Raw genomic sequence first — 202929 nt, forward strand, 5'->3', positions numbered from 1 at the left:
CTATGGGGTTGGGTCCAGGAAGTGAGCCCAGACCCCCTTTTCCAAGGCTCCAGATCTCTGCTCCTCTTCCCTCTGTTATTAAGCCACATCAAAGAAAAGCTATAAAACCAAAACCAATTTTGCATTAGGTAAGACTAGTTCTTTCTTCTCTCCTGAGGAAAGGCTGCCACCTGCTGTAATACGTTAGCATTGGGCTTTTCCGAGGTCACTGAACAACCGCTTCCTCTATACAAAATTAATATGTGCACAACCCCACTTACCTTCACCTGTGTGTAAAGAGGAGGACAAACCAGGAGGCATTCCCTTTAATTCCTTAATGTAGGACAAAGAAACAGTCCGTATAAATGGTGCTCAGAAGAAACTGGCATCACTCTAACTCTGAATATAAGAGCATCCTTTCTTCACCACTCAGGAGCACTGTTCATAAAAATCTCTGCTAAAAGGCTTATTATACCCTCAATCCTTCTAATTCTGTAAATCTTTATCTATTCTTCACAGCTCTGGCAAATCTTTGGTAAGTAAAAGGATGAGAGAAGAATAAAAATTGATAGTCTTCAGGGCAGCATTTCTGCACCTTGCACTCTGATTTTCTGCAAAAATCCCAAAACTCTCTTCCCTTTTCTTCACTCTCCACCCCCACCCTGCTGCCATTTATCACCCACCAGATGCTGTGGTCTACTCGTGCACATGTGCACGCACGCACACACACAACTTTCAGTGGGTTTTGCTCACCATTATCTTCTCGGCAAAATGTGCTCACCACTCCTATTCCCTTTCCCTAAATTATGCCTTTTTTGTCTTGGAACTTACCAAATTTAAAGAATTGCTTAGGGATTCCAATGTTGAGTAAACTCTAATATAAACAAGCTCACATTTACAACTAAAGTCTAATATCCAAAACATTGGCAATATGAGGAAAATTGAGAGGGGAACCTATAACTTTTAAGCAAAAATAACTGAGAGAATACCTGGTTTTAGCTTTGTAGAGTTCATGGCATTGACACGACTAATGCAGATATAAAATGTCTGTATAACAGTTGCCAACCTCTTCAGGAAACTGTTATTTTCCTCACTGTAAATCACTGGCAAGCTTTAGATTATACCCCTTCCTCTTCACCCCACCCCCACCCCCCCCCCCCCCCCCCCCACACACACACACACACACACACACACACACACACACACACACACACATCTCCTGCCTGCATTTACTGGAAGGAAGAAAGAAGCAGGCTTCAGAGCCAGGAAAGGACAGAAATGTTTTTGTTGGTGTAAGAGAAGGCCTACAAAAAAGTTGCATCAATAGCCAAAGAATGAATCCTTATAGTATGTGGTATTTCTACATATTTGTGTGGGTGTGTATGGTTTTTTTTAAATAAGTTTTTTAAGGCAACATTTTATTTATTATAATACTAGAGGCCCAGTGCACAATGATTGTGCACTGGAGGTGGGGTCCCTTAGCCTGGCCTGCACCCTCTTGCAGTCCGGGACCCCTCGGGGGACATCTGCCTGCTGGCTTAGGCCTGCTCCCTGCTCCCCTAAGCTGGTAGTCGGACATCCCGCTGAGGGGTCCTTAGCACTACTGCAGAGGCGGGAGAGGCTCCTGCCACCACTGCTGCGCTCACCAGCATGAGCCCAGCTTCTGGCTGAGTGGCGCTCCCCCTGTGGGAGTACACTGACCACCAGGGGGCAGCTCCTGCATTGAGTGTCTGGCCCCTGGTGGTCAGTGCATGTCATAATGACCGGTCATTCCACTGTTTGGTCAATTTGTATATTAGCCTTTTATCATATAGGATTATAACAATACTAAATGTTTAAAATTCCACCTCCCTAGCTTTATTTTATTTTATTTTTGCGTTTATAGGTTTTTTAGCTTCATTCCTTTTATATACAATTTTGTAATTTTTATAAAATTTGTAATGTCTTGAACTATTTCTTTGAATTGCTATATCAAAATTTACATAGTTATTCCCCACTTATTAAAGATTTAGTTTTCAAATCTTTCATTTTAGTTAATTCTGAAATATTTTTGTAGAAAATGCTTTTTTTCCTTCTTTTAAATTAATTCACCACCCATTATAGTGAGGGGGCATGTAGTACATGCTCAGCAAATGTTTGTTATATAACTAAATTATTGATTATAAATGACCAAGAATGAAAACATAGGGTCAAACATTAAAACAATTCTGGTGTATACAAACTTCATGTTTCTTTCTTTCCTTATTTCTTTTTTTTTTGCAAAGTAGTTTTATGTACTTGAAACACAAATTTAATATCTCTTGATATAGATTGCTACACAGCTTTCAAAAAATTTACTTATTTGAAAAGTCATCAATCATCAGATAAGTGTTCAGCATATCATTCTATCAATACATCTTTGTTTTTTAAATTGATTTCAGAGAGGAAGGGAGAGGAAGAGAGAGATAAAAACATCAATGATGAGAGAGAATCATTGATGGCTGCCTCCTGCACACCCCCCCTACTGGGAATCGAGCCTGAAACCCAGGCATGCGCACAGATGGGGATCAAACTGTGACCTCTTGGTTCATAGGTCAATGCTCAACCACTGAGCCACGCCGGCTGGGCTATCAATACATCTTTTTAAATGTTGTTAATTAATAAGAGGTCAAAGTGTGAGTAATACTGCTGAAATCAAAGGACATAAAGAGTCTGAATCAATAGGGAGAGTGTGGGCCACATTTTTAATTGTTGTTTTTTGTTAATCCTCACTGGAGGATATTTTTCCCATTGGTTTTTAGAGAGAGTGGGAGGGAGGGGTGGAAGAGAGACAAAGAGAAACATTGACGTGACAGAGACACATGGATTTGTTGCCTCCCATACATGCCCCAACTGGGACTGGGGATTGAATCTGCAGCCCAGGTTATGTGCCCTTGACTGGGATCCAACCCACAACCCTTAGGTCCACAGGCAGACGCTCTAACCACTGACCCAAACTGGCCAGGGCTTAATTGTTTTTTTAAAGTCTATACTTGACTATAGTTTAATTTTTCACTTCTTGAAGTCCCCATTCTACCTTGCAAGGCAGCACACGAAATGGGATCAGTTAACACCCAAGATTTGAAGATCTTAGGCAGATTGGAGTTATTGACTTTAACACAAAACACTAAAGTGTGATGGAATTTGTTACGGGGTGAAGTATGGGCAAGAAGGACAAGAGGCCCTAGAACTTGGCTACTCAGACTGGAGTCCCCAGACCAGCCGCACCCGGTAGTTAGAAATGCAGATGCTAGAAATGTAGAAGCCCAGATCTACTGAATCTAAATCTGTATGTTTAACAAGAGCTCCAGGTGATTCTTATGTACATTAAGTTGGAGAAGCAGTGCTCTTGACAATGAAAATGGCTGCTGCCAGTTGTCTATGGGCTTTCACAGAGCAGAGACCCACCATGAATATTAAGAGCATACATCTAAAGACAGCAAAGAGCCCTCTATAATTTTAATTTGAATGGTTCTTTTGGAAACACCCTTGATAGTGTAACCTGGCTTTTAAAGAAATCAAATATTTTATGGAGAGCTTTAAATATAAGCTTATTTAGTGTCTCACAGCACTTCAGACTTTTTCAAGTACAGTTTTTATTTAAATCATCCTAACAGATAATGGATTATCTGATTTCTAAAATCCTCTAGAGGTAATATTTCAACACTCTTTGCTAAAATTCCTGCTGCCACTAATTAAAATAACTTGCTTCTCTATGAGATTTAAGTTCCATGAAAGCAATGAACTTGTTTCACTTGTATCAGAGATTGTCATACTTAGCTCTTTGATACACTTGCATCAGAATAATCTATCCTGAGTAGCTATTTTTTTTTTTTTTCCTGAGTGGCTATTTTTAAAAGTGCAAAGATTTGGATCTTAATTCAGTCCTCTAAATTAGAATCTCTGGGTTTGAGGCTTTAAAAATCTTCATTTTAAATAAGCTGACCAGTTGATTCTAACGTACAACAGTTTGAGGATCATCGTCTTTCAGGTTTTAGCAGAAAGTGGGACACTTGAGCAATGGTTCTTAAACTTGGGTGGATAATTGAATCACCTGGAATACTTTAAAGAAACATTGATGGCTGGGTCCCACTCCCAAAGATTTTTATTTAATTGGCCTGGGGTAAATAACCTGGGCATTGGGAACCACTGACTAGGTGCTTTAGTAACTATTTTATCTAATTGTACTTGTCCACTTTGTGTGGAAAGAGAGGTGGCCAGAGGTTAGAATATACATAGTGTCATAAGCAGTGGCAAAGGGCTAGTCCAACTGGTCAGGGCTTGGAAGAAGAAAGATTGGAAGATAAGGTATGAGGACATCTGGGATGGAATGGTCACATGGCAGTGGGTTATAAAGTAGGTATGAAGATTGCTTGTTAGCATCCACTAGAAAGCATCTACCACAGAAGAGACATTAAACAATCAACAGACAAAATGGTTGTTTTCATTCATCCTCCACCATCAGATTCTAGAGCTAATACAATGGACATTAAATTGAGCACCATGGTGGCAGGGTGGAGGCCATGCAATGGCCCGAAGGCATGGGCTCTCTGTGGGGTCAGCTGAAGCTGCTGAAACTGCACCACGTTCCACTTCTCCCTTTGTCCAGTCCTGCCCACTCTCTTTCCCATCTGCACATATTGATTCCAAGAGCACTTCCTGTGTTGATCCCAAGAGCATCTCCTAATAAAATTCCTGCATGATAATCTTCTCAGAGTCTACTGCTCAGGGAACTCAACTTGCAACAACGGAGGATGCCAAGTGTTGATGATGTGGAACGATTGTAATCCTCTTACATTGCTTGTGGGAGTGTAACTTAGTACAGACATTTTAGAAAACCGAGAGAATCTACTAAAACAGAACATAATCATACCCTCCCACCCAGTGGTGCTACTCTTAGGTGTACACACAAGAGAAATATAGACATATGTGCAGCAAAAGACTTGTACAAAAATGATGATAGCAGCACAATTTGCAATAGCTAAAAGTTGGAAACACCTCAAATAGCCATCAATAGAATGATTAAAAAACTAAGGAATTTTCATACAATGAACTTCTCTATAGTGATGAGACCAAACAAACTACTGCTTTATATAACACAGATAAATCTTACAAGCATAAGGTTAAGTGGAGTAAGCCAGACAACAAATAATTTGCTGCCATTTATATATGTAAAATTTGCCATGTAATTCTATGTATATAAAGTTTAAAAACAGGCAAAACTGATTGAAGTTGATAGTGGTTAATTTTTGGGGGTAGGGAAGTGAAGGGGTTCAAGACACTTTGGCACCTTGGCATACTGGATATTTTAAGCTGAAGGTGTTTGAGAAAACACAGAGCCGGAAGGTCACTCTGACCTTTCCCTCTCTCCCACCCACTTTTCTCCTCCGAAACAGGTCATTGACACTCCTGTGAGAGGCGCCCTCCCTATAGCCAGGGAAAGGGCCATCCTTATCTTGGAAGATAAAGAGATTCCAAGAAGAATCCTAACAAACAGGACTTGCTAAGTTTCTTCCTGTTCACTACAGTTACCTCCTGCTCCTCAACCTCTGCTATTCCTCCACGACTGGCCACTCTTCATCAAAATACTCAGGGTTGTTTGGGTCGTCACTTCCTTATGAAGGCCTCTATGTCATGTGAATCTTATATTAAATAAATTTGTATTCTTTTTACCTTATAATCTGTCTTTATCAGTTTAATTTTCAGACCCAGCCAGGGATCCAAGAGGGTTGAGGAAAACATTTTCCTTCCCTACGGTAGTCCTGAAGAGGACAAAAAAGGGGACTTTGGGAGTATTGGTAATGTTCAATTTCTTGATATGAGCTGTAGTTATAGGAGTGTTTTCATTTTGTGAAAATCAATTGAGCTATTAATTTTACTGTGTATATATTATGCCTCAATAAATAGTCCTGCCCTAGCTGGTTTGGCTCAGCGGATAGAGCATCAGCCTGTGGACCAAAGGGTCTGGGTTCAATTCTGGTCAAGGGCACATGGCCGGGTTGTGGGCTTGATCCCTAGTAGGGGGCATGTAGGAGGCAGCCAATCATTCTCTCTCATCATTGATGTTTCTATCTCTCTCCCTTTCCCTCTCTGAAATCAATAAAAATATATTTAAAATTTCTTAAAAAAAGAAATACTACATTAGCTACATATGTAAGCAATATAAATCAAAATACCAATGAGATGTCATCTATTTTTCACCTAGTAGATTGATAAAGATCAAAAAGTTGGTTATACCAAGCATGACTGGCTGTTTGAGGACCCAGCTGTTCCCTTACACTATTGGTGGAAATATAAATCCATACAAAAATTTTGGAAGGGTAATTTGGAAATATCTATCAAAATTCTCCTAAAAACAAAAACAACATTTGAGTGGTAAGAGTAGGGATAGAAAGGAGGAGAAGGTATAAAAGACTAGAGTCAAATATAGTCATGCCCCGCAAAAGTATGGGGATAAGTTCTGAGAAATGTGTCATCTTTGGACTAACATCACAAAGTGCACTTACACAAACCTAGGCGGTTTGCCTCCCATGCACTTGGCTACATGATGTAGCCTATTGCTCCTAAGCTGCAAACCTGTACAGCACATTACTGTATAAAAACAACACGAGATTAAATCAAACACAGGAGGAAATGATGCAATTAAGAGACAGTAAACAAAGAGGAAGAAAATGGCGGAGGTTTAGACAGACGTGTCCGTGCCTTGTCCCGGAGCAGATAAGGGCGGGCAGCTGAAACGGGTAGCATACAGCCCGAATAAGCAGAGGAGATTCAGCTGAGAGACAGTCTGCAGCCAGGAAAGACAGAGAAATCCTAGATAAAGGGAACGGTTAGAGGCTGAGGCTAAAACCTCTCCAGGTGCGCCGGCACAGCCGCGGAGACCGTGCCATCTTGGGTGACTGTCACCGGCATCCAGAGACCAGCTACTAACCCGGCAACAACGGCTCTCAAGCAGCGTGACTACGTGAACTCAGAGGAACCTTGCTTCTCCCCACAGAAAGGTTAGACTTTCCCCAAAGGTGCGGTTTGCAGTTTAGGTTGGAGAGTGGAACGCGCACAGGGGGGTGGGGACTCTGCGCCCCACAAAGACCGCGGCCGTTGGAGCCAGCGTGACCCACGAGTGTGGAAGGGCACCCCCAGGGCTGCTGGCAGAAGGGAACGCTATAAATAAGCCCACAGTTGGACGGGACACAAACGGGCAGCCTCAGATTACGCCAGTTTGCCGGCTACTCTGTGCCAGGAGCCAGAGCGCGCGCAGAGACTTCGCGCAGATTTGGAAGGTGAAGCGTTGCGAGTTCGCACAACTTCCCAGGCTCTTAAATCTGTGCGTTTGATTGTTGAACCCAGGGCAAGGGACTACCCAGTTGGGGTCAGTCACAGAGCTTGTAAGGGAAGGCTGTTTTGGGGAAGCCTGGGAAACAGAGCGGGGAGTGACTACTGGGAAACCAGCTCTGGGCAGAGGACATTCCAAACCAGCTTCTGGTACAATAGAGAACACCTGGTCAGAGAGGTCCTATACCCTCAGAGGTCAATCCCGACGCACTGCCACCCAGAGGCAGAGCCACGAACTGACTCTTCTGTAAATACAGATAAGGGCTGTCTGGGAAACCAATACGGCCTGCCTTAAAATCAGGACTGTGGCTTACAAAACGGAGGAACAGTGTATCAGAGGGAAATTCAACATTCTCCTGAATACCTGGTGTGCCAAAAAGAGGAGCAGAAGATCTGAAGCACCTTCATTACAGCCCTTTTTTTTTTTTTTTAATTATTTTTTTAAATTATTGTTTCACCTCTTAACTAAGAAACCATTTATTTTCTTTTTTTCATCACCTGATTTTACCCTTTTAATTACTACATTTTCATTTTTAACCAGTATTATTACTGCTGCCATTTTACTTTTTTTTTTTTTTTTTAAAGTGTCATTTTATTTTCTCTTTATTTTATTTTGGGACTAAGGTTCTCCATTCTATTTTCATCGTTCCTTTAGCATCATTTTCCTCTACCTCAATTGTGTTGCTGTGCTAAAACCCTCTTCCCCACTTTTCCCCTTTTGCTGTCCTGTTTCTCTTACCCTATTCCTGCTTTAGATTTTCCCTATTCTTCATACCCCCTGTCTAAATTTCACCCTACTTATATATCCCTTTTCCAATCACCTGCTCTAAATCCTTATCCACCTCTCCCTTATCTTTATTCACTATCCAAATTTTTTATTCTCTCCTTTTCTCTATTGTTTTGTTGCTTGCTCGATTGCTGAGTATATTGATGTTGTTTTTTTTTTCTTTTCTTTAAGGATTGTTTGTGAGGTTGTTCTGCTTTTTCTTTTTCTGTCTCCCATTCCCCCCCCCCCCCCCGGCCAGTTATTTTTGTGCTTCTGTTTTCCCTTGCCTCATTTGATATTGGCTGTTTGTAGTTTGTATTCACTCCAGGGATCCGTTGCTGGAATTTGTTGGGATTAGTGGCGGTTCTATCAGAGTTTTCTCCTCATATGAATAGTCTCCTCCCCTCTTCTACTTCATTCTCCTTTTCTTTTCTTTCTTTATTTTTCTTTTTTTTTTTCTCTTTTTTCTGTTTTCCTCTCTATCTTTTTCTCTTCTTTCTTCCTTACCCCCCAACTCTCTTAGCTCGGGTAACCATCTTTATTTGGGGTTATTAATACCGTAATTCATTTGTGTTCAGTGCCTGGTACGTTGTGCCTTGTTGTGTTGTATTTTGTGCCTTTAAATCAATGCAGCAGATCCAAGCAACAGCGGCCTCCTGATCTCCACACGCTCTGTCTGAGGAACAGCTGCTGTGTGTGAAGCCTCCCTCCACCAGCCAGAAGAGCCACAACAGCTGTGAACAGCACCCATCAGAAGACCCGCTACCAACAGAGGAGCAACTGCTACCACAACCGCCCAAGGAGCAACCACAGCCCGAGGAGCCACTGCCACCTAGGGAGCAGCCACTGAACGACTCAATATCTATATATGTCAGTGAGATCAAACATGGGTAGACAAAGAAATCCCCAAAGGAAAGAAAAGGAGGACTCACCAGAAAAGCAGCTAAGTGATACAGAGGCATACAACATGACAGAAAAAGAATTCAGAATAAGGGTCCTAGAGTGCATACACCGGATGGAGGAAAAAATCGACAACTTATCCAAGAAGCAAGAAGAAACAGATGAAAAAATCAACAACTTAAGTAAGACCCAAGAAGAAATGAAGTGCGATATAGCTGCAATAAAGAACACCATTGAAAGTATCAACAGTAGACTAGGAGAAGCGGAAGACCGAATTAGTGAATTAGAAGACAGGGAAGCAAAACACACCCAAACTGTACTTCAGTTGGAGAAAAAAATTAAAAGACAGGAGGAGAGCCTAAGGGAGCTTTGGGACAACATGAAACGAAACAACATACGAATAATAGGGGTGCCAGAACAACAGAAAGAGGAACAAGGATTAGAAAACATATTGGAAGAAATAATATCAGAAAACTTCCCTGAGGTGGGGAAGAAAAAAGTCACACAAGCCCAGAGAGTCCCAAGCAAGGTGAACCCGAAAAGACCCACACCAAGACACATCATAATTACCATGGCAAATGTTCAGGACAAAGAGAGAATCTTAAAGGCTGCAAGAGAGAGACGGAAAGTTACATACAAGGGATCTCCCATTAGATTATCAAATGATTTCTCAACAGAAACACATCAGGCCAGAAAAGAATGGACGGAAATTTACAAAGTGATGCAAAGCAAAGGACTGAATCCAAGAATACTCTATCCAGCAAGGCTATCATTCAAAATTGAAGGGGAAATAAGAAGCTTCACAGACAAAAAAAGGCTAAGGGAGTTTATCACCACCAAGCCAGCAATGCAAGAAATGCTAAAGGGACTGGTGTAAAAAGAAGAAATAAAAATCCCAGAAAGAAAACAGCCACACACAAAAAAAGAAATGGCTACAAACAAGTACCTTTCAATAATAACTTTAAACGTAAATGGGCTAAATGCTCCAACCAAAAGATATCGAGTGGCTGAATGGATAAAAAATCATGACCCATACATTTGCTGTCTACAAGAGACCCACCTCATTAGAAAGGACTCACACAGACTGAAAGTGAAGGGATGGAAAAATATCTTTCAGGCTAATGGAAAAGAAAAGAAAGCTGGGGTAGCAATACTTATATCGGACAAAATAGACCTCAAAGTGAAGGCCATAACAAGAGATACGGAAGGCCACTTCATAATACTAAAGGGATCAATACAACAAGAAGATATAACCCTGATAAACATATATGCACCCAATGCAGGAGCACCCAAATACATAAAAAATCTTCTTGAAGATATCAAAGGAGAGATCGACAACAATACAATCATAGTAGGGGACTTTAATACACCACTGTCTTCACTGGATAAATCCTCTAGACAAACAATCAGCAAAGAAACAGCAATCCTAAATGACTCACTAGATCAGATGGACTTAATTGACATCTTCAGAACACTTCATCCCACAGCCACGGAATATACATTCTTCTCAAGTGCTCATAGGACAGATTCAAAAATAGACCACATATTGGGTCACAAACAAAGTCTCCCCAAATTCAAGAAGATTGAAATCATACCAAGCATCTTCTCAGACCACGATGGCATAATATTAGAAATAAACTACAATAAAAACAACCCAAAATACTCAAACACTTGGAAGCTGAAAAGCATGTTATTAAATATTGATTGGGTTACCAATGAGATCAAAGAAGAAATTAAAAACATCCTGGAAACTAATGACAATGAAAACACAACAATCCAAAACCTATGGGACACAATGAAAGCAGTCCTGAGAGGGAAGTTTATAGCTCTACAGGCCTATCTCAAAAAACAAGAAAAAATGGTAGTAAATCATCTAACTCTACAACTCAAAGAATTAGAAAGAGAGCAACAAAGAAACCCCAGAGTGAGCAGAAGGAAGGAGATAATAAAGATTAGAGCAGAAATAAATGACATAGAGACCAAAAAAATAATACAGAAAATCAATGAAACCAAGAGCTGGTTCTTCGAAAGGATAAACAAGATTGACAAACTTCTAGCCATGCTCACCAAGAAGCAAAGAGAGAGGACCCAAATAAACAAAATCAGAAACGATAGAGGCGAAATAACAACAGACCCCACAGAAATACAAATGATTGTTAAAAAATACTATGGACAGCTCTACTCCAACAAACTAGACAACCTGGAAGAAATGGACAAATTCCTAGAAAAATACAACATTCCAACACTCAATCAGGAAGAATCTAAAAATCTCAATAGGCCAATAACTATGGAAGAAATTGAAGCAGTCATCAAAAAGCTTCCATCAAACAAAAGCCCAGGACCAGACGGCTTCACAGGGGAATTTTACCAAACATTCAAGGAAGAACTAAAACCTATCCTCCTCAGACTACTACAAAAAATTCAGGAGGAAGGAACACTTCCAAGCTCATTCTATGAAGCCAGCATCACCCTAATACCAAAACCCGGTAAAGACAACACAATGAAAGAGAATTACAGGCCAATATCGCTTATGAACATAGATGCCAAAATCCTCAACAAAATCTTAGCAAATCGGATCCAGCAGTACATCAGAAAGATCATTCACCATGACCAAGTAGGATTCATCCCAGGGATGCAAGGATGGTACAATATCCGCAAATCAATAAATGTGATACATCACATAAACAAATTGAAAGAAAAAAACCACATGGTCATATCAATTGATGCAGAAAAAGCATTTGACAAAATCCAACACCCATTTTTGATAAAAACTCTCAGCAAGGTGGGAGTAGAAGGATCATACCTCAACATAATAAAAGCCATATATGACAGGCCCACAGCCAACATCATACTCAATGGACAAAAACTAACACCGTTTCCCCTAAGAACAGGAACAAGACAGGGATGCCCGCTCTCACCACTCCTGTTCAACATAGTACTGGAAGTGTTAGCCATTGAAATTAGGCAAGAGGAAGAAATAAAAGGCATCCAAATTGGAAAAGAGGAAGTAAAACTGTCCTTATTTGCAGACGACATGATATTATACATACAAAACCCTAGAGACTCCATCAAAAAACTACTAGACTTAATACATGAATTTGGCAATGTAGCAGGATACAAAATTAACCCCAAGAAATCTGAGGCATTTCTATACACCAATAGTGAACTTTCAGAAAGAGAGATTACAAAAACAATCCCATTTACCATCGCACCAAAGAAATTAAGCTACCTAGGAATAAACTTAACTAAAGAGGTAAAAGACCTCTACTCAGAAAACTACTGGACGTTGAAAAAAGAGATAGAGGAAGACATAAACAAATGGAAGAACATTCCGTGTTCATGGATTGGTAGGATCAACATCATTAAAATGTCCATACTACCCAAAGCAATCTATAAATTCAACGCACTTCCCATTAAAATACCAACAGCATACTTCACAGATCTAGAACGAACTCTCCAAAAATTCATCTGGAATAAAAAAAGACCCCGAATAGCTGCAGCAATCCTGAGAAAGAACAAAGTAGGTGGGATCTCAATACCAGATATCAAGCTGTATTACAAAGCCACTGTTCTCAAAACTGCCTGGTACTGGCACAAGAACAGACATATAGATCAATGGAATAGAATAGAGAGCCCAGAAATTGGCCCGAACCAATATGCTCAGTTAATATTTGACAAAGGAGGCAAGAACATACAATGGAGCCAGGATAGTCTCTTCAATAAATGGTGTTGGGAAAATTGGACAGATATATGCAAGAAAATGAAACTAGACCACCAACTTACACCATACACAAAAATAAACTCAAAATGGATAAAGGACTTAAATGTACGACAGGAAACCATAAAAATTCTAGAGGAATCCAAAGGCAACAAAATCTCAGACATATGCCGAAGCAATTTCTTCACTGATACAGCTCCTAGGGCACTTGAAACTAAAGAGAAAATGAACAAATGGGACTACTTCAAAATAAAAAGCTTCTGCACAGCAAAAGAAACCATCAACAAAACAACAAGAAAACCCACTGTGTGGGAAAACATATTTGCCAATGTCATATCTGATAAGGGCCTAATCTCCAAAATTTATAGGGAACTCATACAACTTAACAAAAGGAAGATAAACAATCCAATCAAAAAATGGGCAAAGGACCTAAATAGACACCTTTCAAAAGAGGACATTCAGAAAGCCAAGAGACATATGAAAACATGCTCAAAGTCACTAATCATCCGAGAGATGCAAATCAAAACAACAATGAGGTATCATCTCACACCTGTCAGACTGGCTATCATCAACAAATCAACAAACGACAAGTGCTGGAGAGGATGTGGAGAAAAAGGAACACTTGTGCACTGCTGGTGGGAATGCAGACTGGTGCAGCCACTATGGAAGACAGTATGGAGATTCCTCAAAAAACTACAAATGGAACTACCATTTGACCCTGTGATCCCACTTCTAGGAATATATCCCAGGAAACCAGAAACACCAATCAGAAAGGATATATGCACCCCTATGTTCTTAGCAGCACAATTCACCATAGCTAAGATCTGGAAACAGCCTAAGTGCCCATCAGTAGATGAATAGATTAGAAAACTGTGGTACATCTACACGATGGAATACTATGCTGCTGTAAAAAAGAAGGAACTCCTACCATTTGCAACGGCATGGATGGATCTGGAGAACATTATGCTAAGTGAAATAAGCCAGTCAATGAAGGAAAAATACCACATGATCTCACTCATTCATGGATAATAGAGACCATTATAAACTTTTGAATAGTAATAGATACAGAGGCAGAGCTGCCTCAAACAGATTGTCAAACTGCAGCGGGAAGGCCGGGGAAAGTTGGGGGGCAGGAGGGAGGGGTATAAGAGATCAACCGAAGGACTTGTATGCATGCATATATGCATAACCAATGGACATGGGACGCTGGGGGGTGGGGGAGGCCAGGGGATAGTCAAGGGCGGGGGAAAAAAAAGACACATATGTAATACCCTTTGTAATACTTTAAGCAATTAAAATAAATAAAAAATAAATAAATAAATAAATTAAGAAAAAAAAAGAGACAGTAAACAAAAGCTATATGAGGCTGCTGATGGTGTAACAAGGCATACTGCTTTACAGTCAACTTTATTTTTGATAAGTAGAAAGAGCACATTCTAAAAAACAATAAAAAATATAGTATAGTAAATACATAACCCAGTAACGGTTGTTTATTATCATTATCAAATGTTATGTACTGTCCATAATAGTATGTGCTATACTTTTATATGACTGGCACTGCAGTAGGTTTGTTTATACCGGCGTCACCACAAAACACATGAGCAATGTGTTGTGCCATGACATTAGGACAGCTACAATGTCACTGGGTGACAGGAATTTTTCAGCTCTATTATAATCCTACTAGAGGCCCGATGCACAAAATCTGTGCAAGGGGCTTGCCCTCGAAGCCCCAGCTTGCCTCAGCCCTCACAGCCCAGGCTTCATCTGGAAGGTCGTTCTGCTGTCCGGTCTAATTAGCATATTATGCTTTTATTATTATAGACTAAAGGCCCAGTGCACAAAAATTTGTGCACTCGGGGTGGAGGGGGGGTCCCTCAGCCCGGCCTGTGCCCTCTCTCAGTCTGGGACCCCTCGGGAGATAATGACCTGCTGGCTTAGGCCTGCTCCCGGGTGGCAGAGGGCAGGCCTAATCCCTAGGTGCAGCCCCTGGTCAGGCTCAGAGCAGGGCTGATTGGGGAGTTGGGACGCCGCCCCCTGTCATGCACAGAGCAGGGCGGATCGGGAGGTTGCGATGCCACCCTCAGTCATGCTCAGGGTAGGGCCAATTGGGGGGTTGGGGCACCGCCCCCTGTCACACTCAAGGCAGGGTCGATGGGGAGGTTGCAGCGCCACCCCCTGTCACGCACAGAGCAGGGCCAATCAGGGGGTTGGGGCATTTCCCCCTGTCACGCACAGAGCAGGGCCGATCAGGGGGTTGGGGAGCTCCCCCCTGTCACGCACAGAGCAGGGCCCATCAGGAGTTTGGGGAGCTCCCCCCTGTCACGCACAGAGCAGGGCGGATCAGGGGGTTGGGGCACCGCCACTGTCACACTCAGGGCAGGGCCGATGGGGAGGTTATGGCTCTACCCCATCACACACAGAGCAGGGCCCGTGGGGGGGCGGGGTTGGGGCGCCGCCCTCTATCACCCACAGAGCAGGGCCAATCAGGGGGTTGGGGCACCGCCCTCTATCACCCACAGAGCAGGGCCGATGGGGAGGTTATGGCTCTACCCCGTCACACACAGAGCAGGGCCCGTGGTTGGGGCACTGCACCCTGTCACACACAGAGCCACAGGACGATCAGGGGGTTGGGGAGCTCCCCCCTATCAGGCACAGAGCAGGGCCCATCAGGGGGTTGGGGCGCCTTCCCCTGTCAGGAACAGAGCAGGGCCGATAGGGAGGTTGTGGCCCCACCCCCTGTCACACACAGAGCCGCAGGACGATCAGGGGGTTTGGGCGCTGCCCCCTGTCATGCTGATCCCGGTGCCGGGAGGCCTCCCGGCTCCGCTGATTCTGGTGCTGAGAGGCATATTACCCTTTTACTATATAGAATAGAGGCCTGGTGCATGGGTGGGGGCTGGCTGGTTTTCCCTGAAGGGTGTCCTGGATCAGGGTGGGGGTCCCCACTGCGGTGCCTGGCCAGCCTGGATGAGGGGATGATGGCTGTTTGCAGCTGGTCACACACCCTTCAGGGTGGGGGTCCCCACTGGGGTGCCTGGCCAGTCTGGGTGAGGCGCTGAGGGCTGTTTTCAGGCTGGGACTGAAGCTCCCAACTGCTCCTTTTTTTCTTTTTTTTTTTTTATTCTGGACCAGCTTTAGCCTGGCTCCAGCTCTGAGGCCTCAGCTGCTGAAAGCAGGTATCTGGTTTGTTTAGGTTCTATAATCAAAACTCTGTATCAACTCCAGCTCTGAGATCCCAGCTCGCTGAAAGCTGGTTTCTGGGGTTTTGTTTAGCTTCTATATTTGTTACAATGTTTCAAACTGCAGGTTCAGAGGCCGGCAAGGCAGGCGGGGAACGTTGCAGTCCTCCGTCACTGAAGCAAGCAAGCCTCATGTTCAGTTTAAGCTGCCTGGCTGTCGGCCGCCATCTTGGCTGGCAGTTAATTTGCATATCGCCCTGATTAGCCAATGGGAAGGGTAGCGGTCGTACGCTAATTACCATGTTTCTCTTTTATTAGATAGGATGGGACCACTGTAACACATGCAGTTCCTTGTTGATTGAAATGTTATGTAGTGCATGACTGTAATTACATGGCTGACTAAATGTTGAGAAAAGGAGCCAAAATTATTAGAGAACTGAAATGTTGTTATGTAGCATGTGACTGTAATTATATGACTGAATAAATATGGAGGAAAAAGGTCAAAATTATTAGGACATTAATAGAAATAGGAAGTGAGTGTTTTGTGTGTGTGTGTGTGTGTGTGTGTGTGTGTGTGTGTGTTTACACATAATGGGGAGGTAGCTGTGAACAAAGCGGCTATCATCATCATCAGAACAGATTTGACATATTGACCACTTTGCTCACCATGCGAATTTGCTTCCACCCTTACTTATTATAATAGCTACAAGAATGATGACTTGTGTAGTGACATTTTCCAGTTTTTCAAGATAGAATATTGAATTGTTATATAAAGATTATTATGTTCTTCCAGCAGAATCTTCAGTATGCGCTCATGAGTTCTTGAGTTTTAATCACCTGAAATTTGATTTTGTTGAGTTTGTCATTAAATGCTAATATATGTGATTACTCAATTTAAATATATCTTATTTTAGCCTTTTTCTCCATGCCCTCCTTTGCCATTGTGAACAGTACCCCTTTAAAAATGCTGTGTGATATCATACTTACTTCTCTGGTATTACCATTAATATTAAACTTTATTTTAAATTCTCTTGTTGGGGTGTTGTTTAACCAGATTACAAGGAGAAACAGATCAGTTTTCATGTGCCCTCTGTAATTGCAGTGTTCAGTACCTCAATCATGTCCCTTTTTAGTCTTTTCTCTTTTGCAGGCTCAATAATCACTTTGAGTCAGTGGCTGCAGTGAAACTTGAGACCTGACCATTGGAGAACCCTGCAATTTAACAGACTGCAGGGCACACACCCGGATCTGCTCCAGCTGCACACTGAGGATTCTGGCCTTTTTATTATTATTTGTTTAATGCCTTACAGTTCCAGTTAGTTTAGTGGTCTAATTCTTTCCTTGAACAAGTGTGCAAAGTTGGTTTTTAAGGACTATTATAGTTACCGCCAACTCCTAGGGAGCTCACCATAGCGCAGCTTGTGGGAAATGACATGTGCTGATTACATGAAATTTCTGGTTAAGCCATTTTATCTTTCAATCTCTTTGCATGATTCAAATTTTGAGTTGCTTCATTTCTGGAAATGATGCTGTTATTGAGAGGAGAACACATGTGTTAGTTGCTGTTTTGGACACATCCCTGATAATATTTTGTTGTTGTTGTCACTTGTCTCTTTCTACTAAAAGCAAATCCTTTCACTCTCCTTTACAAGAGTGTGTAATTGGGGTCGGGGGGGGGGGTGGTCAGGGGGGTGCCAATTAAAATCAGTTAACTGGGTTCTGGTTAATTTGAGGTTTTACTGTTAGCAGACCGAATTACCTTAGCTCTAGAAACACCCAGAATAAATTTCCTTACTTTTTTCTTGTCCTTTTAAACTAAAACATATTATTCACAAAACCATATTCTTAAACTATTTGTGAAACCACCTTGTTAAAAGCTATCAAAAGCCCCCTTCTATCCTTCAATTTGCCAACTTGATAGCTGGTGGCTCTGAATACTCCTTTTGAGTATCAAGAGAGAACATAGACTATGGAATCTGAGGAGGGTATGGGATATGAGGTAGATTTAATAATGATTTGCACAGCCCTAAGCCTTAGACAGTGAGGGAAATGGGTGGCATACCCAAAAGGCACCACTACCATCATTAATTCATCCAGCAATTTTTTTAAGTCTACCATGTGCAAGTCACTGTCCTAGGAGCTATGGAGAGGCCAAGCCATGATGAAGTAGTCTAATATAGAAACAGAAAGTACACTAATATCTTGAAGAGGAGCTAGTATGTCAAAAATGTCATGTCCATGTTTCAGGAAATAAATGATAGGAAAATTTAGAGGCTGTGGAAACTGTCACTTCTGGCTAAACGATAAGGGGAAATTTTGTAAAAAAGATGACAATGGAGCTTATCCTTGAAGAAGTGATAAGATTTTAGAAGGCAGAGTTGGCAGAACCTAGCATAACCCAGAGGCATGAAAACCCAAGTCTGTTCAGGGACTGTGAGGAAAGGTGCCTGAACGTGAATAATGACAGAAAGGCAGGTAGGATCCATTTAGGGGAAACTTTTGCAAGCTAGAGTTTGAAACATATTCCAGATAAATAAACATTTTTGACTAACGCAGTGGCCAAGAGCTCAGACTTTAGCATCAGACAGATTCAAAGTCAAATCCTGATTCCACTTACTGTGTGTGATCTCGAGCAGGTCACTTACTTCTAAGCGGCAGATTAATCATCTTTATCTCACAGGGCTGTTATCAGGATTACATGCAATTGAGATATGAAGCACTCAGTCATTCAGAAAACATTCGTTGATCCTCCACCCTGTATGTCCCAGACAATGAGCTTTGTACTGGTGATGCAGAGATAAAGGCTGAAGGAAGGCAGGAGCAATGGGAAAGACAGATAAGTAAACAGAACATTACAATACAGTGTGAGCCCAGAGAAAGAGGCGCTGAGTAACTCAGATCAGGAAAGGAGTGGTAAGGAGAGCTTGCCAGAGGAGGCAGCCCCTGAGCCACCTAAGAGGAGCCTCTAAAAGTGGGTAGAAATAGCACTTATTTTCCAAGGTTTGATTATTTTTATTAATCTTCTTGTTACATTGTAGTTTTCAAATCCAGAGAAACAGAGATGGTGTCAGGGAGAGTGCCTTGTTTCCCAGCTGATTCCATTTGCAATCACAGTAGCAGTGGAAGAAGCAAGCAAGTCAAATCACTAAAACACATGTGGTAAAATGAAAGCCATTAAAGGGAAGTTGACCTAATATGAAGTAGCAAATCTGGGTTTTTCATTTGCAGGAGACCCGTTGTGGACATTTCAGCCTGCATTTATTTCCTCTTCTGAAATGGAGCCCCACTTTTTTTTTTTTCTTTTCTGAGAATCACATCTTTCTTGGCTCTTATTTATGTGTCTGGTGACGTTGACTCCATTGCATTCTGGTTTCAGGGTTGGTTGTGATTTAGTCCTGGTTAATTAGACCCTCACACTGGCCTCAGTGACTGGTACATCACCCATTCAGAACCAGAGAGAGACAACCTGGGACTTCTGCTGAGCCTGTAAGTATGCTTTGGTTACTGATTTGAACGTGGGAAGTTGTAGACGAAGAGCTGCTGGGACTAGAAGCCTAAGATTCAAGGCAGCCAGCATGGAGGAGAGCAGGGATCCTCACAGTAGAATATGAAGTCTATGAGGGCAAGAAGCTTGGCTTTAATTTTTTAAAATCCTTTTTTATTGATATATCACTCACATACATAAAAAATTCGCAAATGTTTGAGTAAAAAAATTTTACAAAGTTAATGCATGTACTTAACGACCATAATTTTGAGTTTTTGAATGTTATAAAACTGGAAGTATATAGTATACATTTTTGTGTGCCTGGCTTCTGTCCCTCAAATTTATTGTAAAGATGTTAGATGAACATACACATGCATTTCTAATGGATATATTCCTAAGAGTAGAACTGCTAGTTCATAGAGTGTAAACATTTGTTTACACTCAAATTATGTTCCAAAGTGATCATACCAATTACTCTTCCACCCTGGATGTATCTGTTGCTCCACATTCTAAGCAACATTTAGTATTTTCTGTCTTTTAAGTGTGGATATGTAGTATGTCATGTTATACATGAGGCTGAATACCTTTTCATATGGCTATTTGGAGATCCTTTTCTATCAAGTGCCTATTCAAGTGTCTGGCCCATTTTTCTATTGAATCACCTGTTGTTTTCTGTTTTGATTTAAATTTTTTTATCTCTAGCTACTACACTAATACCATACTATATTACATTAGTAGTCTTATAATGAACTTTGGTAACTGATAGACTATATCCTCCTATCTTTCCTTCTTTCTGAGTGTTTTGGCTATTCTTGGCCCTTTGCATTTCCATATACAGTTGACCCTCGAACAATGTGGGGGTTAGAGGAGTTGGCCCCTGTGCAGTAAAAAATCCATCTATAATCTTGGACTCCCCCAAAACTTAACTATCCCCAGTTGTCCCTCAGTATCTGTATGGGGTTGGTTCCAGGACCCCCAGAGATAACCAAATCTGAGGATGCTCAAGCCCCCTATAGAAAATTGTGTAGGTTGATGCATATAGTCAGTTCTCTGCATCCACAGACTCCCAATCATGGATCAAAAACAGATATTTAGTGAAAAAAATTTGCATATAAGTGGACCCACACACAGTTCAAACCTGTGGTGTCCAAGGGTCAACCATACATTTTAGAGTCCAGTTGCTATTTTCCACATATAAGTCTGTTGGGATTTTCATTGGGATTGCACTGAACCTATAATTAAATTGAAGAGATTGACATTGAAACTTCTAATCCATATGAAATAATGCATAATCCTAGTGGAATAATGCACATATTTCCTTTAGGTTATCTTTAATTTCTTTCAAGAAAATACTATAGTTTTCTGTATAGAGCAGTATTGCATTTTTTATTAGATTTATTTCTCTGCATTTGATATTTTTGTGCAATTGTAAATAGTAACAATTAAAACAATTTTGTTGCTGATATGTAGAAAAGCAACTTAATTTTTATATATTGACCTTATATATTAGTTTGTTATTGCTGTATAACACATTTTCATAAACTTAAAAAACAAAATTATTATCTCAGAGTCCCATGGGTCAGTAGTCTGGATACAAGTTAGCTGGGTCATCTGCTCAGAGTCTCAGGAGGCTGAAATCAAGGTGTCAGTCAGGCCTATGATCTCATCTCAGGCAGTGGGTCTTTTTCCAAGCTCACTGATTATTGGTGCAATTCAGTTCCTTGCAATTACAGGGCTGAGGTTTCCTTTTCATTCTGGCTGTCAACCAACAGCCACTCTCAGCTACTAAAGGCCACTACAATTTCCTGTCATGGAGCCTTTTCTGAAACATGGCATTTTGTTTCTTTAAGACCAGCAGGAAACCTTCCTTTTGCTTCAAATATTCTGAGATCTAATATCTCTGACCTCTAAACTCTCTTTTAAAAGGGCTTGCTTTTAAACTAAAAACCTAGGCCCGGCGGGAGTGGCTCAGTGGTTGCACGTAGACCTACGAACCAGGAGGTCACAGTTCAATTCCCAGTCAGAGCACATGACTGGGTCACAGGCTTGATCCCCAGTGTGGGGCGGGCAGGAGGCAGCTGATCAGTGACTCTCTCACATCATTGATGTTTCTCTCTCTCTCTCCCTCATCCTTCCTTTCTGAAATCAATAAAAATATTTAAAAAGTAAAATAATAAAATAAAAGGCCTTACTTGATTAGGTAGGGTCACTAGGATGATCTTCCTTTTGATTAACTCAGGTTCAACTGGTCTTATTTACATCTGCAAATTTCCTTCACCTTTGCCATATACCATAACCTAATCATGTGAGTGAAATCTCATATTCACAAGTCCTCTTAAGGGGGAGAGAGGACTACATAGGGCATGTGCACCAGGGGACTGGAATTTTGGGAGGCAACTTAAAATTCAGAATTCTACCCACCACACCTTGTATCCAGCAATCGTACTGGTTGATTTCAGTCCATTAACTCATTCTCCACGGAATAGTCAAACTGATCTTTTAAAAACATCTTGTGTTATCTGCTTGCCCAAAGCCCTATCATAGCTTGTACTAAAGTTCAAACTCCAACGTGACCTATAACTCCCTGTATGGTCTGACTTTGGCCTTTTCTGTCTCCTTTCATGCCAGTCACAGTGGCCTTTTCTCTCCTTCCTCTGCTCAGCTACAAACTTCATGCCTCATTACTTCTTTCTGCTGGCTGTTTCCACTACCTGGAACTCTTCACTACCTCTGTTTCCCTTCTGTGGCTAGCTCCTATTCATTTTTTGGTGTAAATGCTGCTTTCCTGGGGAAGAATTCTTTGTTCACCTTCATTAAATTACACTCACCTTTTTCTTCTTTTTTTTCTCAATTCCTCCAAACGGCCCCTGTCCCCCACAACAGCTGTCAGCCTGCTCTCTATGGGTCTGCCTCTAAACCTGTATAATTTTGTTAACCAGTGTCAGCCCAATAAATTCAATAAAAAGGGAAAAAATTAAATTAAATTACCCTCATCTTAAGTTCTCATAGCCTTTTTTTTAACCTTTCCATGACATGTATCCAATATGTTGTTGAACAATTCCTATAATTTGTTTAATATCTCTCTTCTGTATTCCTCCACCCCACCCCAGACTGTGAGTGCTATGAGAGCATGAACTAAATCAGTCTTGGACCCAGAAACAACTGGACCCAGAAACAACTTGGATAAATATTCATTGATGTTTGGATGTCTACTTGAGAAAATAAGTGCAGGGGGTTAGGGACTATTGGTGTAGGAACATTCTCCTACCTCTTCATTGTAATAAGAGATTTAGAATCAGAATATATATTCCACCATTGTGAGGAATCATGATTTTGACAAAAATTAACCTCATTTTGGGGGCAAATAGCAAATAACTGAGGGAGCCTCTAAAATACTAGAGCAAAATGCAAGCAGCTAGGCCAGGCAGTAAAGAATCAGAGAGGAGAGCAATTTCCCTCTAGCTACCATTAACCAGAGAGATATGCTGACCACCTGCAATCGGAGCAGCACTCATGGGCATGCATCAGTGAGCCAGTTCAATCATCAAAGCCATTTATACAAGCTTTTTGTTTGCACACTTATTTGATATATACTTGTTGTAGCCATCTGTGTGTGTGTGGGAGGGGAGGGGACTGCCAGGAGTCTGACTTTCAATTTGTAATAGACAAAAAAATATTTATATTTTGTAAATGTGCCCTGTATGCTCACTTTTTCATTTCTTTTGCTGTGCATACTGAACTGCAAAGTAAAGATAAACTTAGAAGAATGGAAATAGGCTTTTGCATATTTATAAAGGAGGAATACATTAAACTAAACCATACATTTTTTGTGAAGAGTAGCATTGTTTTATATTTTTTACAAATTCCTTTAATAACTCCTCCCTCCCTCCCTCCCTCCCTCCCTCCCTCCCTCCCTCCCTTCCTTCCTCCTCACCCAAGAATATTTTTCAATTGATTTTTACAGAGAGTGGAAGAGAGAGGGAAAGACAGAGAGAAATATCGATGTGAGAGAAACATATTGGTTACCTCCTGCACGCCCCCCAACCAGGGCTTGGCCCAGCCCGCCCCCCCTGGAGGAGCCTGCAACTGAGGTACATGCCCTTGATCTGGGACCCTTTAATCCACAGGCGGACACTCCAACCACTGAACCAAACTGGCTAAGGCTAAACCATACATTTTCTTTAAAAGACTGCCTTGCAACCAAAAATGGGAATTGTTTCTTGGGTTTGTAAACGACTAAAGAGTACTTAAAATAATACATTAATCTACATAGATTATTTCCAAAATGATTAAATACTTATTACCAAGCAAAATCTTCCCTACAATATTTTTTCCTTATAAGTAATGAGAACCTTCATATTCCATACTTTAGAGAAAGCCTTATCTTTTCTTTGGAGGAGAGGGGGAATCTGATATATTTTTTAAATTCAAATAACAAGTAATTCCACTTAACATAATTCTTTACTTTTTTGTTGCTGTAGCATTCCCACAGGCTAGTGTGGGGACAAAGAGCATGAGACTGGAAGAACTTAAACATGGTGTCTGTTTGGAAATAGGTTGTCACCACTAAAAGATTGTCTGTCTCAGCCTTTTGATCTCCATTTCCTTGAGGCCTGTTCCGTTTTAACAGTCTTTGATTTCTACAGTGTTTTTGTTCTTTTGAGTTAATTTTTATTTGATGTAGATACTTAAAAGCTAGTAAATAAAATGATGGAAGGGAAAATGCTGTCCTAAATTTAAGTTAGATTTTTGGAAATAGGACTACTAGATTGAAATCAGATTCTGATTAAAAACTTATTTTCATTGATGCTCAGGAATTCATAGATGTAAAGAAAATAAGGGGAGAAAACACATAAGTTTTACATCCTGGTGAAATGGGAACCAAAATGACCAGACAGTGGCATGAGAATTACTAGTAAATGGTCGTTTTAATGCATTTTGTTATTCAAGGAAAGTCCATTCTATCATTGCAATCCATTGTTATATTAATCTTTTACTTTGGATTATGTTTTAAAATTGTCCTGGTTTCATGATACTTAGTGTTTTGTTGTTGGCCTCTGTTTATTTTGCTTATAAAATATTTCCTCACTGTTTGATTTTTTTTTATATCTAAAAATATTACATAGTAGTAGAAGAATTTGTTTTCCTGCTGCTTAGGGGGTTCTTTCTGAGCGATGGCTGATTTTGAGTCATGTACCCAGTTGGTGTAGGAGTGGTTCTGAGGAAATCCCTTGAGAGGCCAGCTATGATTTCTGTTTCTCTGGAAATGTATGGTTTCTAAATTGCCCATAATTTTAAATAAGATTTCTCCTTTCCCTAGGAAAACTTTAAATGAAAAATTTCCTTAATAAATGTGTAACATTTTGTCCATATAGTTCTATTTCATTATAGAATTGCATATTTAAAAAATAATTTCATATAGTTATTAAAATACTTCAATTGTAAAATAAGCCAACTATATTATCTTTATCATAAATCTAATAAATTAGTAGTAGCTTACAAAAATCTTGAGCCCTATAACATATCAATGACAAGTTCTTTTCAAGATATTAGATGACCTGGATACTCATGGTGCTTAGTGTGTAGAAGAAAGTGGTTTGTGTTTATAAGCAGCAGTTTGTCTTTATCTTTCAGTCAATATTTTAACAAGTATTTATTGAGCTCTCAACATGCACCAGGCATTGTTCCAGGGGTTGGTGAGGGGATAAAGTGATAAACAAAAGATACAATTTTCTGCTCTCATGGACTTACATTCCTGTGGGCGAAAGACAGACAATAACTGAGTAAAACATATGGGGGTTAGATGATAATAAAGGCTAAGGAGAAAAGAAAAGTGGAAAAGCAGATAGGACATGTTACAATGAGAAACATGGATGTCGTGAAATGTCTCAATGAGAAGGTAAAATCTGAATACCACCTGAAGGAGGTGAGGGAGTTAGTCATTTGGATATCTGGGGGGAAGGCACTCCAGGCAGAAGCAAGAGTAAGTACAAATGCTCTGATGCAGGGGCGTGACTGGTATGTCCCAGGAACAGTGAGGAGTCCAATATAATTAGAGCTGAGTGAGAAATAGGGGGACTAGAAGAAGATAAAGTTAGAGAGGTAAGACTGGAATGAAATCGTATAGGGCAGTGGTTCTCAACCTTTCTAATGCCGCCACCCTTTAATACAGTTCCTTATGTTGTGGTGACCCCCAATTTTATTGTTACAAATTGAACATAATTATAGCATAGTGATTAATCACAAAAACAATACGTAATTATATATGTGTTTTCCGATGGTCTTAGGCAACCCCTGTGAAAGGGTCGTTCGACCCCCAAAGGGGTCGCGACCAACAGGTTGAGAACCGCTGATATAGGGCCTCGCAAGGATTTTATCTTTTACAATGAATGAGACAAAGCCACTGGAGAGTTTTAAGTAGAGAAATTACATGATCTGACTTAAATTTTAGCAGGATCAAGCTGAGTATTGTGTTGAGAGTAGACTGGTGGGGAACAAAGGCTAGGAGACTTTTGCGATAATTCCGGCAAGTACTACACAACTCCAAGAGTCATCGTTCACCCTGTAGTTTCTGTGAATGGTGCTTTCTGTAATGAGCAGTGGCTAGCCCAATAGGTGTAGTTAGGGCCCTTCCTGCAAGAAGGGTTGGACCAGGGTAGATACAATGTGAATGGTGAGAAGTGTTTAGACATATCTGAAGGTAGAACTACTAGGATTTGCTGACACAATAGTTTTGGGATATGAAAGAGTCGTTATGATTTCAAGGTCATCTATTAAGTTTATGAATTATTAATATTCATTGTCCCAGATACCATTTACTAAGGGGAATAATTCACATTTATTTTTTAATCCAACAAGCATTTATTCAAAACCTACTATGTAGTATATTGTTCCATACTCTGTAGGGATATTTTAAAAAGTACAATAGCAGCAACAACAGAGAACCCTTTCCTGGAAATACTTATAACTTAGTTTGTTAGACAAAGCCTCCATAGATAAAGAACTAAATGAAACAGTAAAAGAACCAAATGCTGTGTAAAGCAATATAAGAAAAAATATGATAATGGGACTAATAAAATAGCATATATATATATTCCTTTAGGAAAATGGACCAATGAAATTAATTTCACATTAGTCAGGATATGCCCATATATCTGATTGTTGGACTCCTCTAATCTATTCAACAACTTATTCACTATTTTCTAATACTAACATGCCTCATATATTTCCTATTTAAAATCCTGGACTAGATATGCTATATGGTTGACTTCTGCTCCTGGTGGAAGTATATAAAGGCTTCATGTCTGAGGTAGAAATTACCTGTTCCATGTGCTCTTTCTTGCTGATGTCTTAGGTGCATTCCTCACAGTTTGGTTGAAAATACACAATATTACCTTGTACCCTAGTTCCCGTTTGTCCAGTTTCTGACTTGTGACTTTTCATACCTTCTCACCACTTATAATACTGCGGCCCTTTGGCTTATGAAGACTTTTGAGATCTTGTGGCTTCTCGTGCCTCATTTCACCCACCTCATTCATAGTCAAGCCTTGCCACTTCCTGTTCTGTGGTTTTCATTAACACCACCTTCCTAATGGTGAAGATTATAATAATGAGTTTGATATCTAACACTTTTTTGAGTACTAACTATGAGCTAGGCACTAAGCTATGCTATTTAAGTATACTTTAAATGTTATCTTCACAATACCTCTATGAAGTGGGTACTATCTTTATCCCCATAGAGAACTGAACTGTAGAGATCTCAACATGCCTGAGATTACCCAGCTAAAAAGTGGCAGAGCTAGAATGCAAACCCAGAACCCATAAATAGTATGTCCTTTTGTATCACATGCATAAGCATGATTCGGGGGTTGCGGGGAGGACCTCAATCCAACAAAGTTCTCTAAACTCTGAAAGCCTCTATGTGTAATAATTATGTTTCTAATGCTATGGATTTGTTATTCATTAATTTTGCCTAGTTTCAATTGGAATTAACATTTGCAATACAGTCCTATTTTTCAAGGTATTGATACTAGAGTTGGTTTTGCATGGCCCTAGAGTAGACACAGGTACACACAAACAATTCTCTCCTCTCTCTCTCTCTCTCTCTCTCTCTCCAAACTAGAGAAGTACTAGTTGAAGGTAGAAATGCCAATGGGGATTTTTTGCAGACCAAGGTCAAAATTAAAAAGAGAGGAGAGAGAGAAGGAAAAAAACTAACAAGTGTTTCTTAAGCTTTTCTTGTTATCAGTTACTATATTTACTAGTAAATGTTCATTTAATCCCAACAACTCTATTATTATCCTCATTTTACATGTGAGAAAAATAAAGTGTGAAGAGATTATTACTCTTATTTGGCAGATGAAGAAACAAAGGATTAGAAAATGAGATCAAAATCACATTGCTAAAGTGTCATAGCTGAATTAAAATAAAACCAGGGTTGCCCTGACCAATGTGGTTCAGTTGGTTGAGCATTTACTGAAGGGTCCCTGGTTTGATTCCCTCTTCAATGTTTCTCTCTCTCTCTCTCTCTCTCTCTCTCTCTCTCTCTCTCTCTCTCTCAAATCAATTAAAAATATATTTAAAAACCAACAACCTAGGGTTAAATTCCAAAGCCTGTGGAATTAATTACTGTAGGTGGTAGAGAGACTCTAGAGTAGCCCCCAAGATTCTCATCTTCTGATGTTCACAACTTTGTGCAATCCCCCTCTCCTTGAGCGTGAGCAAACCTTGTGACTTGCTTCTAAACCAGAGAACATGGCAAAAAATGATAGAATATCACTCTAATTTGCTAGCTGACTCTCTGTAGAGAGTTTAGGAACACTCCTTATGAGTTTGATGAAGTGAGCAGCCATTTTGAGAAAACCTACTTAGTAAGCAACTGCAGGTGTCCCCTAGGAGCTGGGAGCAGCCTCCGGCCAACAGGAAGCCAGGGCTGTCCGTCCTACAACCAGAAGGAAAGGATTTCTGCTAACAACCTGAGTCGTCCTGGAGACAGATTCTTCCTTAGTCTCTAGAGAGAACAGAGTCTGATGGATGCTTTGCTTGCAGCCTTATAAGACCCTGAGCCGAAGACCAAGCTAAGGTATGCCTGGATTCCTGACTCACAGAAACTAACACAGTACAAATGTGTTATTTTAAACTGCTAAGTTTGTGGTGATTTGTACATAGCAATAGAAAACTAATGCACTATACTACCTGGTTTTCCCTATGTTTAGGGCACAGTAAATTCTTAGCAAATGGTTGTTATTATTATGATAAATCAAAATGGAAATTTAGAATAACAGTCAAAGAGAAATGGAATGGAGAAATTTAAGAGTTAAATAATTGTTTCCAAAGTAATCAAGCAACTAATTTAGAAGACACAAAGAGATGATGATATATGGAAACCTTGTATATTACCTATTCCCAACAACTACTGAGTATATTATTATCGCATGAAATATTATGCTAAATATGTGTTAATAATGTGGTAACTAATTATTTTCTTCTTTTTAGGGTAATGATGATTTCTATAAGTTTTTCTTAATCTTCTGTTATCTGTGCTTTCTGGAAATGAATACTAATAATATATCTACACAAATTTGTGATTTGACTTTTCTTTCTAATACTGAAATAATACAAGGGATAACAAATGAACATATTAATTAATTTGAAATTGATCTGTTTAAATTAAATTACTTGTCCATTAACAGTTTTTTATTTTGTTTTTGATACACCTAATCATCAGCATTTACTTCTCTGTTTAGATTCATGATTATGATTTGTTCTTTGGAAAAGTAAAGTAAATATCATGCTAAATTCCTGAGAGAACTAACCACAATACCGAATGTGCATTTTCTTCCTATGGTATGTTATCTACAGTTGGATAATAAGTAAAGCAAACCAGTCTGTCTTGTTCTAGTGTTTATGAGATACCTCAAGGCTATTGTTTAAAGCAAGTGCCCACTAGAGCAACTTGGATTCTTTTTTGGAATAAGGTGGGGTATAAATGCAAATAGTTTTTGAAGGAGACGTGACTTGGGTGGTGAATACACAATATAATACACAAATGATGTATTATAGAATTGTACACCTGAACCCTATATAATTTTTAAAATACATATTCTTTTTTATTGATTTCAGAGAGGAAGGGAGAGGGAGAGGGAGAGACAGAGACAGAAAAACAGAAACATCAATGATGAGAGAGAATCATTGATCAGCTGCCTCCTGCACTCTCTCTACTGGGCATCATGTGCCCTGACTGGGAATCAAACCATGACCTCCTGGTTCATGGGTCAACGCTCAACCACCAAGCCACACCAGTTGGGCAGAAATCTATATAATTTTATTAACCAATGTCACCCCAATAAATTCAATAAAAAGGAAAACAAACAAACAAACAAAAAACAGTTTTTGAAAGGCCAAGCCACCAGGTGTGTGTTTTTTTTTGAAATTTTCAATCGAGGATATGTGGATGTTTTTATTTATTTTAGAGAGAGAGGAAGGGAAAGAGAGAGAGAGGAAAGAGAACCCAGCTAGGGATTAAACCAGAAATGTAGGTATGTGCCCTGACCAGAAATGGAACCCATGACCTTTTGATGGATTGGATAATGCTCCAACCAACTGAGCCACCTGGCCAGTGTCAAACTACCAGGTTTTAAGGCAGCATTTGAACAGTTGTTGATTTTGTGATGCAGGTTCAAAATATAGGAACTTGCTAAATCCATTTCTTAGTATAATCTATGAACTAATTCTAGACTTAAAGTGAAATTATTTTCCTCTCTGGCCTTAGATGTAATTTGATGAATCTTTCCTTAATTTTTTCATAATATAAACTCATCTGTTTTTTTTTTAAATGAGACGAGGGACTTAGATTTCTTTATTATTTTATAGTTAAATTTATTTCATATTGGGAATTGATAGTCTCACTCTCCTTATTACAAAATTGTGGAGAGGCCCTGGCCAGGTAGCTTGGTTGGTTCGAGCAGTCTCCCTAGAGCCAGTGTTTCGGGTTTGATACTGGTTAGGGCACATATAAGAACCAACCAATGAGTGCATAGGTAAGTGGAATAACCAATGGATGTTTCTTTCTCTCTCTCCTTCTTCCTCTCCCTCCCTCCCTTCCTCTCTCTCTAAAATCAATACATAAAAATTGAATTTAGAAAAAAATAATGTAAGGATTACCTTTCAATGAATTTTGTTTTTTTCCCTCTCTTATGTTCTTCCCTTCCCCCCAACTTTAGCTCTTTAGTGGGTAAAATATTTCAGTTATGTTTGCAGTTTTCAAAGTGACTTCCTAGAAATGAAACTGCATGAACTTTTTTTTTCAATTACCAACTATAAGAGTTACATTTTCACTTTTGATTTGTTAAAACATACTGTCTTATAAAGGCATGAAACTTTAATATTTTTAGACAAAGAAATAGTTTCAAAATCGAGAGAAATCTTCCTCAAATTAAGTACTCAAATGAATGCGGGCCCTTTTTCCTCTTTTTAAAAATATTCGAAGACATTCCCTTTCTTGCAGATTGGCTTTTATTAGATGAAGATTGTGTCTAGCCGGTGTGGCTCAGTGGTTGAGTGTGGACCTTTGAACCAGGAGATCACGGTTCAATTCCAGGGCACACACCCGGGTTGCAGGCTCCATCCCGTGTGTGTGTGTTTGTGTGTGTGTGTGTGTGTGTGTGTGTGTGTGTGTTGGGGGGGGGGGGACGGTGCAGGAGGCCGCCAATCAGTGATTTTCTCTCATCCTTGATGTTTCTCTCCCTCTCCCTTCCTTTCTGAAATCAATAAAAATATATTAAAAAAAAAAAAAAAAGATTGAGCCCTGGCTGGTTTGGCCTGTGGACCTCAGGAAGGGTCCGGGTTCGATGCCGGTCAAGGGCACATGCCCAGGTTGTGGGCTGATCCCCAGTGTGGGGCATGCGGGAGGCAGCCGAGCAATGATTCCCTCTCATCATTGATGTTTCTGTCTCTCTAACCCTCTGCCTTCCTCTCTGAAATCAATAAAAAAATATATATCTATATAAAAAGATGGAAAGCCCTCTGAAACCAGGCTGAATTGGATTACTGTTAAAAATCACCATGAGGAGGTATGACTAATGCACACACACTTCGAGCGTCTCCGTCAAACAGCGGGAACAAGTGATTTCAGCGCCAGAGTGTGACAGGCGCCTGGGCAGGAGGCCTGCCCTGGAGGAAAAGGAGGACTCGGTGGGGGAGGTCCCCCCCCCGCCCCCCCCCCCTCCGACCCCTCCGACCCCTCCGACCCCTCAGACCAGGCGGTTTTCAGGGTCCAGGGGGTGGTTGGGGAGGGCGTGACCTTTAACCTTTCCAAGGATATTTATTAGGGAAACTCTGAGCAGCGTTCACGTTGAGGGGGTGAGAGGTGGGATGCTGTGGAATGTTCTGCTTTCCTGGTCCCGGGCGATTTCGGGACTTGGGGAGCCGGTGGGTGTGGGGGTGTGGGGAGGGGGCGGCCCCTGGGAGCCCCTGGAACAGCTCCGGGCGGGGCGGGCGGGGGCACGGAGAGCTCAGCGTGGTTTCTGCCTCCGCGTGCAGGGCCGTGCGAGGAGGTGCAGGGGCGCCGCGCGGGGACTTCCCTCTCCGGGGGCCCCGGGCCGCGTCAGCGCCGTAGCCGCTCGGGAGGCGGCGAGCGCTCCCCACGGCCGGGCCGCGGCCCTCCCGCCCCGGCGGCGCCGCGCGGTGGATTGTGGGCTGGGGGCTGCGGCGGCCTCTGGCGCGGTCTCCCCCGACCGAGCCGGGCCGAGCGGGTCGGCGGGGAGCGGGGCAGCCGAGAGCCGGGAGCAGCCGCGCTGAGGGTGGTGGTCGCGGCGCGGCGGCGGCTCCCCTGGAGGCCGGGGATGTGGGAGAGGCGGTGGCAGCAGCGGCGGAGGCGGCGCTGCGGACCCGGGGGAAACTGCTGGCTGACAGGACACCCGGGAGAGACGTGAGGGAGCCGCCGCGGCCGCCTCTCACCCCCGAGCGGAGTTGGGCTGCGGAGGGCGGCCCTGGGCTCCCCTGGCGGACGGGCCAGCCGGCGCGGGGCGGCGGCGGGAAGCCGGGCTCGGGCCCGGCGGGGCTCCGAGCGGCGGCGGCCGCGGAGCAGCAGTCTCGGCGCGACGAGGGCCGGCGGCGGCGGCGATGCACTAGGCCGCGCTCGGGGCGGCTGCCCGGGACCGCAGGTAGGTGTCGGCCGGCCCCGTTCGGCCCCGGCGTCGCGGCCCACCCCCCGCCCGACCTCCTCTGGCGAGAGGGACCCAGACCCCACCCCCTCTGCCTCCTCCCCGGCTCCCAGCCGGCGGAGTTTCGGTCCTGGCGGACCGGCGCCGAAGCTCCCTGCTCGCCCGGGATCGGGCCGGCAGCCGGCTCCCCTCCAGCCCCCGCGGCGGCCTCCAACGCCGTTCTCGCCGCCCCGGGGTCCGGGCTCTGGCGCTCCCACCCCCTCCTTCGACGCGGCCCCCAAACTTTCTTTGTACAACCGGGCCCATAGCCCCCTTTTGATGCTACTGGAATAATTTAAATAAAAAAAAAATCATTCTTCTTCCTGGAGAAGGCTCACCCACGGGATAACTCAGTGTTGTGCAGTTTGACAATTTAGCTCGCAGTATTTTGTTCAATAATTAATGTCCTTCAGTTCTGCTGATTTGATGCAAGGGCAGGCCCTCCCCGCCGCCGACGAGGGAGCTCGTGCCCATTGTAATTGACCATTTGGTCTGTAATTGACCGAGTTCAGGATGGTATATTTAGAGTTTTGGCCCAGCCGGGTTGCATTTTTTAAAAAGATTCCCCTTTAACCAGCTTTATTTATTATTATTTTTTAATTGAGGCTTTCCTTACTTTCGAAGAGTTAAAATGTTTGGAGTGTTGTTGTTTTTTAATTGGCTCTATTTCTGATTGGTCAAACCCCAGGGCAGTCTTCATAGTACATGTTTACAAGGCCAGTGATGATGGGATGGCAGACTGGGAAGTGTGTGACTGTGAAAAGTGAAGCTTTTGATGGACATTCAGGTTGACTTTATGGGGAGTTCTAATTGGAAGAGTACTCGAGAGCCTTGGTCATTTCTAAGCATTTATGATAGAGCAGGAAGGATAATGGGATTTGTGTGTTTGATTGTATTCATATTGTAGTCAGAGTCCCGCTTTCCTACCAGGAGGTATTACTTGGTGGTTCATTGTGATCATCATTGTTCATAATAGGTTCGGGCAAAAAAATATCAATATGTGCAAATTTGAGGTAGTTGATAGTTGTGGTTTTGGAGATTAGATGTTTGCAATTTAATGTGATTTGGCTATTTTTAAATTATGCTCTGGAAACTTCAGAATTATTACATCACCAGGACAGACATTGTAGTCTGAGGATCACTTTTAAAAGAAATGAAATGTATTTGAATGGTTTTCTTTACAAAGAATGTATCACAACAGAACTATAAAGACTGTCCATGTTCTCTTGTTGTTGACCATGTTAATATATTTTGTTTTGTTACTTTAGCCTTTAGCTTTCTGAAGTGTTTTTTATTGCTTTCAAATCATCCAAAGTTTACTAGGAAAAGATGATTAATTTGCATATATTGACTTTCTAGAAAAGTTAAAATTTATTTCTGAATAGGTATTATGTTTTTAATAATTTCAGAATTAAAATAAAATCTTATAACTCATGAAATGGCCAAATGTGCAGAATTTGCCTTAATCACATTTTTTCTATCAATAAAAATTGATAAACTAATTTTTCCTGCTTTTAGCTTAAAAGCTTAAAAGGTGTACAACTATCACCATAATCAATCCTAGAACATTTCATCACTCCAAAAAGAAAATTGCTCATCATTAGCAGTTACTCCCCATTCTCCCCCACTCCACCCCAGACCTAAGCAACTACTGATCTAGTTTTCATCTCAATATTTGCCTCTGTGGTTCATTCATATAAATGGTATCAGCTCATAGCTTGAGAAGTTTTTATTTTAAAATTCACATGTTAAAAATATTTGAGTCAGAATAAGCAACTGGTCACTGGTATTAAGCGATGCTTTAAACAACTGACATATTTTTTGGTTATATTCAGCATAGATTAATATACCGGTGGAGAAAGAAAAAAGCATGAATGGCTTCAGTGATCGTAAGAGGCGGTCTGTCAGCTGGGAGTCAATAAGTAAAAGCTGAAAGAATATTTTTGTCAATAAGTAAAACCTGAGAGTATTAGGATATTAAGGTAGGAAAATACCTTAAAGGTCATCAGCTTATTTCCTGTTTGCTTCACAAATAGATGGCAGGAAATCTGAAGAGTGGAAGCTTGAATCTCTGGGATGCATGGCTCAAGAACCACAATGTGGTCATGAAGGGCAAGAAATAGGGATTTGTAAATTAGAATTGTTTAGGTTCTCTTGTATATGTATGCATTCATGCATGCGTGTATGTACTGTATTTGACATTTTACTAGCAGAGGAGGGAGAGAACTGGACATTTTACTAGCAGAGGGAGGACTAATGTATACACATATGTGAAATCCATGTTACAAAATCCTCTGAAAATGCTTTAATCTAAAGAGGCTGGCATATATATTATTTAAGTATCTTCTTGAACTATTACCATCTTATTTTTAAAAATCCAAATTTTAAAAATGAAATTGTAATTAACAGGGCTGGTTGGAGACCATTTTTAAAGACCCAGGGCCCTAACATCTAAACCAGTGGTTCTCAAGCAGGAGTGATTTTGCCTCCAAGGGACATCTGGCAGTGTCTGGAAACATTTTTTATTATCACAGTTGAAGGTGGGGTGCTGTTGGCATCCAGCCAAGAAATATTGATAAGCATCCTACATTGAACAGAACATATCTTACCTTACCCACGCAAGAAAGAATTATCTGACCCAAAATGGCAGTAGTATTGTTCTAAACCATGGTTTGCATGATTTTGGCAAGGGCCTGAGCTGGTGGTAAAATACTCTGTGGACACTGATTGGTGGATCAGGTTAACCCTTTAGGTTCTCTAGCAACTTTCTTTGTAGGGGGAGGCAGTTGAGAGAAAAGTAAAAGGAAATCTATGACTCAACACATATTCATTCTTTCTTTCTTTCTTTCTTTCTTTCTTTCTTTCTTTCTTTCTTTCTTTCTTTCTTTCTTTCTTTCTTTCTTTTTTACAGAGAGGAAGGGAGAGAGATAGAGAGTTAGAAACATCGATGAGAGAGAAACATCGATCAGCTGCCTCCAGCACACCCCCCACTGGGGATGTGCCCGCAACCAAGGTACATGCCCTTGACTGGAATCGAGCCCTGGACCCTTGAGTCCGCAGGCCAATGCTCTATCCACTGAGCCAAACTGGTCAGGGCCAGATATTCTTTTTTAAAAAAATTAAATCTTTATTGTTGAACGTATTACATATGTCCCCCATTTTCCTCCATTGACCCCTTCTAGCACACCCCATCCCCTGCCCCATATTGTCTGTTATGCATATATGCATACAAGTTCTTTGGTTGACCTCTTCCCATCCACCTCCCCCACCCACCTGATCTCACCCACCCACCTCCGCCTTCCCTCTGAGATTCTACAGTCTATCTCATGCTTCTACTAGTATGTCTCTGGATCTATTTTGCTCATTAGATTCCACATATAAGTGAGATCATGTGATATTTGTCTTTCTCTCAATGAAGGTATTCTTTAGTTTGTTTTGTCTTCAAACCTGAAGAAAAATTTGTTTATTTATTGAATTTATTGGGGTGACATTGGTTAATAAAATTATATAGGTTTCAGGTGTACAATTCTATAATACATCACCTATATATTATACTGTGTATTCACCACCCCAAGTCAAGTCTCCTTCCATCACCATTTATCCCCGCTATACCCTCTTCTACCTCCTCTGTGAAGAAAAAAAAATGTTTCCCTGGAAATGGCAGCTTTATTTTACTGTAAATTTGAACTATTATGTTTTGAATTGTTGGTTACTGGAGCATAGGTTTTTTTGAAATTGGAAATAAACACAGTATAGTAGTAGTTTATCTAGAAGTTATTTTTTTTTCATGGTAGCATCAACTGCCAAAGAAAAGAGAAGTAGGCTGTTTTAAAATTAATGTCCAAAATGTTTTAAAACTTATACATGAATGTCATCTTTTTTTCTTATAGGCCCCAGTTTTGGCTCTTTAATTTGTTTTTAACAGCTCAATTTGGTGGTGAAAGAAGAAAAGATTGACAGTGGGATCACTTTTGCTATGTACCTGCTTTATGACCTTAGGTGAATTATTCAATCTTTCTGAGCCTCAATTTTCTCATCTATAAAATAGGAATAATGATAATTACTGCATTATAAGGTTATTGTGAGAATTGAATGAGGTAATGAGTGTTAAGGTGCTATGTCAACTATAAAACACCTGTGTGTAATAGTTAGTTACTATACCTGAAACCATTGTTATATCAATTACTAGAGGCCTGGTGTATGAAAATTCATGCACTGAGGGGGGGGGGGGGGTCCCTCAGTCCGGCCTGCCCCCTCTCACAGTCTGGGAGCCCTCAGGGGCGGGAGGTGACCAGGCGATCAGGGAAAGGCAACGCCCCATCACACCTCTGCTGCTGCCACTGCCGGCAGCACAAGCCTCGGCCGGCCCTAGTTACCTGCGCCTCAGGCGGCCCTGGGCAACTGGGGGGCTGAAGGGACTGGGGGACTCCGGAGGCAGGCTTGCAGAGCGGCCGGGCCTGTCTGGGGGTGGGCCTGGCCTTGCTGCAGGCCTGCCATCCCAGCAGGGCTGAGGAGCCTGGGTGGTGCCATCTTATGGATGTGGGCACTGCCATCTTTGAGGGCGTGACAGTCAATTAGCATATGCCCTCCTTATTGGCTGTGAGTACTGCCATCTTTAAGGGTTTGGCAGTCAATTAGCATATTCCCTTCTTATTGGCTGTGGGCACCGCCATCTTTGAGGGTGTGGCATTCAATTAGCATATTCCCTCCTTATTGGCTTAGGGTGCCGCCATCTTTGCAGCCTGCTGCTCAGTTGTTTGGTCGTCCCTCACTAACCCCACTGCTGGCCTGGTCACCCCACGCAGCCCGCTGCTCAGTTGTTTGGCTGTTCCTCACTAACCCCCCTGCCAGCCTTGTTGCCCCATGCAGCCTGCTGCTCAGTCGTTTGGCAGTCCCTCACTAACGCCCCTGCCAGCCTTGTTGCCCCATGCAGCCTGCTGCTCAGTTGTTTGGCTGTTCCTCACTAACCCCCCTGCCAGCCTTGTTGCCCCATGCAGCCTGCTGCTCAGTCGTTTGGCTGTTCCTCACTAACCCCCCTGCCAGCCTTGTTGCCCCATGCAGCCTGCTGCTCAGTCGTTTGGCAGTCCCTCACTAACCCCCCTGCCAGCCTGGTTGCCCCACACAGCCTGTTTGGTCATCCGTTCGGTTGCGATGGTTGCTTAGGCTTTTATATATATATATAGATACCTCAATTTAAAAAAGTTAGTTACTTGTTTCAGAAGAATCAAAATAGAAGGGGATAGAGAAGGTGCCAAAGGCAGGAATAATATAGATAGCAAGGCAGAGAACAGTGACTGCTAGCAGCCTCTCTAGAGAGAAGAGAGAAATTCTAAAAATATATTGATAACAAACTAGCAAAAGAACTAGTATTATTACCATAATTAGAAGCTCTTTAATATAAGGACAAACTGATTTCCTTTAGTAGCACCTGAGAGTATCACTGTTATAAAAGAGTATAAAACTGATTATTATAATGGTGAAATTAAGTTATCAAGAAAAGGTTACCTTGTTTTCAAAATACGCTATTTGAAAACATATAATTTCAGAATTAAATTTTGTAGAAGTTACTTATTTGTACAAAAATATTTTAGCCTTTTTTTGAGAGTAAGCTACAGTTATCTGGATTAATTCCCTTGTTGGGAATAATTCTGTCTGTCTTCATTTGCTATTCATGCCTTCCTTTAGGTCTGAAGGGTTTTTTTCTACCACTGATAAGTGCTCTTCAAATGTGAAGATTTGCCTGAAGAAAGGTTTTAAACCTACCCACTATTTGTAAAATCTATCTTTTTAGACTTGTTTCCTTTTCTGTTATTTTTCAACATGTCCAGTGGTCCATAGTTTGTTCTGTAGCATTTAAAATTGAATTAACTAAAATACATGAAATGAATGGGGGGAAATCTAATCTCTTACAATTTTGTTAACCGGGTAACTCTCCTTCACAGTCATACAAAAGTAAGACTGCAGGTAAGCAGAGCTGGAGCTTTTCAGTGATATTTTTCTGGGGTAGCATGAGGGTAGAATAGTTTGAGACAGTATTCAGAATAAGTCAAGTGGTGAACTTAATATATGGTGTACTTGCCTTGGCCAGTGTGGCTCAGTTGGTTGGAGTGTCTTCTATCTTGTGTACTGGAAGGTCTTGGGTTTGATTCCTGGTCAGCTCACATACCTAGATTGCCTGTTTGATCCCCGTTGGGGCACCTGCCGCAGACAAGCAAACCATGTTTTTTTTTCTCTATCTCTATCTCTATGTCTACCTCTATCTCTATCTCTTTCTCTTCTTCTCCCCTCCCTTTCCCTCTCCCCCTCTCTCTCCTTCTCTTTCTCCCTCTCTAAAATAAATAAAAATAAATTAAAAAAAATATGGCAGACTTAAAAAATTGGATTATAGAAAGTGGGAATTTTTCAGGGGGAAAAAAATGCCACCAATTTGGAGAATTTTATGTGCAAATGGTTGGCTTTTTGACTGAAAGGAAGTTCAGAGAGTGGGTGTTTGAATATGAATATTGTAATGATGCATCATATTTTATGAGTTTTTTCCTGTGGAGTATGTAAAGTAAAATTTAGAAATCAAAATAATTATGTCAAGAAAGTTGATGCCCTGGTTTGTTTGTGTGTTTTTTCTTTCAAGTTGGCTAACCTGAAGGGTAGATTGGGCTCAGTTTGTGAAGATTTTAGACTTGATAGACTTGATATATACCACTGTCAAAGAATACTTAAAGAGAGTGATCTAATCAGATCTGAATTTTAGAAAGATGGTTCTGAAGTTGAGATTAGGAACAGAGAAAGACTTTTGGTAGGAGACTCTCACAGTAGTCTAATCCGCAATTAAAACTGTGAACTAGAGTAGTGGCAGTTGGAATGGAGAGCAAGTCATGAATTTGTAATGAATTTTGGAAGTAGAATCCAACGGACAGTCCAAGTTGGTATAGAAATTGAAGAATGTAAAGAGGTTAGAGAGAGTCAAGAGGCGGTACAGTAGTGGTTCTCAACCTTCCTAATGCCGCTACCCTTTAATACAGTTCCTCATGTTGTGATGACCCCCAATTTCATTGTTACAAATTGAACATAATTAAAGCATAGTGATTAATCACAAAAACAATATGTAATTATATATGTGTTTTTATGGTCTTAGGTGACCCCCGTGAAAAGGTCATTCGACCTCCAAAGGGGTCGCGACCCACAGGTTGAGAACCTCTGCTCTACAGTTTCCAGCTTGGTAAACTGCATAATTGGTGTTGCCATTAACTAGCTAGAGAAGGATTAAATTATTGGCAGGTGGAAGAGAGGAGTAAAGATGGTAGATGAGTTTAAGTTTTGGATGTATTGAATTTTAGGTATCTGTGAGACTTGTAAGGGAAGATGCCCAGTAGGCAGTTATAAATTTGGGTGTGAGATACTGAAAAGAGGCTAGAACTGCAGAATGATCTGGAATCTATCTAGTTTTCTCCATCTTTTCTACCATTATCTGAGGTTAGGCTGCACTCATCTCTCAACTAGATTATTGCATGTTTACTATCTGGTCTCTTCTAGTCTTAGATTTCTCTAATACTAGTACATACATTCTCTGTGCTATAATCAGGGATCTTTCTAACGGGCAACTAAATTATTTCTGTGACTTTCATTCTCAAGATGAAATCCATATTTCTTATTATTTCTAACAAATTTATAAATTCATTTATTTTCTCAACTTATCTCTCCAGTTTAATGACTCTCCATAACTACCTCCTTCCCCCCAATACAGTGGGGCCTTGACTTACGAGTTTAATTCTTTCCTAGGCTGAGCTCGTTAAGGAGCTCGTTAACTCAAATTACTCTGTCAACTCAATGCAAAAAATCGGCTGAGAGACAGCTGGTATCTCAAAAAACTCGTTAGTCGGGACACTCTTAAGTCAAGACCCCACTGTATATAACTTTCTCAGAAATACTGACTGACTTGTAGTTTCTGGCAATAGGCTCTCTCTTCCCTCCAAGCCTTTGCACATAGTTCCTGTTCCTGGAATGTTTTCCTTGTCACGTTCTTCCTCCCTTCCATTTGTCTGTCACATTTCTACTTATCTTCAGTTCTTGGTAAACTTTCATTGGTTTATTATTATTCAAAAATTTTAAACCCACAGAAAGGTCAAAAGGATAGTAGAGTGAAGACCTCCACACACACATTTTCCTTTTGTCAAATCTGAAAATAGAATGTAGATATCATGATGCTTCACCCCTACATATGTAAGTATGCATCTTCCTATTACTGAGACATTGTCTTACACAACCACAATACCATATGACATCTAAAAATAACAACAGTTGCTCAACAACATTATTTAACATTGAGTCCATACTTAGAATTTTCTTATTTCTCTCAAAATTCTTTATAGCTCCCCCCACCCTCAATACAAGATTCAGTCAAGGTTCACACATTTGGTTGTTATGTCTCTTTAGTCTCCCTCAATCTGGACTAGTCCCACTGCCTCCCTCTTTTCCTTGTGTTCTCTTTTGAAAAGTAAAGGCATTTGTCCTCAAGTATATTCCATATTCTGAATTAATCTTTTTCTTCATGATTAGATATTTCTGGCAAGAATACCACAAAGGCCTGGCCGGCATGGCTCAGTGGTTGAGTGTCAACCTATTAACCATGAGGTCACAGGTTTGATTCCCAGTCAGGGCACATGCCTGGGTTGCAAGCTCCATCCCCAGTGTGCGGCATGCAGGAGGCAGCCGATCAATGATTCTCTCTCATCATTGATGTTTCCATCTCTCTCTCCCTCTCCCTTCCTCTCTGAAATAAAAAAAAAGAAAAAAAATTGGAAAAAAAAGAATACCACAAAGATCATATGTATACGTACCATTTTATCACTTCAAGAAGCACATAACATAAGCCTGTCCCCCTGTTGGTGATTCAAGCTTGATCACTTGGTAAAGGTGGGAACTGATAGATCTCTTGACTGTTTGTTTAAATAACTCATAGGATGATACTTTGTAGACATGTAAATATCCTGTTCCTAACAACCCTTTAAACCAGTGGATTTAGCATCCATTAATGAACCTTGTTTGAATCACTCATTGTATTGGATGATTAAACATGGTAACTTTCTAATTCTTTCATTCCATCTACATTTATTATTTTCATTGACTTTTGAAGGCAGTGAGATCAGGTTAAGTGAAGACTGAATATAAGAAATTGAATTTAAAAATCAGGCCATTCTTTACGTTTTCCAGAGCCAAGTGAGTGCTGGAAATGGAAGACATTGCTAAGGAGGTAGACTAAAGAGACTACAAGTTTACCAATGAAGAGGAGGTAAGAAGTAGCTTGGGGAGATAGAGTTGAGAGAAAGAACTTAAATTTAGTGCTTGAACTTTTTTTGATGGGCTGATGAGATTAAATTTGTGTGAGGGAATATGTAATAGAATAAATTGTATGAATTGGGAAGAAGTGAGATTAAGAACAGTTGGTTGGGGGATTAACACTGGAAAAGAGTAGACATCTGTGCTATACCTCAGAAAGTTATGAGTTGTGTAAAAGTGAGAATTAGATATGTTTGGATATGAAGGGGAGAAGTCAGATGTAAGGACTTTTTTGGGGGAGGGTATGAAGTAAAAAGATTACTTTTTAAGCATGGAATTGATGAAGGAAAGCTAGGGGACATGAGAGTGCTGAAAGTTTATTATAAATACTCTGGGAACTGGGAACAAGAAGGGTTTCACAGTAAGTGAAAGGATGCTGAGAAGGGCTTCATCTGAGATTGGAACTTACAGATTTATAGTTTGCATGTTTTACATAGTTTTTCTCTGGCAGTGTTCTGCAGCCAGGAACAAAGCAAAGAGGTTGTATTGAAGATGGATGAGGGGAGAAGATAATTGAAGATATAAGGGAGACTGTTGGGATATAATTGACCATGGGATCTAAGCTAAGTAGGGAAGCTAGTAAGGCTGACCTGGGCTAAGAGACCCAAATAATGCGGAGGAGTGTAGAGGTGATGTCATAAGTAATATAGTCATCAATGACACAAAGAAATAAAATAAAGCATCCAAGTTTATATTTGGTTTTCATTGAATTTTTTTCATGCTAGTGACTGATTTTTATTGTAGTACAGTTTTGTCAGCCCTAGGCCTGTGGACTCTTAATTTCAGTGGCTGCTCTATCATGTTACTTCAGTACAGTGGTTCTCAACCTTGGCTGCACATTAGAATCTTCCCAGGTGATTCTAATGTACAGCCAAGGTTGAGAACCACTGCTTTAGTATATTAAGTCTGATAAGTGCCTTGGAAAAAAAAAACATTGCTTTTATTTTGAATAGTATCTAGATTCCAAATATATACATATTTATTGTTTTTGAGGATATTTTTGAAAATTTATTCCTGATAAAGATATCACACATGAAATACCACTTATTTATTTATTTATTTATTTTTATTTAAAAATATATTTTATTGTTTTTTTACGGAGAGGAAGGGAGAGGGATAGAAAGTTGGAAACATTGATCAGCTGCCTCCTGCACGCCCCCTACTGGCGATGTGCCTGCAACCAAGGTACATGCCCTTGACTGGAATCGAACCTGGGACCCTTCAGTCCACAGGCCGACGCTCTATCCACTGAGCCAAACCAGTCAGGGTAAAATGCCACTTATTTATAGCCATTTAAAATGTTTAAATTTAATATTACAAAGTTATATTTTTTATCCTTCTAGCCAAGATTATCTCTTATTATTTAATCTTGTCACTAAATTAAACATAAATATAGAACTTCAGGAAATATGTAGTCAGAATTAACTGCAAAGCACAGGGTATCATAAATATCAAGTGAGAGTATAAAGAAAAACCAAGTAGATTAGTACAACTTTGTTCTTATTTTCTGGGTTTCTTTAGTTTCTTCCATACTCTTTAATGTCTAAGATGAGTAGACAGGTACTTATTTATGACAGCCTTAATTTGTTAGTATTTTTGAAAGCCCAGATATTTATGCTTAAATTTTAGCTTCATTATTTGAGATTGTCAGCAAAAATGTATATGATACATAATTTTTAAAAATGTAAGTACTTTTGCCGAAACCGGTTTGGCTCAGTAGATAGAGCGTCGACCTGCGGACTGAGGGGTCCCATGTGCCTTGGTTGCGGGCACATTCCCAGTAGGGGATGTGCAGGATGCAGCTGATCAATGTTTCTCTCTCGTCGATGTTTCTAGCTCTCTATCTCTCTCCCTTCCTCTCTGTAAAAAATCAATAAAATATATTTTTAAAAAAATGTAAGTACTTTTAAAAATAGTGATTAAACTAGATTTTGTCAGGTGACAAATCTTATAACTAATAGTATATGAGTTTATTTGTTGTGTGTATGCTGTAAAAGAAGCTCAATTATACCATTTTTTGGAAATTGACTCTTGAAATTCCAAAAGTATTGTGGGAAGGACTTTTTAAAATATAAGACATTTGAGATATTTTAAATTTCTGTGATTAAAAATAACAACCTCTACTGATTTCTGTTAAGTCAGTCTTTGGTAGGACATTACAGTATGGTTCTTTTTTTTTCTTGACTATATCAGTACTTCTATATTTTGGGAAATCAAGTTTGCCATTTTTTTGTTTGCTTTTAAGAAAAATAGCATTGAGTATTGAATTTTTCTTTTTTACTAAATTTAAATTCATTGTATAAAAAATTGCTACCTCCATCCAGCTCCAGTGTAAAAATATTTCCCACTTCATGCATATTTTCTCAAATTACAAATAGATGTTATAAAAGTTCATTAGTAAGTTATTTGTTTATAATTTGGAACACATTTACTGTTGAAAGTGTTAAAATGATGGCCCCTGGCAGCATATTTATTCCACATTGCAGCTCAAGATTTATCCCTTTGCTAAGAAAATATATTAAATGATACTAATGAAAATGTATAGTGTCTCTTTACTTGAAGAATGTTTTTCTAGCAGTCCCAGTTTTATAAAATTCTTTGTAACTGAAAAAATAAAGTATTAAAAAATTGGTATCACAATCAGATGCTAATTATCGCTACCTTTATTTTTAACATAAGATGGACATAAATGATATTTATTACTGTAAAAATTATTGGATCAGTAATTGATCTGATAAGGAAAAAAAGAAGAAAGCACTGAAATGTATGGGAGGCAGTAGTGAAATAACTGTTTGGGGTTTTTTTTGAAAGGCAGTGTAATGTAGAGACAGAGGCATGAAATTAAAATCAGAAGATCTGGTCCTTGCCGGTTTGGCTTAGTGCAGCGGTTCTCAACCTGTGGGTGGCTACCCCTTTGAGGATCGAACGACCCTTTCACAGGGGTCGCCTAAATACATCCTGCATATCAGATATTTGCATTACGATTCATAACAGTAGCACAATTACAGTTATGAAGTAGCAACGAAAATAATTTTATGGTTGGGGGTCACCACAACATGAGGAACTGTATTAAAGGGTCGCGGCATTAGGAAGGTTGAGAACCACTGGCTTAGTGGATGGAGTGACTGAAGGGTCCTAGGTTCGATTCTGGTCAAGGGCATGTACTTCGGTTGCAGGTAGGTTCCCTGGCCCTGGTGGGGGTGTGTGTAGGAGGCAACCAATCCATGTGTCTCTCTCACATTGATGTTTCTCTCTGTCTCCCCCTCTCCACTCTCTAAAAATCGGTGAAAAATATCCTCAGGTGGGGATTAACCAAAAAAAAAAAAAAAAATCAGATCTGAATGCAACTACCATCTTCACAGTTAACTAGTTAAATGATCTTTTTAAAAATATTTTTTTATTGATTTCAGAGAGGAAGGGAGAGGGAGAGATAGAAAAATCAATAATGAGAGGAAATCATTGATCGGCTGTCTCCTACATACCACCTACTGGGGATCGAGCCTAAAACCCAGGTATGTGCCCTGACAGGGAATTGAATTGTGACCTCCGGATTCATAGGTCAATGCCCAACCACTGAGCCACACCAGCTGGGCTTAAATGGTCTTGAAACCTATTACTCTTGAACCTGTATATTTATCCACACAATAAGGATCATAGATTCATTCATTCACTATTCATTTAGAAATATGTTTCTTGCTATGTTTTTAGAAGACCAACAAAATAATTTGAATAAAAACAAGCAATTATGAACTGTATAGTATTTAGTCCAATTAGTGATGATGTAGTAGTAATTTTTCTTACTGTCTTAACATTGGTTCCCTTTCTCCTGCTGCCTTTACTTCTTTAATTGATAACATATTTTCATTGCACTCTTTGATCTTAGGACAGCACAGAAACTTTAGAACTAGTAGTGGGAGTGAGGCAATCCAGGTTTGTTCAAATTCCAGCTGATTCCCCCCACTCCCTTAAGGGCAATTAGATGGGGGAGTAAGGGTGGAAGGCAACTTTTCTGGATTAGCTTGTTCATTTTCTCTCTGTTGCCTTGACAGAGTCCTGTCTTTCTTGAGGGTGGGGCATAGCCTAAAGTGCCTCATAGTTGCTGGGTGTGTGATTAGTCTCTTTCTCTCTGCCTCCATCCCTCCCCCCAATCCCACCCCTTCCCATGTGTATCTAACTTTTCCTCTTCCTCATCTCCTTTCTCCACCTCTTTGTTCCTTTTTAATCTCATACTTTGGTTGGTTTCTTGCTGTTTGCCTACAAATATGCTCAGGTTTCCCATGGCCTAAAATATTCTTGCTCAACTGTTAGTCTCTTTTCTTTCACCATCAAAGAGATGTTGATCTTGTTGCCTTTATTACTTCATCTCTTACTTAACCTATTGTGGAATGGCTTCTGTCCCAACCACTGTCCTAAATTTGTTCTAATCCAGTAGCCTTTTTTGAAGTTAGTAATTTCCTTGATCTTGCTCTCTCTGCAGCATGTTGACACTACTGTTCACCCTTTTCTCCTGGACACTTTTTCTTTGGCTCTTGTAAGGATTGTATTTCTGATAGCTTTCTTCCTTTCCTCTTAAGTGTATTTTTGCCCACCCCCTGCTCTGAGCTCTCATTAGCCCTCTTTCCCCAAACTTTGTCCCTTTGTAATATTACTTGCCTGTGACTAGCATTATTTACTCTATGTCATTGAATAGAAGCAGGATTCTGTTCACTACAAGAAATAATTTTTTTCCTAAAGCAATATAGTTGTTTTATAGCAATAATCTGCTTTTGAAATAGTCAATTCTCCATTATTGAAGGCTTTCAGGCAGAGAGACCTCTTGTAAAAAGGATTCATGTATTAAGTAGAAAGTTGAGCCATCCAACTCAGAGATTGTAATTTTTATTTCATCCACTCCACTCCCAAGGATTCAACTTTGGCCTTTATTTAAATGTCTTCTATAGCATTATTTCCAGCATCTCTGCCTCCTCATCCCTCTTTTCTCCCACAAGCACAGTTTGTGTTATCAAAATAGCTTCTGTTCTAGGCCACCATGCTTTCTAGTTTTGTCATCATTGTCCAGGACAATGCTAGTTAAAGGAAAGAAAAAATATGAACAATAAAATGGCAATAAACACATATCTAGCAACAATTGAATCTAATTTTTTCTTTCCTTTAAGCATGGATTTGAGGACCACTATTCTATGCTTGGTTACTTTTCTAATATTAGATTATATCTTCCCATATTGGTTTGCTCTCTCTTTTCTCTCTCTACCCCCAAACTAGGGTCACTCAAGCAAAGGACATCAAAGGGAAGGCTCAGGATCCTAAAGTTGAAATTGTTTTAAAACTTTTAAAAAAAGTCTTTATTGTTGAGAGTATTACAGATGTCCCTTTTCCCCCCTCCTCCCATTGTCCCCCTCCACCTGGTTCCTGCCCCTGCGCCAGGGCTTCACCACCCTATTGTTTGTGTCCATAGGTGATGCATATCTATACTAATAAAAGGGTAATATGCTAATTAGACTGGGAGACCTTCAGGACAAAGCCATGGTGGCGGGGCTGAGGCAGAGGCGGTTAGGGGTGATTGGGCCGGCAATGGAGGGCAGTTGGGGGTGAGCAGGCCAGCAAGGGGGGGGGGGGCATTTGGGGGTGAGCAGGCTGGCAGGCAGAGTGGTTAGGGGAGATCAGGCAGGCAGCGGTTAGGAGCCAGCGGATTGCGAGAGGGATGTCTGACTATCATTCTAAATGATGGCTTTGCTGGGTAATCTTGGTGTAGCTCCTTGCTATTCATCACTTTGAATATTTCTTGCCACTCCCTTCTGGCCCACAAAGTTTCTGTTGACAAATCAGCACACAGTCATTTGGGTGCTCCCTTTTAGGTAACGAACTGCTTTTCTCTTGCTGCTTTTAAGATTCTCTCTTTGTCTTTAACCTCTGGCTTTTCTTTTTTTATTGTTTAAAGTTTTATATATGTCTCCTTTTTCCCTGATTGACCCTCCACCCCCCCCCCCCCCCAACCTTTGGCATTTTAATTATGATGTGTCTTGGTGTAGACCTCTTTGGGTTCCTTTTGTTTGGGACTCTCTGCACTTCCTGGACTTGTAAGTCTATTTCTTTCACCAGGTAGGGGAAGTTTTCTGCCATTATTTCTTCAAATAGGTTTTTAGTATCTTGCTCTCTGTTCTCCTTCTGGCACCCTCATAATGTGAATGTTGGTACACTTGAAGTTGTGCCAGAGGCTCTTTACATTATCTTCATATTTTTGGATTCTTTTTTCTTTTTGCTATCTTCTGATTGGGTGTTTTTTGTTTCCTAATATTCCAAATCATTGATTTGATTCTTGGAATCCTCTACTCTACTGTTGAATCCTTGTATATTCTTCATTTCAGTTAGTGTATGCTTAATTTCTGACTGGTTTTTTTTTTTTCATGTCTGACATTCTCACTAAGATCTTTGAAAGTCTCATTAAGTCCCTTGAAGCTCTTATGAAGATCCTTTAGTAACCTTATAACTGTGGTTTTGAACTTTGTATCCAATAGTTTGCTTGCCTCCATTTCTTTCATTTGTGACATGTTTCTTTTTCTCCACATTTTGGCTGCTTCCCTGTGTTTGTTTCTATGTATTAGGTAGAGCTGCTATGTCTCCTGGAATTAGTAGAGTGGCTTTGTGTAATAGGTGTCCTGCAGGGCCCAGTGGCTCAGCCTCCCTAGTCATCTGAGCTGGGCACTCTTTGTGGGCTATGTGCACAGTCTTGTAGTTGAGCCTTGATTGCTGATGGCTCACTGGGATGAATTGACCTCTAGGCCAATTGGCTCTGAGGACCAGCTGCAACTACAGTGGGAGAGCTGCTGTGCAGGAGACACCCCTATGGAGCAGGACTTGCTTCAGTGAGGCTTTGGTGCTCACTGAGTCTGCCCCTTGAGTGTGTTGCTTGTGTATGTGAAGAATTGTAGTCTGGTATGGTCTGAAGCTGTCTACTGGGTGCACTGGCTCTAGGGCCTCCAGGGAGGTGCAAAGCCTGCCATTGCCTGGAGCCACCCAGTAGGAGCTACAGAAAGATCTGCAGATGGCTGCTATTTGTATTGGGTGTGGAAGTGCCCAGGCAAGGGCTGTGAAGCAAGGCAGGCTGGTACTAGTGCCAGGTCTTGAACCTTTTATTGATAGGTTTGGGGCACACTAATACCAGCTTCAGGTTGTGTGAGAGATTTTAGCAAAGTCTGAAGCCTGAGCAAGGACAGACCATTGATGTGGAAAAGCTGCTGTAAAGAACTTGGGTGGGACTGCAAATTGGATGGGATGGGGTCACCGGGAATCACCAGGGTGGAGCAAACAGTGTGAGCCCTGCTGATGGAGACTCAGATATGGCTGCCAGTTAGCCCTGCGACAGGGGAGGTCCCAGCACCGGAACTATGACCCCTGTGAGTATCCCTGTCTGGGACAAAGCTGCCCCTGAGTTCGTGCCCTGATGCCAGAAAATCCAGTTTCTCCCTGTATGTGTCTGGGTCCCCCAAAGCTGCCTAGCACTGGAACTCAGAGGGATCAAGGCCGAGTAATTTCATGTGCTGTCTATTAAGGGGAACACCTGGGTGTACAGCAGCCTGTATGTCACTCAGCCACAATTCCTGCTGGTTTTTACAGCCTAAAGTTATGGGGACTTCTCTTCCCCATAACTGGGGGTCTGGTGTGGGGCTGGACCCCCATAGGAAGCCTTGGAGATATCCCTCCTGATTAAAAAAATGCCACATGTGGTTGTCGGACCAGCCCACTCTGAGCCACCTCCCCTCCTATCAGTTTCAGTGTGCTTTCTTCTTCTTTAGTTGTAAGACTTCCATTCAGCCAGCTTTCAGGTGGTTCTGAATGATGGTTGTTCTGTATTTTAGTTGTAATTTTTATGTGGTTGTGGGATGCGGCCAGTACCGGTGTTTACCTATACCACTCCTGTTTTAAAACTTTGTATGGCATAGTCCTAATGTATAATACGATATTTAATAATAAGAAATTGTAGTAATTGCAATGATTATTGAATGTGTACTGTGTGCCAAGTATTGTGTCATGAACTTACATAGGTTATGTGAGTTATATTTGATTTAAATCTTACAACATTCTTATGAGGAAGATACTATTGCTGTCTCATTTTACAAATGAGGAAACTGAGATTTAGGAGGGTAACAAAGTTGTCAAAGGTCACACAACTAGGTCACAGAGATCTAATTCATTTTATGGCCAGTTTACTTAAGTGGTATATTATACTGGGTTATGTGAAAGGTAATGATCTAAAATCAAATTTTAGAAAGGCAGGTTATATTATTCAAACAAGATAATGTTGTTGTTTTTAAATCTTCCTAGGTGACTGTCTGCAGCCACAATTGAGAAGGTTAAGCCACTGTCTTTAGAAGGTTAAGGTCATCTTTATTTATCCTTCTCTGATTTTTTAAAAAGTTTTTTTTTATTGATTTTAGAGAAAGGAAGGGAGAGGATGAGAGAGATAGAAACATCAATGAGAGAGAAACACTGATTGGCTATCCCTTGCACAGTCCCCACTGGGAACCTACCCTGCAACCTGAGCATGTACCTCAATCTGAATCAAACCAGTGACCTTCCAGTGCATAGGTTGACGCCTAACTACCACCAAGCCACACTCGCCTGGCAAGATAATGTATTTTTGACTTGAGTTTTTAGACTGTTTTGAATGTACATGAACCTATATGAGACATTGTTTGTGGCTTGTGTGTTTTTACCTCTGTTTCCACATCAGTTATTCATTTGTTCATTCATTTATTGAACATTCATGCAATTTATTGATTGTGAATTCTGTGCTGGGTGTGGTATATAAGAAGGTAAATGAAACAAATATAAGTTTACTTTATGATGGTGAGACAGGAAATAAGTAGATAGTTCTAATTTGAGAAAGTACTGTAAAGATCACAAACTATAATGCTAAGGGTAAAGAATAACAGGGTTTGTGTATTGCATGGGGGAAAGAAAAAGAGGACATGTGCTTAAATATGGTGGCCAGGAAAGGCCAGTAAGCAAATATAAACACTGTTAAAATTTTGTTGGGTACCTTTTCATACATTATATATAACTATATAAAGTTTTTATATTAAAATGAGATTGTACTATATATTCTGTTTTATATCTCAATTGAATCTCTTGAAATAGTAGGTTTTTGGTTTCTTTTTAATCCTCATCTGAGGATATTTTTTCCATTTGTTTTAGGAGAGAGTGGAAGGGAGGGGCGAGGAGAGAGAGAGAGAGAGAGAAAGAGAGAGAAAGTAACATCGATTGGTTTATTCCCGCATGCACCCTGACTGGGGCAGGGGATTGAACCTGCAACCTGGATACTTGCCCTTGACTGGGAATCGAACCTGCAGCCATGCTGGCCAGGGCAGTAGGTATTTTTGTTTTTAAATTTAATCATCTTTTGTTTCACTCCAACTTCTGCAGTTTGGCTTTCACTTCCACTATTGAATGTGACATTACTTTATGATGTAACTGGTCACTTTTTAATTGCCAAGTCTAAAGGAGTTTTTTTTTTCTTATTATTTTATTTGCAAACTCTGAGCTGATATTTCTCTCCTGATTTTTCTCCCACTTTCTAGGATATTCCTTCTTGTGTTTATCACAGTCATTCATTATATCTTTCTTTTCTGTCTTCAGAAATGGAATTGTGTTAGGTTCTGTACTTGGCCTCCTTACTAATATGCTTTTAGAGTGATGCATTTAACACCAGTGTTTTATTTTTTAATATATTTTATTGATTTTTTTTTATAGAGAGGAAGGGAGAGGGAGGGAGATAGACAGTTAGAAACATTGATGAGAGAGAAACATCAATCAGCTGCCTCCTGCACACTCCCTACTGGGGATGTACCCACAACCAAGGTACATTCCCTTGACTGGAATTGAACCTGGGACCCTTCAGTCCTCAGGCCAACACTCTATCCACTGAGCCAAACCAGTTAGGGTAAAGTTCTATAATGACTCACCACAGTCTAGTGGATTGAGTCCAAACTCCTTTGGAAGGTTCCACTCAGCCTAAGAAATACTCATTTTTTTTATCTACAGAAAAAAGAAATGAATGTTTACTGATATTTATTATAAGGATTGATACCAGCACCTTCAGTCAGTACGTATGTTCATTTATCAGATGATCACATCTATACATATACCAGTAGCCCGGTGCACGAAATTCGTGCACATTAAAAGGGAATTAATTGCCCTAACCGGTTTGGTTCAGTGGATAGAGCATCAGCCTTCAGACTCAAGGGTCCCAGGTTCGATTCTAGTCAAGGGCATGTACCTTGGTTGCGGGCACATCCCCAGGGCGGGAGGGGGTGTGCAGGAGGCAGCTGATCAATGTTTCTCTCTCATCGATGTTTCTAACTCTCTATCCCTCTTTCTTCCTCTCTGTAAAAAATCAATAAAATATATTTTTTTAGAAAGGGAATTAATTAGCAGAGATATTTTAATATTGCTATTTGCCCTTTCTCTATAATAGAAATGTGAGAGATGAAAGGAAATTAGTAAAATGTATATGAAAATAATATATAAATTTATTAATAAATAAACAGTAGCAAAAGGATATAACAACAACAGAGACAAGATATAAAAATGACAAAAACATGATATGAAAACAACAAAAACATGATATAAAAACAACAGTGATGCAAACAATGACTGATAAAGTGATTAAACTTATTCAAATATCTCCCTGTACACCACATTAAGAGTGAAAACATTTTCAGAGTGCTTGACTAATTTCCCTTGTGATGAAGTACTTAGAACTTTAACTGTAACATCACATGCTCTTCAAACTCGAGAGAAAGCAACATATAACTGACCATGTGCAAAAATGGGTTCAGGTAGGAATATGCCTACTCTGTGTAGAGTTTGTCCTTGTGATTTATTAATAGTCATCACAAATGCTGGCTGGCATCATGGGAAACCATTGTCAATCAATTTAAATGGGAGGCCAGTGTCAGATGGGGACAAATTAATTCTTGGAATCAGAACAGCCTCTCCCTCTGCAGATCCTGTTAATACTTCAGCTTCGATAATGTTAGGTTGTAATCTTTTGATAATAAATCTGGTACCATTACAAAGATCCCATTTACTGTTGAGATTTCTCAATAGCATGATGATTGCACCCACTTTCTTTTTATTATTATTATTATTAGTTAGGGTATTACAAATGTGTCCTCATCCCCCCCATTAACCCCCAACCTCCCCCCCCCCCCCGCCCCGCACACTCATGCTCCCATCCCCCTGTTGTCCATGTCCATTGGTTTGGCTTATATACATGTATACAAGTCCTTTGGTTGATCTCTTCCCCTTACCCCCGCCCTCCCCTACTTTCCTTCTGGGGATTGATAGCCTGATTGCTGTTTCTCAGTCTTTGGGTCTGTCCCTTTTCATCAGTCTATGTTGTTCTCTATAATCCACAAATGAGTGAGATCATGTGGTATTTATCTTTCTCTGACTGGCTTTTTCACTTAGCATAATGCTCTCCAGTTCCATCCATGCTGTTGCAAAAGGCAAGAGTTCCTTTTTTTTTTTACCGCAGCATAGTATTCCATTGTGTATATGTACCACAGTTTTCTAATCCATTCATCTGCTGATGGGCACTTAGGCTGTTTCCAAATCTTAGCTATGGTGAATTGTGTTTGCACCCACTTTCAATTTTAATTTATGACACGGCATTCCCAAAGGAGTAATACTATTAAGAAATTTGATGGGAAAATTTTCCTTTTCAGCATCATCTGTGGAATCAATGGAATCATCACTCAAATATGTGTGAAAATCTCCATTGAGTATATCCAAATTTTCTTCATTTAATTTTTGAACATACTCATTTTTTGGACAAAGAATTGCATGTTTAGATATATTTTTAATATTATCTATAGCAGTGGTTCTCAACCTTGGCTGCATATTAGAATCACCTGGGAATCTTTTTAAAATCCTGATTTTTGGGCCTCAACCTCCAGAAATTGTTTCTTTGTTATGGGGTGGGACCACAACATTAGTAACAAAGAAACAGAATTAAAACTTTATTGTGGGGAGCTGCTACAGTATTTTGGACAGGTTCAAGCCTTGGACTGATGAGAGGGCACAGTCCTCTCATTGCCACGTGCAAGTTCCAGCTTGGAGAGCAGGGCCCTCCCAGACAATTATAGCCAACAGCTATAGTTGTAAGCTTGAACCTATGGTCTGAACACGTGGCCCCACATGCCTGAGTGATGTAGGCTTGATAGAGTTCAGGTGCATGTAGTTGAGTAGGATTGAAACCCAGGAGAATGTTGTAAACATCTTGGTCATGCCCTTACTTTGCCTTGTAGCATCTGCTATAAAATAAAGGCATGGCTGTGGGAGTGGTTGCTGTCGCTCAGCAGCGTCCCACCGAGACCCGGCTTTCATTCTCTTGTCTGTCTTTTCTAAGCCTTTGAGCTGCCCCCACTCAAGTTCACCCTTGGCCGTGCTGGCACGGCACACTTTATAAAGATATGCCTCCATGCTCTCAGGGCGGGTTCCTGCCTCAAACCCCGCCCTTACAGGAAACAGTTCCAGGAAACAGCTCTGGGGAGAGTGCAGCCGTTGCCAAGACAACCCCTGCAGGACTGACTTCTTCCGCTTGGTCGCGGGGGTTCTGATCGTGATGAACACCACCCAGGATTTTTATATAAGTAGATAAAAGCCTAAGCAACTGTCCAGCCATCTGACCGGTAGCTATAATGCACAATGACCACCAGGGGGCAGACGCTCCGACCAGTAGCTATGATGTGCACTGACCACCAGGGGGCAGATGCTCAATGCAGGAATTGCTGAGCTGCAGTGACTTGCCAGCTGCGATTCTCGGGTGACGCACCTGGAACTAGAGAGGAGGGAGCCTGATTTCGGAGTGTGTCACCCGAGAACCACCTTCTCGCAATCCGGGACCCCTCAGGGGATGTTGGAGAACCGGTTTTGGCCCGATCCCTGCAGGCCAGGTTGAGGGACCCCACTGGTGCACAAACCCGTGCACCAGGCCTCCATTTCAAATAGGTGATCAATTATAAGGGAATAATAGTGGTATCTTTCAGTTAGGTCATCCTTGTGATGTAATATAGTTTTCATGAGTGGTTAATTGGGTTTACAGATTATGTTATCTAGTTTTAACTAAACCAACTTTCACAAAATGTCCAATTAACTTAAAATGACTCTTGTAGGGAAATCACATTTTGGATGAAAGGTAATACTAATAATGGATCCACAAGTGAACAATAAAGTACAGAGCTGGGTTCTCCTCTTACTAGTGCAAGCTCTCCCATAGCCATACATAAAAGCGTTCAAAAGAGTTTTCAAATTTAAGAATTCTTGTGGTTTTTTTTTTTTTTTTTTTTACCATGTTTGAGGCCAACCGTCTCTGCCTAGCTATGGAATTGTGCTAGACAGAGATAGTTATGCATCAATTGCTTTAAGCAGGGGAAACGACAATAAAACATCTTGTGGGTTTTTTAACACCCCCCCCCCAAAAAAAAAGCATTTCAAATTTACTAATCTTTTCAGAGATGACATATGACTGACAGTAATATTTAACTGAACAGTTAGTTGCACATACACACTCACACTCTTAATCGGTTCCTGAAAGGTGTCTTTCTTTTTAAATAATGAATGAGAAAATAGGTTATTTTCTGGAAACACTCAAGCTATGATAAATGTATTTTGAAAATATATGTTTGAAATCTTTCATCATTATGTGATTTTGTTAAATGGTGAACTCTTTAAAAACCAGAAATGGACTTTTCTAACTTGTTTTAAAAACCTCAAAATAGAGAGTTCAGAAAGTATAATTATTGCTGGTGGGTGAAACTCTTTTGCCATTTGGGGGAGCGAGATTCTTGGGGTGCATTTTCAGAATCCCCCACGGGAGGATGAAATGTGGAAGAGGGCTTTACTTGCATGGAGTTACATTTCTGGGATTCCGAAGTTCCCTGTCCCTTAAAGCCAGTCCTGGAAGAGGGGCACCTGGGAGTTTAGTAGAGTCAGAAAGAAGGCCAGTATCCAGAGCTTCCGTTCCATGTTGTAGTTGGGTGTGGTTTGGCATTCAGCCAGATTAAAGTCCATTAGTCCATGTGTGGAGCCCAATATGGCCATATGCCATTTGGGTAGAGGGAAGAGGAGTGCCCTGCAGCAGGAGTCCCTAGGGTTGGCAGGTGAGAGCTAAGAGAGAGGGGCTTTTTAAAAAAATATATTTTTATTGATTTCAGAGAGAGGAAGGGGATAGGGAGAGAGAGAGAAACATCAATGATGAGAGAGAATCATTAATTGGCTGCCTCCTGCACGCCCCACACTGGGGACCGAGCCCAAAACCCAGGCATGTGCCCTGACCAGGAATCCAACCATGACCTGGTTTATAGGTCGACGCTCAACCACTGAGCCACGCTAGTCAGGCGAGAGAGGGGCTTTGTTGTCTGGAAGTTTATATGTTTAGATTTCTCATGCTTGCCATGGCCATGCCCATCCTGGCCAATCACCTGTTTCTAGATGTGATTGATGAGCAAGTATTTTTCCATGTCATGCACACCTTATTGGGCATGTATCTGAACTACCTTTCTCCAATCTTTTCCTCTGTCAATGAGCGGGAAACAGATTTGGACAGTGTTAAATGTAGTTCTGTGGCAAAGCTATAAATGGCATGTCTAAATTTAGTTTTCCCTTTCATTCCTTTTTTGTTAAATAATAACCAGTTTATTATAATGTTATCATAATCAGTGATTCAGTAATGTTATTGCTTCTATTTGGTACTACATACATTTGTGAGGTATTGTGTTGTTTTTTCTTCCATATTAGGCACTAAAGTCAGGTATAAAAATAAATTTAGAGACAAGCCTTTGGAACACCATTTCATAAGATGTTAAATCAAGATTTTTAAAAATAATGAGGCATAGTCACATAGCTATTAATTAAAAACAGTAAAAAAATAATTTTGCCATTAATTATTTTTAAAAGTTTTTTCTCTTTCTCTCATCTTATAAAAATTTTATTTAGCATAGTTTTATATTACACTTATTAATACAGTGGTACCCTATATAATTTGTAAGTAATACTTTCTTAAAATTTTTTAACTGATGGCATACAGGATCAAAAAAGTTTGTAGTCTGGCCCACATGGCTTAAGAATATGTGTTAAACATTTTTATGTCATTACATATTCTGCAGCCCTATTAAAAAAAATTTTAAATTGTGATAAAATGCTTATAACACAAAATTGACTGTCTTAATCATTTTTAAGTGTTCAGTTCAGTAGTATTAATTTTATTTACATTGGCATGCAGGAGGCAACCAATCAGTGATTCTCTCTCATCATTGATGTTTCTATCTCTCTGTCCCTCTCCCTTCCTCTGAAATCAATAAAAGAATATTTTTTAAAAATGTGTAGACTGCTGATATAGACAGTAAGCATCAAAGGAAGGCTAGTTTTCTGTAGATTATAGTCATTAGTAAAGATTCATAGTGAAGGTAGGTTTAAAGCAAAGCTGAACTTTTTTTTTTTTTAATATATTTTATTGATTTTTTATAGAGAGGAAGGGAGAGAGCCAGAAACATCGATGAGAGAGAAACATCGATCAGCTGCCTCCTGCACATCTCCTACTGGGGATGCGCCCGCAACCCAGGTACATGCCCTTGACCAGCATCGAACCTGGGACCCTTCAGTCTGCAGGCCGATGCTCTATCCACTGAGCCAAACCGGCTTTGGCACAAAGCTGAACTTTTGCAGTTGAATAATAGCATTATTTCTAATTAACAACGTGTCATGGTTAATTTTATGTCATCTTGACCAGGCTAAGGAATGCCCATAGAGTGGTAAAACATTATTTCTAGGTTCTTTGAGGATGTTTCTAGAAGAAATTAGCAATGATTCAGTGTACTGAGTAAAGAGATCTGCCCTCACCAATGTGGGCAGGCATCATCATCATCATCCAATCCTTTGAAGGCCTGAATAAAACAAAAAGGCAAAAGAAGGGAGAATTCACTCTCTCATCTTGAGCTGGGACATCCATTTTCTCCAGCCCTTCTATATCAGATCCTTTGGAATCCTGGACTTAACACCAGTGGCTTCCTGGTTCTCAGGCCTTTGGCCTTGGACTGAGTTATATCATTGACTTTCCTGGTTCTCCAGCTTGCAGAAGGCAGATAGATAGTGGGACTTCTTGGCCTCTATAACTGCATTAAAGAATTTCTTTGATAAATCCCCTCTTATATATATCCTATTGGTTCTGTTTTTCTGGAGAACCTGACTAATACAAAATAATTCATTTTCTTTTTAAAAAAATAATATTTTATTGATTTCAGAGAGGAAGGGAGAGGGAGAGAGAGATAGAAACATCAATGATAAGAGAGAATCATTGATGGGCTGCCTCCTGCATACCCCCTATTAGGGATGGAGCCCGCAACCCAGGCATGTGCCCTTGACCAGAATCGAACCTGGGACCCTTCAGTCCGAAGGCTGACACTCTATCCATTGAGCCAAACCAGTTAGGGCTAATTCGTTTTCATAGGAGAACATTTGGAAAATTTAAAAAAGGACAAACAAAAATAATTCTTTGGGGGGGGTCATCTGGAGGTAACCATTGTTACAATTGTTTGATTATGTCCCTGCAGTATTTTTTTCTTTTGGCAAATATGTATGCTTATTTTAAATTAGAAAGTAAATATATTGTACATAATGTTACGAATATTTGTGAAACATTATGTCATTAAATATTCTTCAGTCCTATTAAAAGTTTTTAAAATTGTGCTAAAATGCTTATAACACAAAATTTAGTGTCTTAATCAGTTTTAAGTGTTCAGTTCAGTAGTATTAATTTTATTTACATTGTTGTGCAGCCAGTATCCAGAAGTTTTTCATCTTGCAAAACTGAAACACTATACCCATTAAATAACTTATTTTTCCCTCCCCCTAGTCCCTGACAACTACCTTTCTACTTTCTGTGTCTATGAATTTGACTACAAGCATACCTCGTTTTATTACCCTTTAACTTTATTGTGCTTCACAGATGTTGTATTTTTTTATAAATCGAAGGCAAGACCTTCCACCAGCAAAAGGGTTTTGACTTACTTTATTGTGATATTCGTTTTACTGCAGTGGTCTGGAACTCAACCCATAATATCTCAGAGGTATGCCTGTATTTAAGAAAATACCTCATGTAAGTACAGTCATACTGTATTTACCTTTTTGTGATTTACTTTTTCAATTATGATAATGTCCTCAACATTCTTCCATATTGTAGCATATGTTAGAATTTCCTTCCTTCCTAAGGATGAATAATAATATTCCATTGGGTATGTATATATCACATTTGTTTATATATCCAACTGTTAATGGATACTTAAAGTTGTTTCCACCTCTTGGATGTTATGAATAATATTGTTATGACATGGGGTAAAAATATCTCCTCAAGACCTTGCTTTCAGTTCTTTTTTGTATATACCCAGAAGTGGAATTGCTATATCATATGGCAGTTCTGTTTTTACTTTTTGAGGAACCACCATATTGTTATCCATAATGGTTGTACCATTTTACATTCCCACTAATAGTGCATAGGGTTCTAGTTTCTCTCCATCCTTACCAAGCCTTGTTATTTTCTGATTTTTTTTTTTAATAGAAGCCATACTGATTGGTGTGAGGTCTGCAGTTCTATTTTTAATGGCAGCATAATCTATTGTTTGGTTGTACTATAGCTTATTTAACTAATTCCTTATTTAAGGCTGTGGTTCTTTTAACTTCTTTACTCTTAAAAATAATGCTGGAATTATTATTCATTTTTAAAAAAATATTTTTATTGATTTCAGAGAGGGAGGGAGAGAGAGGTAGAAACATCAATGATGAAAATCATTGATTAGCTGCCTCCTACAAGCCCCCCTACTAGAGATCAAGCAGTCCAGGCATGTGCTCCAACCAACCACTGAGCGACACTGGCTGGGCTGGGATTATTTTGTTAATGTTTTAGAGTGTGTATATATTCGTTTTCTTAGAAGATGTAATCTAAAAATGAAATTTAAAGTGACTTTTGAAGGGATTAGAGAGGTAGAAAGATGGTATAAGTATTCCCGGAAGGTCACAGCCTTAAAAACAGACAAGGAGGCCTCTATAGCATGATGGATCAGAGGGACAATTAGACCACTCTGTCTAGAATTGGCATAGTTAACCTGTGGGTAATAAGAAATAAAGCTAGAAAGGAAGACAAGCATCAGATTGTGGAAAGCCTTGAGTACCAGTCTGTGAAGCTTGGCATTTGTCTGGAAGATAATGAATAATATTAAAAATTTTTGAGCTGAAGTACAACAGAATGAAAAGCTTTCTAGATTAAATCCTAAAGCAATATGCAGAATGGTTTAGACTGGAGGCAGAGAGACCAGTTAGGGGACCAGTGTGATAGAAGACTACAGTGTGATAGAAGCATGATAGAGGTCAGGCAAGTTTAGATTTTATAAAGTAAGGTATATTATAAAGTAGGGTATCACTTTTGAAAAGCGGGAGAAGGGACGATTAGTTAACATATAATGTTGTATTGTACCCCGCGAAACACACAAGGACCCCTCAAGAAGTCGAATTAAGGAGCCACATTTATAAGTTCAGGAGATCAAAAATAACTTCTTTATTATTTTAGCAAGCAAATAATTACAGAAGCCAGAACAGCAGGGTTAAAAATTAAACAGCAGTTTTTACCAGAGATGATCCACTACCATGCTTCAATCTCTGTGTTAATACTCTGCTAAAATGTTTTGTATACATTGAAATAGTAGAGGAAAATAAAAAGACTTACTATTCCCTTACCTATAATAGGCAATTTCATGCATAGTTCAGTAAATGATATGTAATTCCAGTATTCTCTGTAAGCAGTTACTATATCAGTGTAGAACAAAGGAAAGAAATTTTTGCACAGAGGTCCTCAAACTACGGCCCGCGGGCCACATGCGGCCCGCCGAAAACATTTATCCGGCCCGCCAGGTGTTTTTGCCGCCACTGCCTGTCCTGCTTAGCAGCCTACTCGTCCCGGGCCCACAGTGCGCATGTGTGGAATGTCTGGCCCCTGTTCAAAAAGTTTGAGGACCTCTGGTATTGGGTAATGCCTGTGGTAAATGTTTCTCTGTTTTAGCTGCCTTCTCTTTCAGCCTTTAGGGAATCCCAGTTTCAATATATGGTATTATTCTTCCACAACATTAAAATTTCATTGAAATCTATTGATTCCCCCCTCTATATTTGAAGTTGTACAATACCATCTTCTGATAGAGTTATGGTTACAAATTTAAAACTTTTTTCTCTCTGATATCCATATTTTGCATTATTTACCTATTTAACATTTGACAAATATGTAAAGTTTCTTCCCCCCAACATTATTTTGTGAAAATTCTAAGAAAAAAATGAAAGAGTAGAACATGTTGCACTTATATATACTTCACTTAAGTAAACTATTTTTAAATTTTTCATATTTGTTTTATCTGTGTATTTTTTGCCAAATCACTCTTAAATATATTAGTATTCATGTTCTAAGTAAAAGGGCATTTTCCCATAATCTCAATACCATTAATACTCCTAAGAAAATTAATTAAAATTCTAAAATCTCATGTAACATCCAATCCATTTTCAAAATTTCCCAGTTTTCTCAAGAATGTATTAGAGCCATTTTTTTTTTTTTTAACCAGTCAAGGCTCACATATTGCTTTTAGTTATTGTCTCTGTATTTATTTCAATATAGAATAGGTCCCCATCTTTAAAAAATGACACAGACCTAAGCATCCAGACCAAGTTTTCTTATATAATGTCTCATATTCTCAATTTGTTTAATTGTTTCTCAATGTTGTATTTTAACCTAACAATCCTATTTCTCTTTATTTCCTGTCAGCTGGGAGGTAGGTCTACAGTAGGGGGTATTTAAACTTGGGTTCATAGACTCCCTGAATAGAATTCAGGGAGTCTGCAAACTTTAGGTAGGCAAAAAAAAATTACATCTTTGCTTTAATTCAGTGGTTTTCAATTGGGGTGATTTTGTTCTCTCCCCTCTTTACCCCTACTTGCCAGGATTATTTGGCTTTGTCTAGAGGCATTTTTGGTTGTCACAACTCGGTGGGAGGGTGCTATTGGCATCAAGTTGGTAGAGGCCAGAGATGTATCTAAAGATCCTGTAGTGTACAGAGGGAGAGTACCAAACAGGTTATCCAGCTCAAAATGTCCATAGTGCCATGGTTGAGAAATTCTGCTTAACTGGATTTTAGTATTTCCTTTTATTATGAATGTAGGAAATCCTTCGCAGAGCTGTTATCATTTCCTACAATTTTGCCACCAACAGAAATTTCAGATATTTTCATATCATATTAAATTGTTGCAAGTATCTCAATATTTATGCTCATTTATTGCTTAGAGAGATTTGCATTAATTGAGAAGCAAAAATATTACTACATTACAATGTAAAAAGACAGTGTGATAGCTATATTTCAGTATAATTGTCCATTGTAATTTTATATATTTTATTAATTATAAATATTATTCTGGGAAGGGATCTGTAGACTTCACCAGATTGCCAAAGGAATCCCCAGGACCAAAAAGCATAACACCTGGTCTATGTTGGGCGGGTTCCCTTCTCCGCTTCCAGCATGCCGAGAGAGAGATGTGAACCGGTTCTTGAGTAGATGCCGGGGTCCAACCCCAGCGGGTCCAGGGGTCCCCAAAGGTGTGGACGGAGTCAGCGAAGAAGGAAGGACACGGAGACAGTGTTCAGTTGATCAGCAGCCTAGCCAGGATCTCCAGCCAAGTTCTGGTCTGGATCTCCAGAGAGGTTCTGCTTAGGATCTCCAGCCAGGTTCTGTGTCCATGTTGTCTCGCTAGGTTCTCCAGCCAGGTTCTCCAGGTTCTCCAGCCAGGTTCTGTAGCCAAGTTCCCCCTCGCTAGGTTCTCCAGCCAGGTTCAGTCACCAGGTTCTAGTCAGGTTCTCTTGCCAATTTCTGTAGTCAGGGTCAGTCCAGGATCTTTTGCCATGTTCTCTCGCTAGGTTCTGTCTCTAGGTTCTGAGGCCAGTTTCTGTCCAGGAACTTTTGCCATGTTCTCTCCAGTGAAGTTCTTCTGTCTCTAGAGAATGTTCTGTGTAGGTTCTGTGCCTAGGTTCTGTCTCTCTCGGTTCTGTCTTCTTACATCTGTATTTATACCAGTTGATTCCAATCCTATCAATCTCTATTTCAAAGGTTAGGGCGTTTCTTATCTCCATTCCAGGGAGTAAAGATTATGTAGCTTAAGCATGATTGTTCGTAGTTAAAGTGATTAATTACCCACCTGGCACTTAGTTAAGAGGTTTTATTCCCTCCCTAACTTCAGGGGAAAATCCCTACCTGGGGAAACAACCTTTCTCAGAGACCTTGGTTAAAACACATAGTGCCAAGAAGGTGAGCAAACATATTAAGAACAGTATGCCATATATGCCAGGTCCTTTGAAACAGCAAGGATGGACCGGCTCCCGGCAAGTAGAGGCGCTGGGGATTAAGTAATGAAATAAAGATAGACAGGACACAAAAATAGAAGAGACTGGGACCAGGTGTGGCGTCTGCCCTCTGATGGAGGGACAGACACAGAGCCAGCACCGGAAGTAGCTTAATAAATACTCGAATAACAGGAAGTTGCATCACATTTGGGTGGGCCTTGAGTTCCTGGTGACATCATGAGATCCACCCCCTTAACACTGGGTGGGAAGGTCAAACTGAGTGGCATCCTTGTCTTTTGCCTAGGACCGCCCCCAGGGCGGGGCTCTGCCTGCGCCCTGAGTTTCAGTGACATATTTAAAGGTGCCCCAGTGTTTGCTAGTAGCCCTCAACACTGGTCTAGAGACTTAATTAGATTAGGTTAAAGATTTTGGTGCAAATGTCTCATAGATGATGTTTACTTTATATTGTCTTTTCATAAGTCATATAATATCGAATTATCTTTCTATTTTTAGTAATACCAAGTTTATTGAATACCTGCTATTTGATGACCTAGTTAAGGTGGAGATCTTTCCATTTTAAAGACACATTTTCCCCTTTGCATTGCTAAGTAATCTGTAGGGTGATACTTTGACATCAGTAGAATTTTATTTCTGAAAAACCTTTCACCTAATGGCTTTAGCGTACATTGATGATTTTGGGGTGTTACAAAACAATGACTTTCTAATTCAGTCATTCTTTTACATTACTGGCATTTATTACTGGCATTCTGTGAAAAAGAGTTTTTCTTTTCCCACCCCAACCCATCCCCTTCTACCCCCTTATCTCTTCCCTCCACTCAGGTATCACTCTGCATTCATTAATCTTTATTTATTCAATATGTTATATTCAATTGGCCCTAACTTCCTTTCTTTATAAGACTCACTTATGTAGGCAGCCCCCTAATTTTACATAATCCCTTTAAAGCTAGAGATTGTCCCTCTTTTCATAAGAATTAGGAGAGGTGTAAGAAAAAAATGGAAAATCTGCAAATGTTTCCTAACTCAGAATCTTGAATGAGTAAATAAAGTGATTCCCCTCCCCCTCCCAGATACAGAAATAACTTAAATGTTTTTCTACAAATTCCTATCTCCCCAAGTATTTCTGGCTTCCTAATATGGCACTTATGGACATGAAGGTAAGGAAAATAAATTGAAATTGTCATGTACTATTGTTGGAATCAATATTTAATTTATCTGGCATCAAGCAATGGGTGTTCAGTATAAACACATTTTCTGTGTATTTGCAACTTACCACTTAAAGTGTAAAAATGTGTTTATTTTAGCCATTTTATTTGATGAAATTAATAAAAAGTTGTCTTTACCAAATGCTTAATGTACAGTATTTTATTTCATACAATGTTTCCTATTTTTTAGATATTTCTTCTCTCCTTAATATGCAAGTGCTTTTATACAGAAATAACCATACACTTAATATGTATGGATATAACTGCAGCAAGCCAATGATGCCTTTGAAACCAAGGCCCTAATTAATTTTCCCAGATACTTTCATGATAGTATTCTTTTGTCCCATGGAACTCACCAGACTGCCAAAGAAGTCCACAAAAAAGCTTGTGGCTCCTTATTGCTTAGAGAACCAACTATATAGGCTGTGGGTGGGGGTGTGTGTGTAAATATGCTTTATTTGCCGTTACTTCCCAATGTAAACATTTCACTCTAGCCACGTCAGTTTCCACACAATCTTATGATTATACCATGTCCCTTAACCTTTATTCATGCTGTTATTTGCTTTCTGTTCAGGGACCATGAGGAAGTTATTTATCTTTCTGTATTTTCTTAGTAGCTTGTTTCTGATGGTCTCAGTGAATGGTGTAATTGGAAATGTCTCCTTTGCATTAGGAGGACTGAGATAGATATGCAAGGAAGTCTGGGAAATGTAATTGTTAGAGTTCCACAAAACGAGGGGAATTAGAATGGATGAACTTTTTGTCACTGATCCTAGCCTATGTCTCTGCTCTTTTTTTCTTACTATTATTTTTCTACTTACCAGATTTCCTAAATTGGATTTTTTTAAAAACTTGTTAAACCACGCATATCTTTGTAAACACTTAGTTTACTTATCTCCAATGTAAGGGAATTTAGACTAGGTGATCTTTAAGTTTCCTTTCAACTATAAGCTTCTGCTTATATCCACTTATTTATTCCTTCATTAAAATATTTATTGAATATCTGCTATTTGATAGGTATGTTCAACAATATAAAATTATCCATCTACACTAATAAAAGACAAACATGCTAATTGACCGTACCTTCACTACACCCTAAGCCACGCCCATCAGCCAATCAGAGCGACTATATGAAATTAACCCAACCAAGATGATGGCTGGCAGCCATGGAGCTGGAGCAAGCAGGAGGCTTGGTTGCCCCGGTGATGGAGGAAGCCAAGCTTCCCGCCAGGCCTGAGCCAGCTGTGGCCTCTGCTAAAGGCAACGAAGTTTCAATTATAGAAGATAAACAAATCCCAGATACCTGCTTCCAGCCAGCCTCCACTGGGAGCTTGGGTGGCTGGGGGCCGTGGCCAGCCTGCAAACAGACATCAGCCCCTCACCCAGCTGGCCAGGCACCCCAGAAGGGACCCCCACCCTGAAGGGGCTGTGGCCAGCCTGCAAATGGCTCTCAGCCCCTCACCAAGGCTGGCCAAGCACCCCAGCGGGGACCCCCACCCTTAAGGGGCTGTGGCCAGCCTGCAAACAGCCATCAGCCCCTCACCTAGGCTGGCCACACCCTCAGGGGTGAGGGTCCCTGCTGGGGGGCTTGGCCAGCCTGCAAACTGCCATTAGCCACTCACCCAGACTGGCCAGGCACCCAGCAGGACCTCCCACCCTGAAGGGGCTGTGGCCAGCCTGCAAACAGCCATCAGCCCCTCACCCAGGCTGGCCAGGCACTCCTATATAATAAAAGGGTAATATGCAAATTGACCCTAACAGCAGAACGACTGGGAATGACTGGTCACTATGACACACACTGACCACCAGGGGCAGATGCTCAATGCAGGAGCTGCCCCCTGGTGGTCAGTGTGTTCCCACAGGGGGAGCTCTGCTCAGCCACGTGCCAGGCTGACAGCTGCCAGTACAGCGGTGGTGGTGGGAGCCTCTCCCGCTGTCAGAGTCCATGACCAGTGTGGCTTTCGTGGGTTCAAAGGCTTGGAGGAAGAGCTGACACACAAGTGATATATAAGAAGAAATATTATTTTTTTATTTTATTTATTTTTTAAATATATTTTATTGATTTTTTACAGAGAGGAAGGGAGAGGGATAGAGAGTTAGAAACATCAATGAGAGAGAAACATCAATCAGCTGCCTCCTGCACACTCCCTACTGAGGATGTGCCTGCAACCAAGGTACATGCCCTTGACTGGAACCGAACCTTGGACCCTTGAGACCGCAGGCCGACGCTCTATCCACTGAGCCAAACCGGTTAGGGCAGAAATATTATTTTTAATACTGGGGGAACCAGAGGAAAACTCAACCATAGCAGTCAAGTTCTCTCTGTTGCTCCGTTTCCAGCTGCTTTTATTTGCTAGAATACACATTGCCTTTAGGAATGCAAACAGACATATCAATGGTAATGTTTAGTAAACAGTAAGATTGTCAGGTTTTGGGGGAGTTTGCTTTAGGCCATTGAGTCAGCAGCAGGTAATAAAATGTAGATATTCACCCTGTTAATATCAAAAGGAGTCCTGGTCACCCTTCTGCCAGACTCCTCACATTTATATCAATTACTGTTGATCTTGGTCTCCAGCATCCGGCTTCCTCAGCAGTGCTAAGGATGTCCGACTGCAGCTTAGGCCTGCTCCCCGCTGGCAAGTGGACATCCCCTGAGGGCTCCCAGGCTGCCAGAGGGATGTCTGACTGCCAGCTTAGGCCCGATACCCCAGAAGCAGGCCTAAGCCAGCAGGTGGTCATCCCCCGAGGGGCCCCAGACTGCGACAGGGCACAGGCCAGGCTGAGGAATCCCCCCCCCCCCCCGAGTGCACAAATTTTTGTGCACCGGGCCTCTAGTTCTCTAATAATAGAATATCACATGTTTATCCAGGTTATGTACTACTTCATTTGTAATGTCTTACCTGACACTGTAGCCTATATTATGTTGCCCACAAATTCAGCATTTAACTAAAAAATGTGGACATAGGTTAACTGGTGTTTTGCTTAGTGTTTTGCTTACTTAATTGTAATCACTTTGAAGAATGATACTTTTATAGTCATTTAATATAGTGACAGTCACATAGTAATAATAAATATAATGATAATAACATTTATGAACACAAACTTTGAGGCAGACATGATTATAAATGGTTTATTTTACATGTATCCATTTCTTTGTTACAAAGTGTTTATGAGATGGGACCTCTTTTCATCCCCATTTTTACAGATAAGGTAAAGCTTTCAAAGGTTAAGTAAATTTTCTCAAGGTTATACTACTGGTACATGAAGCAGTCACCATTTCAGCAACCCATGCACTTATATATTTTGCTATAATGCATAATTATTATATACTTGTTGAATAAAGGGAATGTTTTTCTTTTATACTGGTTGCAGCTTTGATGTCTATTTGCACTTTGGATTAAAGTCTAAGGATAGGTAATTTTGGGGAAGAATACTTTTTAAACAAGGACAGATAACTTGCTTTGCAAACTAAGTATATATCGAGTGACTCACAATAGAGAATATTCAAATTGTGTACTTGGGGATTTTGAATATTGTATCTGTTTTTGAAAGAAAGTTTTTGACATGCATAATACTTATACAGGGTGAAGCAAAAGTAGATTTACAGTTTTTTGTATGGAAAAAGACATGCAGGTTATGATTATTACAGTCACTTTATTAACTGTATTTTGTGTACTCGGAACTATAAACCTACTTTTGCCCCACCCTGTAGATGAATTTTGATTTGTGTTAAGTGTCTTGATTATTATTTGTTTCTTATTCTTTTTCAGTTGAGTGGTGATTTTATGCAATGGCTTCAAGCCACAGTTCACCAGTGCCTCAAGGAAGCAGCAGTGATGTTTTCGTTAAAAAAGAGGTAGATCCAACAAAACACATTCGACCTGTGCAGTCACTGCCAGATGTGTGTCCCAAGGAACCCACAGGTAATGCCTTTTTTTTTCCTTTGAGGATTTATATTAACTGTAAAGGAGTAGACAGATTTCGTATGCTTATCTTAAAAGAGTAAATTTTATGATGTTAAAACTAAAGAGAGATAAATAATTTGGAAATAAGTAGATTAGGAGATTAGAATATAGTTCTTTTCATGCATTTCCATAAAAGAAGTACTTACATAAACTATTAAAAATATTTTGAAATGTATAGTTCGAAAAGCTCTTTAAACATAATATAGTCAATCCTCATTATTTGTGGTTTCCATATTTGCAAATTTGCCTACACCTTAAAACTTATTTGTAACCCCCAAATCAATATTCGTGGCACTTTTGTGGTCATTTGCAAACATGCACAGAAGAGTGAAAAATTTAAATTACCCAATGTATACGTTCCCACCTGAGGTTGAACAAGGCAACACTCTGCCTTTTTGTTTCAGCTATCATGGTGTAAACAAGTCTTTTTGTGGTCTATTTAGAGCTACTTTTTATTGCATTTTTGTGTATCTTATTGGTGATTTTGCTTTTTGAAATATTCTCAAACGTAGTGCTGAAGTGTTTTCTAGTATTCCTAAGTATAAGAAAGCTGTAATGTGCATGTCATATAAACTTCATTCAGGTATGAGTTGTAGTTCAATGTTAATGAATGAACAATATATGTTATATATTAAGTATATAGTAAGTATATAAAACTATATATTAAATATATAGTAAATAATGTGTTTTTAAATAGACACATGCATATGATTCTGTATTAATCAGTTGATGAAAATGTTGTGAACACAGAGACTTGCAGGAATCTAATGTGTATTTCCACTAGGGTCAGTATTTCAGTATTTGCTAATCAAGTGTCCAGTGGCTTTCTAGAACAGAACTACTGTGAATAATAAAAATCAACTGTATATTTTTCTTTCCTCTATGGTTAATGCCACAGCAGTATTTATGTTATCTAATTACAAGCAAAAAAAAAAAAAAGGAACTAGTACTATCTGCCATAGTACAATAGAAAAAAAGCTCTACCTATGGGGAAAAACTGGAATATTAAAGAATAGAAGATATTCAGTTGAAGGTAGAAGAGTTTTTGTGTTGAAAAAAGATAAATTGTACAGCAAGGAAAGGAATTAATGAAAGACTTTCTTTACCATTTACCCCACCCTGTGACTACAGCTCTCAAATTTTGCATATTTGAGCTTATACAGGTTTTTTTCTTCCTTCAGCAATTGATGCTGATAGCTCATGTTTATTTCATCAGATTGATTTTTATTAAAACATTTGCCATAGAAGAGAGTAGTTGCTTTGTATAATGTATAATCTAAGCATTTTTGTTTTTCTAGGGTATACTTTCAAACATAGAACTTATTTTACAGAGTTCTCTTGTTTACTTTTTGCAGGTGATTCACACAGTTTATGTGTTGCCCCATCTCTAGTTACAGATCAACACAAATGGACTATATATCATTCCAAAGTAAATCTCCCAGCAGCATTAAATGATCCTAGATTAGCAAAAAGAGAATCTGACTTCTTCACAAAAACATGGGGATTGGACTTTGTGGACACTGAAGTCATACCTTCATTCTACCTCCCACAGATCAGCAAGGAACATTTTACAGTATATCAACAGGAAATCTCCCAGGTAACATCTAATCTTGAAGTTAGTTATAGTCAGGTCAAAAGTAATTTATAATGGATTTTTACCAGTAGTCTTTGAGGAATCCATGTTATTTTTTTTTGTTCATATACAGTCTGTACTGGGTTGTATTTAGTTCTTTACTTAGATTTATGTAAATATATTTTTCTTACTCTAATGATTTTTCAGGATGACATAATCCTATTAATGCTAAGATTCAACCTGAAAACCTGCCCTACCTACCAAGGAAAAAATGGTTTTATTAGACCTGTAAAGCTCAGACAATTTGTGAAGTTTAAGAAATGGACTAATCGGGATTCTCATTCATTGTGGGTAGGGATGCAAAATGCACAGCCTCTTTGGAAGACAGTTCCATACTGTCAGAACTACGATCAGAATTCTGGACACTATTAGCCCAGTGTTTTTTCTTACCACACTCCCCTTCCCATATGTTCTATTTATGGTATCTCTGAAAAGATAACAGTGTTGTTAGTGGTTATCTAATCTGAAATTAGAATGGAATTATTTTTCTTTACTCAGAGAGAAAGTGTCAATTAATAATTATCTATCTTAGGTGTATCAGTTTTCAAATTTTCTTCCTTGCTTTTAAAAATTATTTTCTTAATTGATTTCTGTCATATAAGTAAGGATTTTTCATTTGCTTTCCCACTTCATTCCAAATTTATGGAGATTTTACTAATTATGTGAAATGGGATCAGTATAAGTAAATAGGTATTCATACGTCTCAGTGATATTTAGTTTATTAAGCATACTTATTATTTGTATTTAAGTTCAGATGCTAGTGATTTAAAAATCATAGAACTAATTTTATATATTCTGTTGTGAAACATTTTGATACTTTGAATATTTGTATTGCCACACAGCATCGATTACATTATTTATTTAATTGTCCTTTTATTAGAGAGAGAAGATTCATGCAAGATGCAAGAATATTTGTCCTCCTAAAGATACCTTTGACAGGACTCTCTTACATACTCATGGTATGAATATCTACTTGTAGATAATATGTAGATGAATATGTGAAATTTGTAGAAGAGAATAGTATTAATGAACAAAATCTTAACTTGGGGACCTTGTAGGCTGTCATACTTACAATTTTTCTTTCTAGTAAAATTTTTATAGCTTACTGTTATAATCTTTACTAAAAGCTTTAAGAGAAAAATCTTGGGTCTGATGATAGTGTTGTCTTCAATTCAACAAATACTTAAGTAATATCTGTGTTCTTGGCACTTTGCTTGTTGCTTAAAAAATAGATGAATTAGAAATGGTCCCTGTCCTCAAGAAGCTGATGGTCTCCTGAGTAAGGTTAAATAAATAAACCAAAAAATTGCAGCACTGTATATCAAGTAATAAGTTCAGCATGGCAAGATTGTATACAGCTCTGAACTTGGCTTAGAAGATTTCCTAGAGTTGATGATGATTGTCTGTGTTTTAAACTAGCTATTGAGAAATATTTATGTGTGAAAGGCATTCCAGGAAGAAGGAATAGTTTGTATAACGCCATAGAGTCAAGAGATAAATTAGCATGTCCAAGGGACTGCAAGAGTTCAGTACGTTGGCTCTACTGGGAGCAAGAAAAGAAGCGGAAGAAATAGATTGGAGTCAGATTAAGAGCCTTGTATGCCATGCTAAGGAATATTTCTTAAAGCAGTATAGAGCTACAAAACCTTTTAACCAGACAAGTCAGATTTATGGTTAGACATTTCACTGTGTAAACAGTTGTGGGTAATAAATTTTTGGATGATATAACTGGAGTCAAGGAGACAGTTGGAAGCTATTGCAATAATACAAGTGAGAAAAAATGTGGCCCCAATTCACAGTTATAATGAAGATGGAGAGGATATTAGGCCTCTGAGTGATTGAGACATAGGTTTTGGTGGTCAGTTAGTTGTTGGTAATGGAACAAGTTTATTCAAGGATGACTCCCTAGTTTCTTGCTTGGGCAGCTGGCTAGGTGAGGTGCAATTCAGTGAGATAGCCAATATAAGAGGAGAAATTCTGGAGGAGATAGAGGCTGGTTTAATTGCAGTTTTGCAAACATGTTTGGTATGTAGCTGGGAGGTCAGGAAAGAGATCTGGGCTGGAGATGTAGGTTTAGTAGACATTATCATAGACAATATGCTAGACAGTATCATGGTAGTTGAATCCAAGGGCATGGATGGGATCACCCTGGAAGGATGTGAATAGCGGGGAGAAAATAACTTATAATAGAACACTAGGAAGCTGTCACATTTAAGGGGCAGATAGAAAATTAGGCACTTGTGAAGGAGACTATAAAGAAGTAGAGAGATAACAGAGTCAACCAAGAGAGAGTTCCACCTTTGATAATTTCAAAGAAGTGAGAATAATTAGTCTACAGTGTCACAGTACTTCAGTTTACATACTGAGAAGTCTTCATGGATTAAGCAATTTAGGAGATCTTAGGGAGAGCATTTAAACTGGAACTGTGGTTACAGAAACCTCACTATATATATTAAAGTGTGAGTACAAGAGAAAGCAATGGAGACTACCAGTGTGGATGTAACTTGAAGATTTGAGATATAGGATATTGACTACAGAGGGAATAGAGTGGAAGAATGTTTTTGCATGGCCAGGACTAGATGAGGCAAGAGAGGTATTTGCATAACCCTGAAAGTGAGTGCTTTTTAAAATTTTTCACCCAAGATTCCCTTGCCTCAATCTAGTCTGGGCCCTATGTTTTATCTTTTTCTTTCTCTCTTCTCCCTTCTTTCCTCTCCCTTCTCCTCCCCTCTCTCTCTCTCTTTTTTTTAATGAAACATGTTTATATGCAGAGAGGAAGATGCTCTTAGAAGGAGAAAAAGGTTGAAGATACAGAGAGAGGCAGGGTAATTGAAGTAAGCTCACAGAAGAGGCAGGAGGGAATGGGTTACTTTTGGAAAGGAGGGTACCTTGCCTGAGGTCTTATTGATGAGATGAAGGTAAAGTAGATTCAATTACAGATAATTTTTATTTCATTTTATTAATTTTAAAGAGAGCAGAAAGGAGAGAGATAGATAGAAACATCGATGAGAAAGACACATCAATCGGCTGCCTCCTACATGCCCCCCACTGGGGATCAAGCCTGCCACCCGCAACCCGGGGAATGTGCTCTGACTGGGAATCCAACCAGGGACCTCTTGGTTCATGGGTCAACACTCAACTACTGAGCCACACCAGGCGGGCACAGATAAATTTGTTGATGATACAAACTAAAATGTATTAGAAGAAAATTAATATATTTAAAAATATCTTTGATCAGAAGAAATTCTGGAAGGGATGGGGGATATTTTGAACAATTAAAAAACAGTATTCCTATTTTAGAATTTAATTCATTCTTAAAACTACATAGCATGCCAAACTTAATCTCACCAAAACTTGATAAGAGTAGCTAATCATTATAGACTAATTCATTGTAGACTAATGATTCTTTCTTAAAATTTATTAAGTTGTTTTATTGCTAGTATACAATTGATTAAAATTATTTGCATATATGCCATATTCAGTGCTTCGTATACTACTAGGGATACAGGAGGTGCTTAATAGATACTTGTTGAACAAAGAAACTTATGTGGTTATTTGGCTGTGACCTAGTATAGTATTGAATCTTGTCAAAGTATATTTTACGGAAGTAAAATGAAAACAGGTTTAAAAAATCATGTTCTCCCTTCTCCCTCCCCCTTTTTTTAATAGATAAATCCAGGACAGATCTGGAGCAAGTACCTAAGGTAAAGCTTAAAAAATGAGAATACTACTTTTTAATATTTGATCTTTAATTTTGTCTTTAAGAAGCTTTCATTTAGCTGTTTTCTGACACTTTGCCTCTTCTGTAACTTTGTTATATCTCTTTCTTCTCTTTTTCATCATCAATCTCTTCATCATCAAAACCTACAAATATGTTTAAGTCTCTCCATTCTAAAAGAAGAATTTTGTTGATCTTACTCTCCCTTCAAATTATTAAAAGACATTTCCTTTAGAAGAAAACATTTGTAGAGATGTGTAATAGATGAGTTTTTGTTTTTGTTTTTTTTTTCTGGGAAAAGAATCCATTGCATTCATCAGATTCTCAAAAGAGTCTGTGGTAATTGCTCTTTAAGGTGAGAAGAGACAGGCAGATGAAGGGTAGAAACAAAAAGGAGAGGGCAGTCATTTTTAAAATTCTTTGATTCCTATAAAATAAAATTCAAACTCTGTAATTTAAGGTTCTTAATTATTCATTTCCATTCGGAGCTACACTCTTAACTTTTGCCTCCTAATCTTTACACATCTTTTACTTCAGTCAGACTCTTTCGTTGACTCCATTCTTAAACTGCTCCTGAACCCAGACAGAGACTTTCCACAATCTCCCTATATCTAATCCTTTACATTCTTTTGCTTAACTGGCAACTTTACATGAATACATTTCTCCCAACTGAAGATAATTTGCCCCTTTGCTAAATTTCCATGATATTTTATCTAGATCCCAGCCTTCCCTTTCAAGGCATTTGTCATTCTTCCTCTTATATGATACTTATGTATATATTTTATCATATCCCTTAGACTAAAGATCATTGAGATTAGTACCTCTGTAATAGTTTATTTTTGTTTTCTCTTAGTGCCTAGCATAAGAGTTAGACAACCAGTAAATACTTATTGAATGAATCAATGCTTTCAGTAGTACTAAAGCAGTGACTAGAAAATATACTCATGTCCCTAGATTTTCCCTATCACATTCATAACAATTTTTTGCAAAAGATAAAAGGAATCAGTAAATAGAATAAAATATAGAAATTAATGAAGTAATTAACTTATTAAAGCATGTTTTAGGCCTTATGGGAATACAAAGAATAATAATTGTAATTCCAATCTTAGAGGAACATATTCCAGGAGGATATATACATATTAAGTAAATAATTTTTGTGAAGTGGCGATAAATAAGTGTACATAGTATATTTGTGTTCAGAGATGGGGTGATTAATCTCTGTGTCATACACAGGGACATGTTTGCCCCTTTGATTGGATTGAATTCTCTAGGAAGATAGGCAAGAGCATTCTAGGCCAAAAATACATGTATAAAGATACGTAAGCATAAGAGGATATGGAAGATATTTGAATACTGCTCAAATTTAACTTGTAAATAGTGGCAAGATAAAAAGAGGTAAGTGGGTCCAAAAGTTGAAGGACTCTCAATGCCATTCTAAAAAGCTTGGTCTGTGGGTCATGGGACTCTTGAGAGATTCAAACAGAGAAGTTAATTCAGTTATACTCTTGCATTTAAAGGGATATCTAACAGAAATATAGTGGATAGATCAGGGAAGAATATCATTAAGTGTCCATTTACTGCAATCCAGAGATAATGAAGGGCTGCATCGATGAAATGTTGTGGAGATAGAGGAATGAAGGGATTCAAGCAATATTTAGGAAATATAATGAATACTACTTAGTACTCAGATGGATGTAATACATAAGAGAAAAGGAGCTGGCTTTTCATAAAATTGAATTTGTTATGATTTTAAAATTTAGTGTATGTCTAAAAAACAATTTTGAAAGAAATTTTAGCAGGAGACATTAGAAATATAAGTATAGAGAAATTGATATCTGGCGTTTAAAACACACACACACACTATCTCTCTTTGGTGTGTGCCCAGTGGGAATACAGTAGTGCATTTGATCACGTTGTAATGGAATGATCATCTCCATTTGCTGGGGCTGACCAGCAGCCCCCTGAAGGAAGGATGAACAAATTACTCAGACACAGCTTGACTGTGAAAGAGAGGGCTAAGGGGCCCCTGGCTCTAGTGGCCAGGGCAGCCTCTATTGCCTGCCTCGTTAGGCCTTTATTGGAATTTTTATCTTTAGATGCAATCAGTAGGGTGAGTAATCTTGGAAGGAAACATGTTTACATTGTATTCTAGGTAAGGGCATCTAGGGATTAAGCATAAGGATTCCAATAAACACCCGGGGGTCTGCATATGCACAGGCTTGTTTGGAAAGGTCAAGGAATAATTAGAGGCTCCATCTTCGGTACTCCCCCAAGTCTCCCCTAAGTTGGAATTCCGATAAACAGGGCAGGCAGCCTTCCACACATCTATTGGTTAAGGCAAAAAGACATTTTTCTATCTTTCATGAGTATGTTTACTTAGATGAGATTTGTACATTTTTCTACAGATTTTATGTAAATAACATGTTATCACTTGCTTTTGCTGTTTATGCTTGAGGTCCAAAATAATTATTGTTTAATGCTCTATGATTTTAGAAGAAATAATGAATGTAAAGAAAATGTTTTTCTAATCGAGAGAAATGAATTTTTTTGATAGATTTTTATGAAACCAGATTTTGCCTTGGACGATTCTTTAACTTTTAATTCAGTTTTACCATGGTCTCATTTTAATACTGCTGGTGGAAAAGGAAATCGTGATGCAGCTTCCTCAAAGTTGCTACAAGAAAAGGTATTTTCTTTTTTACTTTTTCCATGTAGAAAATTTTATTCTAGTTAAGTGATACTACTTGGCATGGGTTCAGATTTAGTTACTTAGTAAGCATTACTTCTTTTAATTTTATTTTGTTGTTATTGATAATTATAAGCCTTCGAATATTTACTGAAAAAGTAATAGCATTTGATTCAATGGAATATAAGTTGTGCTGGTGAAAAAAGAAAAGCTTGCCCTGACCGGTTTGGCTCAGTGGATGGAGCGTCGGACTGCGGACTGAAGGGTCCCAGGTTCAATTCCGGTTAAGGGCATGTACCTTGGTTGGTTGCGGGCACAACCCCAGTGGGGGGTGTGCAGGAGGCAGCTGATCGGTGTTTCTCTCTCATTGATGTTTCTAACTCTCTATTCCTCTCCCGTCCTCTCTGTAAAAAACCAATAAAATATACATATATATATATATATATATAAAAAGAAAAGCTTATTGTTTGAATGCTTATTATTTGAAACAGCAGTTGATAGAATTTCAGTCGAAAGGATATATTAGATAACATACGTAATTATAATTGCTTTACATTTATCCCGAACAATATATTGCCAATTTTATATTCTTTATGATTTAAGACATAAAAAATCGGCTTTTCATGAGGCACTGTTTTTCCTCATTTACATAGTAAGGGTTATTATTATTATTTTAAATATGTTTTTATTGATTTTAGAGTGAGGGGAAGGGAGAGATAGAGAGATAGAAACATTGATGAGAGAGAAACATCAATTGGCTGCCAACTTTACACCCCCTACTGGGGATGGAGCCCACAACCTAGGCATGTGCCTAGACCAGATATCAAACTGGTGACCTCTTAGTTCATGTTCTACACTCATCCGCTGAGCCACCCTGCCGGGCAGTAAGGATTATTATTTTAAAGCAAAACCATCATATCAATATTCCTAAATGTTTTTAGCTTTACAAAGCCTAGTCTTTTGCATATTATTAGTCAGTTTTTAATTTTTTTACAATGTTCTATATTTCAGAAGTTAACATCTTGAACATCATTTTATATGTAGAACTTTAAAAATATCTTAACTCACATATCAAGAATGTAAAGACCTTTGATATCTGTGGTTTGTTTTTGTTGTTGTTGTTTTTCCCCACTCAGTTTAGAGCTTTCCTAAAACTGACTGTGGTTCTTAAACTGAAAAGAAAGCATTTTGTTATAGTCTAGTGACATCTCTTGGCAGTATGAAAGCTTCTCCCAGGAAGATGATTCAATAAATTAGGTCCAGTCCTCAGTAACTGAAGAAAGGACTAACTCAGGGAGGATAAGAGAAGAAATGTAGGAAAAGAATCATGACTATTCCTTTTCTTACAGTTTTATTGGGATGATCACTTAGTAAATTACATAATGAATAATCACTTGGGTATACACCTGCAACTAATAAAATGTATGCTAACTGTAATTGAAAAATAAAAATGATTTAAAAATGAAAAAATATTTAACTTTTGCTTTGGCAACATTTTCACTTACAAAGATTTTCCTTGAGTAGGAACAGATTCATAAATCTGATGGGTTTATGGGCATAGGCTCACTCCAGACCACTTTTTCACATTCCAAGTATGTATCCTGATAAAATAAAACATTAAAAGAAAAAAACAACAAAAGCTAATAAAAATCTCATTGATTATATAAATATTTTTAGGAATACTTTAAAAATTGTTCTCTTTAAAGACTTTTAATAAGAAACATATGAAAATATTATGCCTTTGAAAAGAGTAGGTCAATGGAATATTGATAAGTTGTTGAAATCTTTGAAATTCAAATGAAATAATTTTCTCATGCTAAATGCTTAAAGTGGCTAAAGTAATGGAATTTTTTTTGCTAAGCTGCAAAATCAGATTTGTTACATTTATATTCTGACTTTTTTTCATTCTGCTCTGTTCTTAGAAAATTAATGGAAGACAGAATTCTAAGAGCAGTTTCAAACTCACTTTATGATTGACATCAGCTGTTTTATCTTGCTAGCTTTAAAGAGAGGGTATGATACAATCAGGGTCAGAGAAATTTGCTGGCCTGCAATGAGATAATGCATTTGTAGTAGAATGTAAATTATTGCACTGCTTCATTCATTAAGCAAGTTTTCTTTGTTTTTTTGTTTTTTTTTTTACACTAAGCAACCTACAGGGTTGTTTTTTCAGCAAGTTTTCTTTAAAAAAAAATAATGCAATGGGCTTAGTGATGTAGTTGATTTACATTCTAGTGAAGTTCCTTATTTTATCATGGACTTGCTAAACAGTTCACAGACTGGCAGCAGCATACAAACTGCCTTCTGAATAGCACTGTCCTAAAGGAGTTGCCCATACTCCATTTACTGTTCTGAAAATTGAATCCATTTTAGCTTGCAATGTACCTTAATACGTTTGTCCTCAATATTGCTTTTTAGGTAAATAAATGAACAGCTGTATTGAAGATGAAAAGAACAATAGCAGAAGGGTATAAATGCAAGAAACTTCAACTGTGGGAAAATTTCTTGTTTGTAACCTATTTTATCTATAATAATAAAAGTGTAATATGCTAATTAGACCAGACGTCTTTCCGGATGCCCTTCTAGATGAAGCCAGGACTACGAGGGAAGCCCGGGTCCCAGGTGCCAGAGGGAAGCCGATGCTGGCAGCCGGGGGGAAGGAAGGCCTACTCTTTTTTTAAAAAATATATTTTATTGATTTTTTTACAGAGAGGAAGGGAGAGGGATAGCGAGTTAGAAACATCGATGAGAGAGAAACATCGATTCAGTTGCCTCTTGCACGCCCCCTACTGGGGATGTGCCCACAACCCAGGTACATGCCCTTGACCGAAATCGAGCCTGGGACCCTTGAGTCCGCAGGCCTACGCTCTATCCGCTGAGCCAAACTGGCTAGGACAGGAAGGCCTACTCTTGCATGAATTTCGTACCATCGGGCCTCTAGTCTTACCTAATAATAGACAAACATACATGGTAATTGACCGTACCTTCGCTATGCCTCCCATTGGCTAATCAGCACAATATGCAAATTAACTGCCGACAAAGATGGCGGTTAATTTGCATACTAGGTTCCAAGCGGTGGAGCGAAGTCTGATGGCCCAAGGTGAGCAGTGAGGCCTCACATCCTGGCGCCAGGCGGAGCAGCGAGGCCTCACGGTCCCTGGATTGGTGGAGCGGCAAGGCATCATGGCCCTGGGATTGGCGGAGCAGCAAGGCCTCAGGGCCCCTGGATCAGCAGAGCAGCGAGGCCACACGGCCCGGTGCCAGGCGGAGCAGTGAGGCCTCACAGCCCCTGGATCGGCAGAGCAGCAAGGCCTCACGGCCCGGGATTGGCAGAGCAGCGAGGCCTCACGGCCCTGGCGCCAGGCAGAGCAGTGAGGCCTCACAGCCCGGGATCGGTGGAGCAGCGAGTCCTCACGGCCTTGGGAACGGTGGAGCAGCGAGGCCTCACGGTCCCTGGCACCAGGCAGAGCAGTGAGGCCTCACAGCCTGGGATCGGTGGAGCAGCGAGTCCTCACGGTCCCTGGCACCAGGCAGAGCAGTGAGGCCTCACAGCCTGGGATCGGTGGAGCAGCGAGTCCTCACAGCCTTGGGATCGGTGGAGCAGTGAGGCCTCACGGTCCGTGGTGCCAGGCAGAGCAGGGAGGCCACAGGGCCCCAGTGCCAGTCGGAGCAGCGAGGCCTCATGGCCCTGGGGTTGGCGGAGCAGCAAGACCATACCGCCTGGCACCGAGCAGCGAGGCCACACGGCCGGCGCCAGGCAGAGCAGTGAGGCCTCATGGCCCCTGGATCGGTGGAGCAGCGAGGCCACATGGCCCCAGCGCCAGTCAGAGCAGTGAGCCTCATGGCCCCGCGCCAGGCAGAGCAGTGAGGCCTCATGGCCCCTGGATCAGTGGAGCAGCAAGGCCACATGGCCCCAGCGCCAGTCAGAGCAGCGAGGCCTCATGGCCCCTGGATCCGTGGAGCAGTGAGGCCTCATGGCCCCTGGATCGGTGGAGCAGCGAGGCCACGTGGCCCCAGCGCCAGGCAGAGCAGCGAGCCTCATGGCCCCTGGATCCGTGGAGTAGTGAGGCCTCATGGCCCCTGGATCGGTGGAGCAGCGAGGCCACGTGGCCCCAGCGCCAGGCAGAGCAGCGAGGCCTCATGGCCCCTGGATCGGTGGAGCAGTGAGGCCTCATGGCCCCTGGATCGGTGGAGCAGCGAGGCCACGTGGCCCCAGTGCCAGGCAGAGCAGCGAGCCTCATGGCCCCTGGATCGGTGGAGCAGCGAGCCTCATGGCCCCTGGATCGGTGGAGCAGTGAGGCCTCACGGCCCGGGATCGGTGGAGCAGCGAGGCCACACGGCCCCGGCGCCAGTCGGAGCAGCGAGGCCTCACGGCCCGGTGCCAGTCGGAACAGCGAGGCCTCACGGCCCCGGGATCGGTGGAGCAGCGAGACCACACGGCCTGGCACCAGTCGGAGCAGCGAGGCCACACGGCCCGGCGCCAGGCAGAGCGGTGAGGCCTCATGGCCCCTGGATCGGTGGAGCAGCAAGGCCACACGGCCCTAGCACCAGTCGGAACAGGGAGACTCATGGCCTCGGGATTCGCAGAGCAGTGAGGCCTCACGGCCCCGGGATCGGTGGAGGCCACACGGCCCCGGCGCCAGTCGGAGCTGCGAGGCCTCACAGCCCCGGCGCCAGTCGGAGCAGCGAGGCCACACGGCCCCTGGATCGGTGGAGCAGCGAGGCCACACGGCCCCTGGATCGGTGGAGCAGCGAGGTGACACAGCCCCGGTGCCAGGCGGAGCAGCGAGGCCACAGGGCCCCGGTGCCAGGCGGAGCATAGAGGCCTCACGGCCCCGGGGCCTGCCGAGCAGTGAAGCCTGACGGCTCTGGGGTGGTTCCGGCCGGAGCCCAGCCAGAGCGAAAGCCTGGGTCCCAGGTGCGGGAGGAAAACCGGTGCCAGCAGCCAAGGGAAGGGAAGGCCTATTGCATGAAAAGATTCATGGCCTCTAGTATTATAATAAATTATTGAAGAAGCCTTACTGAAGATATTGTGATCCTGCATGGTATTAAGGATACAGGCTAGGTGACCAAATAATCTCTTCCAGTCTTAAGAGTCCTAAGTGTTAAAAGTTCATTAACCCGTTAACGCTATGAATTCTCCTGAGATGTTCAGAAATAATGCCTAAATTTTTGCTATAGGTTTAAGAACCATCAAGTGAGCAAGTGGGAGACAAATGGAAAGGCATATGCACTTAGGAAGAAAAGACAACGCAAGTTTTAGAAGTCCATATTTGAAATTAGAAAGCATTTTTAATTTTTCTAAATTTTTTAGAGTAACAATTTCTATGCTAATCTAGGAATTCATCTTGGTAGTGTTATAAAAATATATATGAATTAATTATTTAAGGCATTTGTCAACCTTTTAAGAAGAAAATACATTGGAAATGAACTGAGTATTACAAGTTGCTAATAATTTTTGAGATGTGAAATAAGCAGCCTTGAAAAAAAAATCCAAATAAGTTTTAGTACTTTTTACAATTTGTGACTGGACCACCAATTGGTCTTTTATGAATTCTTTAGCATTTCAAGGCAGCATGGTATATTGTATAAATAACTTCAGCTTTTGAGTCAGACAGACCTGGTTTCAAATTTTAGTTTTGACACTAACCATGTGACTTCAAGTATTGTAATGCCTCTGAGCCTCAGTTTTTTCATCTGTAAAATAAGAATAATAATACCTTTATTCCAAGATTGTTAAAATTAGAAAATGATGTGTATAATATACCAGTGCCTGGTACATAAAAGGAGAAGGTCAATAAATATTAACTATAATCATCTTTTAGTCAGGTAAGTGATTTGTATGTTAATGATGACGATGTCTGGGGTTTAAGGAGCTCATGCTCTCTCAGATTTTAGAACTTCTGAAGCTAGATTATAATCTGAGATGACTGTGATGTACTTTTACTTTTTAGAAAGAGGTTAGTGTTTGGAGGGCAGTAAATCACCTTCTACACTGTTGTCTTACATTTTATTAATCTTTGGGCTATATCTTTACCTCTCTTCCATTTTGTTATGTCTAATACCAAGGATCCCATAAGCAAACAGTTCACCAAGGGGATTAAAATACATGTAGAAATCTTGTATCATTTTCAGGAAGTATTTGGACAGTCAAGGAGGTATACTTATAATACTCCATGATTTTTTTCTCCTTCCCTCTCAAGCTGAGCCATTACCTGGATATTGTGGAAGTAAACATTGCTCACCAGATCTCTCTACGTTCAGAAGCATTTTTTCATGCAATGACCTCTCAACACGAATTGCAGGACTACCTCAAGAAAACTTCCCAGGCTGTAAAAATGCTTCGAGATAAAATTGCACAGATTGATAAAGTAATGTGTGAAGGATCACTACACATTTTAAGACTGGCACTTAGCAGAAATAATTGTGTTAAAGTGTACAATAAACTGAAGTTAATGGCCACTGTACACCAGACTCAACCTACAGTACAGGTGTTGTTATCTGCTTCTGAATTTGTTGGAGCATTGGACTTAATAGCAACAACACAAGAGGTTTTACAGCAGGAACTTCAGGGCATTCACAGCTTCCGGTATGTCAATTAAATAAACCATTAGAAATAATCTTAAAAAATTTTAAAGTATAAATTTTAGTGTGTAAGGTTAGCTGAAGAAATGTGAGTATGATTAAAGTTACATGGTTATTTTTTCTTCCCGATTGATCTGTTTAGTAATGTTATCATTCTGATATTTTATTCTTAGCTAAACAAACAGAACTCATAAGGATCAATATTTACAGGGACATTTGGATGAAGAAGCAAAATTACGTTTTCTAGTAGATGAAATAAATGAAAGGCCAATCACAACTTTGAAACTAATGTTTTAGAAATATTGAAATATTTTTTGTCAAGATATTATCAAGGTAACAGAAGAAATACCAATATATCTAAAGTTCCTTTTAAAAGCTTTAGACTAGATTTTTAACTTAATAATTATTAAATTTTATTTCTGATTTTCATTGTTTATCACATTACAAAAAACTCCACATGGTGTTGGAAAAGACCCAGTTTTTTCTGTTTTTATTTTGAAAATACCTTTAAGATTAGGATTTTAGTTATTTTATGTGAGATCATGGCAAAATGTTTAATTTATTGATAGACCCATTACAAGCCACAAAATTTAATTCGGTTAAGTGTTCTTGTGGAAGTATCTATTTGCTGGGAAACCCATCCAAACCTTACACTCTGCGTAACTACAGAGAATTTTTATGGAAGATATGTGCTCTATAACTTAAAAGATACTTAATATATTCTGGAAAATGTAGCTTCAAAGTAAGTTTATTACTGAATTATAAATTCATTTTCCACCCATTTTTCTTTTCTTAATTAAGGTATTACATATCTGTCCTTATCTCCCCATTGCGTGCCCTCCCCCACTCGTGCCCTCACCCCCCTAGTGTCTGTGTCCATTGGTTATGCTTCTATGCATGCACACAACTACTTTGGTTGATCTCTCCCCCTCTCCCCCGCCTCACCCTCCCCTCCTTCTCTCTGAGGTTTGACGGTCTGATCGATGCTTTTCTGTCTTTGGACCTGTTTCTGTTCATCAGTTTATGTTATTCATTATATTCCACAAGTGAGTGAGATCATGGGATAGTTATCTTTCCCTGACTTATTTCATGCAGCATAATGCTCTCCATGTCCATCCATGCTGTTGCAAATGGTAAGAATTCCTTCTTTTTTACAGCAGCATAGTATTCCATTGTGTAAATGTACCACAGTTTTCTAATCCGCACATCTGCTGATGGGCACTTAGGCTGTTTCCAAATCTTAGCTATGGTAAAATGTGCTGCTATGAACATAAGGGGTGCATATATCCTTTCTGATTGATGTTTCTAGTTTCTTGGGATATATTACTAAAAGTGTGATCACTGGGTCAAATGGGAGTTCCATTTTTAGTTTTTTGAGAAAACTCCATACTGTTCTCCATAGTGGCTGCACCAGTCTGCATTCCCACGAGGGTTCCTTTTTCTCCACTTCCTCACCAGCACTTGTCATTTGTTGATTTGTTGATGATAGCCATTCTGACAGGTGTGAGATGGTACCTTATTGTCGTTTTGATTTGCATCTCTTGGATGATTAGTGACTGTGAGCATGTTTTCATATATCTCTTGGCTTTCTGTATGTCCTCTTTTGACAAGTATCTATTTAGGTCTGTTGCCCATTTTTTTGGATTGGATTATTTATCTTCCTTTTGTTAAGTTGTATGAGTTCCCTATAAATGTTGGAGATTAAACCCTTATCAGTGATAACATTGGCAAATATGTTCTCCCATGCAGTGGGCTTTTTTAGTGTTTTGTTGATGGTTTCTTTTGCTGTGTAGAAACTTTTTATTTTGATGTAGTCCCATTTGTTTATTTTCTCCTTAGTTTCCATTGCCCTAGGAGCTGTATCGGTGAAGATATTGCTTTGGCATATGTCTGAGATTTTGCTGCCTGTGGATTCCTCTTAAGATTTTTATGGTTTCCCATCTTGCATTTAAGTTCTTTATCCATTTTGAGTTTATTTTTGTGAATGGTATAAGTTGGTGGTATAGTTTTATTTTTTTGCATGTATCTGTCCAATTTTCCCAACACCGTTTATTGAAGAAACTGTCGTGACTCCATTGTATGCTCTTGCCTCCTTTGTCAAATATTAATTGAGCATAGTGGTTTGAGTCGATTTCTGGGTTCTCCATCCTATTCCATTGGTCTATATGTTTGTTCTTGTGCAAAGATATAGGCAGTTTTGAGAACAGTGGCTTTGTAATATAGCTTGATGTCTAGTATTGAGATCCCTTCTACTTTTGTCTTCTTTCTCAGGATTGCTGGGGCTATTCGGGGTCTTTTTTTTATTCGAGATGAATTTTTGGAGAGTTCGTTCTAGGTCTGTGAAATACGCTGTTGGTATTTTAACGGGTAGTGGAAAGCAATCTATAGATTGCCTTGGGTAGTATGGACATTTTAATGATGTTGCTTCTACCAATCCATGAACACGGTATGTTCTTCCATCAGTTTATATCTTCTTCTATCTCTTTTATCAGTGTCCTGTAGTTTTCCGAGTACAGGTCTTTTACGTCCTTAGTTAAGTTTATTCCTAGGTATCTTAATTTTTTTTTGGTACAATGGTAAATGGGATTTTTAAAAATCTTTCTTTCTGTAACTTCTCTATTGGTGTATAAAAATGCCATAGATTTCTTGGCGTTAATTTTGTGTCCTGCTACATTGCTGAATTCGTTTATTAAGTCTAATAGTTTTTTGATGGAGTCTTTAGGGTTTTCATGTACAGTATTATATCATCTGCGAATAATGACAGTTTTACTTCTTCTTTTTCAATTTGGATACCTTTTATTTCTTCTTCTTGTCTAATCAGTATGGCTAGACCTTCCAGTACTATGTCGAACAGGAGTGGTGAAAGTGGGCATCCCTGTCTTGTTCCTGTTCTTAGGTAAAATGGTTTTAGTTTTTGCCCATTGAGTATGATGTTGGCTGTAGGTTTGTCATATAAGGCTTTTATTATGTTGAGGTATGATCCCTCTATTCCCACTTTGCTGAGGGTTTTTATCAAGAAAGGGTGTTGGAATTTGTCAAATGCTTTTTCTGCATCAATTGATACGACTGTGTCATTTTTATCTTTTAATTTGTTCATGTGAGGTATCACATTTATTGATTTGCAGATATTGTACCATCCTTGCATCCCTGGGATAAATCCCACTTGGTCATGGTGTATGATCTTTCTTATGTAATGCTGGATCTGATTTGCTAGAATTTTGTTGAGGATTTTGGCATCTATGTTCATGAGGGATATTGGCCTGTAATTCTCTTTCTTTGTGCTGTCTTTATCTGGTTTTGGGATTAGGGTAATGCTGGCTTCATAGAATGAGCTTGGAAGTGTTCCTTCCTCTTGAATTTTTTGCAATAGTCTGAGGTGGATAGGTTTTAGTTCTTTGAATGTTTGGTAAAACTCCCCTGTGAAGCTATCTTGCCCCGGGCTTTTGTTTGCTGGAAGATTTTTGATTACTGCTTCAATTTCATTGGTAGCTATCGGCCTATTCAGATTTTTTTTATTCTTCCTGATTGAGTTTTGGAACCTAGTATTTTTCTAGGAATATGTCCATTTATTTTAGGTTGTCTAGTTTGTTGGAATAGAGTTGTTCATAGTATTTTTTTTATAATCCTTTGTATTTCTATGGGGTCTGTTGTTATTTCGCCGCTTTCATTTCTGATTTTGTTTATTTGGGTCCTCTCTCTATGCTTCTTGGTGAGCCTGGCCAGAGGTTCATTAATCTTGTTTATCCTTTCAAAGAACCAGCTCTAGATTTTATTGATCTTTTGTGTTGTTTTTTTTGTCTCTATGTCATTTAGTATTTGTGCTCTGATCTTTATTGTCTCCTTCTTTCTGCTTACTCTGTGCTTTTCTTATTGCTCTCCTTCTAATTCTTTAAGTTGTAGAGTTAGATAATTTATTACTATTTTTTTTTTTTTTTTTTTTTTGAGGTAGGCCTGGAGAGCTATAAACTTCCCTCTTTGGACTGTTTTCGCTGTGTCCCATAGATTTTTGGATTGTTGTGTTTTCATTGTCATTTGTTTCCAGGATGTTTTTAATTTCTTCTTTGATCTCTTTGGTAATCCAGTCATTGTTTAATAACATGTTATTCAGCTTCCAAGTGTTTGAATTTTTTTATTGTTTTAATTGTAGTTTATTTCTAATATTATGCCATTGTGGTCTGAGAAGATGCTTGATATGATTTCAGTCTTCCTGAATTTAGAGAGACTTTGCCTGTGACCCAATAGGAGGTCTACCTTTGAAAATGTCCCATGTGCACTTGAGAAAAACGTATATTCCGTGGCTTTGGGGTGAAATGTTCTAAAGATGTCATTTAAGTCCATCTGATTTAGTGAATCATTTAGGATTGCTGTTTCTTTGCTGACTTTTGTCTAGAGCAGCGGTTCTCAACCTGTGGGTCGCGACCCCTTTGGGGGTCGAATGACCCTTTCACAGGGGTCGCCTAAGACCATTGGAAAACACATATATAATTACATATTGTTTTTGTAATTAATCACTATGCTTTAATTATGTTCAATTTGTAACAATGAAATTGGGGTCACCCCAACATGAGGAACTGTATTAAAGGGTTGCGGCATTAGGAAGGTTGAGAACCACTGGTCTAAAGGATTTATCCAGTGATGTCAGTGGGGTATTAAAGTCCCCTACTATGATTGTATTGTTGTCAATCTCTCCCTTGATATCTTCCAGGAGTTTTTTAAATGTATTTGGGTGCTCCTGCATTGGGTGCATATATGTTTACCAGGGTTATATCGTCTTGTTGTATCGATCCCTTTAGTATTATGAAGTGGCCTTCCTTATTTCTTGTTCTGGCCTTCACTTTGAGCTCTGTTTTGTTAGATATAAGTATTGCTACCCCAGCTTTTTTTTCATTTCTATTTGTCTAAAAGATATTTTTCCATCCCTTCACTTTCAGTATGTGTGAGTCCCTTGCACTGAGGTGGGTCTCTTGTAGACAGCATATATATGGGTCACGTTTTTTTATCCATTCAGCCACTCGATGTCTTTTGATTGGAGCATTTAGTCCATTTACGTTTAAAGTTATTATTGATAGGTACTTGTTTGTAGCCATTTTTATTTTTTGTGCCTGTGTTTCTTCTTCCTTTTTTATTTCTTCTTTGTACACCAGTCCCTTTAGCATTTCTTGCATTGCTGGCTTGGTAGTGATAAACTCCCTTAGCCTTTTTTTGTCTGTGAAGCTCCTGATTTCCCTTTCAATCTTGATTGATAGCCTTGCTGGATAGAGTATTCTTGGATTCAGTCCCTTGCTTTGCATCACTTTGTAAATTTCTTTCGATTTCTTTCTACCCTGATGTGTTTCTGTTGAGAAATCATTTGATAATCTAACTGGAGATCCCTTTTACGTAACTTTCTGTCTCTCTCTTGCAGCCTTTAAGATTCTCTCTTTGTCCTGAACATTTGCTATCATAATTACAACATGTCTTGGTTTGGGTCTTTTTGGGTTCATATTGTTTGGGACTCTGTGCTTGTGTGACTTTTTTCTTCCCCAAATTAGGGAAGTTTTCTGACATTATTTCTTCAAATTGGTTTTCTAACCCTTGTTCCTCTTCTTGTCGTTCTGGCACCCTGTTATATGGATGTTGTTTTGTTTCATGTTGTCCCAAAGCTTCCTTAGGCTGTCCTTCTGTCTTTCAATTTTTTTTCTCCAATTGCAGTTCAGTTTGGGTGTCTTTTGCTGCCCTGTCTTCTAATTCGCTAATTCGGTCCTCTGCTTTTCTTAGTCTACTGTTGAAACTTTCCATAGTGTTTTTTATTGTAACTATATCACTCTATTTCCTCTTGATTCTTACATAAGTTGTTGATTTTTTTCATCCATCCCAGTTTATGAACTATATGACCCTTATTCTGAATTCTTTTCCTAACACATCGCATGCCTTCGTTTCACTTAGCTTTTCTGGTGATTTTCCCTTTTCTTTCCTTTAGGGTTTTTTTTTTGTCTCCCCATTTTTGCTCTCACTGAAGGATCTAGGTGTTGAGTAATGCGAGGGCTGCTCCTCGGGCAGCAGTGGCTACTCAGATGGTGGCTGCTCCTCAGGCAGCAGTGGCTACTCGGGCAATGGCTGCTCCTCAGTTGGCGGCGGCTATTCGGATGCGCACTGCTCATGTGGCTGCTTGCAGCAGTGGTGGGTTCCCAGTCACAGCAGCTCTCCCTTTCAAGATGGCATGGCCTCTGTGGTAGAGCTGGCTGCCCTGGGACTCTTTGCAATGGTAGCAGAGGCTGCCTGGCTAGGTGGGCCCGGTCCACCAGCCCTTGAAGGTCCTGCAGGATCTAACTGTCCCTCACTCATGTAGACACACACACACACACACACACACACCATACTTCCACACAGTCCCCTTTCGCTCCCTCACTCACGCTTTCTCCCTTACTGCCGTCCTCCCGGCTGCCATCTTCCTGCCTCTAGAGCAGCCGTGGGCAAACTACGGCCCGCGGGCCGGACCCAGCCCGTTTGAAATAAATAAAACTAAAAAAAAAAAAAAGACCGTACCCTTTTATGTAATGATGTTTACTTTGAATTTATATTAGTTCACACAAACACTCCATCCATGCTTTTGTTCCGGCCCTCTGGTCCAGTTTAAGAACCCATTGTGGCCCTCGAGTCAAAAAGTTTGCCCACCCCTGGTAGAGTGTTATTGACCCGTTTGTGGATGGTGTCTCCTCTCCAGGTGTCTGGTTATGTGGCTCGCTCTCTACCACATTGACCAAAGAGGACAAAATGCAACTCAACAAGACATGACACAAAGCAAACAAAACACGAATGTGCTCATGACATCGATAACACCAATATAAGTGACCATCAGAGAAAAGAGAATTAGGGGAGAGTAAAGAGAGCACAAATTATATTGAGGAGGGAAAAGAAAAAGGAAGAAAAAAGAAAAAAAAATATATATGTTGAGAAAACACCACAAAACAAACAGATAAACCAATAAATGCAAACAACAAACACCCAGAAAAGAAGGTAGGGGCAGAATCTGTAGAGGCCAAGCTTATATACAGAAAGTATACATACTTTTAAAATGAATTGTTAATAGATTTATCTTAAATATTTTTATAAGGTTAACAATATGCAAACCATTATTATGATATCTATTCTCAAAGCAGTCAAGAATATAAAAAACAATTAGAGCAAGGATGAATAGGTGAATCTTGTAGAACATCTTAATCCTGAAAGTTTTAAGGATTTGTTTAGACAAATCTTTGTGTATATATCATGTACCTGTGATTATGTACTATTGATGTTAACATTAAAATTCATATCTGCCTTTTTAAAATTATAGTTATCAGACTTTGAAAGTACTTAAAGAATGCATAAAAATGAAGCTACTTAATTAAGACAATATGTGAGGTCAAATAGACCCTCACTTATAAGTTATTATGCTGAAATTAGAGTTTTATTTTGATGCCCAAATATCAGTAGATATAATCATATTGACTTATCACCATAATTCTTTGTTGGAATTTGTTGAAGACCATTCATACCTGAATGTAACACATACCTGAGTGTAACCTCTAGTGTGCCTTAAAAAGAAATCTGATTTTCATAAAATTTAAGAACCAAGAAATAGTAAAGTTATGGGTAGATTTATATCCTGCTCTGTTAGTACATTTTAAAACTTACTGAAAACTCAGACATATTAAAAAGTAGAAGAAATTATATGAGAGAGTTGTATGAAGCTAGGTAAATTGTGTATTGCACGTGAGTTACAAACTCATAGCCAATTTTTTTTCCTCTATGTCCCTCCACCTACTCCTGTATTGGAAACAAATTCAAAACATCATTTCCTTTCTTCCATAAATATTTCATGATATATCTTTGAAAGAAAAAGATTTTAAAAAACATAACTCTAATATCATTTATACTTTCAAATATCTAGTGAATGTTCAGATTTTCCTGTTTATCTCAAAATTCATTTTTATAGTTTTTCTTGAAAAAAATATCCAGATATCATCTATGCATTGCAGTTGGTTAATATATTTCAAGTGTCTTGATTTATAGTTCCCTATTCTTCTTGTATTCTTCCTTTCAAAATATTTATTGAAGAAATTGAGTTGTCTTTTAGAGCCTTCTGAGAGTCTGGGTTTTGCCAACTACACCCTCATGTTTAGCGTGTTTTTCTTTTGCCTATAATTTTTATAAACTGGTAGTTAGATTTAAAGTCTTGACCAGATTTAAGTTTTACTTTTTGTCAAGAGTATCTAATAGGTAGTGGTGTATATTTCAGTCAAGATGCATATATCTGGTTGTCTCTCTTTTTGTGATACTAGCAGCCATTGATGTTCATTGCCTAGCCAGCCGTGGGCAAACTACGGCCCGTTTGAAATGAATAAAACTAAAAAAAAAAGACCGTAACCCTTTTATGTAATGATGTTTACTTTGAATTTATATTAGTTCACACAAACACTCGATCCATGCTTTTGTTCCGGCCCTCCGGTCCAGTTTAAGAACCCATTGTGGCCCTCGAGTCAAAAAGTTTGCCCACCCCTGGTAGACTAATCTATTATGGGTTCCAAATTATGATATTCTAATTCTATACTTCTTTATTAATTTACTAACTGGAATATTTCCTTAAATCAGTGTTTCTACGTAACAACTATTTGATAACTCTGAAGGACATTTCTTATAAGTGTAGGCAGAATAAATTCTAGATTCTTTTCCCTTATTTAGAACTTTTAAAAAATAGTGATTTGAAAATCCAGCATCTTCCAAAGGTGACTGATGAGTTTTTAAAAATATTTTTATAAACACATGGAATTTATATATATTTGAAGTGTTTAAGTTTGTTGCTGTTTTTGTTTTTATCAATGTTCAAATTGTCCTATCTTTTGTAGGAACCTCCTCCAATTCATTATTGAGACATGATTCCATGAGTAGTCATTGATTGTTTTCTTACTTTGTGTTATGACAAGATACTCCTACATATTTTCTGCCCCAGACTTGTAATCTGCCATTTTTCTAAAGAGCTCTAGTTTCTCTTAGTAGGAAATGGTATTTTAAAATTACAGCCTAGGTACCAGAGATAATTTGTAGTGGAAAGCGCTAGAGAATAATTTTCCCTTTATAAAAAAATATGAGTTTCTAATGATAGTTTCAATTAGTTTCAGGACTGTAGAGTTTTTACTTCAGTCTTACTCATATCCTTTTGAACAGGCTGAAAACTGTAGTTCCTAATGATGTCAACATAATTACTCATTTGTTTTATCCTACAATATAAATAGAATGCTCTCAGAACTAACAATATGATTACTTTTGTAATGTAGGATTTCTTTTCCTTAAGATATATTCTTTGTGGATGAATGGATAAATTACTGTTTTAAAGTCAGTTGAAATAATTCTCTTTGGACCTGAGGGATATTGCACAGTAACTCAAACTGATGATGACAGAGATTGAATTGAGTCAATCTGTCCTGATAGTCCTTCAGATATTTATATGTACCCAGAGCAGGACCTGGCACATAGTAGGTGCTTGTATTTGTTGAATAAATGAATGGCTTGGGAGCTACTGGCATTGATGTTTAATCAGGGGTGGAGAATGTCCAGCCCATGGGCCATATAAAACCCGCAAAATCATTTGGAATGGCCCTGCAAAGCATTAGAAGTGAGTTAATTAAATGTTTGACCAAATATAGCAGGCTAATTTTTAAGTTGATACTTTTGTATGGCCCAAGAACGGTATTATAAATATCCAAATGGCCCTTGGCAGAAAAAATTTCTAGAACCAGGTTTCCTATAACATTTAACTGGAAGTTAAAGAGAAAAATACAATTTGGGAGGTGATGTGAAACTGTTGCAGTTTTTTTTGTTAAGTTAAAGGACTCCATTTTACTAAAGCATCACATTATTGCACAAGTACTGTCAGAAAAGTTTTGCCTATAGTTCCCTTAATCATGGAGTGAATTTGGATTTTTTATATGTAACATTTTCTTCTTCCTTTGTAGGCATTTGGGATCACAGCTTTGTGAATTAGAAAAACTGATAGATAAAATGATGATTGCAGAATTTTCTACTTATTGTCACAGTGACTTAAATAGACCACTGGAAGATGACTGTCAAATTTTAGAAGAGGTATGGTTTTTAAGCACTGGAATGAAATTTATGTCATTGCTTGGTGCTAATTCCTAAAACCCTTAGTTTAGAACACATTCTTCTCAGATTATAGGGAACAAAATTACATTAAATTTCAAGTTTTATTAGACCTATAAAGTACTTCATATGTGATTTTAGCAAGTATCATAATTGTTTATTATCCTGTGAAATTAGAGAATAAAATAATTTTATAGCTTAATTAGAAATTGGAGTTAAAATGAGGTCTCTATATAGATTACAAACCAAATTCAAAATGTAGATATGGACAAATTAACGTATATCCATGTATATGCATGTACTGGAGTATATCTCTTTAAAAAGTGATTATTCTTATATAACTCATCAGTCATTCACATTCACTGAGCACCTATTATGAACATGTTTTATGCACATGCATACACTAATACATCATATCCAGGCTTTACTTATGTGGTAACTTCTCAATGCTGATTAATGCTAAGAACTAGTAAAGTTCCAAAAAGCCCTGACAGCAGTCTAAGTAATTAAGAGCTATTTGTACCTGTTAGCAGTTAATTCTCCACAGATAGTCCAGGTCATCATTCCAGTCTTCTAGACCACTAATTTAAAAAGCACATGGATCACGGAGTATTGTTAGTCATCAGGGTTTAAGAAAGGTATTTTCTAGCTACTTGAAACTAGGCTAAAATACATTTTTGTATTGTCTTGTCCTTAAACCAGCTTCATTTGATCCACTCTTATGGAATAGGATTTGTCTGTTTTAGAACACTGACTCCAAAAATCTGATGACCAGATTGCAGTAGAAGGGTTTTTTTGTTTGTTTCTTTCCAGGCTTCTAAAAAATACCATGTGTAGTATAGGTTTCTGAGCATCTAAAAATAAAACCCTTGGTGTTTAATATTTCTATCTCTAAGATTATTTGGTATTTAAAGTGTGAAGTTACACACTCTTCTTTTATTTTGATAGGAAAGACTAGTATCTCTTGTATTTGGACTTTTAAAACAAAGAAAACTTAATTTTTTAGAAATCTATAGTGAAGAAATGATTATTACGGCAAAGAATATCATTAAACAGGTAACTATACATTTTTATTTGATATATTTTATTCTAGAATCTTTTGTGAAGTTTGTTTTTACATGATCCTAGAAATAGTATATATAGTATAATAGTAATATTTTTTCATTTATTTAAAAGCTGAAAATGTAGAAAAGTAAAACATAGCCCTATCAGCTAAAATATTATAATTTAATAATATTTACAAGTATAAATTGTTACTGATGGTTTTCATTATTATCATCCTATATATATTTTTATTTGTTCATACATTTCAGTTAGATTTTTAGTGATTGTATAAAATTTCATCAATATTATGTTAAACTTAACATTTTCTTTATGCTACATATTTAAGTTGTTTTCAGGTTGGTGCTGTTAAGAACATTGTGACAAGTGTCTGTGGTATACAATTTTTTGTTTGTTTGGTTTTATATAAGACTGTTTCCTTACAACTGATTTCTAAAAGTGGAATTATTGGTCAGAAAGTGACCAATTTTTAAATTTTTTAAAATTAACAATATATACTGTCACCAGCAGTAGATAAATGTTCATTTCATCTTACATTTGATCTCTAAGAAATCATAATTGTAAACTGAAATCCATGTGTGTTTTTTTAGTCTTTCCTGATCTCTGTTTTGGCTTTTTTTACTCAGAGAAATCTTATTTATTGAACTTCAGTTTTTCTGTATAAAGAAAAAAAACAATTTAAAATGTGTTTACTAGGCTTAATTGACCATCATGAAGTTGAATGTACAATACCAAGTTTTTAATGTTTAAATCAAGTAAAAAGTTATAGTCACTCCATCTTTTACCTCTTTCAAACACTGGCTGAAACACTATTTTAAAATAGTTAAAACCACTTTAAAAAATTGTTGGCACTATCTGCTAGTGCTAAATATACACTTACAACTCAGCAGTTCTACTTCAAAGTATTTACCTGACAAAAATGCATACATAAGCTCACCGAAGACACAATAAGAATTTCATTGTAGCACTATTTATATTAAAAAAATGGAAAAAAATTCTGTCATCAGTAGAAAAGATAAATAGAATTGTGGTATATTTATATAATTGAATACTATACACCAATGAGAATGAATAAATTACATACAACAATGTGCATGAATATCACATACATAATGTGTAGCCAAATAAACTAGACACCAAGGAATATACACTATATGATTCCACTCACTTGATTCAAACATCTATTGTTTTAGGAATCAGGATAGGAGTGACTTTTGGGAGGAAACAGTTACTTGGAGGGGAGCAGGAGAATGGCTTACTGACAGTGTTCAGTTTCATGATCTGAGTTCTGGTTACACAGGTGTATTCCATTGTGAAAAAATATTGAGCAATAAACATAATTTGTACAATTTTCTGTAAGAATACTATGCTTTTAAATAAGTTTTTTAAACTGCTGTTTTAATTCCCAAACTTCTCTTGAAGTCTAAGCATTTTTTTTTCAACTTTAAACTGTTGCATGTATTGCAAGAATATGTAACTTCCGCCCTAGCTGGTTTGGCTCAGTGGATAGAGTATCGGCCTGGGGACCTAAGGGTCCCAGGTTCAATTCCGGTCAAGGGCACATGCCTGGGTTGCGAGCTAGATCCCCAGTGGCGAGTGTGCAAGAGGCAGTTGATCAATGATTCTTTCTCCCCCTTCCTCTCGGAAATCAATAAAAATATATTTTAAAAAAGAAAAAGAAAATGTAGCTTCCAAAATAAATTTCTTTTGGAATTACATTTTTTAAAACTTAATTCTAGTTGGTAAACAATATTATATTGGTTATATTAGTTTCAACATTTTTATATCTTAAATGTGATCACCCCACTAATTATAGTAATCATCTTCCCTGTGCAAACTTATCACAATATTACAGACTGTATTCCTTTCCCCTTTTCGCCCATCTACTCACTTCTGGTAATCATCCCTTTAGTCTCTGTTTCTATAAATCTATTGTTGTTTCGTTTGTTCATTTGTTGTTGTTTTTAGATTCCACACATAAGTGAAAGTATACCATATTTGTGTTATTTCACTTAGCACAATACCCTCTAGATCCATCCATGTTCTTGCAAATGGCAAGATTTCATTCTTTTTTATTGCCGCATAATATTCCAGTGTGTGAGTGTATATATACACAATATACAATACTACATGTGTGTGTGTCACACATCTTTAGCCATTCATCTATTGACATTACTGATGAACAAAATTGTCAGCAGAATACTAGCAAACTGAATTCAACAGTACGTTAAAGGATTATACTACATGGTCAAATAGGATTTATACCAGGGATACAAGTGTGGTTCAACATCCAAAAAACAACGTGATTCATCACATCAACAAAACCAAGGATAAAAATCCTATGATTATCTCAATAGATGCAGAAAAAGCATTTGACAAAATTCCACATCCATTTATGATAACTCTCAACAAAGTGGGTATAGAAAGATCTTACCTCAACTTGGTAAAGGCTCTAAATGACAAGCATACAGCTAACATCATACCTAATGGTGAAAAGCTAAAAGCTTTTCCTCTAAGATCAGGAATAAGACGAGGATGCCCACTCTCACCACTATTACAACATAATACTGGAAGCCCTTGCCACAGCAATCAGACAAGAAAAATAAATAAAAGGCTCCAAATTGGAAAAGAAGAAGTAAAACTGTCACTATTTGCAGATGACATGATACTATATATAGAAAACCCTAAAGAATCCAACTAAAAGATAATAGAATTAATAAAGAAATTCACTAAAATAGTGGGATACGAAATCAGCATACAGAAATTTGTCATATTTTATTTGGGGTTTTAGTATGGGGTTTATATCTTGTTCCTAAGTATTATAATTCCGTGTTCTTTTATGTTTTGAATAGTTTTAAATAGTAGGAGATTTTAATTAATACAGTTTAAGCTACCCTGGAATAATTATTTAATAGGGTAATGGTAATGCTGAAGTTTTTTAAACACCTTGAGGTATGTATAAGAGACACAAGAGGAGTCTGGTAAGATAATTATCAGAATCATTGAGGCCTTTTTACTTTCATTTAATTTTAAGATGTATTTTCAAAGTAACACTTTTTAAATTTTTTTCATTTCTACCCATTGAAGCCCTTTTAAATATACAGTACTTAGAATTCACATTAATCACATTTTTTTCTTAAATTTTGCAGTGTGTGATTAATAAAGTTTCACAAATAGAAGAACTAGACACAGATGCTGTTACGAAGTAAGTATAAATATCAGTCACAGAATTCCTTCTGAATTCTATTAAGGGAAGAGAGCAGTTAATAGAATTCAGAAGGAGAAAGATATGTAGTGGTAGGGGGAAAAAAGACATTCAGTAGTTGAAATTGTCTTCACTGGAGGGAGGCAGTCATCTGGAGGTAAACACCTCAAGGAGAGGAGATGGAGTTATGAGCACCTTTTCTCCTTCCTGTCTTTTTAAACAATTTTTATTGATTGTTTTGGGTTTGTTTTTTTTTAAGAGAGAGAAAGTAAGGGAGAGAGAGAGGGAGAGAAACATCCATGTGAGAGCAAAACATTGATCAGCTGTCTCCTGCACACTCACTAAAGGGGATTGAGCCCACAACCTGGGCCTGTGCCCTGACCAGGAATCAAACCTGCAATCTTTCAGTGCCCAGCACTACGCCCAGTCAACTGACTTACATTGGCCAGGGCTCTTCCTTCCAATCTTTTGTAAAGGTTCCTCATTGACCAAGCCCAGCAGATCAGCCTCCCATGGCAGAAAGAGGTTAGAGAGAATACAATGTAGATACGGAGGGGGGAAATTGAAGATAATCCATTTCAGAGGATATCAGTGTGAAATTTAAATTAGTAGCCCAAATAATTAAAACCCAGCTTCTAATTGGCTTTGAAAAGTTGAGTACATGATTTTGAATTGCCCATATCTATAACTTTATTTTCACCATTGTAATCCTAATTCTTTTATTTTGAGAATAGTGATAAATATTTTATGACTGAATTTCTCATTCAAATAGATATATAAACTTTATTGACTGGCCTAAAATATGACTAACAATATGGACAAATGTGAAACTCCTCTAGGTCAGACTCATAGAATGAAGATGTGGAGTTTTAATTTACATACCATTACCTAGTGAAAACTCAGTTTCAGAGTTAGTTGAAGCATCCCTAATACTGCAGGAATCACTAGTGCAGTAGTTAGAAAAGTTAAGTTATTGGGACTCTTTTAAAAGCCCTATAGAAATGGAGAGTCAGTTATTTTTAATTTTTTTCTTCCCTCGGATATTTCCTCAAATAGAGAACTTCCTGTATCTCAAGTATAGGAGTATCTTTGGAAAATAAACTCTTAGCTGCAGCAGCATTCATTAAAAATTTAGAGTAATGTCATTGTAATACTATAAAATATTTTTATGGCACTATTTTGCATTAACTTTTTATCTTGAAGTTATTGATTGTTGTCAGCTATAAAATATTGGCTATACTATTATATATTATACTAATATGATATATAATGATTCATATATATGTATACTGATACCATACTGGTTAATACATAGAACTTTTTATGCACCATGAATTATTCTATGTACTTCTTATTAACTCAGTTAATATTCATAGCAATCATACAAGGTAAGTTCTGTTACTTTCACCCATGTTAAGGTGAGAAAATGAGAGCATGCAGGGATTAAGTCACTTGTCCAAAGTCATACAGCTAGTAAATGGCAGGGCTGGAGCTTGATCCAAGGCATTGTGGGCCCCAGAGCTCATGCTCTTAGCCACCATGCCATATATGGAAAAGTACTTTTTAGCTTGTAATTAGAAAAATAGGTTATTAAGTTATTAAGGGAGATGTTATATTCCTATTTTTACTTACTTCAGAATATTTCTTCTCTACCTTAAACAAAAATTGGTTTATCTCTCTCTGGCTTTTCACCCAATGGTCACGAATCATGCTCACATGGAATTATTTTGTAAGATTCATAAGTCAGTATACTTGACTAGGTTAGTCTTAAAAATATTTAACCAAGCAGGAGTTGGTTGGTAATTGACCCAAACTCAATTTTTTGATATAAGGTATCTAGATGAAATTACATAATTCTTATGTTACTAGATAGTATTTAGTATACTAGTATAAAAACTATACTAGTATTTAGTATAGTTTCCTTTAATTTGTACGTTTATTTCATATATCATTTGGCCCAAAGACAATCATTATTTTTGTTTGATTTCTTTTTTTTTTTTTTGTAGGCTCGCAGATCAGATGAGAATGTTGAATTTTCCTCAGTGGTTTGATCTGCTAAAGGATATTTTCTTTAAGTTTACAGTTTTCCTACAGAGAGTTAAGGTAAGCTTATATGAGTATCAGTTTATCCAAAATATCCCTAAAATTAAGTCAACTTTCTAGATTTATAAATATATATAGAATCAAACTAGAACAAAACACAATTTCTTTGTTTTAGTAATTTTTCTAAGTCCTGTTTTTAAATAAGATTTGAAGTGTTGCAGAGTATTTTGGTACCTTTTATAATTTGGATGATTTATTTGATATTAAAAAGAAATAAGCTTGCTTGGCATTAAATGTTATACAGTAATATTTTCTGATTTTATGAGGCCTGAATCTCTAGATTATCTAGAGGTCCAATGTTGTATAAAATTCAAAAATCTCTCCTAAATCACTTAATTTTTCTAGAAATTTAGTGTTGATGATGGCATTTTTAAACATATTTCATATTTAAATTGCTTTATTAATGTCCTTTGTTGCAGGTTTTTATTTCATTTTTCAATCTGGGATCCAATTAAGGATCATGTATTACATTTAATTATTTTGTCTCTTTAGTCAAACCACTTACTTTTAGGCCATTAAATATAAGGAAAAGAACACATACCACACAGCGTTTTGGGGAAGAAAAGATGTCACAGACTCTAATACATTTTGTTTGGGATTGTATTTTAATAAGAGAAAGTCATTAGGAATTACTGAGTATAGTAGGCTATTTATGAAATGAGATACTCTTTTAATTATCATATACTAGAGGCCCGGTGCACAAAAATTTGTGTACTCGGGGGGAGGGGGGGTCCCTCAGCCCGGCCTGTGCCCTCTCGCAATCTGGGACCCCTCGGGAGATAACGACCTGCTGGCTTAGGCCTGCTGCTGGGTGGCAGAGGGCAGGCCCAATCCCTAGGTGCAGCCCCTGGTCAGGCTCAGAGCAGGGCTGATTGGGGAGTTAGGGTGCCTTCCCCTGTCATGCACAGAGCAGGGCAGATTGGGAGGTTGCGATGCCACCCTCAGTCACACTCAGGGTAGGGCCGATTGGGGGGTTGGGGCACCGTTCCCTGTCACACTCAAGGCAGGGTTGATGGGGAGGTTGCGGCGCCACCCCCTATCACGCACAGAGCAGGGCCAATCAGGGGGTTGGGGCGCTGCCCCCTGTCACGCACAGAGCAGGGCCCATCAGGGGGGTTGGGGCTCCGTATCCTGTCACACACAGAGCAGGGTCAATTGGGGTTGGGGAGCAACCCCCTGTCATGCACAGGGCCAATCAGGGGGTTGAGGAGCTCCCCCCTGTCACTCACAGAGTAGGGCTGATAGGGGAGTTGGGGCACCGGCCCCTGTCACACTCAGGGCAGGGCGGATCAGGGGGTTGGGGCGCCGCCACTCTCACACTCAGGGCAGGGCCGATGGGGAGGTTATGGCTCTACCCCATCACACACAGAGCAGGGCCTGTGGGGGGTGGGGGTTGGGACGCCGCACCCTGTCACACACAGAGCAGGGCCGATCAGGGGATTGAGGCGCCGCACCCTGTCACACACAGAGCCGCAGGGAGATCAGGGGGTTGGGGAGCTCCCCCCTATCAGGCACAGAGCAGGGCTGATCAGGGGGTTGGGGCGCCTTCCCCTGTCCCGAACAGAGCAGGGCAGATAGGGAGGTTGTGGCCCCGCCCCCTGTCACACAGAGCCGCAGGGCCATCAGGGGGTTTGGGCGCTGCCCCCTGTCACGCTGATCCCGGTGCCGGGAGGCCTCGTGGCTCCACTGATCCCGGTGCTGAGAGGCATATTACCCTTTTACTATATAGGATAGAGGCCTGGTGAATGGGTGGGCCTGGCTGGTTTGCCCTGAAGGGTGTCCTGGATCAGGGTGGGGGTCCCCACTGGGGTGCCTGGCCAGCCTGGGTGAGGGGATGATGGCTGTTTGCAGCTGGTCACACACCCTTCAGGGTGGGGGTCCCCACTGGGGTGCCTGGCCAGTCTGGATGAGGGGCTGAGGGCTGTTTTCAGGCCGACTGAAGCTCCCAACTCCTCCTTTTTTTCTTTTTTATTCTGGGCCAGCTTTAGCTCTGGCTCCAGCTCTGAGGCCTCTGCTGCTGAAAGAAGGTATCTGGTTTGTTTTGGTTCTATAATCGAAACACTGTATAACTCCAGCTCTGAGATCCTGGGCTCGCTGAAAGCAGGTTTCTGGGGTTTTGTTTAGCTTCTATATTTGTTATAATGTTTCTTAAACTGCAAGCTCAGAGGCCGGCAAGGCAGGTGGGGAACGTTGGAGTCCTCCATCACTGAAGCAAGCAAGCCTCATGTTAGTTTCAAGCTGCCTGGCTGCCGGCCGCCATCTTGGCTGGCAGTTAATTTGCATGTCTCACTGATTAGCCAATGGGAAGGGTAGCGGTCGTATGCTAATTACCATGTTTCTCTTTTATTAGATAGGATCAGTATTATGTTATATGTACTGGTTAACATTCTGGCATCTCCTGAGTATCATGTTAAAATGGTCTTAGGGACTTAGGGACTTATCTATGACATGACTTTACATTGCTGACATTTGAGTATTGCTAAGTCACATGCATAAGCTCTCCAGAGTGGTAAAAGTTGAATAAAATGTTATTCACTATACCTAATTTAGACTCCTACCAAAATGTTGATCCCACCTGTTGACAGAGATAGGAAACCTGTATCTGTGGATTGATCAATAACTAGGTCATGTTTTCACTTTTCCTTATATTCCCACCATGACATCACTTCTGTTATTGCATGTCTGGATATGGAGGATTTTCACATTGCATAGAATTGGCATTCTCACTAAGATCCTTGAAAATCTCACCAAATCCCTGACGGTCTCATGAAGATTCTTGAGTAACCTTATAACCATGGTTTTGAATTCTATATCCAGTAGTTTGCTTTCTTTCATTTCTTTCATTTGTGACATGTTTCTTTGTGTCCACATTTTGCCTGCTTCCCTGTATTTGTTTGTATGTATTGGTAGAGCTGCTATGTCTCCTTGAGTAGGTAGAGTGGCCTTGTGTAGTAGGTGTCCTATAGGGCCTAGTGGCTTAGCCTCCCCAGTCACCTGAGCTGGGCACTCTAGGTGCCCCCCTTTGTGGGCTGTGTGCACAGTCTTGTTGTAGTTGAGACTTGATTGCTGTTGGTGTCACTGGGAGCAATTGACCTCTAGGCCAATTGACTGTGAAGACCAGCTACGACTACAGTGCAAGAACTGCTGTGCAGGAGACACCCCTATAGAGCAGGACTGGCTTCAGTGGGACTTTGGTGTTCACTGAGTCTGCCCCTTGAGTGGTCACTTATAGATATGTAGAGCTGTAATCTGATATGGTCTGATGATGACCACTGGGTGCACTAGCTCTTGAGTCTCCAAGGAGGTGCAAAGTCAGCCACTGCCTGGGGCCACCCAGCAGGAGCTACAGAGAGATCTGCAGATTCCTCCTATTTGTATCGGGCTTGGAAGTGCCCAGGCAAGGCTTAGTTGTAAAGCAAGGCAGGCTGGTACTAGTGCCAGGTCTTAGGCCTTTTATTGATAGATTTGGGGCTCCTTGACCCAGCTACAGCTTGTTTGAGAGATTTTAGCAAAGTCTGAAGCCTGAGCAAGGACAGGCCATTCATATGCAAAAGCTGCTGCAAAGAGCATGGGTGGGGCTGCAAATTGGATGGGGTGGGGTCTCAGGGAATCACCAGGGTGGAGCAAACAGAAATGGCTGCCAATTAGCCCTGCAAAAGGGGAGGTCCCAGCATAGGAATAATGACCCCTGTGAGCACCTCCATCTGGGAGAAAGCCACTCTCGAGTTCCTGCCTTGATGCCAGATAATCCAATTCCTATTCATAAGTGTCTGGTGCCCCGGGGCTTCACATTGGCACTAGAGCTCAGAGGAAGTAGGACCTTGTAAGTTTAGTTTATGTGCCGGCCCTTTAAGAGGAACATCTGGGTCTCCAGCAGCCTCCATGTCACTCAACCACAATCCCCGCTGGTTTTGACAGCCCTTAGTTTTGGGGACTTCATTTTCTAGCTTTGGGAGCCTGGGTTGGGGGTCTAGTGTGGGCATGGGACCCCTTGCTCCTCACGGGGGGCCTCCACAGAGGGCATTTCCCTCCTGATTAAAAAAACTGCACACATGGGTGCCGGTCCAGCCTGGTCAGTGCCTCTGCCTGTCCTACCAGTCTCAGCGTGCTTCCTTCTTCACTTCTCTAGTTGTAGGACTTCTATTCAGCTAGTTTTCAAGTGGTTCTGGATGATGGTTCTCTGCATTTTAGTTGTAATTTTGATGTGGTTGTCGGAGTCAGCGAGTAAGGTGTTTACCTACACCGCCATCTTGGTTCTCCCTTAACCATTTTTAATTGTACAGTTTAGTGGCATTCACATTGTTTTGCTATTATCATCACCATCCATCTACAGAACTTTTCATCTAAAAAAACTGAAACTCTGTAGTATTAAAACAATAACTTGCCCAGCCTTTGTGGGTCAGTGGTTGAGTGTCGACCTATGAACCAGGAGGTTGTGGTTCTATTCCAGATCAGGGCACATGCCCAGGATGTGGGCTCCATTCGCATAGGGGGCATGCAGGAGTTATCCAATCAATGATTTTCTCTCATCATTGATGTTTCTATTTCTTTCTCTCCCTTTTTCTCTCTGAAATCAATAAAAACATATCCTATATAATAAAAGCATAATTTGCTAAGTGTCTGACTGATTGGTCGACAGCTCGACCAGTTGCTATGACATGCACTGACCACCAGGGGGCAGACGCTCCAACCAGTAGGTTAGCTTGCTGCTGGGGTCCCGCTGATTGGGACTGGGCGAGAGGGCCGGACACACCCTGGAGCACTCCCATGGTCCCTCCCCCGCTGGCTGGCCAACCTCCCGTGATCCCTCCCCGGCTGGCTGGTCCCCATTGGCCCTGATCCTGACTAGGCAAGATGGCCCCAATTAGCCCCGATTGCTGGCCAGGCCTAGGGACCCCACCCGTGCATGAATTTGTGCACCGGGCCTCTAGCTAAAAAATAAAATAAAATAAACAATTACTTACCTTTTCCTCCTTCCATCTCCTGGCAACCACCATTTACTTTCTGCCTCTCTGAGTTTGACTGCTGTAGGTACTTCATATAAGTGTAATTATATAGTATTTTTTTGTTGTTAATCCTCACATTAGGGTATTTTCCATTGCTTTTCAGAGAGAGCAGAAGGGAGGGAGAGAGAGAGACATTGATGTGAGAGAGACACATCAACTTGTTGCCTCTCATATGTGCCCCAACCGGGGGTGGGGAGTGAACCCACAACCTAGGTATGTGCCCTTGACTGAGAATTGAACCTGCAACTCTTTGGTGCGGGAGTCGATGCTCCAGCCATTGAGCCACACCGGCCAGGGCTAAATATACAGTATTTTTCTTTTGAGATTGGTTTGTTTCATTTAGCTTAATGTTCTCAAGGTTCATTCATTGTGGCATGTGTCAAAATTTCATTCATTTCTAAGGTTAAATAACATCCCATTTAAATATATACACTGAGTGGCCAGATTATTATGACCACCTGATGTTTGTAGGCAGATTAGCTATAATTTCGTGAAGTTGCTAGAGGGCCAGACCATTATAAATAGGGAAGCAGGTTGCTGAACATGACAGTAGAAGTGATTTTTTTCTGAAGATATGGGTAAACAACGCGATTTAACATCCTTTGAACGTGGGATATATATATAGTATGTACCACATTTTGTTCATTCCTTCTTCTGTCAGTGGACACTTGAGTTGCTTCCACATTTTGCTATTGTGAATAATGCTTCACAATATGAACAAATATCTCATAGCTGCTTTCAGTTCTTTTGGTATATGTTCAGAAGTGGAATTGTTGGATTATATGACAATTCTTTTTCTGATTTTTCGAGGAACTTCCATGTTGTTTTTCATAACAGCTGCAGTTTTATATTCCCACCAGTAGTGCATAATGATTTTAATTTCTCCACATTCTTGCCAACACTTGTTGCTTTTTCTTTTTTTGATAGTAGACATCATAACGGGTGTAAGGTTGTACTTCATTTTGGTTTGATTTTCATTTTTCTAATGATTAAGTGATGTTGACCTTTTTATGTGCTTATTACTATTTTTAATATCTTTGGAGAAATATTTTCTTTGCTGCTGCTCCTCCTCCTCCTTCTTCTCCTCCTCCTCCTTCTCTTCCTCCTCCTCCTTCTTCCTCCTTCTTTCTCCTTCTTCTTCCTTCTTCTTCACCTTTTAATATTTCATGTAATATTGGTTAGGTGGTGATGAATTCCTTTAGCTTTTTCTTGTCTGGGAAGCTCTTTATCTGACCTTTAATTCTAAATGATAGCTTTGCTAAGTAATCTCTGTTGTAGGTCCTTATTTTTCATCACTTTAAATATTTCTTGCCACTCCCTCTGACCTGCAGAGTTTCTGGTGATTTGATGTAGTTTGAAGCTGTTCATCAGGTGTGGAAGTCTGACCATTTTTTAATCAGATGTTTTTTGTTTTTTGTTTTTTTTTTAAATATATTTTATTGATTTTTTTTAATGAAATCTTTATTGTTCAGATTATTACATTTGTTCCTCTTTTTCCCCCCCATAACTCCCCTCCTCCCAGTTCCTGCCCCACCCTCCGCCCTCACTCCCCACCCACTGTCCTCTTCCATAGGTGCACGATTTTTGTCCAGTCTCTTTCCGCGTCTCCCACACCCTTTTCCCCCCCAAGAATAGTCAGTCCATTCCCTTTCTATGTCCCTGATTCTATTATGATCACCAGATTATTTATTCACTTGATTCTTAGATTCACTTGTTGATAGATGCATATTTGTTGTTCATAATTTGTATCTTTACCTTTTTCTTCCTCTTCCTCTTCTTAAAGGATACCTTTCAGCATTTCGTATAATCCTGGTTTGGTGGTGATGAACTCCTTTAGCTTTTCCTTATCTGTGAAGCTCTTTATCTGACCTTCCGTTCTGAATGATAGCTTTGCTGGATAAAGTAATCTTGGTTGTAGGTTCTTGGTATTCATCACTTTGAATATTTCTTGCCACTCCCTTCTGGCCTGCAAAGTTTCTGTTGAGAAATCAGCTGACAGTCGTATGGGTATTCCCTTGTAGGTAACTGAGTTTCTTTCTCTTGCTGCTTTTAAGATTCTCTCTTTGTCTTTTGCTCTTAGCATTTTAATTATGATGTGTCTTGGTGTGGTCCTCTTTGGATTCCTTTTGTTTGGGGTTCTCCGCGCTTCTTGGACCTGTAAGTCCATTTCTTTCACCAGGTGGGGGAAGTTTTCTGTCATTATTTCTTCAAATAGGTTTTCGATATCTTGCTCTCTCTCATCTTCTGGCACCCCTATAATTCTGATGTTGGTACGCTTGAAGCTGTCCCAGAGGCTCCTTACACTATCCTCGCATTTTTGGATTCTTTTTTCATTCCGCCCCTCCGGTTGGGTGTTTTTTGCTTCCTCGCATTTCAAATCATTGACGTGATTCTTGAGCTCCTCTGGTCTGCTGTCGGGAGTCTGTATAATATTCGTTATTTCAGTCCGTGTATGCTTAATTTCTAGTTGGTTCCCCATCATAACATCGAGGGTCTCATTAGTTTTCTTGTAGATCTCATTAAGTTTTATCGGCGGCTTCTAAACAGTTCTTGAGAGACCTTAAAAGTGTGGTTCTGAACTCTATATCTTCCATTGACAATTTTGTCCTGTTTCTTTGTCTCCGCATTTTGTTATGCTTTCTTGGTGCACCCCCTAGTGGTCTTTGTGCGCAGTCTTGTAGTTAAGCCTTGATTGTTGTAGCTAATACCAGGGAGGGTTTGACCTCCAGGCCAAGTGGCTGTGAGAATCAGCTGTGTCTGCAGTGAGAGAACTTCTGTCCTCTAGGGAGGTGCTAATCTAGCCTTTGCCTGAGGCTATCCGGCAAATGCCTCTGTGCAGGGCTTGGGCGGGGCGGGTCGCACAGGATCAACAGGGTGGGCCGGAGAGAGCAGTTATGGCTGCTCTCAGTCCTGTCCCCAGGGGCTCTGCCTCTCTGAGTCCCAGCAACCGCTGCAAACCTCAGAGAGAAAGCTGCACTCCCTCTGACGGAAGCCAGACAGTCCCGCTTCTCCCGTTTGAGTCTGGGTCCCTAAAGACTCGCCCGTATCTGGAGCTCAGAGTCTGAGACTCCCTCCCGATTGAAAACGCCAACTGCGCCCTCCGCCGCCAGCCCGCTCCGCGCACTCCGCACCTCAGAATTTGACTTCAGCACTGCGCCTCCTCTGAGTGTCCGTATGGGTTTCTCTTTCCTCCTAGTTGTAGGACTTCCACTCAGCCAGCGTTCCTGTGGTTCTGGGTGATGTCCGTTCCATCTTTTAGTTTCACTTTTGAAGTAGTTGTTCAAGGCAGCAAACTCCGGCGTTAACCTATGCCGCCATCTTGGTTCTCCCCTGAATATGATTTCTTACAAGCAAGTTATATTTAGTGTAACCTATCTAAGAGGTTAGAGAAATCTGCAGTATTTTGGGGAGATTTTAATTTACAAACTCAACTAAAATACTGAAGTTTTATTTAAGCTTTAGGTAACCCATTTCTCTTGAGCAGTTCTTTTTCACAAGTCACCTTTACAGTGTAATAAAATAAAAGATTAGTAGAAATTCTTACATACATGACCTTGACTCATTTATAAAATGTTCATACACAGAATATACTTTTAGGAACTTTAGGTGCAAGATATTTTAAAGCCTTTAAAAATGTATCCTGTTTTCTTATAGGCAACGTTAAATATCATTCACAATGTTGTTCTCTCAGTTCTTGACAAAAACCAAAGAACTAGAGAAATGGAGGATATTTTGCAACAGAAGAATGCTGCAAAGGATAATTCACTGGACACAGAGGTGGCATATTTAATCCACGAAGACATATTTATAAGTGATGCATTCAGTGAGAGTGAATTAACACCTATAACAAGTGACACTACCTCTCAAAGAAATGCATCTCCAAATAGTGAGCCCTGCAGCAGTGATTCAGTATCTGAACCAGAATGTACTACTGATTCTTCATCCAGCAAAGAGCAGACATCATCATCAGCTATTCCAGGAGGTGTGGACATTATGTGAGTATGGTAACTGCTGCCAACTAAACAAGATTTTGAGTCATCTTATTAATGGTTTCAATAGGTTGATTATTCAGTTTACTGAAAAACCATATAAACTTTGGTCTTGGAATTTATTTTAACAAAAATCAATTTTATGAAACAGGTATTTTATGGGAAATGTATGGAAGGTAGTTAGGAGGAGAGCTTTGGAAGCAATCGAGAATTGGAGAAGTTTAAGGCTAGAAAGGAACCATTTAAGTAAATGCCTTCATTTCAAAGAGCTTAGATGACTTAAAGTCAGTAGTGACAGAACTTGTCCTGAAACTCAGATCAGTATTACCTATTTTTCTTTTCTTCTATGTCACCCCTGTATTTTGTATGTAGTAAAAATCTGTTTGATTTAGTTTTTGATTTTTCAAACACGTGAATTTCCAAGTCTTTTTAAACATTACTTTTTAAAAATTATTTTGAAATAATTTCATATTTACAGAAAAGTTGCCAAAGTAGTACTAAAGACTTTCATATATCCTTCACTTTGATTTCCCAGTTGTTAACAGGTTACCATATTGCCGTTTCTCCCACCCTTCCTTTTTCTCTCTCCTTCTCTCTTCCCCTTTCCTTCTTTGTCTCATGGTAATATTTTTTCTGAATCATTTGACAATAGGTTGCAGACTTGATGTCCCACTATCCCCAAATACTTCAGTGTATATTCCCTAAATACAATACCACTCCCTTTAAATAACCACAGTATACCAATTAAAATCAAGGAAACAGTGATACATTATTACCATCTAATCAGTAAACTGTATTAAGAATTCACCAATTGTCCCAATAATCTAGAATATAGAAAGAATGAAAATAAACAAAGCCAATAAAGTCTTTCTGGTCCAAGAATATAGTTTAGATTTAATTATTGTTAAGAATCATAAGAACTCAGAACTTCTGTTCATTTTCACATAAGTCAGCTTATGGCTCAGGAGCTTGCATTTACAGCATAAAGTCAACTATATCACCTCCATTCCCCACCAAAAAGAAAACCCAAAAAAACCTCTGAACTACATATTAATAAAAACATTTTCTTTCTGTGTTCAGTCTAATAGTTTCACATTTACTGGTTAGGTTACAGTCTAAAACTGCTATTAAAAGAGATGTAAAAACCTCTATAGCTTAAGCAATATAGCATTATGGTCCTCTCATGTAACAATTCAGAGGTAAGTGGTCCAGAGCTGAAAAGGCAGCTCTCCTATCTTAATTGCATAGCATCTATCTTTGTATAAGGAGGCTGCTCCAGGTTTTTTGTTGTTGTTGTTGTTTTTAAATTTAATTTTTTATTGTTTAAAGTATTACATATGTCTCCTTTTTCCCCCATTGACCTTTCCGTGGACGTTCCCACCCTCCCCACCCCACCCCAGCACACACTCTCATCCCCCTACTGTCTGTGTTCATGGGTTATGTTTACATGCATGCATACAAGTCTTTGGTTGATCTCTCACCACCCAAACTCCCCCACACCCCTGCCTTCCCTCTGAGGTTTGATGGTCTGTTCAATGCTTCTATGTCTCTGAATCTGTTTTAGTTCATTAGTTTATGTTGTTCATTATATTCCACAAATGAGTGAGATCATGTGATATTTATCATTCTCCGACTGGCATATTTCACTTAGCATAATGCTCTCCAGGTCCATCCGTGCTGTTGCAAATGGCAAGAGTTCCTTCTTTTTTACAGCAGCGTAGTATCCCATTGTGTAAATGTCCCACAGTTTTTTAATTTACTCATTTGCTGATGGGCACTTAGGCTGTTTCCAAATCTTAGCTATTGTAAATTGTGCTGCTTTGAACATAGGGGTGATATATCCTTTCTGATTGGTGTTTCTGGTTTCTTGGAATATATTCCTAGAAGTGTGATCACTGGGTCAAATGGGAGTTCCATTTTTAATTTTTTGAGGAAACACCATACTGTTCTCCACAGTCGCTGCACCAGACTGCATTCCCACCAGCAGTGCACCAGGGTTCCTTTTTCTCCACATCCTCTCCAGCACTTGTCGTTTGTTGATTTGTTGATGATAGCCATTCTGACAGGTGTGAGATGGTACCGCATTGTCGTGTTGATTTGCGTATCTTGGATGATTAGTGACTTTGAGCATGTTTTCATATGTCCTCTTTCGAAAAGTATCTATTTAGGTCCTTTGCCCATTTTTTGGTTGGATTGTTTATCTTCTTTTTGTTAAGTTGTATGAGTTCCCTATAAATGTTGGAGATTAAACCCTTATTAGAGATAACATTGGCAAATATGTTCTGCCATGCAGTGGGCTCTCTGTTGTTTTGTTGATGATTTCTTTTGCTGTGCAAAAGCCTTTTATTTTGATGTAGTCCCACTTGTTTATTTTCTCCTTAGTTTCCATTGTCCTAGGAGCTATGTCAGTAAAGCTATTGCTATGACATATGTCTGATATTTTGCTGCTTATGGATTCTTCTAATATTTTTATGGTTTCCCATCTTATGTTTAAGTCCTTTATCTATTTTGAGTTTATTTTTGTGAATGATATAAGTTGGTGGTCTAGTTTCATTTTTTTGCATGTATCTGTCCAATTCTCCCAATACCTTTTATTGAAGAGGCTGTCTTGACTCCATTGTATGCTCTTGCCTCCTTTGTCAAATATTAATTGAGCATATGGCTTGGGTCAATTTCTGGGTTCTCTGTTTGGTTCCATTGGTCTATATGTCTGTTTTTGTCTAGTACCAGGCAGTTTGAGAACAGTGACTTTGTAATATAGCTTGATACCTGGTATTGTGATCCCGCCAACTTTGTTCTTCTTTCTCAGAATTGCTGTGGCTATTCGGGGTCTTTTTTTTTTTTTTATTCCAGATGAATTTTTGGAGAGTTTGTTCTAGGTCTTGAAATATGCCATTGGTATTTTAATGGGATTTGCATTGAATCTATAGATTGTTTTGCGTAGTATGGACATTTTAATGCTGTTGATTCTACCAATCCATGGGCACTGTATATTTTTCCATTTGTTTATGTCTTCTCTATCTCTTTTTTCAGTGTCCTATAGTTTTCTACGTATAGTTCTTTTACCTCCTTACTTAAGTTTATTCTTAGGTATCTTAATTTTTTTTGGTATAATGGTAAATGGGATTTTTTTTTCGAGTTTCTCTTTCTGTGAGTTCATTATTGGTGTATAAAAAGCCATAGATTTCTGGGCGTTAATTTTATATCCTGCTACATTACCAAATTCATTTGTTAAATCTGGTAGTTTTTTTATGGAGTCTTTAGGGTTTTCTATGTATAATATCATGTCATCTGCGAATAATGACAGTTTTACTTCTTCTTTTCCATTTTGGATACCTTTTATTTTTTCTTATCTGATCGCTATGGCTAGCACTTCTAGTACTATGTCAAACAGAAGTGGTGAAAGTGGGCATCCCTGCCGAAACCGGTTTGGCTCAGTGGATAGCGCGTCGGCCTGCGGACTGAAAGGTCCCAGGTTCGATTCCGGTCAAGGGCATGTACCTGGGTTGCGGGCATATCCCCAGTAGGAGATTGGCAGGAGGCAGCTGATCGATGTTTCTCTCTCATCGATGTTTCTAACTCTCTACCTCTCTCCCTTCCTCTCTGTAAAAAATCAATAAAAAATATATTAAAAAAAAAAACAAACAGAAAGAAAGTGGGCATCCCTGTCTTGTTCCTGTTCTTAGGTAAAATGGTTTTAGTTTTTGCCCATTGAGTATGATGTTGGCTGTAGGTTTGTCATATAAGGCTTTTATTATGTTGAGGTATGATTCCTCTATTCCCACTTTGCTGAGGGTTTTTATCAAGAAAGGGTGTTGGATTTTGTCAAATGTTTTTTCTGCATCAATTGATATGATTATGTGATTTTTGTCTCTCAATTTGTTCATGTGAGGTATCACATTTATTGATTTGCAGATATTGTACCAGCCTTGCATCCTGGAATAAATCCCACTTGGTCATGGTGTATGATCTTTCCAATGTAATGTCTGCATCCTGTTTGCTAGAATTTTGTTGAGGATTTTAGCATCTATGTTCATGAGGGATATTGGCCTGTAATTCTCTTTCTTTGTGGTGTCTTTATCTGGTTTTGGGGTTAGGGTAATGCTGGCTTCATAGAATGAGCTTGGAAGTGTTCCTTCCTCTTGAATTTTTTGCAATAGTCTGAGGAGGATAGGTTTTAGTTCTTTGAATGTTTGGTAAAACTCCCCTGTGAAGCTGTCTTCCCCCGGGCTTTTGTTTGCTGGATAATTTTTGATTACTGCTTCAATTTCATTGGTAGTTATTGGCCTATTCAGGTTTTTTTATTCTTCCTGATTGAGTTATGGAAGCTTGTATTTTTCTAGGAATATGTCCTTTTCATCTAGGTTGTCCAGTTTGTTGGAGTAGAGCTGTTTATAGTATTTTTTAAAAAAATATATTTTATTGATTTTTTACAGAGAGGAAGGGAGGGAGATAGAGAGTTAGAAACATTGATGAGAGAGAAACATCGATCATCTGCCTCCTGCACATCTCCTACTGGGGATGTGCCCGCAACCCAGGTACATGCCCTTGACTGGAATCGAACCTGGGACCTTTCAGTCCGCAAGCCGACGCTCTATCCACTGAGCCAAACTGGTTTCGGCTCTAGTATTTTTTTTAATAATCCTTTGTATGTCTGTGGGATCAGTTGTTACCTCTTTCATTTCTGATTTTGTTTGAGTCCTCTCTCTTTGTTTCTTGGTGAGCCTAGCTAGAGGTTCATCAGTCTTGTTTATCCTTTCAAAGAACCAGCTCTGGGTTTTATTGATCTTTTGTATTGCTTTTTGGTCTCTATATTGTTTATATTGTTGCTCTGATCTTTTTTATTTCCTTTCTTCTGCGTACTCTGGCCTTTTCTTTTTTTTTTTTTTTTTTTTTTTTTTTTTTTTTTTTTTTTTTTTTTTAAATTATTTTATTGATTTTTTTACAGAGAGGAAGGGAGAGGGATAGAGAGTTAGAAACATCAATGAGAGAGAAACATCAACCAGCTGCCTCCTGCACACCCGCTCCTGGGGATGTGCCTGCAACCAAGGTACATGCCCTTGACCGGAATCGAACCTGGGACCCTTCAGTCCGCAGGCTGATGCTCTATTGACTGAGCCAAACCGGTTTGGGCTGGCCTTTTCTTGTTGCTCTCTTTCTAACTCTTTACGTTGCAGGGTTAGATAATTTATTACCATTTTTTTGTGTGTTTTTTTTTTTGAGGTAGGCCTGTAGAGCTATGAACTTCCCTCTCAGGATTACTTTCACTGTGTCCCATAGATTTTTGATTACTGCTTCAATTTCATTGGTAGTTATTGGCCTATTCAGGTTTTTTTTATTCTTCCTTTGTTGTGTTTTTATTGTCATTTGTTTCCAAGATGCTTCTTATTTCTTTGATCTCTTTGGTAACCCAATCATTGTTTTTGGGTTTTTTTGTTTTTTAAAAAAAATACATTTTATTGATTTTTTACAGAGAGGAAGGGAAAGGGATAGAGAGTTAGAAACATTGATGAGAGAGAAACTTTGATCAGCTGTCTCCTGCACACTCCCTAGTGGGGATGTGCCTGCAACCAAGGTACATGCCCTTGACCGGAATCGAACCTGGGACCTTTGAGTCTGCAGGCAGACACTCCATCCACTGAGCCAAACTGGTTAGGGCCCAATCATTTTTTAATAGCATGCTATTTAGCCTCCAAGTGCTTGATTTTTTTCCATTGGTTTTATTGTAGTGGATTTCTAATTTTATGCCATTGTGATCTGAGAAGATGCTTGATAGCATTTCTATCTTCTTAAAATTAAAGAGGCTTTGCCTGTGTCCCAATATGTGGTCTATCTTTGAAAATGTCCTGTGTGCACTTGAGAAGAATGTATAATCCGTTGCTTTGGTATGAAATGTTCTGAAGATGTCAATTAATTCCATCTGATCCAGTGAGTCATTTAGCATTGCTGTTTCTTTGCTGATTTCTTGTTTAGAGGATTTATCCAGTGGTGACAATGGGGTATTAAGGTCCCCTACAATGATTGATTGAATTGCTGCCGATCTCTCCCTTGATATCTTCCAGAAGTTTTTTTTATGTATTTGGGTGCTCCTGTATTGGGTGCATATATATTTACCAGAGTTATATCCTGTTGTTGAATTGCTCCCTTTAAGTATTATGAAATGGCCTTCCTTATCTCTTGTTGTGGCTTTCACTTTAAGGTCTATTTGGTAGATATAAATATTGCTATCCCAGCTTTTTTTTTTTTCATTTCCATTTGCCTGAAAATTTTTTTTCCATCCCTTCACTATCAGTCAGTGAGAGTCCTTTGTTCTGAAGTGGGTCTCTTGTAGACAGCAAATATATGGGTCATGTTTTCTTATCCATTCAGCTACCCTATGTCTTTTGATTGGAGCATTTAATTCATTTACATTTCAGTTTATTATTGATAGGTACTTGTTTGTAGCCATTTTTAAACTTTATACCTGTGTTCCTTCTTCCCTTTCTATTGTTTCTTTTTACAGCAGTTCCTTTAGCATTTCTTGCATTGCTGGCTTGGTGGTAATGAACTCCCTTAGCCTTTTTTTGTCTGTAAAGCTCCTGATTTCACCTTCAATTTTAAATGATAGCCTTGCTGGGTATAGTATTCTTGGATTCATTTTCTTGCTTTTCATCACTTTGTATATTTCATTCCATTCTCTTCTGGCCTGATGTGTTTCTGTTGAGAAATCAATTGATATTCTAATGGGAGGTCCACTGTCGGTAACTTTCTGTCTCTTTCTGGTAGCCTTACGATACTTACTTTGTCATTCATGTTTGCCAATTTAATTATGATGTGTCTTGATGTTGGTCTTTTTGGGTTCATCTTGTTTGGGACTGTGTGTGCCTCTTGGACTTGTTTGACTTATTTCTTCCCAAAATCAGGGAAGTTTTCTGTCATTATTTCTTCAAACAGGTTTTCTATTCCTTGCTCAGCTTTCTCTTCTTCTGGCACCCCTGTTATATGGATGTTGTTTTGTTTCATGTTGTCCCTAAGCTCCCTTAGGCTCTCCTCCTGCTTTTTAAGATTTTTTTCCAGTTGCTATTCTGCTAGGATATTTTTTCCTACCTTGTCTTCTTTCTCACTGATGCGGTCCTCAGCTTCTTCTAGTTTACTGTTGTGCTAGAGGCAAAGACCAACAAGTAGTTAGCATAATTAATGTGAGAAGTCCACCAGAAGGCTGGTGGACCTTGGGGCTTCAGCAAGGGCTAAAAGCTATGCATCAATTATTCTGTCAAGACAATGGTGGCTGAAGGCAATCTCCTAATCTGATAATCTTTTACTGTTTACCAAACCTTAGCTTTGATATGTCTGTTTGGTTTGCTAAAGGGCAAATGTGTATTCTAGTAAATAAAAAGCCATGGGTCCGGAGATTCAGAAAGCCATTCCACTAGAGAAGGGCCTCCGCCTGGTTCCTCCAATGCCTTGCAAATTTATATTTCTTATCTAGTATATCCATTTGTGTGTAGCCCCTTCTCCAGATTCTGAATCCTTGCTGCAAAAGATTGTGGCACTATTGAAGCCTTCCTTGTATTCTTTATTGCAGCTATATCATTCTTCATTTTCTCTTGATTCCTTTTCATGTTGGTGAAATTCTTTTTTAGCTCTTTATAATTCTCAATGAGTTGTGTATATTTGTTATCCAGACATTAGAGCATCCTTATAACTATTACTCTGAATTCTTTCTCTGACAAATTACTTGCCTCCATTTCTTTGAAATCCTTTTCTGGTGATTTCTGTATTTCTTTTCTTTGGAAATTGTGTCTTTGTCTTCCCATTTTTACTGTAACATTTTAATTGTTTCTGTGTCTTAGATCCAACTCCTTTGCTACCCAGGTTCTTTTGGGGGTGGGCCTATGTCAGTGATGGCGAACCTTTTGAGCTCGGCATGTCAGCATTTTGAAAAACCCTAACTTAACTCTGGTGCCATGTCACATATAGAAATTTTTTGATATTTGCAACTATAGTAAAACAAAGATTTATATTTTTGATATTTATTTTATATATTTTAATGCCATTTAACAAAGAAAAATCAACCAAAAAAATGAGCTCGCATGTCACCTCTGACACACTTGTCGTAGGTTTGCCATCACTGGCCTATGTAGTTAGTAATTTTGGGACCCAGTGGTACAGTCTCTCAGATCTCCTGAGCTTGATGTTCTAATGGAGCCCCCTACTTGAACTGTTTGGCTTCTCCTGATGTAGTTGGGTCTTGAATGTTTGTTTCTCATTTGTGGATGAAGTCTCGTCATGGGTTGTCTGACAATGTGACTCACCCCTGGCCTCATCATGCAAGCTGTTGTGGATGTACTCGTGGTTCCTGCTCTTGTGGAAAAGGTTGGCTGTGGTCTCACTGGCTGTTGGGGTCCAGCTCCAGCAGGTCCAGGGGTTCCCAAAGATGTGGATGGAGTCGGCGAAGAAGGAAGGACACAGAGGCAGCGTTCAGATCATCAGCGTAGCCAGGTTCTCCAGCCAGGTTCTGTCTTTATTCTCCTGTTACATCTGTATTTATACCAGTTGATTTTAATCCTACCCATTCTATTCCAAAGGTTAGGGCGTTTGTTATCTCCATTCCAAGGTCACTACTGTATTGTTCTGTTAAGCTACAAGGAAGTAACTGAAGGAGATTATCCTAAGTAAAGATTATGTAGCTTAAGGGTGATTGTTTGTAGTTAAAGTGATTAATTACCAGCCTAGCACTTAGTTAAGGGGTTTTATTCCCTTTCTTAGTCCTGTTAATCCCTAACTCCAGGGAAAAATCCCCACCTGGGGAAACAACCTTTTTCGGAGAGGTGACCTTGGTTAAAACACATAGCGCTAAGAAGGGGAGCAAATATATTAAGAACAATATGCCATATACGCCAGATCCCTTGAAACATATGTTGTGCAGATGTTTCTTCCCTGCAGCAACTGTGTCAAGCAGCAAGGATGGACCGGCTTCCGGCAACTGGCGTGTGCTCACTGTGAGATCCTGGTGTCCACAGCCTGGGAGGAAGGGGTTGGGGGCCTGAGGCTCTGGCTGGTGTTGTGTGACTTTTGCTGGGGTAGCATCACTTTGCAAATTGCTGCAAGGTTCCCGGAGCCCGTGACAGTGGGAGGCAGCTATCCCATAGTCTGCAAATGAGGCAGTGGGACTCTGGCCAGGGTGATTTCACTCTGAATCATCAGGGGGTCCAGGAAACAACAGCTGGGGATGCGGGAATCTTGGAGTCTGTTGCTGAAACAGCACAACCTTGTCCGGGTAGACGAGCCCTTAGTAGCTCACTGAGGTGTCCAGAAGCCGGGAGGGGGAAGTCAAGGAATCTACTGAGGGAGCCATGTGCCCTTAATTGGAGAGGCGCAGCCGAGCAGTCCCAGGAGCCCTCTTCCAGGGCAGTGGGCTTGCAGGGCCCCATGCTGGAGCAGTGCAACCACGGTGACCAGAAACCAGCAGCTGGGGAGGGGGAAGGCACGGTTTCTGTTGGGGGAGCCGTGCATCTTTGGTTGGAGAGGCGCGCAGCCAGCGGCCGCTCACAGAGGGTCCCAGGAGCCCTCTGACAGGTCAGTGGGCTCACGGGGCCCATGTGCTGGAGTGGTGCGACTGTGGTGAACAGAAGCCAGCAGCTGAGAAGGATCAAGTTGGCGGTTTCTGCTGAGGGAGCTGTGCGTCCTTGTTGGTGGATGTCCTGGGGTCTGCAGATCTTTGGGCGAGGCAACATGATTTTGGCTGGAGTGGCTGCAGGGTCCCAGGCAGTGTCCAAGGCCAGTCTGGATGGTGGTGAGGCTGGATTCCTAGTGGAGGCCACTCTCCCCTTCAAGATGGTGTGGGCTCCATACCCGAGTCCCACAGCCCGGGGAGTGCCCACAACCGTAGCAGGGGCTCCCTGTCCATGAAAGCCTGTTCTGCCAGCCCCTGATACTCCTGCAAGATCTAACTGCCCCTCGCGCGCACACACACACACACACCACACATGTCCACACACACCCTTTTCACTCCCTCACTCACACCCTCTCCCTCACTGCTGTCCTGCCAGCCGCCATCTTGCCTGCTCCAGCTTTCATCATTTCATCTGCATCCCTAGCAGCAGGAAGGAGAGGGCAAAGGGTTAGTGCCCTCCTTTTTTTGTTTTAGCTTTTTAATTGGAGTATAATGCACATATAGGACAGTGCACCATTGTAAGTGTTCAGCTCAATTATCACAAAGTGAATACACTGGTGTAATCACCACCCAGGTTAAGAAATAGAACATTATCAACTCTAAGTTCTTTTTGTTTTTATAGCAAAGGTGGACATTTTATTGAAGAACAAGTACAGACTCCCATGTGGGGAGGGAGAAAGAGTCCCACAGAATGGACTCCTGTGTGGGGAGGGGGAAAGAGCCCTCTATTTTTCTAAGTTCTTGCATGTAACGGTAATTTATTTTTATTTGTGTACCAAGATTTCATTTTCTGACTATAAGGTATTTATTCTTTCTACTGGTGATGAAATTTTGGATATTTCCATTTTGATTACTGTGAACATTCTTGCAGATACTTTGTTTCTTTAATATGTTTTTATTTTATTTTATTTTTTTAGAGAGAGAAGGGAGAGGGAAAAAGAGGTAGAAATATTGATGATAGAGAAACATCAATCGGTGCCTCACAGGAAATCGAGCTCACAATCCGGGCTCGAGCTCACAATGTGCCCTGACCAGGAATAGAACTGGTGACCTCTTGGTTAATGGGTCAACACTCAACCACTGAGCCACACCAACCGGGCTTGTAGATGTTTTTGGTGTACATGTGTTTCTGTTGACTATATACCTGGGAATGAATAAAATATGTGAATGGTCAATTTAGCAAATGCCAGTTTCCCAAAATTATTTTAATCAGTTACAATCCCCTCAGTAGTGTGGAAGAGTTCCTGTCACTACATCTTCATTAACTCTTGGTTTGTCAGTCTTTTACATGTTAGCCATTCTGGTGGGCATAATTGCAGGTATTGTCGTTTTGATGTTTATTTCCCTGATGATTGGTTCAAGAGCTTTTCTTATATTCATTAGCTGTTTGGATAGCTTCTTTTATAAAATGCCTATTTTTTTACTCACTTCTTTACTCCTCTATTGGTTTGTCTTTTCTTATTGATTTTTGGGAGTTCTTTATGTAGTCTCAACACAAACCCTTTGGCAGTTGTGCATATTGCATGTATCTTCTACCACTCTGTAGGTTGACTTTTCACTCTCTTACTGGGGTCTTTGGTAAAAAAACAAGTTTTTAATTTCAATGTAATTCTATGGTTCTTTTTCTTTGTGATTTGTGCTAATTTTTATGTCCTATTTAAGAAATCTTTTCCTCCCCTAAGGCCTTGCTATTTCCTTATGTTACCTTCTAGAAGTTTTGTTGCTTTCCCTTTCACATGTAGATTGGCAGTCCATCTGGGATTGATTTTTGTGTTATAGTGTGGATATATTTCTAACCTCACACCATTTATTGAGAAGATAGTCTTGCTCACTGCTCTATAGTGCCACTCTTGCCTTAAATCAAATACTCATATTTGTGTGAATCTGTTTCTAGATTCTATTTTGTTCATTTGTCTGTCTTTGCACCAGTACCATTTAGTAAAATTGTCTTAGTTACTATAAAATTGTCTTAGTTACTATAGCTTTTTGTTATGCTTCCTTGGTGCACCCCCTAGTGGTCTTTGTTCGCAGTCTTATAGTTAAATCTTGATTGTTGTAGCTAATTCCAGGGAGGGTTTGACCTCCAGGCCAAGTGGCTATGAGAATCAGCTGTGTCAGCAGTGAGAGAACTTCTGTCCTCTAGGGAGGTGCTAATCTGGCGTTTGCCTGAGGCTATCCGGCAAATGCCTGTGTGCAGGGCTTGGGCGGGGCCGGTCGCACAGGATCAACAGGGTGGGCCGGAGAGAGCAGTTATGGCGGCTCTCAGTCCTGTCCCCAGGGGCTCTGCCTCTCTGAGTCCCAGCACCCGCTGCAAAGCTCGGAGAGAAAGCTGCACTCGCTCTGACTGAAGCCAGACAGTCCCGCTTCTCCCGTTTGAGTCTGGGTCCCTAAAGACTCGCCCGGATCTGGAGCTCAGAGTCTGCGACTCCCTCCCAATTGAAAACGCCAACCACGCCCTCCGCCGCCAGCCCGCTCCACGCACTCCGCACCTCAGAATTTGACTTCAGCACTGCGCCTCCTCTGAGTGTCCGTATGTGTTTCTCTTTCCTCCTAGTTGTAGGACTTCCACTCAGCCAGCGTTCCTGTGGTTCTGGGTGATGTCCCTTCCGTTTTTTGGTTTCACTTTTGAAGTAGTTGTTCAAAGCAGCAAAGTCCGGCGTTAACCTATGCCGCCATCTTGGTTCTCCCTATAGCTTTTTAATTAGTCTCAATATCTGGTAGAATAATTTCTCCTCTTTTATTGTTCTTCCAAGATTGCCTTGATTATTTTTAGTCTACTGCAAATTCATTTAGATTTTAGATTTCTTAGTCTCTATGCCTGCACATAGATTTGTTAATATTTTATCCTTTTTTTTCTTTTTAAGAGTACAATCCAGAATTTGCACTATTATTTCCACCCATACCCTAGTGGCCAGCATATTATCACATGACTATCTAGTTGTAAAGGAGGCTTGAGAAATAAATAAAGTCTTTAGTTTGTTGTCTATTTATCAGCTAAAACTATTATTATGTCAGAAGAGAGATTAGATATCGAAAAATAGCAAAGTAGTCTGCTATACTTTTTGAGATTCCTTTAAATCAGGTGCAGTCTCATAGTTTATATCCCTCCCCTGCCACCTCCATTGTGGCTCACTTTATACTTTGAAGCTTCTCAGGCTTTCCCCAATTACATGTTCCCACAACATGGTAACACAGGTTCTCCAGATGGTTCCTCCTGTGTTCCATAGACACATAAATGTCTGAGAACTATCCAGCCCACAGAGGTGATGGATTGAATATGTTTCTTACAAGGGCTTTGGCTAGACCTGTATGGAATGTTTTTCCCCCCCAGTATATAATTGTGCTGTGGATGTAGCACATGCAAAAATGATATCTAACATTTCATCTTTGTTAGTGGTAGATTTTCCTTATTTTCTTACATTTTCAAAATCTACAATTTTGTAAATTTATTGCAATGCAGATATTGGCACAAAAGAGTAAGTAATTTCCCAATTGGTAAATAGGAAAGAAAACATAATGTAAAGGATTAGAAAATTTTGTGGGTTTTAAAAAAACAAGTTATTTTAAATTGTGGTAAAAATACACACACCAAATATATGAAATTTGTCATCTTAACCATTTTTTAAGTGTACAATCCAGTAGTTGTAAGTATATTCACATTGTGCAACCTGTCTCTAGAACTTTTTCATGTTGCAAAAGTGGAACTCTGTACCTAACAACTCCCCATTTCTTCCTCTAACCACCCTCTGGTAACCACCCTTCTACTTTCTGTCTCCATGAGTTGGACTCCAGGTACTTCATATAAGTGGAATCATGCAGTATTTGTCCTTTTGTATCTGGCTTATTTCACTTAGCATAATGTCTTCAAGGTTCAACCATGTTGTAGTATGTGTCAGAATTTCCCTTTTTCAAGGCTGAATACTGTTCTATTGTATGCATGGGCAATGAAATATTATCCATTCATCTATCAGTGGATTCCTGGGTTGCTCCCATCTCTTGGCTATTGTTGGTCCTATTACTTGAACATGAGTGTACAAAAACTCTTTGAGATACTGCTTTCACTTCTTTCGTATGTACACCCAGAAACACTTGTGCAGTTTTTCCCCTATTAACATAAAAAAAGGATCCAGTTAGTCTTAAAATTAAAAATCAATTTATAAAGCAAAATTACCAATCCTATATAATAAAAGAGAAACATGCAAATTAACCATCCCTCTGCTATGCTCAAGCCACGCCCACAAGCCAATCAGGAGCGAGTATGCAAACTAACCCAACTAATATGGTGTGGCCACAGAGCTGGAGCGAGCAGGAGGCTTGGGTTGTCCCGGGCGATGGAGGAAGCCAAGCTTCCCGCCTGCCCTGGCCGGCCCTCAGCTCTGCTCAAGGCTACAAAGTTTCAAGGCTACAAAGTTTCAATTATAGAAGATAAATAAATCCCAGAAAAAAAGAAAAAAAGGAGAGGCTTGGAGCTTTGGTCGCCCAGGCGCATGGCCAGCCTGAAAACGGCCATCAGCCCCTCATTCAGGCTGGCCAGGCACCCCAGCAGAACCCCAAAAGGGCTGTGGGCAGCCTGAAAACGGCCCTCAGCTCCTCACCCAGGCTGGCCAGGCACCTCAGTGGGGACCCCCACCCTGAAGGCGGTGTGGCCAGCCAAAAACAGCCCTCAGCCCCTCACCCAGGCTGGCCAGGCACCCCAGCGGGACCACCCCAGCCTGAAAGGGCTGTGGGCAGCCTGAAAACAGCCCTCAGCCCCTCACCCAGGCTGGCCACACCCCCATGGGGTCCCCACTGAGGGGCTTCGCCAGCCTGCAAACAGCCATCAGCCCCTCACCCAGGCTGGCCAGCGGGACCCCCACCCTACCCAGGACACCCTTCAGGGAAAACCAGCCGGCCCCCACCCGTGCACCTGGCCTCTATCCTATATAATAAAAGGTTAATATGCAAATTGACCCTAATAGCAGAATGACTGGGAATGACTGATCACTATGACACACACTGACCACCAGGGGGCAGACGCTCAATGCAGGAGCTGCCCCCAGGTGGTCAGTGACCTCCCATAGGGGAAGCTCTGCTCAGCCACAAGCCAGGCTGACAGCTGCCAGCACAGCGGTGGTGGTGGAAGCCTCTCTCGCCTCCTCAGCAGTGCTAAGGATGTCTCGCTGTAACTTAGGCCTGCTCCCCGCTGGCAAGTGGACATCCCCCGAGGGCTCCAGGGCTGCCAGAGTGATGTCTGACTGCCAGCTTAGGCCTGGTCCCCCAGGGAACGGGCCTAAGCCAGCAGGTCGACATCCCCCGAGGGTTCCCAGACTGTGAGAGGGCACAGGCTGGGCTGAGGGATCCCCCTGAGTGCACACATTTTTGTGCACCGGGCCTCTAGTAATTTAAATAAATGACTTTAAAAAACACACATGCACTTTCGGCTTTGTAAATTGTCATCCTACTTTTTAAAGACTTGAGTTGTTTTTCATTTGCTATTTTCTTATATCTTTGTGAATTGGTAGCATATTGCCAAGAGTTCCAAATTATTAATCATTCTGTGGTTATTTTAGAAATCCTTCAGAAAATAAAATTTTATTTTAATAATAAATTTGAACTTTGAAATTTAAGCAGTTTGTAGGAGCTGGTATTGAAATAGTATTGGACCATCTATGTCAGCCGTGGGCAAACTACGGCCCGCGGGCCAGACCCAGCCCGTTTCAAATGAATAAAACTAAAAGATAAAAAGACCGTACCCTTTTATGTAATGATGTTTACTTTGAATATATATTAGTTCACACAAACACTCCATCCATGCTTTTGTTCCGGCCCTCCGGTCCAGTTTAAGAACCCATTGTGGCACTTGAGTAAAAAAGTTTGCCCACCCCTGATCTATGTAGAAGTAAGTGTTGGAGTAGAGGCAATTTAGCAGATCCTATATAATAAAAGGGTAATATGCAAATTGACCCTAACAGCAGAACGACTGGGAATGATTGGTCACTATGACACACACTGACCACTAGGGGGCAGACGCTCAGTGCAGGAGCTGCCCCCAGGTGGTCAGTGACCTCCCATAGGGGAAGCTCTGCTCAGCCACAAGCCAGGCTGATGGCTACCAGTATGGCGGTGGTGGTGGTAGCCTCTCTCGCCTCCTTAGCAGCGCTAAGGATGTCCTACTGCAGCTTAGGCCTGCTCCTCACTGGCAAGTGAACATCCCCCAAGGGCTCCCGGGCTGCCAGAGGGATGTCTGACTGCCAGCTTAGGCCTGGTTTCCCGGGGAACGGGCCTAAGCCAGCAGGTGGACATCCCCCGAGGGTTCCCAGACTGTGAGAGGGCACAGGCCGGGCTGAGGGACACCCCCCCCACCCCCCCGCCGAGTGCACAAATTTTTGTGCACCGGGCCTTTAGTTGGAAATAAAATTACACTAATTCTGTATTCTGGTCTCATCCTCTTCATCTTTGTAACTTTGGGTAGGTCACTTTAAACCTTTAGAGATTCAGTGTCCTCATCTATAAAGAAGATATTTACATACTTGCCTCAGAATGTGAGAACCAAACAAATTACTATTTGTGAGAGTACTTTAAGAATATTAACCCCTCTATTATTTTAGAACATTAGTAAATAAATTTAGTGATATTATAATTTTGAAGGATAGCAGGAAATAACTTTCATTAATACCTTACTTAATCCTGTTAAAGTAGTGGTTTGCCTAAAAATTAATATACATCAGAGCCTCTTTATAATATCTTTGAAAATTATTTTAATTCAACTGAAAGGGAGAAAATGATGCTAAGGCACTAACCTGGTTTACATAAACTGAATTGTTGCCATGGAATCTGTGATCTTTACATATACCAGGGGAAAATATATAAAAATTGAAAGTGATACATTTCTTTCTCAAAACTGGAAAAAATGCATAATATACACTAATAAAAGAGAAACATGGTAATTGGCGTACGACCGCTACCCTTTTCATTGGCTAATCAGCGAGATATGCGAATTAACTGTCAGCCAAGATGGCGGCCGGCAGCCAGGCAGCTTGAAACTAACATGAGGCTTGCTTGCCTCAGTGACGGAGGATCATTGGAGGAAACCAACGTTCCCCGCCTGCGGCTGCAGGCCTCTGAGCAGGCAGTTTAAGAAACATTGTAACAAATACTGCCAGACTTCAGCCAGCAGATTCGCAACATTGTAAGCAAAGGCCAGAAACCTACTGAGCCGCTGAGGCCTAAGAGCTGGAGCCAAGCCTCAAGGTAAAGCTGGCCCAGAATAAAAAAAAAAAAAAAGAAAAAAAGGAGCAGTTGGGAACTTCAGTCACTCCCAGCCTGAAAACAGCCCTCAGCCCCTCACCCAGACTGGCCAGGCACCCCAGTGGGGACCCCCACCCTGATCCAGGACACCCTTCAGGGCAAACCAGCCGGCCCCACCCATGCACCAGGCCTCTACCCTATATAGTAAAAGGGTAATATGCCTCCCAGCACCGGGATCAGCGTGACAGAGGGCAGCGCCCAAACCCCCTGATCGCCCTGCGGCTCTGTGTGTGACAGGGGGCGGGGCCCCAACCCCCTGACTAGCCCTGCTCTGTGCCTGATAGGGGGGAGCTCCCCAACCCCCCCCCCACGGGCCCTGCTCTGTGTGTGATGGGGTAGAGCCATAACCTCCCCATCGGCCCTGCCCTTAGTGTGAGAGTGGCGGCACCCTAACCCCCTGATCGGCCCTGCTCTGTGGGTGATAGAGGGCGGTGCCCCAACCCCCTGATGGGCCCTGCTCTGTGTGTGATGGGGGCAGCGCCCCAACCCCCTGATTGGCCCTGCTCTGTGCGTGACGGGGTGGCGCCGCAACCTCCCCATCGACCCTGCCTTGAGTGTGACAGGGGGCGGTGCCCCAACCCCCCAATCAGCCTACCCTGAGCGTGACTGAGGGTGGCATCACAACCTCCCAATCTGCCCTGCTCTGTGCATGATGGGGCAGCACCCCAACTCCCCAATCAGCCCTGCTCTGAGCCCGACCAGGGGCTGCACCTAGGGATTGGGCCTGCCCTCTGCCACCCGGCAGCAGGCCTAAGCCAGCAGGTCGTTATCTCCCGAGGGGTCCCAGACTGCGAGAGGGCACAGGCCGGGCTGAGGGACCCCCTCTCCCCCCCGAGTGCACAAATTTTTGTGCATCGGGCCTCTAGTATCTTATAAATACTTATGTTCAATTTTAAGGTCTCTGAGGGCAGTGATTATATCCTCTCCAGTGCCGAGCATTTAAACATAGTAAATGCTCAGGAGATGTTAGTTCAGTTAAACTGAATGTTAACAAACATTCATAATTGTAAGTAAAAAGAGAGCTTGTTTGTCATTAAATAACATTCCTTCCTTTTTTCCTCCTTCCATTGTATCATCTTAAACACCCGTGCACAACTTATTACAGCAACCACTTTATACCTAAGTAGAATTTTTTTTGCTATTATTTTCGCAAAATTTCCAACCAGAGCCTGAACTTAACTATTAAAAATATTAGTAGAAAGAGAAAATTATTCTTATATCAGATTAGGGTAAATATATTTGTATTGTCTTGACTTGTTTAAGTGATAGATCCTTCACCACACCAAAAAAAAGTATTTGGTACATCACAGAATTTTTCCTCAAATGAGAATTTTATAGCGTTTTGTTTTTTATTGATATGTCACCTATGTAGAACAATGTGTTTACAACTTTCCCTGACTTAATCTATTTTTGATCATTTTCAGGGTGAATGAAGACATGAAATTAACTGACTTAGAACTAGGAAAGCTGGCTAATAATATCCAGGAGTTACTGTATAGTGCCTCAGACATATGCCATGATCGAGCTGTCAAATTTCTCATGTCAAGAGCAAAGGTTAGTTGTTTTGATAAAGCTTTTAATATTTTATATATAGTGTAATTATTTGAAAATCTGGAATCATATCCCTGCTTATGTCCCTATGTTCCCCATAATGCATATTATATTTTTAACACTTAATAAGATTATTAGGCAGATGTTAAAATAATCCAAATACGAGAAATAGGAAAACGTATTCAAGTATTCTTTTCAAATAAATGATTTAATAAAAGACTTATTTTGAAATATACCTTAATAATTAATATGAAATTAATAATGCTATTTTGTACATGTGAATATAACTAGTCAAACAATTTATTATTAAAATTAGTTGAACTCCAATATTGTGAAATTTTTACATGATGTTGTGAATTTATTTGAGCTGCTGTATTTTAAGTGGGTTGGGATAAAATTCAGATAAGCTTTTTACATTCAATTTTTGAGACTAAAGTATTGGCATAATTAAAAATGATTTCAAAATAATTTTTATGAATTAATATATTAAATATAAAATAATTAATATTAACATTTGTCAAACTGAGTGGTTTTGTAGCATATCCATATTTGGTGATATACTAACTGTCACGAATTTTGTGTTATCTTTAAAATTTAGGATGGTTTTCTTGAGAAGCTGAATTCCACGGAATTCATAACACTTTCTAGGTTAATGGAAACATTCATTTTAGACACTGAACAGATCTGTGGAAGAAAAAGCATGTCATTACTTGGAACACTTCAGAGCCAAGCTAATAAATTTGTAAATAGGTTTCATGAAGAGAGAAAAACCAAGCTCAGGTATCATTACCATGTCTATTTTGTCCTTCATTTTTTCCCCCTTTTCTTTACAAAAACACATTTATATTTAAAAGAAGAAACTTAACTGTTTGGCCAACCAAAACTCCTGACAAAGTTTTTTCTTTTTAATTAAAGGCAGATTTGGAATCAAAAATCACAGTTTTTGCCTTTTCAAAATGAAGTTAGAATGTTTATTCCCATTAAAATATTTATCAGGAAGATCCTTAATAGATTGCCTTTTCCCCCCACTGAAAGTGAAAATAATTATGTTTCATCACTCTTCTTGGTTAGGCTAAGAGATATAAAAAGAGAAATATTTTCTGAAAGTATTCATACTGTTTATGAATGCTTTCAATTTACTAAGGTGTTCAGCACTTTTAAGTCTTATGTACTAACAATATAGCTAATAACCATTGCTGTTTAAAAACTCAGTGTCTTGTATTGCATGAACTCTACTTGAATTAAACTTATTTGTAGTTTTTATTATTAAAAGATATAACAAAAGTCTTATGTATTTTCTCAGCTCTTTTCAACCAAGAAAAATGGCATTAAAATGTTATTAATGTTTATCTTTCTTTTTACTTTTAAATAGCCTCCTTTTAGACAATGAGCGCTGGAAACAAGCTGATGTTCCTGCAGAATTTCAGGATCTTGTTGATTCTCTATCAGATGGAAAGATTGCTTTACCTGAAAAAAAGTCAGGGGGTATGTGTATTTTTTCACACACTCTTCCAATTTTATATTGTTTGTTCATTTTGTGGGAATGCTTAATATTTCATTAATTGACAGTACCTCTTTAAAAGCCTAGAACTAATACTCCCAGCTTAGTTAGTAGTTGACTGGAAAGGTATCTGTGGTAATTTATAATTTAGATATTTATTGATGGGTAATCATATGCCAGACACTGTACCAGGTGCTTTTTCAAACTCCAGTTTTAAAACTCAATCTGTTATGAAGATACTATTGTTAGGTTGTTTAACAATGAGGAAGTGAGGAAGCATGAAGCTTTGAAGGGTTAAGAAATTTTGTATAAATGTGATGAGCTGGGATTTGAAACCAGTGTCCTATCATTTCATAGTTATGTTCTTAACCACTGTACCATATTATTCAGTACAATTATTTGTACAGCACAAGTAAGCTTCTGTGTGTCAGATATTGAGACAGGGATAGCAGTTATAGTTGTACTTTAAAAGGATTAAGTCTAATGAAAAAATACAGATTAGCAGTCACATTAGACACAGTATATTAGCAAGTAATGTAGTATGATGCAGTAAAGAAAATAAAAATGTAAAGTATCATAGAAAAAGAAAATTATGAAGGAGACTAAGAAGGAAAAGCCAGAGAGGTAGGAAGAAACTCAGAAGAACATAGAATTAAAAAATTAAGAGTTTCAAGAAGAGAATTGTCATTGGTATCAAATACCGGATGGGTTTTATATGAAGTGGAATTGTCATATGATAATAATGTAAAGTTATTTACAATTTATCCTGTAATACCAGATTCAAAACTATGAAGTCCTTGAATAGTTTTCATGGAGGGGGTAGTTGCATTTTCAGTTTATGCACTTAATGAAAATTTAATATTTTTCCATAGAAATATTTTTTAAATTGTAGACTTTACATTTGTACAAAATACAATTGCACATAATAGAAAGATGGAGTAAAATCTAGTGACCACTAGTTTGACATGTAGATCATTTGCAGTCTTACATTAATTCAATAGAATGATAGAGTCAGATTGTCATTCAGTGCTAAGAAAGTCAAAAGGTGAGGAAGGGTAGACAAGTGTAGCCTACTTTTCAACAAGTTTCGCTGTTTAAGTAAGTGATGAAGCAACAGCTAGAGATATAAGATAAATTAGAGATTTTTACCTTAATCCACTCAGGGAGTTGAGAGAAGAATTTTAACATAGGAGGAGCATAGTTATATTTTTATGCTTAACAGAGGAAGAAGATTAATTTAGGATAAGAATGACATAGTGATTATGGAGCAATTACCCTGGAATTGACTCTAGAGTTCAGGAGAAAGGCTGTCTCTTCTACCACTGTGGCAAGAGAGGAGGGTTAACGACAGGTGTAAAATAGATTAATTCATAGAGAGGGAGGACTGGAAAGAATTAAGTAAATTTCTGTTGTCCTGTGGCCATTGCTAGTAGATAACAACAGTGCTGGGTGGTGGTCAGAATTTTTAAATTGATTTTATGATATTAGCAAAGCAAAAACACTCAAGTAGCAAAAACTGAAAGAAAAATAAAACACTCTGATCATTCTAAATCTCAAGTTTAAAATTATAAAGATTTATTGCTCATCTGCTGCTCTTTTAAGCTACATTTGATCAACTTTCTATTAAGGAAGGGTACTGTACTAGGTCACTCAGACATGAGCAGCTCAGTCTTGCAATCCATTGTCATGTAAACATGATTTTTTAATTAAAATTATATAATGTGATTGAATTAACTGTGTATTTTTTCTGCAAAGTGGACTATTTATTTTCATTTCCTGTTGAAGAATACTAAAAGTAGAAGTTTCTCTATATACCCTGCTTCTGTTCCAGTCTTTTTTTTCTTTCCTCAGAGAAGAAAGTATAAGCTATTAGAAGTTTATTAACATTTTACTAGGTCTTACCAAGTTAGGGATCCTTGGTTATTATGTATGTATCCACCATTCATTTATTGAATTACTGGTTACTTGGCTAGGCATTGGGGAAATGAAGGTTAATGGATAGTAGTTCATATTGATGCTAGCACTTTATATTGTTATCTCATTTACAGGTCCACAAGGTAGTCACTGTTAGTATTCTCAATTAACAAATATGTGAAGTGAGGCACAAAGAGGTTGAGCAACTTGCCTAAGCTTACATAGCTAGGAAGTGGTAGAGCTGAGATCCAGATTCAGGCAGACTGACTCTAGGGCCCTTTCTCTTAACTGCTATGCTATGCCTCTTCTCTGCAATGTAGAGAACTGGTTAAGACATAGTTCCTGTCCTCAAAAACTTTAATATGACATACAGAGTGAATTGTGATTACACATTATATCACACTGAATTTCTTTACTTTGAAGAAATGAGGAAGTAGACATTTAATGTGTCAACATAATAATGTCCAAACCTGTAGAGAATTTTTATAAGAGCTTATTTGCGTCAAACTGATGGCATTTGAAAAGCAAGATCTCAAATGCTTCAGCAAATGACAGTTTTGCACTTCTTTTTATACATTTGGAATGAAGGAGGGAATGTAAGGAAGATTACATGAAGGTGGGAGAAAGCAAAGTATAGGATAGTTAAGATTGTGTTCTCTTTGGAGGATGGTTACACTTCCAAGGAGTCTGAAAAAAGAGGCATTTCAAAGGTGTGTTAACCTAGATCCTAGAACCACAAGAACAATGGACAGATTTTGCTTAAGGCCGAGATAACCTTTTACTAGGAAAGTTATAGGCCTGAGGTGTGACTACCCTTCATGAACTGCCCAGTTTGGATTTTGTGATCAGATCACTCTGTGGCAGTGGTTCTCAACCTTCTGGCCCTTTAAATACAGTTCCTCATGTTGTGACCCAACCATAAAATTATTTTCGTTGCTACTTCATAACTGTAATGTTGCTACTGTTATGAATTGTAATATAAATATCTGATATGCAGGATGGTCTTAGGCGACCCCTGTGAAAGAGTCGTTCAACCGCCAAAGGGGTTGCGACCCACAGGTTGAGAACCGCTGCTCTATGGAGTTACGTTCTGTCATTGAACTTGTACATAGCCCCTTTATTATTCACAAATGTCTTAGAGCTTAAAGGGGACTTGAAGCTTAGGGAAGCATGATAATTTGGCTGATTCAGGTAATAATCCAGTGCACCTTTTTTTCACCTCAACATGATGAATTTTGTTTTATAATAAGAAATACTGGCCCTAACCAGTTTGGCTCAGTGAATGGGGCGTCAGCCTGCGGACCGAGGGGTCCCGGGTTCGATTCCGGTCAAGGGCATGTACCTTGGTTGCGGGCACATCCCCAGTGGGAGGTGTATAGGAGGCAGCTGATCGATGTTTCTCTCCCATCGATGTTTCTGACTCTCTATCCCTCTCCCTTCCTCTCTGTAAAAAATCAATAAAATATATTTTTTTTTAAAAAAAGAAATACTGTATGCTGAAAATAGCTTCTGGATTAAAATCTTGAAATTAAATATATATTGTATCCATGGAATATAGGAATTAACTTGCATTTTGTAATAAAGACATCCAGTTGAAATGTTCTGCTTTTTCAAACTAACATTTTTGTTTTTGCTTTACTACTTACTGATCATGTATCATGTGCCAGACCTAGAGTATAAACAGTTTGTAATCATTATCTCTATCATTAACAACAGCCCTGAAAGATAATATTGTTATCCATGTATAATTGATATAGATATTGAAACTCAAATATGTTAATTGGCCCAAGGTCATGAGTCTAGTAATTGGCGGTACTGGATCTCAAATCTAAATCTCTCTGATTTCAAACTTAGTATATTATTGATTCTGTGCCAAATTGTTTCCTGAGGAGTATTTATTTTCAGATATGAGACAGTTTCCGGCCCTATAGAGCAACTATCTTATTCCATTTTTTTCCTAGTTTAAATTTTTCTATAATATTTTGTTTTATCTTGTACTTATGTCTTTCTTGTTTATTTGCTTTGCTCTCTAGCTAAAGAAGAAAGGAAACCAGCTGAAGTTCTCATTGTTGAGGGACAACAGTATGCTGTTGTTGGGTGAGTGACACATTTTTCCTTATTAGTTAAGTAAATTATTTAAAACATAGGTCTTTTAGTTCCCACTTGATGTAAGTTGGAAATTTTGGGTTAACAATTTAAAACCCTCCAAAGAGCCCTGGCCAGGTAGCTCAGTTGGTTAGAGCACCCTCCCAGTACACCAAGGTTTCAGGTTCGATCCACAGTCATAGTATATACAAGAAGCAACCAATGAATGCATAAATAAGTGAAACAACAAATCGTCGTTTCTCTCTCTCTCCCTCCCTCCCTCTCTTCCTCCTCTCTCTTTCCCTAAAATCAATAAAAGAAAAAACTTCCAAATAATTTAAAGTTCTCTTTTCAACTTCTGATATATCCTGCTAATGATATATCCTTTCTCATCTTTGAAGAATCTTTTGTGACTGTCAATGTAAGAAATGTCCAGTCCTGTAGAGAATTTTTATAAGAGTTTATTTGAACCAAACTGAAGACATATGCCAGGAAGCAAGATCTCAAGTGCTCTAGGGCAGTGATAGGCAAACTCATTAGTCAACAGAGCCAAATATCAATAGTACAACGATTGACATTTCTTTTGAGAGCCAAATTTTTTAAACTTAAACTATATAGTTAGGTACATTGTTATTAACTTAATTAGGTTACTCCTAAGCTGGCCTTTGCTAAAAACATCCTCATTTTATAATAATAAAGCCACCAACACAAAATAATTAGAATTCTTAAATTGATGACAAAAATACCTGTAGGATTTGCAGCTGGTTGGAAAAATACAGGTAACTTGATGCTTCGAGTAGGTACTTTTGTCACCCGCGCGCGATTTGTGGATGCAACTAGCACTAACCATAGCACAATGAGACTGCTGACTGACTGGCTCACCCAACTCATGCGTGAATTGCGCGCCTCCCCGGCACTGCGTATCCCGTCACCCGACCGACCAACACCCCCCCACTTCTAACGCCACTTCTTCAAAATAGACTTGCCCAGGCCGAAAACCAACTTTTGTGCATGGGCCACGAAGTTTCAGTCGCACTATACGTGCGCGCCCGCACGTGGTATTTTGTGGAAGAGCCACACTCAAGGGGCCAAAGAGCCGCATGTGGCTTGCGAGCTGAGGTTTGCTGACCACTGATCTAGGTTAATATACCTTTTTTTTTAAAATATATTTTATTGATTTTTTTACAGAGATGAAGGGAGAGGGATAGAGAGTTAGAAACATCGATGAGAGAGAGAAACATCGATCAGCTGCCTCCTGCACACTCCCTACTGGGTATGTGCCCGCAACCAAGGTACATGCCCTTGGCCGGAATCGAACCTGGGACCCTTCAGTCCATAGGGTGATACTCTATCCACTGAGCCAAACTGGTTAGGGCATAGGTTAATACACCTTTGAAGTAAGTCTAACCACACTAAAGAGAGCACATAATCTTGTTAATTGTCCTGTAATTCCATCCTCACCTTACTTTCTCCCACCTCCATGTAATCTTTCTTCCCCTCCCTCCTTAATTTCCTACATAAAAGAAGATGCAACACTGTTATTCCCTAGGCCAGTGATGGCGAACCTTTTGAGCTCGGCGTGTCAGCATTTTGAAAAACCCTAACTTAACTCTGGTGCCGTGTCACATATAGAAATTTTTTGATATTTGCAACCATAGTAAAACAAAGACTTATATTTTTGATATTTATTTTATATATTTAAATGCCATTTAACAAGGAAAAATCAACCAAAAAAATGAGTTCGCGTGTCACCTCTGACAGGCGTGTTATAGGTTCATCAGCACTGCCCTAGGCAGTGGTCAGCAAACTGCGGCTCTTTGGCCCCTTGAGTGTGGCTCTTCCTAAGCCTGAGGAGTACCCTAATTAAGTTAATATATACCTACCTATATAGTTTAAGTTTAAAAAATTTGGCTCTCTTGCCCTGACCGGTTTGGCTCAGTGGATAGAGCATCAGCCTGTGGACTGAAGGGTCCCAGGTTCGATTCCGGTCAAGGGCATATACCTTGGTTGTGGGCACATCCCCAGTAGGGGGTGTGCAGGAGGCAGCTGATTGAGGTTTCTCTCTCTTTGATGTTTCTAATTCTCTATCCCTCTTCCTTCCACTCTGTAAAAAAATCAATAAAATATATTTTAAAAAAAAATTTGGCTCTCAAAAGAAATTTCAATCGTTGTACTGTTGATAATTGGCTCTGTTGACTAATGAGTTTGCCAACCACTGACTAGATGCACAGAAACAATGGATGGGGCTTGCTCAAGGCAAAGATAAATCTTTATTAAAAAGTTATAGGCCTGGAGCAAGACCACCCACCATAACCTGTCTAGTTGGGAATTTATTATTAGGTCACCTCAGATTACTTTCCAAAGCAGCGGTCACCAACCAGTGGTCCGGACCACTGGTGGTCCATGAGGTCCGAAAGGTTGGCGACCACTGTTCCAAAGAACCCCCTTTTGTTTTTGTTTTTTTTAAATATATTTTTATTGATTTCAGAGAATAAGGGAGAGGGATACAGAGAGATAAAAACATCAATGATTAGAGAGAATCATTGATTGGCTGCCTCCTGCACACCACCTCCTGGGGATTAAGCCTACAACCTGGGTATGTGCCCTTGATTGGAATCGAACCCAGTACCCTTCAGTCTGTAGGCCGATGCTTTATGCACTGAGCCAAACCAGCTAGGCCCCTTTTGTTTTTTATCCACATGACTTACCAATAAACATCTTAAGATTTAAGTTGCTCTTAGAAACCACAGTTTCTCTTTGATCTCATTAAGAAAATCTGGACTAGGTTCCCGTCATTAATTCAACAGTTATGATGGAGGATCTACTACATAATCAGAAACACTGGGTGGCCTATTTTGTCAGTGTTTCTGAATTGGCCAAAAAATGGGATACCTGCTTTATTGAAGAGAATTAGGATGCAAGGTTTCATTTTTTTCAAATGTCTAATCTGTCAATTAATTTGGTCCCAAAATAGAGTTGTCATATTATAGTCCAGAAAGATTTTGTTATCCTTTTGAAAATAGGACTATCCAGTAAGAATGACTGAGGAAAATGACTGAACTAGTTCTGTGAATGCAAATACAGAGAGTCTTGTGCCCACAGCACAAAATTTAAGGAGGTATTCATTCTCAATGTCATGCAAGTACTAACCCTGCAATTGCATGATCCTGAAATTGAGTGCCTCCTTAATTTTGCACCCTAGGAATCTCTCCCCAGCCTAATGAGTACTTACTATGCTGAGCTTGTAGGTAAAACATGTAATTTAGCAGTTACCAAGATCATTGTTGATTTTTGTGTGCTCAATCAGTTTTATTTATTTTTACTTTGACTACCTATTGAATCATCTTTCTTTTCTTATAGAACTGTATTGTTGTTGATAAGAATTATCCTTGAATATTGCCAGTGTGTGGATAATATCCCATCTGTTACTACTGACATGCTTACTCGTCTGTCAGATTTATTGAAGGTGGGTATGATTTTACTCTGTTATGGAAACATAGTTGGTAGAAGTAATTCTTTAGGGTGTGACCTATCTTCCAACTGTAAGACATTTCAAGTTTAAGTTATCTTTAACACATTAATTTTGTGACATTTAATTGTGATTAAATCACATGTAACTGGAAGAAGGCCACCTGCTTCTTTCTCACTCTACACTTAGTGATTCCTCATTACACCCATAGAGTTGTTAATGACATTGGAGACAGGAGATGATTTGTTCGTTAGGTGCTGAACATGACTGAGGCCACTTAGGTCAAAAAAACCTGGACTGGTTTCAAATGTGCATGGAAGGAATTCACTGAACTTTACAAAATTCATCTCACTAAGGTTAGCGATTTTTCTTAAATCATTCTTTCAGAACCATTGATGTAAAATAAAAATGTAGTGATAATTTTATTCAGCTGTTTCATATTAACAGATATTTTTAACTGCTAACATGAAGAAAAGGTTTCATTTTTTTCAAATGTCTAATCTATCAATTAATTTGGTCCCAAAATAGAGTTGTCATATTATAGTCCAGAAAGATTTTGTTATCCTTTTGAAAATAGGACTATCCAGTAAGAATGACTGAGGAAAATGACTGAACTAGTTCTGTGAATGCAAATTAAAGGATAATTTCTGAAGAATTGATTTTTAGAATTTCTTAACTTTTTTCTACCAGACAGTAAATATTATCATTTAGGAACACCCTTACCCCCCTTTTTTTTTGTCATTACATAAATAGATCCTACTTGCTCCTACTAGAAAATTCATTTGGTCAATGAATGAGAGGAAAAAGGAATGCATATTTTTAGAACTGTTAGCACATTGCCAACATATGAAGAATAATTTTTAATAAATTGTTGGATTTTTTTCTCTCCTTCCTTTGTTAGTACTTCAATTCAAGAAGTTGTCAGTTAGTTCTGGGAGCTGGTGCACTGCAAGTTGTTGGACTAAAAACAATAACTACAAAAAATTTGGGTATGTATTCTTGAATTTAATTCACAACTGAGGTGTTATAATTACGCTACTGTACTCATTGTGTTTTTAGTAGATGTTCTTGTGGCTCTGACCAAAGGCTTTAAAAGTAGCAAGTGCTACTTCCCCTTTTTATGTATTACCATAATTGAAAAATTAATTTCTGGGAAAATGTTATGAGGAATTTCCACTTTAGCAAGTATGTTATTTGGAAGTTGCACAACTGTAGAAAGTGTTAAGATGCTTTATGTATAAAGTACTTTGGGGTGAAAGATATATGAGTGTCAGGAGAAAATCAGTTGTGCCATCAGCTTCCTCAAGCCAGTAATACAACTTGAGTCCATTTGGAAAATCAGCATGTTCATGACACTATTCAGTACCAAATATGTTGCTTTCTGCTACAATATTCTTCATTTATGAAATAAATTGGGGTTTGTATAAAATTTATTGATGTTTTTTACTTAACTTGATATGTACTTAAAGTTAACTAATATCCTTTTTTGTTTTTCCATGATATGTCTACCACTTGGATCTTTAGCCCTCTCTTCACGCTGTTTGCAGTTAATTGTGCACTACATTCCTGTGATCCGGGCTCATTTTGAAGCCCGGCTGCAGCCTAAGCAATATAGCATGCTTAGGCATTTTGATCATATCACTAAGGTACTTTTTCATGTATTTTCTATGGGAATTGCATACATTTAATTCCTGAATTGTTAAGTATCTTTTTAGATGTATCCCAAGGGCTTTGAAATGCAATGTTATTTCTCATTACAGGATTACCATGACCACATAGCTGAAATATCAGCTAAGCTTGTAGCGATAATGGATAGCTTATTTGACAAGCTGTTATCTAAGGTAATGATTTATATAAATTATTTGGCTTTGCTTAAAGGCATTGTGACTTTTTCATAGTTGTCTAGACAAATCAAATTCTTCAGGGTTTAGAAAAAAACTCAATAAAATCTTCAGATTGCCCAAATAGTTGATATTCATCTTCTAAGGAGTCCAAGGGGAGGGAGGGGTGATTTCAAAGATGAACATCCATATCTTTTCTTTTGGTAAAGTGTTCAAATTGTTTGCTTATTTTAAAAAATTGGGGCAGGCTCCCTCTGGAGCACGCCCATACCTTTCTTTCTCAGACATGCTTTTCTTCTAAGGTTCTAAGGGCCCTCACAAGACTTGCAACCTGGGGAGCAATGGGCAGCAGCAGCTCATCCTGAGCTGAACCTGTCTCCCAGATCCTGTCTCCTTTCCTCTGACTTGGCAGTAAGCCAGTAGCAGCCACACCTTGACTCACTTCTGTCACTGTGACTTCTATTTTTCAGTGAGCCATGGCAGCCCCACTGAGGTTCTCTCATGTTGCTTCTTTTATCCTAAGCCCTTTCTTGTTTCACTGTCCCCAGGTTTAATAAATGTACTTTATAAATAAATGAATAAACAAACAAACAAATAATAAATTAGGTCTTTAAATGTGTTGAGTTATATGCCCTGGATACAAATCCTTTATTAAATATGTGTTTGCAAGTATTTTCTCCCAGTCCGTGGCTTAGCTTTTCATTTTTTTAACTACTTTACAAAGCAGTTTTTAATTTTGATGAACTTAAGTTTGTCATTTTTTTTCTTTTATTGTTCATGTTTCTTGTGTCCTAAGAAATTTTGAATAACCTAAGTAACTAAGATATTTTCCAGTGTTTTCTTCTAGAAGTTTTATTTTTTTAGGTTTTACATATGTCTGTCATCCATTTCTAGTTGATTTTTGTATAAATGGTTGGCCCTTGAATAATGTAGAGATTAGGGACACCCACCTGCTGCAGTTAGAAATTTGCATGTAACTTTAGACCCTGCAAAATCTTAACTAGAGTTGGCTCTTTGCATCTGCAGATTACCAACCCTGTATCAATAAGGCTGACCCTTGAACAAACCAGGATTTTAAAAATATGTGAATAAGTACACCTTCTCAGTTAACGCCTGTGTTATTTAAGGCAGTGGTCGCCAACCTTTCGGACCTCACAGAGCACTGGTGGTCCGCAACCGCTGGTTTAAGGGACAACTGTTGTGCAAAGTATAAGTCAAAGTTTTGTTTTTGTTTTTTTTCAAATCTAACTAGCACCTTTTCTTGAAAAGATTATCTTTTTTATTGGAACCTTTGTTAAAAATCGGTAGACTATCTTTTTGTTAATTTACAACATTTTGGACTCTCTTCTATTCCATTGATCTATATGTCTGTCTGAACATTGATCTATATGTCTGTACTGTAACATTATTCTAAAATCAGGTCATGTGAGTCCTTAGAGGTGAAGCCTTTGCTCCCATCCCTCCTCGAAGAGTAGCCAGCCTCTGCGTTGATTGGTGTAGGATCCTGGGCTTAAGGTGTTTTCCTTCCTTCCCTCTGGAACAGGCATGTTTTGTTTCTAATCCTCACACAGAGACTCCAGGGATGAAAGAGTTTGGTGTCTTTTATCAGAGACTTGAGTTTTTTTTGCTTTGTATAAGGAGAGGGTTCAGGGAAGTAGATGGCATTTGTTACTTTTCCCTGGTGGTACCTCTTCCTGCTTGCATGTATCTCTCTCTGGTCTCCTGTCCTGACTCCAGTGTTGCTGATAAGCACCTACCGAAGACCCTTGTGCATGAGTGCAGACTCTCCTATGGTAGGGTCCTCATGTACTCTATGCTAGTCCACATTTGGCCTTTGAGAATTTGTTAAAATGTTTGTTGTTTTCTTATCTGCTTCTATGTTGATCACTTCTTATTCCTATGAGACAGTTGCTATGTCCCATCTCCTTAGAGGGCTTTGTCACTCTTTGGAATTAGTTCCTTGGTTTCCTTGACCTCTGTTCTCTGATGAGTTTAAGAAGTTATTTATAAATTATTCCAGTTTTTTTCTTGTGGTTAGGGTAGTAGCAGCACACTCTTGCAGCTTTCTAAATTTTAAACAGAAGCACAACTCAAAAGTTTATAAACTAATGAATCACACAGTTGCATTTTAGAAGTGTTAATCATATAGTATGTACAATGGCTTTGAAGTATGTACTCTATTTGAAATACTTTCACTTAATTTTTTTAAGAACTTTTAATTTTATTTTTCAATTACAGTTTACATTCAACATTATTTTGTACTAGAGGCCCAGTGCATGAAATTCGTGCACAAAATTCATGCAGGGGAGCGGGGGGTGGGCCCCTCAGCCCGACCTGCACCCTCTCCAGTCCAGGAACCCTTAGTGGATGTCCTACTGATGGCTTAGGCCCGCTCCCCGTGGTTCTCTGCTCTCTGTGGGGCCTGCCCACCAGTCACCGCAGTGACGGGCAAGCAAGCAGGCCCTACTGTCCGCTTGCTCTCTGCGGGACCTGCTTGCCTGCTTGCTGCCAGTGGGGCTGAAAGGACTGGGGGACTCCAGCAGCAGGCAAGCAGCATGGCTGGACCCACCTGGGGGCAGGTCCGGCTGTGCCGCCTGCCTGCTGCCTCCCACCCTGGGACTGCAGGACTCTGGCAGGGCTGAGGGGACTGGGCGCTGCCATCTTGTGGCTATGAGCACCACCATCTTTGTGACAGTGTGATGGTCAATTTGCATATTCTTGCTTTATTAGATTAGATTAGTTTCAGGTGTACAGTGTAGTGATTAGACAATCATATACTTTACAAAGTTCTTCCCCCAATATTTCCAGTACCCACCTGGCATCATTCATAGTTATTACAATATTATTGACTATATTCCTTATGCTGTACTTTATATCCCCATGACTATGTTGTAACTACCAATTTACTTCTTAATCCCTTCACCTCTTTCACCCTGTCTCCCAGCCTCCCTCCCATCTGGCAACCATTAGCCCGCTCTCTGTTTCACTTTAACTTAATTTTTTTTTCCTTTGAAGACTCAGCAGTCCTGGTGTGCTGCTCAGGAAGCCATCTCTGCTACCATCAAAATGTCCTTCGCCCTTGTTCTTGTATCATGCAATGTCTGCTTTCTGGACCACCAACTAACTTTTAGACACTTAGCTCCCCAAAGGGACTTTTCTCTAATTCATCTTTGTATACTCCAACTAGCAGAGTATCTGACCCCTTCATTCAAGCATACACATACACACACGTATGCATACACATACAAGACACATAAATAGCCATGTACTTACATATAAACATATGTCTGCATACATACACCCAAGGAAATATTTATTCAGAGTTTACTATGTTCCAGGTGGTTTTAGTAAATATTTGTTGAAATAATATCTGGACCCCTGAAAATGCTACTGCATTTTTTTCAGGTGAGAAGAATTGAAAGCCTCAACTGAGACAATTTTGTCCTCGAAAGGATATCCAGAAATATTGGGAACATTTTAGGTTGTCACATTTGGGAAGTGGGATATGGTATGGTAACTAGTGAGGAGAGGCCAAGGATGTTGCTGAATATCCTACAATACGCAGGCTGCCTTTACAACAAAGAATTATCTAGACCCAAATGTCAGTAGTGTAGAGGTTGAGAACCTCTGATCTAGAGTGCCCATATGCAGAATAACTTGAAAGTGCATTTGATGAGACTTAATCTCTGATTTAATACAAGGAAACAAGGAAAAGTAGGAATAGAAACTAAGTTGGAGATTTCAAGTTTGTGTGACCAGGAGGATTGTAATACCAGCAGTAGTCATTGAAACAGGGAAGGAAATCAGGTTTGGGTAAGATCATGGTAAACTTGGTTACGGAATAGAACATCTAGGAAATGTATGACTTAACTCAATAAGGTGGTTCATGACTAGAGCTTTGTTAGAAGTCATGCAGTTGATGAGAGAGAAAAGGGAGGGAAATAAGTAAGGGAAATAAGTAAAGAAACTGCACTTAAGAGGCAGGAGACAAAAAGGAAGGCAAGGAGAAGGGCAACCAGGAAAGCATTCTGCTACATGAGGATAGTATTTCAAGTGTACAAGTGTGTGAAATACTGCAGAGCAATGAGGAAGGGGAACTAGAAGAGTTACTAAATTTAGAAGTTAGGACATCTTTAGTGATTTTTCCAGAGAAATTTCAGAAGATTGTTAATAGTGGGGAAGTGTGGTTTAGGTGTTGGCAATAACCATATTTTTTTAAGGGTTGAGAATAAAGTGGTACAGTATCAAGTTGAGGTGACTAAAGAAATGAGATTGGGGAAGGTAAGATGGAAAGAATAGTATCTTTAGGGAAAGCAGGGGTGAAGAAAGGTCTTGGAGGGTTTTCTCCTTTCCCAGGGCTGACATAACAAATTACCACAGAATGAGTAGCTTAAAACAACATAAATGCATTCTTTCATAGTTCTGGAGGCTAGAAGCTCTAAATCAAAGCATTGCCAGGCCATGCTTCCTCTGAAGGCTTTAGTGACGAATCCTTCCCTACCTCTTCTAGCTTGAGCTTGCTCTCAGTTGTTGGCATTTCTGGGCTCATGGATGCATCACTCCAATCTCTGCTTCTGTCCTCACATGGGTGTCTTCCCTCTGTGTGTCTCTGTGTCTAAATTTCCCTCTCATTTCTTTTATAAAGACACATCAGTGGATTTAGGGCCCACTCTAATCCAGTATGACCTCATGAGGTTCCAAGTAAATGTGAATTTTGGAGAAATACAATTCAGTCCAATATAGATGGGTAGTTAAGATAAGGGGATGTTACCATATGAGATGCCACTTCATAACTACTAGGGTGGCTGAAATAAAAAAGACAGACAATAACAAGTGTTGGTGAGGATATGGAGAAATTGGAACCCTCATACACTGCTAGGTGGGATTGTAAAGTGGTCAGCCACTTTGGAAACATTCTGGCATCTCCTCAAAAAGTTAAACATATAGTTACCATATGACCCAGTAGTTCTACTTCTAGGTATATGCCCAAGAGAATTGAAAAAAATTTACCCACACAAAATAAAATCTGACCATGTATGTTCATAGCATTATTATTCATAATAGCGAAAAAGTGGAAATAACCCTAAATGTCAATCAGTTGATGATTGGGTAAACTGTGGCAGTTGTACAATAAAATATCATGCAGTCATAAAAAGTATGAAGTACTGACACTTTCTGCAACATGGAGGAACCTTGAAAGCTCTATGCTAAGTGAAAAAAGCCAGTCATAAAAAGCCACATATTGTTTGATTCCATTTATTGAGATTAGTGGTTGCCAGGGGCTAAGGAGAGGGAGGAATAGGGAGTGACTGCTAATGAATATGGGATTTCTTGGAGTGATGAAAATGTTTGGAAATTAGTGGTGATGATTATGAAACTGAGTTTACTAAAAACCAATTGGTTGTATACTTTAAAAAAGGTAAATTTTATGGTATGTGAATTATGTCTTAGAGCTGTTATTAATAAGAAAAGCAAGGGGATGTTTGATGTATTTCTAGGCTGAAGAGAGACAAACCCTTGGATGGTCACAACATTGCTTATCTTGGTCCAGTCACATGGTGACTTCTACCTGCTACAGCAGTATATTGGAGCTCATGATTTTAATAAACTATATAAGTTTAGTATATCTAAAATAGATTTAGCACAAATATGCCTCATAAATAAAAATAGTATATAATTTAAGCTGTGAATTCTAAAAGGTGAACCAGAAGATGATTATATAAATCATACCAGGTATTGTTCTAGATGTAAGAATAAGAAAATGAATTTACCTAAGTTTAAATTTTTTAGTATAGACCATTGTGGAACATGTCTTTCCTTAACCTTAGGGTAAATATCCTACATAATAAAAGCCTAATATGCTAAGTGTCTGTTCGTCCGTTCAACCAATCAAAGCGTAATATGCTAATGATATGCTAAGGCCGCTCAACTGCTCACTATGATGTGCACTGACCACCAGGGGGCAGACTCTCCAACCGGTAGGTTAGCTTGCTGCTGGGGTCCAGCCAATCAAGACTGAGCGAGACGGACACGCCCTGGAGCCCTCCTGCGGTCTCTCCCCGGGTGGCCAACCTCCTGCATCCCTCCCTGGCCCTGATTGTGCACCAGTGGGGTCCCTCGTCCTGGACTGCACCCTCTCGCAATCCAGGACCCCTTGGGGGATGTTGGAGAGCTGGTTTCAGCCAGATCCTGCAGGCCAGGCCAAGGGACCCCACTAGTGCACGAATTCATGCCCTGGGCCTCTAGTGATTATTATATTGGCCTACCTACAAAAGAAATAGAACATTTTTTTTTTCAAAAATATATTTTATTGATTTTTTACAGAGAGGAAGGGAGAGGGATAGAGAGTTAGAAACATCAATGAGAGAGAAACATCGATCAGCTGCCTCCTGCATGCCCCCTACTGGGGATGTGCCTGCAACCAAGGTACATGCCTTTGACCAGAATCGAACCTGGGACCCTGGAGTCCACAGGCTGATGCTCTATCCACTGAGCCAAACCGGTTAGGGCACATTCTTAAAATCATGTTTTAAAAATCTGTTCATTTGAAGGGCCCACTTTAATGCTTCATCATTGTATATTGAGACAGATTAGTAGCTAACATTTGAGTATTATTTTGTATCAAGCACTGTTTTGTCTTCTTATAGACCATCTTCTAAAATCCTCATAGCAAGTCCTTTGAGATGTAGAGAAATGAGGGAACTTGCCCAATGTCACATAACTAACAGCTGGAAGAACGGGGATTTGAACCCAAGCAGGCCATCTTAAGGAAAGCAGCCTGTGTTCTTAGCCACAAGGTTATGTGTCTTTCTCAAAGTAGATTAGGATATTTAATGAAAAGTTCTTGAGATTTGCAGGGGTAGATCAGATCACAGTTGAAGTGTGAGCTTAAGCACTATATTAGATGTATAGGGGCAGAAAATCTTTGTCTGTGGGGACATTAACATAATTTTCTTTATTTTTCCCTGCCAGTATGAGGTGAAAGCTCCTGTTCCTTCTCCCTGTTTCAGGAATATTTGTAAGCAAATGACAAAAATGCATGAAGCTATAATTGACCTCCTTCCAGAAGAGCAAACACAAGTAAGTAGTAATTCCTAAAACTACTTTTTATATATAATATATAATATGCATGTAGAATTAGAATGTTTTACATACTTTTGGCACAATTAAGCTTAGTTCATATTCTAATATGATTATATTTTAGGTTGTTATATTGACTTATGGAATATAGATAAAAATTTCTGATTTCACAGTGCCCCTCACTCTAAGTCAAAGCAATAATAGCTTTGCTATATGGTTAGCAATTGTAAAAAGCACATTTTCCATTTGTCCATTGGGTATTAGAGATCCCAGATTGTGTTTACACCAATTATTATGTTATTAGCTTAAAAATCAGAATTGTCATTTATCAATGAATATGAAGTATATTATTAACCCAAATTGGATAGGGGAGGAATTAGTGATAGTTAATAATCAGATGGCACATAAAGTAAATTAATGTCTTATTAATGTTTATATCAGCATAAGTGATCTATAATAGGCACAAACCAGGAAAAAGCAAAATGTGTAGTCTTTAGCACCTTCCACCTATGAAGTATCCACCTACTGTCCCTACTGTCTTCGTCTACAGAAATATCACAGAGTTCTCTTCACTTTTTTTTTGATTAGTTAAATCTTTATTGTTCAGATTATTACATTTGTTCCTCTTTTCCCCCCCCCATAACTCCCCTCCACCCAGTTCCCACCCCACCCTCCTCCCTCACTACCCACCCACTGTACTCATCCATAGGTGCATGAGTTTTGTCCAGTCTCTTCCCGCATTCCCCTCACCCCTTTCCCCCCCTCAAGAATAGTCAGTCCACTCCCTTTCTATGCCCCTGATTCTTTTATAATCACCAGTTCATTCTGTTCATCAGATTATTCACTTGATTTTCAGATTCACTTGTTGATAGATGTGTATTTGTTGTTCATAATTTGTATGTTTACCTTTTTCTTCTTCTTCCTCTTCTTAAAGGATACCTTTCAGCATTTCATATAATACTGGTTTGGTGGTGATGAACTCCTTTAGCTTTTTCTTATCTGTGAAGCTCTTTATCTGACCTTCTATTCTGAATGATAGCGTTGCTGGATAAAGTAATCTTGGTTGTAGGTTCTTGGCATTCATCACTTTGAATATTTCTCGCCACTCCCTTCTGGCCTGCATTGTTTCTGTTGAGAAATTAGCTGACAGTCGTATGGGTACTCCCTTGTAGGTAACTGACTTTCTTTCTCTTGCTGCTTTTAAGATTCTCTCTTTGTCTTTTGCTCTTGGCATTTTAATTATGATGTGTCTTGGTGTGGTCCTCTTTGGGTTCCTTTTGTTTGGGGTTCTCTGCGCTTCCTGGACTTGTAAGTCTATTTCTTTCACCAGGTAGGGGAAGTTTTCTGTCATTATTTCTTCAAATAGGTTTTCAATATCTTGCTCTCTCTCTTCTTCTGGCACCCCTATAATTCAGATGTTGGTACGCTTGAAGCTGTCCCAGAGGCTCCTTACACTATCTTCATACTTTTGGATTATTTTTTCATTTTGCTTTTCCGGTTGGGTGTTTTTTGCTTCTTCATACTTCAAATCTTTGACTTGATTCTTGCGATCCTCTAGTCTGCTGTTGGGTCTCTGTATAATATTTTTTATTTCAGTCAGTGTATGCTTAATTTCTAGTTGGTCCTTTATCACAACCTCGAGGGTCTCATTAGATTTCTTGTAAGTCTCATTAAGTTTATCAGCAGTTTCTAGAAAATTCTTGAAAAACCTTAAAAGTGTGGTTTTGAACTCTATATCCAGTAGTTTGCTTTCCTCCATTTCTGTCATTTGTGTCTTTTTTCTTTGTCTCCGCATTTTTTATGCTTCCCTATGTTGATAAAGTGGTTTTCTGTGCTAAGTGTCCACAAAGGGACCAGTGGTCAGCCTCCCCAATTACCTGAGGAGGACACTCTTGGTGCACCCCTGTGTGGTCTTTGTGCACAGTCTTGTTGTAGTTAAGCCTTGATTGTTGTAGGTATCACTGGGAGGAATTGACCTCCAGACCAATTGGCTGTGAGAATCAGCTGTGTCTGCAGTGGGAGAACTTCTGTGCTGGAGACACCCCTCCGGGGCAAGACTTGCTTCAATGGGGCTTTGGTGCTCACTGAGTCTGCCCCCTGAGTGTGTCCTTTATGGTTCCATGGAGCTGCAATCTGGATGGTGCCACTCTGACCTCTGGGTGGCTCCTGGATCTCTAGGGAGATGCTAATCTAGCCTCTGCCGTAGGCTATCCAGCAAAAGCCTCCCTGCAGGGCTTGGGCAGGGCGGGTCCCACGGGATCAACAGGGCGGGGCTAGCAGTTATGGCTGCTCTCAGAGGCTCCGCTTCTCAATGTCCTGGTAATCGCTGCAAGCCCCTTCGAGAGAAAGCTGCCCTCGAGTTCCGACCATTGCCAGACAGTCCCACTTCTCCCGTATGAGTCTGGGTCCCCAGAGACTCGCCTGGAACTGGAGCTCAGAGCCTAAGACTCTCTTCCGATTGAAAACGACAACCGTGCCCTCAGCCTCCAGCCCACTCCGCATGCACCTCCACACCTTAGTATTTTACTTCTGCACTGCGCCTCCTCTGAGTCTCGGTATGCTTTTCTCTTTCCTTCTAGTTGTAGAATTTCCACTCAGCCAGCCTTCCTGTGGTTCTGGATGATGTCCGTTCCGTCTTTTAGTTGTATTTTTGAAGTGGTTGTTCGAGGCAGCAGACTCTGGTGTTTACCTATGCCGCCATCTGGTTTCTCCTCCCCTTTTTTTTTTAAATAAGAGAAAGTTTATTTAGAAAGTCACAGAGGTAGAAAAAGTGAGGTGTAGAAGAAATGGGCTCAGGAAACAAGTTACAGAGGCAAAAGAAGGGCTCTTGGAGCTTAGAAGAAAGAGAGGCAAGAGTAATGCCTGGGGGACGGGGACAGGGGAAGGCACTGGCTTGAGAGAGACAGAGAGAGCCAGTCTCTTCACTCTTCAGTGACATTCCTACTTCCCATTTCCCTTGGTTCCCTCTCAGTACTTCAAAGGTTCCAGTATTATTTTTTTTCCAGTCTTCTTTACCCACATTAGTTTAGCTTATTCACTTATACCAGACTAGAGGCCAGGAGCATGAAAATTCATGCAGCGGACAAGGGGGGGGGGGTGGTCCCTCACCTCAGCCTGCCCCCTCTCACATTCCAGGAGCCCTCAGGGGCGGGGGGCGACCCGGTGATCAGGGGAAGGCGATGCTCCATCACACTTCTGCTGATGCCACTGCCAGCAGTGCAAGCCTTGGCCGGCTCTGGTTACCTGAGCCTCGGGCGGCCCTGGGCAGCTGGGGGGCTGAGGGTACTGGGGGACTCCGGAGGCAGGTGCCCCGGTGGGGCTGAGGGGATTTGGTGCCACCATCTTGTGGCTGTGGGCGCCACCATCTTTGAGGGTGTGGCAGCAATTAGTATATTCCCTTCTTATTGGCTGTGGGCACCACCATATTTGAGGGTGTGACATTCAGTTAGCATATTCCCTCTTATTGGCTGTGGGTGCCGCCGTATGTGATGGCATGAGGGTCAATTAGCATATTCCCTCTTTATTAGATAGGCTAGTTGTAGAATGATAGTGTTATAATCCTAGTTTTTGTATGACGTATAAACATAACTTTCACTGGGATTTTTGCTATTCAGACAAGTTTGTTATTTCAATTTGTCTAATTTGTTCAATTCATGGAAATGTTATTTGGGAGCAAAGGTAGCTTTCTTAGTTACTCTTGCTCCTGCTAGTCTCCTTTCCCATGCCACTTCAGGCTTCCATCTTACATACTAGCACATTCATGCTTCCGTAACTTTTCATTAATCATACTGACCTCATGATTTGGGGCTGAGGATTGAGGAGGATCCATAAGATATGGAACAACCACTATGGTCTCTCTTTCTTTCTCATTTCTCTTTAGCCAAGCCACCCTTTCCACTCCACATATAAGATACCCTACCTCTGACTAACATGATTTGCCATCTGAGTTCTAATTTTAGAGCAAGGCTTAACCAGGTCAGGGAGCTGGGCATACAGGTATCTCATGTGTTTTTATCTACATCATAATTTAAAGGGAACTCTTGTCAAAGCTGGGCAAAAATGACAAAACATTTTCCATAGATTAATTGTATATAATTTCAGGTCAGATATTTCCCAAAGAATTATTGGGCCATTGCATTAAAAAGTGTGCCTGCAGGAGCAATAAAATACTTTCAGGTAATTTTACCAGGTTGGAAGGATAAAGGTGTCTTTGCCTCTACTGTTAAGGCTTTTTTGTTTTCTCTGTCACATTCATAGTTAATATTTTACAGAATTCTCTATTTCTTTTTACCTGTTGTGATATATGCCATTTACATATCTCAGAGGACTTCTTCTAAGGGGCAGAAAGGCATTAATATGTCATATCACGAAAAGAAATAGTACTAAAAAAGGGAAAAAGAGCTTTTATTCAGCTAAAGGCAAAAACTTACACTGAACTAGCAATAAAATATTTTCAAGGGAGCATTTTAAAGATATATGCCAAAACAAAGCTTATTTAAAATTTTTTTCTGATTTGATATTGATAACTCCTGATACTTTTGTCTTCTATTTCAGTAGAGCTTTAAGAAACTTAAGTTTTATTTATTTTCCAGATGCTATTTTTAAGAATTAATGCAAGTTACAAACTCCACTTGAAAAAGCAGTTGTCTCATTTAAATGTGATAAATGATGGAGGACCTCAAAATGGGTATGTTTTCAAAATATTTTTACTATGCCCATATCAAATTGTTATATTGGTTTTATTCATTATGTTGTCCTTTTCTATAATCATGCTGGAGCCCAAAAATTATAAAATCAGCAACCTTTTGCTTTTTTCCTCTCTGTGGAGATAATATATATATCTATCTACGTTAAAGTGTTTTTATAAATGGTCAATTACTTACCTGACCTTATATGTCTGTTTTGAAGCAGTGTGGTGGGTTAGTAGCAACTCCTTAGATTACCCAATAGTCTTCCCCTATCCAGACAGAACTCAAAGCCTTACTTTGTAGCTGTGTCACCATTATTTTATAAATAACCCTTGTGCCTTATTTATAAAATGAGGATAAAGTCTGCCTAATTCCTTCATAGAGTTACTAAAAGTGTGAATATGTACATACTTTTCTTTAGGGTACATATTTACAAGTGGATTAGAGCAAATGTACATTTCCACTCTACTAGGTATTGTCAGAAGTTCTGCCAAATGGCTGTACCAAGCTTACACTCCCACCATTTCTCTCTCTGTATCCTGCCAACATTTGCTGTTAGGATTTTTTGTTGCCAATATGATGGAAGACAATGGTATTTTATTTTGATATGCATTTTCTAATGCTTGTTATATTTTCATATATTTATTAGTCATTCAGAGTCCTCATCTTGTGATTTTTCCTGTTCACATTCTTTGCCCATTTTTCTTGATTTTAGCTTTTTCCATATACCCTCAACTTAATCCTTTGTTGGTTATATATGTTGCAAATGTCTGGTTTTATGTTTATCAGTTTTTCAGTTTATATGTAAACATTTTCAATACACTTTCTCATATAGACTAAAAATAGTGTTTATTAAACATAACGATATTTTAAAATGTAGATTTGTATTTAATTTTAATGTAGGGTTATTGCCTTAGAAAATCTGTTCTTTTTTTTTTAACTATTGCTTTCAGTTCCAATGTACTTACCATATTATCACAAGAAGTATAATGTGAATTTTTAAATAGATTTTAAAGCACCCTAAATTTATTTCAAACAAAAAATATGGTCCTTAGTAAATTCTGCCATATGATAAAAGGTAAAACTTAAGTGCATAAGTCCAAAGGTGTTTATAAATTAGACTGTAGTGCAAATATTAAGGGTACTTGAATACCTTTGCCCCAAGGTAGTAGTTTAGCAATCCCGAACTTACGTGTTCATTAAAATATTAAAGCCAGATTCCCTCCTTTTACAAACCACTAAATCAAAGTTTCCTATTTGTTTTTCCATGGGCCACATCTTTCAAAATATAATCAGACCCACCCTGTTTTTTATGCATGGAGCTTTGATATTTGTGTTTAAATGTTCTTGCCAGGAATATTTTTTTTTTTCCAGAGATAGGCATTGTGACAGATCAGTGTAATTCTCTTTTCATCAAGTGTTGTATTGATTATCAATACTGTGATTTTATTAGTCATAAACATGTATACTTTAGTGGCAACTGATCAAAAAACAGTTTAACCTGTTATTTTCTCTATTTTATAAAACAAATCTATTGGGCAGAATTAATTATGAAATGGAGTCCAACCTGCATTGGTTTATTCTTTTTATAGACATTTATTGTTGAAATAGAACATATGAAAAAAAAAAAAAAGAAATAGAACATATGATAGCAGGAATCCTGCTAAGATATATTGATTGACATTTGGTCCCTAGGAAATCTGAATTTTAAGTAACAGTCGAGCAGCTAGGCTAGGACTTTTGACTCTGTGAGCATTGCTACTTTATTTGAATAGAAAGTGTGAGATTAAAAATAATTTTCTCTCCAATGTTTAGGTTGGTCACAGCAGATGTAGCTTTTTACACTGGAAATCTTCAAGCCTTAAAAGGCCTTAAAGATTTGGACCTAAATATGGCTGAGATCTGGGAACAGAAGAGGTGATGACATACTGGAAAACTGGGTAGCCTGACCATAGGATGTATGTGTTTAAGAAAATATGGATGCCTGTGATTCAAGAACTGAACCTGGAACCCAAGTGAACTGGGGTAGGAAAAGGGGAAAAGGAAAGTGTCAGTGATGGGAAGCTGGGATTCAGTGGGATCTACAAGGAATGCCAGTTTTATGCTTCCTTCAGTGAGGAATAACTGATCAGGTGTCTATATTTTTCATTCTCTCTGGAAACAGACTCAGGTTTCTTTGGACCAAATCCAAAAGAACACATAGCTGTAACACAGCTGTAGTTGACTAGAATGCTCTGTATACTTTATATTAAAAAATGCTTTGCATTTCTTCCAGTGCAATGAAATTCATATGGTGTCCCACCTTTATTTAATGATGGTACAATTTAAAATATTAAAATCTTAGTCAATCTCTGTAGAAAGTTTTCTCTATGAAAGTAAAACTGTTTGAAAATTATTTTTTTACAGATCTTTCTATAAAAAAATAAACATCTTTTGATTGCTTGGATTTAGGAATTCAGTCTTTTTTCAGTGACCAGTGTCAAGGTTTAGGCTTTGTGTGCTGCATATTGAATCCTTCTACAACCACTGGGTGAAGCCTCCAGAACAGTCTAAATACTTGAAAGGATGATCACAAGTAATAAAGAATAAGGTATTAGTGTTCATTTATGAGCTAATTTAAATACTTTTCAGAAGTGATATATGAAAGCCTGCAGTTTAATAGTTGTATTTTTATAAAAAATATGAAGGGTTTTTTTGCCTTTTTTATTTCTAGCAGAGGTAAGAATACATTTTTATATATTCTGCCTACTTATGAGTTTTCATTTTAACATGTAACATATGCGGTGTGGCTCCCTTGGGTTCTTGTTTTTAAGTTACTTTCGATGTGTATATGAACAAAGACCAGGGAGAAACAGAAAATATAAGCTGCTGTGTTGGGGCCAGAAATACAAGGTGATGAGTAAGTTATTTAAAGACTTTTTTTTTTTAATCCTCACCTGAGGATGTTCATTGATTTTAAAGAGAGAAAGGGAAAGAAAAAGTATGTGTGTGTGTGGAGTGGGGAGGGAGACATAAATTGGTTGCTTTTCATTCACGCCCCAACCGGGTACTGAACCTGCAATCTAGATATGTGCCCTGTCCGGGAATTGGACCCACAACCTTTCGGTGTATGGGATGATGCTCCAACCAACTGAGCCACACCGGCCAGGGTAAACCTTATAAGTTACCTTCAAAATAGAATCAGCAGCATGCTACAAATGAAAGTGCCTGTGTCTCACCTCACACCAGGAATCTTGCCTAACCCTATCAGAGTGCCTAACTTTGTAGTGATTATGTACAATGAAATAGCCTTATTTTGTGCTCTTTGATCTCCTAAAAGGAAAGCCTGTTTTCTTTCCTTTATCATTACAGAGGTATGTCATTGGTTCTTAACTGTCTGTCTAAAATAAAGCTGTAAACAATTACCAGACTTTAAAAGACTTTTTTAATAGTATACTGTAAACTTTAAACAAGCAGCCGACTGAAAAATAAGTATGGAAGAATTGGAAAATGTAATTGATTCTTAAAGAAAAGCAACAAATTATACTATTAGTAGACCTGATTTGAAAGGCTATTCAAGAACATTTTTCAGTGACAAACAAGCTTCAAGGAAAGGGAACTTTTGAAAAAGTTATACCCCCACCCATTATACTAGAGAACAAGGATGTGAAAGAAATGCCCTACCTCTGCCCACCCCAGCTCTTTCAGCTGGGAAAAGAAACACCACTTTGTTTCAATAAATGGAGAGCCTGTGGAAAAGCATGGCAGGCACCCCAGTTTTAGAACTAAATGAAAGGTACTAATAAGTACCTTCAAATGTAATTCCTATGGAAATAATGATATGGTTAAGATTCTTAGAAATGCAAAAACTTGATTTTTTAGGTAACTGGCCAGTGAATATAAATATTCCAAGAATAAAGCTTCCAACTGATATAGTAACTATTTAGCAAGAGTATACCATTTTTCTTCACCATTTCATAAAGTTAACATTGAAAAGTATAAGTGTACACATGTATTGCTTCACAGCTTTATTTCTGAAATCACAAGCAATTCAAAGTGACCATCATTGAGGCCTCTGTTAAAAGATTTCCCAGCAGAGCTGCCCCAGTTTTAAGATTAAACAATATTGCACTTTAAGATGAACTTCCAGGATCCTCTTCCAAGAAGAAAAGTATTGCTTCCATCTGTGCTTTTCTTAGACTAAAATAAAAGCATACTGCAGAAAACTCTACTTTAAAAATTAACACTGCAGGTACAGTAAACACAATAAAAGTACCTGCCTATTATAGAATGCTAGAGAACATTTTGTTGTAAGAAACTAGCCCATGATTAGTATAAAGTGTACACAGTATTTTTTCATTTCAGTGGTCCAAGATACGAAGGTTCCCAGATACAATCTTGTTCTCTAATACTGCTCCAGGTGGGATGTCAATTCGGTCACCATGATTGGCAATGATGATAACTGTTCCCTAAGTGACAGGGAAAACAAAAAGCAAGAGTGTAATTGCAACTGAAGTTGAAATGCAATTGATTTTTCTTACAATTATCAAGTTTATGTAGAACTCTACTGGTAATGGAGTAACTGTATAAACATTAAACTTGAAAAACAAGTAACATGTTAAGGAAAACTGTAATGTGTCCTCTGTATCAATCCTGGCAGTAGTTCCAGATTCCTCGAATGATCAGAGGTGGTACGAGGAGTGCGAAGTGAACCCAGTGCCACAACATGACTGGCCCTTTCAAAGAACTACTTGCAAAGCCACCAGCATTATTTGCCTTCACAAGGAAACTGAAGGGTGCTTAGTTTATATTTACATAACAGTTTACAGATAAATTTTTCATATCTTAAGTGAAACTGTTTAGATGAGGCAATATCAACAATAAAGTTCTTTATATATGTGTGATGTGTGGTTGTATATATGTAGATATCTCATACATATATATTTGTTTTTTTCAAAATCTTCATTTAAGTAACTGAAATCTAGGTATGGGATTAAAAAAATATACTTGATTAGAAAAAGCTATTGTATCTTTGGTTCTGAGTTTTAATACTTATACCCATAGTCCTTCTTATGCTAGTCTGTAATGATGGTTATAAAAGTACCCAAGTACTAAGTAATGTGAATGACTATTGTTTATAATAGTTGATGACAATAGATTAGTTTAACAGGAATAGATTATACTCAGTATAAATGAAGTTCTCACTTTTCTACTTTCATTTAGATTCAAAGTCATCTTTAGTGAACTAATGCTAATTTAATAATGATTCTCTTTTAAAGATTGTCCTATTTCAATAAAATAGTGCCAGCCCAATTATTTACTAGTGTTTGCTTTCCATTTGAATGCTGTATTCAACAAAATTCCTATATACAACTATTATGATTGTATTTTAATTATGCTGTATATCAATGGAAGACACTGTTAACACTAAATACTGTAGTAAGCTATTTCATTTTTAAAATGTATTTCTATCTTATAAATATCTGGTACAGACTAGGAAGTATTCCTTAAAATAAAGGTAAATTTAGGACTAGTAAATGAAACCTGTTTGTAAAGCTGTAAGATCTATAAATTTCATAACAACACACCTTTAATGAAACGTGCTTGCCAAATGTTACATCTCCTGAAACTGTGAGGTGATCCAATTCAAGCATATCTGGTATACTTTCGAATCTCCTTAGGTAATCCTGAACCTGAAAGAAAAATAGAAATATATAAATTGTTTCAAAAATAGGTTAAAGGTTAAAATAACAGAATAGTTTAATGAAACATTCTGTTTATGGCCAAGTTTAGGCCCTCTATTGGAAGAACCTATTTGTTAAGCACTCGCGATATGCTAGATCCTGTGCAGGAGAGACCAGGGGATAGAACATTGTCCCTACCATCCGTTTACAATACAGCTCAGCAGATCAGACATCCTATATAATAAAAGCCTAATATGCAAACTGTCCCCTTGGGTGGTGGTTCGACTGCTCGCTATGACGTGCACTGACCACCAGGGGGCGGCGCTGGCAGTGGGCAGCTGTGGAGGTGCTGCTGGCCCCTATCAGAGCAGGACTGAGAGCAGGACAGCGGCAGGATGGTGGAGCAAGTGAGCGGGCGGCACCAGGCCAAGGCGGATGTGAGCGGGACCCGACTGCCCCGCAGACGTTGACCGGCAGTGGTGGTGGGGGTTGGGGCTGCCACCTGGCTTCCAGGTGCTGAGGGAGCCCGTAGGGCCCTGACTGACTGCCCTGCAGGCAGGATGGTGGAGCAGGTGAGGAGGCAGCACCAGGCCAAGGCCAGGTGCTAGGCGGGGCTGGGAGCGCAAGCTGGGGGGTGCAAGCTGAGGCCCGATCTCCACAGGCCACCCTGAGGGACCCCAACAGTGCAAAAATTTGTGCAGTGGGCCTCTAGTTAGAAAAATAAAAAGATAACCAACTAACATGCTAAGAGCCAGATGAGTAGTTCAGATAATCTGAAGTTGGAAAAAGAGATCATGGTCTGAAGCAAACTAGACTGGAGCTGGGCTTTAGGGATGGATAGGATTCAGAAGAAATGGAAGAGCAACTGCCGAATTATCGTTATAAATCATCACTGTCTTTGCTTCCTATTTCCTTATATTTATAGGCACTAGAAATTGTCCTATAGGGCCTTATTTCCTATTTTGCTGCGAAAAACAGAAGCAATCAGAAAATTTACTCTTACACCACCACTGCTACCACCGCCACCATCACCCCTTTTTTGTCCCCCACCCCCACCCATTACTCTGTCCCTTCTAATATCCTACTCCAACTTAAGACCAACCCTTCTTAGGCCTGTTCAAGAATACTGTCCAGCAATTCTCCTTTCTCCTTCAGTGTTTTTTCCCTCTTGATTGCAACAATTCACATCAACGTATAGACATGTTATAAAGTCTCCCATCTTTACAAAATCAAAACAAAAAACCTCTCATATCCCTTTCTATGGCACCATTTTTGTTTCTCTTCAAGGCAAAATTCTTGGATTCATATCTCCAATTTCTCTTCTAGTTCCTTTTAAATATATTCCAGTCAGCCTCCAAAACCTCTATACTGATCAATCTAATGGTAAATTCTCATTCATCTTACTTGATTCAGAAGTAGCACTTGACCAAGATGAACACTCCCCCTTTTCTTCATTGGGCTTTCAGGACGTATATATTCATTGTTTTCTACCCAGTTCCTAACCTGTCTCTCTTCAGTCACCTTTGCTGCTTCCTCCATCCCCATCTCTAAGCCTTGGAGTACCTCAGAGCTCAGTTCTTGGACTCCCCCACCCCCCCAACTCACTCTCTAGGTGATCCTTATCTTATGGCTTTAAGTACCTAAGCTGACAACTCTCAAATTTATCTGTCTCTTCTAGATCTCTCTTCTGAGCTCTAGACTTAAACATTCAGTTTCTCCATTTGAAGGTCCAATAAGTATGGTGTCTCCAAAACTTACTGCTCATCCTGCTCTGCCTAAACCTACCCTACCCATGCCTTCCCTATTCAGTAAACGATAATTCCATGTTTCCAGTTGCACAGGCTAAAACCCTTGGAGTCATCCTTCCTCTTCTGTTGTACCCTTTCATCTATTCCAACAGCAAATCCTAGAGGTACAACTTTCAAAATATCTCAAAATGTCAACATTTTTCATTATTTCCACTGCTACCACCTTAGTCCAAGCCACGGTTTCCTTTTGCCAGGATTCCTGCAACAACCTGTTCCCCAGTCTTGTTCCCTGATTCACTCCTCAGCTCACTTTTTTCTCTTGTGGCTTCTCATCCACAAGAGAAAAAAGAAAGCCACACTCCCATTACTTAATTACAAAGTTCTACATAATCCACCCGCCCCCAGTTCCTTACTTGCTTACTCTGCTCCAGTCGTATTATACTCTCAAACGTTCCTAAAACATGTTCTTCCTCAGAGCAACTAGCTATTGCCCGCTCAGCCCCTGTTCGCAAATCGAGGCAGCAAATGTTCTTTATCTCCTGCAGGATATGGAAGAGGCTAGGGAGAATGGGAGGGAATTGAAGGGTGCATGAGGCTAGGTGAAATACGGATGGCAATCCCATCTCAGGATGTGAGAAGATAGTGGATCCTCGTATCACTAGGATTTTCCCAGCCCAACCAGGCTGATAAAAGAGGTACCTAATAATTGGGAGACTTCTAAGCTGCCAGACGCTATCCTGGAAATTCCAGCCCAGCCTCAGGACCTAGAATCCTCCCCCGTCAATATAGGAGGCGGTACACACATCCACACCAGGTGGCACTAAACCACAACCAACACTAGCATAGACTTGGGTGGCACAGCAGGACTCCACAGTCCAGCCACACGGCTCACCCTGCCACTGCATTAACCTCTCAACATTTTACGTGATTAATTTTTTTGGATTCCACTTATGATAGGGTAGGGGTAACTGTACTTACTGTTCCTCCTGCCTGGAATACTGTTCAATCCAGACACTTGCATGACACTCAATTTCTCGTAAGGCTGTCTCTGACGACTCATGTAAAATGACACCAACACTACCCATGCACACATTCCTATTTATTTTTCTACCACTTTGGCATAATGTACATTCAGTTTATTTGCTTATCATCATCCTTATCTTACTAGACCAGAGGCGGGGATGTCTGACCCATGGGCTGTATAAGGCCCGCGAAATCATTTGGTCTGGCCCTGCCAAAGCAACCACAGGCCAGACTCTAAATTCAATAAATCTAGAAGCTTTTTTCATAGCCAAAGAAATTTACATTAAGTGAATTATATTAATCGAATGAAGTTATAAATACCCAAATAGCCCTTGGCAATAAATAAATAAATAAATAAAAATTCCCCACCCCTGCACTAGATCCATGAAAGCAAGGATTTTAGTCTTTATTATTTAAAATATATTTTTATTGATTTCAGAGAGGAAGGGAGAGGGAGAAGCATCAATGATGAGAGGGAATCATTGATCAGCTGCCTCCTGCACACCCCACACTGGGGATCAAGCCCACAACCCCGGCATGTGATCTGACCTGGAATCGAACCATGGCCTGGTTCAGAGGTCAATGCTCAACCACTGAGCCACACAGGCCGGGCCACACTATGCCTTTTCCCCCAGTTTTTTATTTCAAGAAAAACGATTTTAAATATAATGTTACATACAATAAACCTTAATATTTCAAGAGAAACGATCTTAACTATAATGATGTTACATGCAATAAACAATATCTCAAGAAAATGATTTTAAATATGTTAAATGCAATAAACACCAATTCAAGAAAAATGATCTTATCTTATATGCAATAAACATTAATATTTCAAGAAAAGGGCTTTAAGTATATTACCAAAACTGTACTAACATAGTATGATATCACAAAAGTTGTAGGAAATATTAAAAATCTGCATATAACAGAATTATTTCTTTTATATTTTGGAATTTTTTTTCCCCTCTGGCTCTATTTTTGTTCATCATGTTGTTCATTATATTCCACAAATGAATGAGATCATTGATATTTATCTTTCTCCAACTGGCTTATTTCGTTTAGCATAATGCTCTTAAAGTCTATTTTGTCAGACATGAGTATTGCTACTCCAGCTTTTTTTCTTTTCCATTTGCATGGAAAATTTTTTTCCATCCCTTCACTTTCATCCTGTATGTGTCTTTTTTTTGAGGTGGGTCTCTTGTAGACAGCATATAGTTGGGTCATGTTTTTGTATCCATTCAGCTACCCCCATCTTTTGATTGGAGCATTTAATCCATTTACATTCAGAGTTATTATTGAGAGGTACTTATTTATAAAAGCCATTTTATTCTGTATGGCTAGGTTTCTCTGTTTCTTCTTCTCAGCAATCCCTTACAGCAATCCCTTTAGCATTCCTTGTAATGTTGGCTTGGTGGTGGTGAACTCCTTTAGCCTATTTTTGTCAGGGAAGCTCTTTATTTGACCGTGTATTTTGAATGATAGCCTTGCTGGATATAGTAATCTTGGTCTCAGATCCTTGCTTTCCATTATTTGAGTACTTCATGCCATTCCCCTCTGGCCTGTAGAGTTTCTGATGAGAAATCAGGTGTCAGCCTTATGGGAATTCCTTTGTAGTTAAGTTTTCTTTTCTCTTACTGCCTTTAAGATTCTTTGTCTTTAATTTTTGGCATTTTAATTATGATGTGTCTGGGCATGGGTCTGTTTGGGTACTTCTTGTTTGGGGTTCTCTGTGCCTCCTGAACTTGTGTGACTTTTTCCTTTACCAGGTTAGGGAAGTTTTCTACCATTATGTCTTCAAACACCATCTCTGTTGCTTTCTCCCTTTCTGGTACACCTACTATTCTAATATTGTTACGTTTCACATTGTCCCACAGCTCTCTTAAGCGGTCCTCCTGTTTTTTAATTGTTTTTTCTTTTTGGTTCTCTAATTGATTGTTTTCAATATTTTCAACTGTCTTCTAATTCACTGATTTGATCCTCAGCTTCCCCTAATCTGTTGTGTATTCCTTCTAATGTGTTCTTGGTGTTATGTCATTCTTTATCTCAGACTGTTCTTTTTTCATAGTTACTATATCTTTTTTCATATTGTTGAGCATTTTTAACATCATTACTTTGAACTCTGTTTCATATAACTTTATCTCTGCTTCATTTATCTCTTCTTCTGGAGAATTCACTAGTTCTTTCATTTGAGGGTTGTTTGTTTCCTCATTTTGGTTGTCTGTTTGGGTTTGTGACTATGTATTAAGTAGATCCTCTACACCTCTAATGTAGGACAGTGTTAAAGGCTGTTTCTAATTGGATTAAGCAAAGACTCAAAGACTCCAGAGACTGCCTCTGTCTATAGACCAGCGGTTCTCAACCTGTGGGTCGTGACCCCTTTGGGGGTCGAATGACCCTTTCACAGGGGTCACCTAAGACCATCAGAAAACACATATATAATTACATATTGTTTTTGTGATTAATCACTATGCTATAATTATATTCAATTTGTAACAATGAGATTGGGGGTCACCACAACATGAGGAACTGTATTAAAGGGTCGCGGCATTAGGAAGGTTGAGAACCACTGTTTTAATTTCTTAAGTGGCCTCAGAGCAAGGTGTTTTCCAATAGGGTGTGTCAACTGTCTTCCCCCCAGGCAAGGCAGCTATCTATGTGGGAAAGATGTCCTCTGCTGTGTGAGGGAATGACTCAACCAGGAAACTTGGGGTGTCTGTCTTCTGAGCTCTAACCCCCGAGTCCCCAGTCCTGGGTTCTGCTCTTACAGCTCTAGTCCACTTCACCCTCCCTCTGCCAGAGCAAAAGGTAGGTGGCTCCACAGGGAATTTTTGTGCATTGGCCCTTTAAGAGAGTGCCCGAATTTTCAGCTGCCTCTCCCTGGCAGACAGCACCCCACTGCTTTTCAAAGCTAGATGTTATGTGGTTACCCTCCTCAGTTTAGTGCTCTCTGCAGGGGAGCCCAGCTTCGGAATTAGAACCCTGAGTTCTCGGTGGCACCCCCCTCCCCACAGCTGAGATCTCTTTCCTGGACTTCAGTTGCTATCTGTGGGTGCCTGGCCAGCCCTTTTGCACCTCCACCCCTCCTACTAGTCCAGCCGTGGGCAAACTACAGCCCGCGGGCCGGATCCGGCCCGTTTGAAATGAATAAAACTAAAAAAAAAAAAAAGACCGTACCCTTTTATGTAATGATGTTTACTTTGACTTTATATTAGTTCACACAAACACTCCATCCATGCTTTTGTTCCGGCCCTCCGGTCCAGTTTAAGAACCCATTGTGGCCCTCGAGTCAAAAAGTTTGCCCACCCCTGTACTAGTCTCTATGTGGTCTCCACCTTCAGTCCTTGGGTATCAGGGTTCTCTCCTGTGAATTTCCCTTGATTATTCAGGAAGCCTTTCCATATTTCAGTTGTAATTCCAGCTTGTTCCTGGGAGCATGTCCATGTAGCATCCTCCTACTCTGCTACACTATGCCTTTTTAACAAATGCCTTAGGTGATTGTGATGGAAGTAGTCTCAGGAACAATGCACATCATCTCAGCAAGTGGTTGCTGTTCCCATGGTCCTCAGTGCTGGGTATGGGCCTGTGACTGGCACTCTGAAATGTTTGCTAAACAGCTGCACCATCAACGTGCCTGGAGACTCCCCGGCCTTGAGCCAGCTCCACGGCTACAAGCCCCTTTTATTTATTTACCATTAAATACCTAGGACCTTGAACACTGCCCAGTACATGTAGGGGCTGTATCTGTTAAGCCAGAAGTAACATTCTCCTCCTGATAAAAGCAGTAATAGTCTTAGAAGAGACACAAAATGTTCCAAAATTTAAACATTCTTTTCTCCTCTACAGAAATCAAGTCCAAAAGTGAGTTATAGCTCTAAGGTTGGTTCCCTTTAAATGGCACAAAAGATGTAGAAATATGATAGGTCAGCAGCAGAGACTGTGATTAGATTCCAATTCACATGTATATCTTATCTTTATAATTACGTACCTTTGTAAAAGAACTGCCAAGTTTAACCAAGGGCACTGTAGGAAATTCCCGCTTTTCACTCATTGTCAAAGATCCTGCATTAAGGCTATAGAGGTTTGACATCACAAGCAAGAGATCTGATGTGGTTTTCACAGGGAGAAAACGGCTTCTAGGAACATTGATACCTAGAGAGTTCTCAAAACTTTTAATGGCAGCCCCTACTGCAGTTTCTAATTGAATGACATTCAGGCCTCCATCCAAAGTCTGTAAGAAAGGGAGCGGGAAGAGAGAGAAACACATGTTTTAACAACTTAGTTCCATGTTAGTTAATATTTGGGGAACCGTTTCAGAGATCGATCGATTGAAGGAAACAGATTTTTGAGAAGTGATATTTATCAAGCACCTACCATAAGTCAGATACTTAAACATATGTGATCTCTTCTCAGCATCATAGATCTATTCAGTAATATTTCCATTTTATGATAAAGAACTGAAGGTTTAGAAAAGTTATGCAAGGTGCCTGTGGCCAAAAGGCCAGTAAGTATCGGTGCCATAAGAAAGCTGAGGCAGGCCCTCTGCTTTTGGACCCCGTGTTCTTGCCACCACCAGAGCCCAGGGACAAGTAAGGGCACCACGGCTCAGCACACTGAAGAGCTGGGTGCAGACTCTGGAAGACGGCCAGGACCTGGAGAGACTGGCTAGGCAAAGAGGAGTGACCACTGCACTGGACAGGCCAGAGGGTGTGTATGTGTGGGTCTGTGTGTAGCCTAAAGTGATCTCAGGAACCAGTGAGCTGGCACTTGGCTTACCTTTGGATTAACAATGATTTCCATGTCAATAGCATTCTTCTCCTGCAGTCTTTTAACTGCTGCAAGAGAGATCCAGAGGTTGTTTGTGTTAAATATTTTGAATTTTGATACAGACTTGAACTCATCAACATGTGCTTTTGGCACTTGAGCGATTTCCACCAGTCTCAATTTGCCTTCATACTGAGTGAGTGTCCCACCCTAGAAAAGGCAGAGAAGTGTGAGTGAGTGCCCCACATCCCTCCCAACTACATCCATACCACACTGTTTACAGCCTAAGAGTGTTATAGAAAAGATACTGATAATAAAATCCCCCACAAATAAAAAGCATTGGCAGTGATTCTATCTGTGATACAAAGCAATATACTTATGAAAACAGAACCAAAGAAAACAATGTAGGCTGCCTGTCATTTTATACAGTATATCCGCCCTCTTGTCCGTGATAAAGACCCTGGGAGTACAGCACATCAGAGTTCTCCTCACTTTCTGAAGGCTGGCTACAGGAACAGCATTCCTCTTATTCCCAAATCACCATCTATCACCAAATAACCAGTCCTACCAAAACCCTGCCCTGACTGGCTCTAGGATAAAGGGAGAATAGGGAAGACAGGCACAAGTCGATGAGAAGTGACCCCCTGCTTGGCCTCAGCCTAGAGATGTTTTTACAGTCACGGGGCCACAGCAGTGTGGGGAGAGGGGAGTATTCACTCATGTGGGATGGATATTTATAAGAGGCACAGAACCCAGCCCAGGGACTGACCATTTTAGTATTCACACACTGTCCACTTTTTTTACTCGCTGTGGGGTAATTACTAAAACCTTGTATACCATTTCATCAAAGGCCAAGTGTCATCACCACTAAACATGAAAAGTTTAAAAAATCAAAATTTTAAATGGTGCTGGAAGGAGACTTGACTTGGGGTGGTGAACACACAGTACAATATATAGATGATGTATTATAGAATTGTACACCTCAAACCTATGTAATTTTATTAACCAATGTCACCCCAATAAATTCAAAAATTTAAAAATTTTTAAAAATAAAACTTAAAGACATGTAAGCATCAAACTAGAAAAATATCAAAGGTTTGAATAAATCTACTGAAAGTGCTTTCACAAGTTTCAGATTTGTTACAAATATATGTGGAAATGTTTTTAGTTAAAATTGTCCATATAGATTATTCCCCCCAAAAGATGATTTTAATAGTATTAAATCTGGATTGATATACACAGTGTTATGTCCATCAGAACTTAGGGTGCTCTACAGAACACTATTTCATTCTCTTACAGTGATATCAAGTGGGTAAATGTGTTCTGCTTCACATAGAGACTTTCCAATAAAGAAAAAAGTTTGAACTACATAACCTATGAAATGTGAAGATGTGAGTCCCCAAAATGCTTCCTCTCAATATTACCTTTACATCTGCACGTGTTTTATTTGTGACTTCCATGACAAATTCACAAGGTTTTCCATTGGGTGGGTTCATTAGATGATTAAGAATATAAAGATCCACTGTTGCACCCAGATTATCTATGTTAGACACAAAAATATACTCTTTGCCTTCTCCAATGAAGATATCGAGCAAACCAGAGTTGTAGAAACTGGCGTAAATATCACCATGACCTGGCGGGTACCAAGCTTCTGTATTTTCCCCTGAGTACGATACATCCTTTGCTACAGGCAGTAAAGATTCTTTATTAATCCTAGGGTACCTTAAAAAACAAAAGTTCTTTTTCAATATCAACTCTGTGGAGCATTCCAGACATTCAAGAGAAACAATGCATTTAAATTAAACTTCCCTCGTTTTCAGACTATCATTAGTAATTTAATCAGATGTGAATCCATTTAAGAAAATCTCATTATCTGTTGTCCAAAAATCAGTTTCCTTGATAGTAATATTTGCTGCAAAACAAAACATTTTCCATGGTCATACAGATGGAAGGGCAACTCATATTTTTAAGATATTGATATGTTTTATGACTCTCCAAGAGGGGAGATACATTAAGTAAGTTTTCTCAAACTTATTTGGTCATGGGATTGTTCTTTTCCCTGAAAACCTATTTGGGAAGAGCTGTCCATTCTTACAAACAGATATATTCAGAGGTGGTAGTCTTTCTTTCACAGAAAATCAATAGCAGGTTAGTGCTCAGGGAAGTCTGCTCCCTACTCCTAGTGAGAACTCATGTAGGGGCTGGCCCTGAAACAGACTAAAAACCAACTGGACTATGGAGACAGAACACCTCTGCTCTTTCTGAGTCCCTGGGAAAATAGATTTAAAAAACACCAGAAAAGTAAAGGTACAGAGAATATACCTTCGTACAAATTCATAGACCCATGTCTGTCCTTACTTGGAAGCCACTGTTGCCTGGGCTTTATCACAATTCATCTGAATTCCTTTTTCACTTACTCTCCTTTCCCCAAAGTAGGTGAATTTCTCTAGAATTTATTAAATTTCTCCCAAACCTGTATTAGGATGTTAAAGAAATTCCTTCCCATAGGAAAGAAGTTATCGATATTGTAGAATATAGAAAAATGCTCACTGCCCCACCTGGAGCACGATACGCCCCCAGAAAACAGAGACCTAAGCTACCCCAAGTGCTCTGGGCACGAGCAGGATTTCAAGCAGATTGTCTTTTAGGAACTGGAAGTTGCAGACCCGCACAGTGATTGTAGCGATATCATAAACGGTCAGCCTCTAAGGCAGTGGTTCTCATCCTTGACTGCACATTAGAATCACCTGGGAATCTTTTTAAAATCCTGATTTCTGGGCCTCATCCTCCGGAAATTCTGTTCCTTTGTTCTAATGTTGTGGCCCCACCCCATAACAAAGAAACAGAATTTCCGGAGCATGGGGCCCAGAAATCAGGATTTTAAAAAGATTCCCAGGTGATTCTAATGTGCAGTCAAGGTTGAGAACCACTGCTCTAAGGCAGGGTCCTCAAACTGCGGCCCGCCGGGTGTTTTTGCCACCGCTGCCTGTCCTGCTTAGCAGCCGACTTGTCCTGGGCCCGCAGTGTGCATGTGTGGAATGTCTGAGGGACAGGGAACTGGCCCCGTTTAAAAAGTTTGAGGACCTGTGCGAGTCTAAGGCATCCATCACTTGCAAACATTAGTCTTTGGCAAATGTACATCTTGAGCTGCTCTGTTTAAACAAGACAAAGAGGTCCTTTTCCAGAAGTAACACCCCCCAGAGTTAATTTTTTACTCCTTGTACCTGCTTTGATTAAAAGTGTAGATTTTCACACGACAGTGACTGTACTTCTGTAGTATTTTTTTTGTATCTTCATCTGTGTTAAAAGAGTTCATTAGAACAAGAGGAACATCTGTATTGTAGGTTTTATTCAAATGCTAGGGAGGAAAATGACAATCAGATTATCCAGACTTTTCTTTTGCATAAAGGTATAAAATTAATCTTATTAATCACAAAACGTACAAAACATCGTAGCTGAGTATATTATTTTGAAAAAAATAACTTCTTAGTATAAGCCATTTTGATAAGCAATTCACCATTACTTGCTCATTCAATTGCAACTCTTTGAGACAAACTATTGTCTACATTTTGCAGATGGTAAACTGAGGCCCAGAGATGTGGCAGGTCAGCAGTAGAGCAGGGACACCTTCCTCCCCACCACAGTCTGACTTGAGCTGTGTGCCCAGCCAGAGGGCCCTATGACCTCAGCAAATACTGACTAAGCATTTAGTGTGTGTCCAGAGCACTGTGGGGGTGAAAGTACAAATGGTACAAAGACATGGCTCCCTGTTCTCAGGATTATGTCAGGAGTTGTGAATCATACCCCAAATGAAATCTTTTCAATCTCTGGAAAGAGCTAAGAGGCAACACAGAGTGGAAAGATAACAAGGTCTTAGAATTCAGACTGTCCATTCTGTACCTACTAACTAGCTGGGGAACCCTGGGCAAGTAAATCAACTTCTTTGTGCCTTGGTTTCATCTATAAAATGGGGATGAGGACAGTACTTATCTTACAGAGTTGTTGAGAGGAACAAATGAGTCAATTCATGTAAAGAGCTCAGAATAATATTTGGTGTACAGTACATGCTGGATAAATGTTAGCCACTGCTACTGCTAGTATTACTGTGGTTGCCAGCACTATATTAGAAAATAGGGATAAAGAGATGAAAAAAGGCCACTGCCCCTAAATAGCTTATGGTCTGTGATTAATGACTTTATAGTAAGAGAGAAACCAAGAATAGTTCTTAGCCCATGGCATCTAACCAATATGTGAAATTCTCCCAAGCCTCCCCAAAGGGGGTTGATAAAGCTCTATCATCCCAGCTGTGATGAAGGCTGCTACTAGAAAGGGGGGAGGGAGAAGGGGACATCAAAGGGAATCCAAACAGTAGATCCAGAGATTTCAGCAATCACAAATGCTATTTAAAGATCAAAAGTTTTTACATCACCCTAGGGATGTGCCCTAAGGAACACCAAACCTTTTTATATACGAAAATAGAGACTAAAGATAGCAAGCTCCCTGACTAGCTCAAATCCACATCTGTTATTTTATAAAGTAATGCTTATAATACTTAAGAACTAAAAACAATTTTAGTGGCTTGTGAGAACGGCCAAATGTTACTCACTTCAATTTGCTGAACCGTCAGATCCAAAAAGGTATTCTCATTCCTCACACCAATCAGACTTTTCGGACCTTTGCAGCCCATGCTGGTTCCCAAACCGCCATTGAGTTTTACCACCACCAGCTTGTTCAGCACAGAAGACACATTATCAGGTAAGCCCCTGGCCTTTATCTTTTCATAGGGTTGAATCTAAAATTTAAAAAAAAAATTACAGAAGTAATTCCTTCAGCTTTCTGAAAGGTTAAACCAGGGGTGGGCAAACTTTTTGACTCGAGGGCCACAATGGGTTCTTAAACTGGACCGGAGGGCCGGAACAAAAGCATGGATGGAGTGTTTGTGTGAACGAATATAAATTCAAAGTAAACATCATTACATAAAAGGGTATGGTCTTTTTTTTTTTTTTAGTTTTATTCATTTCAAACGGGCCGGATCCGGCCCGCAGGCCGTAGTTTGCCCACGGCTGGGTTAAACCAAACCAATCCCAGGGTTATTTCCAGGCTTCCTGCAAGAGTTTTGCTTTCTTGCCCTGGCTTATTTGGCTCAGTGGATGGAGCATCGGCCTGCGGGCCGAAGGGTCCCGGGTTCAATTCTGGTCAAGGGCACATGGCCTGGGTTGTGGGCTTAATCCCCAATAGGGGGTGTGCAATGATTCTCTCTTATCATTGATGTTTCTCTCTCTCTCTCCCTCTTCCTTCCTCTCTGAAATCAATAAAAATATGATTAAAAAAAAAAAGTGTTTTGCTTTCTTTGTGGAAAGTTTCAGCTGTATTTCCCATACAGGCCCTTCTGATTCAAAAGCAAGTACTGGCAACATCCCTGGCACACAGAAGTAGTTCAGTGGTTCATTTACAACGGAGTACCAGAAGGGGGAAAGTTACAGTCCACAAATATTTGGCTGGCTGGTGGGAACATGCAGTCCTCTCAGACTACCTTCAGAAACTCAGAATTCCCAATCTGCATCAACATAACAAATGGGAGACACAAAACTCATCAAGCCTATAAATATTTCTGGCATACAACAGATCTACTTCAATTCCAGAGAAGTTTATATATGATCACACATTGTTCCTTCTTCCAAAGGAGACAAAAACCAAAACCAAAATATTCCTTGCCATTCTCCTCCATTCAGTCCTAAGTTTGTCCTTCAGCAGATCAATGGATAAAACAAAATGTGATATATACATAAAATGGAATATTATTCAGCATTAAAAAGGAAGAAAATTCTGGCACATGGACAAACCTTATTAAGTGAAATAAGTGGTCATAAAAAGACAAATGCTTGTACAACTCTATTTATATGAGGCACCTATAGTCAGATTCATATAGACAAAAAGTAGAAGGGTGATTACCAAGGATTGCCAGTAGGGAGAAATGGGAAGTTTTTGTTTAACGGGTACAGAGTTTTAATTTTGCAAGATCAAAGAGTTCTAGAGATTGGTTGTGCAACAATGTGAATCTATTTCACACTTGCTTAAGAATGTATGCTTAAGAAACTTTAAAGGTGATTTTAAAAAGATTGTTCCTATACATAAAGATTAGAAAATAAAATTGATTAAAAATATGTCTTTTATAATACCATCAAAAATAGCAAATAGCAAATACTTAGGAATACATCTAACAAAAGATATGCAAGGGTTCTATATGGAACACTATAAAACACTTTTGAGAAAACTTAAAAGACAAAATCAGATGTATTTATCATGTTTATAAATTAGAAGACTTACCAATATAAAGATGTCAGTTTTCCTCAAACTGATCAATGCAATTCGAATCAGAATCTCAAGAATTTCTTTGTGTGAAAACTGACAAGCCAATTTAAAGTGTGTATGATTATGCAAAGGGCCAGGAATAGTCAACATACTCTCAAAGTTGGGAGAACCAGATTTACAACATTCTTTTTTTAAAATTATAAATATACTTAGCATAAAAGTTGCCATCTTAACCATTTTAAGTATATAGTTCAATAGTATTAAGTATGTTCACATTATTGTGCAATGTCCAGAACTCTTTTTTTCATCTAGCAAAATTGGAACGATATTCATTTAGAAACAAGGCACATTCCCTCCCTCCTCCACCCATCTCCTGGCAATCACACTTGTACTTTCTCCCTCTGTGAGTTTGACTACTCTACATACCTCATACAAGTGGAATCACACAGCATTTGTCTTTTTGTGACTTACTTATTTCACTTAGCCTAATGTCCTCAAGATTCATTTTGCATTCTTTTTTTTTAAGTGGCTTATATATTTGAGGATGTCCCCAAATAATGCAGTTTTTTCCAGAAGAAGGTCCATGTTTAATAACATTTACTTGTGTGTATAAAGGACTAGTATGAAGGCCTGGAATACAGATATAGGTTGACATTCTATGGCAAATTGAGCCTTAAAAAACTTTTATTCCATTTGCAGATATTAAATAGAATATAAGTTCTGAAGTCTTAGCTTAGTAATCAGAAAACCAATTCCCTTTATTTGAATTTAATAAACATAACACACCCTTAATTTACATTAAAAGAATTAAAAGATTAAAAGGGTTAAAAGAATACTACAAACATAAACACAGTTCTAGAAGTATAAATCTAAGAAAATGCTGCTCTTCAGATACATGTGAAAACAATGCAGAATGGCAGGATTTGGTTTCAGACACTGTTCAACACCTGGGTTCTGATTTACTAGTTTCTATGAGGGATGGGCAACTTGTTACTTCAAGATGAAAACTTTACAAAAATGTAAACAATGTAAAAAGAGATTCTTCATAATTAAGTATGTAGTCAAAAGATCAACAGAATGGCACTTTTTTCACTATTACTCTCTAGGCATAATGCTATCCAACAGAACTTTCTACAATTATGGAAACATCTTGTAATTTGTGGTGGCCACCTGTGGCTATTGAGCACTTGAAATGTCGCTACTGGAACTAAAGTTTTAAATTTATTTAAAATTAATGTAAATCAACATGTAGCTAGTGGCATCTGTGGTTCTAAATGGTTAACTAAAAAGAAAATGTATCAGAACTATGTTTCAATTTATTTTAAAATATTTTAAAATTTTATTTATTGATTTTTGAGAGAGAGAGAGAGAGAGAGAGAGAGAAATCAATTTGTTGTTCCACTTATTTATTCATTCATTGCTTGCTTCTTGTATGTGCCCTGACCTGGGATGAAACCCACAACCTTGGCACATTGGGTTGATACGCCAACCATACCTGGCCAGGGCTTGTTTCCGTTCATTTTAATAAAACTCTGCCAGAACCTTTTTTTGTTCAATATAATCTTTTTCACTTTAATAACACTAATATCCCATCACAAAACAGTCAACCAAACATATAAAAAGATGAGCATTTCTGATTCTTCCTTATTCTCATGAGTCAACATTCCAAATATACAACAGTGCATAGTAGTGCATCCTATCCTATATAATAAAAGACTAATATGCAAATCGACCGAACAGCAGAATGACCGGTCACTATGACGCGCACTGACCACCAGGGGGCAGACGCTCAACACAGGAGCTGCCCCCTGGTGGTCAGTGCGCTCCCACAGGGGAAGTGCAGCTCAGCCAGAAGCCAGGATCACGGCTGGCGAGCCCAGCAGCAGTGGCGGGAGCCTCTCCCACCTCCAAGGCAGCGCTAAGGAGCAGCAAGCTGGGACTGCGAGAGCCCTGGACTGCGAGAGGGATGCCTAACTGCTGGCTTAGGGGGGATTGGGCCTAAGCTGGCAGGCAGACATCCCCCAAGGGTCCCGGACTGCAAGAGGGTGCAGGCCGAGCTGAGAGACACCCTCCGCCCCTCCCCCCCCCCCCCCCCCCAGTGCACGAATCTCATTCACTGGGCCTCTAGTTGTAATATAATGCATAGTTTTTATTAAGGATGCACCGATGGTTAACTTCAGTCTCAGAATTTCACCAAATAATCTGTATTCAGCTTTAGCCTAAGCCTCAGGAAGACCAAATGCCAACTCCTACACTTAAACACCATTTCTGAGGAGAGAACTATGGAGGGAAAGGGAATAAGAGTCACAAGGTGTATGGTAACAAGGTACAATGAGGGAAGAGAGGTCCAGACTGGCAGGTTAGTGTTGCTGTTAGAAGCCTTCCCTGGAGGTCTTTCACATGTTTGGGGACTTATTAACACACACACACACACACCCCACACAAAGAAAGGCACCAATAGTTTGCTTACAGCAAGCCAGGACACTTTTTGTCTAAAGTTTATTATGGATTAAATTTAGTGGTAAGCACAACTTTCTATCACATAAATTACCCTATATGCCAACAGAAGTTCTTTCTGTTCGTCATGCTGTTCACATCCTCACCAGGAGCCTCACAAAGCAATCCCTCAGACCTCGGTTTAGTTCCATAAGCCACGGGTATCTGTGTTAGAAAGTTGCTTGGCAACAGCTGAAGTTAACACTAGACACACCTAGTGACAGAGACATTTTTTGACCTGCTCTTCACTTTCGCCTTCGTGGCTCCCTAAGGAGAATGACAAAGACATCTATTCAGACAAAGATGGATGGTGTTTGGAGACAACAGGGAGTACCATGCACGGCCTGATATGTGCTCAACGTTACCCTGAATCCGTTAGTGAATTACTAGTTCGATCTTTGTGTTTCAATCCTAATCACCCTATTTCTCTTTCTTCCAGACATGAATAGAATTCAGTGTTCAGAGAGTTCTAGTACAACTAAATATACAGTAGGGCACCTTTACAGGTGAGGTGGGGAGACCCCATGAGGCTCCCTGCAAAATGTGCAAGGCTAGGCCACTCTTATTCTCTTCTCACTGGGATAAAAGAATTGGTCAAATACCCAACTTCCTCTGGGGAATGAACAAAAGTAAGTAGTTGGCAACCTATTTAAGAACAAAATTTAAACAACGTTCTGCCCTCTAGGACGTCAATCAAGTTTTTCTGCAGAAGCTGATTTTTTAAAAGCTCTTTTAAGAACTGTCTGCCATGATCTGTTTCTTGCCAAGTCTGTTCACAACTTAGTTTCCAGTTAGAAGAAAAGCTGAATTCATCACACAGTCATGGACACACTGTTCCCATTAGCAATAGTATAACCCAGTTCTTGGTAGCATATTTGTGCTATTCCTGGAGGTGATGCCAAACAGCCCAAAAAGCTAACAGTACCTGCCCTGTTACAATTCACAAGGGTACGTTTATTGCAATCTGAAAGGTTGTGTGTGTGTTTTTTCAACAAAAATGCTTGCTGGAAAAAAATGATCTGTGTAAACAGAAAAACAGATTTAGAATGACACTCCATATGTACAGGAAGTGTCCCAAGAACATGGGCTTATTCACTCAACCCTTTCTGCAGTATCTTGAGTGCCAATTTCTGTGCTAGGCATATTGTTTCATTTCACATTCCTAAAGGTAACAACCACAATCTGGTTTGTTTGAAAGCTTCAGAGATTAATTTAATGACAGTAAAGTCATACCTAGACTAGGGATCTTTTTTTCCTCATTAAGGGAAAGCTGACAAATCATGTACATTGTCACATGGTCCACCAACAAGTTCATCAACATCCTTTCAACCACTAAGCTGAGCTAAACTCGTATTTCACAAAGCAAATAAAAACCATCATATACATAGGTCCTCAAGACCTTCCTGCATCTCCATATTTGCTTCTTCCCGTCCTCTGGTTACAAGAAGAGCTGTCTCCCACCCCAGGGCAATCTCTCCACTAGTGCCCACCTCAAGAACCTCATATCTTCAATCATCCAGTCTCATCTTCAGTCTTTCCCTCTCCATTCCTTTCCATCTGCATGAACATATTCAAATATTTGCCACAGGAAAATCAAGGAAAATGGCGACATATACTCACTCATTCCTTCCAACACCCACATCCTTTTTCCCCTCCATATTAGAGGCAAAACTTCTTGACAAAAATTACTACATTCACCTCTACTTCTTCACCTCCCTTTTACACTCCGTTCACTCAGTACAATCTAATTTTTCCATCATTCAATAAATTGCTCTTAACAAGGTTGTCAACATCCTTGGAACTGCTAAATCCTATCCATACATTAATATTTCTCTTACTTGCACTCTCAGCTGCATTTAACATAATTGAATACTCCCTAAATTTTAAAATGCTCTTTCCCCTTGACTTGTGAAACACCACACTCTATTTTCCTCCTCTTCTGCCTGATCCTTTTCAAGCCCATCCTAAGTAGACTTCCTTGTTCCTGGCAATCTGCTCCAATCCCATAGCTCCAATCACTCCTGTCTCTTGGGCACCAAGACACACTCAGCTGCTAAGCCAGGAGCCTACTCACACCTGATCAGTGATCAAGTCCTGCCAGTCTTGCCATCAGCACCCTGTTTAGCTCTTACCTGTGTTAATGCAGCAGTCTCTTTACCCTCTACCTTGCAGGTGGGCAATCTTTTTAAAAAGAGAACTTGAACTTGTTTCTCTGCTTATTACACCATTCACACACACACACACACACACACACACACACACACACACACACACACACAGACATCAACATGGCATAGCAGTTATTAGTTGCCTATACCAACATCATATTTCCCTTCCATTTTAGAATCCCAATTTTCAGCTGGGCACATCACCATTCCAAATAAAAGACTACATTACCCAGCCTCCCTGTAGCTATTTGTGCCAAAGTTCTGATCAGTAAGATTAACTGGAAGGGAGTTGAAAGAATTCCAAGAAGTTTCTGTGAAACTGTAGGGGACGTACCCTTCTTCCCTCTTCCTGCTGTTTGGAATGGAGACATGATGACTAAAGTTCACTTAGGTGGCCATCTGGGAGATCATGAGGAGATACACTAAGGAAAAAAGAGTGGCAAGATAGAGAAGCCCAGGCTCCTGATGACCACCAAGCTGTCATACTAGCTCTGGGTTGTCTCTGTCTGAATTTATTTTGTTATTTTGAGTTTCACTATTAAATATAATGGAATCTAATCCTAAATGGAAGACACAGCTTTCAAGGTCCTTAATGATTTAGCCCTTTTGCCTTTCACTCCTTTCCTATCCCCAACACACTGTGCTCCAGAAACACAGGTAAGCTCTCTAAGATGCCACATCTCATTTGTAGTCCTCTGCACTTTTCCCCCTCATGCAACCTCACTTCACCAATGACCATTTCTTCATCCTCCACATCTCAGGTCAGACCAGGGACTCTCAGGCTTTATGAGCTATCAGGCACTTGTAAAAATCAGAAGCTAATAGACGCTCTTTCAGAAAACTGACCCCCCAAAAAACATTCTGCATACAATTTACTTCACTGCAATAGAAATTTCATTCACAGAACATAAAAATAATCTTTATAAGAGATGACATTTTCCAGTGAAAGTTAATATGCAAATAAAGCAAAAAGTAAACTTTAACTCTCTTCAAACTGAATTTCTCTATGGCAAATATTTGGTTTGAGTAAGTTGACACAGTGATTTAATTTGAGATGATTACATGCATACCATTCCATTTTGACTTTTCTTTTTAATGATCACAAGTACTGAAAACATCAACTCTCTCCAAGGCAAGCTGTCAGTGAATGCAGGCTTGTGCTAGGAACACCAGAACTCTCCAAGACTGTGAGAGCACAAAGGCTCACATTGCCTGTGTCTTCAAAATCAGTGCATCCTTGGTGAAGTCTGCAGGACTGCACCATCTTCAATGCAAGGCTCACAGATGGGGAGGGATGCACTACACTGGTAGGCGGGTCTCTCTCACTCTCCTCTGCAGCAGGAGGACCCGAAGTGCTGGCTGGCACCACAGATATTACCTGTGCACTGAGCACCAAGACTTCTCTCCAGCACAAGTGTTGCCTGGCTTATAAACTTTATCAGTTTAAAAACATTTTCAGAAGAGGTTCATTAGTAATTCTTTGAGGAGATCAGCAGACACATAAACCAGCAGGATGCAAACCAGTAGTTGGCTGTCCTGAGAAATGTTTGAAATTGCAAAGACATGCCAAGGGGATTGATGTAGCTCCTGTTTCCTCCATGACCTGATTCAGATCACTGTAATAAACTATATCAATTACAGTGTGAATGGTATCCTTTGATGGAAAAGACTGCCCCAAAAATGAATGAGGCAGCACAGTACAGTAGCTGAGCACAGGCTTTAATGCTAGGCTGCCTGGGTTTGAATCTTCGGCTCTACTGCTCATTACGGCAAATTATTAACTGCTCCAAGCCTTTTTCATTTACTTCATGAATTTCTTATGAGGATAAATGAGATAATGCATATAGGGTGCTAAACAATGTGTGTGGCCCACAGTAAGACTTCAAATGTTTGCTGGTGTTACCACTACATCACTGATTCAGACACACACTCTTACCTACCCTTGCCCACCACATTTTAGCATTTCTGAAACCAGGATGCATCACACAACCAATGGGATCCTAAAATTAATTGGTTGCACTTTTTTTTCTTCCTTAGTGGTACATAAAAGGTGCAACTTATAATCAACGGCATAAATTTGATAAAATATGGTACTGAATTTTTCTTTCTGCTCCAAGTCACAAAGCAGCTTAATGATCTATCAGGTATTGGTTTCACCCAGTCTCTCTCTAGTCATATGTAGCTTGAGAATAATTTAAACAGATATCAACACATTATAGTCTGTGAAACAATCAGGCCTGCCACCTGTTTTCATAGTGTCATTGGAACACACACTCTCATTAGTGTACATGTTGTCTATGGCTGCCTTCTGCATAGCCTCAAAGCCTAAAATATTTACTAACTGGACCTTTACAGAAAAGGTCTGTAAATCCTAGTTTAAGACAGTATTCTGAGATGAGAAAAATGCAAGTTTTAATAATATTTCTGCCTTTTCAAACTATGCTTCTAAAATGGCTCTATATACTGCCTGAGGACCTCACAGAATGGTCTCAGAGAACAGGATCTCCCTTAGACTATGCTGGCTTCATGCTTCCACTGGCAAGAACACTGCCAAATAACAATCTCCCGGGCTTTTGTACCTTCTTATATTTGTCCAGGAAAGTAAAACTACAGCAGTGTAATTGGTAGCAGAACTCAGAGAATTTTCAGAACAACAGAAAGAAAACCAAGATTAAGAGGGAAAGTCTTTTATCCACTTTTATGAGGTATCTAGAGTAGTCAAATTCATTGAGACAAGAAAGCAGAATGTTGGCTGCTAGGATGGGGGTAGGAGGAAATGGGAATTGTTTAAAGGGTATAGAGTTTGGATTTTGCAAGATTTTTTGAAAAAGTTCTGGAAATTGGTTGCACAGTGTGAATATATTTAACATCGTTGTTTTGAGTTCAAAAGGAAAATTCTATCAGCATTTTCATTAATTATTTTGTGCTTCTATGGACACAGCAGGAAGTTTAAAAATGGGATATAGGTAACAAAATCATCTTGGACAGCTATACAGTGTTTCTGGTTTAAAATGGTATATCTGCAACGTTTCTATAAAGAAAACTATTCTAAAATTAAGTTTATTTTAAAACTCATGTAATAAATTGCTTCTCACTTATTCCATTATTACAGCATTTTATTTCTTACTCTTGAAGCTCCATTCTTACTGCCCTGCCATTAAAAATTGTAGCAACTTCCCAAATGCTGAGATATAAAATTATGATACTCCAATTACAATGGTGTACTTTAAACCTGGTAAACTAGAGAAGAGATGACAATAAAAGAATTGGCAGAAAACCCAAATGACAAAAACAAGAAACTAAAAGCAGGGTGGTTACAGATGGTAAATGATCCTACAGAGTAAAAGATAACTATGAAGAGAAGGTGCTAACTGCTCCTTAAACCTTACTGTGCTCTAAAATTCTTTATAGAAATTCTAGAAGTACAAAGACTTTGGGATATTTTTTAACTGCAAAAGGCAAAACAGGTTACAAATAGATGGCAACATCAAAAAATTCAAACACTACAAAAGGTAAATATTCATCACCATTTTATATAAGTCAGCAGTTTTAACTAATAAAATTAGTCAACCATGTGAGGCATTTGGACCATATCCTTATCAGCCAAGGTAGTAGTCTTCAAAGAACATTCCCGTTCAGCATGGATTAGAAAGGACAAAGGTAAATGACCCAGGGAATTGGAAAAGAGTTCAAATAGAAGAGATGGGAGGGTCCAAAACCCAACCTACTTATGTGACTAGGACTAGCTCTTTACTGAAATCACATCTTGAGTTTCTCCTACAAGCCAACCCTCCTTTCATCTAATTGTGAACAAAAGAGGCTGCAAAATAACTGATACTCCCAAATTCCTTAAAAATAAAACTGAAGCTTCTAACATCATCCTGTTTATGCTGTAAACTAGCTTTAAACTCTGTGGTACTAAATAGCCAATGACTAAAGTACATTGTTAGCTTAATTATGTCATTCACATTATTGGGGCAGCTTTGGAAAAAATGGAAGTGGGGGAGGGAGGAAAAGACCAGAGGCTATAAAAAAAAGGTCTATGGAAGGTTAAGGGGCAGGTGTGTGTGTGTGTGTGTGTGTGTGTGTGTGTGTGTGTGTGTGTGGAGGGGGGGGTGGGGACAGGAGATAAAAGTTAAGAGGAAGGCCAGGTGACATAAAACTAAGGGTGGAGGCTGAGCTTTTTCCTTTTGAGATGTCTGAATGAAGGAAAAGCAGTATTTCAGAAAGATATATATTTGCTTAGCTTGTGTGTTTAAGGGAAGACGGAAATGGGAACCAGAGCCTTGTAAGGATTTAAGAAGCATAATTTAAAGCTGCACAGGGAAGAATTGGGATGAAAGAAAAGGTCTACATCTTGATTGTGATGGTAGTTAAATGACTGTATGCATTTGCTAGAACTCATAAAACTATACACTGAAAAAGATAAATTTTATTATCCTTATTAAATTATATCTCAATAAACCTGACATTTTAAAAAGCTATTAACAGCTAAAATGCTGATTAACCTATAAGGTTTGTTTATCACAATGTAAAACAACAAACACAAAAAACAAGAATAAGTATTTTTAAACTATTTGGGTTGATGTTTTACAATACTGAAAATCTAACCAAACTGTTTGTGGTATATAATGAAGCATGCTTTTTATTAAATTCTATTCCAGTCTTCCACCATTAGTGTCTCTCTTAAATGGAAAGTGTAATTTCTGACATCTCTCCAGTGTAGCCTCGGTGAACAGGAGGTGCAATGGCAGGCAAGTGACTCAGCATCTGGCGCTACACTTGGAGAAGCAGGCACATCCACCATATGCTCCACAACTAGAAAACAAGCTACATGCTGTAAGCCTATTATTTCTAGACTCCTACTATTCTCGAAGCTTTTTTTTTCTCTTTATTTTCCTCCCATCCTCAGAAAAGTCTTGCCTTAAGGTTAACCCCAGGAGTCTACCTTAATACCAGAAAGTCTTACTTCTACCCCTATGCCAGTTAGATGCTTCCACAGCACCCCATGGACTGCTTATCATGCTGTTCTATGGATAGCTGTTTCTGAATCCATTTTCTCTACAAACTGGAAGCCAAAATGCTGAAGAGGGACCAAGATTGATTTTTGTAGCCCCAGCACCAAGCTAGTGCCTTGTAGACGCAAGGCATCCTATAACTGTTTCTTCAATGAGACTCTAAGACAGTAGTTAACCTTTAAAGGTTATGAGCCCCTTTGAGAATCTGATGAAAGTCAGGGAATCTGCTCTGAAAAATATGTACATTTATACAAAGTTTTACTTATAATTTCAAGAAATCTATGAAGGACCTAAAATCCCTGCAGAGATTTCCCCAGCTAAGATGCCTGGTGTTAACATTCCAGTTTCATTCTATACAAGGGGAGAAACAGAGAGTCAGCTGTCCACATGTGATCTAAAATAAGGAAAAGGATTTAGTAAAACATCCCCAAGGAATTACAGGGCAGAAAGGATTAGAATTAGAGGTAGACATGGGCCATCCATCTTATATAAAATTTTCTCAGTGTCAACATTACAAGTTCACGGCTATCCTATATTAAATAAAGATAAGGGAAATTCCGTAACAGTTATACCACAAATGAAGATGTGGGACAGGAGAACCTCACAAACATGTTTTTCTCATCCAATTATAAGACACAAGATACCTACATCAAAGATACACATGGAGAGTATAATACTAAAATAACCTGTATTACAACACATGAGCCATGGTCCAAAAAGACTCTGTAGGATGGGGGTTGTGGAGGAGGGAATGGTAGTATGTTCAAAGAGTGGTACTACCACAAATACCCATACTAAAATTTTCCCAAGAGTTCAACTCTATGGCACTGGACTGTCCCCTACAGTGGACACAAGGGCAGTGGTTAGAGACCTTGGTCCAACATTACCTAGGTCTCTCGAAGTCAGTCATGAAACTGACATTAAAGAAGCCATATATTTACTATTTATAAAGTGAAATAATAAACAACTAACCAGAATGGAATTAAGAATCACAGACTTGTGGTCAGTCTCCTTTGGCATGTCCTCTTCCTAAAATAAAGGTCCTATGTATATATAAAGGCACGTGTGAAGAAAGGTAGTCCTGGGGAAAACTAAAGACTGTTCAATTCACTGTGGAATCAAAAGGTAGGAAATTAGATTTGGCAATATTTGCTAAATTAATATTAGTTTATTTGCTTAGATTAGTAAATCTATATATTATAATTTTAAAACTTTATGTCAAGGATAAGACTCTTGTATCCAGCAATGTTCTTAGGGCAATTTCCTTAAATGCCACTATTTCCTTTTTGTAGAAAATGTTTACATTTGGGACCTCACTTTATCTTCAAACACAAAAAAAACAAGTCTCTAATGGCTTTAGCATTAGCTGACTGCAGCTGGAAGTCTTCACCATGCTCTGAGCAAACCATCCTGTGTCACATCATGTCAGATCCTTGCCCAAATTGCCTCCAGTGAGTCTTTCAAAAAGATGTGCAAACATTAGCTGAACAATATACTATGATTCATCTTCAAAAAAAAGAAAAACTGGACAGCGCACCGGCTCGGCCTCGCAGGGGAGGGTCCTTACAACACCAGCACAGCTCGGCGACCCCGGCTTGCTTCGGCCACCATGCCGCGCTCTTTCCTGTCAGGAAGTCTGCCTGCTCCTGCTGGAGGCCCAACTACAGCGAGCTGCAGACTCTTCTCCAGAGTTCATCTTCCAGCAGCCCTACACCAGGCCCACCTGCTGGTAGCCATCCCACCTCTTGAGGTCCTCAACCACACGGCCTCACTGCCCACGCTCATCTGGGACTCTCTCCTGGCACCACAAGCCCAGCCAATTGGCTGGGCCTCCCTTCTACCCCGGGAGATCACCAAGGTTGTTGAGCTGACCTCCCTGTTAGACGAGGACAGTAGGAAAGGCTCCCAGCCGCCCAGCTCACCCTCACCAGCCCCTTCCTCCTTCTCTTGCACCTCAGCCTCTTCCCTGGAGGCCGATGGTTATGCTGCCTTCCCGGGCTTGGGCCCATTGCCCAAGCAGCTGTCTGGGCTCTCAGGGGCCAAGGACCCCTAGTCTTGCAAGGCCTTCAACTGCAAATACTTCAACAAGGAATACATCAGCCTGGGTGCCCTCAAGATGCACATCCGAAGCCACACCCTGCCCTGCGTCTGTGGCACCTGCGGGAAGGCCTCTCCAGGCCCTGGCTGTTATAGGGCCATGTCCGGACCCACACTGGGGAGAAGCCCTTCTTCTGCTCCCACTGCAACCGTGCTTTTGCTGACCGCTCCAACCTGCGGGCCCACCTCCAGACCCACTCAGATGTCAAGAAGTACCAGTACAAGACGTGCTCCCGCACCTTCTCCCGCATGTTCCTGCTCCACAAACACCAAGAGTCAGGCTGCTCAGGGGGCCCCCGCTGACCCCTTCGGCTGCTTCTGCCTCTCCAGACCCTCCCCCTGCAGCGGCCTCCCCCAACTCTGGAAGGAAGGACTCCTGCATCCTTCATACCGCTGTGGAAATCCCTTCTGAGCTCCCCTTTTGGCTGTTGTAGCTTCACAGGGCACTGAGGACCATTTTCCAGTGTGTCTGCTTGGGGGGCCTCGGTTGGCTCTGTGGATGGCTGATGGGAGGGTGACCCCTTCTGGCAGCCACTGCTCCCCAGCGAGCGTTCTGGAGTTGGCCTTGATGTGTAGGCTTGTGTATCCAAAACTGTTTGGATACAGCTGCTTTGAGCTACAGGACAAAAGCCAACAGACTGATAGAGGCTCCCACCCCACTCCTGCCCACCCTAGAATTCCTCAGGCCACCTCTCCAGGAGGTGTAACTGCAGCGATCCACCCCCGGGCTGTCCACGGGGCCTGCGGGGGCGGTCTCTGACACAAGGACATGTCTAGACCCCAGGATGCCCCAGGCCCGGGCAGCTATTTCAGCCTCCTGTTTGTCATGGTGGCACCTGTTTCACTGGCAATTTAGCAGCGTCTCAAAAAGGAATGTGAGTAATTGCCGTCACTTGTCAGGGGCCCAAATAGGGTGCTTCCGCCCAACCAATGTGTCTCCCAGAACTATTTTCAGGGACCCAACAGGTGGGCCCAGGAGGAAGATGTTTACATTTTTTTAAAACGTACACTGGTATTTATATTGCAAGCAACATTTTGTACTAAGGAAGCATTTTGTATAGTTATATGTACAGTTTATTGATATTTAATAAAGTGGTTAATTTATATGTAAAAAAAAGAAAACCTGTGTATTTTTACTCTGCACATGTACACTGTAACTTTCTCAGAATGCTTTGTCATTTAAACATACATATTTCAATGTTTTTGTACTGATAGACTACGAATACAAAAAAGCTCTCAGTTATTTTATGAATAAAAACAAAAAAAATCTGTTGAAGCTAAACACCATATTGGTATGATATTCTGTATGCCAATTCTCTGCCTCACTTAAAAAAAAAGAGTTGATCAATATAACTCCTTCACCCCTTTAAAGTAAACAAGAACAATGACAATCATAAGTCAACTAGGAACAACTTGTGCTCCTAATTAAATGAAAAGGCCTTCTTTAGAGAACATTTTTCACATAAATGAGAATGTACTTTATTATCACCAGAGGTCATTGCCAGCCAGGTGATAACAGGTTTTAAGTTAGGGCTTAAAAGAACCTGTTAGCCTCAGTACTTTCTTGAGCAGCCTCTACAACCCCTCACCTCTTTTATCTATTTCCCATCCTTCCCAATCCCCAATGGGTAAGCTCAAACACTGCACATGACCAGGAACAAGACACTCTCACAGCCTCTCTAGAAAACAATGAAGTTGTCATATGAAGGCGTATATGCTGACTTGGCTGTCCATGCTCTAGTCTAAAACACTGATCTTATTTTTGTCTGAAAAGTAATCATCCAAATTGAAAAAAGTAAGTTTTCTGGGGGACCAAAGAAGTAAACTACTAACGATCTTCTGAAAAGAAATACACCTAACATGGGGTCAGCAAACATCTATCTATATAAAACTCTAATATGTAAATAGACCAACGGCAGAACAACCGGTGGGATGACCGGTAGCTATGACACACGCTGACCACCAGGGTGCAGACGCTCAACGCAGGAGCTGCCCCCAGCCCGCAGGCCCCGATCGTCGGTGGCAGAGGGGTGGAGCCGGCGAGCAGGCGGTGCCAGGCCAGCCAAGGTGGGTGCGAGCGGGGGCCCCGATCACCCTGCCAGTTGCCCCACAGATCAGCCCTGATCACTGGCCAGGCCTAGGGACCCTACCTGTGCACAAATTTCGTGCACCTGGCCTCTAGTCTTTCATAAAGGGCGAGAGAGAAAATAGTTTAGATTTTGCAGGCCATGTGGTCTCCATTGCAAATATTCTTCTCTGCCATTGTAGCATTATAACTGCTATAGACAATACATAAATAAATGAGTGTGGTTGTGTTACAATAAAATTTTATTTACAAAACAAGGTGGCCAACTCCTATACAAAAATATAGATCCTCTGTTATGATACTGTTTACAGGCACACCTTTGATGCAAGGTTGATGTGAGAAATGTCACTCTAAATGGCTTGCTCTCTCTCTTCCTTGTTTGTTGTGCAGAAGCTGTTCAATTGGCTCTCAGTTGTCTCTCAGATGTGTTCTTGGGAGGGAGTGAGGTCAGTGTCCTCTTATGCCACCATCTTGGTCCCCCCTCTAGATAATCACTTCATTTAAATCATCCATTCAACAACAACACAGGCATACAAACAACTAATACTTAGCATCTGTACATGACCCTACAGACAAGAAATCAGATAGTGTGGGAGAGAGGAGGAGGAAAAGAACTTAAATGAAGCCTTACTGTGCATTTGGTAATTTTCCAACGAATTGCCTCATAGTCAGGGATATTAAGTTTTGAGGTGGTATTAAAGGGAGATTAGACTTCCATAAGTCTTTTGCAGAACTGGAAAGTTGGGTCTATCAGAAGGCATAATGATGGAAGGCTATCTTTGTAGTTTCAGCATGAGGGAACAGTAAATGCAAAGCAATATTCCTGTGTCTGAATATTCCTGATGGTTTTTACAGATCCCCTAGGCTACTCTACCCCCAAAGTTAAACAATGTCCTAAATTATCTTACATATTCCTACATATTACTAAAACTTACCGAATCTTCTGGAGGTCTCTGGATTTTTCCCCAATCCACAGAAGGTCCCTTTTCTTGCAAAAATCTATGAAATAGCTTACGAAATCCATCAAGGTCTTTTTTAGTGTGCTATAAAAACAGAAATATATTGGCTCTCAGAATGCTTAATATTTAATAAAAACAGATATATATTGAACACACTTAAAATGCCTTTCAATGAAATTTTTAAACTATTAAACATGGAGCCTTTTTCCTTTTTTATCCCCCAATTTAAAACTAAAGCAGGAGGAAAAGCTAATAGGAACCACACTTAAAGGAATACAAGCAAATAATACTCCCCATATCCCACCAGTGTCATGTACTCTGAACACCATTTTGTCCATGGGAAATCCAAATGGTTCCCTGTATTTATTCACCAATATCTTTCTCTGCTTCTTTTCAGTGAAAATATATGCTCACTAAAAGAACAAAAAGGAACAAAACACAACTACAAAACATTAAGTACAAATTAAAATATGAAAATGATTTGTAAGTAGAAAAGTAAATCTGCCTATTGTGGGATCTTTATTATAGCTGACAAGTAGCATAGTTCTATTAGAACTGGCTCTTTTTAAAAAAGGCATTCAGGATATATGGTTCATGAACATTGGTATCCATATCTCTACCCAATAATATCAAAACACAGAATAAATAAAGTGTAATTTTGTTCTGTTTAGACTTTAGAAACTTCCTAGAATTAAACAAGAAAAAGACAATGGTTTTATAATAGCTAAATGTTGAAAGTTCTTAATTGTTAAGCAATCCTAATTTTTTATGTTCTCGTTACATCTTGTGCTTATTTTAAATTGGATGATCAGCAACAGCAACTCAGCATATAGATGAATGAAAGCACAAGAAACATTGTAGAGTCCTTACCTCAAACTCATGTGATGGTGCTGTGATGAGTATTTTTTCTAGTTCTTTCTTCACAGATAATTCTAGCTCTTGTCGAATGACCTCTTGGAACTGAGAAGCGCCATCCTGAGACATTGCTTTGCTAAGATCTTAAAACAAAAATATAAAACAACCAACTGAAAAATAAGAAATCCATTTAAACAGCTGCCAAGTTAAAACATTTATTTCTGGTTTTCCAGCTAATGAAAAAGGCTCAATGCTATAGTCCCATCATCCTCTCACAGAATTTCAGTAGTGTCAACTAGTTAGGACTATATAATCACACTAGAGGCCTGGTGTACAAATTCGTGCACCAGTGGGGTCCTTCAGCCGGGCCTGTGGGATCGGGCTGAAACCAGCTCTCCGATATCCCCCAAGGGGTCCTGGATTGCGAGAGGGCACAGGCCAGGCTGAGGGACCCCACCAGTGCATGATCGGGGCCAGGGAGGGACACAGGAGGTTGGCCAGCCAGGGAGGGACCATAGGATGGCTCCAGGGCATGTCTGGCCCATCTCGCTCAGTCCCGATTGGCCAGACCACAGCAGCAAGCTAACCTACCGGTCAGAGCATCTGCCAGTCATAGCAAGCAGTTGAGCGGCCTTAGCATATCATTAGCATATTACTCTTTGGTTGAATGGATGACCAGACACTTAGTATATTAGGCTTTTATTATATAGGATGTGATTAAATTTGACTATTTTGCACATCTATATGCTTTACTAGTATATCTGAAATACTAAACACTTTTGGGAAGATGGGGCAGGTGGAAGTAAAAAGATTAATCTTCATTTGAGTACATAATTCCATCTCTACTCATGTTTCCCTCCTAGCCATTAAAACTAGAGTAAAATCAGAACAATTGGGATAATGTTAATAAGGATATGTGTTATGGAACATGCCCTTACGGAACTCCTGCTGCATCATAAGATAATGAAGGGGTCTAGCAATTTCGCAGAAGCAAAAGACTCCGTCTTCCTTCAGGCCACATGAAAAATTTAAGGAATCCCTTCTATTTTAGAAGGAGAGCCACTATAGTTTCATATTCCTTTCTAGAAGAACCCCTTGAGAAATAGATAATGGCAATTCCAAGTTGCTTCTACTTCCTTTGGCATCAAAATTTTAATTTTAAAAAGAGGAGGGCAATGGCTACTTCCCCACTCTGATCCTCAATTTCAGTAAAGACTTTTCAGTACTCATCTGTGTCAGACAAGACTACCAGGACTTCTGGCATAGCTGAGCATCTCTGTGACAGTCGGATCTTGCTAAATAAAGGTGACAGAAATGCCTTTTAGATGAAAACAAAAATAGAAAAATACAGAAAAAGAAAACATCCTAGACTCAAGTATCTCGAGAGAAAAATGCCAACATAGATGTTTTATACACTTAAGTATCTAGATTATCCTATTTTTTATAAAATAAGGGACAGGCTGATTATTGTTCACCTCCCCTTTATCCCCAATACCTAACTCAATCTTATTTTATAAATGTATTTGTGAAGTTTATGTTCAAACATTTTCTTTAATAATTAGTTCTACAAATGTTGGTTAATTTAGCAGAATCATATTTCACATAGCATAAATTCTTTTACTTATCTGGGTAGCAGGAAACATTTATATAGACAGAATTAAAGCCAACATAATAAATATTTTAAGATACTTTTGAGAGCAGAAATTAGTATATTATGTTAACTCCTGAAGCAATATTTAATATAGATAGCTTCCCCCTCTCCTTAATATTTAAAAATGTTAACAAATGAGATATTTAACACAGATCTTCAAAAATCTTTTATTCACACTTTCCATCATATTAAAATCCAAGAAGAAAGAAAAAAAAAGGAAATTTGGGGAGAACACATCTAATCCTAAAATAGCCAGTCTCTAACTGTGCTCTTTTTACAGGCATAAATCACAACACAACTAAGTTTATGGACTCCAGTAAAACTACCAAAGTGAACCCAATTGTGGTTCATAACAAGGTCTTTGTGAACTAAAAAAAAAAAAAACACCATAAGAAACACATAAGTGTGTGTTCCATAAACAATCCATATGTTTCAACTAGTAAGTAGAAATTTTGATTATAGTGTGTAAAAACCCATGACAATGGATGAGAACAATTGCATAACTATGATAGGTAGTTAAAGACAAAACTCCTCCAGAACATTTTAAACTACAGTCAATGTGACAACCAAACACACATGTTCATCCCTTGGCTAACTTAGCTGTAATTTAAAATCTGTCACAGATTAAGTCCACTAACCTGCCACCCCATGTATTGGGGATATCTCCTCCCCAATCTTTAAGCCAACTCCCATATTAATGTTTAGAAAACAGTTTGGGGGAAATATCTACTAAATATAAAACCTCTAAATTACACATGAATTGTTTCTATGTCACAGACTGATGAAAACAGATCAAGAAATTAATACATAATGATTTTTTAAAATAAGTGGAGTTTTTTTTGTTGTTGTTAGACTCAAGACACCTACAGACTTGCTGCTTTGTTGTTGAAGTTAGATCCTAAAGGCCAACATTCAGTCACATTCCTAAAAAATAGAGTGATGGAAACATTTAACTTACATATATCTGGGCAAAATGAGTTAAAACTAAGTGTAACTGCTAAGTTTAAAATAACTCTCTAGTAGCTGTCTGAGATTTGTCTACATGAGAACAGTCACACACACACACACACACACACACACACACACACACAACAACAACAACAACAACAACAACAACAAAAACACCATACACCAAACTTTAGAGACTCTCTGCAGAACAATAGCCTATCAACTTTACATGACTTAAGGCCAAAATGCACAGAATCCGAGCCACTATCCTCCCCATCAAGCCAAGCTAAGAAGACTGACTGAAAGGCTCACATTTAATATTACATGTGATCTTTGCCAGCTGCAGCAGGTCCAACCCTCAAACACTAATTCAAAAAGCCAGACAGATTCAAACGCCAGTTGTGACAAATAGGCCGTACTTTTATTCCATTTGTATGACATAGCACCAAATTCAAACGAAGAACAGTTTGTATTCCTTCTACCCCCTCTACAAATATGAACAGCTTACACAACAAAAGAACATTATAACACGCCTATCACTTCTTCCACCCCATTCCACAGCTGTTTCCTCTCCTTTCCTTGAGGAAAGTGCGACTATGAAGTTCTTTTTTTTTTTAAGTGACTCGATAATAAGGAAGGGCTTTTAAGGAATAAAGAATATTCAAGAATAAAGAATAAGTGTGCTTAATCAAGACCAGGGGGCATAGGGCTAGGAGCTATTTCCCTTTCTAGTAACCTTATACATCCCGAATTCAAGAAAGGCCTGGAATTTCTGGTAGAAAAAGAAGTACAAACATTAGATGCTTTTTGGGCTTAACCTTCTCAGGTTACACTTCTGGCAATGACAGCTGAGTTTCTAATGTAAGGTCAATTAAAGAATCCCCTGAATAATGCAAGATTTCTAACCTCCTAAAATGTTTGTCCCTCAATTCTTAGCAATAGAGAAATTGATTCTCCTTGACTATAGACAGAGAGTAGATTAGAAATAAAACATTTCATTACCTCACTCATAAATCAAAACATTTTTAGTGATGAGAAGGAGCATTTAATCTAGTCTCAACATTTTAGATATAAAAACAAAGTTGAAATAGTTAAATGACTAATTCAATGTCACAGAGTAGGCTTAATGGAATCCCAAAACAAAGCCAGTTTATGCTGAGCCCCAGCCCAATACAATGAGGTGAAAATATCGTGCTCATTTTCCCCTCCTAGTCTAGCTCCTTAATCATGACACAAAATCTCTAAATAACACTCTCCTCCAAAAGCATTTCTATTAGGATGTTGTCTTATACTCAATGAGATAAAAAGGAAACTCCCTACCACATAAAACTGAACTTACTAGAATCTTGGTTGACTTAATTACAATTTGGCATAGAACAGGCAGTAACTTTATTTTACAAGTTTTTCCCCCACCTCAATTTCCTAATTCTTCCTTGTTCATAAGAACTAAAATTTCCACATCATAGTCTTTCCTCTATCCAAATGGAGCAACCAACACCACCACCAAAAAGGAGGAGAAAAAGCAATAAAACAAGAGGTAGGAGACATTTAATCTAACAAGTGATTGTTTTCATTTCATTTCATTCAGGTATTTCATTTCATCCATTTTTGCAGCTAAAAAGTGTACATAATACCCTTCCGTGATATCATGATACTGGCACAAATAAAACAACTTCACACTCTAAAACAGAAAGCTAGCTTCACAAAGCAAAGACCATGAAAAAAAGACTGACCAAAAAACAAGAGCAACAAAGAGAGTGAGGAGCCCTCTCCAGGCTACCACCCACCACTCATTATCTCTGAACAGTCCCAACCTTCATTGGAAACCCACATTGAGATGTATTCAAAGTTAGAGAATTGGAGAGTTCATTTCATCTTAAACTAAGAAATGACTTGTGATCCAAGTAAATGTAAAACTCCAAGAATGTAGTAGCAACTAGAAATAACCACAAATAAAATTAAAGACATATACATCCTGATTAGATTTATAGTTAATTAAAACTAACCATCCCCTTCTGGGGTCACACTACAGTCCTTTAAACTCAGTTATTTGTGAGTACTCCTCCTAGAAAAGCTTTTCTTCTCTGGATTCCATTACCCAATATTATCCTACATTATCTACATCTCTGTCCAGGCCTCAATTTCCATATCATACTCCTCTTTTTGTTTTCTACTCCCTGGATTTCCTAAGATTCTGCCCCAAGACCATTTTCCCTTCAATTATTCCCTTACCAATCTCCTTATTAATAACTCCCAAATATGTGCCTCTCATCCTCATCTTTTTTTTTTTTTTTTCATGAGTTACAGGCTCACATTTCCTGTAATATTCTAAACCTTTTGCACCCAGATACTCAAATGGATACCTCAAACTCAACATGTCAAAATCGTCTCTAAATCCATCTCCCTGACTTCCATGGCATTAACATTCCCCTAGTCACTCCTAGGTGACCTAGAAATTCAGTTGCAATTGGCTCTTCCTTCCTTTCCCCTGAATATTACATCCAATCCAATACTATACTTCTTAATTGAATCATAACACAAACCCATTCACTTCTTTCCCTTTCCACTGCTACCTTAATTTCCCTCTCATTTTCACTCTCACGGTCATAATGAAAACAGCTTTCTACCTGTTTTGCTCATCTGTCACTCTAATCTGGTAGTATCAAGCAAGATGGATTGGTTCTCCCTAAGTTGCAACCCCAATCATATCACTACTCTTCCTCATTTGATGGGATTTCATTTGATGGGGAATATATATAAATTCCTTAACTGGGCATGTCTTAAAAACCAAGCTGAAGTATTCTTTTGAGTAGCCAAAGCGAATCAAAATGCTAAAGCAGAAGGCCTAAAGGCTTAAATTTCCTACTCTATTTGTGACATCTCAATAGTGCTTCTAAAACTTTAATGTGCATACAAGTCACCTGGAGGGCTTGTTAAAACACAGATCTCTGGGCAAGCTCTCAAAGATTCTGACTCAGTGGGTCTGGAATGGGGAGAATATGCATTACTAATAAGTAAATGCTGTCAGTACTGCTTTTGCTTTGAGTAGCTCTGATATAGATTATACTCCCATCTTAATATGTATGTAGCAGTTATGCACATTGTCTCCCTATCCCAATGCGTTTTCTGTCACCTATTCTCTGCCCTAAGGCCCCATGTGCTTAAGAAATGGCATCAGGCCCAGATTTTAAAAACCTTCTCAGTGATTGGTTTAAGCATAAAACATAATATGGATGATTCTAGCTAGTGAGCCGATGAGTAAAGTTTGCCAAAAGACTTTGGAGAAAAGCATTCCTCACTGAGAAAAATAAACACATGAGAAGAAATAGTGCCTTTTCCATCCCTGGACATAAGAAGTATGTGTCCATCTCTCACCTTCAGTTTCTGCTGCCATTTAGTGACCTTTACAGAAGCTGACCCAAGAATGAGATAGATATGCATAAGAGAGCAGAAGGAAGGAAAGACATGCAATCTTTGTACTGAATTAACCAACCCTGGAATATCCTACTTCAAGCTTCATGTGATACGAGTACCTCATTTTTTAAGCCAACTGAGTTGGTATTTTTCTGCTCCATGAAATTAAAAGCATCCTAACTATTATAAGTTTGTTCCAAACATACATCTCAAGTGTCATTCAACACTTAGAGAAGGGTAGGCAGAAACAAGGAAAAAAATTACAAATTCATAGCCTAGTGTTAATTCTAAAATCATGAGAATCATACCAACCTCCAGGAAACCTGATCCCTTAGCCCCCAGAGGCTCAAACTCTGATTTTAGCTTCTGCTATTTTGAGAGTGGCATTCCTAGTGTTCTAGATGGTAACTTCTGAACATTCAAAGAGGCCTTCCTTTATACACAACTCTTATGTGAAGGTTTTAATTGCTCCTCCATCTGCACTATATCAAACACCCCCAAAACTTTCTTTGCTTAGGTGTCTGTCTGCAATATTTAAGGGAACAAGCCATATTATGTTATTCAAACTTTTTTCTCCAACACCTACCTTAGCACCTGGCACACAATACAAGCACTTGATAATGTTTAAATAAATTGGAGTTCAAGACTTAAATTCTTATATTAGTGGCTTGGGTAGCCACTAATATATCATTTGTCAGAGTTCACTTTAAATATAATCTCCTAGAAATGTTCTAAACTAAGCAAAGTTGGCCATTACATGCTCACATGGTAAGTCCTTGTACTACTCCTTTATAACATCACTAGAGGCCCAGTGCACGAAATTCATGTACTGCGTGGGAGGGGGGGGTCCCCCTCAGCCCAGCCTGCGCCCTCTAGCAATTGGGGAGCCCTGGGGGATGTCCCACTGCCAAGGAGGTGGGAGAGGCTCCCACCACCACCGCTATGCTTGCCAGCCTTGAGCCTGGTTTTTGGCTGAGTGGCACTCCCCCTGTGAGAGCACACTGACCACCAGGGGGAAGCTCCTGCGTTGAGCATCTGCCCCCTGGTGGTCAGTGCATGTCATAGCGACCAGTCATTCCACTGTTCTGTCAATTTGCATATTAACCTTTTATTATATAGGATACTTTAAACCAGAGCTTGAGACACAATAAACACTCAAGTAATGCTTATTAAATAAATGAGGAAGAGCCTATTATGATGGCTATGTACTGGATACAGACAGAAGGTAGAGCCCAGTCTCATGAAGGTAGTGCCTGATAAGGCCAAACAGTCATTTCTGATCATGGGGAAAGGAGGGCTAAGAAAACCATGGACTATATCCCGAGTACTTGAAGTCCCTAAGGCTTCTCAAGCAGAGGCTGATTTATTAGTCACGTATCAGGAACCTGGTCAAAGAAATTCCTAAATGGTAAGCAATCTAGATAAAGTGACCTCTAAATTTCTTTTCAATTTTTATTATCCTATGTAAATGCTAGGTAACTCTAGAGATTAAACAAAATTGGGCAATTATATTTAGGTTTAGCCTGAATTAGGAAAAATGCTTAATAAATGTGTGTTTTTTTATAACAAAAAGAGGTACCAGGCTTTTGAGAACCGTTCCAATACTCCAGCACTGAATATGCAGAGCCACTTGCTAATTGAGATTTTTACTAATCATGCATTGCTTACTTTAAAAAAAATTTAACTATGAAAATGTATAGCTAAACTGGATTTCTTGTTAATAATTAAGAATAACCTTGCTCTTATACAGCAAAGTAGCTCTTAAAATCTAAAAAACAAAACCAGAAAATATCACTTCTGGAAAACAACATTCTGAAGAGATGTTGTCAACTAGTTAACACTTGGCATTAAATTTAATGGATGTTACGAAAGAAGGCATGCCAAGAAGCTTATTACACTCATTTGATGAGAGGTGGGAAAAGGGTTACAACATAAAATCACCATCAAGGACCAAAAACTTATTTGGCAGGCCTGCCCTGTAATTTTACATATGTGCACTTAAACTTTTAAGCTCCAAAAGGCTTTAAGGTCAGTGAGTGAGTCTAATTCCCTCATCTTGAAGATGGAATGGGTTGGGGGATAAAGGGATGAGGTGGGGGGTGTGGGTGCTCTTGCCTAAGGACGCAGTGGCAGTGCTCCACTGGAATCCAAACCCTGCTAACTGGTGCCCTACTTTCCAACCTGGAGGAAGGTTTCCCCTTTCTTGGTTACAGTGCATTTACATGGTTTACCAACTCCAGGTAGAATGAAAATTGACAAAACCCAACTATGTCTATCACGTGAATTATTACGTAAGGTTAAAACTACCTATCAGAATAAGCATTCCCTTATGCTCTTCAACTTTTTCTTCTATATAGTTTATTTTCTGGGCAATGAAAAATCAAAGCTTTTATTTATTCTATAAATATTTTATTACCAAGGCCAAGCATTTTACCAATAGCATAAATGGACCCAAGACAGTGCATAGAATTATATTATTCTGTTTTCCCACACTCTGAAAGTTTTAAAATTCTAGGCAGGGTTATAACATAAAGGAAACATCACAGCAGCCTTTGCCAGTACAGCAACCAGAGAAAAACACAAACGCCAATCACCTTGTCTGCAGGTGTCCATAGTCAAGGAGCAAGAGGTGCTATTAAAGGAAGGCTCCCCTACAATAGTATTTCTTACAATTTAGTAACTAATCATTAAAAAGTGGATTAAACATAATATGACTATTTCATGTACATGAATACAATGAATAGTATTTTTAAGCTACACATGAACTCACAGAGAGACTGGGAACTCTCTTGATTTATATTAAAAAGATTAACAAATATCTAGAAATGTTTTGGAAAATGAAACTTTGTTGTTTATGTAAGTTAACTAAGACAACATAGCCAGTTTCTCTGTGGTTCTCAAAAACAATCCTTAATTATCAAAATGGTTTGGGGACACAATCAATTTCATTTGGCAATGACTGAGAAAAATAAACAATGGGTCTGTTGGCAGAGGCAGAATTTGAGCCCTAGACAATTACTGTGCAACAAACTAAAGGAGATGCCTGCATCACCAACTGAAAGAACTGGGAAACAGCTTTCAAATGAAGTATTATCCCCTTTCTTACACACATAAGCCCAATTAAAAAAAAGGTTTAATTTTCTTTCAGTAGCTTAGCAAGCCAACTTTCAAAGAATTTAATAAGTTATTAACAAAAAGATGCATAGCTGGTAGTAGAATTTTAGAGGTCTAACACATATGGTTTCAACTAATAGTCATTGCACCTGAACAACCCATTAAATTACCCAAGATGTCCACAATTCAAAGACTATTATACCAACTTTAAATATATTTTAGAAAACAAAACTAAACTGTAGGCTATGTCAAAAGGACACCAGTCTTTAGGAAAAACTCCAGCTTCTACAGAGATCCTATACAATCAAAAATTTCCTCATTCATTAAATCCCAAACCCTCAGAGGATTTCCCCCACAATTTTATTCTAATATTGCTGGAATTTTCTCCACTGGCATAAATACTAGATATCAAAAGGAATAGCATTATGGGAAGCACAGTCAACTCTTAATTATTCATTTTTACAGATAATCCAGAATTGATTTGACTTTCAAATATTTGTTTATATAACTTTTCAATAATGGATATATCTGACTTTCTGGGAATTCCTGCACTTCCACAAAAAGTAATAAATACAACTTGGTGGAAACTGGAAAATTATAGTACATTATTCTTTTACCTAGAACATTTTCATTATTAGGCCAACTAATGTTCCTCACATAAAATTAAGTATCCTATTATTTTATTTTATTTTTAAATTTTGTTTTATTGCTTTGATTACAAAGAGTATTACATATGTCTTTTTTATTCCCCCTTGACCTTCTCCCAGCCTCCCCTAGCCCCCAATGTCTTGCGTCAATTGGTTATGCTTATATGCATGCATACTAGTCCTTCAGTTGATCTCTTACCCACACACCCCACCCCCGGCCCCCAATCCTCCCCGGCCTTCCCGCAGGAGTTTGGCAGTCTGTTCGATGCTGTATGTATTTTTGTTCTTCAGTTTATAATGGTCTTTATTATCCATAAATGAGTGAGATCATGTGAAGGTTTTAATTGCTTAAGAAATGGCAATAAAGGGGGGGGGGTGTGGGTGCTCTTGCCTAAGAGGTGGGAAAAGGGTTACAACATAAAATCACCATCAAGGACCACGTGAATTATTACGTAAGGTTAAAACTACCTATCAGAATAAGCATTCCCTTATGCTCTTCAACTTTTTCTTCTATATAGTTTATTTTCTGGGCAATGAAAAATCAAAGCTTTTATTTATTCTATAAATATTTTATTACCAAGGCCAAGCATTTTACCAATAGCATAAATGGACCCAAGACAGTGCATAGAATTATATGTATTCATATGTATGAATAAGTACAATTTCTTTCATTGACTGGCTTATTTCACTTAGCATAATGCTCTCCAGTTCCATCCATGCTGTTGCAAATGGTAAGAATTCCTTCTTTTTTACAGCAGCATAGTATTCCATTGTGTAGATGTACCACAGTTTTCTAATCCACTCCTCTGCTGATGGGCACTTAGGTTGTTTCCTAATCTTAGCTATGATAAATTGTGCTGCTATGAATATAGGGATGCATATATCCTGTATGATTGGTGTTTCTTGGGATATATTCCTAGCAGTGGGATCACTGGGTCAAATGGGAGTTCCATTTTTAACTTTTTGAGGAAACTCTATACTGTCTTCCATAGTGGCTGTACCAGTCTGCATTCCCACAGCAGTGCACGAATGTTCCCTTTTCTCTGCATCCTCTCCAGCACTTGTCGTTTGTTGATTTGTTGATGATAGCCATTCTGACAGGTGTGAGATGGTACCTCATTCTTGTTTTGATTTGCATCTCTCGGATGATTAGTGACTGTGAGCATGTTTTCATATGTCTCTTGGCTTTCTGAATGTCCTCTTTTGAAAAGTGTCTATTTAGGTCCTTTCCCCATTTTTTGATTGGGTTGTTTATCTTCCTTTTGTTAAGTTGTATGAGTTCCCTATAAATGTTGGAGATTAAACCCTCATCGGTGATAACATTGGCAAATATGTTTTCCCATGCAGTGGGCTTTCTTGTTGTTTTGTTGATGGTTTCTTTCGCTGTGCAGAAGCTTTTTATTTTGATGTAGTCCCATTTGTTTATTTTCTCTTTAGTTTCCAATGCCCTATGAGCTGTATTGGTGAAGAAATTGCTTTGGCATATGTCTGAGATTTTGTTGCCTTTGGATTCCTCTAGTATTTTTATAGTTTCCCGTCTTACATTTAAGTCCTTTATCCATTTTGAGTTTATTTTTGTGTATGGTGTGAACTGGTGGTGTAGTTTCATTTTTTTTGCATGTATCTGTCCAATTTTCACAACACCATTTATTGAAGAGACTGTCTTGACTCCATTGTATGTTCTTGCCTCCTTTGTCAAATATTAATTGAGCATATTGGTTCGGGTCAATTTCTGGGTTCTCTATTCTGTTCCATTGATCTATATGACTGTTCTTGTACCAGTACCAGGCAGTTTTGAGAACAGTGGCTTTGTAATACAGCTTGATATCTGGTATTGAGATCCCACCTACTTTGTTCTTCTTTCTCAGGATCGCTGTGGCTATTCGGGGTCTTTTTTTATTCCAGATGAATTTTTGGAGAGTTCGCTCTAGGTCTGTGAAATATGCCGTTGGTATTTTAATGGGGAGTGGATTGAATTTATAGATTGCTTTGGGTAGTATGGACATTTTAATGATGTTGATTCTACCAATCCATTAACATGGTATGCTCTTCCATCTGTTTATGTCTTCCTCTATCTGTTTTTTCAACGTCCTGTAGTTTTCTGAGGAGAGGTCTTTTACCTCTTTAGTTAAGTTTATTCCTAGGTATCTTAATTTTTTTGGTGTGATGGTAAATGGGATTGCTTTTTTAGTCTCTCTTTTTGTAAGAAGTATCCTATTATTTTAATTAAAGTTACTAAAATTTTCTATGAAGAAAAAAATAACACATAGAGAATGTGTCTGAATCCATATTATAAGAAAACACCTACTGTCCCAAATTTAACATCTTAGAGTATTTCCTCTTAAAATTATTTTTCAATTTATCTTCAGAATATTAAAATGGCACTACTGAGAAGTGTACCAGCTAGTATTTCTTATTTCTCTAATGTTCCTTGTCAATTTCTTTTTTTTCCCCCTCAATTGGCTTTCACAAATAAAAATCATCCATCCTACTAGAAAAAGACCCTGTTACCAACAACAATGGTAGTAAGAGATTACATACTGGAAAACAAAGTTTTCATCAGTTCAACTCTTTTGAGTTTCTTTTAACTTTTCATTTATAACTGTGACTCTGAATTTAATTAAATCCCCCCCTTTTTAGCAATATAATGAATTCGAAGCCACATCTTTAAAAAATGAGTAGTGTGCCATGGTCATTGCCTTGCCACCTCTAGTCCTGCCTCAAATCCATGCCACAAACCCCCTGTGCTAAAAGCATCCAAGTCCTCTAAATAATCAGCAACGGGCTAAATTTGGTCTTAGGATTTGAGAAGAACCTGGACAAGGTCTGACCTCCACAACCTGGCCCAGAATGTTTCTCATCCCTGTATTCATCTGAGACCCCTTTAGTTATAATTAGCTCAGCTGATCCTCCCTGGCAAGCTGCCATCTACCAAACAAGCATCACCAAAATAGCCATAAAGAGAGAATTCCAAAAAATGGGAAAGTTGACAGGCCTCAAATATTTTTTAACAGAGATAGTCAAATGGCTTCCCCTGAAATATAAGGAAGTACCTCAATTTAAGAGCATTAAGAGACATGTTTACTAGTATATAATTTAGATAGATAATGGTCTGTTAAAAACAGTTTTGTTTTAAAAGTTCCTCTAATATTATATAGTATAAGCACATAACATGGCCTTAGCTGGCTAGATGACAAGAGTCCCTGCACCATTTATAAGAATCAAATCATGTGGGGAGATAACCCTATAGCAATCAGAACTTTTTAAAAAGCAAAATCCCAAATGGCATGGAGTGACAAGCCTGGCATAAAGTCACAGCTGCTGATTACCCCTAGTACCTCCAACAGTGATAAGACCCTTCTCACTCAGCCAGTACTTACATATTTTTAGAATAATTGGGGGCCCTGAAACAACCTCTCAAGGGGAGAAAACTACCAAATTAAGAAATAATATCACAGGTAAGCAGAAGGTGACCTGAGGGTAGAATATACCTAATTAGAGTATTATGCCCTAGAATCAGTAAAGAAGAGTCTTCCTATGAAAAGAAATCTTAAACGCTTGAGGAACACAGGCTTGGGAGATGCCCAAAGAAAGTTGAACCTTCGTTTGGTCAAGGCATATATGCTGAGAAATCTCCTATTAAGTAGTTTTATTAGATGAACATTTTTACCTCATAACTTACGGTTAAAACATTTGAGAATGGAGATGCCCAGCTTTCCTATAAAAGCACATTTCCTATAAAAGCACATTGATTTGGGGGGAAGAGATTCAAGCCAAGTACAGCAGCCCCAATTTCCAGGAAATTCAAAAACATGTGTACACAACACATTGTCTGAATTTCAAGTTCCCTCCATAAGGAATACACAAGAAATCCCAATACAGTACACTATACTTTGTAATCACTCAAAAATTTTTTGGTGACTGGACTAAAACAAAAACTGTCACTAAGTATGTATTTACATTTCTGTTAAGTTTCTCTCCTATACCCCACAATTTATTTGTTTGTTGTTAAACATATCAACTCCCACGTGCTGGGGGCCTGAACACCAAACCTGGAAGAGGAAAATAAAGACTTGTCATATCTGCCTTGTTTCTATTTATTTCTGTTAAGGATATGTGATTATCCTTACGGTGCCAATACTATCTGAAAGGCCACTGTCACTTTAAGAAAGAAAAGTAAAAATTACTGGACATCTAGTATGTGACTAGTAAATTCACATAATTCATCTCATTTCAGCTTCTCAATAATCCTGTGGAATAGGCAGTAATACCCAATGTTTATATAAGTACAAACTGGGGTTCAGAAAAGTTGTGTCTAAGGTCACCTCTTAGCAACAGAGTTCAAACCTAAGTCCATACCCTTTTATCCTTCTCAACATTTATGTAATTTTGAGAGAAGTTATTAAAAACAAATACACACACACACACACACACCTACAACCAAAAATGTAGGCTAACCTACGGAAAAGTACATGGAAAGGGCTGAGTTTCTCATTTATCATCCATCACAAATTCTTTTAGAGCATCAACCACTTCAGGATACTGTATTTCCCCCAGGGATATGATACTATCTTTGCCCAAAGGGAACAGATAGTCTAGTTTGGAGAAACAAGCCAGTAGATAAGTTTTTTAATGAAAGAGGCAAAAGATATTGGAAAGGACAAGAGTTTTAGATTCATCTACCCACATATGAATTTCAGTGCTTACTACCTGTGAATTGACAAGATACCTCCTCAACTGTAAAGGTCATGATAAAAACCTGCTACTTCAAAGGACTTGCAAAGCTTAAATGAGACAACATATGCAAACAGTTAGGGGCCTAATAGTCGTTCAATCTTTCCCCTATGAGTGGCGTGCCCTAAGTATCAATGAGTGGAAATATCAATAAGTGCTAAACAAAGATAAAAAAATTTGATATATTACAAAAAATTTCGAAAACAAAAATCCCACTCCTTACACTTGAAAACTGATCTGTGAAGTCAGCCAAGTCATTAGCTAATTAGGTTTATCATTTATAAGAGCATCAGAGTTAATTAAACATAAAGGGTTTACACTTGAAGTACAAAATTTAAACAATGATAAACAGGAGCACAATCATGTTAATTTGGGGGGAATGTCACCTCTGTGCAAAACTGCCTTTAAAAGGAAAACTACTACTTAAAACAAGTGTATCACAACTAAACGCAATGGAACAGTATAATTTAATTAGTAGTAAGGTACCCATGATAATTTCTTAGTGTTGACAAATGTACCACTTTCCTATAAATTTAAAAATATTCCAACATAAAAAGTAGATGACAAGGGAAAAGGAATGACAACATTCACAGAAACTCTTAAGTACTGGATTGCCACTTGATTTAGTACTTCCTGAAGACAGCCACTAACAGTAAAGGCTGTGAAATCAGTCAAGGCGCACCACCTTTGCAAGCTTTTGTAAAGCACAACTACAAGGAACAGCTGGAGTTTAACTAATATTCCTAGTTTTTAAAGAGAACCGACTTGTGCACTTTTGCCTAGCAAATTCTTGCAAAATACCAGTTCTCTGGTAATTAAATTTTGTTATTGCTGTTACAAAACAAGCAAATTTCTAACAGTTACTTCTGCCTTGCTATTTTTTGACTCGGACATTTATTCAATAAACATATACGAAGCATCTCTCACCACATATAAAGGTATAACAAGACTTTGAAAGTCTAATGATAAGTGGCATTTCTGAGCTTAGTTCTAAAGGCAGGCATGTTTCCCTTGTTCCCATCAGGCAGGCCATCAAATTCTCTTACTTTTTTATACAAAACTCAAAGAAGAGTTAATAAAGTGTTGTAAAAGTTACTAGGGCATTTTTATTCCCTTGGTCAAATGGGGGCCATTACTGACAATTTCTTTTAAGTACATCTGCATTTATTAAGAGTCACATTAAGTGATTGTGAACTTCACTAGCTGTGTGCTCAACAAGATGGCTGAAGCTTTCATACTTTGGGGTCTGCAAAAAAAAAAAAAAAAAAAGGGTTTACTTGCATACCAGAAGGCGAATTCCATGCCATAAACTGGTGACAGAGGTTTAAGACAGCACCAATTCCCAAGTGTACAAAGTACACACACATACACGCAAGTGTTACCGCTTGAATCAGTTGAGTAATTCTCTAACCCCTTTTTAATACACATGTAGAATTCAGAGGGCAATTTTCATATTTCAAAGAATCCTTAATAATCTCTGCAGATTTTTAAAGACGGTTAAAAAAAAATAAACACAGCAATGCAGCAAAGTCATTTCTCCTGCTGAAATGACCTCCAGCTTCTATGAGCTACTCCAGGTTTCGCAATAAAGAGAATCTGAGGCTCCATCCAAGTCCACAAACGGAGTCCGAGCTGAGTCCGACCTCCCCCACCAGTCCTGGCAAGAAGACCCACCTGCCTCCCCTCAGCCCGCCCCGTTCCCCATTTTTGTCCGCGCGCAAACACACAGTCACCTTAACTTCGACCAAGAAAAGAAAACACATTAGCCAGCAGCCAGAATCCTATTTTATCATCATTCCCAGCCACTATCTCGAGGAAACAGAGTGCTACTAACCCGATTTCAGGTAGTCAGAACCAAACCCAGCCGAGCAGAGGGGTATATAAATTATAGACGTCTCTGAAACGCCAGCCCAGCAGCTCAAGCGTCAAATTAACGAGAAGGTTTTCGCAAACAGTCTCTCCAATGAGCATTCCCACTCCCAAACTGCCCACCAACCCCCCACTAGTGCCGGGACCCGCAGTCCGCTCAAGCAGCCCGGGAGACAGGAAGCAGCGGGTCTTACCTGGTACAAATCTCGACATTGTAGGGGTTTATTGAAATACTCTGGCTTATATACTAGTCTATCTGTTGGTTTCTAGAGGAGTCACTCTTCTCAGGTAGAGATTTCCTCCCCTGCTCTACTAACCGACGTGTTCTTTCTCCTCTTCCTATGTTTAGCCACTTAAGGGAATATTTGTTCAAAGCGATTAAAACTGCCTCAAAAAAAAAAAAAAAAAAAAAAGGAAAGGAAAACCTCCTCCACTTCCAAAGGCAGAAACTTGGTGCGACTGAGTCGGCTGGTAACTCCTGACACAAATGAGGGCCGCCTGGAGACTCCCAGAAAAGGTAAAATCACACGAACTTAAATTTCATCAATGAAAGAGGCGGATCTACCGCGGCTCTTTCACCGCCCCCGGGTCCCCACGCCCTCCGGGGCCGGGCGACAACGGGCGCTGGCGGGCCGCACCCCCGCTCTCCCTCCCCTCCGCGCCGTCCAGCCTCCAGCCAGGTCTCCGCCAAACCGGTCCACAGCGGCCCCCGGCCTAGCGGGGCTCGGAGGGGCGGCAGAGGCGAGGGAGGCCGACGGCGGTAGAAATGACCATTTTCACCAGTCCCCCCCAAATATCCCGGGACGAGGAGGCCTCCAGCTCCCCGCCTTCCCGTGGCGAGCGGCGAAAACCCTGCCGCTGCATTTTCCCGGGAGGAGGGCCCAAGGCTGCATCGCCCCTCCCCCGCGCCCGCGAAGGGGCCGCCCGCCCGTGAGGGGAGAGCCCGCGTGCCGCCCCGAGTCCGACGCACAGGAGCCGGGAAGGCCCCGATCCTCCTCGCACACACCCAGTCCCTCCAGCCCCAGCGCCCTTGCAAACCCCAAAGTCGGCCTTGGGGGCCACCCAGCTGGTAAAGGAGAGAGGCTCTCCCCATCTCAGAGAGGGAAACACACCCACCTAGGGGGGTGGTGGGAAGTCCGTCCCGCCCCTCCCACCCCGCCGCCGAGACCCACCTTCCTCCTCTTCCTTCAGCAGCTGGGAAGTTGGGGGCGTTGATGGCGCCCCGGGAAGAAGGCTCGCAGGCTGAGAGGATGTCACCTCAGAGGCACCCTTTCACCTTCTCTCTCTCCCCTCGCACACGCACACGCACACCTAGAATCCCTCGCCAGCGGTGGCAGCCCAACTGCTGGTCCCCTCCGCCCACCCAGCCGGCGGCGCCGGAAACCTTAAAGCCCCCACTTTCGCCTAAATAATTCCCCTCCCCCCTCCATTTGGAGCAGCCCCCTCAATGCGGAAACGTTCCTGCCGCACAGACGGACAGGAGCAGCCTCCAGTCAGGAACGGAGGCGGTGCAGGGTCTGGCCAATGAGATAAGCGATGGTGGCAGGGGGCGGGGCGTCTGCGGCTCGAGGAAGCCCAGCCAGCCAGGGTGGGCGCGGAGCCAGAGGAGGGAATTCCGCGCGTGGGATCCGCACTTGAGGCGGCGCAGCAGGGATGTCTCACCAGT

General features: G+C 39.7%; 2 protein-coding genes and 1 pseudogene across 23 annotated transcripts; 2 read left to right on the forward strand and 1 right to left on the reverse strand.

Annotated features, from left to right (window-relative positions):
- Positions 1-31999: 31999 nt before the first annotated feature.
- On the forward strand, positions 32000-154579 carry VPS54 (VPS54 subunit of GARP complex). 19 transcript variants are annotated; one of them, XM_036334367.1, is made up of 25 exons: positions 32022-32539; positions 36469-36577; positions 41786-41864; positions 68329-68481; positions 69879-70120; positions 71037-71115; positions 73826-73860; positions 76429-76560; positions 82764-83149; positions 93120-93246; positions 94213-94320; positions 97476-97531; positions 99538-99634; positions 108295-108635; positions 126996-127125; positions 127721-127902; positions 128495-128607; positions 132571-132634; positions 135983-136088; positions 136993-137080; positions 137616-137737; positions 137852-137932; positions 144905-145012; positions 149605-149699; positions 150173-150335. In XM_036334367.1, the coding sequence occupies exons 4-25, from the start codon at positions 68349-68351 to the stop codon at positions 150318-150320; spliced, it is 2973 nt and encodes a 990-aa protein (XP_036190260.1). In that variant the 5' UTR covers positions 32022-32539; positions 36469-36577; positions 41786-41864; positions 68329-68348; the 3' UTR covers positions 150321-150335. The 19 variants fall into 19 exon arrangements, 14 of the variants coding, with proteins under 14 accessions (XP_036190273.1, XP_036190270.1, XP_036190265.1 ...); XR_004971819.1 differs by lacking the exons at positions 36469-36577; positions 41786-41864; positions 150173-150335 and adding exons at positions 151516-151725; positions 152152-152290; positions 154340-154579 and having other exon boundaries at positions 32028-32539; XM_036334366.1 differs by lacking the exon at positions 32022-32539 and adding an exon at positions 34425-34560.
- On the reverse strand, positions 153679-202678 carry UGP2 (UDP-glucose pyrophosphorylase 2). Of its 4 annotated transcripts, none has more exons than XM_036334382.1 (10): positions 202436-202678; positions 184902-185029; positions 184008-184115; positions 167502-167687; positions 166120-166253; positions 164320-164617; positions 162908-163105; positions 162120-162362; positions 155268-155372; positions 153679-154148 (listed from the first exon to the last, which is right to left on the reverse strand). In XM_036334382.1, the coding sequence occupies exons 2-10, from the start codon at positions 185013-185015 to the stop codon at positions 154041-154043; spliced, it is 1494 nt and encodes a 497-aa protein (XP_036190275.1). In that variant the 5' UTR covers positions 185016-185029; positions 202436-202678; the 3' UTR covers positions 153679-154040. The 4 variants fall into 4 exon arrangements, with proteins under 4 accessions (XP_036190275.1, XP_036190274.1, XP_036190276.1 ...); XM_036334381.1 differs by lacking the exon at positions 202436-202678 and adding an exon at positions 201458-202115; XM_036334383.1 differs by lacking the exon at positions 202436-202678 and adding an exon at positions 184336-184444 and having other exon boundaries at positions 184902-185011.
- LOC118668946 lies at positions 178006-182184 on the forward strand (annotated as a pseudogene).
- Positions 202679-202929: the final 251 nt, after the last annotated feature.

This window comes from Myotis myotis, unplaced genomic scaffold, assembly GCF_014108235.1.
Source record: "Myotis myotis isolate mMyoMyo1 unplaced genomic scaffold, mMyoMyo1.p scaffold_m19_p_14, whole genome shotgun sequence".
NCBI classification, from domain to species: domain Eukaryota; kingdom Metazoa; phylum Chordata; class Mammalia; order Chiroptera; family Vespertilionidae; genus Myotis; species Myotis myotis.

Bases quoted from the DNA above. Each gene is read 5' to 3' on its own strand.
- UGP2 (XM_036334381.1), bottom strand. The intron at 162,363-162,907 runs GTAAGCCAAGTG...CCTTTCTTACAG, and splicing joins AAATCATTGTTAATCCAAAG to ACTTTGGATGGAGGCCTGAA. The intron at 155,373-162,119 runs GTACGTAATTAT...TTTTTCTTTCAG, and splicing joins TTGGCAGTTCTTTTACAAAG to GTTCAGGATTACCTAAGGAG.
- VPS54 (XM_036334367.1), top strand. From the start codon at position 68,349: ATGGCTTCAAGCCACAGTTCACCAGTGCCTCAAGGAAGCAGCAGTGAT. The intron at 97,532-99,537 runs GTAAGTATAAAT...TTTTTTTTGTAG, and splicing joins GACACAGATGCTGTTACGAA to GCTCGCAGATCAGATGAGAA. The intron at 127,126-127,720 runs GTTAGTTGTTTT...TTTAAAATTTAG, and splicing joins TTCTCATGTCAAGAGCAAAG to GATGGTTTTCTTGAGAAGCT.